Source organism: Homo sapiens, chromosome 3 (genome assembly GCF_000001405.40).
Source record: "Homo sapiens chromosome 3, GRCh38.p14 Primary Assembly".
NCBI classification, from domain to species: domain Eukaryota; kingdom Metazoa; phylum Chordata; class Mammalia; order Primates; family Hominidae; genus Homo; species Homo sapiens.
The window spans coordinates 152021734-152224335 of record NC_000003.12 but is presented as its reverse complement, the minus strand read 5'-3'; the positions used below and the strand labels follow the sequence as shown (position 1 = coordinate 152224335).

General features: G+C 36.3%; 2 long non-coding RNA genes across 2 annotated transcripts, besides 3 other annotated features; both read left to right on the top strand.

Moving 5' to 3' along the window:
* Nucleotides 1–18906: 18906 nt before the first annotated feature.
* LOC101928166 (uncharacterized) lies at nt 18907–64872 on the top strand. The gene is made up of 3 exons (NR_136178.1): nt 18907–18963; nt 49463–49537; nt 64716–64872. It is a non-coding gene; the product is annotated as an uncharacterized LOC101928166 (long non-coding RNA).
* LINC02917 (long intergenic non-protein coding RNA 2917) lies at nt 18909–108637 on the top strand. Its single transcript, NR_186000.1, has 3 exons — nt 18909–18963; nt 72382–72670; nt 105669–108637. It is a non-coding gene; the product is annotated as a long intergenic non-protein coding RNA 2917 (long non-coding RNA).
* Nucleotides 21062–21356: a silencer, noted in NCBI's record as "tiled region #12239; K562 Repressive DNase matched - State 5:Enh". NCBI's record gives its function as "represses a minimal TATA promoter and a strong SV40 promoter by Sharpr-MPRA in K562 cells {active_cell/tissue: K562}" and the evidence as "EXISTENCE:reporter gene assay evidence [ECO:0000049][PMID:27701403]".
* Nucleotides 123436–123485: an enhancer, noted in NCBI's record as "active region_20703". NCBI's record gives its function as "activates an Ori minimal core promoter by ATAC-STARR-seq in GM12878 lymphoblastoid cells {active_cell/tissue: GM12878}" and the evidence as "EXISTENCE:reporter gene assay evidence [ECO:0000049][PMID:35858748]".
* Nucleotides 202134–202243: an enhancer, noted in NCBI's record as "active region_20702". NCBI's record gives its function as "activates an Ori minimal core promoter by ATAC-STARR-seq in GM12878 lymphoblastoid cells {active_cell/tissue: GM12878}" and the evidence as "EXISTENCE:reporter gene assay evidence [ECO:0000049][PMID:35858748]".

The following is a 202602-nucleotide window of genomic DNA, read 5'->3' as shown; positions in this document are numbered from 1 at the left end:
GAAAATTTTCTCTCTTATCTTATAATTAACTAATTATAATAAAAATCTATATAATATCATACTTTCATTCTCACTGAGATTTGAGTTATTCTTATGGCAGCCTGAATCTGCAGATACCACCACTAATAATTGGAACTGTGAGTGAACAGTTCTAATTCTGTCTCCACCTGATTCTCCATCTCAAATACAAAAGCCTCTTGTCTCAAAAGTGGTTTGATATTCCAGTCAAAAATCTAGATCAAAAAATATTTTAGATTCTCTTGAGAATAGGAAAAGCAATAACCTAAGCAAAAACAATCACTTATTCAGGAATGTTTTAATTTTGTATACATATAAGTACAGTGGTAAGACAGGATCTTGTGTGTTAAAAGCAACTGAAGTGAAACCATAAGCACAATAGGAAGTCATGCTTGAAAACCAGGAGACTTCTGCTTCTGGCCCTGGGGGAGTGACAGAGTGTAGAATTAACTTTCACCCATAAACAACTAGAAAACTGAGTAAATATAGAAAATATTTATTTTTAGAAACTGGATTAGTTCAGCCACAGTGGAAAGCAGTTTGGAGAGTCCTCAAAGAACTTAAAACAGAACTACCTTTCCAACCCAGCAATCCCATTACTGGTTATATACCTAAAGGAATATAAATCGTTTTACCATAAAGACATATGCACATGTATGTTCACTGCAGCACATTTTACAATAGCAAAAACATGGAATCAGTCTAGATGGCCATCAATGGTATACTGGATAAAGAAAATGCAGTACAGGCCGGGCGCGGTGGCTCATGCCTGTAATCCCAGCACTTTGGGAGGCGGAGGCGGGCGGATCACGAGGGCAGGAGATCGAGACCATCCTGGCTAGCACTGCGAAACCCCGTCTCTACTAAAAATACCAAAAAAAATTAGCCAGGCGTGGTGGCGGGCGCCTGTGGTCCCAGCTACTCAGGAGGCTGAGGCAGGAGAATGGCGTGAACCCAGGAGGCGGAGCTTGCAGTGAGCCCAGATCGTGCCACTGCACTCCAGCCTGGGCAACAGAGCGAGACTCCATCTCAAAAAAAAAAAAAAAAAAAAAAAAAAGAAAAAGAAAAGAAAAGAAAATGCAGTACAATACACCATGGAATACTATGCAGCCATAAAACAGAATCAAATTATGTCCTTTGCAGCAACATGGATGCAGCTGGATGCCATCAACCTAAGTCAATTAATGCAGGGAAAGGGAACAAAATACCGCACGTTCTCACTTGTAAGTTGGAAACTTATAAGAGGGGACCAACAGACACCGGAGCTTACTTGAGGGTAGAAGGTGGGAGAAGGGTCAGGACTAAAAAACTACTTGTTGGAGACTATGCTTAGTATCTGGGTGATTAAATCATTTGTACACCAAACCCCAGCAACACATAATTCTCCCATGTAACAAACCTGCACATGTACCCCTTGAACCTAAAATAAAAGTTGGAAGGAAAAAACGAAAGACGGACCCTGGACCATAGGCAGTGCAGATAATGGTCTCTGAAAAAAGAAACAAATGAGGAGCATTTTGTTTGAAGGTACTTTTCAAGCTGCAGCAAAGGAATGAGGAAACCAGAATAAGCCTGGGAATCTCATTGAACTGGGGGGACAAATATCCCAATTTGGGAGGCTGCAGCAGTTAGAATTTGTGGGGCAAAGTACCTGAGATAAAGGAACTAAGTGGAGAAAGACTTCCAAAATCTGGCTAGAGATCCTTATAATTCTTTGGCTGAACACCAAATATGCATGAGTACTGTGAAGTCCCATGAGTCAAAACTAGAAATATCTTCCAGGAAGAGAAAAATTATGTAAGATGAACACTTCACAGAACTCGCACAGAACTGGTAGTTTTTTGAATTCCGATTAGCCAGAGTAGAGATGCCTTATTGAATACAAAAAACATCCAGTAAATTTCACAGAAGGGCCCATATCTTAGAAATGGAGCCAAAGTAGCCCAGAGTAAGTTTTATTCTAGACCTTTCCTAAAATAACTTAGAAAGAAGCTTCAAAAGACCAAAGTTCTAAAATGTGGCCAAAGCTTAACAATCTTTAAAGGGATTCAACAAAATCTGGCTCTCAGCAAATTAAAATTCACAATGTTTGGCACTGGGAAAAGTCACTCAATAGAGACAAACAATCCTAGGAATGAATGAGATGATAAAATTGGTGACAAGAACTTTAAAATATCTATTATGAATATGCTCCATATCCTCAAGGATATAAAAGAAAACATAAAAATTATGAGACACAAATAGAAAATGTAAAAGAGAAACAAATGGAACTTCTAGAGATGAAAATTAAATATCTGAAATGAGGAATTCACTGGATAAAATTAACAGTGGTAAGTAATTTATTTCAGAAGAAAAGATCAGTAGATTTAAAGCTATAGCAACAGAAGCTATCTAAAATGAAGCACAGAGAAAATAATAACTAAAAAACAGAAACAAAGCTTCAATACTCTGTGGGATAATATAGGTAACTGGAGACCCAGAATGAAAAAGAGGGAGAACAGAGGACAGAAAGAATAGACAAAATTTCCATATTTGTTGAAAACTGTAAACCTACAGATCCATAAATCTCATAGTTCCTAAGCAGAATAAACAGAAAGAAATCATCTCAGCACGTATCATAAACTAATGGCTGAAAATTACCAAGTTTTGAGAGTTGAGGGAAGGAGACAGAGTTAGGTTTGTGGGTGAGATAAAGCCCAAGATAAGTGAAACATTCCATGCCACTCTCTGAGGATTCATAACCAGCAGGTATAAATTCTCATCACTGACTTTAACTATTGCCATGTTTTTTTGGATCTGACATTAAAAGTGAACAAAAGTACAAAATGAAATGACCGCTATGCTGTCAGACACTGTCACAGTTAAAGGATTTAGAAGTTTTTCAGTAGTAACTCTTTACTGTGCAGACAAATATGTTTGATTGTGTTTATTATAGGAATCTCTGTAGCATTCACTTATTAAATATTTATGGAGCACGTATTTTGTTCCTAGACTGGAGGTAGGTAGATATTTTGTGGTAATATGCAAAATAAATAAGGTAAACATACTACTAGTTAGTTCCCCTAATTTAGAGATTCTAACTTGGTGTGCAAATAAACAGTGAATAGTACTTTACATAGGAAAAAAACACATATAACAACCTCTAAAGCCTCTATTCATAAATGGTTATAGCAGTTATAAAATTATCCTCATACATCAAAACTCCAAGATTTAGCATTTTGACTCAAGCAGGACTCCTTTTTCCTCCATCAAGGATATTGAATATGTAATCTTAGAATCAAAGGGTGCCAGGACTAAAGATGACTATAGAAATCATTTAGTACAGTGGTGTTGAAACATACATGAAAGAGGCCAGACGGCTACCTCAGGTGGACTTGGGCAGTGGTAGTGGTAGTGAGGGCAGATTGACTGAGCAGATGGTCCCCTGGTGTAACCAGAAGACTAGAATACATTGGAGTGGTGGGGGTGGGGGTTTGGGGGAGAGAGGGGCACACTTACCATGGATTCATAAATCCCATATTAACATTTTGCCTAGGCCCTGTAGATATTTGAGTTTGAAAAGCCTGAATTATATTCTCTCCTTCTTTTTATTGTTCCTCCTTTCCTCGCAATATGTAACCACTAAGGAAGGAGGTTCAAGTCACTGGCTGATGTTTTTTCCAGATAGCTCATTCTTCTATGGCACAAAGGGAATCATCATCTTAACTAATTTTTACTTTAACTCGTTAACATCCCATGCTATTTTATATAAATGATTTTTATTTGTATATTTGGATAGATACTATTAATACATATTTGTGAAATTACTTTTATTTCAATAACATTATTTGTGATAGCACACAGTATGGATCAAGGCTTGAAAGGCTGATCCATATCACTTACTTTAGACTTCTCACCTGAGTAAGCTAGCTTATACTACCAGCAATATAGCTTCAAATTCTTGATAATACTTAGAAAAAAATAAAATGTAACCAAAACTAATCTTATTAAATTTGGCAGGAAAGGTGGAGAAATGGCTTCAATGCCTATTTTGCCTGCTGCACTGTCCAATATGATGCTATTTAAATTTAAATTAATTAAAAATTTAAAAGCATTAGCTCCTTAATAGCACTTGCTACATTTCAAGTTCTTAATAGCCATATGTAGCTAGTGGGTATTTTATTAGACAGCTGAGCTATAAAAATGTTCCATTATTACAGATATTCTATTGGACTGCCCTGCACTAAAGAAGTACTGTAAATTGAAGAAAATTGCTTTGTCATCTATAAGCATGTCCCTCTGTCTCTTGTCATGGAAAGGAAAATGTTACTCTGTGAAAAGAAAATCTAGTGCATTTATTTTCTTTCTGACACTTCATTCAATTGTCGTGTCCTTCCGTCTGCCTTCTACTTCTAATAGTTCACCCTTCCTGTTCAATCTACATGTTAAACACAGAGACATCAACCATTACCAGCCATATCCCTCTTTTCTGCTAAATAAAGCAATTCTTGTACTACCACAAACATTGGATGTAAATTGTCATTCTGTCACTAGAAAAGATCAGATTATACACATTTCAAAGAGCAGCTTTTTCTGCCTTTGATGGGTTTCCAGTAAATATCCTTGCCCCCAAATACCTTCCAAGAATCTGGTCACAGTGCCTGACATTCCAGCACGTTCCTGAAAATTTTTAGTTTTTCTCAAGTTCATTACTAAAATGCTTCTGTGTATGAATCTGGCTGCTGTGTATTAATCTGGTTCCCTATGTAGCTATTTGTAATTTAACAAGTCAATGCTCTCAGGCTTACAAAACCTGGAGAAAAAAGGTTTTGGCAACTGGGGAGGACAGAGCACATCAGGGTAGCTTTCATGAAAATGCCAGGTTGCTTCTGAAAATGGAGACTCTTTTGCAATGAAAAGTGAGACCAGGAAACATGAGAATGCTATTTGCTCTAAGACGCAGCACCATGAGATTGAGCAAACCTGGCTTTCATCCCGTATTTTTAATGTTCTGTTTCGTGTCTCTGGACACACATTTACCCCTCTGTATTTGTGCATTTCATATCCATAGATTCAACTCAACTGTGAGTGAAAAATATATAGGAAAAAAATTCCACAAAGTATCAAACAGCAAAACTTAAATTTGTCATGCACTGAACTACGTTGAACCCACGAGAATGAAGTGATGTACAGGTAATGTATTAGGTATCATAAGTAATCAAAGGTTGTTTAAAATATATGGGAATATGTGCATAGGTGGAAACCTGTGCATAGGTTATATCCATACACTACACCATTTTATGTAAAGTAATTCAGCTAGTGTGGATTTTGATATCCGTGGGGGTCCTGGAACCAGTCCCCCCACGGAGACTGAGAGACAACTTTACTACTTAATGTCTCTAAACTTCTGTTTTTTGTCCTTAAAAATGGGCATAAAAATAACTTATCAGGATAATAAAGGATATATACAGAAGGCCTAGCTTTGTACTGATCACACATTGGGAAATGATGAAAGAAAGCATTATAGGGATTTCCTTCAGCCTCTTTGTCACTTTTAATAAACTTTTGGTTTCAAAATCAAAATGATGAACATATTCAGTGTTCTTTTCTCTCTGCTCCAGGCTTTGAGAGTTGGGGATTGATTCCAGATAATTTGAAAGAAAATACAGATGATAGTTTCATGGTGAAATGAGACCATCAAGAATTGGTTTAGCTGGAGCAGAAGACCATTACCCAAAAGTGGTGGAAAGAAGATTAGAAAGTTAGGATAGAGATGTAGAGATGCAGAGATAGTGTGTCCGGAATTGGTGGGTTCTTGGTCTCACTGACTTCAAGAAGGAAGCCGCGGACCCTCGCAGTGAGCGTTACAGCTCTTAAGGCAGTGCATCTGGAGTTGTTTGTTCCTCCCGGTGGGTTCGTGGTCTCACTGGCTCCAGGAGTGAAGCTACAGAACTTCGTGGTGAGTGTTACAGCTCATAAAGGCAGTGTGGACCCAATGAGTGAGCAGCAGCAAGATTTATTGCAAAGAGTGAAAGAACAAAGCTTCCACAGTGTGGAAGGTGACCCCAGCAGGTTGCCACTGCTGGCTCTGGCAGCCTGCTTTTATTCTGTTATCTGGCCCCACCCACATCCTGCTGATTGGTCCATTTTACAGCAAGCCGAGTGGTCTGTTTTGACAGGGTTGATTGGTGCGTTTACAATCCCTGAGCTAGACACAAAGGTTCTCCATCTCCCCACTAGATTAGCTAGATATAGAGTGTCCACGCAAAGGTTCTCCAAGTCACCACCAGAGTAGCTAGATACAGAGTGTCGACAGGTGCATTCACAAACCCTGAGCTAGACACAGGGTGCTGATTGGTATGTTAACAAACCTTGAGCTAGATACAGAGTGCCGACTGGTGTATTTACAATCCCTTAGCTAGACATAAAGGTCCTCCAGGTCCCCACCAGAGTAGCTAGTTACAGAGTGTCAATTGGTGCAGTCACAAACCCTGAGCTAGACACAGGGTGCTGATTGGTGCATTTACAATCCCTTAGCTAGACATAAAGGTTCTGCGAGTCCCCACCAGACTCAGGAGCCCCGCTGGCTTCACCCAGTGGATCACGCACCAGGGCCGCAGGTGGAGCTGCCTGCCAGTACTGCGCTGTGCGTCCGCACTCCTCAGCCCTTGGGTGGTCGATGGGACTGGGTGCTGTGGAGCAGGAGGCGGCGCTGGTCGGGGAGGCTCTGGCTGGCACAGGAGCCCACGGAGTGGGGGAGGCTCAAGCATGGTGGGCTGCAGGTCCCAAGCCCTGCCCCACAGGGAGGCAGCTAAGGCCCAGCGAGACATCGAGCGCAGCGCCGGTGGGTCGGCACTGCTGGGGGACCCAGTATACCCTCCGCAGCCGCTGGCCCAGATGCTAAGCCCCTCATTGCCCGGGGCGGCAGGGCCAGCCAGCTGCTCCGAGTGTGGGGCCCGCCAAGCCCACACCCACCTGGAACTCCAGTTGGCCTGCAAGTGCAGGCGCAGCCCCAGTTCCCGCTGGCGCCTCTCCCTCCACACCTCCCTGGAAGCTGAGGGAGCCAGCTCTGGCCTTGGCCAGCCCAGAAACGGGCTCCCACAGTGAAGCGGTGGGCTGAAGGGCTCCTCAAGTGCCGCCAAAGTGGGAGCCCAGGCAGAGGAGGTGCCGAGAGTGAGCGAGGGCTGCAAGGGCTGCCAGCACGCTGTCACCTCTCAATAGGGTTTCGCCATGCTGGCCAGGCAGGTCTCCAGCTCCTGACCTGAAGTAATCCACCAGCCTTGGCCTCCCAGAGTGCTGGGATTACAGGCATGAGAATTTTACTTTATATGCAATTGTAACAACCTTTCCTGTATGTTTATTGTTTCAGTGTTCTGTGAAGGCTAACTAATGGTTACCAATGAGAAATCTGAAGAAATTAGGTGCCTTGGAAACAGAAATGACTATATAGTACCCAGAAAGGAATCTGAAATTTGAAAAAGAGTATTAAGAAAATTTTGTAATGATACTGTTGTTCCAACAGCAAGGCAGTGTGGAATGCATTTTAGAAGATTTTCAAAGTGAATGAAATGGAAAAACAAGGCATCTAAAGTGATAAACATTCATTATTTTGGAATTTTTACTTACATGGAATATCGCTTTGCTTGGTGATGATTGATAAATAAAGTATGATAGAACCTTTAGACGTAGCTATTTATGTATTCAAAATACTTGCCTTTGATTTTTAGAGCCTTGCAACAAAGCTATTATAAACTTTTCTCTCTAAACTCTGGTTTCAGTATCAGATGAAAGCCTACTCTTTAGAAAAGATTTTAAGAAAAAATACAATCCTGTCTATATTAAGTCATGTAATAGAAAATAGAAATTTAAAATAAAGGGTCTGGACTTAAACCAAGTTATTAATACTTTTATACATTTAAATAGCGGCATGTGATTTACATCCAATGTGTCTCATGCTGGAAAGGTTGAACTAAGCCAAGAGCTAAAGAACTAAAACTCTAAAGAAAAACAAAAACAAAAACAAACAACAACAAAAAAACTCTTTCAGATTAACATTTTCAACCAAATACAGTTAATTTTCAGAGAACTAAAATTTGATTAAAACCAACAAAATTATATGTGTTAAATGTAGAAGTAATAATAGCTATAGTACCATTAAGATTGTAAAATTAAAATCAAGCTGTAATTTAAACTAGAATGCTAATGAATACCTCATTCTTACTCCACCATGGTTCAACCCCTTTTGCACTATTTCAACAGCCTCCTAATAATGAGGTCTCCTTGTCTCTGATCTTTATTTCGTCTAGTTCATCCTGTTCCTTTTATGAAATTAGCCCTTCCAGAGAAGTGTTATCCTATATCATTCCCACACTAAAAAACCTTCAAATTTTTAACTGAGTTAAGGGCAAATCTGTCAGTTTGTACTTCAGATCCTCTACCATAGTGGTTTTTCAAATGAATTATCTGGAAACCTAATAATCTGTAGTTCATTAGAAGTTTTACAAAGTTTTGTTACAAGTACAGTGGATGCTGAGACTGTAATTGCTGTTTATTAACCTGGGCTTCAAATGTCTAGATGTCATTAGGCCAGAACATTGTAGAATAATTGTGCTAGATTTGAACCTATAAAGTAACTGTATTCTAATTATAACTTTGAAATCTTTTACATTAGAGTTCTACATAACATTTTATTTGGAAAGGTGGTTGATCTATTAAGAGTTTGACAAGAGTTGTTCTGCAACGTGCCAACGGTTTTATCACCAAAATTGCCACAAATTATTGTATCCTGTATCTACTATCTTTTTGTTGTTGTTTTTGTTGTTTTAGGGACAGTCTTGCGATATGGCCGAGGCTGGAGTGCCGTGGTGCGATCATAGCTCACTAAAACCTGGAACTCCTGCACTCGAGGGACTCCTGGGAACTCTGAGCAATGCTCTCACCTCAGCCTCCTGAGCGGCTAAGACTACAGGTGACTGCCACCACACTTGTCTAATTTTAGAATATTTTTGTAGAGATAGGATCTTGCTATGTTGCCTAGTTTAGTCTTGAACACCTCGCCTCAAGAAATCCTCCTGCCTTGGCCTCCCAAAGTGTTGAGATATCAGGTATGAGACACCCTGCCTGGACTTGCATCTACTATCATGCTGGTCCCTCCACCCAAAATTTCCTTCTCCTCATTCTGTTCCCCATGTCTCTATGTTAAATCTTTTAAAGGCTATCATAGCCTTTCCTGATCCACCTACCCAACTTTCTCTTAACTTCGTTTCATATATATATATATGGCATCCATTGAGTTTTTCTTTCCTGTGTTTTCTCCATATTCCGTCCTAGGTTAATTTTGCCTGGGGGCAAACATTATGTCTTTTTTTTTTTTTTTTTTTTTGATGGAGTTTTGCTCTTGTGGCCCAGGCTAGAGTGCAGTGGCACGATCTTGGCTCACCACAAGCTCCATCTCCCGGGTTCAAGTGATTCTCCCGCTTCATCTTCCTGAGTAGCTGGGATTACAGGTATGTACCACCACGCCTGGCTAATTTTGTGATTTTAGTAGAGATGAGGTTTCTCCATGTTGGTCAGGCTGGCCTCAAGCTCCCGACCTCAGGTGATCCGCCTGCCTTGGCCTCCCAAAGTGCTGGGATTACAGGCGTGAGCCACTGTGCCTGGCCAAAATTATGTCTTACTTTGCACTTATTTAACTACCAGAATTTTAAAGAAAGGAATTGAGCACCAAGATTTCTGAAAGTGAAAATCAGCATCACCACCACATACATTCTGTAAATTCTATGCTTGAAGAGCCTTACCTTTTATCCAATAATAAAAGATGTTTGCTAATTAGCCAAGTATGGAAAGTACGATAATTTCATAGAACATATATAAAATTATCAATGTTTTACAATGACTTGACAATATGGGAAATATGATTAGTAATAACAAAGATAATGAAAATGACAATTTGTTGAGTGCTTATCATATGCTGTATCTCCCCCTATAATTTCTTACCTCATGCTAACGGTTCTCCAAAATGAACAACATCTCACTTTTACAGAAGAAAAAATTGATACTCCAGAGGTGAAATCATTTGCTCAAGTTTACAAGAGTAAAAATAGGAGAGTCAGGATTCAATCTTGGCTCTGTGTGGCAGAAGAGTTTTTGTTCTTTCCAGTTTATCATGCTGTCACTCAAAATGAAAACAACAGTAGCATGTGTATGAATTCCTCCTGGAGGAAAGTTTGAATGTTACTATTCAATAGATCTGCCTTGAGACTTCTTTGTGTCTGTTACAAAATTCTTGCTTGAGGGTATCTCAAAACAAAACACCCACTTGGGCAGAAAGCTGCCTTCCCCAGTTAGTGAGCAATTTCACTCTTCCTGGCTGAGAAGGTTTCTACCAGGATAGGTGAAAACAAAAAGGAAAGAATTGAAAAATAGAAATGTTATATACTTGGAGATATGAACTGAAAAATTGCGTTACTACTGATAGAAGAATATAGTCAAATAAGAATAAAGAGAAAAAATACACAAAATGTTAGTTAAATATAGATTTGTGAGCAATTCTGGTATTGCTATTTGGGTGGTGATGAAAGCTAAATAATCAAACCAATAGATACAGACTTCCTATAATAGCAGAATAGAGGAGAGATATTGATCAAAATGCTCTTCAAGTCTGTGAGAGTTTCAGATTTCCAGCTCAGATTCTGGCTTGCTTCTCAACTTGAACCAACACCAACAGTGCCAGTTTCCTTGAGAGAACTACTGCCTCTTCACTAATACAACCAGCTAGCCTCAGTTCTATCTGCCAGTCCTGTTTTTGCCTTCTTCTCCTGGTTGGCAGTCTCCCTGCTTTCAGGCCCACTTTAAGCCCTTTGACTCTGGCTAAAAAACAGTTGCCTCATCCTACAGTATTTAGCAATTCAAAACATCCTTAGGCCACTGAGCTAAATTTTCCCTTTGGTAGTTTCTAAGTTTAATGTCTTTCCTAATCTCACTGCCCCCATTTCTTCCTTAATTGTGATCCTATAGAGTTTGAGTTCTTACATTATAAGTAGTAAATAACAGAAGTTGCAACATACTTCAGGCACTTTGAAAGTAGCTCATGTGAAAATCACCTTGAGATAATGCTGAGAATGCTGAGAATACTAGTCTGAAGAGCCCTAATAATAAAAGCCCCAGTAATAGAGATGCCCAGTGGGGTAGTCTTTGGGGAGAGGAGAGCAGTGATACAATTGTTAATCAGCCCCAGTGTTGAGAGTTCAGTTCCAGTTACCCAGAAGCCATTGCCCTAAACTTTCAGCAGTTTGGTCTTTTCGCCTTTCCTCTGTCCCTCAGTGTCTCCCTCCCCACTTTTCATCCTTCATACTGATTTTCCTGACCCGTTGCCTCTCTGATCTTACACTTATTGATCTGAAGAAGGACTTTTCATTTCATGAGAACATTTCCCCTAAGACAAAGTAAGAAGAGCTGTTTAAGACTATAATACTGTTTAGATAATATTTTTCATGTAGGAATAAGACGTTTTGCACATAGGAGAGGATTGTAATCTCCTATGTTAAGCTAACCACTTAACAAAATTTCACTTATATTTAAAAATGAAAAACAATTTATACCTATTAAACCTAGCCATCAGAATGTAAAAATTATGACTAAAACATCTAATTTTCAAACATTAGGTGTTAGACACTTGGCTAAGCATTTTATACGCACTTTTTCATTTAATCTCCAAAATCAGTACACATCAGGGAATAGGTGCTATTATTATTATTTCTATTTACCACATGAGAGAAGTGTTGAAATTTATAGAAACCAAGTAACTTGTCCAAGGCTGCAGAATTGTACTCAGAATTCTCAGGAATTAGAGCCTGCTAACAACAATGTCAAGAACAACAGCTCTTGATTATTTATACTGCTACAGACTTTATGTTATAAAATTAAAGCTACATCTTGATAGTCATTTGGTCAGTAATAGCTCTCCTAAAGCTATTACAGAATAAACTGAATGATAGAAAAAAAAATCTATTGGTCAAATTTCACAGAGAACTAATTTCGGTCAATTATAGAGTTAGTTCCAACAGTAAACTCTATTTGTATTGTATTTCTTAATATTATGATAAAAATTATTTTTTCTCCTTGTAGAGATGTTCTCATGTAGCCTAATAAAAAAGAGAAAAATACGTGGTAAGATGGTCTAAAACACCATATATCGATTTTCTTGTTAATTTGACATCTTTCTCTAGAACTGTTCTTAGAGCTTGAAAAACAAGAATTTCCTTCCGAGAAGAAATAATCTCTGAAACTTTGACAAATCCCTATCTAATGAGAACATCTCCTTAAGAACACACATATACTTTTACATTAAACAGTGTGCTGACCTTTAGACTCAATGTTTAAGTTACAGTGTTACAGTGGATTTATTTATTTAACATGTTTTTATTGAATATCTCTTGTGGGCAAAAAGTTTTATGTAATAAAAAGGCCCTGTGTGATCTCAGTGTCAGATCTTATTTGTCCTCTCTAGACTCACTGTGTTAACAGACTTAGGTGTCAAGAGTAATCTCTGCTCCTGAGGGAGTCTGATTAAGAGTGAGTGATGTATCAGGACCACCTCCCCCACTTCCAGAATGAGGGCAGAGAATTACCTGTGCAGCCTCAGACCAAACTAAACAATGACTTCAACCGATGACACCACAACACACCGACTTCAACTTCCTTCACTGTCAGACAACTCCCACCGTTGTTCTTTACACACTAGACTGAATCCCCCATATATTTATACTAATTGAGTCTAGGTTAGCAACACCTCTTAGGACACTGTGATTTGGGGCATTGAATATTTTAGGGGATCTCATCTACTTTGGATCAGCTCCTACCCTTAAAATCCCAACTGACCCTACCAGTTGGAGATCCCAGAATATCTTGAGCTAAATCCATTTAATTAAAAAACTTATTTGTCAGAACTAAACTGAAACTTAAAGATCAGTTGCTGTGTTATTTTAATCAGATCAACTTCTTCAAATAAAATTTAATGGGGAAGCTCAAATTTTCAAATCCCAATAAACAGAAATGAAGGTGCAGTTGAAACAAGAGTACAGCAATGAAATGAGAAGACCGAAGATTCCTCCCACGTACTTCCCACCCACCATCCATATACCTATTCAAGGTTTTAGAACACAGCCTTTACATCCCTGGTATTCCTAGTTTATACCAACTGATTCTGAATCTTAGGTACCCGTCCAAATTTACCTAACTAGTTGGTCTGGAATCCCAAATTCAAACTCAGTATATTAAAGTTCTCTAGAGAAACAGAACCACGTGAATATGTATGTGGGTGTATGTTTTCTGCAAACATACAGAGAGAGAGAATGAGAGAGAGATTTTAAGGAATTGACTGTGGAGGCTGGGAAGTCTGAAATCTAAGGCAGATCATCAGGCTGAAAATCCAGGAAAGAGCTGATGCTGCAGTTTGAGTCTGAAGGTAGTTTAGAGGCAGAATTCTCTCTTCCTTTGGGAATTTCAGTCTTTTTCTATTGAGGCCTTCAACTGACTAGATGATAACTACCCACGTTATGAACAATTATCTGCTTTATTCAAAGCCTACTAATTTAAATGTTAATCACATCTAAACAGTACCCTCAAAATGACATCTAGGCTAATGTTTGACCAAATATTAGGTTACTGTGGCCTAGTCAAGTTGACACATAAAATTAACCATTACACCATGGGTCCTTAATCTAAAAACTTGTGCTTTTTCTCTTATGAATAAGGATTTATGATCCTATAGAAGAGAAAGACATTATAATATAGGCTGTTCACTGTTTACCTAATATTAATTCTCTCCTTTCCCTTCCTAACAAAATATAAAATTTTTGTATGAAGGTCAAGGAGCCTACCTAAAATACGAAACTTTCTAGTCCTCCCTACCATTATAGTTGGCCAGAGTAATGTAAGTGAAGTCATTGGATACAGTTCTGGGAAAGCTCTTTAAAGGGGCTAGCAGATTCAGCTGCCCTGACCAGGTGTAGGGCCTCTTGACCTTTTCCCTGTCCTTCTTTCTCTTGCCTTGAATTTGGACTGATGACTGAAGATGGTGCAGATATCATGTAATCACAAGTATCTAGGGGATCTGAGGGAGCCAAGTCCTAACATTTTTTGAGCTGATGAGCTGATGAACCAGCAGCAGTTACTATTTCCAGATTCCTTATTACATTAGAAAAGACAAATGTGTTTATTGTTTTTCTAAGCCTGCATTAATGTATGCAAACTAAATCCTACGTTGATACAGATAAGGACACAGATCACTACAATGAACATCTTGAAAACTGAACAGTGATGAAAACCTTGAGACTGTACCTAAGGAAATGAGTCAAAAGGAACAAGTTGATATAAACTAGACATAGTAAGTACATCAAACACTAGCAAAGACTATGAAACAGGTACACCGGAGGACTGAACAGCTGCCATTGAATTCAGCAGAAAGGTAAATGGATCTAAATGGCTATAGGAAAAAAGGAGATGCGCGCTTAAAAGAACTAAACTTCCTAGCCGCAATGTTAGGAGAATCACTGGAATGAATTATAGTGAAAGTTGTGTACCTTCTTTCTCTGAACCTTTCTGAAAAGTGAAAAGACAGGAGAAGGACAAGGACAAGTTAGCTGTCCTCATTTGCAGTGTTCACTCCATATGTCTCCTCCTGACAGATGCTTTGAAAAGCTTTATCTTGACTGGTTTGTCAGTGTAAGCACCTTCTCATCTCAAGGTTTTTTGCACAAAGACTTTAATTGGTTAAGCCAATTTGTAGTTGTAACTACAAATACCCACTTTGCAGCAAGAGCTGAATCACAAATCACTTTTAAACATTATTTTCTAATCATAGAAAATGGATTGGGGAGACAGAGAGGGAAAAAACAGATACGTAATCTGTTTGAAGTGACTTAAATTAACTCTTCCTTTGAGCCAGAGGGCTATCTCTGAGCTTTCCACAGCCACAAACCATTTCCTAAAGATATTCTTCTTATGAGTAGCCAGTTTTATGAATAGAATGGGGAGTTGCACAGTAGCGATAGAGGTATAAGTGGGAGGATTTGTGAATCTAATTCTCTAGACTCTGTTGAGGTGGGGAAGCTTGACTAAATGGTGGATGACCTTTGGCACAAGACAGTCATTTGCTAGGAATGAACACAGACTACCTTTATGGGAAAGAGAATAGAGTATGACAAATTTCAGCCAAGTTCAATGTCAGAGATGAGAGAACAAAGATGGATCTAGCATTAAGTGGTTAGGACAGCAGGAGAATTAAACTAGAGGGCCAGAAACAGGTGTTTAGCAAATACAAGGCTGGAATTGTGGCTGAAATTCCAGACCAAAGGCAATATAGCCTATCTTCCTCCTTCCTGCCCTTCTTTCTCTCCCTTCTTTTCTTTATTTTTTCTGAAGACAGGCACAAACAAGACCTTTCTGAAGTCTTATAACTGATGGTAGCTGAAAACAACCAAGGGTATCAGAAGTACAGTGTTCATTTTACCAGCCAAACTTCTTCCTGTCAGTTATCTCAAAATCCAGCTTACCGCTTGTATTAGTCCACATTCACACTGCTATAAAAAACTACTTGAGACTGGATAATTTATAAAGAAAAAAAGTTTAACTGGTTCACAGTTTCACATGTCTCTGGAGGCCTCAAGAAACTTACAATCATATCAGAAGGCAAAGGGGAAGCAAAGCAGGTCTTACATGGCAGCAGGAGAGAGAGAAAGAGAGAAGTTCCACATTTTTAAACCATCAGATCTTGTGAGAACTCATTCACTATCACGAGAATAGCATGGGGGAGACCATCCCCATGAGCCAATCACCTCCCACCAGGTCCTTCCCTCCACATGTGGGGGTTACTATTGGAGATGAGATTTGGGTGGGGTCACAGAGCCAGACCATATCACTGCTGTAGAAAATGATTTTCATTCACAGTTCACCTTTGAGATGTCTTTTGGGAAGAATAGAAATGTAATTTTTTTTTTTTGAGACTGTCTCCCTCTGTCACCAAGCTGGAGTGCAGTGGCATGATCTCAGCTTACTGCAACCTCCACCCCTCAAGTTCAAGCGATTCTCGTGCCTCAACCTCTGGAGTAGCTGGTATTACAGGCATGTGCCACCACACCCAGCTAATTTTTGTGTTCTCAGTAGAGATGGTGTTTCACCATGTTGGCCAGGATGGTTTCCATCTCCTGACCTCATGATCTGCCCGCCTCGACCTCCTAAAGTGTTGGGATTACAGGCGTGAGCCACTGTGGCCGGCTGAAATATAAGGTATTTTCTCAAGCATATTTATTGCCCTCCATCTGTCATCAGGAATGTTTACTTTATGCAAAAATATGGCATTAGTGTGATTTTGACAGGGAATGGTACTCATTTTAAAGATTTGTTGACACAATAGATAATGAGAATCAAGTATTTTTATAAGTTATCTACAAAGCTATCTAATTTTTTAATAGAAGTAGTATTTTACTAAGTAAATTTATACTTCTAGCACTTGATAAATTAACAAATATATGTTTTAAATTTTCTAGGAAGAGCCTATTTACTGTCTACCAGTAAACAGTATCTAAAGGGACTTTGTTGGAGGGATACAACTATCTATATTTCCTCTTTTTTTCTTCTACCCTTCACTCCCTTTTCCCATTTCCTGTATTTTTGTGGCCTCAATTTCCTTTTGGCCAAATTGCTGATCAGTTAATTGGAATCTAACATTTTTTGACTATCTAATGTACAAACATGGTCTTATTTAATGTTCACAATTAGCACCCCAAACTTAAAAAAAAAACAGTCAGTCACTTGTTCAAAGTGACTTAATTGGTAAGAATGGTAGAGAATTTTTATTTTCACTGAAATAATCAGTCTTAAGAAAGTAAAAACCTATTGGACGACCATAATTCTGTACACTATCTCAAGTTGTTTTCAAAGGATCTGGGTAGGGGAAAGATAGGCAAGAGCTAAAATGAGAGCTGTTTTAGGCACAAACTGATTTAAATAAACTTATTCTGCCAATTTAACAGAGAATACAACATACTTGTGACATTTGCCTGGCATGTTTTAGAAACAACAAAGAAAAAAATAGTGTGTTTGAGCAGATGTAGAATATTGAGCATTCAGGGTGCTATGTAAGGACTAGAGAGGCAGTTTGAGGTTGTATGTTAAAGGACTTTTTAGACCAAGTAGAAGAGGCTAAAATGTGTCCCATTTGTATCAGAGAGCCAATGGAAACTTTTAAGATGCGGAGAGTCATGATCTGATTTGTTGAAAATAGAACTGATTATAGATCATCTGAAACTAATTTGGCATTAGTCAATATTTTGTTGAAGGGAAAATTCATCCTCTTATCCATAGAGTCCTTAAACTGTAGACATCTGTGTCTACTCTGCCCTCCTCCAATCACTGTCTATATCTTTGGTACCAAATCCTATCCAGTTTACTCTACATCATCTCTTGCAATTTTATTTTCCATTCTTTCCCTTATCCATGTCCAGATTCACACATCTTCTATTTGCTCATGCCTGGACTTTTGAAGCACATCATGTATTAGGGGGCCAGACACCAGCTTCTCTCCTTTTACCAATATATTCCTCATAGTGTTGGAATTATGGAATCTCTGCAAAGAATAAAGAAACATGCCAAATACTTCCTCTAGTTTCACCTGATAAGAACCATGCAATGCCTACTATTTGGTGTAATTAATTTTTTATTGTTTTGCTTGTGCAAATAACCTTTAGAACTAGAGAACTCCTGAAGCACAAAGTACTCTGTAATAAATGATAATCACCAAATGTTAGGGTAGAGGCTATCTAAGTGAGCATCTCCCCTGAGCCCCTGGGCTCTGAAAAGTTATCAGACAGATAGCCAGGCCGACCCTTGCCTTCACGCAGGGCAGAAAGGCCGAAGCAGCCTGATGGCAAGTGCCCTTATGGCACTTACCATGTCCAAGATAGAAGTTGTAAAATGGTGGCCAATGGGCTGAATTGGCTTAAAGCTATATATTTTTAAATGGCATCATTTAAATAAATATTTATAATTTGAGAGAATTCACATAAAAATTCACATTTATGCCTTCTGTTGAAAATACAGAAGATCTGTCCAAGCAAGATCAGAAATCAGATGGGCCTATGTAGAGGAGGGGCACAATCTTGAAAAGGTGCCACCTTTTACTGTTTCCACATCATATTTGTGACTTCTATTCCTTAACACTCTGGGCCTGGGGGAAGAGGAGGGAGAGAAGATGGGGAGTACCGAGAGTGCCTGGGATTGAATTTCCTGTCATCCCAATGGGAAGATGTCTCAGAGTTAGAATTACACTTTTAAATCGTGATCGTAAAAGAAAATGAAATTTCTTGAACCCACGAGTGTATAGATTTGTATCAGCTAGGTGTAATGTCAATAATTTATTGGTTGAGTTTTAAAACAACCCCTCAGTTTCTTCCTATTTCTTATTTTCTCATCCTTTTAAGAATAGAGAGCATCAGATATATCCATAGACACAGTGAAGAATGAGCAGGTAATAGATAAGGAAATGGGTGGTCTTCAATATAGAAGTTCCAAGCAGCAAATTAAGTTGGGGAATGTTATGGGTAGAAAACCAAGGAAAGAAAAAAATAAGTTTATAGGCAAATTAGATTAACAGACTATTCCTGTTGTGACGAGAAGTTAATAAGAACTGAGAGCAAGAGCTTTTGCCTCTTCAGATATTTAAAGACAACCAGAAAACATCACAGCCTAGGGCTGGAGAGCATATAAAAGATAAGTTTAGAGAAGTCCTCAAACCGATAAAATAACAACTTACTTCCCCAAATATGCTAAGGGTGTTTGTCTGTGGTTAGTCAAACCATTAAAATGGGGAAGGAGGAGGGGTCAGAATTTTCTCTTCTAGGTTCAGAAGAGCCACATTTTGCCGTTCCGACTCTAAAGCAACTACATTTCTCTACAGAGCACAGAACTGTATGTAAATTCATCCATTGTAAATCTAATCTGCAAACATGTATTAGATCAGTATTTGGAGACAGAGAAGCCAACTGGTTCTTAACATTACATTGTATAGCTTCTATTAACATGTATCTCAGGGACTCATTTGGGTGATATTTGCATTGCCTAGGCTGTGGACAAACCACCAGGTAGCCTGAAAAGGACTTACTCTAGGGAAGAAACAGTGTGAAAAATAGTGTGGGGGTATACTTGTTGAAGTGTGAGTGAGGGAGGATAGTGGAGGAAAGGAGAAAGGAGGCATTGGTAGACTCATTTAAGACAAAAAATGGGCATTTCGGTTTCTTAAAAGCCACTTTTTTTTCAATTTAAAACTGTTTTGGGACTAAAGCCTCAGCCATATAAATTATTCTTACCAGGAAAAAAATTCTCTGAAGGAAAAAAAAAGCTAAACATGTATCTTGGCAAGGGGTTTCATATTTGAATTTAAATTTAAAGATAAATTTGTTTTTAAGAAAGCATAAAAAAGCAATTTCAGAAAAAAATCAGAAAAGCTTAGTTTTCTTTTTATTAAAAAAGAAACACAGAGAAATAAATTGATTTAGTTTCTTGTTATGTTCCCTTGGATATGACATAAATTGAAAATTGTAATTAGAAAAGAAATGAAAAATAATTCAATAAAGCTTTCACAATTATTCCTGAAAGAGCCATAAATGCAGTATATAATGACATAATACAGTAGTCAAGATAGTCATTGTTTAAGGTGAACTGAAATGTGCATTATTACATCAACAAAAAGATCCCACAGCTGACACTAATCTTTAGCGTTCTGCCAAAGTGGCATTTTATCCAAACTTTCTGTATTGACCTCACAATTCCACATACATACCTGTAATTCAAAACTTACTCATTTTTTCAAAACATGTGTAATCTGTATATGCAGATATGTGTACTTCAAAGGGTTAAGCTACCCAAGCCATAGTCAATGAATCACTTTTAAAAAGAGCAATAACTCACTGTAAGAATCACGTAATTTCTTACTGTAGGTGTGCTTTAACTAACTTTCACACACTCATGTTTGCTTTAAAGAATTCAGAATTTATGAAATAAATGACACAGTTTTTAAAAATCTTTTGAAGCCAGCAACTGGAAAAATAAGTGAATTATTTCAAAGATATTATTACTATACTTGAAAATATCATTTCAAAAATCCTAGTTCTTATTAGGGAGTAAAAAATGGACTACTGCATTTCAACCTAAAGCTACGTTTTAAAATGCTCCATATCTTTGTATGCAATATATTTTCTAAATGTAAGTAATTAGCTGTCTGTTCTTGAAATAATTTTTGGTTAAACAAAAGTTTCAACTCCTATAAGGCATAGTTAATAGCATGGTAATTACAACATTTTTATAATAACTTACAATCTTCTGAGATGTTTCACAATTCCTTCAGTTAGGGCTGGCAAATATGATTTCTGTTACTATTCTATTTTAGCTTTTCAGTAAGTGCCAGCAAGAGAAATTATATTCCTTTCCTTTTATGGCTTTCTGTGAGGCCCTGACTTGTAGAGAAGGCATTTGTGAGGTTGCTAACATTAAAGTTAATGTTAAACAGCTTATATTTTAACTAGAGATACTTCGCAGTTGGGATATATGCACATTTTGATTCTTTGCCACAGATGTAGTTGAAAATAGTAAATACTTTCTTCTCATTTATTTATTTTTACTCCTGAAATCAGGTGGCCTCTTAAAAATCTTCAGAAAAGTCAGCTCGTTTGAAAAGGAGACCAGGAAATATTGATTGATATAAAAATGAAAGTTCAAGCAGTCGACACTTTTTGTTTTAAATAATGTAGAAGCTAAAAAATAAAATAAATTCACTTTGCCAAAATGCAAGGCATTTTAGGCTCTTATGAAGAAAAAAGTGAATACTAACATGATACTCAGCAAACTGGTTAAAAAAAAGTGGGAAGGGAAGGTTTTTGTTAGAGGACATGTTAGTTTGCTATTAAAAAATATTACTATTCCAAGAAGTCTGGCTAATGCCAGAGACTCTTCATCAGCAAAATAAGAGAAGCATGCTGAGCCTCAAACATATTTCTACACATTTCTTGAAAAAGTCTGAGCAATCTTTAAAACAGGAGTGAAGAGGAGAAAGCCATACCAGTCCTAGTGGTGTCTGAAGTGTCCTCTGGTGATCTCTACCACACTTTGACCACACCTCCATCCCCAGCTGTGTACACATAACAAAGGTTATCAATAAATAATGTATTCATCTACTGGATTGCAGTGAAAGCCCCGATTACTTTTCTCCTATGTTTGGACTAAAGGTATTGGCTTTCTTCAGATATAACCAAGGAATATGAAATGCATTTAGGGAAAAGATCAAAAAGTACATGGAGGCCTGGCTAGTAAGAAGGAATATTATAATTTGCCTTCATATGATAACACTGTAACTGCTTAAGTACTCCTCAAAAATAACTTTTCATGGTATGTCTTTACTGATCCACTAAGAACTCTTACAGTATTAAATATTTTACACTATCAAAATTCTGGAGAATGCATCCTTTCCTATGTAACCCTCTATTTGATAAGATAAAAGAATTTTGCCATTCATTGTGCCTTACACAAATGGTTTATCTTATCAAAACAAATAGTGCTCTAAAAACAGGATTTTTTTTTAAGTAAGCAAGATCTTTTTTAGATGCATGTTTTGTGCCTACATGTGTTCTATATAATCAGCAGTTATAGTCATAATACTTTATGTAATTATTTAATTTCCAAAGTTTTAGCTGACATATAGCAGTATACCTGAAAAATATTAATAAAGCTTTTTGAGCATATTCTCTTTCATCCTCAAAAACAAGGTACCTAATATAATTTTATTATGCTTTGATTTAGAAACCATATTAATTAACCTGTTAGAACACAGAAATGTAGGATTTTAGGGCTGACATGGACATAAGAATTGTTTAGTTCAACTGTCTTTAAAGATTTTGCAAGAGAGGGTCTCTAGATGAAAAATTTGCTTGGATTCACATAGCAGCTGTGAATAAAGAATTGATAGAGGAATTTGAATATGAACAAAGTAATTAAAATTTAAAATCTGAAATATTCTTTCAATGACTATATAAACCTCTGTCCATCTATCATATGTATTTTGTGTAATGTTAGGAAATGGTATTTCCCTTCTTGGAAAATATTTTTAGTACCATAGGAATATAAAGATACAAAAGTCTTTTTTATTTCTGTTTACTCAACAAATATTTATAGAAAATTATTTCCTTCCTAACAATAACAAAATGGTATATCAATGAACATTTTCATAAGAACAATATACAATATAAACTTGTAAAACTATTCATGAGTCACTTAGTGAATGATAGTGAATTTTTGATATTTTAATTAATTCTTCTGTTGCCAAAGCCACAGCTGTACAAACTCTGTAATTATGAGACTGAATATGCATTGTAATTGTGTCTTTTCTCATTAGTTCTATTTTTCAAGCAATGGCAATTTAAATAGATATTTGTATTGCAGTGCTTTTCCCAGGAGAGATTATAAACAAATAAAGCAGGGATAGCTATATGATGAACTATTATGCAGCCATTAAAAACTATGTTATTAAATTATTTTCTAATGACAAAAGAAAAAGAATATGGTATTATTTCAAGTGAAATAACCCATTTAGAAGCCAATTATGATCACACACACACACACACACACACACACACACACACAGTGAAAGGAAGCCAGTGAAAGGAAGCCTGCAAAAAAAAAATTTTTTTTGAGAATACTAACAATGTGGAGGTTTTTCTGAGTTGCAGAATTTTGGAGGACTTTACAAAAATTCTGCATTTTTAGTATTTCCTACAATGAGCATATTTATTCTTATACACAGGAAAGACTAAAACTAATTTCAAAGAAATATAAACAAAAATATGAAAGTATGAAATATGATAATGCAGGTGCAATTTCAGGCTACTTAAACATTGCATTCAGTAGCATCTTTTCTTTAGAGAATGTTAGGATCTGGGCTAATATGTATTTTATAAGAGAGTATGAGACAAAGGCATTTTTGCTCAGTAAAAGATTAGAAGCATTAGAAGCATTGCAAAGCAGAAGAGACCAATGGAACAGGAAACAAAAGTAAAAGAGTTCAGATAAGGGACTGCTGAGAAAAACAAAAGTGAGTTGCTAACAAGTAGTAAGAGCATTTTCTGAGTGTTTTGGCTTATCATATTAACTTAGACAAAGGTAGAAGGAAATAATATTTCTATAACATCTGTAATATGGCAGCGATTATGCTTGAACATTTTATTTATATCAGTTAAATTTAAGTTGGGTCATATAGGTCTGTTTATTCTCATATTACTTAGATATAATTTACCTCACCCTGGTATGTTACTGAGAAAAGCAGACTGACAAGAAGTAATGAAACCATGATTTAAATTTAGCTTAGTTGGCTGCTAAAACTTATGCTCTTTGCATTTTACTTTCCTTTCTCCGGAGTATTTTGATAAAATAATTAAAAGTACTGTCTGTCTTCCAGGATGATAATGGTTCTGTTATTTGACTATCTGAAAAGAATTTGCTAATTTCTTTTTTCAGATAGAAAAGTAGACTTAGGGAGGGGTTTCATGTAGAAACAGTTCTCTCATGTTCTCAATTTTGCGGCTGAGCAGAAGCCAGTGATATAACAAAAACCAAATGGTCACTGGAGAAAGACAGGCCTCTGTTCAGCTCCCAGATCTCACATTTACTAGATATGTGACATCAGGCAAGCTTCTTAATGTTTCTGAGTTTTAGATTCCTATCTGTAAAATGTACTAACAATACCATCTTATAGAATAATTGTGAAGATAAATGAGAAAAACATTTAAAAGATGCCTAGAAGAAATTACAGCATATCATAGACCTCCAATAAATATTGGCTTTCTTTTCCTTAAGTGCCAGCCCTTGGATACTTTTACAACAAGCTATTAATACTTGTTGTCCAGGACTTTTATCAGTTTCTCCTGAGCTTCCTGCAGCAAGTGGCAGCCTACCTCTTAAATTCCTAGGTGTCTGTAATTATTTTTGAAAAGTCCCTCTTTTTGAGATTTTTCACTGTGGCTTTCTCACTAAATTTTCTAATTTTCTCCATGAGCCTCAGTTTTCCGCTATGAAAATATAGAGACCAAATTCAATAAAGTCATAATCAAGTTTGTACTTGGAGTATATAAAAATTTAGAGAAGGACCCTAAGAAATCTTGAAATTCAAGAAGCAGACAGGATGAATCAGGCTCATATCCTTTAATTTTGCTTAAAACTGCGTTTATTATAATTGTTGTTGGTATTACTATTTTATTTTCAACTTGAATACTTTAGGCAGGGGCATACTTCTCTCTTGTCAAAGTTTCACTACATTCTACTGTGACAGCTTCTCATATTTACATTCCTTACCTGCTCTTAATTTAGTTTAAACTCCTCTTTCAATGGTCTCATCAGGAACACTAGCATCACTTAGATAAACACCAGCATCACTTAGAGACGTATTAGAAATTCTAGGACCTAACCCATACCTAGTGAATCAGAAACTTTGTACATAGGGCCCAACAGTCTTATGTTTTATCATCCAGGAATACTAGCTAATTTTTGAGAAGCTCTATTATAAATAATTACAGTTACATCAATGCCAGCCAGCACTCTGCTTTCTTGACAATAACCCAACCCCCAAAACTCCACAACTCCAGCATTTGTTTACTGCACCATGTGACATGATTGCTTTCTTCAGAGCATTTTCAGCAACCCTGTAATGTCTCCGATTAGCCTGTGTACGGAGAGTTCATTTTTGCAATAATCTTATAAAATCACATGCAAAGCATGTGTTTATGCCTTTCTAGTCTTCTTAATCCATTTGCTGTTTACAATACCCATAAGACTTACAGGGAGGTAAGCAGAGTACTTACCTGAGTGTTCTTTTAAAATATTAACACATTAGTCTTTCCTTCTCTTCTGTCAGGAAGCTGTGACTCATTTTACAGATTAAAAAATAAAAACAAAAACTCAACCAAAACAATCAAAACCAACCAACCAAAACAGAAAACCCCCAAAACCAAGTTCTCAAGGTAACAGAGATTTAAACGGTACATAAATGTTTAAGGTGATATTAAGGGGGATGCCTATATTACACAGGCATATTTGATATCAGCAACTTTTTGGCTTATGGAACAGAGTTTTTGTCTTGTCTTTTTCTAACATCAACATAAACACAAAGTGATGAGCTTCTTCAATTTTTAACATGACTAGTCAATGTGAAATAAAGCAAATATGCTTGTAAAACAATAGGAAATAAAAGAGAGCAAAACTTTCTTTAGATTCACATTTATAAATGTTGCTTTGTTTCACTTGATATTCTCTTCCACAGTTTTTTTTTTTCTAAGTCAAAGAAGCTGTTAACATTACTGATTGAAAGTCCTATTTGCTTCTTCAAGACATGGGAAACTGTGGGCCAGGCAGTCAGAATCTAAATTGTGTTACCTTGTCCAAAGCTTGATGGTGCCCTCACTGATGCTAGCACTAGCTAAAATGTGTTTGTTGACTGCTTACTCATCCTACTCAATGTGAGGAGCCGTTTCAATGAATTTTCTCATTTATTAAGGGTAGATATTTTTCCTAAAGTCAGTCAGACCATATACCTTCTGTGTCTCAATTATTTATGTGGAAGCAAGGGAAAAGTTAGGAACATTTTGCCAAGAGATTTTTTAATATAAGGAACAAAAGTTTAATACAAAAAGAAGTGAATGTGATGCAATTACTATGATAGATAAACAGAATTTCTTTGCAAAATAATATTTATTCTTCATCTCCTAATCAGCTTGCAGCAAAGCCAATTTTTTTTCCACCATGAGATAACAAAAAATATCTAGGAATATTGTTTACATTACCTGTGGCACACATGTTTCTTTTTTCAAATCTCAGGAATAGTGTCTATAATATGCTTGGCATGAGAAAAAAATATTTTTGTATGCCTGCTGCTTTACATAGTTAGGTTCATGCATTGAATATTCTTCTGAATAATTATCAAAGTAGAGGATAGAGCACTAAAAGTTATTTTTGGGGCTTGTCAAATACAATTTACGGGAGGCCGTTGGTTTGAACTGAGCTCCTGTACTAGGCCCAAGAGACCAAACCAAAATGGAATTATTCACGTTAAAGCTCCATACTACCAAGCTGAAACCAAGTTGTTTATCTAACCTTCCAAGCAATCAGGAGAGAGAGAGATAATATTCAAATCCCCAAACAGGCCAGTTTCAGTGGGCATGACAAGGAAGTCCCCTTCACTTTAACCTTTAACTTTGAAGCAACCAATCCATTTTTTTTGTTGTTGTTCTGTTTCTTCTTTCTTCAGCCCTTTTCTGTCTATAAAGCCAAATTTCTCTGCTTGGCTCATCAAAACATCCATTCTATTTTATAAAACAACGTGTTGCCTGATGCTAGAATCACAAGTAAAAGCTAATTAAGATCTTAATTAAATTTGTGGTAATTTTGTCTTGTGACAGGTATATTTTCTTATTATTTTCATCATCACCACTCAGTACAGTTATAGGATGCATGTTGAAATCATAAATGATTGCTAATATACATTAGTTTGATTTATCATTTGTGTAGTTTGTTTGAAAGAAAGTCTCAAAATGGATGAAGGATCTGAAGTAGACTATTATTCATCTTCAGAGATTAAGTAGTAAGAGTTTAAAACTGAGCAGCAACACAAAATAACCCTATTAGGAATGACATCTGAGTCACAAACCCAGCAATAGAAACCCTTGAGTTTTAAAGCATGTGCTGTAATCGTTGAGTTTCAACAATCTTTTTACTATCGTCCAACTTCGCATGCCACATTCAACAGCAATATGCCAAGATGTGAAATGATCAGCCTATCATAGAGTGCACAGAAATAATTTCTTTTCTACATTATTCTAGCATTTTTTTCTCCCTTTAATGGAAGTAGTGGTTGCACTTTTGCCTTATATCAACATTAGAAAGGCAATTTAATAAACCTCTTAGATGCTGATTAAACACACAAAAAAATTTTGTTTCATTTGTTTCTGTTTCATACATCTAATTTATTTTTAAAAAGCCTTTTCCAAGGATGGACTTATTTTATTTTTTAATTTTTTTTTAAATCCCCAATTTTTTTCTTTTTGGTGGGGGTGAGGATTTTCTTTCTCTGCTGAAACACTTCATTTCAAAATGTGCTCAGATGCCTCTAAGTAATATGAATTCTAGTGAATGGTAACGTTTGTATAATCCATTTAAAAAATCACTCCAAAAAACACATTATCAAAGATTTAGTCTCTCTTTGCAGTTCTGTTAGCTAACATGACTGAAAATGAAACTTGCATGTCGTTAGTGTAGACTGAACTTAAGCATGTTTCTCAACTTTTAAGTTCCTGTTTTAGGCAAATGTACTGTAGTTAATAGTTTATTAATTCAACAGAAGATTAGAAAAAAAGGAGAAGGGTTGTTTTTTTTTTTAAATTTTCCCCAAAACTGACAAGTTAGATGACTAAATTAAATCACTCTATTAACAAAATTTCAAGTATTTTTCTTGTCTTCATCTTTGCTCCTATATCTCCTCCCCAAATCCTCTCTCTCAATTCAAATTCATGCCTTAACTTTCTTTAAATATACTGCCTAGACAATCATCTCTCCCATAAAGCGCTTCAATCAAGCCCGTAAGTTGCTTAGAAGCACTTCTGTTCAAAATACAATTTTGTATTTTCTTATATATATTTTTTAAACAGTTACCTGCTTAAAAAAGTCTAACAACAACCTTCCCCATTCATTACTTACTAAATGACATAGAAACTCCCCAATTAGGGTCTCAAGTATTTCTACAATATGGCTTTCTTCATCAAGCAGTTTAATTCCTTCTATTTAATTCCTTCTACAATATGGCTTCCCCACCAAGCACTTCAATTCCTTCTATTTCCTAGTATAAGTCAAAACCCACTTTCCAGACAAACTGGGCTCTTCGCTATTTTCCTTTTTCTTTTTTGAGACGGAGTCTCCCTCTTTTGCCCACTCCGGAGTGCAGTGGCGCGATCTCGGCTCACTGCAAGCTCTGCCTCCTGGGTTCACGTCATTTTCCTGCCTCGGCCTACCGAGTAGCTGGGACTACAGAAGCCCGCCACCATGCCCGGCTAATTTTTTGTATTTTTAGTAGAGGCAGAGTTTCACCATGTTTGCCAGGATGGTCTGGATCTCCTGACCTCGTGATCCGCCCGCCTCGGCCTTCCAAAGTGCTGGGATTACAGGCGTGAGCCACCAAGCCCGGCCAACTATTTTCTAATAACTTAACAGGTTTGTTCAGTCTTTTTATTTACACTTACTCCCTTTTAACTTCTTATTGCTTATGTCCACTTCCATTAGGATTTTCATTTAATGATATTTATTTAACAAATACCTATTAAGTGCCACCCTGGGCCTAGTCCTAAAATAGGAAGTGGGGAGATGCCAGTGAACAGCAATGAAGGATGCTTCCCTGCATTCATGGAGTTTTTAGTAAATGAAAACAAAACACCGGCCGGGCACAGTGGCGCACGCCTGTAATCCCAGCACTTTGGGAGGCCGAGGTGGGTGGATTACCAGATCAGGAGATCGAGACCATCCTGGCTAACACGGTGAAACCCTGTCTCTACTAAAAATACAAAAAATTAGCTGGGCGTGGTGGCGGGTGCCTGTAGTCTCAGCTACTCAGGAGGCTGAGACAGGAGAATCACTTGAACCCAGGAGGCGGAGGCTGCAGTGAGCTGAGATCGCCACTGCACTCCAGCCTGGGCAACAGAGTGAGGCTCCATCTCAAAACAAAACAAAACAAAAAACAAAAAACACCAACTTAAATATAAAACTAAAAACTTATGATAGACACTTGGAAGGCAAGATCTGGAGAGTTATGAGAGTGAAACTGGCGATCTAATTCAATCTCTCAGTTGGTAAAACTGTGAGACCTGAAGCATGGGCAGGATTAGCCAAGCAAAGATTCGATGGAAATCAGTTCAGTCATAAAGAACAGCATTTTCAAATGCACTGAAGTTTATAAAAAACACAAGTGTGTCCATTACATAGTGTGAGGGAATTGCCCATAGAGAGAATACACTTCCCAGGTAGCCAAAGTGGATATACTCCTTCATTTCTTCTTCTAACCTGAGTAATGAATATTTTTAATGTAATTAACAACACTTACAGATTTTAGGTATGATCCTAGATTGTAAACTGCTTGGAGGCAAGATCTATTTATTTTTAATTTTTTAAATGTTTATTTTTGTTAATAAAGATAACTTATTCATCTTTTGTTGAAATGGGGTCTCACCATGTTGCCCAGGCTGGTCTCAAACTCCTGGGCTCAGGTGATCCTTCTGCCTCAGCCTCCCAAAATGTTGGAATTACAGGTGTGAGCCACCATGCTTGGCCATTGACTATTTCTTATTCATGTTTTTGTTCCATGCATTGTTCAACACAATGCACAATAGGTAATGAATATAAGACTGGGTTTCTGAGTGGGACTTGTGTAATTAATTACACAGGATCCTGCACTTAGAAGGGCACACTCTTGCTTTAATGCTCAGATGCCATTGTTCTGAATTTCTTAATACTTTTTTAAAAGGACCCTGAATTTTCATTTTGAATTGAGCCCCCCAAAATTATGTAGCCAATCTTCAATGAATGTAAACTTGCTGAGTGAATTAATGATTCAAGGGCCAACAGGATCTAATTGGAATAGTTCTGCAGGTCATTTTTTTACTAGGGTCTATTATACTCCAGGCACACCATATGAGTCTCATATGAGTTATGTGATGGATGGCTTAGAAATGAGCAAAGTTCTCCTTTAGGAAACATCTTCAGTTCTCAAGTGTACTATTTCTTTCTTTCTTTCTTTTTGAGACAGAATCTCACTCTGTTGCCCAGGCTGGAGTGCAGTGGCGCGATCTCGGCTCACTGCAAGCTCCGCCTCCCGGATTCACGCCATTCTCCTGCCTCAGCCTCCGGAGTAGCTGGGACTACAGACGCACGCCGCCAAGCCCTGCTAATTTTTTTTTTTTTTTTTTTTTTTTGTATTTTTAGTAGAGACGGGGTTTCGCCGTGTTAGCCAGGATGGTCTCGATCTCCTGACCTTGAGATCCGCCCGCCTCTGCCTCCCAAAGTGCTGGGATTATAGGCGTGAGCCACCGCGCCCGGCCTCTCAGTTGTACTATTTCTTAAATAACACATTGAGCTCTATATTGATGTGGTCACTTGTGACTTACTCAGATATTACTGGAACCCTCTCAACTGAAGCAGAATTTTTTTGTGTGTAATTACTTCTCAAATCTACATCCCCAACACTAGGAAATGAGTAAGTTAAAGTCCCAGGCATTGTTTACTAGGCAACAGATCTCTTTGCATTTTGTAAATTATTTGCCACCTGTCGCATATCGCAAGTACGAGTGAGAGATATCAATGTGGAGAAATACATTTCATTCAGGACCATGCTGATGAGTCTACGGAAGTTTGCAGAAAAAGCAAAAGCAGTAAAAAACCTTCAATTAGGACGGATTAACCACATTATATGTGCGCCTGGTAATGAATGACTGAATTGGACCTTCTACAGCTGAAGCTTTGTGGCTTTGGGTGCCTGGAAGAACTAGTTTCGTTTTTAGTCTAGATAAGAACAGTGCTAAGAAATATTTATGAGAAGCTGGGGTAAATATTGAAAATTATTGACTGAATCAATCTTTTCAGAGTACGAGAAGCCCCTTTAAGAATTCAGAAGAATTTTTTTTTAGTTCATTAATCAGTTCACCAAGCTACAATCAAAATTTTCTTACTAAGCTTCAATATGACAGGCTGAGCTCTCACTATCTGTTTGGATCATGATCCATGGATTATGGCCTCCTTAGTGCAGTTGACAACTTAAACTGTTTTAGCTCAAGAGGAGTTTTTATGGGTACTTTTAGCAGTGAGTCAAAAAGGTGCCTGCAGAGTAAATAGGACTTTAAACGACATACCTTTCAATTCATTGCCTCTTGGCAAAATGTACAGATTCCAAGTCTATTTCATGAAAGCCTTCTATGGATCTCAGTGGACTACCTCATGCGTGTACTGAACCTGGGTTTGGGTCATCACTCCTTGTTCAACAGTGACAGAAAACTCTTTTCATTAATAACAATTGCAGAACATTATTATCTTTCAGATAAACTATTAACAGATTGTGAAATTAGTGACTAAAAACACTGCTTTGAAAGAAGGTGAATTTCAAACTTATGCAACCAAGCAGGACTGAGTAAATCCAGCATTATGTCTATTTGGTGATTATTTAGAGATGTGGAGTTATGATTTCGTTAATAGAGTGCATTCGTTTTGCAATGATGGGATATAGTAAACCTGTATCATTAATGAACAAAATATCATCCCTTGATCTTTTTTTCTGAAGTCCTCAGAGAGAATTCCTCCTTGGTGGCCTACTTATACATTGTACATCTTTCATGACACCTCATTATCTTCCTGTACTTAATTATTTTTATCATTTTCTCTCTTTCTCTCTAGCCAAATGCTCCTTGAGTATAAAGACCACTTTATTTATTTATTTATTTATTTATTTTGAGACGGAGTTGCCCAAGCTAGAGTGCAGTGGCACGATCTCCGCTCCCTGCCACTTCTGCCTCCAGGTTCAAGCAATTCTCCCACCTCAGCCTCCCGAGTAGCTGGGATTACAGGCACATGCCACCATGCCTGGCTAATTAAGAACACCTGTTCTTAATATCTTTATCCATAGTTCCTGGCAGATAATAAATGCTTATTAAATAATAATGAAAGGGTGCTTGGATTATTCTTCTTTTACATCATACCATGGTTATGTGTATCTTCTTAGTCCTGATGCCTAGGTAGCTATCAAGTCTATGGAAGGCAGCCTCAGTCCATAGAAAATGTATATCAGGCTGAAAAGTTTTAAGCACACATGAGAGTGTGCCCATATGTGATGGTGGAGAGACTGCTGGAAAGCAGAGTGTTTTCTAATTCTGGGGGGCATGAGTATCTAGATTGAGGAGCAGAGAGAGACGGGGTTTGGGAAGAAAGCAAACAGCACAGAAATTGCCTTGATGCACTGTACACACAGTGAACCACATCCTCACCCTTGTGGGGAGTTGCTCTCTGAGATATCTGGCTTTTGCTCTGACATCGGGAAGGAGGCACTCATTTTTTAAATTTCTGCTCCCAAAATATAGGCTTTAGGAGCGGGGATGGAGAAGCACAGTTAGACCCCTGACAATTTTGTTGTTGTTGTTATAGCATGGAAACGTTTTATCTAATGAAAAAAATTAGGAAGACATTTTAGTTGTAAAATATATAAAACTCTGTGGGGCAGAGTGCCAACACATTCATCTACAGAGCAACAAATATTTCACAGGTGTGTATAAAAGACATCTTGTAAAAAATTCTTTTTATAAACAAAATCAATCTATATTGGACTCTGCTTCTCCCCTTCTATAGAACCAGGATCAGTTCTTCATAAAAGTGTATAAGTACACATACATATATATGCATATACATGCACGGATATACACACATATGTATATGTGTGTGTGTGTATATATATATACACATATATACACATATATATATACACATATATACACATATATATACACATATATATATACACATATATACACATATATATACACATATATATACACACATATACATATATATACACACACATATACATATATATACACACATATATACATATATACACATATATATACATATATATACACATATATATACATATATATACACATATATATACATATATATATATAAAATCTACCTAGAAAGTAGTTAAATTAACTGCAGTAGAAAAGTTTAATCTGTGAATCTAATTAAGCATATTTTTTAAATGTCAATTGGAGGCCCATTTTAACAGGCAGGATAGAAGAATATTAACTAAATTGTGATAATTTATATAGCTCTCATTTCTCCTAATTTAGCTGTTGTAAGATATTTTTTCAAAAAAAAATTTCTTTTTAGCTGCACCAGTTTTCCCTTAACATAATTTCCAATGACAATATAAAATGCAATATATTTATTTATTGACATTTTAAGGTAATTTCTATTTTATTTTTCCTCTGAGATTATTTTAAACTTACATTTTCTTTTTTTGATTTTTTTTTCTTTTTGTAATTGTGCACCCAAAACATTTATTTTTTAGGTACTTGTGATAGACATTGCTCTCCCCTATTTCTGCTCCTTCCATGTATACACAGAATTGTGAGTTGTTGAAGTAATGGGAGACCATTTGCTTTAAGTCTGACTTCTCTCACGATAGGAGGGTAAATATTGGTTAGTTTAAACCAGTTATTTATCTTTCCAGTAATAGAAATGGAAATGGTCACATGATGTAACTCAGCTGATGAGACACAAAGGAAAGCCTGTTGGGAGGCACCTGGAAAAACTGTTATTACTTAATAAGAGGGACAAGGGAAAGATACGCAGTTTTGTAGTCTTTTTGAGGGATGAGAATGCAATAATTGGAGCTGCTACAGCCACTTGCAATTAGGTGGAAGAGATAAGCCTGAGGGCAAAGCTGAGGAATTAGAAAGAAAAGTTGAATAGTTCCTGGGTCAATGATAAAATCCTCTGGATATGCAAGGTTATACATTGTCTAATGTTTAGAGCTATTTTGAGTAGCATCCTCTGTTGCTTTCATTGAAAGCATGTTAACAGACATCACCAATTCTAGAAACTCATGGCTGCTACTGAGAATGGGGATGTGAGTTAATACCAGAAGATGCCATTCAGTTTAGTATTCCTTATTAAATGTGCAGACTCTACCAATTAAGCTTTATAATTTGATACATGGGATATTAGATGAAGACCAAGTTGGGCTTAGGATGAAACGCTATCATTCCAAATATCCATATTTTTGGAATTATTTTAATGTTTAAGATTATATACAGGCATATCTCAGAGATATTGTGGATTCAGTTCCAGACCACTGCAATAAAGTAAATATCACAATAAAACAAGTCACACAAGTTTTTTGGTTTTGCAGTGCAAATAAAAATTATGTGTACATTATACTGTAGTCTATTAAGCATTCAATAACATTATATCTAAAAAGCAATACATACACATTAATTTAAAATGCTTTATTGCTGGAAAATACTAGCATTCATCTGAAACTTTAGTGAGCCATAATCTTTTTTGCTAATGGAGGGTCTTGCCTCAATGTTGATGGCTGCTGACTGATCAGACTGGTGGTTGCTGAAGTTTCGGGTAGCTGCAGCAATTTTTAAAAAGAAGACAACAATGAAGTTTGCTGCATTGGTTGACTCTTCCTTTCATGAAAGATTTCTCTGTCGCATATGATATTGTTTGATAGCATTTTACCCATAGCACTTTTTTCAAAATTGGAATCAATCCTCTCAAACCTTGCTGCTGCTTTATCAACTAAGATTTTGGAATATTCTAAATCATTTGTTGTCATTTCAATAATGTTCACAGAATCATCGCAAGTAGATTGCATCTCAAGAAAATACTTCCTTTGCCCATTCATAAGAAGCAACTACTTTATCTGTTTAAGTTTTATAATGAGATTACAGCAATTCAGTGACATCTTTAGGCTCCACATCTAATTCTAGTTCTCTTGCTATTTTTATCATGCCTGCAGTTACTTTCTCCATAGAAATATTGGACCCTTCAAAGTCATCCGTGAAAATTGGAATCAACTTTGTCCAAACTCCTGTTAATGTTATTATTTTGACCTCCTCCCATGAATCACACATTTTATTAATGACATCTAAAATGGTGGATCCTTTCCAGAAGGTTTTTGATTTACTTTGCCCAGATCCACCAAGGGAATAATTATCTATGGCAGCTAAAGGCCTTCAAAATGTATTTCTTAACAATAAGGCTTCAAATTACTCCTTGATCCATGGGTTACAGAATATATATTGCATTAGCAGGGATGGAAACATTAATCTCCTTGTTCATCTCCATCAGAGCTCTTGGATCACCAGGTGCATTGTCAATAAACAGTAATATTTTGTAAGGAATCTTTTTTTTCTGAGCAGTAGGTCTCCATAGTGGGCTTAAAATATCCAGTAAACTATACTATAAATAGAATTGCTCTCATCTAGGCTTTCTCTTTCAGGCAGAGTAGATTTAGCATAATTCTTATGGGTTGTAGGATTTTTGGAATGATACATGGGCATTGGCTTCAACTTAAAGTTAGCACCTAAAAGTAGGGTCAACCTGTCTTTTGAAGTTTTGAAACCAGGCATTGACTTGTCTCTAGCTATGAAAGTTTTAGATGGTGTCTTCTTTCAATTTAAAGCTGTTTCATCTACGTTGAAAATCTGTTATTTATTGTAGCCACCTTCATCAATTATTTTAGCTAGATCTTCTGGATAACTTGCTGAAGCTTCTACGTCAGCATTCACTGCTTCACCTTGCACTTTTATGTTGTGGAGATGGCTTCTTTCCTTAAGCTTCATGAATGAACTTCTGCTAGGCTTAAGCTTTTCTTCTGCAGCTTCCTTACCTCTTTCAGCCTTGATAGAATTAAAGCGATTAGGATCTTCTTCTGGATTAGATTTGGGTTTAAGGGAATGCTGTGGCTGCTTTGATCTTTTATCCAGACCACTAAAACTTTCTCTCTACCAGCATAAAAGCCTGTTTCACTTTCTTATAATTTGTGGGTTCACTGGAGTAGCACTTTTAATTTTCTTCAAGAACTTTTTTTGCATTCACAACTTGGCTAATTGCTTGGTATAAGAGGCCTCGCTTTTGGCCTATGTCAGCTTTTAACATGCCTTCCTCACTAAGTTTAATCTCATGGAGGTAGCAAGTAAAACAATAGTTACCAGAGGCTGGGAAGGATGTGTGTTGAGATGAGGTAGGGGGAGCGGGGGAGATGAAGAAAGGCTGGTAAATGGGTACAAATATTGAGTTAGAAGAAATAAGTTCTAATGTTTGATAGCAGAGTAGGGTGACTATAGTTAAAAACAATGTATTGTATATTTCAAATAGCTAGATGAGAGGACTTGATGATCCCAACATATAGAAATGATAAATGCTTGGGGTGATGAGTACCCTAAATACCTTGACTTGATTCTATACACATTCTATACATGTAACAACATATCACATGTACCCCATACGAATGTACAAATGTTATGTATCAATAAAAAATTTTTAAAAAGATTATCATAGAATACTTTGTTAATTTCCTTATTATTAATAATACTTTATTTCCACTTCATATGTCTGATTTTTCTTTTCTTCTTTTATAACATACTCCTAGAGACAGATGTCTGATTTTTCAAACCCACACTTTGTTGAAATCTGCTAATATTTTCTAGTGTTTCTCATAGTGAATCTCTACAAAGAGTATATTCAACATACCTCAAAGTCAAAGAAGCTTAAGCCAAAAAGCAAGTTAGATGAATTTATTTCTACAGCAATGACAGAGTATGACCATCAACAGGTCTGGGTTCACAGTCTTAGACTTCAATTCTTTTTCCTTTTTTTTTCTTTTGAGGCACAGTCTCACTTTGTTGCCTAGGCTGGAGTGCAGTGGTGCAATCTCAGCTCACTGCAACGTCTGCCTCCTGAACCTCTGCCTCCTCCTCAAGCGATCCTCCCACCTTAGCCTCCTGAGTCGCTGGGACTAAAGATGCTTGCCACCATGTTTGGTTAATTTTTTGTATTTTTTAGTAGAGATGGGTTTTCCCCACGTTGCCCAGGATGGTCTTGAATTCCGAGGCTCAAGTAATCTGCCCGTCTTGGCCTCCTAAAGTGCTGGGATTACAGGTGTGAGCTACTGCTCCTGGATATATCCCACAATTCTTGTAGCAAGGTAAAATGTTCCAGGACATAAGGTCATTTGCTCCACTGTAATTCCTGGGTGAGTAGCAGCTCCACCAGCAGCCTGTGGAGTCAGAGGAGGAGGAATATCCCAATAGCATGAATCCCATTACCAGAAAAGGATGGCAGAGGTTTTAAACAAGGTAACACATGTCTTCTATGTGGGGTGGGGTGGGTGGGTGGGTAGTAGGTGTAAATAGTTACAGCAAAATGCAGGGTTTCCCAAACAAATTTGACCTGGAACTCTTTTCACTCAAAACATCTGTTACGATTTCTGGGGAAGTAAGTTTTTGACTTAACACTTCAGGAAATTATTCTTCTGTGTATGCAAAACATTTTAATACAGATTAATACCCTGTATCTTCATAGCAATCCTACTATTATAGATATAGCCAGCTTACCTTAGGAAACCCAGATTCAGAGAGGTTTACAGATTTACCAAGTCATGGACACTACTGGGAAAAAATTCAGTCCCAGTTCCTTGTTAAAATTTGTCATGAAATGGTTTGCAGACTGTGAAGTGGTCAGTTCCGTAAGTTGAAAAATTTTTGAACGTACTTCATGTAAGGCTTTGCACACAGCAGGATTGGTGCCATATAATGGTTTTGTCACTATTGCATTTTATAACCCATTAGTGCAATTATACAATGTGAGCTTTGGTATCAAACCATTTAGGTGAGAATTCCAGCTGTTCCTTTTGCTAAGAGTTGTGCCCTTGGGCAAATTACTTTCCATCTCTGACTACCTTTCTTCATTTGGAAAATCATATCAATTGAGGTCAGGAGTTTGAGACCAGCCTGGCCAACATGGAGAAACCCTGTTTCTACAAAAAATACAAAAATTAGCCAGGCGTGTTGGGGTGCACCTGTAATTCCAGCTACTCAGGAGGCCAAGGCACGAGAATCTTGTGAACCAAGGAGGCAGAGATCGCAGTGAGCCGAGATCGCCACTGCATTCCAGCCTGGGTGATAGAGTGAGACTCTGTCTAAAATAAAAAAGAAAGAAGAAAAAAAAAGATAATGATTGTAAATTACTAAACACAGTGATGACGACATACTAATTACTCAATGTCTTAGTTATGATTTTAAGGAAAATTATCACAATTGAGTCATAGTGTAGTGAAAGATTCCAGGAAGTTTTATATTAATTGTATATTTCTCTCTTAATACATGCATTTAAATACAAAAGCTTGTTTGAAATGCATTTTTTTTCCTGATCTGTATTTTCTGATATATTTTGGGCAAAAAAAGAGAAAGACATGAATGGAAATCAATTAACCCTAACTTGAAACAGATGTCCCTAAAATGTGCTGTATGTTCTTTCACCCATGAGCAGCTAACACATCAATTATGGAAAGGGAGAAGCATCCAAATCCAGATGTTTTGAATGTCTTTGGAATTTATACACTTTCTTAACTATGGCTAGTTGAGTTACTGTATGCTGATAACTGAAATAACTTCTTAATTGCACGTCATTGTAATTTCAAAGACAGCTCTTGGCCTTTTAATAGTAACAGAGGTGATTCTGCTCAATGAGAAGCAGATGCCAACACAGAACTAAATCAGATGCAGAGCATATAGATAAAATTTTTCTGAATTATTTCGTCAGAGCAGGGATTCAAACATATTTCCTTTTGCCAGTCTTACTTTATATCTTGGTGCAGTTGATACATCTCAAAGGAGCTTACAACTGTTCCACATGGGAACTTATTCCAAGTCAGAAAGAGGCAAATACAGTGCATTATGATTTAGAGTCCGTTGCTGAAAATAGGATATTGTGGCTTAAAGAAATATTTAGACATTACTTAAGCTAATTATTATGGGATTGAAATGAAGGTCTAAATGTTATGACTGGAACTGCACTCATGTTTCCAAACCTTTTTAACCAAGCCAGTAGCTTGCAGAACAAACTTCACTTTAGTGTAGAACACACACGCACACACATACATGCACACACACGCACATGCACACATGTGTACACGCACACACCCAGGCATGCATACATGCACACAAGCACATGTGCATGCACTCACACACATGTATGCACTCACACCACGCACACACACAAAATCAGGGCCAAATAATAGCATAATTTATATGAATATAATCTCCCAATTTTACTTCTTTCAAAACCCAATTGGTATTTCTTAGCTTATTTAATATTGATAATTCATATCTAAATAGTCAAAAACTCTGATTGCCTTTGAGAATTTGTGTCAAGAACCTGTATGCCAGATTATCTTAAATATACAGTCATACACTGCCCCAAATTCGGACTTTCCTTACTTCCCTACTTTCCTTACTTCACTACTAAACTATAATAGTAGAAAGTTTCCTTAGGGCAATTTCACTCTTAAATATGATAACTCTTGAATTTTACATGGACTTATGCAAAAAAAAAAAATCCAAAGCTTCTTATCTGTATGAAATGAGGAAGTTTGGCAGTGGATGGAGACAGCATGTGTCTTGAGGGATGGGGAGGGTATGGGATGGTTTGGGACTATAGCTCAAAGTCTTGTGTTTCAAAGATGAACTTTCTTTAAAACTCTTGCTTAGGCATAAGTTCATAGGATTTTGAGAATGGTTTTTATCCAAGTCTTTAAGTATAATTGATTCTTTGGGAAAATGTTACTCGGCTATTTCTTAAAATTGCTGACCCACTCCCACATATGTGAGTACTCATATCCCATTTAAAAAGCATGGAAAAGAGGCAGGGGCAGTGAGAATTGACTTCATGGAAAGTCTTTCATGACTATAAAGTAAAATCATATGCAGGACTCAACTTTTATGCAATTTTCTTGCCAATGTTATTAGGTGGTCAACATATTACCAACCTGCCCTAACAAACAAAATCTGCAGGAAGGGCTCTTGGTTATGTGTTGAAAAAAAGGTGGAAGGAGGAGGGGAGTAGAGTGAGGCCACTCCTATCTGGTGTATACAATAATACCCTCACTCCATTAGAAGAACTCAGGGGTCTAAATAGATTCAGTATTTAGTAGGAAGAATGAAGAGGATATAACTAGACCTTTGTGAGGACATCATTTTACTTTCCTCTAACATAGAGGTTGGATTGTTCTACATGTGTATTTTAAAAGATTATATAACCCACCACTTAGAAGGTACGAATAGAGCAAAAGAACAAGAGGCTGTAAGGACATAGAAGCAAAAAGATTTCTCCTAGTGGGGCCCATGCTGAAAGTTCAGCTATAGCTGTGAATGTTTCCTCATTGTTTGGTTCAGCTCATCAATACAGCTAATGAGGATTTGGAAGCAGATCTGATTATTTCAAAAATTAGGAAGCAAAGTAGGTTTACTGTAAAAATGTCCTTTTAATTTATTTTTCCAGGACATTGCAATGCGGGAAGCAGGTGATAGGATGGGATTTTGAGTCTAATTGAGGAGAGGGAATCCTAATATAACAGGAGTCAAAAACTTTACTGTAACTCAGAGAGGCGAAGACAACCAATACTCACCAGGAGTTGGGAAGAGACTACTAAATACCAAGCCGAATTTAAAACTTAGCTCAATTGGATAATTCATATGATTTCTCTATGTCATTAATACCGTTTCTCTGGAAAAAGAGAAAGCTTAGTTTGATCAGCTTTTCTTCCTAAATGTATCTACAGAGCAGTGTCTTCTTTCTGCCTTGTCACTACTTGTTCATTCGGCACTTTGTATGGATTTGTGGCTGTGGTGGAGTGGTGCACACTCTAGTCTCTCTGACAGCTTGGTAAGAGTCTAGTGGATGGATAAAGAAATGGATAACCCAGTTCATTTCCTGATGCTGCTATAGGCCCCTCGATGTCAAGTTGTAAAGCTCACTTGGGCTCCATCTGGTGGTCTACTCTGCTGCGCTTTCCATAAAGCCACCTTGTCCCTGCCAAAACCATCCCATCTGCCAAAGTCCACACCCGATTCTCAACCACTTTAAGAGAAGTTTTCTATACAACCTGTTTAAGTTGTATGGAAACCAAAGGTGACTAGGAAAGGTAAATCTTAAGACTTTCTTCCACCTGACAAGATCACAGATTGGTATGGATAACCAAAGGCTCAAGATTTGGAAACGTTTCTGATAGTCTTGCTCTCCTGTTAATCAACATATTTTTTCTCTCCTCTTCTATCTTCCTATCTCCCCTTCTTTGTGCCATCTTCTGGGAATTTCTCCCTCTGTTCCAAACTCTTTTATAACTCTGATCTCCTCTCAAACCTTATGGAGACAAGGACATTTTCTCTGCACTGGAGAAAACTCTGATACTGATCTTCCAGGCTTGGTTATTGAAATACAAAACGGTAAGAAAAACAGATTTTTAAAAAAGTTTATTGGATCATTTTTCAAGATAATGTAGTGGCTTGCAAGACACTTTTCTTACTGCATTATCTTATTTGCATAACAGCAGTGAAATATCTCTTTTCATTCCCACCGCAATAAATGGTTTCTTTTTGTAATACATTTTAGTCTTCCTCCAGCAGATGGATAGTTTAGGTCTATTAGTGCAAAGCTGATGAGTTCATGTATTTAGGAAGACAAATTAATATTTGTCTTGTTAATATTTCCAAGAGATCGGGTGCTATATCTAGACTTCTCTTTTCCAGCTTTGATCCAGAGAAGGAACATGTTTGATAAATGATAACAATACCAAGTCAGTACACTCTTGTTCTGTTTCCTTTGTGGGTACCTAAGGAAGAAATTGCTGTGTAGGGTATCCTAGCCCAATGCAGGGGAGCCTTAGTGCAATTATGAGGGCACAGTGGCATGGTCATGCATACAGAATTTGTAGGGTCATCCCAGAGGCTCTTTCATTTCCTATGTGCTGTGGACATTGTGTTGAGAGCAAAGGAGATGGGTGGGTTGCCATTTAGGAGGCTGTTTTAGGAGGTAGAAATAGTAGATGGGTCTATATACAGGAAAAGCTGAATCAAGAGGAAACTGAATCAATAAGAAAACTGAATCAAGCAGGTAAAGAAATAGCATGCTTCACTGTAGCAAAAAATTACAAACTTTTGTCCTGGAGGCCAGCAAGACACTTAGGTAGTAGGAAGTCAAAGACTGGACACTGGAGACCCATGGATGTCATTGAAGGCCCACTGTGAAGCCAGGTGATTGCACTCTCTTGCTAAAGACACCAAGTCTCCCAAGCCACATACTTCTTCCTCCAGATATTATATATCACTTCAGAGGTAGAAGACAAGGGAGAGATAAATTACAGTAGAAACTAAGCAATTTTTCCCCAAGGCAAGGCTGAGCGTTAACTAAAGGGATTGTTTAGCAAATAGCCATATTAGACAAGGATTTAAGAGAGATTGGTCATATCACACTCTTTCTATCAGAGGAACACTAAACTCAAAAGAGGTCCCTACCTTTTTTTTTCTTCTTGGAATGCCACTGTGATGGTAACACTTTATGAGCCATTTTTTGACTTTGAAAATTTAAGCCATGTATTAAAGATGGTGGAGCAAAAATAATAGGAGCCTAGGCCCTCAGTGACTTTCTGGGGCCACCATACCAACCCTGGAGGGCCTACTTCTGGACTTCCATTAATGAAAGAATAAAATGCCCACATTTTTAGTCACTATAGTCAGTTCTCTGTTCCTAGCAGCCAGAGTCAATTCCTAAGTGATACAGTGTGTTTTTTTCTCTGAATTTCTTCAGTTAAGAATTTATAATTTCCCCTATACACATGTTATGTACTCAAGGCAAAGGTTATTCTTTTCAGAGATGCAAAAGAACACATTAGAAATTTTCAAAACATTACCTGAGCAATTGTGTATGGCTGAAAGTCAAAGTAAACTGCACAGTTTTTTGAAAACCTACACTTAAATGACATAGAGTATGTGTGTTCATGTGCTCACATGTGTATGTATGCTAATACAAACATGTTTCTGTTGTTTTGGTCCAATAAAGTGTAAAGAAAAGCAACACCTGGAAGATATTATGGCAATATGATGGATACAAAGATAGAATTACTGCATGTAGTTTATGAAAAACTGCAGAGGTATTGGCACTCTGATCAAGAGTAAATAAAGGAACTCCATGACTCTTTGAAATCTGACCATATTATAATAATATTAATTGATGTTTGGGGAAGGGTGGTACTGAAATCCCAATGCAAAAACTGTGTGGATATACTCCACCCATACTTGCCTTCTGAATCTTGGAGACAAGAGCCAAGGTAGGGCCTTCTCCCTGGTAATCTCCAGGGTGCACCCTTCACATAGTAGGGCTTGGAATAAGAAGTCCACATGAGGCGGGAAACTATTTTGACACTCCACTGAAAATCTCTACACAATAAATCTAGTGCTAAAAGCTTACTTTCTTTCTGGCAGAATATATGAAAGTTTCCCTGTTTCCAAATATCCTTTTTTATACTTCAAAAGTAAAAAAAAAAATTACTTACCACATTATTCTGTTTCTTCTAAATAGTACATTCCATAATTTAACAAAATTACCTTTTAAAATGTAAATGTTCCTGGAAGGTGGGTGAAGTGGTTATACTCTCAGGGAGCATAAATTTTGTTTGAGAAAAGTGAAAATAGATGGTTGTATTGGCAGCATGTTGGCTCATGGAAAAGTAATTTTAAGATATAAGATTTGACAAAAAGGGGCAGCCCACTTTGAAAGTATTAAAGTCCTTCTTAGCAGAGGTATTTGGGGGAAACTTGTGAAATCTTTTCACTTAAGGAGAGTTCTGCTTTGCTTTTTACCTTGGGTCTTACCTAGGGTAACTCTATATGTCCCAGGTTGCATGTGACAGTCTCAGTTCACACCAGTTGTCCTGGAGTAATTATTTTACATTGAAAATTGTCCCAGAATGCATAATACGTTTTATGGAAAATCAATTTTTTTAAGCTAAAATATTTTATTCCTTCTATAACCTTTTCATAAGTAAAGTAAAACAATTTATTTTTTTATTTTTATTTTTTATTATACTTTAAGTTTTAGGGTACATGTGCACATTGTGCAGGTTAGTTACATATGTATACATGTGCCATGCTGGTGCACTGCACCCACTAACTCTTCATCTAGCATTAAGTATATCTCCCAATGCTATCCCTCCCCCCTCCCCCCACCCCACAACAGTCCCCAGAGTGTGATATTCCCCTTCCTGTGTGAAAATCAATTCTTATACCATTTCTCTTCCTTTAGATAAGAAGGAAGGGCCCTCTCCCGTTCAGAAATTCAAGGTAACCCTGTGATCCTTTTATATAGGAGAGCTCACTCTATCTTGGTGCTTCTGAAAAGTTGGTGTGTTTGTGGGAAATGGGACAATGTGTTGTCTTGGGACAAGATTCTCCTATGCATTGAATGGTTGAAAACCTCAGAATTGAAAAAGGATACAATGCTGCCTTTCACTTGCGCCAGTGAGCTAGATCCTGGGTGAAGTGGTAGTTGAAGTGTTTTTGAAAGCTCAGGGGTAATGATAATTATCCCTTTTCCATACCAGGTATGTCCCTATGCTTGGAGAAATTGTAATTCCAGTTTTAAAGGTCTGCCATGTGCTAATCTGAGGATTAAAGACATTTCTTTCCAATGTGTAGAAACGAGCAGGCAAAATTGATGAAAATGTACACTGTAAATTCCCAGTGAAAAAGCACCTGATTGCATTAAGCTATTTTAATATTTAAATGTTGCCAACTATATGTATTTGCTGCCTGCATAGATAGAAATTCTTCCTTGTCCAAAAACTCCCTTGTCCAAGAGATTTTATGTACAATGACAGTGCTAATCATCACCACTACACCTATAAGTGTGTCAGAGGACACGTAACCAGTGCAAGGTGTCTTGATTGAGTTTCCCTACAAGCAAACTCTGAATGCAAATAGTTTACTTAGGAGGTGATCTCAAGAAGTCACTAAGGAAGTGGAAAGTGATGAGTTAGAGTAAGGGAAGAAAGCCAATTAAATGTATAATTGAGCAGGCTATCTCTGTGGAAATAGTGGCTCAGTTCTGTTAGGGACCTCTGGTAGGCTGTGTGTCATCTCAAATAAGGTGTGAGGGAACTAGGGTATTTATCTACCAATTTTTTTATGGTCATTTTTTGAAGTCTACTTCAAGGATGCATAAACTTCTCAGAAATTCTGGCCTAATCAATGCATAAGCAGAAAGGTCTTTCATGGCCAGAAGCCTTCAAGCAGAGTCTCAGGTGTTTGAATTTAAAATCCCGTGACTCTGCACAAAGGTGACTGCAAAGTGATGCAGATAGGACATTGACGATGACTGGGGTAGAGAAGCAGGAAAATCAACTACATATGAAATATAATTTCAGGAGTGTCAACAGGATCAGTCCACACCCCATGATGGGCCCTGTAAAAACTCTTTACCATCCATTAATATTCTATTGTGATATTTTATTTTCAAGTTGATTGATAAATGGATGTATTAATTCCATATAATTGAAGATTTTAGGTATTTAGCTTCAGATATGACTGGATCCAGAGTTTCTGATATGCCATCATGATTCTTTCACTTTCTTTTCAGGCTGTTTTCCTATATTTGCGCTTCATACCTAGGTAGGTCATCTCCATTGGTAGAAAAATTGGCTACCAGTTTTAGCAAGTCCAGAAGAAATAAGGCATCTGTTTTATAGTAGTTCCAGAATAAGTCTAAGGAAACTCTCATTGTACTAAACTGGGTCCCTTGTACATCCCTTAACTGGTTATTGTGGCTATGAAATTTGGCTGCAATGAGTTCAGATACCTACCTCTAGAACTATGGGAGCTGAGTAAATTTTGCCTGGATCACATAGCCTGAGGTATAAGTGGAGTACTTCATTAGAAGAAAATATGGTTGCTATTGTTAGAAGACAGAATGGATAGCGGATTAAACACACACACACACACACACACACATCCCAGAAATATACCCACATACATTGCCATTTTATCCTTTAGCTTTGATTCCTGAGAAAATCCATGTTTTCCTAGAGATTTGTTAACTTTGTTAGTAGCTATGTGACTACTTTCCTTCTGGCTTAGCAACTAGATAATTGTGTGATAGTGAGCAATTCATTAAATAGAATGTCAAAATGGTATGCTCCCTCCCTTGGCAAATTTCAGTGGGGCCTCAAAGATTAAAGCACCAGGTATGAAATACCCCTATGTTCTAGTGGGATGTTCTAGGCCATCTGAGTGGGGCCTTAAAATTGGATCTTCCATCTTTAGCTAAACAATACCATATGAGCTCATTAAAAGGATCCAGTGAGCTTGTCCAAAGACATTATGGTTTTGATTATTCTCCTTCTCATTATAGAGGAGAGCAGGTGGTGCTTTCCAGATAAATCGAATGAGGCAGACTTCCATGAAACCCTTGAAGGACTTAGTCTGTGCTCCTTCAGTTGGAAAAAAATGAGGAAGAGTCCCTGACTTACACCTAGAAACTGAGGCTGGAGCTGCCTATGATGACAGAGTGATGAGACAGATTTGGAGGAAAAGAAACACTCTTGGTCATTCTCTCAGTGTGGTGCAGTGGTTCAAAGTGTAGTTTCTGTGTCTCTACTGGTTAAGTCCATATTTCACATCCACCACTTATTAACTAAGTGTTCATGGTTGCGTAACTAATTTTTCTGTGGCTTTGTAGAAATAATTCAAATGAGGGTTGTGAGAATGAAATGAGTTGAAGTATGGTGAGTGCTTGACACTGGGTTTGGCACATAGTGAGTGCTAGCTTTGATTGTTATTTCTTCCTGACAAGTTAAAGTAGACATTTGCATGGCTCCCAGAAGGTAGCTGGATTTGAGTTATCTGGAAGGGGAGCCTGACTATGAAGGTCACTAGAGGAACATGGCAACACAACTAGGAAAGTCTCTGTAGGAAACTCAGAAGCAGGGACTGAGGAAGGTGTCATACACAGTCAACTAGAGGAGACACTCTGTAGCATTGTGGTCTTCAGCAGAAGAGGACCCTGGATAATGATGGGTTTGTTTGAAAAGCTCCCAAGGACACCCTAAAAGTACAAACTTTTTGAGATCTGCTCAAGTGCACGAATAGAGAAAGGAGAACTACATGATACCAATTCCCCTTCTTTCTTTCCCCATCTTTCTTCCACATCACATAAGAAAGAAGCAGCTTTGTGACCATTGAGGAATACAAAAGCTAGAATGAATAATAACATAAAACTGGAAAAAGGTGACCACTTTCCAAAACTGGCTTAGTTAGGCCTCAGCTATGAATTAGAGGAGAGACAGAAGCTTTGATATTGTTATTGTTGGAATTGTGTCCCCTTCCCCCAGATTTTGATGTTGAAGCCCTAACCACCAATGTGACTATATTTGGAGATAGGGCTTTTAGGAGGCAGTAAAGGCTGAATGAGGTCATGGAGGAGAGAGAGTGCTAATCTGATAAGTGGCCTTATAAGAAGGGGAAGAGAGAGAAAGATCTCTCCTCTTTCCCCACCATCAAGAAGGTGGCCGTCTGTAAGTCAGGAAGAGATACCCCATCAAGAACCAAATCAGCTGTCACTCTGATCTTGGAATTCCCAGCCTCCAGAATTGTGATAAATAAATTTTAAGCCATTTAGTTTGTGGTATTTTGTTATGGTGCCCAGAGCTAACTGATACGGATATTAAACTTTTCAATGCTTGGAAAATTAGATTATTCATTCACACTATTCATTAATACCTGAGAGTAGTTGGAAAAGCCCAAGATTTTATCCCAGGGCAGGAAAGAAGTATTTGATAAAACAGACTTAAAAGGGCAATGATGAAAAGGAATGAACACACTGTCTGCATGTCCAGCTTTTCAATAATTCAGTTGTACACTTAACTTCTGTAGAGCGTGCTTCATTTCTATAGAATTATAAAGGAGTTGGATTTGATGGGACCCAGGTCTCCATTACAGCTCAAATATTTTGTTTTACATTTAATGATTCATTTTCATTTATGTGAAAGAATTTCAGGTATTTTTGTGAAAAGTTTCTGAAAATCAAATATGCTAGGAAACTTCAAAAAATGAGGAGAACAGGAATACAGCAAAAAGGATCTTTTGGAGAACTAGAAGTTGCAGGCTTTCTAACCACAAACCACACTCTTCCTATGCCCAGCATTATTTCCAGTGTTAGCCATTTCATTTGAAAGGGCTTCCCTAGACTAAATAACATTTACTGAAATTCCGATGATTCCTATTGTGACAAGGAGCCTCTAGTGTTCTCAAAAATTCTTGGTAGCCTAAAACCTAATTTTAATAAGTATAAATAAAATTTTAGAGATCACACACACATGCACACACACACAATGTCTCGACCATTATGAAAACAGAACTCCAGAACTTCTCATTAATAAAAACAAACCTCATTATTTCAAGTAGAGAGTAGCTAACTATCATGTTTTTAAAAATTGCTGTTTCTCTGAAATATGTCCAGAGGATTTCATATCCACCCTCAGGCAAATCATCCTAGTAGCTTTTCTGTAAAGATAATTATCCTTTTTCCATACCAGGTATGTCCGTGTGCTTGGAGAAATTGTAATTCCAGTTTTAAAGGACTGCCATGTGCTAATCTGAGGATTAAAGTCATTCCTTTCCAATGTGTAAAAATGAGGAGGATAAATTGATGAAAATGCACACTGCAAATTCCCAGTGAAAAAGCACCTGCCTTCATGAAGCTATTTTAATATTTAAATGTTGCCAACTATGTATTTGCTGCCTGCATACATAGAAATTCTCCCTTGTAAGCCTGCCCAAACCAAGAGCCAGGGTTGTTAAAAATTCTTTATACATTTTTTCATATAAATCTATTTCTTCTTATACAAACATTCTTCTGATGTTGGAATGATTCATAAAGCCTCAAATCCCATGGATGTAACAGGACACCTCTCGATTATGCATCCCAGGCATGAGTAATTTCACAAGCTGAAGGAAGGAGATAAATGCATTAAAATGTTCTTGCAAAACAAATTTCAAGGAGAGAAAGAGATGAAAATGGGAGTGAATGTACAAATGGAAGATTTACCTCATTGTGCGGAAAAGAATGTTAGATCTGCCTTTGCAAAACTCTTTAATTCATAGTTCTACACAAATAACCCTGGTAACTGCACTGCCCAAAGCCTTCCTAATATGAATGTACCTACAAATGTTCAGTTTTGTCTCTGCTAACTACAAAGTATGAGAACTGTATGTTAATTACATTTTACAGTGAATCATGGGTCAGAGACCCTGTGAGAAATTATGATAGCCTTTCATTCAGCATCAGTTCTATTCAGATGCAGAGTGGTTAGCCACTTCTGAACTTTGCAACTGTATCATCAGCAGCTAGATATTGAGCCTCTACTGTTTGGAAAGTCATACTGTAGCTCGATAAACACTGGGTATGGCACTTGTGAGAGCCAGGGCTTAATAGCAGAAGGCAAATAACCATATAAAGCAATATCATTTGTCCTGGGTGAGAAGTCCTAAAGATGTGCAGAGGTGGACAATCAGACGTTGAAATGACTAAAGAAGTCTTCATGGATGAGTGGACAAACTGAACTTTAAACACAAAGTAGTATTTGAATAAGTGGAGGTGGAGAGTGTTCTGGACTGTTACATTACAGAAATGGAATCATATATACCTAGAGGCTGGAAAGTTTAAGGCATCTTTGGAGAAAATTTAGATTATTGGATTTAACCATATGAAATTGCTGTTCTTATAGGTAAGAAATGGTCAAATATCACCAAGTGCACAAGACTCAAGACTGGCATAGTAGAAGACAAAGGTGGATATATGGGTAGGTAACAGATAAAAAAATTGAGAATGCCATGGCAAGGTACTTGGAGTGAGGCATTTCATTTAAACATCATCAACAACATAGCAACTAAAACCTAAAGAATCATAAATCTTAGAGAATCTTCTAAGTGTCTTAGGAAAAACTTAGTTTAACTTCTGATTCCTGAATTACCTTCATCATCTGTTTTTATGGCCCCACTGATAATGAGTATACAGCTAACTAAGCTGATTATCTTTTGAGTCAACTCTACTTGTTTATTTATTTAATGTTGATCCAAAGATTAGCGCTACAGGCAAGTTTAAAACTTTGAGTCCTCCCTTCAAATTTGAAAACAACAGCTTAAATTGTCCCTTTCTTATTGCTTTTATTCTTGTAACCTAATGTCAAGTCCCTCATTATTCTAGGTGGTCTGCTTTAGACAAATTCCAATTTGTGAAAGTTTCTCTGTAAGTTGAACACTAAATACAACACAACATATTAACTGGATATTGTATGATTATTTTTCCTCCCTTCTGGACACATATTTCAATTAATACATAATAACGTAATTAACTTTTCTTAGCAATTACTATACAAAGGGAAATCATATTGAGTTTACTGTCAACTAAACTTAAATGTTTCCCACCAGGCTACTAAGGCATCAGACCCGTATTTTATAGTTGTGTAAATGGTTTTGTATACCACAATTAGAACTTTTCATTACATACCTGTTAAATAACATCTGGGTATAATTAGTCTCTTGTTTTAATCTGTTGATATTGCTATTCTTTCAGTTAACATATTATCTATTACTCCCAAATTGTTTATATACAGGTTTGATCAGCATGCAGCAAATGACCTTATAATAGGCATTAATAAAATTGTTGAATAAGGCCAGAATCTGAAGTACATTCCTAGATGACTATTCAGATTCATATTAACTATTTAGAAAAAATTAGTTGTGAAATTTGTCTGACCTTACTGCAATTTGGTCAACATTTCTCAATCTTGATCATAAGTAGAGCATAATGTATTTGTCAGGTATCTTGATAAAATACTGAATGCCTGTGCTTACAGGATTCTCTGTCTCATAAGCTTTATCTCAACATTATTACCACCACTTTTACTTAATGAGTTGTTTCTACAATACCTTTGTAAAGCAAAAGTGAAGTAGAATATAGCGGCCATCTCTTATTATGCAGCAGGACCCTTTCAAATCAATTACCTGCTGAATTACCTCTATATCTCAATGCAAATAATAAACAGTTGACCTTTGAACAGTGTGGGCATTCGGGGCACTGATCCCCCTTGCAGTTGAAAATTCACATATAACTTTTCAATCCCCCAAAATTTATCTACTAATAGCCTACTGTTGACCAGAAGCCTTACGATAACATGAACAGTCAGTTAACACACATTTTGTATGTTATATGTATCATATACTGTATTCTTACAATTAAGTAAACAAAAGAAAATATTATTAAGAAAATAATTATAAGAAAGAGAAAATATATTGATTATTCATTAAGTAGAAATGGATCATCATAAATATTTTTATCCTCATGTTCAGTATGCTGAAGAAGATCAGGAGGGGTTGGTCTTGCTGTCTCAGTGGTGGCAGAGGCAGAAGAGGTGGAGAAGGTGGAAGGGAGGCAGGAGTAGAAGGCACACTTGGTGTAACTTTATGGAAATACGTTTTAATTTCTGTCTGACTTTTTGCTTTTTCATTTCTCTAAAAATATTTCTATATATGTTACTAATCTTTTCCCCACCATTTGCTTTCGTTGCAGTGCCTATATGATAGAAGGGTCCATGTCACAACAGAAGTCAAGAGCAGTCTTGAATAACTGAAACCCTTCTGGCCAGATTGTCTAATATCAATTTTTTTTTCTGGCACTGCTTCTTCTATGTCTTCTTTCTCATTGTCCAGCACATTTGGAAGCAGTCATCTTTATCAAGTCATTTTCTGTTACCTCCTCCGGTACAGTGTCTAATAGCTCTTGAATTTCTCCAAGATCCAAATCTTGAAACCCTTCACCTCCTGTCCTCCTTTTTTAAAAGACTGTATCTACAATATCTTTCATTATTTTCTTGATTGGCTGTCATAAGTTCTGTGAAGTCATGCATAACATCTGGACACAATTTTCTCCAGTAGGAATTTCTCATTTTTGCCTTGACAGCTTGCACAGCCTTTTCTATAACAACAATGGCATTTTCAATGATGTAATCCTTCCAGACATTGGTTATGTTCTCTCCTTTGGGGTTCTCTTCCATAGCATTGACAATCCTTTTCATATACCATGTGCAATGAGCCTTAAGTGTCTTTATGACCCCCTTATCAGAAGCTGACTTAAAGATGTGTTTGGGGGCAAGTAGACCATTTTGATGCCTTTAGTGTTAAATTCATGAGGTTCTGTGACCAGGGGCATTGTCCAATATCAAAATAATTTTAATAAGGCAGCTCCTTACTGGTAATGTGCGTCTGATTTAATGTCCCTTCTGATTTCAGGGACAAAGCATTGATGGAACTGATCCCAAACAGGGGTTCTCATTAGCTAGGTCGGGTTGGTGTACAATCAAAAGACTGAAAGCTGGTGTTTATTTTTTTCCTTCAGGCTCAGAGTTTAGCAGCTTTTAGGTAAGGGCAGTCTTGATCATAAACTCAACTGTATTTGCAAAAATTCAGTAGAGTTAGCCTGTCTCTTCTTCTCTTAATTTCTGGTGCTCACTTCTTTTCCTTAATAATACATTTATTGTGGCTTTGTTTTTTCAGAATGGGAAACTTTTTTTTCATTTTTTGAGACAGAGTCTCACTCTGTCACACAGGCTGGAGTGCAGGGGTGCGATCTCACCTAACTGTAACCTCCGTCTACTGGGTTTAAGTGATTCTCCTGCCTCAGCCTCCTTAGTAGCTGGGAATACAGGCATGTGTTACCATGCCTAGCCAATTTTTGTATTTTCAGTAGAGATGGGGTTTCACCATGTTTTCCAGGCTGGTCCTGAACTCCTGACCTCAAGTGATCCACTCACCTCAGCCTCCCAAAGTGCTGGTATTACAGGCATGAGCAACTACACCCAGCCCAGAATAGGAAACTTGTGTGTGCATTAAAAACCTGTTTAGGTAGATATTATTTCTCCTCAATTATTTTCTTAGTAGTGTCTGGGAACTTGTCTGTTACCTCTAGTTCAGCAGAAGATGCTTTCCTGTTATCTTGACATTTTTAAAGCCAAATCTCATTCTAAAATTATCAAACCATCCTTTGCTGGCATTAAACCTCTAGCTCTAGAACCTATAATTTTCTTTTGCTTTAAGTTGTCATACAATGACTACTTTTTCTTGAATTATAGTAGTGTCTATAGGTATGCCTTTCCTATAGCAATCCTGAACCCACATAAAACCTGCATCTTCATTATGAGTAAAAAGATATTTCACAAAAACCGTAAGGTTGTGTCAGTCACTTGCTGGTATAGCTGCAGTGATGGCTTTATATATTTCCCTTTCTTTTTTTGCAGTGGTCCTGACAGTGGATTCATTTATCTTGAAATGGTAGGGAATTGCAGCTGCAGACCTTAACGTATGATACATATAAAATAATTTAACTTTTTCTTGTAATGTCATGACTAGTCTCAGCTTTTTGGAAGCACTTCCTTCCTCACCAGTGGCACTTTGTATTGGTCCCATAGTGTTATTCTAGGTTTATGGTATTGCATGAGACACTAACACTATAAGAACTGCAAGAGATCATCTTTTACTACAATATGCAATTTACTGGAGAGACAAACTGCTCATGCAGAGATGATTAGTGTGAAATGGTGTTTTAAGCAGATTGAGCTCACTGCAATAGCAATGGGAGCTGGCTATGAAATTATTACGGTAATATAGTATACACTAAAGTTAACTTTATGCAGTTGTGATTTAATGCTACACCTTTACATTTGTTTATATTTTTCTCAGTTGTAAATGGTTCCATGTCTAGTCTGTGTTTGTGCATAAGTTTTGATAAATTTTCACTTTTTATAATAGATTTGTATACATTTTATTATAGCAAATGATGAATAGTATGTACATACATTTTTGCATCTAGGACATACCTGACCTTTTTTTTAAACTTTTTAAAAATATTTCTAGACTACAGGTTTATATGTATATTTTTTTCAACGTGTCACAAATCTTCAAAAAATCTTCCAGTATATTTATTGAAAAAAATCCACATATAGGTAGACCTGTGCAGTTCAAATATGTGTTGCTAAAGTCAACTGTATTAAAATATGGGTCAGAAAACTTTTTATATAAAGAGCTAGATAATAAATATTTTAGACTTTGTGGGCTGTACGTTCTCCGTCCCAACTATTTAACATGGCCATTGTAGAGCAAAAGCAGTGATAGACAATACTTAAACAAATGGATGTGGCTGGACTCCAAGAAAACTTTATTCACAGAAAGGTACAGGCTGGATTTGGGCCATGCAATAGTTTGCTGACCCTTGTATTAATATACTATCATTAATACATTGTCAATTATCATATATCTATAACATCTGAAAGGATGAAGAAGTCTCTACAAGAATGGGAACTATGGATAGAAAAACTCAGGGAGGGAATTTGGAGATTAAAATCTTTCCTTGAGGAGAATTATGGTGACTATCTTCAAAAAGTCACCATGCACAGCTGAAGGCCTTTAAAGAAGAGAGACTGGATGGTAATATGCCATAAGGGAGTGCAATGGACTCAATGTTTGTGTCCCCCAAAATTCATATGTTAAAATCTTAAACCCCATTATAATGATATTAGAAAATGGGGCTATTGGGAGGTGATTAGGACATGAAGGGGAAGCCTCACAAATGGGATTAGTGACCTCATGAAAAATAAAGAGAAAGCTTGCTATCTCTCTCCGTTCTCTACCATGTGAGGATACAATGAGAAGATGGTCATCTGCAAATTAACACTAGGGTCCTCACCAGACATGGGGTCTGCCAGCACCTTGAACTTGGAATTCCCAGCCTCCAGATCTTTGAGAAATAAGTGTTTGTTGTTTTAGCCACCTAGTCTATGGTAATTTTTTCTAGCAGCCCAACTGACTAAGACAGAGAGTGTGCCAACCAACACAGGAAATTTTACCTATTTTGCACTGTTGCTGTGATTTGGGACAGATTTCAGTATTGAGATTATCCAAGTACAACACTCAATTCTCTAGAAGTTTAATATGAAACAAAAAAAATGGGATAGCATTCAAATACCCCATCCTGAAGTATTTTTTAACTTGGTTGGTGACAGTCAGAAGGCCTTGGTATATGTATATAAGATAGTATTTAAAGGTAATGTTTAAAACTGAACTCAGTAAACCTTGACCTATATATTCACAAAGTTGAATTATGAATATAAAAGTAAACAAATACAACTTTTTCCTTGTAGAGTTATTTTGTTGTATGAACTGAAAGAACTGAATGATTCTTTTGGGAAGAACAGTGTTGTTCTCTACACTTGTATGGAGTTCATAGACCATTTATTTTCAATCATAAAACACCATAGATTGTAAGATGCACAACCGATTTGATAACAGCTTTTCAGAGAAGAAACCAAAGTGAACTTAACAAAATCCAAAATCTGTAGGATATTCAATATTCCCGTAAATTGTGGACTATATCCTGACTTTAGAAATTTAAAAAGTGAAAAAGCTATATCATAGAATGGAAGAAATGTTTTATATCATCATCTCCTCTGCCCACCCCACTCACCCCCAACACACACACACACACACACACACACACACCCCTTGGCTTTAGGTGAAAAGTAAAATAAGCCAGAACCTCTTATGAATTCTTCAGGAATAATGCAGCATAAATGAACTTCACTGCTTTGTTCCAGCTTGTCTATTCTGAGATAAAATTTGTATTGTTTCAAAATGGATAGGATTTTTAACTGCATTCAAAATGAACTTTTATCTTAGGAGAATTTTAGATTTTTTTTTTATTATCCTTTAAGTTTTAGGGTACATGTGCACAATGTGCAGGTTACATATGTATACATGTGCCATGTTGGTGTGCTGCACCCATTAACTCGTCATTTAACATTAGATATAGCTCCTAATGCTATCCCTCCCCCCTCCCCCCACCCCACAACAGGCCCCGGTGTGTGATGTTCCCCTTCCTGTGTCCATGTGTTCTCATTGTTCAATTCCCACCTATGAGTGAGAACATGCAGTGTTTGGTTTTTTGTCCCTGTGATAGTTTGCTGAGAATGATGGTTTCCAGCTTCATCCATGTCCCTACAAAGGATATGAACTCATCATGTTTTATGGATGCATAGTATTCCATGGTGTATATGTGCCACATTTTCTTAATCCAGTCTATCATTATTGGACATTTGGGTTGGTTCCAAGTCTTTGCTATTGTGAATAGTGCCACAATAAACATACGTGTGCATGTGTCTTTATAGCAGCATGATTTATAATCCTTTGGGTATATACCCAGTAATGGGATGGCTGGGTCAAATGGTATTTCCAGTTCTAGATCCCTGAGGAATCACCACACTGACTTCCACAATGGTTGAACTAGTTTACAGTCCCACCAACAGTGTAAAAGTGTTCCTATTTCTCCACATCCTCTCCAGCACCTGTTGTTTCCTGACTTTTTAATGATTGCCATTCTAACTGGTGTGAGATGGTATCTCATTGTGGTTTTGATTTGCATTTCTCTGATGGCTAGTGATGATGAGCATTTTTTCATGTGTCTGTTGGCTGCATAAATGTCTTCTTTTGAGAAGCGTCTGTTCATATCTTTTGCCCATTTTTTGATGGGGTTGTTTGTTTCTTGTAAATTTGTTTGAGTTCATTGTAGATTCTGGATATTAGCCCTTTGTCAGATGAGTAGATTGCAAAAATTTTCTCCCATTCTGTAGGTTGCCTGTTCACTCTGATGGTAGTTTCTTTTGCTGTGCAGAAACTTGTTAGTTTAATTAGATCCCATTTGTCATTTTTGGCTTTTGTTGCCATTGCTTTTGGTGTTTTAGACATGAAGTCCTTGCCCATGCCTATGTCCTGAGTGGTACTGCCTAGGTTTTCTTCTAGGGTTTTTATGGTTTTAGGTCTAACGTTTAAGTCTTTAATCCATCTTGAATTAATTTTTGTATAAGGTGTAAGGAAGGGATCCAGTTTCAGCTTTCTACATATGGCTAGCCAGTTTTCCCAGCACCATTTATTAAATAGGGAATCCTTTCCCCATTGCTTGTTTTTCTCAGGTTTGTCAAAGATCAGATAGTTGTAGATATGCGGCGTTACTTCTGAGGGCTCTGTTCTGTTCCATTGATCTATATGTCTGTTTTGGTACCAGTACCATGCTGTTTTGGTTACTGTAGCCTTGTAGTATAGTTTGAAGTCAGGTAGCATGATGCCTCCAGCTTTGTTCTTTTGGCTTAGGATTGACTAGGCAATGCGGGCTCTTTTTTGGTTCCATATGAACTTTAGAGTAGTTTTTTCCAATTCTGTGAAGAAATTCATTGGTAGCTTAATGGGGATGGCATTGAATCGATAAATTACTTTGGGCAGTATGGCCATTTTCACAATATTGATTCTTCCTACCCATGAGCATGGAATGTTCTTCCATTTGTTTGTATCCTCTTATTTCATTGAGCAGTGGTTTGTAGTTCTTCTTGAAGAGGTCCTTCATATCCCTTGTAAGTTGGATTCCTAGGTATTTTATTCTCTTTGAAGCAATTGTGAATGGGAGTTCACTCATGATTTGGCTCTCTGTTTGTCTGTTATTGGTGTATAAGAATGCTTGTGATTTTTCCTCATTGATTTTGTATCCTGAGACTTTGCTGAAGTTGTCTATCAGCTTAAGGAGATTTTGGGCTGAGACAATGGGGTTTTCTAGATATACAGTCAAGTCATCTACCTGAAAGTGACGGGGAGAATGGAACCAAGTTGGAAAACACTCTGCACGATAGTATCCAGGAGAACTTCCCAAATCTAGCAAGGCAGGCCAACATTCAAATTCAGGAAATACAGAGACCACCACAAAGATACTCCTCGAGAAGAGCAACTCCAAGACACATAATTGTCAGATTCATGAAAGTTGAAATGAAGGAAAAAATATTAAGGGCAGCCAGAGAGAAGGGTGGTGTTACCCACAAAGGGAAGCCCATCAGACTAACAGCTGATCTCTCGGCAGAAACTCTATAAGCCAAAAGAGAGTGGGGGCCAATATTCAACATTCTTAAAGAAAAGAATTTTCAACCCAGAATTTCATATCCAGCCAAACTAAGCCTCATAAGTGAAGGAGAAATAAAATCCTTTACAGACAAGCAAATGTTGAGAGATTTTGTCACCACCAGGCCTGCCCTAAAAGAGCTCCTGAAGGAATCACTAAACATGGAAAGGGACAACCGGTACCAGCCACTGCAAAAACATGCCAAATTGTAAAGACCATCGAGGCTAGGAAGAAACTACATCAACTAACGAGAATTTTAGATTTATAGAAGTATTGCAAAGATAGTAAAGAGAGTACCAGTGTATCCACATCCAGTTTTTGCTTTTATCACTGTCTTTTAAGAGTTATTTGTGTATTTTAGATACTAGTCCCTTACCAGACACGTTTTGCAGCTATTTTCTCTCAGTCTGTGGTTTGTCTTTTCTTTTCTTTTTAAACTGTGCCCTAATATGCCTTTTTTTTTTTTGTTCCAGCATACCATTCAGGATATCACATTAAATTTAATAGTCATTTCTCCTTAGGCTCCTTTGGCTTTCAGTTTCTCAGACTTTTTTTTGTTTTAGGTGGCTTTCACAGTGTTGCCAATTATTGGTCAGGTATTTCATAGACTGTCTCCCACTTGGGATTTGTCTGATGTTTTTCTCATAATTAAATTATGGTAATTATTTTTGAGAGGAATCCCACTAAGATATAATGTCATTCTCACAATATACTTTAAGCATGCATACTATCAGTATGACTTGCCACTCTTGATGTTAACCTTTATCACTGGGCTTGAGGTATGTCAGGTTTCTCCACTATATAGTTATTCCTTTTTCTCTTTTTATATAATCCTCTTTATAGCCACCATGTATATAGTTCACACTAAAGGAGTGGAAAGTTACACTCTGCGTTCTTAAGGTGGTGTATCTGTAAGGTATTAAAAATTCTTCACCATAGGAGACCTGTCACTTCTCCCCCATTTATTTATTTATTTAATCATTTATGTATATCAGTATGGACCTATCTTGTCTATGTCATGCACTGTTCCTAGATTCAGCCAATTCTCCAAGGAGCCTTGGTTTCTTTTACACTTTTCTAATGGTATTAAAAACCAAGATCTGAGCACTACGTGTGCTCTTTGCAATTAAAGTGCCATTGTTTCCAGGTTCTTTCAGCAGACAGATCAAGGAGAAATATGTATATATATGAATCCATCTACAGAGCCGAGATCGCACCACTGCACTCCAGCCTGGGCAACAGAGCGAGACTCCGTCTCAAAAAAAAAAAATTCTATCTATCAATCTATAAATATTTCTACAGGTAAACATCAGCAGATATAGCAAACTAAATATAAGTTCTTATTGATGTATCCAACTCTAATCCATTACCATATGGATCCTTCTAGTCTTCTTCCCTTGCTTATTTGAGCCTTTCATTTTAGCAGCAAGAAGTCTGATTCCAACCATTTGCCATCAATTTGCCTAATTGTTCAATTCTAGTATGTATGTTTAGTGACTTCAAAATTGCTAATCTGTACCATTAAGGGAAACAACTTTATCAGCTACAGTACAGTGTACATACAATTTATTTCCCTTTAACTTTACAGATTACACTCATTCCCAATGTTAAGTGGGTCAGCACCTTATTCCCTAACCACCTTCAGTGAAGTTGTTTTATAAACTTGTCATATACTTAGACTTGTCACTTTCTGCATTCCATCCTTGTATTCTCCAAACTAATTTTTTTTAAATTTGTACCTGTTAAGGTTTATATTTTGCCATAAAATCCTATGGATTTTGATAATGCTTAATATCTTGCATTCACCACTACTGTATTATACAAAATATTTTCACCACCCTAAAAATTCCCCTGTGTTTTATATATTTAGCTAGTCCTTCTCCACCACCTACTGAACATCTGGTAACCACTGATCTGATTACCACTGCTACAGTTTTGCTTTTTTAGACTTTCATATAATTGGAATAATAATATGCAATATGCATTTAAGTTTCATTTATATCTTTCCATGGCTTGATAGCTCATTGCTTTTCATTGCTGAATAAATTTCATTGCACAGTATGTCAAGTTTGTTTAATCATCTATTCAAGAAACACTTGGTTTTGCTCTGCTTTTGGTGAATAAAATTCCTATAAAAGTTTGCATACAGGTTTCTGTGAAGTTTTCAACTCATTTTTGTAAATACCTAGGAGTGCAACTGCTGGATTTTGTGTTAAGCCTATGTTTAGTTTTGTAAAAACCTCTCAAAATGTCTTCCAAAGTAGTTGTACCATTTTGCATTCCCATCAGCAATGAATAAGAGTTCCTGTTGCTCCACATCCTTGCAAACATTTGGTGTTGTCAGGGTTTTGGATTTTCATCATTCTAATAAGTGTCTAGTGATAGCTCATTGTTTTCTTTCTTTTTTTTTTTTTTTTTTTGAGACAGAGTCTTGCTCTATTGCCCAGGCTGGAGTGCAGTGGTACGATCTCAGCTCACTCCAAGCTCTGCCTTCTGGGTTCACGCCATTCTCCTGCCTCAGCCTCCCGAGTAGCTGGTACTACAGGCGTGAGCCACCACACCTGGCCAATAGTGTCCTTTGATGAACAAAAGTTTTAAATTTTCATCAAGTCCAATTTATTTTTCCTTTTGTTACTTGTCTTTGTGTTCTATTTAAAAATACATTGCCAAATACATAAAGGCAAATGTTTTTCTATGTTTTCTTTGAAGTGCATAGTTTCAGGTCTTAAATTTAAGTCCAATGTTCTAGGTAAGTTACATTATTTTTAAATTTTTATTTTTTATTTTTGGAGACAAGGTCTCTTGAACTCCTGGGCTCAAGAGGTCCTCCCACCTCAGCCTCCCAAGCAGCTGGGACTACAGGCAGATGCCACCATTTGTGGCTAATTTTTTTAAAAAAACCTTTTTTTATATAGAAATGAGGTCTCACTATGTTGCCCAGGTTGGTCTCAAATTCCTAGGCTCAAGCTATCCTCCCACCTTCGCCTCCCGAAGTGCTGGGATTGAAGGCCTGAGCCACCACACCTGGCCTAAATTGCCTTCTAAAAAGGTATTACCAAATGATACTCCCACCAACAGTTTATAAGAGTGTCCATTTTTCTCTCCAATGTTGGATATTATCAGCTTTATATGTTGCTAATCTAGTGGGAACAAAAAATATATGACATTATTTTAATTTTTATCCCCATCATTATCAAAGAGGTTAAACATCTTTTCACACATTTATTGGCAATTTGCATTTTTTTGTTCTTTTGAAATTTTTCTATTTTTTGTTATTTTATATAATATTGATTCATAGGAGCTCTCATATATTATGAGTATTTATCCTTTCTTATGTTTGCTTTACATATTGTTTCCCAATTTATAATTTGTCTTAATTTTGCTTAAGGAATCATTATTCAAAGCAAACTTTTTATAGTTTATGATGAATTTATGATAAATATTTATGATGAATTCTGGTATTTATGTTTTCAAGCCTTCCTCAGTCATAGTTATAGACATGTGTACCTATAGTTCATTTTAATACTTTTATAGTTGATAGCATGTATCTTTTATTTTGTTTTAACATTTAACCCTTTTATCCATTTGGATTTAAAAAATACATCTTGTGTGAGGCAGGAGTCTAACTTTTTTTTTTTACCAAGCCTTACACTGATTTTCTCAACATTGTTTTTGAAACTGTCAATTCAAAAATAATGAAAAAAATGATCATTATGTTTTTTTATCTGCATAGAAATTCTTTATAATCTTTTGCTATGAGATTTTTGGCACCAAACCATTATAATCATATTTTATCTACAAATAAACCTAAAGATAGAAAAAATGCTTTGATAGTTTTATAATTAGAATATTTAAATGATTTTCTCAGTTTATGGCAAAATTTTTAAGTTTTTTTTTTTTTTTTTGAGACAGAGTCTCACTTTGTCACCGAGGCTGGAGTGCAATGGGGTGATCTCGGCTCACTGCAATATCTGCCTCCCGAGTTCAAGCAATTCTCCTGCCTCAGCCTCCCCAATAGCTGGGATTACAGGTGCCTCCCACCACGCCTGTCTAATTTTGTATTTTTAGTAGAGACAGGGATTTGCCATTTTGGCCAGGCTGGTCTCGAACTCCTGACCTCAGGTGATACGCCCACTTCGGCCTCTCAAAGTGCGGGGATTATAGGCTGAGCCACAACACCCATCCCTTACCAGTAATTTTAATGGTCTGGTTGTGTCCTGCATGGAAGTGTATTGTCTTTTGGAGGGGATCTGTAGTAGTTAGTGAACAGATTCTATTTGGCTTTCCCCCCAAAACTTTTATGCCAGAGTTATTTTTAGTCCCATTTGTCAGTAGATTAAGATGTTTGATGGAAACTACTTTATCTCAAAGATTTTTCAACCCCTTTAGGTTTGTGAAGGTTAATCACAAAACACAAAGAGTCAGGATGTTGTTATTAATTGGCTTATGAGCGTGTCATTGCAAGGGTTAATATTTCTACACTGCAGGGAAAAGAAGGGTCATAATTCCAAGGCAATTAACTGAGAGGAACAGCCTGACCCAGGAAAATTCCTCTTGGCTCCTATAAAAGTTACATGCATTTTAAAGATTGGTACCCAAAGTAGCCCGTTCTTTGGTTTTATTGTTCTGTGGAAAAGAACATTTTCTCTGATACTTTAAGTTTGAAGAATCAGTGCATATTTTAATGCCACATATGCAAAAATATCTTCCAAATTTACTTAGAACTTTAGGTAGGAGTATGACTTTTTGGGGGAGAAGGATAGAAGAGAATTCATTTAAAACAACTAGAAAATGCAGTCAATAATCAAGAATATATGTTCTTCAAAAAAAAATTCACTAGAACCTGGGAATTTTCATTGTAAGTATCTCTGTTGTCTTGATAACTGAAATCTGTGTTATCTGTGTTACAAAGAGTAGCAATAGATCCTTCTATAGTGAACATAAGGCATGATTTGTCTGTTTCATAAATCAAACATTTATACATTTGATTTTCTTAAGGTAAGAATTACTTGTATATGCGTCTCTGTAAACTTGGGAATGTTGATTTATTTTGTGAACACGACTAGTTATAGACAAGTCCATCTCCTTGACTTTACACTCGTCTATATCAAAATTACTCTGAATTGTTTTGGAATTGAACATATCTGACTGAAAACCAAACAAACATAGGAGTTAAAGAGTGTTCTTAGATTAATGAGATAATTTGCTTTAAAAAAAGATGAATTATATATTTAGGGCATTAAAAATTAAATATAATTAAATAATAATTTAGGTGGCTTTAATTGTGTGAAATTTTGAAAAACTTTTTCAAAAGACAGATACTTATTGAAAATTTTTAACAAGCATTTTCTACTCTGCCTTCCCATTTCCCTGATTGTCCTTATCCAGGAGTTTATGTTTTGCATGCTCTTTTCTTACTTTAGGGGCTGCAAACACTGTCATGAATTAAATATGTCATCTATGGAGTATAGCTAATCTATAAGCCAATATCATGTAATGCAGCTTAACCTGGACTTTTTTTGACAGTTGTAATACAAATTGCTTTTGATTTCAATCCAATCCTCTTTGATAACCACAGTTTGCACAGCTTCTCAGAGCAAATCCTTTCTTATGGTCTGAGTGATGAATTTCTAAAGCTCATTGTATATGTCAGGTCTTCCAGTTACGTAAGTGAAAATAATAGCAGACGTAAACTTTTTGCTTTAAAAAAAAGCTGAATGTTTTTATGCTCTTGAACAAAGGTCAACAAAACAACAACTTAAGAAAAGGCTAAACCGTCTTCAGAAACCCCACTTGTGAGAACAAGCACTCTTGCATGCATGTTCTGAGAGAATGATGTAGTGAAATGATCCTAAGTTTTAAAGGTCACATGGACCTTGAGGTGAATCCTAGAATCCTCCCTGTATATCAAGGGAATTTTGACAGGTCATTTAACATTTCTATATCTAAGCTCATCCTAAAGTGGGGCTGAAAATACCTGTCATAGATTGTTATATGTAATAAAAGAATTACCAGATGGAAAGCACCTAGTGCAGTCCCTAGAATTTTTAGTTTCTAGATAATTCATTCCCTGACTAGATTTTCACTCCGGGTTTCAGATTGACACTGAGTTTTGCAGAGTTTTTCCCTACTCTGAGTTCCCAAAGTCTACTGAAACAGGATTCAGGGCTGAGCAGCACGAAGACAGGCAGCCTAAGCAGGAGTGGAGAGGTAAAGGAGAAGAGAGGGGTTAGCTCTAAAAACAGAGATTGAGTTTATGGAACTTTCAAAAGAGGAATCTCAACATATTGACAGTAATCATGGGCAATTCTAAGAATTCTGACTTTTCACTATTTTATATACTCAGGTTATATATATATATGCAGAATATGGAATTTGGAGTCAGAAGACCTCTTTGGGCCTCAGTTTTCTCATCTATAAATTGGCAACAAAAATATTTCATGCTTTGTGTTCTTCATGTGGTTAATAGGACATCACAAAATCTATTAGTGTATGAGATAAGCCTTTGAAAGTATAAAACTCAATAATAAAAAATAAATAAAATAAATAAGAAAAAAAGAAAGTATAAAACTCTATACAGTTGTTAGCTATCATGTCTTGATCTGGATGAACTAACAATATATTGTATGCCAGAGGAGATATAAGAATTAAGACAGATCAATTACATTGAAAAATGCTACACAATCTCCAAGGAAGTAATTCTCAAGGAAGTAAATATTTTCAATCTGTAAAATCAGTTTATGTCAATCATATAAAAATTATCATAATTCTATAGCACACACACTCACACACATATAATATTAATTATGAGAAACTCAGGACTTCTTAGAAAATAAAACTAGATTGTTTGAAAGAAAAACTAATGAACTGGAGTTTCATTCCTGGAGCTTATACCTATTATTAGCTTAAACATGATGTACTGAAAATTTAATAAAATTTCAAGCTGTTTCAGAAAGCTAAATAAAATGGAGAATTCTTTTTTTTTTTTTAAGGTTATTCAATCAACCTCCTAATATGGGCATAAACTCCAGTGGCTTGGACTCTGAAGCATGATTCCTCAAAATAAAGCAAACAGTTCCTCATGACTTTATAGAGTGATTAAGCCATTGGAAATGCGTTGCACAAAAAGCGCCATGCAGCACAACATAGAAAAGAGCTCCAGTTAATGTAACATGTGGAGAAAGACAGTGTGGGTATGCACTTAACTGTTTGGAGAAGCTCCTTAACTTTAAAATCACGTATTGAAACTAGGATATGTAAAAACTTCGAATGAACTTCAAATGAAGAATAATGACATAAATTAATTAGGGCTGGATAAAGAATAAAATACCACTTATTTAAAATGCATGTACTAAGAATTCAGAGGAGCAGATAGGTTACACATCTGAGGTGTGTTTCTTCAGGTTTCAAGAAAGCACTCTATTTAGAAATCAGTAGCATGTTTTGGTTACATTTGCAGAATGGCAATCCACTGTTTTCTTTTTTAATTTGATTGTGATTCTAATGTTTGCTATGTCAAAGAGACTCTCAAGTGTTTTAAAAATCCTTTTATACAAACGTTTCTTTATTTGGCTCTTAATGTAGACCCAATCAAACGAAAGAGCACTGAATTTTGGGAAAGAAAAAATTAAAATAGAATGTCAGTCTAAATTATTTTAAATCTGTTGTGCTTATCAAATATTTTTTATTGATTTATATGATTTTTAGGCATCAATATGGCATTTCACATGTATACTACTGTTGAAATTTTATATTATATTGCAACATACTTGCATATTATTTTAATAATATGAGGAAAGAATAAGACAGGTGATTTACTATGAGTTAGTTTTCTTATTTTGTGTAAAGAGGAACTTTACGAAGGCCAATTTTTTTCCACAGAAACTTCTTCCTTTAAGTAGATACAGCTTGTCTGAAGTATGAATCTATCATTTAAAAAAAATAGTTCAAGCCTGTTGAAGAGGCTTTATTATTTTTGCAACCTGCCCAAACAGAATTTTATATTATATGATAGCTTTGTTACTTGTCAATAACCATATAATTCATTTAAACTTCATTACTTGTCAATAACCATATAATTCATTTAAAAGAGAAGAAACTAGGCATTAAACAAATATCTTTACAGTATTTAAATTAAAATGTAGCATGCTGATTTCTGACTAGGAAAATGAAGAATAAGTGCCAACAAGAGACACTTAAGAAACTGCTATTACTTCTTTCATCTTCCCAGAGAATTATCTGTTCTCTGCATATCAGAATTTAGGCACATCATCTCCAATTGTTTGTGTACCTATCAATCTATCCTAAGAGAATCCTAGGTCCTCCAAGATAGAGACTATTTTATTATGTTTTATTTTTCCAGCATACTCAACATGTTGAATGCATGAATAACTGTACATATGAATGAGTGAGTACAGACATAATTTTCGTAAAGTTTAAAAAATATTTACGACCATGATTCATGGTAAAAAAAATACATTTGTACATCGGGATGCAAAACAGAAGAGTGTGCATACACATACAAGAAAAAAACAAAAACAAAAGAGTTACAAATCAATATTCATCTTTACTCCATGTACCACTCTCTGGTATTTTCTATTCATATCTATTTCATTGGAAAAAATAAACTTCTTGGTGAACTAAATTGATTTTATAAATGAGTCATAAACTGTAATTTAGAAAACTAATTTGTGGAATAGAAAAACATATAAGAATCAGCTTATCCCTAATTTAACTTAAATACAGAAAACTAGTAAATATGAGGTATATTGACACTATCCATGTCATAAAATGTCCTGGAAATAGTACAGAAAAGATTCTTGAGGGTAAATTTTTGAAGAAGGCTTCGGGGAAAAGTTTAACTCTACTTGAACCTTAGCATTTTAGAATTTTGATTACAGAGAGAAGCTGAACATTCAAAGGTGTAGAAGGTAAGAACAAAAGCAAGAAAAAACAGAAATGAGTGTAAGATGAGGAGGTATGACAGCTGTAAAGATCACAGAGTCAGGCTTGGAGAGATAAAATGTATGAATACTAGACTGAGGACTTTATTAGGACCTCAAACAACATTTTCTCTTTCTCTCTTTCCTCCTTCTCTCTCTCTTTCTTCCTTCCTTCCTTTCTTCCTTCTTTTTCTTTCTTCTTTCTTTCTTTCTTTCCTTTCTTTCTTTCCCTTCCTTCCTTCCTTTCTTTCTCTCTTTTTCTTTCTTTCCTTTCTTATCACTGTAACATCAGCAAGCAAAACTTTTCCCTTTGGTCAAAAGAGATAGACAGGGAACACAATTAGTCTATTACAATATTATGAAAAAGAAGTGATAAAGATTAGGCTAATTTGGAAACAACTAAAAAAGAAAAGTAACTGATTGCTTAGGAGACCAAGCAACGTAGGGAATTAACCCTTTGCATTATAAGCTCTGTCATCTGGGAGATACTGGTAGTGATGACAGGAATAGAAAAGTTAGAAATAATGGACTGTTTGAAAGGGCTGTTTGAGTATTTTTGAGGCACCCCTTCTCTACACTAATGACTGTTTCAATACCCAGGCTTACCTTTCAACGTGAGAATGTGTAATGGTTATTTTTAGCTAAAGGTTTGCAATTTTCAAGTATGCTAAACTTCAGTATTGAGGCAGACTGCTGCAAACAGGCAAACATTCTGGAAACTGGGTAAATCAGATTGCTCGTGGTACAGCTCTCTAAATCTCATGGCTTACCATCATTGAGATTCAGCATATAATCTTGATTCAAAGGAAACAAACAAACCAGCAATCAAAAAATAGAGTAAAATAACAACAACAATAAATACATAAATTCTCAAGAAGCTAACTACATCAAGAAAACATTTTGAATACTTTACAAAACTTTCACTGAAGTTACTTATTTCATTCATAATAAAAAAATTGGCCTTAGGCATAATTTTCAAAAACTGCTTTGTTTCCATTTATTAGATTTTAGAATTTTTAACCAAGGCTGACATTATCTCCCACTACTTCTACTACTTTCCTATTCCCAAGTCACTAAAACTAAGAAATCACAAGAGTTGCCTCTAATAGATACTTTTGGCAAAAAACCTAAATCCAACAGATACAGAAATGTAATATAGAGCACCCTAAATCACCCAAGTCAATTCTCTTTGGGCCTTAGAATATTAGTTGAGTGTTATTTTCATGACTTGTCTGATTTTTCTTTTTGGATCTCTCTATCTAGAACAATTCAGAGGTTTTATAAATAATATCTTTCTATGGTTGATTCATTTTAACACCATGATTTTATGTAAAATGGGAATGTCTGGTTTGTCATTTTTATTTTTTTCTCGGACTGAAAACACACCTTCAATGAAAATAATAGTCAATGGAATAGGGTAAATATTAATATCTACAGGATTATTATGAGTTATTAAGGTGAGTATGGCAGTCTCACACTCCAAAGAAATGAACATCTACAACTTCAGAATGTGTTCAGATGTTTATAGCATACAACATATCATAACACTTCATAATTACAAAGCACCTTTCTTGAAATAAACTCTAGTCTATTTCACATGTTCTCATAGTTTCTTTGGAGTTGTTCCAAAGATACATTACTGTTTATAAGGTAAAGTGTGACACATGGCAAGTTCCTACAAAATCCATCTGAATTGAAGAAAGGAGATCAAAAACTAAGCAAGCTGAGTAGATGTCTCTGTGTGAGAAAGGCCCCTTCTGTTGTGATCTACAGAACTAATGAAAAGAATTTTTCCAGACACCACAGCATAGGGCTGCAGTGGGTTCTGCCTGTTAGTCTGGAGGAATTATTGTTTCAAAATATCCTCGCTGAATGTCAGGAATGCCCTAAGAGTCGTTTTTCCTCCTAGGTCCTAATGGCTCTTAACTTACATTAAAATGTTTTCTGGATTTATATAAGTGCTAATAATGACAACCTTTAGAAAAAATCCTGAGTTACATGTCATGGATTATTAAAACTTTACAGGAACAATTTACTTCTGGCAGGTCAAACAAAACTGGAACTTAGTAAGCATATTACCGCAGTGCTGCCTATTAGAAATGTCTTATGAATTAGTAAAAACATCTAAAATATTATTCTTCCTATGTGACAGCATATCTTATAAAGAACTAATTATTCAGAATTGAGTCACTTTTTCTGTTCTTTGCAATGAGTTTAAGTGGTAGGAAGAGAGAGGTAGTGTTAAATATCACAGATTCCACGACCATCCAGTCACAGAAGTGATTTAATTCTAGAAGGGTCTGAAAATAGTAATAGGATTATTACCAAAATATGTTACGGGATAACAGCAAGGATTGACTGGAATTGCTTATGTAAAGTTTCTGGAACCCTTTTAGCTGGTCACAAAGTTAGGGCTGAGGTGCTCTGCATCTTCCGCATCCTGCCACAGATAATTCTGTACAATCTGCAGAGATGGTAGGTAGTAGCTCTATACCATGCTTAAAAAAAATCGCAGTCCATGAAGTACAACCACATTCTCATAAATCACAGATGTGTTCATTATCAAAAGGATCCTCAAGTTTGAAGTAATTTCAAAGTCTGGTAGGCCTGTCTCATGAGCAGATTGAAAAAGTCACACACATGATCTGATAACACCTGGGAGATATACTTCTGCCCTGAAATTTTTAATGGTGCTTCTTTTAGGGGAACACTTTTTATTTGAAACCTTTCTTGGTACAGATAAAAGTGGGGTCGCTTTGACTGCAGAGGAGGCCCTGGAGCTCCTTCTGCTCCAGTGTCTGGGGCAGTATTGAAGAACACAGGTAGTTTTAGAAAGCGTAAAATCATTTTTGAGGTTCAGTGCCCTGCAAATAATCATTCTTTTTTGAAATTACCTGTTTATTTTCCTCAGAAACAAGATAGAAACCTACATATGAAGAGGAGCTTTCAATAGTAGAGTTTTCAGTAATAAGGAGGAAATTCTCTAGCCTTTAAAAAATGGAAAAAATTAAATCTTGCTCTTTTGAAAGACTACATGTATTACTGTTTCTAAATTTTCCTAGAAAAAATAAAGCCTTTGCTTAAAAAAATACAGCATTATATAACTATGAAATCCATAGATCTTTTATACATTTGATATGTACATCAGTTCTGAGCCAAAAGCACATAAATTAAACCACCATAAAATAAAATATATATATAATTATAAAAAATAATGTTATTCAGAAATAAAGTACTATAAAAAGAGGCTGAGATATTAAAGATACACCTTATTTTCATTTTCTGTCTCCTCAGGCATGGGTTAATGTGAAGGTATACACTGTTCTATTATAATTCAAAAATACTTAATAATCTTTGGAGGAAAAAACCTACTTATTTCCACACTTGCAGATTTTTTTATTGGTAAAATTGAGAGCATATGCCACCTCTGGGATCTAAAGTGTTGCAGTTAATAATAATTCTGTTTACCATGATAATGGCAATCATATAACTTCACAATTTAATAGGTGGGATTTAAAAAATAGTTTTATGCGTCAGTTTACTTTTGATGAGTTTAATCTAACTGGTTGCATATTTTGTGACTTCTTTATCTATATTTAGTACTATCTTTTCCTTCCTTTTTCTTTTTGAGATGGAGTCTCACCCAGTCGCCCAGGCAGGAGTGTGGTGGTATGATCTCGGCTCACTGCAACCTCCCCCTCCCAAGTTCAAGCAATTCTCCTGCCTCAGCCTCCTGAGTAGCAGGGATTACAGGCACCCACCACCACGCCCAGCTAATTTTTGTATTTTTAGTAGAGACAGGGTTTCACTGTGTTGGCCAGGCTGGTCTCGAACTCCTTACCTCGTGATCCTCCTGCTTCAGCCTCCCAAAGTGCCGGTGTGTCCGGAATTGGTGGGTTCTTGGTCTCACTGACTTCAAAAATGAAGCCACGGACCCTCGCAGTGAGTGTTACAGCTCTTAAGTGGCGCGTCTGGAGTTTGTTCCTTCTGATGCTCGGATGTGTTGGGAGTTTCTTCCTTCTGGTGGGTTCATGGTCTCGCTGGCTCAGGAGTGAAGCTGCAGACCTTGGCGGGGAGTGTTACAGCTCTTAAAGCAGGGCCTCTGGAGTTGTTCGTTCCTCCCAGTGGGCTCGTGGTCCCGCTGGCTTCAGGAGTGAAGCTGCAGACCTTGGCGGCAAGTGTTACAGCTCATAAAAGCAGTGGGGACCTAAAAAGTGAGTAGTAGCAAGATTTATTGCAAAGAGTTAAAGAAAAAGCTCCCACAGGGTGCAAGGGGACCCTAGCGGGTTGCCACTGCTGGCTCGGGCAGCCTGCTTTTATTCTCTTATCTGGCCCCACCCACCTCCTGCTGATTGGTCCATTTTACAGCAAGCTGAGTGGTCTGTTTTGACAGGGCGCTGATTGGTGCGTTTACAATCCCTGAGCTAGACACAAAGGTTCTCCACATCCCCACTAGATTAACTAGATACAGAGTGTGGACACAAAGTGTTCTCCAAGGCCCCACCAGAGTAGCTAGATACAGAGTGTCAATTGGTGCATTCACAAACCCTGAGCTAGACACAGGCTGCTGATTGGTGTGTTTACAAACCTTGAGCTAGATACAGAGTGCCGATTGGTGTATTTACAATCCCTGAGCCAGACATAAAGGTTCTCCAAGGCCCCAAAGTAGCTAGATACAGAGTGTCAACTGGTGCATTCACAAACCTTGAGCTAGACACAGGGTGCTGACTGGTGTATTTACAATCCCTGAGCTAGACATAAAGGTTCTCCACGTCCCCACCAGACTCAGGAGCCCAGCTGGCTTCACCCAGTGGATCCCTTACCGGGGCTGCAGGTGGAGCTGCCTGCCAGTCCAGGTGCCTTGCGCCCGCACTCCTCAGCCCTTGGGTGGTCGATGGGACTGGGCGCCGTGGAGCAGGGGGTGGCGCTCCTCGGGGAGGCTCGGGCCGCCCAGGAGCCCCATGGAGGGGGTGGGAGGCTCAGGCATGGCGGGCTGCAAGTCCCGAGTCCTGCCCCGCGGGAAGGCAGCTAAGGCCCAGTGAGAAATTGAGCGCAGCGCCAGGTGGGCTGGCACTGCTGGGTGACCCAGTACACCCTCCGCAGCCGCTGGCCCGGGTGCTAAGCCCCTCATTGCCCGTGGCCTGCAGGGCAGGCCGGCTGCTCAGAGTGCGCGGCCCGCCAAGGCCACGCCCACCCGGAACTCCAGCTGGCCCGCAAGCGCCGCGCGCAGCCCCGGTTCCGGCTGGCGCCTCTCCCGCCACACCTCCCTGCAAGCTGAGGGAGCCGGCTCTGACCTTGGCCAGCCTAGAAAGGGGCTCCCACAGTGCAGCGGTGGGCTGAAGGGCTCCTCAAGTGCCGCCAAAGTGGGAGCCCAAGCAGAGGAGGCGCCGAGAGCGAGTGAGGGCTGTGAGAACTGCCAGCACGCTGTCACCTCTCACTGGGATTACAAGCGTGAGCCACCGCGGCCAGTCAGTGCTATCTTTTAAAGATTTTTTTATTTTTGTTTTTGTTTTTTTTTTCAGTCAATAAACTTGGACTTTGCACCTTTAACTAACTTGATACAGCTCCAGACAAAGCTAAGAGTCTAGATAAGCAGTCAGTCCAGTTGTGGATTGTGTCAGAAAAATGACTTTGGCAACTCATGTAGAGACTATGCTCAGGTTCCCGTGTCCATAAAAATTGGTATAATAACACTCATTCCCCTTTTATTTTGCAGACATCATAAAGATGAATAAGATAATTAAAGGAACCCAAATATATGGGCATAAACATATAAACCTGAGGTAGGACTATTATTATAATGATGTTAAACAATGAGCATATTCAAAAGCTAAGTAATTAATACAAACTGTCCAAGACCATTTTTAAATATTGCATGCATATGGAAATTTGGAAAGCAAGAAGGAATCACAAGCTGGGCCACTGGGAAAGTTCGAGAGCCCTAATCCTGCCAGAGGCACTGCAGGGTGTAGTCACTTTCAGCACTCCTGTCTGACAACTCCCAGGTGAGTAGAGAGATTTGCGTCTTTCCCACCAGCCTGTGCTGAAAAAGTTTTCCCTGCTATTTAAAAACAGGCATGGTTCCTCTCATTTCTGGTAGGCGCAAGGGCCAGAGGCCTAATAGGACAAATAACCTTTCCTTCTCCGACCCCAGAAAATGTCCACATTAATTGGAATTGAATATTGAAATGTACCACTTTTGCATACATCTAAAACTTGCAGCCTCTGGCTTCATTATGAGTCAGATGGCAAATTGGAAAGACTGCGGGTGGGTCCTGAAACAAGGCTTTGAATGTTTTCTGCGTCTTTGTGAGCAGCTAGGCTTTCTACTGCTTGTAACATTAAAGTTGAATATAAAACTGTCATTTAAAGAAAAAGTGCTAGAGCATCTCTTTCCTTCCCGGCTGTATTTGGGATCCATCGACCCTTCCACAGAGAAGTCTCCTTTGAAGTCCCCTTTCTGACCAGGTTTATCTCCCAATTATTTTTTTCTTCTTCAGCTTTGAATTTATTCTTGTTCATACTTATCTCAGTTGCAATTTTTCATTTATCTGGAGGATTATTTGATTAGTGCCTTCCTTGCCAACTGGAAAGTAAGTTAGAGTAAATCGGGGCTGTATTTACTAGGGCTGCCGTATTTATCACAAACAAGTAAACAAAAAATTACAGGACACTCAGCTAAATTTGAATTTCAGATAAACATAGAATAATTTTTAGTACAAGAATGCTGTTTATCTAAAATTCAAATTTAACTGGGAATCCTGTATTTTATCTGGCAACATTTTTAGTCACAGTTTACCTTCAAGGCTTATCATAGTATTAAGAATATTGTAAGAGTTCAATTAAAATGTCTTGAATGGATGAATGCCAGATTGCAAGGAGGAAGGAAGGTATCATAACATTTTAGACAGTTGCAAATACATAAGATTGCACACTGTATACTTATAATTCATTTCCAAAAACTCTTCCTTGAAATAAATTTTCAAAAGCCAGGAACGACCCATAGAGATCATAGATAAAACTTTTATGAGTAGTAGTCAGTAAAAATGTCATACCACAATTCCACCATCAACATACTTTCGATTCTCCTGATTTCTATACAGAAAAGGTAACGAAAATCATATACACATCACGTAATTAACTAAAAACCAAATTTGAAGCAAGAAGACTCTCCTCATTTTTTACAGTGTTGATTGAAATACAGCAGGTGAAGCTTACAGAATGTGTAGTTATAAGTAGAAACATTCACTAGAGATCAAGGGGTGTAGAAATAGCCAGGAAAACTGGCAAATAACCCTCATCAGGTTTTGCGTGTACCTCAGATATTGTTCTTTGTCATCATCATTATTATAATTGTTTGACCTAATTGCTGTCTATAAATTACAAAGCAGATTATTGTCTTCTCAGACCCTTTTCATGTTTCTCTATTCTTTCATTAATTTCAACAAATACTGAATGTCTATTGTGTGTAAAACAATCTCTAAAACAGAAAATAAAAACCTATGTAAATGTGTTAAAGACTTACATAAAAAGTATTCTTATGTGGAAATACACACATTTTTTTCCTAAAAAGAATTTGCTAACTTAGCAAAGGCAAAGATTGCAAAGCACAGAAAGAATCCATATGACGACAGTACAAGTTAAGACATGTAGAATGAGAGTGAATTCCCTCCAATATATGTGTAGTTTGGCCCCTTACCCTCCATAATCTATATATTAGTCATTTCATTGTTTGAATATTTCATTTTAGAACACCATTAATAAATTATACATAAGTTTAAATTTCTACTGCTGTATATAAGCATACTTCTACTTTGCTCTTTTTTTTTTTTTTTTCTTAGAGGTGAAAGGATCCAGTAAGACTCTCCTTCTTGTAACAATGCTTTAGAAAACCACTTTGTGGTAGATTAAAGATGAACTACGGATTTTTTACTGTTCTTTGCACAAGAGGTGGAGCTAAATTCCTGTCTCCTTGAACCCATGCTGTCCTTACTGAAATGTTTCCTTCTTTTCTATATACTTTGACACAGTGTGTCTAAGATTGTAGGTTTTCTTTTTTTCATTCTTTTTTTAAAGTGTTTGGTAGAACTTGCTGGAAAAGCCATATCTGAATTTGTTTTAGTTTTGTTTTTGTTTTGTCAGAAGATTTTTCACTAGGGATTCAAACACTTTAATGGTTATGGGACTATGGTATTTTCTTTCTTTTTTAATTCAGTTCCCAGGAATTTGACCAATTTATGTAAGTTTTCAAATTTACTGGCATAAAGCTCTTCATAACATCTTTATATTATCTTTAAAAATTTCTGCATCCGTTATGTCTCTTTTGTTGTTAAAGTTAATTATTTAAGCTTCCCTACCTCTTTTTCTCACTACCTCCTCGATCTCCCTTTCCTTCTCCTCCTTCTCTTTCTCTTTCTTCTTTGTTAAAGTTGCTAGTTTTCCCAAAAAAATAGTAATATGTTTTTGGCTTTGTTGATTCTTTCTATGCATTTTTCTTTTCTGTGTTAATTTCTCCATTTTCTCTTCTGTTCATAAGGATGAAAGGTTGAATGGATATTGCATGGTCAACTAGCAGTGTATCTCACACCCAATTGGAAACTGCATTCATGTACCCTAGAGGGCTAAAGAAAAGCAAAAATTTCATAAAAACACAATTTCATAGGTGAAATTCAATAGATTATCTATTTTAAAATTGTATATTTTTTAGTAAAGAATTTGTTCTGGCCCTGGCCCTTGGAAAATAATCTCTAAACTCTTAGGAATATCCCCAGTGATAGGAGTGTCTTTGTTATTCATGGGAGCCTTGTAAACTACATCTGCTAGTTTATGCTAACAAGGTGACTCCTGGTGGATACTTCTGACCACACCTGTTAGCTTAGGCTAATGAGGTGACCCATGGTGGGCCTCTTGGGCCATGTGATATCAGCCTGAGCTCTGAGAAGTAGGAGGATAGAGACTGAGAGCAACCGTGTGGGCAACCAATTAATCAGTCAATCATACCCAAGTCATGAAACTCCAATAAAGAGTCTGGGCATTGAAGTGCAGGTGGGCTTTCTTGGTTGTCAATTCTCTAAGCATATTGTCACACACTGATACCAGGAGGGTAATTTTTCCTTAGGGCAATGGAAGTCTTGTGTTTAGAACTCTCTAGACTGTGCTCTGTGTGTGTCTCTTCCCTTGTTTGATCTTAATACATCCCTTTCCAGTTTCAAGCCATAACTGTATGCATAATAGCTCTCAGTGAGTCCTATGTGTCCTTCTAGTAAATTATCAAAACTGGTGGTGGTTTTGGGAAACTCCTGAACTTGTACCTTGTGTCAGAAGTCTTACATACAATTGTCAGTCTAGCGAACTGTGTCCTCAAAACTTGAAGTTTGGCTCAATATAGATATTGGTGTCAGAAGAAGTGAGATTCACTAGAAAAATCCTGAGTCACTGAAATATGTAGTTTGGGAAGAGAAAGAATGAAAGGGCAAATGATAACAAACTTTTGATTCTTGGATGACTACAGGGTCAGCTACGGTATGAAACTACTTATGTACCTCAGTTCATTATTGGAGACAAAACTTATTAATGGAATTTTGAAATAATAGCTCCAACTCCCAGACAGTTGGTTCACTGCATACATAAGGAAATTCAAAGTAGAAAAAAACAACAACTATACCATCCCCTGGTCATGACTATCAGTAATAGTGAAAACAAAAGTAAGGGAGAATGTTTGAAGTGGGTCCTGACACTGGGCCAAACTTAGATTCTGGCTGGCCCAAATTACAGTCTCTGGCTGCAGAGCCCCTACTAACAGGAAAAAATAAAAATAAAAGTGAAGGAGAATGTTAGGGCAGATCCTTATGCTTAGATTCTGGCTGGTCTAACCTACAGCCAATAACCTCAGAGCTACTTTCAAAGGAAAATAATTATGCTGAAACAACAGATAACAAAGAAGATCGGAATGATTTTTAAGAGAATGAGCAAAACAAAGGGGTAAGAGACAAGGGACTCATTCCAGCTAGGTAGAAATTTTATTTTTTTTTTAAATTATACTTTAAGTTCTGGGATACATGTGCAGAACGTGCAGGTTTGTTACATAGGCATACACTTGCCATGGTGGTTTGCTTCACCCATCAACCCATCATCTACATTAGGTATTTCTCCTAATGCTATCCCTCCCCTAGCCCCCAACCTCCTGACAGGCCCCAGTGTGTGATGTTCCCCTCCCTGTGTCCATGTGTGCTCATTGTTCAACTCCCACTTATGAGTGAGAACATGTGGTGTTTGGTTTTCTGTTCCTGTGTTAGTTTGCTGAGAATGATGGTTGAATCTTTAAATAGGCCGGGCACTGTGGCTCAGGCCTGTAATCCCAGCCCTTTGGGAGGCCAAGATGGGTGGATCACTTGAGGTCAGGAGTTTGAGACCAGCCTGACCAATATGATGAAACCCCATCTCTACTAAAAATACAAAAATTAGCTGGGTGTGGTGGCACGTGCCTGTAGTCCCCATTAATCAGGAAGCTGAGGCAGGAGAATCGCTTCAACCCTAGAGGCAGAGGTTGCAGTGAGTGGAGATTGTGCCATTGTACTCCAGCCTGGGTGATAGAGCTAGACTCTGTCTCAAAAAAAGAAAAGAAAAGAAAAGAAATATTTAAATAGTTATTAAGAAATTAGATGAATAAATCAGACATTGATAGGATGAAGATAAAAGTCTTAATGCAACACTCTTGGAAGTAGAGTGGACCAGTGGGAACCCCTATGGGTCCCCAACATTGAAGGACCATAAATAAATTTGCTTTGTTCACCCTAGTTTAGAGTAGTATGAAAAGCCACAAGAAAATAATGACAATGAGAAAGCTAACCTTCAATTGCCTGTAATGATGGTTCTACAATCTAAGCAAGATAAAGACTATTGAGAAGGCCTGGATTCCTTAGCCCAATCCCCAGCTGGGGAACAAAGGCCATATGCACTTGAGTGAGTAAAATGGCCAGGGGGTAGAAAAGAAACATGTCTAGGATTCCTTGACATAGAAGCTCCATGTACTACAGGCCAAAAGCCTATTGTTGAAGTGCTTACCCGGCCTACAGTTAGATTGGGAAGATATAGCAATGCAATGATTAATAAACTAAAGATGGGGCCAGGTGCAGTGGCTCATGCCTGTAATCCCAGAACTTTGGGAGGCCGATGTGGGTAGATCACTTGAGATCAGGAGTTCAAGACCAGCCTGGCCAACATGACGAAACTCCCTCTCTACTAAAAATGCAAAATATTAGCCTGGTGTTGTAGAGCACCTATAAAGCCAGCTACTCAGGAAGCTGAAGCAGGAGAATTGCTTGAACCTGGGAGACAAAGCTTGCAGTGAGCCAAGATTGTGCCACTGTATTCCAGTCTGGGTGATAAAGCAAGTCTCTATCTATTAAAACGAAAAAGAAGAAGAAGAAAAAAAAAGGACACTATTAAGAGAGTGAAAAGACAACCCACCTACAGAATAGGAAAAAAAATTTGTAAATCACATCTAACCCAGGATTATTATGCAGAAGATATGAATTTCTATAACCCAACAACAACTCAAGAATTTTGGAGGCCAGGCACAGTGGCTCACGCCTATAATCCCAACACTTTGGGAGGCGAAGGTGGGCAGATCACTTGAGGTCAAGAGTACGAGACCAGCCTGGCCAATATGGCAAAACCCCGGCTGTACTAAATATATAAAAATTAGCCAGGCATGGTGGTGCACGCCTGTAATCCCAGCTACTCGGGAGGCTGACACAAGAGAATCTCTTGAACTTGGGAGGCAGAGGTTGCAGTGGGCAGAGATCGAGCTGCTGCACTCCAGCCTGGGTGACGGAGCAAGACTCTGTCTCAAAATAAATAAATAAATAAACTAAAGATGGAAAGTTATATAAGAATTGAAATGTTTGAATGGACTTTAAGTGGAGCGATTGCATCTCCTTTATCTGAATGTATTATTAAAGATGGATATTCTGTATGACTGGGGAATATTTCTCTTACTTTCTGTAAAACAGAAGGTATATCAATCTGCCCATTTTCCTATATTGATTGGACATACCAAATAGGAACAATAAGTTTGCGGGAACCCAGAAAAATGGTTAATTTGAAATATAGACCGGAAACTGGAGTGCTGGTATGGATACATTCTCAGTACAATAAGCCTGTGTGAAACACATATTGGGGCTTATGGCAAAAGACTGTAAGTGCTTCCTAGTAATGACCACTGAGATTTTGGACCTGAAAAATATCCACTGAGAGACAGCTATGTTGCTATTGTGTGCCATTTAATACAGCCCTATACTGATGGTCAAATTGGGAAATTGAATGAAAACCTCCTATGTCTGCAAAGCAAAAAATAATCTTGTAACCTGAAATACCCATATGTCTTTAGTGATGTCAAAGAAACATTCTGATGGAGAAGACAATGCCCAGAAAAATTCTGTAATAAAATGAAAATGGTTTATACGGGAACATGCTACTAGTGGGGGAATTCGAGGAGGTGCCATGAATATTTTTCCTCCTAGAGCTGACTTTGAAACCACCTGAAGACCTGCCAAATCCTATTGCCACTTAGATGGTGCCTATTAACAGCTCTTGATTGATCAACAAAGAGCCCCTTGGTTTATAGTTGGCAGTTCCAATGTGAGTGGATAACACTTTATTTGGAAGGCTGATATTCTAGTTGAAAGAGGTAAAAATAACTTAGGCCGTCAGGCAGAATTGCATGCTATTTGTCTCTATATTTGAGTTTTTACTGAGTCATATGTGATGGCCAATATCCTGGCCATAGGGTTAGGCATAGAGGCAATAGAAAACTAGCCTATTAAAGGGATACACATATGGAGCATAGCCCTAAGGAAATCACCATGGGAATTTGAGGGTTGTGTTATAGTGGGATATGCTGATGCCAATCTGAAGACCCCACCAGGATCAGAAGGTGATTGGAAGTGGCAAATAGATATCCTGGTATACTTGCTCGAGGAGGCCACCTGGATCCATGAAATGTGTGGACAGTGGAGCTGCAGCAATGCAGAGATCTGCCAAATCTTAGACATATTCCTTTTATATACTCTGAGGAAGAAATTGACAATAAGAACTGTCCAGTCTGCCAACAAGAAAGACAGAGACTGTTAACAGCTTTGGGTCAGAGTCCCCAGGGGGAAGCTCCTGCACATAGCTGGCAAGTAGGACTGATGCTGGTAGCCCCTGGAGACTACAAATGAGCCCTGACAGGAATAGACACTCTGGCTAGGCTTTGCATGCTCAGTGGTAGGTGCAAATGCTCAAAATACTATAAAAGGACTGGAACAGAAGATACTGCACCAATTTGGACTGCTAAGTTACATTTCTTCAGACCAAGGAACACATTTTACAGCTCATAATGTCCAACAATAGGCCGAGAGATATAATCTTCTGAGTAGCAGTTTAATAGGGAATTAGAATAGGCAGTTGGACAATTTGTTGCTAAAATGGAGTAGGTAAAAGCAAGAAAGGTTGGTTTACACATCTTCATGAATGTGTTTTCACACTTAACATGAAGAGGTCCAAGAGAGGGTTTCCACTAGATAAATTCTACTTTTCTGGGGAATTTGGGGAGAAATATATGAGAGAGGATGCTGGTGTGACTACGCTATTTCCGACCCCACCCCAACCTCCCCACCATTACTCCAACTTTCCTTTTTCCTACCTGATACAGACCTGGGACTATGAGTGCCAGAAGTGGGAAAGATCTCTAAACAAAAGACTAACTATACCTTTACGCCTTTATGTCACAATTCCTAAGGCCCTAATGGGGTGGGCCGTACCTTTACCCTATTGAGCAAAATTAGGGTCAGTAAAAAATGTAGCTGTATTGCCTAGTGTTTGAGATAACCTGCTAGTTACGTGACTTTGTAATCCCACCCTAAATAAATAAGAGAGGATGGTAGGGGGCTGGAATGGGGGAAACACTTGCTAGACTACTATTGCTGTTAGCAATATGGACCTGCACAGTGGCCAAATCTCATGTCTCTTCCAAAAGTGAAAAAGTTTGGACAAAACTAAACAGTTAATAGAGCTAGGGAGTAACAGTAGCTGAGTAAGGGAATGAGTGGATATATTATGCAATGAGATAAGTCAAATATTACATTACTGCCTTGAGGGAGGTTCAGTAAAAGAACTGATACTCTCTATTAGCTCAATTATACCAGATGATGGTAAAATTGCTTTTGGGACCTGGCAAGGTTGAATGGAAGGCTGCAAACCTGAGTGGCATCACTGTGGGTCACTTTGGTCCTACAATATGATGGTGGACTGGACTAATTGTTAATGACTGAGTGAAACTCTAGTAATGAGCCAGTATCTTTTGACTCTTATTTCGCAAGTTATATCTACTGCCCTACTATGAACATAACAATGGTATTTTTGGTAAGATTATAGAACTGATATGGATGGTCAAATTGAGAAATTGAATTTAACCCTCCTCAGGATGTAATATTGATGGAAAATGACTGATCTGAATTGATGAATTCAGTCAATCATCAGCTAATTTCTATGCTAGATAATTCTATAGAAGTTTATCACAAAGTACAAATAATGGTAAATCAAAGGATAAAAATATAAAAGTGTTGTAATGACTTTATAGGACAAACCAGTTCTTTTTTTAAACCTATCCTTACCCCATAGTGGCTCCTCCAAATGTGAGGTATATTCATAATAACATTATTACTGAGTCCAAAAATTTTAGATAATGATATCTCATGTTATATTTGTGTTTTATCTTTTATAATCAAGAATATACTTCAAAGTCTTAAAAGGCTGTAGAGATGTTAATGGGGACATCGTGTGTGTGTGTGTGTGTGTGTGTGTGTGTGTGTGTGTGTGTGTGTGTGTGTGTTTGAGACAGTGTCTTGCTCTGTTGCCCAGACTGGAGTGCAGTGGTGCGATCTTGGCTCACCACAACCTCTGCCTCCCAGGTTCAAGTGATTTCCTTTCCTCAGCCTCCCAAGTAGCTGGGATTATGGCGTGTGCCACCACTGCCTGACTAATTTTTGTATTTTTAGTAGAGATGGGGTTTCGCCATGTTGGCTGGACTGGTCTCGAACTCCTGACTACTTCAAATGATCCACCTGCCTCAGCCTCCCAAAGTGCTGGGATTACAGTTGTGAGCCACCACACCTGGCCATCATTTATTCTTATACCACTAAAAGTACCATGAGTATGTTAGGCTGAAGCATATGAAAATGTAATTTTTAAACAAAAGTAGCTCAATATCAGTGATTTTATATAGTTCAACTCAATAAACCTTTTGTTGTTGTTGTTGTTGTTAATAGAAACCCAGGTAATACTTTTTTTTTAAATAAATTCACTATATATATATATTAGGTGGGGCTAGGCCCTCTACAAAGTGAATTAAGATGATGAGAATTATGCCAACAGGAAATTTATTGCCAAATTAAAACATACACACAAACCATCCAGAGAAATTTCCCAGAGGTAGTGTATGAAAGGAAATTACTTCCCTTTTGTACTTTGTGCTTGTTGAGATAATCCATAGTGCTATTGGATACAGTTACACATAAAACACTGGAGCTTCACTCTACTCTAGCATCTTTGAAGATATTTTACCAGAGATGTTTAGACCTTGATTTCACTCATTTATATGTATGTTTTTCCCACTGATGGAAAATAGTAAAATTAAATTAAAAAAACTTCAGTAACAATAAAAAGTATAAACAAAGTAAACAGTCACCTCTGAACTTCTAAATAATCCAACACATCAAAGATGTGTATTTGTAAATTTATTTGTAAATGTCAGCAGCATACCTTTGACTGAAAAACAAAAGCAAAATAAAACAAAGCAAAAAGCCAAGATGTTTATCCATATTATGCAGTCTACTTAAATTTAAAAATTAAGGCTTCCTTTGTGGTTCAAACCCGATACTTTGTTGAAGTAAGTTAAATGTAAAACCAAACCAAGCCAAGGTGCAGCATATTATCCTCATCATTATTTTCTTTGAAATTAGTCATAGTTTCAAAGTTTTCACCACCTCACCTTTCTTTGGGAACCTGGGTTCTAATTTTGTCACTTGGCAGGACATCTCATAATGGGTTTCTGGAACATGAAATCTACTTGGTAATCTGGTAGGATAATATTATTTTCTCTGTCTTGTGGAATACTATAAAGTCTTATCTTAATCATGTTATTTATAGAGGGACTAAGGCAATTGATATTTCCTTCCTTGCTTCAAACAATTGAAATTTATAGAGCTGGCAGCCCTGCAGTTAGATCTTTCTTGTCCTGATGCTCTTTTGCAAATTCTTCAAGGGTTTCTCCTGATAGTCTGGATGTAGTACACAGCTCATGATTAGGGACTTTATGATACCTTCTCTCTCTTTACATTGTCTGATAAAAGAATGGATTTTGGAGTGAGATTGACTATCATGACTTAGTGGATAGTAATAGTTATTAAATACATTATTGTAAGGATTAAGTAAAAGTGCTTCTGTAAATCTAAATGCAAGGCTTTGAGACCTACGTTCAATAAACATTCAATTTATTCCCCTTCTCATTTCAGTGTATTCTTTTCTCTATGGTCCATTGATGGCTTTAATTGCTTGGTATGGAGTACTGACTTTTTCTTCTCTCATTTGCTATTTCTAGTACTCTACCTTTCCCATATGCATAGCAAAAGTTCCCTGGTCTTTCTTTACATTTACGTTCTCTGGGGAGTATTCTGAAGATCTTCAAATTCAGCCTCAATTCTTGATTTCAAGGGACACCATTTAAAAAAATTTTAATGTATTAGAGACAGAGTCTCATTCTGTCATGCAGGCTGGAGTGCCGTAGTGATCATAGCTCATTGTAACCTCGAACTCCTGGGCTCAAGTGGTCTTCCTGCCTCAGCCTCCCAAGTAAGTAGGACTACAGGTGCATACCAGCGTGCCTGGTTAATTTTTATAATTTTTTTTATACAGACAGAATCTCACTCTGTTGTTCAGGCTGGTCTCCAACTCCTGCCATCAAGCGATCCTCCCACCTTAGACTCCAAGAGCTGGGATTATAGACATGAGCCACCATGTCCTGCCTCAAATGACACCATTTGTAACTCCTAGCACAATCTCTTGGCACTTATGACTTCTTTAAAAACTAGCTGCTTAAGTCCTTGATTTTCTTCTATTTACCAATAAACTCTGTGAATTTTATTTATAGCTAAGCTTTCTATGAAATGTGAAAATTACCCAAGAAAGTTACTTACCCAAGAAAATAGGCTGGTGAAACTCTTTTAAATTATATCTTAGGCCATTCATGAATCAAATTCAATCACTGTCCCCGTAGTAAACTTCATCGTTGGACAATCTTAAACAATTCTTCTGGGTAGCTGTTTGAGGATACTGGTTGTGATAAGCACTGAGGATTCAACAGTAAACAGATTATGGTTTTAGGCTTAATAAATATATTGAGCTCTGACCTCAGATAATAATCTAATATTTAAATAATGCTTACTATGTGATAAGCACTATTCTAACTACTATACATAATAACTCTTTTAATATATAATAAAACAAGCCTATAAGGAGGTGGTTACTATAATTATCTTCACTTCACAGGTAGAGGAAACAGACATAGAGAGGTTAAACAATATGTCCTTGTTCACACAGGAATCTTAGCTGTCTGGCTTCAGATATTGTATCAGACATCATTGATGTCCTGCCACATTGTTCTTTGGCCTACCTCTGATTTTATCTGCAGTGGAGGTGGTAAATTCCAGAATGCTTATAACTTCTCACCTTAGGCACTTAGATATCTATACTAGTTGGCCTGAGAACTTTCTCTCGCTATTGTTTAGCGGCTTGCTCAGCTCTCATGCAGGGAAGCTCAGAATTGCCAAATCTTTAATGCCTCAGAGGAAACTCTGTATGGGGGATGGGTATGGTGGATAAGTACCCTGGTCCCTCATCTTCCAGGGGAACTATTGTGAGGTATGCTCTACAGAGTTTCTCAGAGGGCTCCGAATGGGATGGAGCTCCTGTTGCTCTCAGGGGTAACCCACTTATTGGCACACTTTTGTCTCTTTTATTCTCTTTCATTCCTCACTCTTTCATCTGTGCTTCCTGGGATCACCTTTCATAAAAGTACCTGTCCCTATGTCAGGACTTGTTTTTGAAGCAACATAAATTAGGACAGATGCTGTGTTCTTAATGTACCATGCTGCCTCTCCACAGTCTTTTTTCTCCTTAGTTCATTTGGTCTCTGCTCAGAAAGCCCTTCCACGCTCATGTTAATTAAAATATTTATTTGATAAGGTACAGGCTTGGCTATTATTAAAAAGCAACCCAATAGTGAGAGTTTCAAAAAAGAAATGCATTTTTCTCTCTCTCATATAACATTCGAGAAATAGACAGGTGATCAATGAGAGGGAGGCACCTTCTTCAAGCATCTCTCAGGGATACAGATCCATTCTATGTGGAGGCTCTGCCATTCCATGGAGGCCATGGGAGAAAAGAGGAAGAAGAGTAACTTTTATTAAGCATGTCTCTTCATGTTCTATTGGCTAAGATGCAGTGAAATGGCCAATCTTAGCTATAAAGAAGCTAAGAAATACAGTTGCTACCCATTCCCTGCTAACATTCAGGGAAATGGACATTGAGGGTAATTAAAAGTCTTGACTGAAAATGGTATCCCCTGTCTATACATTGCTCATCCTGCTTCATTTTCATAATTACATATATCTATTTCTTGTCTGACTCCTCTACCAGAATATAGGTGCCTTGTTGTAGAGACATTGTTAGTTTTGCTCACCATATAAATCCATGGCCTTTAATAGTGCCTTTTGTTAGTAATCACTGAATGAGAGTTGAACGAAGAATAAATGAATGAATAATCTGTTATGTCCTCCAAATGTCCCCAAGTCTCTAATAATACACTAGGATACACCATAGAAAATGAATTTTTGGCTATCTGTATAAGTGCAACCATGTTTGTATTTAAGAGATACTTTATGTGAGATGCTTTTATCTTGTGTATAATCTAATGAAGTTCAGGATAATTTATTTTCTAATAATTATTTTCACTCTCCTCAAAGAATATTATAATGATGTTTCCTCCAATATTTAGTTTTTATATCAGTCTTTTTATAAAAATTGATGTATACAACTTTCATATTTGAATCTTTATTTTTTAAAGCAAAAGCAAATATTGATAAGTTATACTCCTGTAGCTAGCTATATTGTAGCTCCTGGTAATTGACTGGGCACAGCTCCCATGGAGAATAGGCATTATGATTGTGCCGTTGCACTCCAGCCTTGGCAACAGAACCAGACCCTGTTTCTGAATAAATAAATAAAACCACACACATACACACACACACACACAGACACTATATTTGTATTCTAAGGCCGCTGTAACAAATTACCACAAACTTGGTGGCTTTCAACCACAGAAATTTACTATCTTGCAGTTCTGGAGGCTAGAAGTCTGAAATTTCCAGGGCTGTTCTTCCCCTGGGGTTCTAGGAGACAATCTTTTCCTTGCCTCTTCAGCTCCTGGTGGCTGTCCCAGCATTCCTGGGCTTGTGGCCACATCACTCCAATCTCTGAGTCTCTTTCACATCATGTTCTCTGCTTTGTATCTATATATTCTGCTCTTCTGTATGCCCCAAATGTCCCTCTGTCTTTCTCTGATAAGGACACTTGCCATGAGATCTAGAGTTCACCAAGATAATTCAGGTTTATCAATTCATTTCATGATCTTTAACTTAATCACATGTGAAAAGACTCTTTTTTATTTTTATGTATTTAGGGGGTACAAGTGTAGATTTCTCTCTCTCTCTCTCTTTTATTTTATTTTTTTTTTGAGACGGAGTTTTTGCTGTTGTTGTCCAGGTTGGAGTGCAATGGCATGATCTTGGCTCACTGTAACCTCTGTCTCCCAGGTTCAAGCGATTCTTTTGCCTCAGCCTCCTGAGTAGCTGGGATTACAGGCACCCGCCACCACACCCGGCTAATTTTTTGTATTTTTAGTAGAGATGGGTTTTCATCATGTTGGCCATGCTGGTCTTGAACTCCTGACCTTAGATGATCCACCTGCCTTGGCCTCCCAAAGTGCAGGGATTACAGGCATGAGCCACCACGCCTGGCCCAAGTGTAGATTTCTTAAATGGATATATGGCACTGTGGGGAAGTCTGGGCTTTCAGTGAACCCATCACCTGAATAATAAACATTGTACCCAATAGGTAAATTTTCACCCCTGATTCCCCTCTGGAGTCTCTAGTGTCTATTATTCCACTCTGTGTGTCCATGTCTACCCATTGTTTAGCTCCTCCTTGTAAGCGAGAACATGTGGTATTTGATTTTCTGTTTCTGAGTTATTTCATTTAGTAAAAGGGCCTTCAGTTCCATCCCTATTGCTGCAAAAGACATGATTTCATTTTTTTTATTGGCTTTCCAAGGATTTTAAATAAATATCTTTTGGGGGGGGGGACAGGTGCTTTTTTGGCCTACCATAGTCCACCATAGGCCCCAAAGACTAATATCCATCCCACATGGAAAATACATGCACCCCATCCTGACATCCCCAAAAGTGTCAACTTACTACAGCATCAGCTCAAGTCCAGACTCTCATCTAAATCTTGTTAGCTCAAAAGCCCCACATATTATCATCTAAATTATTTAAATCAGATATGAATGAGATTCAGTATGATCCATATTGTGACAAAATTTCTCTTCATCTCTGGACCCATAAAACTATAAAATAAACTATCTGCTTCCAAAATACATGAGACAGGAATTGAAAACAAGCAAATTCTGCAGACCAGCAAAGTATGTCTCTAGGCTAGATTATAGCTTTGAGTTTCTCTATTGTAGATCTCCAGCAGAGTTCATCCAGAGAGAGATTTGTACATCTTGTGGGGGTGAGGAGAAATTAATGAGCCATTTTGGGGATGTAAGAGAAGGCCAAAGAGCCTTCATGATTGGGAGATTTTGAGACAAAAAGAAAAAGGAAGGAATTGCTTTGAGTAATAAACAAGCATCCCATCTAAATTTTAAAAAAGGTTTTGAATTCTTGGATGCTGGGATTGACATTTAAAGGACTGGGCATTTCCCAACAGTTACTGAGCATTTCCCAAGGAGAGGAATGATGGCTAGACACAATATGCAGGAACAGGAAAGTGTAGAAACAGGTATGCTTTTATTCAACTTCAAGTTTTTCACTTTGAAAGTTCAGAAAGTCTATTACCTACAACAACCTTATGCAATGTTGTGCAGAATGTTGGAGAATTTTCAGGGCCCCTGGTTGAGGTGGATTGTAGAGAAATAACAGCTTTTAAAAGCCAAGAGAGTAAGAGGAGATGGATAATTAACCTGGTACCAAAAGTGTGTACTCAGTGGCATGAGATGAGTATCAAAAGCTTGTATCTACCCCTCAAATACCTCGAGGATCCTCAGAAATTTAAGAAAAGTTACTGGACTTGCAATATTTACGTGAAACAAGACTTTAGCATTTAATGTAAATGTATTATGTAACATTAGAAAAATATTGTATTCGGCCGGGCGCGGTGGCTCACTCCTGTAATCCCAGAACTTTGGGAGGCCGAAGCAGGTGGATCACGAGGTCAGGAGATCGAGACCATACTGGCTAACATGGTGAAACCCCGTTTCTACTAACAATACAAAAAATTAGCCCGGTGCGGTGGCGGGCACCTGTAGTCCCAGTTACTCGGGAGGCTGAGGCAGGAGAATGGCGTGAACCCAGGAGGCGGAGCTTGCAGTGAGCCGAGATCGTGCCACTGCACTCCAGCCGCCTGGGCGACTAAGGGAGACTCCGTCTCAAAAAAAAAAAAAAAATTAAAAAAAAATATATATATAGTATTCTTTTTCTTTTTTCTTTCCACGATGACCTTTTCCCAAGCCTGCCGCAAGAAAGAGTCATGTTGGAACTGTTACAGAAAGATTGTCATAAGAAACCAAGGGCTAACATTCAACATCTGGCATTTAAAATGGGATTTTGCAGCATTACAAAAGGCTTAAAAGATAGGTCTTTTTAGAGATAGGAAGTAATTTCCAAATTCCTTTCGTTCATATTTAACAATATCATGGGTCATGTCTAATAATCAGATTTTAGATCTTCTCCCTTAACTCTGAGAAGGTACCCACATATGATATTAAGTTTTAGCCACGAGGTTGAAGTCCAAAAAAAGAGAATATGTGTTAGATAATGTAACAAAGAGGTCCAGAGATGTTAGGAGAAAAAGAAAAGAGAGAGAGAGGCCCAGCATTTCGCTTTCTGGAGCCACGCCATGTTTGCTTATGGCACAGGCAGGACTCCTAGGTTGTAGGACTTCTGGCTGGGAAGCTTGACAGAGCTGCAGAGTTTCTAAAAGACATCTTGTGGGTCTGGTCCAAATGAGAGATTGCAGCCAAGCAGATCTCAGAGATTTCTTTAGTACCTGTTAAGACCAAAGTAGGGCAGGTGCCAAGTAGAGGTGAAACAACAAGAACCCGACAGGACTCAAGAGAGATCAGATCATGGATTGCCCAGGTTGTTACTGCCAACAGGGCAAGCAGCACAAGAGTGTCATTGACGTTGAGTACAAAAGATGCCGAGGATCTGGAATGAAACTGAGAATGTCTAATTCCCAACATTACAAGTCTAAATTGACCATCCCTCCTGGTTTTCCCAGGATGGCCCTGAGTTGTGTCTGTTGTCTACATATAATTATTAATTTGGTGGTTGCCCTACCTAAGCCTTCCTACTTCTACACATTTAGATACAATCTTAAAGAGGAGCAAGTAGGGGCAGTAGGGCAAAATTCTGAAATTTTTATTAAAGGAATCTAAAACATTATATAAAAGGACTCTGAATACTGTATAGGATTAAAATGATTGGGATGGGCTGACATAAACAATAATAATATCTATCAATTCAGATTTAGAAAAAATTAGCCATTATATTACAAAGAACAATTTCATTTTTCCTACGGCATTTGAGAGCAAGTTGCCAACCTGATGCCCTATCCTTCCCCTGATATTTTAGCATTTTCTTCAAACTGGGCTAGTCTTTAAATATATCTATGACATAAATAAAATCATGCAATATATTTTGATACCTTACTACCACTGAATCAGATGTCATTCAAGTATTATCAATAGTTCCAATAAAGACTGAACAATTATTTCAGTCTAATCTAATCCTCACATCCCATTCAACTTCCTAATTGTCCCAAGAATGCCTTTATAGCAAACATATCCAGTAGAATGTCTGTCTTTGCATTTAATTATCATGTTTCTTTATATTCTTTGAACAGTTCCTTGGCTTTTCATGGAACTTTTGAAGATTACAGGCCATTGTTTTATAGAATTTTTCTACATTTGGGTTTGGTAGTTTCTCATGATTGGATTCAGACTATGCATCTCTAGTAGAAACATCACTGAAGTGATTCTGTGTTCTCATTGCATCCTGTGATATTAGTTTGTATTTTCTAGAATTTCATATGAATGGGATTATACATATGTTTATTTTTTGTATCTAGTATCTTTCACTCACCATAATAATTTTGTATCCATTTTCTTGCATATATTAATAGTTCATTATTTTTACTGTTAAACAATACTCCATTATATGCCTATACTATTACTAATCAATCCACTTGCTGATGGATATTCAAGTTGTTGCCAGTTTTAGCCTATTGCAAATAAAGCCTCTATGAACATTTGTGTACAAGTCTTTTTATAGACATATCCTTCCATTTTTCTTGGGTGAATACCTAGGAGTGAAATGACTGAGTCCTATTAACTTTTAAAATCTGCCAAACTCATTTCCAAAGTAACTGTCCATTTTTCATTCCCATCAGAAGTATATAAGAGTTTTGAATGCTCCACATCCTCAATGATACTTGAATATGATCAGTCTTTGAAATTTTCACCTTTCTGGTGAGTGTGTAGTGAGCGGTATCTCATTGTGGTTTTAATATGTATTTTCTTATTGACAATCATGCTGAGCATCTTTGCATGTGCTCATTTACTATCCACATATGTTTTTTGGTGAAGGAGCTGTTCACTTTTTTTCTTATTGCTAATTTGGGTTTATCTTCTTTTTATTAAGTAGTAAGAGGTGCTTTCTATATTCTGGATAAAAATTCTCTTCACAATTTTGAAGAACATATTGTAGAGGATCGAACATTTTTCAAATGTAGTCAATAATTATTGTGCTTTGCATTTAAAAAAACTTCCCTGACTTGACCACTATGCAGATAACAAAATTGGACTTGTATCCTGTAAATTTCTATAAATAATAATACATCTTAAAAGCTGCCTTCTTCACCTTGATAGAACTCTCATCCCAGGCTGTTTTTCAATGTGGAACCATCTTTCACATTCTTGGGTTATGATACCTTATGCTTGGCTCTTCTCACAGAAGGATCTTCCCCTTATCCTTCCTCTACATAAGCACCAGAATACTTTTCTTCAGGGAACTCCTCCCTTGACCTCTGCAGGCACCTGTCTTTATCAGCGACATAGAATGGCTTTAGAATTGAACTGTTTTGGAAATAAAAGGAGGATAAGAAAAAGGAGGAAGAAGAAGAAAAGGAAGAGGACTAGTGGAATAGGATAACAAGTAATTACATTTTGTCTTTATCCTAAATGTTATGTAATAGTGCAACCCTATTATTAGCATTATAGAAAAGACTAGACTTAGGGCATGGGAGGAATAAGAAACATATAATTTATGGATAAATAGCACATTGATAATCTGTAATATTATTTATATTGTATCTTTAAATTACATTGCCCCTTTCCCTAACGAAGTCAGAGCTCTCACAGCTTTCATTTCATATATCCTTTTCTCTCTCATTGCGTTTACTCACTCATCATTGTGTTCATATTTTTTAAACTACAAACTAAGATTCATAGTTAAGAAAATTTAGAAGTGATGTCTGATATTCAGTTTTAAGGTCATTTTCCCCCTAAATCTTTTGCAAAAATTCATTTGAGATGATTTGCCTGATGAAGTAGAATAACTTGCATCAATGCTTGAGTCAAGGGACATAGAGAGGTTAGCAGAGGATGGCTGGGCATGGTGGCTCATGCCTGTAATCCTAGCGTTTTTGGAGGCCGAGGCGGGTGGATCACGAGGTCAGGAGTTCAAGACCAGCCTGGCCAACATGGTGAAACTCCATCTCTACTAAAAATACAAAAATTAGCCAGGTGCAGTGGCTGGGGTGCCTGTAATCCCAGCTACTCGGGAGGCTGAGGCAGGGAATTGCTTGAACGTGGGAGGTGAAGGTTGCAGTGAGCAAAGATCGCACCACTGTTCTCCAGCCTAGGCGACAGAGTGAGACTTCGTCTCAAAAAAAAAAAAGAGAGGTTAGCAGAGGATATACACTGGTGAGAGCAGATTGATAACTGAACAAACAGGAGGAATTTGTATTCAAAGGAATCCATGTATGAAGTCAGTAGAAGAAAATGAGGTCAAAAATGATCTAGGAAATGTTCATGTAAACATGAACCTCTACTGAACATATTTATCCTTATTTATGTATTATTCCTTGTTATGGTGTATATGTGTAAGTTCTTTAAAAGTTTAAAGTTCCAAGATTGAGCAAAGTAAAACAGAAAAACCTTTTGAAAAATCTAAAGTATGTAAAATTTTATTTTTACCATTTTCATGTTCATGATTTCATAAACACAAAGAAAAGCATCCTTAAATTTTTAGCAATTTCCAAAAGTCCTGGGGAGTAATTTCATTTATTTTGGCCTGTATAATATGACTTCCAGTTTGCAAACAAAGTCATTCTTAAAGCCAAAATCTCCAGAACTCCCAATAAAGACCAGACTCTACATGAATTGGGCCATCAAATGTAAGTAAATAGAGATATTAAATGTGAATTGTCACATTCCAATGGATACTTCACTCAAAAAAATTCATGTCCCATTTCCAACTAAAATTCCCAAGCATGAAGACCTCCTAAATTTTACCAAAGCAGACTATATGAATCATAAACTTTTTTCTTTAAAAAGAAGTTTGACTCTAGAAAATAAGCCATTTATTTTTAATAAAGGTGTTAACTCTCAAGACACAGCGACATCACAGACTGTTTATTTGTATATTCAGTAAAGCATTTATTCCTTAACTTATTTATTTTACAAATAATATTGTCAATCATATATATTAGTTTTCCTACTTATCTCCAATATTCACTTTTATTATATATAATTGTAAAATCTATATTTAAATTTTCCTATGAGAATTTAACTTTATTTTTAAAATGTAGTTTCATATTTCAGTAGCTTTTGGGGTACAAGTGGTCTGTGGTTACATGAATGAATTATATAACGGTGAATTCTGAGATTATAGTGCACCAGTTACCCGAATAGTGTATGTTGTACCCAATATATAGTTTTTTTAATCCCCATCTCCCTCCCAATTTCCCCCTTTTGAGTTTCCAAAGTCCATTGTATCACACTGTATGCCTTTGTGTATTCATGGCTTAGCTCCCACTTATAAGTGAGAACATACAGTATTTGGTTTTCTATTCCTGAGTTACTTCGCTTAGAATAATGGCCTTCAGCTCCATCCAAGTTGCTGCAAAAGAAATTGTATCATTCCTTTTTATGGCTGAGTAATATTCTATGTTGTACATATACCACATTTTAAAAATCCATTTATTTGTCAATGGACACTTAGGTAGCTTCTATATCTTTGCAATTGTGAATTGCACTACAATAAACATACGTGTGCATGTGTCTTTTTTATATAAAGACTTCTTGTCCTTTGGGTAGATACCCAGTAGTGGGATTGCTGAATCAAATGGTAGATCTACTTTTTGTTGGGAATAAGAATTTAACTTTTTATGTGGTCAGTTCATAGTTTTGTCACAATGTAATATTAGAAACCACTGAAAGAAGAGAATCTACAAAAACCAAAAAGCATCAGAAGAATATTATCTGATGAAAGACCTGTCATAAAATTCTTTAGGTTTGGCTGTTAAAATTAATTTACTCTAAAGCAGTTTTGAATACAAATTATAAACAGAGAACTGGGATAATATGACAAGAACAAGTCTTTAGTACGCATCTACTATGTACTATTTGCTCACTGTGTATACCCATGTTATCTCATTATTTAATCTCCCTGAACCCCAATTTTGTTAATTTTAAAAGAGGACAATATACATGTGAAGGTGGTTTATTTTTTCCTTTTTTTCTTTTTTTTTTTTTTTTTTGAGACAGAGTCTTGCTTTGTCACCCAGGCTGGAGTGCAGTGGTACAATCTCAGCTCACTGCAACCTCCACCTCACGGGTTCAAGCGATTCTCATGCCTTGGCTTTCTGAGTAGGTGGGATAACAGGCATGTGTCGCCTTGCCCAGATAATTTATTTATTTATTTTATTTTTAGTAGAGATGGGGTTTGCCGTGTTGGCCAGCCTGGTCTTGAACTCCTGGTTGCAAATGATCCACCCACCTTGGCCTCCCAAAGTGCTGGGATTATAGGCCTGAGTCACTGCACCCAGCCAAAATACCTGTGAAGGCTTAATTTTTTTTCAATGTTAAAATACTTAGCACATTGTAAGTACACAAAATATTTCTTCCCACTCTCTTGCATTTACTCCTCAAAGCAACATTTAAATTAAGGTATCCACTTGACAGTTGAAGAAACTGAGGCTCAGAGAGTTTGAGTTATGTAGTCATAGTTATGCAGGTAGGAGAATTTGAAACCAAGCTTAAAATCCTAGTGTACTGACACCCAATTAAATTCTTCTTCTTTTATATAACACTACTTACATATTTATTGTTAGAAAGGTACTCTTTAATCATTATTTTATTTTATTTATCTATTTTTTTTGAGACTGAGTCTTGCTCTGTCGCCCAGGCTGGAGTGCAGTGGCGTGATCTCGGCTCACTGCAAGCTCTGCCTCCCGGGTTCATGCCATTCTCCTGCCTCAGTTTCCTGAGTAGCTGGGACTACAGGCACCCACCACCACGCCCGGCTAATTTTTTTGTATTTTTAGTAGAGACGGGGTTTCACCGTGTTAGCCAGGATGGTCTTGATCTCCTGACCTCGTGATCCACCCACCTTGGCCTCCCAAAGTGTTGGGATTACAGGCGTGAGCCACCGCACCCGGCCTTAATTATTATAATATGTACGTGAATTCTATATTAATTACTTAAGGGTCCACAATGTATAAATTTAGGGCACTTGCAAATCCAATGAGAATACAATACAATTCTGCTATCTAAAACTATGTATGCTGACATATTGAATGAGCAAAATCTGGAAGCCTTGTTTTTGAGAATTGGAACAAGACAAGGATGCCCACTCTCACCACTCCTATTCAACACATTCTGGAAGTCCTAGCCAGAGCAATAAGGCAAGAGAAAGAAATAATAGGCATCTAAATAGGAAGAAAGAAAATCAAACTATCTCTCTTCACAGACAATATGATTTGATAAGTAGAAAAACCCATAATTTCTGTCTAAAGGCTCCTAGAACTGATAAACAATTTCAGTAAAGTTTCAAGATACAAAGTCAATATGCAAAAATCAGTAGCCTTTCTGTGCACCAATAATGTTCAAGCTGAGAGGCACATCAATAACCATAAAAAGACTAAAATACTTAGGAATACAACTAACTATGGAAGTGAAAGATGTCTACAACCAGAATTACAAAACACTGCTGAAAAAATCAGAGATGACACAGCAAATGGAAAAACATTTTATGCTCATGGATAGGATGAATCAATGTAACAAACCTGCACGTGTACCCCCATAACCAAAATAAAAGTTGAAAGAAAAAAATATAAAACCGTATATGTTGATGTGATATTATACATGCGTTTATATTAAATGAATGTAACAGTTTATTCTGGGGGTGGGAGAGAGAGAGGGGAGGAAGCCGGTGGGAGGGCGGGTGCGTGGAGAGAGAGAGAGAGAGAATTTAAGTATTCTGGGTATATCTGCTAGCCAGAGCACATTGTGGTGCATGTCCTTGGACTAAGCATGAGATTGGAGTTCTGAATTTTCTGTTCCCTAAATCATATCAGTTCTCTCATACCTCTCAAAGCATAGCTTCTCATTTTACAGAGGGTGATTTTAGTCAAAGATACATACTTTTTATATGATGAGATCTCTACATGCAAGCCAACACTTCATCTGACTCTAATAAAAGAAACCGCAAATCTTCATACTTTTAAAAGTACTTCTATTCTAAAAAATTTCAAACACATACTCTTGCAGAGAGGTTAGTGTAATGGACCCTCCTCATACCACTAACAAGCTTTAGAGTTAGCAACTCAGAAACAATCATGTTTCCTCTATACCTCCACATCTTTGATTATTCTCTTCACCGGATTGTTTTGAAGCAATTCCCAGACACCGTATCATTTTGTTCATAAATATATCAGATATACACTTTTAAATATAAAAGATTATATAATGTATATAGTAGATGATGTGTAGGGCTTTTCTGGGATAATTATATTCGTGTAAATGCTTCATATATGACATTTTATTTAGTATCATAAAAACCCTGTGAAGCAGTTAACTACAACCACTTTAGATAGTAGAAAACTGAGAGATTAAAATAAATGTTTTCCTGAGGTTACCAAACTGGTACTTGAGAGAGACAGGATTCAAACTTAGGTCTTTAGATCAGTAACTCTTAACCATCAATATAGACAGCTATGACAATTTTAGTCTGTATTATCTTTTCATTCAGATTTCCTAGTAGAAAGAAAAAGACTTTAAACTCTTAAAATGATCTTAGAGAAGCACTCATACCTACATCAAAGATTGCAACCTGCCTAATATATTTGGTGCAATATATAAAAATTTTTAATGATTAAAGACTGCTTTTTGAAGATGTATTAGGAGAAATGTATTAGGAGAAATGCTTGAGTTGGTGTTAACCAGATAAAGGAGAGAGAAAGGGCAGAGAAAGAAACATTTCTAATGGCACAGAATGAAGAGAGGACATCTTGAAAGCCTGCAAATTTACTATTAGTTGGTTTATAGAGAATAATAGGAATGATCAATGGTAAAAGTAGAAAGGTGGTTGTTGGCCAGGTCATCAATGTTGGCATATACCATGCTAATTATTTTAAAATTTATGTAATATCACTAAAGTATTTTTAATTGGGAAGTAACAAAATAAGATTAGCTTTCTAAAGATCAGTCTGTCAGTGGTGTGGCAAATATATCCTGGTGTGCTGGTAGGGGAGCAAGCATGAGATAGAAAAGTCAGAGAAGTGATGTTGAATTAATGTTTCTGAGAACTAATAAGGGACTCAACTAAAGGTGTAGCAATGAGCAGGATGTGTGGCTTATGGAAATATTTAGGTGATAGAATTAATAGGACTTGTTCAGTTTCAGATCCCTGTGTGTCACATCATCCAGATGTCGCTTTTCAGTACAGAGTTGAGTCACGTCATCTAGATGTCGCTTTTCAGTATAGAGTTGAGTGTTTGAGTCTCTGCTTAAAAGATATATCTAAGCTAGGGGATTAGATGTGGTAATAGTGTGAGACTAGTGGGTCATTGAAACCACGAGACCAAATGTTGTCACTTAGAGAAAAATGCATAGTGAACACAATAGAGGCTCAGGACAGAAACCTGGCAAGACCAAATTATAAGGAAGATAGTGAAGAAACACAGGCCACAAAGGAGACTGAGAAACTGAAGCCAGTAGGATGGGAGGGCAACCAGGAGATAGAAAGATTTTTGAAGAGAATATGGGAAATTATGAAATGTAAAATTCTGAGTAATTAAAGCTAAAGATGTATATAATCAAAGTGCATAAAATCATGTGTACACATTTAGTAATAGACCAAGATTCATAAAAAAGATGTTATTCACAGAATCTTGAATGATGTCATTTTATTCACATATATACACACATATTATATAGAGAGGTAACTCTAAATCTTGTGCCACAAACATAATACAGGATGAAAATCTCAAATAGATTTATATGGAGCTCAGGAAAATTACTGGATTCATAAATTCATTAACCAATTTGACAAATATTGATCGTATATAAGGCACTGGGTTAGAATATTTTGTAATCTTTCCTCTACGAACTCCTGAAAGAAATTTGGGTGGCACATACTTCTTCTGCTCCTATAATAGAGGTATCTATATGTCCTCTGGAGTAGATTGTTCCTAAGAGCAGATGCTATGATTCATTCTTATGGTGTACTAAAATTAGAACAGTGTCTTGCACATAGCAAAAGTACAGATAATATTTAGTGATTGGATGAAGCATGACCGTGGGAATAGAGGACTTTGTGATTGATTATATCCATCAACAAGATGTCCCTTGGCACTGCTGTCAGAGAGAACATTTATTGCTAAATGTTCTGACTCAGAACAGCTTTTTCAATGCTGCTTTAGAGAGACATGTAAAGTAATGGCTACTGACAATATTCATGGGTAATATGGTAAGCACGCACCCCAGCTTTAAAAAGTCTATCTTTGATAACAAAATTGTTTTTTTTCTATTTATTTGTGATTTGTTCTGAACACTTTTACAACTCCTGAGCTATTTTTAGTTCCCCCTTTAAATTTCTCATGATTCTGGTCTTACTTTCTGTATCTTTTATCCATGGATCTGTGGTTGGGAGGCATTGGGCTCATTCAGTCATCCTGGCTATCACTATGCCAATGTTAATGTCAATGTATTTCTGAATAACGATATGCTCTATTCAGATACATTAATTTTTTTTTACCTTCATTTTACCCATTGCACTAAAATTTGTTGCCATCACTTTCTACCAAGTAATACATCATACCATGTTTGGCTATTTAAATTATTCCTAATTATGTTCTTATAAAAATATTGTCTCCTCTTGCCTTCCTACTCTTCAAGTATGTTGAGATACCTTGAGTTGCACTTTTTAAAAAGATATGCTGGGTCCCATTATGTTGCCCAGGTTGGTCTCGAACTCCTGGTCTCAAGTGATCCTTCCACCTCAGCCTTTCAAGTAGCTAGGACTATAGGCACATGTTACCATGCTCAGCTTGAGCTGTGCTTTTAAGATATAAATTAGTCTGTGCTAATTTTTTTGCTTTTAATTTGAATTACTATCCTTGACTCTGATCACTGTAGTTGCTCTTCTGAAATTACAATATACATAATCTAAATTGATTCAATATTTAGGTATCAAGATATAAAAACCTAATTTCATGCAATTTTCCAAATAGTATAAAAATGCATTTTTTATTTTTAAAAAATGTAGCAATTTAAACACGAAGACCTCCTTAATCTCCTTTAGTTACTAGAACATAGACCTTCTTAATCTCTTCTGGTTACTAGAAAAGTACATTTTTAAAAATCTATCTTTTGTAAAGTTCTTTGTATTATATAGATTGTGTATGGGATTTATATATAAGGTATTGTTTGATCCCAAAAGGCCAGGCACAATTCTTCTGAATTTTATCAGAAATAACATTTTTTCTTTTTTTTGAGACAGAGTTTCCCTCTTGTTTCCCAGGCCAAAGTGCAATGGCGCGATCTCAGGTCACTGCAGCCTCCACCTCCTGGGTTCAGGGGATTCTCCTGCCTCAGCCTCCTGAGTAGCTGGGGTTAAAGGCATCTGCCACCATGCCCGGCTAATTTTTTGTATTTTTAGTAGAGACAGCGTTTCGCCATGTTGGCCAGGCTGGTCTCGAACTCCTGGCCTCAGGTGATCTGCCCGCCTCGGCCTCTCAAAGTGCTGGGATTATAGGCGTGAGCCACTGGGCCCACCTAGAAATAACATTTTGTTTTAATTGTCATTCGACCAACATCACAGATTTGATTACATACCACATGCCAAGCACTATGTAAAGCATTGAGCTGAATATTATCAGTGAGGCCAGGGTGAATTGTCACCAGCTGTAGTTCCCACCCTGCAACTACTCACTTTAGTGTGAAAGACAGAAGGATGAATACATTTCTTTTTTTTTTTTTTTGAGACGGTGTCTCGCTCTGTCGCCCAGGCTGGAGTGCAGTGGCGCGACCTCTGCTCACTGCAAGCTCTGCCTCCCAGGTTCACGCCATTCTCCTGCCTCAGCCTCCAGAGTAGCTGGGACTACAGGTGCCCGCCACCACGCCTGGCTAATTTTTTGTATTTTTAGTAGAGACAGGGTTTCACCATGTTAGCCAGGAGAGTCTCGATCTCCTGACCTCGTGATCCACCCACCTCGGCCTCCCAAAGTGCTAGGATTACAGACGTGAGCCACTGAGAAATTTCTAATACATATAGAAAAAGATAAATTGTTATACCAGGGCTAAAACATATAATAGAAATATGAAGTAGAACAAGATAGAGACTGAACAATATTGCTTGGCTTCACGGGAGAGATGGGATTTGAGTTAGGCCTAAGTGAACAGGCTTCCAAAGATGTCTATCAAGGGAGGACATTCTAGATAGTGGGGATAGTATGAGCAAAAGACATAGAAACAAAAGAGTAGACATCATTTAGGAAAACAAGGGTTGTTGTGTTTAGAACATATATTTTACAGGAAAATAGTGCAAGAAAAAATGGATAATTTTGTGGAAAATTCTGAATGCCTGGCTGGGAAGTTTTGACATTATAAGAAAGGGCACTGTGAAACAATATTAAACAAAAATGTGTATGTTTTGAATTCTTTTTTTCCCCCATTTATAGTTGAAGTCATGGCAATACATTTAAATATGTCTATTAATATGATTTTCTTTCTTTAATTTTTTGGGGTACAGTCCTTCAGGTAGCCTCACTTTATCTCAAGGAAGATCGGCATTGCTATATCAGAGACTAAAACAATAATGAGAGAGACAGAGAAGACAAAGAACATCAGTACTAATTTTGACTTGCAAAATTCTGTTTCTGTGTTCTTAGCAAAACAACAGCCTTAATATTTTAGTGTTGCTACAATATAAGAGGATTTTCTAATTTTCTGTAGCTTCACTGAGAGATCTGGTGCCAGTGATCTGACTCTATTGTAGCGTTTCTTCACCAGTGTGGAGTGGACACTCTTTTAAAGCTTAATCCTCTAGAGAAGAAGTGAGAGATGATATGCAGAAGAGGCAGTAGAGAGCTCAACCTATGTGCTCCATCTGGCTGTGAAAAAAAAAGACAAGTATAATCAAAATAGAAAAGAACAGCTAGTGTAGATAGACACTTTTCTAAAACTTGGTGGCTTTGAGCATCCTTCTCTGCTACCTCCAAATGACTAAGAAAGCCCATTGTTATCCAGACACCATCTCTCCAAAAAGCATGAAGGAGAAAGCATCTGAAAGACCTACTTGAGAAAGACAAAATCAATTAGAAGAGACAAGTTAACAAGGAAGAAAAAAAATACTGTAGCCCAGGTTATTTGAAGAGTGTTTTGTTTTCCCTTCTACTATTGAAAGAAGTAGGAATTTCAAAGGCAAATCAGATGAGTTATAGGAAAAAAAATGCCGTGTGTTTTGCATATCTGAACATTGTAATTTCTTTACCTCTTGAAGTGGTTCATCTGTTTGTAACTAATTATTTACTTCTTTTAATTATACCACAACAATCAGATAGTAAAGGACTAAGAAGACATCATTCGGGCTAGTCAAGCCCTGTAGCAATTTGCTGCTCTCAATTGTTGCCTGGGTCACAGGTCAGAACAAGTGACTCAAAGGTCCAAGAAGGAAGGTAGCTGGAGAGCCTCAGGTTACGTATGAAGAAGGAAGCAGGGAAGTTGAGAGACACGAGGAGAGTAAAGGAGGCAGGAAGTACGATGTCAGGCAGAAAGAAGACTGGTGATAACATGACTGAGATTCAGATTATTTGGACATATTGATCGCTCTCCAAGTTGGGTACTATCACTTTGGGGTATATAAGACCATATTAATTTTATTTCTATTTATTTTATTTAAAAATTATTTACTACTTGATTTTTCATTCAGTCAAGTTTTGTAAAATAAACTTATATAGTCTTTTATTCCCTTTCTTATTGCCATCAAGCCTTTAAACCCTAAACTAATTGCTATGTATCTGGTTAGGAGTTTTATTTGGCAATATTTACAAATATTAATATAAGGACCCTATCATTTCAAACTCTACTGTTAAATAGGAAGAAAAATGCATTTGGCATTTTATGTAAAATGACCTTGTTTCAAACAAAACATGCATGCAGTAAAATGAAAAATGTAGCTAGTGATGCAAATCAGTGGTTGCCAGAAAGGAAGAAGACATGAGGTACTGACACCAAATGGGTGAGAGAGAACTCTTGGGAGTGGTGGAAATGTTCTGTGTCTTTCTTGTAATGATGGTTACATGGCCACATCCATTTGCCAAAACTCATTGAACTGGACACTTAAAATGAATATAGTTTGTCCTATGTAAAGTCTACTTCAATAAAGTTGATTAAAAAAGAAAAAGAATGTTGTAAACATAGTAATTTTGCCAACCCATCAAGGAGGTATGTTTTCTTAGGTTTGAATTCCTGCTGGGGCCCTTACAAGTTGAGTGGGCAAGTGACAACCCTCTACACTTCAGTTTCTTTATCACCTGGAATTAACAGTAATATCTATTCCCTAGTAGCTGTATTAAGGAAACATGACAATGCATGTAAAGCATATATGGGGAGGGCCATGAGGACATAACTTCATCTTCTCTGTACACACAAATTAGAGGTAACAAGAAAACCTTTACTAATGGACCTTAATAATACAATCTCAATTATAAGAGATAGTTCAAATCTACATATGTAATTATTCTTTTCTCTAATATAAAAGTATTCTTTTTTTATTTCTTTATTTCAGGAGAAAATATCATACTCAGTTTTTCTTACATAAACTTTGAAGGGAAAAAGTTTTTAATGTGCTGTTAGTAAGGAGGATTGATACAGCATTCTAGTAATGGTCATATAGTTTTCTTCCAATTTCCAAGTCCCAAAGTACACTGTACCAAAAATGAAAATGAAGTATATTAGATCCTGTTAAAATAACTTCCTTTAAAAGTAAAACATCTCAGTCTCTTCTTTGGTTCTATAACCAGTTTCGGAATGTTCTTCTGCTGAGTTCTTTTAAATCAGCTTAATTTATGGTTCAAGTTATCATGGCTACTTGAGTATGAAGTTAATTCATTTAAACAAACAGTCTAGCTCCTGATTCTGAGATTTACATTGTGTCCAAAGATGGTATAAAATACATTCACTGCCTCAGAATAAAATGATAAGAGTTATTGCTCTTGGCCTCTCTATAACTGTTCTTGTTAAAGAATGAGTTGGCTTCTTAAAATGATGACTAAAAAGCTCGTCATCTTCAAGATAGGAAAGGAATGAGTTTACCACAAAATACTTAAATAAGATTTCAACAGAGGCTGATGAAAGTCAGAGAGAAATAAAATCTCTTACTTATTTTTATTTGTTTGCAACTTACATCTGACTTCCACTTGCTTATGAAATGAATTCAAGAGAAGGCCTAGAGCCTTGCACATTGTAGATACATACCTCAAAGGTTTGGGAGGAAAAAGATAAGTGGAATTAAGCTGAGTTTATTTATTTAAAAATGTGCTAAATATCTTTAATTTCCTGTTATTGAGCAATAGTGATGAGAGTTGGTGAGGAACCCACCTTTGCTGCATGGTGTTGAAATGTGACCTATAATTTTGAACACATTCAATTACTCATTCGTATTCCAGCATCCAGACTTAACTCAGCCCATTAATTTTAGTGAAATTTACCATATAGTAGACAAAAGTGCCTGTTCCAGAGTCAGGCAAATCTGGGCTTGAATAGTGGCTCTCCAATCCAGTAAACAAGTAGTGTGAGCTCCACACTTACCTCTCCAACTTGAAAATAATGATAGTAGCCAGATCACAAGCTTTTGAGAGAATTAAATTTAGTAGCACAAAGGAAAGGCCTATTTCTACTTCTTGCACATTGTAAGCTTGTCCAGTGACCCCCTCCTCCATTCACACACAGAAATTCCTGTGGTGCAAGTGGTTGTTGTATACTGGTATATATTACAATGAGCAAAATTTAAAATCTCAGTTTCTTTTTTTTTTTTTGTACGCAAAGTAAATGGGGAATAATACAGGAAAATCATACCTTTTTAAAAATTTCCAACTTTTATTTTAAGTTCAGGGAAATCATACCTTTACACAAGTGTATTTAATCCCTTTTCTAACTTGCCCTACAATTTTTTGACAATTTTTTGATATACATGACTATCTATGCCCCATATAATTCACGTTTTTTTTTCTCTAAGTATTGCATTTTTGAAGATGTAACCATATTTTTTCAGGCTTCCTTGATAGATGCCAACATGGCTCAGTCCGCACTCTCTTTAGTAACGGGTTACTCTAAGAGCTTCTAGTCTCTCTGTTTATAATTCAGTTGAATTTTGCCATCCCCAGTTGTCTACTGAGGAACTTTATATGAAAAATAACTGCATGTGGATATAGCATATTAAAAACTAAAGTCATTATCCTTTCTCTTGTCAGCCCTCCTTTCTTTGTGTTCTTCCGTCCATATTCCTCTTCCCGGGTGGTGATTCTCCCACATACTCAGGTGTTTTTTTTTTTTTTCAGAGTCTTGCTCTTGGCGCCCAGGCTGGAGTGCAGTGGCGCGATCTCGGCTCACTGCAACCTCCACCTCCTGGGTTCAAGCGATTCTCATGCCTCAGCCTCCTGAGTAGCTGGGATTACAGGCGCCCACCACCACACCTGGCTAATTTTTGTACTTTTAGTAGAGACAGGGTTTTGCCATGTTGGCCAGGCTGGTCTCAAACTCCTAACCTCAGGTGATCCTCCCGCCTTGGCCTCCCAAAGTGTGGGGATTATAGGCATGAGCCATCGTTCCCGGCCTGTTTTTTAAATTAGACTTCTTTGAAGCATTCTTCATGTCTCATTTTTCTTTCTTACCATATCTTACTGATCCAGTTCAATTCACTCTATGACTCAACATGAAACCTCTCATCTGGTGTTATCATTTACACAGCCTTTCTAGATACAGGACAAGATGATTCTTATCTCCACTCTTCATTCCTGCTGTTTACTCTATTCAGAATGTTCTCTGAACAAGCTACAATTTCAAGGTCCAGTTAAAGTTTTCATGTTTCCATGTTCAGTGTTTTCATGAGATCTTATTTTGGGCAGGGGTTTAGACCTTGTGGCATCTGCTCTCTTACTTTCTAGTATGATGGTCTTATGTATATGTTTACCTTCCTTGAGAAGGTCGACAGAAGGCAAATGGGCTCTGTGTCAGATACACTAGGTTCATTTCTTAGCTTCATAACTTACCAGTTTTGTCTTCAATAAAATGGGTTTTATGTAATACCAATAATTTGTTGATATAGTAATAAATAAAATAGTGTAACTTAAAGTTTTTTATTAGAAAGTACCACATATAGAACAGTTATTTTTATTATGCTTTTGCATTTGAATCTGATGTGGCCTCAGTCAAAAAAAGTTACCAAGATTGTTCAAAAATTGCTTGATTGTTGACTAATTGGTCTGAAAATTTAAGAATACATTGTTGCTTCATGTGTGAAGGAAATAGGCAATGTTTCTGATGAAACATGTGTCAAGACATTTAAGATCATGACTTTTCTTTTTTCAAACATGGTCTCACTTTATAACCCAGGCAAGAGTGCAGTGGCATGATCATAGCTCACTGCAGCCTCGAACTACAAGGCTCAGGTAACCCTCCAGCCTTAGACCCCCGAGTAGAACTACAGGCACATGCCACAATGCTTGGCTAATTTTTTTTTATTTTTTATTTTTTTTGTAGAGATAGAGTCTCACTATGTTGCCCAGGATTGTCTCAAACTTTTGGGCTCAAGCAGACCTCTTGCCTCAGCCTGCCAAAGTGCTGGGGTTACGGGTGTGAGCCACCACACCTGGCCAAGATAATAAATTTTTGAAAAAAGAAGTAGCTTAGAAAATGAATATCCTGAATACAATGCCTTGTATTTACCATTAAATGAAGTAAAAAGTAAAACAAAAACTAGAATGAAACTATATCTTGGTGCATAGTCTAGTCATACTAATTCATTTCTACAATTTTTCTTGTTTCCTTGCCTCCAGACTTTTCCTGCTTTAATCTCTTCAATGCCCAACTCAGAGATAAATCTTCCTAAAATAACATTCTCACCATGTTGCTTTCCTGGTCAAGAACCTACAGGCTCTCCTCATAGATTACTGCATCAAGATCCCAATACTCAGCTGGGCATGATGGCTCATGCCTGTAATCCTAGCACTGTGACAGGTCGAGGTGGGTGCATAGCTTGAGCCCAGGGAGTTCAAGAACAGTCTGGGCAACATGGCAAAACCCCATCTCTACCAAAAAAAAAAAAAAAAGGAAAATTGGCCAGGCATGGTGGTGCATGCCTGTAGTTCAGCTACTTGGAGGCTGAGGCAGGAGGATCACTTGAGCCCAGGAGGTTGAGGTTGCAGTGAGCTGAAATTGCACCACTACACTCCAGCCCAAGTGATAGAGTGAAAGACTCTGTCAAACAAACAAACAAACAAACAAAAAACAAAAACACTCAAATTCTGTACTTGAAATTCACGGTTCTGGCAGAGAAACAACAAAAAAAGAAAATTTCAGGCCAATATCCCTGATGAACATCGATGTGAGAATCCTCAATAAAATACTGGCAAACCGAATCCAGCAGCACATCAAAACGCTTATCCACCACGACCAAGTCGTCTTCATACCTGGGATGCAAGGCTGGTTCAACTTATGCAAATCAATAAATGTGATCCATCACATACACAGAACCAATGACATAAACACATTATTATCTCAATAGATGCAGAAAAGGCCTTTGACAAAATTCAACACCCCTTCATGCTAAAATCTCTCAATAAACTAGGTATCAGTTGTACCTATCTCAAAATAATAAGAGCTATTGATGACAAACCCACAGCCAATATTATACTGAATGGGCAAAAACTGGAAGCATTCCCTTTGAAAACTGGCACAAGACAAGGATGCCCTCTCTCACCACTACTATTCAGCATAGTATTGGAAGTTCTGGCCAGGGCAATCAGGTGAGAGAAAGAAATAAAGGGTATTCAAATAGGAAGAGAGGAAGTCAAATTGTCTCCGTTCGCAGATGACGTGATTGTATATTTAGAAAACCCCATCGTCTCAGCACAAAATCTCCTTAAGCTGATAAGCAACTTCAGTAAATTCTCAGGTACAAAATCAATGTGCAAAAATCACAAGCATTCCTATACACCAATAACAGACAAACAGCCAAATCATGAGTGAACTCCCATTCACAATTGCTGCTTAGAGAATAAAATACCTATGAATCCAGCTTACAAGGGATGTGAAGGACCTCTTCAAGGAGAACTACAAACCTGTTCAAGGACATAAGAGAGGACATAAACAAATGGAAAAACATTCCGTGCTCATGGATAGGAAGAATCAATATCATGAAAATGGCCATACTGCCCAAAGTAATTTACAGATTCAATGCTATCCCCATCAAGCTACCATTGACTTTCTTCACAGAATTGGAAAAAACTACTTTAAACTTCATATGGAACCAAAAAAGAGCCCGCATAGCCAAGACAATCCTAAGCCAAAAGAACAAAGCTGGAGGCATCATGCTACCTGACTTCAAACTATATTACAAGGCTACAGCAACCAAAACAGCATGGTACTGTTACCAAAACAGATATATAGACCAATAGAACAGAACAGAGACCTCAGAAATAATGTCACACATCTACAACCATCTGATCTTTGACAAACCTGACACAAACAAGCAATGAGGAAAAGACTCCCTGTTTAATAATTGGTGTTGGGAAAAGTGGCTAGCCATAGACAGAAAACTGAAACTGGACCCCTTCCTTACACCTTATACAAAAATCAACTCAAGATGGATTAAAGACTTAAACGTAAGACCTAAAACCTTAAAAATCCTACAAGAAAACCTAGGCATTACCATTCAGGACATAGGCATGGGCAAAGACTTCATGTCTAAAACACCAAAAGCAATGGCAACAAAAGCCAAAATTGACAAATGGGATCTAATTAAACTAAAAAGCTTCTGCACAGCAAAAGGAATTATCATCAGAGTGAACAGGCAACCTACAGAATGGGAGAAAAATTTTGCAATCTATCTATCTCACAAAGGGCTAATATCCAGAATCTACAAAGAATTTAAACAAATTTACAAGAGAAAAACAACCCCCTGGAAAAGTAGGCAAAGGATATGAACAGACACTTTTCAAAAGAAGACATTTATGCAGCCAACAAACATGAAAAAAATGCTCGTCATCACTGGTCATTAGAGAAATGCAAATCAAAACCACAGTGAGATACCATCTCACACCAGTTACAATGGCTATCATTAAAAGGTCAGGAAACAACAGATTCTGATGAGGATGTGGAGAAATAGGAATGCTTTTATACTGTTGGTGTGAGTGTAAATTAGTTCGACCATTGTGGAAGACAGTGTGGCGATTCCTCAAAGATCTAGAACTAGAAATACCATTTGATCCAGCAATCCCATTACTGGGTATATACCCAAAGAATTATAAATTATTCTACTATAAAGACACATGCACATGTGTGTTTATTGCAGCACTATTCACAATAGCAAAGACTTGGAACTAACCTAAATGTCCATCAGTAATAGACTGGATAAAGAAAATGTGGCAAATATACACCATAGAATACTATGTAGCCATCAAAATGGATGAGTTCATGTCCTTTGCAGGGACATGGATGAAGCTGGAAACCATAATTCTCAGCAAACTATCACAAGAACAGAAAACCTAACACCACATATTTTCACTCATAAGTGGGAATTGAACAATGAGAACACATGGACACAGGGAGGGGAACGTTACACACTGGGGCCTGTCGGGGGGATGGGGGACTAAGGGAGGAATAGCATAGGGGAAATACCTAATGTAGGTGATGGGTTGATGGGTGCAGCAAACCACCATGGCACATGTATACCTAGGTAAAAAAACTGCACATTCTGCACATGTACTCCAGAACTTAAAGTATAATAATAAAAAAAAGAAATTCATGGTTCTTTGTCATCTGGTCCCAATTTATCTATTATTTTAGGAGGTGTGACCAACGAAGTGTTTCTACCAAAGGTGTTCAACATTTTATCACTTATGACATGAATTGTCAATGCCTCTAGGGCCATCTAAAGTAGTTTTCGTTTCATGAAACTTCCTTAACTGTTAGAACTGATATTATTAGTATAGGAATCCAATATGAAATCAAAATACATTTATTGTTAATTAGAAAATGTCAAGCTTTGCCGCTGGGCATGGTGGCTCATGCCTGTAATCCCAGCACTTTGGGAGGCCGAGGCGGGTGGATCACGAGGTCAGAAGATCGAGACCATCCTGGCTAACATGGTGAAACCCCGTCTCTACCAAAAATACAAAAAATTAGCCGGGCATGGTGGCGGGTGCCTGTAGTCCCAGCTACTCTGGAGGCTGAGGCAGGAGAATGGCGTGAACCTGGGAGGCGGAGCTTGCAGTGAGCCGAGATTGCGCCCCTGCACTCCAGCCTGGGTGACACAGCGAGACTCCCTCTCAAAAAAAAAAAAAAAAAAAAGTCAAGCTTTATGGTGGAAGCTTTGAGGAGTAGAAAGATAAATTAGATACAGACTTTGCTTCTAGTCTATTATGAAGTTTATTGGGGCTCACAGAAAGTGCTATCAAAGTGGAGAAGATAAAAGAGTAATGCATGCTGTGTGTTCATTTCTACAGTTATTGGGATCAGAGAAGTGTTTGGGGGGATGAAGTGACATCGAAATTACCGTTGGAAAAAGAGTAAACTTATTCTATAAGCACAGTAGACATAGAGTCTAAGAACCCACAATACCTTTAGGAGCCCACAAAAATGTTTTAATTTTAATTTATTGCGAGCTCAGAAAAATAATAATGCATTTCTATATTTAATGTATTCATTTAACAAATATTTATTAAGCACCTACTATATCCTAGATATCGTACTAGTTGCTGAGGATGCAAATGTAAAGAGGGAGTCCTTGTCATTATGGAGATGACCTTCTAATTGGTTCAGAAGACAATGGACACACAAACTATCAAATAAATAATAATTTTCCAATGTAGTAAATGCTTTGAAGGCAGTAAAGGTAGGCAATACATAGAATAAATGTAGAGTGCTGTTATAACTGAGGAGATCAGCATTCCAAGTGGGAGGAACATAGTAGAGGAAAAGCAAGTTCCCAAGAGCTCCCATGTTGACAAATCAGATATGAGGCTGGTATGACTGGAGTGAGTGAATAAGGGAATGTCTGTATGGAATTAGGTTGGGGAGGAAGTTTACATTTTTGCATGTGATTGTGTAACATCTTGTGTCTCTACCTTTGTTAATTTGTCTTCTTTTAAATTTATTTTTAATTTATACTAACTTGTTTTTAAAATTTATCTTTGTAAAGTATTTTGAAAGTTTTCTGGAACAGGGTGGTGTGCTTAAAATTCTCTTATATCCTGCCCAACATCTAGCAGTACATTGAGATTATGAAAGACATTCAATAAACAGTTCTGAATGGGTAACAGAAAATATATTCAGATATCGCATAAAATTCCGCTGAAAGGAGCCAAGAATTCAGTTTGGTCTTAGATAAAATAATTTGTCATTCAGTTTACATAGTCCTATAAACATCTAAAGTAAAATAAGAGGTATCACATGGCTACTTTAAATAGTGTTGGCCTGGTTTTTTTTTAATTTTTATAAATTTGTTAGCACTATTCCAAGAGCACATTATAATCTATGACTCAATTTGGAATTTTATTCATTGTCATGGTAAACCAAGAAAAATTCTATCTAGGAGTAATACTTAGATATTATTTTTGGAAGCTCCAGGGAATATGTATATATTTTCCTCCAATGTCTCCAAATCAATTCTAAGAAATTAAAGTAGTATAAAGATTTAATTTAAAAGGAATGTTTTATTAATTAATATAAGCTTTGAATGCTTTCAGAAGTTATGTTCAGACCAAGCATCAATCTGCATTTACGAAAGTTAACAAAATGACACAGTCTAATGTAAGTGTAAAATAAGGAGTCAGCAAATCTGATACATTTTGATGTATTCTGTAATGCTTATATTATCTGCAGATAAAACAATTCACTAAGGAACATAGCTGCTATGATTGGAATGTTTGTTCCCTCTGAAAATTATGTTGAAACTTTTTTGTGGCAGTATTGAGATGTGGGGCCTTTAAGAGGTGATTGAGTCATGAGGGCTCTCATGAATGAGTTGATCCACTCATGAATTAATGGATCAATGGGTTATCATAGGTGTGAGACTGGTGGCTTCATAAAAAGAAGAAAGACCTGAGCTGGTATGTTTAGCCCCCTTATCTTGTGATGCCCTGAGCTGCCTCTGGGCTCTACAGAGAGTTCCCACCAGCAAGAAGGACCTCGCCAAATGCAGCCTCTCAACCTTGGACTTCTGAGCCTCCATAACTGTAAGAAATAAATTCCTTTTCTCTATAGATTACCTAGTTTCAGATGTTCTGCTCTAAGCAACAGAAAATAAAATAAGACAATAGCACTATTTATACTTGTCACAATTACTGGACTTAATTGCTGCTGTCCTTTGGGGGAGGTATTGGAATCTTACATTTTATTTTAATTTTTGTTAATAGAATTAATCTGATTCCATTTATAAGTGAAAGATTGATTATGGGGAATTTATATCTATGATAGGCTTTGCTCTTGATAGTGATGAATAAATCTTAATATTATTGCGTTTGAGTAACACTTAATCTTCAAAGGACTAGACAAACAGAAATTAATCCATCAATTAGTCTTTCCTCCCATTAAAACTGATACCTCCCATTTCCAAGGACAGCAGAGTCAGTTAAGAAGACATAATCTTTTGATTTTATGTAAATTTTGTCACTTTCCAAAGAAACATTAAGATTATAATCTTTATATAAGAATGAAGATTTTAAAGTGCAAATAGATTTATGACTCTTGAGGGTGGAGTGATTTATTATTAATTACTTTCCTTTTATTCTTAACTATACTTCAAAGAATTACTCTGGCACTAAAATCCAAAGAATGTTTATATTAGATCTTCACTTATAATTAAGTTTTGTAGACCTAATTTGGGAATTTCATTATGTAAATATTTATATCACATTCAATTTAGCTCAGCATTTTAAAATATAGTCTCACAGGTAGAACATCTAGGAGAACTATTATGTATATGAGGGAATTCTGTATGGAGAACTACTTACCTAATTTTTGCCTACTTGGGACTTCTGTATGTCCAGGAATTTATATTAGAATACACATTTACACATAATCTGTTAGTATGTATACCTAGGTATTTCATGGAGGGCTCAGGATTTTCAAAGACAAAATATGGTTGACTTAGAATCACTACACCACATATTTTAGGTAGAAAGTACAAAACATAAGATTTATTTTAAATATGTGTGTGTGTATTCCATATTCTAGATGTTAGGGTCTTATATTAATTTCTAATTTCTTGACACTGAGAATTAAAGGCCTGCCTGGGGACGACCTAAACTAGTGTTGATAATATAATAATACTAGCAGAGTAAGAGGCTCTACTTTAGGTCCTTCAATTTCTCATTGTAATACTTACTCTTATCTTGTTATCACTAAGTGTTGCTGAATTATTCTGTCCTTGTCACTTAAGTTTTAAAAAATGCTCTTATTTTGAAAAAAATCTCAACCTTATAAAAATTGCAAGAATAATTTAAATAACACTTTCCTGAGCCATGTGAGAGTGAAGGAACATCACAATGCCTCATCACCCCTAAATACTTTAGCATAGATCAAAGACTTTCTATTACATAACCACATTTAGGAAATTTATATTAATACATTACTACCATCTAAGCCCTAGATTCCATTCACGTTTTTCCAGCAGTTTCAATATGCTACTTTATTTCAATATGGTACTTTATAAGAAAAGAACCAGTACAGAATTATGTACAACATTTAGTTGTCGTCTTATTTTGAACTCCTTCATTCTGGAACAGTTGTTTAGTCTTTCCTTGACTTCAGAACCATGACATTCTTAAAGATATTATACGACTGTCATTTGGTAGAATGTTTCTCCACTGGGTTTATCACATGTTTCCTCATGATTAGAAGATTAAAGTTATGCAATTTGGGCATGAATATCACAAAGTGACTCTGAATGCTTTCATCCCATCAGGTGACACATAAGTTTGATTTATTCCATTACTGGTGAAGTTAACTTTATTACCTGATTTAGGTGGTATCTTCCAGGCTTCTCACCATACTTTCTTTCTTTTTATAATTAATAAATATTTTCTGTGGGGAGGTATTTTGAGGCTATGCAAATATTCAATTTCTCATCAAAATTTTAATTAATTTATATCTGCATGGATTAATGGATTCTCATTTTATTTAATGGGTCACAGTCCAATATTCTCATTATTTACTTTGATGTTAAAATTTCCCCAGATTTGGTCAGTGGGTTTCCTTTCAAGGTAACTTCTGTAGTGTCCCTTTGACATTTCTCTATCATTTTCTAAGAATTTATTTCTTTTTGACAAGATATTCCATGCTCATATTACAGCTTCTCTTTCCCAACCCTAAATGAATCACTTCTCCAAGGAGTTCTGCTTCCCTTGAGTGGACCATGCTATTTAGAAATCAGAATCTGAGTGTGAGGTGTGCTCATTACTATTGGAGATTAACGATCCCAAGCTGCGAGAGGTAGGGAATATACACACACACACACACACAAACACACACACCCCACACACTTACATTTATATGGAGCATCTATCATCTATCTATCTATCTATCTATGTATCTATCTATCTATCATCTATCTATCATCTGTCTAGCTAGCTATCATCTATCTAATAGTTCACAATAATGCCATTGTTTGCAAAATCCAACACCACAGAGTTCATTCTTGCTTTTTCTTTTTTCCTGTCTGTAACCCTTTTGTCTGACATTTGAGAAACTAGGCTCTTATTATGCTTAATGTATTTTTTTGATCATTGCTTCTTGTGTATTCAACTTCCTAGTGCTACACTGCCACACCAAACTTACATGTTTTCCTCACTCATGCTGGGCTCTGATACACTGTGCAGGGATGTTGCTGTCACTGACCTTTTCCTCGTGAAGATACTCTGCTCACCCCATTCAGGCTCCAACATGTCTCATTAGGCTGCCACCCCATATCCCTGGGCAGATGCTCCCCTTAATATTCTTATGTATTTTTTACATAATTTTATTAAACATCAACCTAGTTGTAATATCTTGGAGTGTTATCTAATCATATTATACCCCACATTTTATATTTTTTAAAAATAGTAATTTCAAAAAAGATAAAAGTGATGAACATTTTGTGTATTTCTGTATGCTGAATTTATCTATGTACTTATTTTTTCTATTTTAATTTTAAATAACTTGCTATTCCCTCTGCCTAAAACATTTTAGCCAGAAATTTCCATAGCTACCTTCTTCCCATAATTCAAGTTTATGTTACTAAAATATCACCACTTCAGAGAGGACTTTTTGGCCCCACAAAATATCACCTCTCTTTCTGTCATTTTCTTCCCTTGTTTTTCTAACACCTGTCAAAATAAATTATATTATTTAATACTTATTTGCTTATTGTTCTCATCCCCAATACATATACTCTGTAAGAACGTAGGCTTTATATATTTTATTCATTGAGAAGTTTCCAATATCTTGAGTTGTGTTTAGCACATGATATATAATCAGCAAACATTTTAAAAATATACTCAATAAATGTTTATTGAATGATAAACTGTGTTAAGACATTGAAAAATTTTAAAAAAGAAAACAGCCGTATTTAATATATATTAAATAGGAAATGTATGAATTATCATAATTTAGGAGTATTTTAATAGTTGATAATGGGTCAAGAAGTTGAGCATATAGTAACTACAAATAATATGAGATTGGAATTTTAGATACTAGCTACACAGTTTATTAGATCTGCTAATATTAATAAAAAGTAATAATTATATATAACAAATTTTAAATAATATCCATGTATTTTTATAAATATTAGCTATTATATTTAATAGTTAAGGAGTAGAAATAGTAACTACTACTTGAAGCTTATTTCAAATATTTTATTATTTCTATATCTCAAATTTTACAATTTTTAAGTTGAAATTCATAAGGACACATAATTTGAAATGTAAGCCAGATCAATTTTGGCACAAGCGACAGAAACCCCCTTTCAAATAGCTTATGTAAAAATAGATTTTATTTACTTATGTATCTACAAAGTCCAGGATGGACTTCATGTGTCACTAGATATAGAAGCTTAAATGAAATCTTAAGGTCCCTACAGCTTTAAAAGCTCTTTCTATTTATCTCTTTTTACTTTTCTATTGAATAATTTATTTATGGCAGACTCTTTCTGTATGGTTTCTAAGGACTTCATCTCTTGCCACAAGTAGCAAAGTCACAATGCAAAGGGCATGCATGCAAAGATAAGAAGGAGTTAATGCAGATTACCTACCACAGCCTAGGGGTCACCCAGTGTAATGCTGGGCTTACATCATCCACATCATTAGCTTTCTCAGAGCAAAGGGGAGTCTTTTACCTAAGAGTACTTGCAAAAATATTTGTGAGGACTCTAAATTTTGTTTTTGTTTTTTGTTTTTTCACATACCTACCCCTAAATTGATTGTTGTAGCCATGGAAATGGTCACTCTTTTGGAAGGCTCTAGGTTATGTTTCAACCCTAGAACTGTAGGGTGGGTCAGCTGCACATATAGGAACTAAGGACAAGGAGAGAACAAACTCCAAGAGATGCTGCCAGAAAATAATAAATATATGCAATAGCAATAGAACTGAGAAGTTCCTACAAGTTGAGAGAGAAGCTCATTTTTTGGCATTTCTTGTATTTGTCCCTTATACTTTCTAATAAAGAAATATCATGAATGGGATCACTTCATATTTTAACTTGAACCAAATTTAAATCCTAGGTATGATTCAAGTAAAAGGAAAATATTCCTACTCTGACTGAAGTAAGATATTTTGAAAAACCCTCCAAATTTAGACTCTACTTTGTGTGTGTACATGTATATATGTTTATTATTTTGACCAAATAATAAGCAGAATCAACCTTCTTTACTATTTTTCTCATTCAGCTGTTATGTATTATATTGTGTTTGTGATAAGGGGCAAGATGAATTAAAAGTTAAGGACAATTATATATATTTTGTATCTTATTTGAAAATCCCATAAAAAGATGAAAATTTGATGGCTTGTAAAACACTAGAAGAAAAGGAAGTTCAAGAAGGTTTTATATTCTTGGGACTGGAGACAGATTTTGTTAGCATGGGAGGCAATATTCTTAGTGGTTGGAGGAACAATTGGGTCTCATACACATCTGGGAAGAAATTCAAACCCTGTCCTTTACTAGTGATGAAATACTTGTCAAGGCTTCTACTTTCTCTAAGCCTTAATTTCCTTACCTGCTAAATGAACATGCAAATAATATCTAACTCACAGGATTGCAATGAATAGCAAATGAGTTACTATATACATATATCACTGAGTTTACTACATGGCCCATAAGAAGGTATTTATTATTCATCATACATTTTGAAAATATTCAAAAATTGTTCTTAATTATTTATGTTGAGTTAAGTCATTTACTGTGACAAAATTATGGCTTGATGACAAATATGTTACCAGTGTTAGGCAATAGCTCAGTAGTCATTAACACATTAATCTACATTATTTTTCAGTTTCCCAGAAGAAAGCATGGTTATAGGCCATAAACATAGAAAAAGTTCATTTTGAGTGAAGAGAAGATGAAAACAGGCTTTCATAATGGGGTACACTTGGGGGAAGCAGGATCTGGAACAAGTTCACACTCTAGGTAACCTTGGTTTCTGGAGGCAACTTGGAGGGCATGGAAGATAATATTTTCCAAAGATGACCACAATAGCATCCCCAGTTCCACATGCCTTCCTAATGTGACACTCTCGCATCAGAAGTTGTAGGCTAATTTCCTCCTCATCCTGTTGAATCTGAGCTGGCCTTGATGACTTGCTTGGCCAATAGAATGTAGCAAAAGAGACATTCTGTGTCTTCTGATGCTGTCACTATGATGAGTCTTACAGCTTCTGCCTGAGTCTCTTGGAGTGTTTACTTCTTGGATGCTCCTGCAGGGAAGCTGTTATTCTGAGAGGATTTTAAACCAAACAGAGGGGCCAAGGGTAGGTACTCTGCTTAACAGTCCCAATTGAGCTACCAGCTGGTAGCAGCATTAATTACCAACCGTATGAGTGAATCATTATGGATGACTCCAGATGACTGTAGCCCCAACTAACATCTGCCTGTTATCACATATAAGACTTCAAGTGAGAACCACGTAACTAGACTCATAAACTCACAGAATCATGAGAAATAATAATGCAATATTATTTTAGGCCACTAAGTTGTGGTGTAGTTCGTCATGTGATCATAGATAACCAGGAGAACAGTGTTGGAAATTCAGAAAAGAAAGAGTACAAGTACCAAAGCATCTAAGAAAATTTACCTAACACAAACATGGAGGAGGGTAAACATGAATATCTCTTCCTTTCACATCACAGCTTTGCCTGGAACCAGTCCTATTAGTACCCAGAGTAAAATCCAGACATATTTAATTGCTTGCACTATTAGTTTTACAAATGATTCCATAGGAATTTTGACTGCTTAATATGCATGACTTTATCAAGATTTGTAAAACAAGAACAAATTAAGAAGCATAGAGTAGTTTTTCCTTCTCTTTTTAATTCTCTAAGAGATCTTGGGAAGCCAATTGAGTTAAACCTCATTTTCTTATACACAGGGTCCTTGTTTATCTGTGTAGTTATTTTCTAGGGACCTGTATTACAAGGTTGCATAGAGAATCAGAAAGAAAATTCATGGATGAACTAACATGAAACTTCAGTTCTCTCTCAAATACCCTTTAAGTATCTTGCTTTAACAGTAGAATCTGTATAGACATCTCCTGCGTGCAACTTTCTATCTCTTTGTGGTTCACTTTACCTCTATTCCTGGATGTTTGCAAGGTAAATATATTGCAAATTTATTACCAAATGAGACTTAATGTTTTGCAAAAGATACAGAATTCCATGAAGTCCAGGAAAGAATTGTTAGAAAAATACTTAGATCTTATTCAATGCCATTGGCAAATGAGCAAACAATTGAGAAGGAAAAAAAAAAAAAAAAAAAAAAACTAAGGATGTGGACAGGACTGAAGTTGCAAAAGAGAATGATTTGAAAACTCAAGAATTTAAGATGATCTAAGAGAGGTCCTTGCAAAAATTGATTGAGCGTATATACATACATATATATATTTGCAAAAATAATCCACTTAATTGTATTGAAAATAATCAAATGTTTGGTGTAGAATGTGGTAACATGCAATACTATAGATTTGTCAGCAAAAAAACAAATATATTTGTCTTTTCCAAGAATTGAACTATGTTTGCAGTTATAAACAAAGTTTGATTAAATATCAGATTATATTTTATCACATTTTTATAATTTTGGTTTTATTTTTCAAGATAACGTTTTAATCAAAATCTTTTCCTCTATTGTGAAAATGAAATTTTGGTCCCAATTTAATAATGTGATTTATTTCAGTGCCTTTCTCCCTATATAAAATATTTTAATTATCCCCAGGTGAGGAAGGAAAATATTTTTAGCCTCCCAGATTAGAGAGAAATAATTTATTTGATAATGGTTTTCATTGTCAAGTTAATAGAGGATACTTTCTTAAATAACTCATGGCTTGCTTTCACATAATAAGCTTGGGGTATTTGTTTACATGGAAGAGATAATATCAAAGTAATAAGAAGTATAGATTTCTTTTGAGAAAGGATGGAGTCAAAAGAAATTTTGTATTTGATTTTAGAGAGTACTAAATGAAGTTCAGAATGAAAAACCCTGTTGTTTTTCTACTCTCCTTCCATCCATCCAGGCAACCAGCACTTATTCCACCATTTTCTGAGGAAAAACGTAGGACCATGACTCAGAGTCCCACCCTTGTCTCACGTGGAGGGGAGATAAGCCAGCACTATTCCATGCCTGAGCTGTGGAATGTGCAAGACATCAAAGGGCTTGATGGTGACTAGTTACAAAGTTGTTGCTTCAGGGAGAGAGGAAAAGAGACGATGGGCCATATTACTAAAAGAAAGGACTGTAGCAGTTCAAGGAGAAGTAAGAGCAATTTAATACATGTGCTATCTATGGTATACTCTCGATAGGTGTCTCCGAGAGTAACAAGAAAAGTCTGGGCAGTGAGGGCCTGTTGTGTGATATAAAGGGACAAAATAACTTGATCAGGGGTTCAAAACTCAATCACTCACTCTTCTCCTACTGCCACCACCCAGCTCTTTATAGTTTGGTCACAATTACTCAAACACCTTCAATGAATAATTGCCTAAATCTTCTGGGCTAAGTATAGAGGTGCTCTGAGTGAGTAGACCTTGTGTTCTTCCCTCCACCTTCGTAATGGAGAAGTGGCAGCAGCACCTTCCTGAGAGATGACTGGGTGGGAAGTCCTTTTGTTCATTGCTGGAGAAGCAGCCAGGTAGAACTTCTAATTTCCCTTCCTCCAACAGTATTTAGAGATGTACTCCGGCAGAAGGGGAAGTAGAATAGAATGAGAATGGAAAAGAGGAAGGAAAAGGGAGCAAGAGGAGCTGTTTTTCACATGAGTACATACAAAAGGAGAAAAGGAATCATCTGAGTGGAAGGCTCTGGGGCAGTCTTGAGAACTCTCAGTCATGCTGACCGAAAGGGCAATGTCAAACATCAATAACACTTTTATTTCTATGAGCAAAGTATGTCAAGACAAAATCCAACACCCTTAAAAGTTTTAAGCCCCAAAGCTTTTCTTTTCTTTCTTTCTTTTTTTTTTTTTTTTTTTTTTTTTTTTTTTTTTTTTTTTTTTTTAGACAGAGTCTCGCTCTGTCGCCCAGGCTGGAGTACAGTGGCACGATCTCGGCTCACTGCAAGCTCCACCTCCCGGGTTCACACCATTCTCCTGCCTCAGCCTCCTGAGTAGCTGGGACTACAGGCGCCCACCACCACACATGGCTAATTTTTTGTATTTTTAGTAGAGAAGGGGTTTCACCGTGTTAGCCAGGATGGTCTCGATCTCCTGACCTCTTGATCCGCACGCCTCGGCCTCCCAAAGTGCTGGGATTACAGGAGTGAGCCGCCGTGCCCGGCCACCCTCAAACTTTAATGATAACTAAACCATGTGTCAAAACACAAATAACATTTTTATTTGCTTATTTTTGTTGCTTTTGGCTCTAGTTCTCTATCATGTAAATATGAAGAGATTATATTATTCACGTAAGTAGGTAAAGACCAACAAACTCTTCTTTGTGGAGTTCACCAAATGTCACTGAAAGTTTATTGCCATTACATTGAAAGTAACACTGGGTAGGTCTGTGTATTGATGGTGTAAGAAGTTTAGCAAGCAGTTTGAGCTTGATGGAATAAAGACATGAAATGGTTTTATTTTATTTTTTTCCATTCACTACATTCAACCTTGCACTGTTAAGCTTCCTTGTTCTCTATTGTGACACTATCTCAGGCACACTTCATAATTTTGCAGTTACTTCTGTTTCTTCAAAATATTTCAAGTATAAACATTTATTTGTATATCTAATTTAAATCCAACTTACTGGTCTCCACTGTCATCCCTAATACCAGCCAGATTTGTGGCCCAGAAGACATAATAGCTTCTTGGACTATTTTTGGCTTTTAACATGTTTCTATAATCATAAAGTTATCTATATAATTCATGAAAATCTCAGTGTTGCTAATATTTTTAAAGTCCCATAATTCCTAAGATGGCTGACACAGCAAAAGTATTACTCTTTAGATATTTGGGTGGTTGCATATTATTATTCTTTGGGGCTTCATAGATAAGTATTGGTCTCTGGGAACAGCAACCAAGATGTTCCTTAAAGGAACCCTTTATAGAGAGAGATCTTAATGTGAGGTAAATGGGAATTTGAAAAGCTGTCAAAGGTAGTATTCTATAAAGAAATGAATGTGATACTGGGTATCCATATATCCACATTTTAGATTTACTTTCTTTTTTAAGAAAAAAGTTCTGTTTCTCCATCAGGATACAAAAAAGTTCTGTTTCTCCATTGGGATACAACAAAAAAGGTGTAGTACATAGTGATTTCAAGTGATTTTTTTAGCCACTGAATTCTCCCTTCCCCTTTCCCTCCCCTTGCTTTCTCTTTCTCATCCTTTTCTCTTTCCTTTCCTTTTTCATCAATTTCTTTTCCTTCCCATCCCTTCCCTTCTTTTCTCTTTCTTTTTTCCCCTCTAGCCTCCTCTCTTTTATTTTATTTACCTTTTCTCTCACACACACTCTCTGTTATGCTCTCCCTCTTTCTCTGGAAGCGTACAAGAAATTCCCATACATAAAACATATACAAATAGGCAGCTGTCATTGAAGTAAAAGTCCCAGACCCAGGTTCAATTTATCCAGTTTCCATTTACTCTCTCCCTGTCATGGCATCTGAGGTTCTTCACTGTTATCAATTAAGTGAGAAGAAACAACTAGTGTGAAAAAAAAAATCTGGCTTACTGTCTAGGAATATGTAATACGGATCCAGGATGCTACTTGGTCTAGACTGGTCAATTGATTGGAAATAGAAAATGAAAAGCTGTGATGTGAACATGTTTGATTACAGGACAATTCTGACAGTTGGAGGAAGGGAGGGAGGAAGGCAGGGATAGAGAGAGGAGAATAATGTGAAAATGCAGAGAGGTCAGATTTTAGGACTGGCTAATTTCATAATGGCATATGAATTCTTGATTCCATTTTTTAATGAGTTTTGGGTGCCTTGGATTCTGTGTTATTTCCTGCATGTTTTAAATACACACAAATACATATAGAGAGTTGTAGGTTGTGTTAGGCCATTATTGTGTTGCTATAAATACTTGAGGCTGGATAATTTATAAAGAAAAGAGTTTTAATTGGTTCACAGTTCTGCAGGCTTTAAAGGAAACATGGTGGTGGGGTGGTATCTGCTTCTAGTGAGGGCTCGGAAGCTGACAATCATGGTGGGAGCTGACTAGCAGCCAGCATGTCACGTGGCAAGAGCAAGAGAGAAGGGGGAGGTGCCACACTCTTTTAAACAAACAGATTCCCCATGAACTCGGAGTGAGAACTCACTCATTATCGCAAGGACAGCATCAAGCCATTAATGAGGGACGCACAACCCCCATGACCCAAACACTTCCCACTAGGTCTCACCTCCGACATCGGGGATTATATTTCAACATGAGATTTGGAAGGAACAAAACACCCAAACCATGTCATAGATGTACATTTTTCTTCTAGTTTGAAGTGAAACCAGGAGAACTGTGATGTACATAGAGGTTTAAGAATGAGAAAACTGACCATGGAAGTTATTTGAAGCATTTGTTATATATTTCAGTATCTATAGAGAATCTTTAAAATGTACATATCCTTCAACTTGTATATTCTACTTCCATGGACATCCTTGGATGAATGAATGGAGAATAGAAATATTTCTGCAGAGATAACTTCACATAGCATTATTTACAACAACAAAAATGAACAGAAATTAAACATCTAAGAGTAGGCTAATAGTTAATAAAGAATGGCATAGTCATGTAATGAGCAATCATATGGTCATTTCAAGTGTTTCCTAAGAATGTTTAAAATAGGCTGTCATACTACACAACTCCAGGAGGCATGTTATATTCTATTTGAAAGATATCCTTTACAATCATGCAGTGTCTAGCCTATATTTGTGTGTCCAATATACTGGCCTAATGACATATTAAACATTAAGCCAAGTTTGGCATTATATTACTGTTAAGTAAAAATACAGCATGCACACGAAACTATGTTTTTAGTATAATCTCAAATATGTGTTACATATTTCTATAAATATATAGATATAGTATTCATTTAGAAAGATTATAGAGATATATGCCAAATTACAATAAGTTATCCCTGGATATTGGAATTATAAATGATTTAAATAATTCTTTTTGAGTATTTTCCATTTTTTCTATGATGAGAACATATTGCTGAAATAAAAAAAAATGACAATTATAATTTTAATGCTCCTATCTCTGATCTGTTAAAATAGGATTAGGATTGCCTAATTTCATAACAGCATATGAATCCTTGTTTCCATTTTTTAATGAGTTTTGGGTGCCTTGGATTCTGTGTTATTTCCTACATGCTTTAAATACACACAAATACATATAGAGAGTTGTAGGTTGTGTTATAAAATAAACACCAAACACTGGGTTTATAAACAACAAAATCCTTTGTTATATCCTGCACCTGATGTACTCAGCTATCATCTTCATGGCAACTCTATAGCTATGCTTCATAGTAATAATTATTAATTTTTTATTTATTACTCAATACAGGTACCATTTGAGAGATTCTCTATAGTTATGGATTTTTAAAGTGGGCACCATGCTTTTAAGGAGGATCTGATCAGCCTTGAATATATTGAGAAATAACCTCATGTTTGCTACAGTCAATAATTCTATTGATTTAATGTATAATTCCGATTTCACAAACTCAAAACATATATAGGACTCTCCAGGGGTTTTCTAAATCAATAATAGGCTTTGATTTTTCCAGACTATAAATGGCCTTAACCTCTAGATGTACTGATTTTCCCATTTGACTGATGATTTGTAAGCCTGCCTAACTGGCCTCCAGGGATATAAAGATCACTGTAATTTAGACTGATAGAAAATATCACAGTCAACTATGGTATAAGCAGATAAACAAAGCTGACATTGCCTTAACACCTTTACCAAAAGGGGCATATTAAATGGTGCTGGGGACATTTGGTTAAATATTACCATCAGAAAAGTCCCGTTATGGGGAAAAACTAACTAAGTTCACACATTGCATAGATATTTTCTTTAACCTATACTTCCTCTCTCAGTTTCAAAGGAGGGCTACAAGGAACCTCATCTGTGAGAATCTGAATTGCGCAATAGCCTGTCACACCTTCCTATGCTTGCTGTCTGTGAGCCCTTATAAGGTCTGTGGTCTGGGCAAGCAAATTGATTAGAAAACAATGCTAACAAGCTAGAGGTCACAACTTGGGACCACATCCAGGCATGCATTCCTATTGCTAACCTGATCTTTCACCTTGAAGACAAATTCCGATAGTCAAAGAAATAATAGTCATCTATTACTGAGCTCTGTCCTGTATGTCCAGTCATGGATTCAGTGCCCTACATACATAATTTATAATCGCCAGAAAATTCTTTAAGTTTTCTTTTCTCCATTATATAGATGAGGAAAACCAAGGCACAGAAATTTTAAATGATTTTCCGGGACCATTTAGTTAGTAGTGGCTGACCCAGCATTCACACTTGAGTTTTTCAAGCACAAACTGTTCTTCTAGCTCTATACTTTGATGCTTTGTTCCTATTAGTAATTATAAGGTGAGATCCTCAGTGTTAATGAAAATCAGTGTCCTGTCTAGAAAGCAACTAATAAATGGTCAATGGCTCTATCTCTGTTTGTGAATAATATATTATAGCATATTATTTCTTTCCAGTAGCTTTGATAATTTGTTATTCAAAGTGATTTGTCTTAGTCATCTATTTCTGTGTAACAAATTAACCCCTAACACAGCAGCTTGAAACATTTGTAATCTTACAATTTCTGTGCAGGAGAAATCTAAGTGTGGCTTAGCTGGGTGCTTCTGGCTCATAAAATTGTAGCTAAGCATCAGGTTGGCTTATCTGTGTCTTATCTGAAGGCTCAACTATTTGGGGAGTGTGGGGAAAATCTACCTTCAGTCTCACTCATGTGGTCCTTTAATAGGTGAGCCTCATGTCATGGCAGCTGGTTTCACCCAGGTAAATGACCCAATAAATAACAAGAGACAGAACACTCAAGACAGAAGATGCAGTCTTTTATAACGTAACCTAAGTGAGATTCTCATTTCTTATGCTGATTCTGTTCATTAAAACATTAAAAGTGAATCAACAAGTTCAGATTATTCTTTTTTTTTTTTATAGAGTCTTGCTCGGTTGCAGAGGCTGGAGTGCAGTCTTACGGTCTCTGCTCACCACAACTTCTGCCTCTCAGGTTCAAGTAATTCTCCTCCCTCAGCCTCCAGAGTAGCTGGGATTACAGCTGCATGCCACCACGCCCAGCTAATTTTTGTATTTTTCGTAGAGTCGAGGTTTCACTATGTTGGCCAGGCTGGTCTTGAACTCCTGACCTAAGGTGATCCACCCGCCTCGGCCTCCCAAAGTGCTGGGATTACGGGCCTCAGCCACTGCACCCAGCCTGGATTATTCTTAAAAGGGTAGATTGTATAGAGAAATACATAACAGAAAGTGGGGATCACTGGAGATTATTTTAGAAACTGCCTATCACATGATTTAACATCATTGTTCTGAAAATAGAGGATTATTATATATTCACAAGTTTTCTAAAATTTCAGAATTGTTATAGTCAGGACACTAGTATGAATAAATAGAATGTCAGCTTATTATGGTTTAAACAAAAATGAAAATTTATTGACTCAGGTAACTCAAAAGTCTATATAATGGGACTACCTTCTGACTGACTACATTGAATGAATATTAGCAGGATGTCGTCTGTCACTCCTCTCATTGGTTTTACTTTCTTCTATGTGGCTTTATCTTCTGGCAGGCTCACTCCACATCATGTAAAGTCTAACTTTAGCAACCCCAGGGAATATGATTTGTAGTGGTCACTATGTCTTTGTAAAGAGTCCCAACCAACACTTTCATTAAACCTCATGCTCATTTCTGGATAGAAAGATAAAGTCCTTTGAGTAGCTAGGACTATGTAATATTCCATCCCTGGTGTGGGGGTTTGGTTACTCCTACAACAATCATATAAACCAAGTCTTGTAGGGAGATTTGACTCCAAAAAAAAAAAAAGTTACAGGAAGAAGGGATCATATTATGGGTAAACAAAAATAAAAATAAAGAAACAAGTAAATGAAAAATAACCACAGTGTTATGGGCTGAATTGTGTACCTCTCAAATTCATATGTTGAAGCCTCAGTCCTCAATGTGACTGTACCTAGAGATAGGGCCTTTGTGGAGGCAATTAAGTTTACATGAAGTAATAAAGGTGGGTCTCCAATCCAGCAGAGGTGAGGAAGAGACACTGGAGTGCTGTCTCTCTCTCGGCACACACACAAAGGAAAGGACATGTGAGGACACAACCGGGAGGCAGCCATTTGCATGCTAGGAAGAGAGCCCTCACCAGAAACTTTAATTGCCAACACCTCGATCATGAACTTCTAGCCTCCAGAACTGTGAGAAAGTAAATTTCTGTTGTCACTCAGCCTGTGGTATTTTGTTATGGCATCCCAAGCAGACTAGTACACATAAGAAAACAGCTGTCTATATGTTTTCAGCAACTTTTTAATACTATGCAGAAAAGTACACTTAAAATTGTGGTTTTAATAATTACAGCCCATTGGACTTGATGATTACAAGAATATTTTTCTGTTCTACATAAAATTCTGTTGTGTTCAGTAACAAATTACCCCAAACTGAATGAAATAAAACAACAGAAATGTATTCTCTCACAGTTCAGGAGGCCAGAAGTGCAAAGTCAAGAGTTTTGCAGGCTTGGTTTCTTCTGGAGGGTCTGGAGGAAATTGTTACAGATATCTCTCCCCGCTGCTGGTGGTTGCTGCATCCTCGGCATTCCTTGGCTTCAAGTTGCATCACTCCAATCTCTGCCTCCATCATCGCATTGCCCTCTTCCCTGCTTGTGTCTCTGTATATCTCTGCACTACTTTTAAGAACACCAATCAGTGGATTAGGGACCACCCCAATCCAGTATGAGCTCATGTTAATGTGATTATATCTGCAAAGACCCTTTTTTCAAATAAGATCACATTCACAGATACTGAAGTTATGACTTCAAAATGTCTTACTGGGAAATGTAATTCAACCCACAATACTTTAAGTTTCTTAAAAAAAAAATCGTGTTAACACTAGGTAGCATTTTCTTCCAGCTCCCAACATTTCACTTTGTTGATTCTTATGAATAAATAAGAATAATTTATAAAAGGAAGTTTAAAAATAATTATTTAATGATGACTTCCACTGTGCTAATACAGCATTTTATGAATAAATCTCACATTATCAGGAGTTTCTTATTAGAATGTGCTGTCAACATAAACTGTTAAAATTTATTTACTCACTTTCTAATTCATACTTACCAAATGATCTTTTTTTCCTACCATTGCACAGCCTGTAACTTGGTCTAGGTGTTACATGTTTAATATCACTCCACTGTGCCGAGGAAACTTGTTTAAACAAGTCACAAAGCTATGACACAGGGCAGAGCACTGAGGCAAAAACATTTTCAGTTTCTTCCATTTAAAGTCATGATGGTGTTTACAATTGCAGGCAAACTACAGGTTGTTTTACGTGTTAGGTCATTATTCTCCCACAGACCTTCCAAATCATATTCTGGATAAAAGCTGTAAAATTCCAGCCTCCACAATGACATTGTACCTACATATGAAATTCTTTGCCTGCCCTTGTTTGGCAGCTGGTCTGGAACTGAGGATTTGGGTTTTGTTGTTTTTCCTTCAGCAAGACCAATAGTTTCTTATAATATTTCTCCTAGAGCTGGAAATTTGAGATAAATTTTCAACATATTAACTTAAAATATTTTTGTTTGTTCCTTTACAATGCCAAACCAGACATTTTAAATTTGTATAAAAAAGGAAGAAGTCGTATTACCTAATGGAATGATTATTGTCTTTCTAATATTCTTTAATTTTTCCACTCTCTTAGCCTGAGTACCCTAGAATACAGAGTGTGAACCAAAACTTATGCAGAAATGTTATTTGGTGGGGGTAGCGTAGCTATGTGCAAGGGCAATAAAAATGAAGAAAAAAGGGAAATGAGGCAAGAAACGGGGTGGGCATGAATCCAGCGGTCAGTAATTTCACAAGAAAATGCAATACGTTGTTCAATCATATAGGATATCTCTGGAAAAGCCTGATGAAATCACTATATGTGGGAGCTCTTGGGTGAGGATGGGCATGAGGTAGAAGAAGCACAGGCAATTTATCTGATGGTTCAGCTGTCTCTCACTGGTCAGAGTCCACTCCAGGGGTATGAGCTTACCCAAGTTCCTGGGTTGCATTGCCCAGCTCTTCCACTCTTCCACACAGGCAATAGAGAAGCCACAGTCATCAAAGCTCTGACCTCAGAGGTTAGGAACAGTGGTTTCTACTTGCTGCATAGAGCCTTATGGATCTGTAGCGGTGATGGTAGTAGCTGGACTTTATCACCCAAGAAATTGTGTGAGCTAAAGCTAGGGCTCTTCAGGCCAAGAACAAGAACAGGGAGTTGAGAGTAGCCTATTGAGTAGCACATAATTTGGGACTGCTGAACTCACACAGCTATGGATATTCTGACCTGTGAAAGAATCACTGATTTATATGGCTGCAATGACCTTTAAAGACCATTTATTCCAAATGTGACTAAAACTGTGAAGAGACATTTCTACTTACAGTTAAAATGGACTAACAGGGACACGTTTTCCCCTCTCATCTGAAACAGTCCCCCCGGAAGGACAGGTATCTGAGAGTTTGTAGGCAAAAAAAAGGTGAGCCCAATGCATGCCAACACTTACTTCCTTAAGAGAGTTTCTAGGCCAATAGGGAGAAAACTAGTAGAATACCAGTAGATTTCCTGTGTAGGAAGATAGAGCTGAGAGTATGGGTAGACTGAGGCAGCTAGAGTTTGAAGGACTGAGTACCAGACAGAAGAGAGCAACAAACAGAAAACTCCAGAAATCTGTAAAAGATACCCTTTGAATTATGCAGCTGAATACTGACTAACAAATGTATGCAAAGAGGCTGTCCAAGGTTGAGGAATCACCTGCTAGTATTAAAAGTAACAGTGTACCACCAGTCAGATTAAAAAAACCCACAATTTAAAGGTAATTTGATAGAGTACACAAAACAGACTTGCCTGCCTAGTGAGCTTATTTAGTACTAGATTAAACACTGCTCTGACTCTGTCTAACAAATCATAAAAGTAAGATCCAAAGGGAATAAATCATTTCCAAGTAACTTAACTGCATCATGGAACAAAGCTAAGGAATATTTGCATGAAAACAGAAATATCCAACACTCATTGAAGTAAAATTCACAATGACTAGCAAAAAAATGTTTCAAATATTATAGGCTTGTAAAGAAGTAAGAAAATGCAAGCCACATTGAGGACAAAACGCAATAAATTGAAATGGGTCCAGAACTAATACAAATGTTAAAATTAGCAAACAAGGTCACTAATACTCTTATTATAGCTAGTTTACATATGTTCAAAAGTTAAATAGAGACATGAAAGATGTCTCTATTTGGTAGACAAATAGTGCTTCTATTTGGTTTTTAAAACTACCCAGTTTGAACTTTTAAATATAACAACTGATTTGTGAGAATAAAAATACGCTGGATGGAATGAAGCAGTTTAGAAATTGTAGAAGGGAATATTAGTGAACTTGAAGAGACAGCAGTAGAAACTATCAAAAATGGAACTCTGAAGAAAAAAGAATAATAATAAATAGAGATCAGTGATCTTTGGGACAATTTATGGAAGTCTACTAATATGCAATTAGAGTCTCTGAAGCATATTCCATTATTTGAAGAAAAAAGTGACTGGAAAATTTCCAGAATCCTCACATATGAAAAGTTCAGTGAGCCCCAAGTGCAATAAATATAAAGAAAACTATACCAAAGTGTATTATAATCAAATTATTCAAGACTGGTGTTAAAAGAAAAAAGTCTTAAAAGAAACCAGAGAAAAATATTACATACAGAAAAACAAAGGTAAGTATAACAGATTTCTCTAACATAACAACAATAAAAACAATGGAAGTGAGAAGACAGTGGAACAACATCTTTCAATACTGAAAGAACAAAATACTTTCAAACTATAATTCTATACCCAGGAAATATCTTTCAAAAAGCAAGGTGAAATGAAGACTTTGTTTAACATATCCAAGATGAAATAAATCATGTCAAGCAGATGTGCAATACAAGAAATATTAAAGGCAGTGCTTCAAACAGAAGGAAATTGATACCAGATGGAAACATGAATCAATGCAATGAAAGAAAAGCATGGGGAATAGTAACTTCATGGATAAATCTATATGCCTTTTATTTCTTATTTAAAGCTTTAAATAATATAATTGACTTTAAAAATAATAGCAATGTATTGTAGGCTTTATAATATGTAAAAGTAAAATGTGTGACAAAGTATTGCAAGGTTCTTATGTTACAGGTAAAAGGAATTGATATAATATCACTTAAAATTAGATGGTGATAATGTAAAAATGTTTACTCAATCCCCAAGAAACCAATGAAATGTCAAAATAGGCATAGCTAATAAGAAAGGTAGGAAATAAAAAGAAAACTACAAAATAACTTTTAATTAATATAAAAGATAGCAGAAAAAGTAGCAAAGGAAATAAATAGATGGAAAAAATTGAAAACTAATAGCAAGATGGTAAATTTAAACATAACCATATCAATAATCACATTAAATGTAAATGGCCTATATACTCAGACTAAATGATAAATTTAAGAATGGATAGAAAAGCAAGATGATCCTATATACTGATTATAGGAAGTACAGTTAAATAATAAAGACAAATATGTTTTAACATAATTCTTTTAGGGATTGAAATTGATATACCATGCTAACATAGATTGAAAGAAAGCTTAGAGTGTTTATGAATATCAGACAAAGTAGATTTCTGAGTAACATATTACCAGACATCAAAATGTTCATTTCATAATGACACAATAGTTGACTTAAACAAATATAAAAATATGTATCTGATAGAATCTTAAAAAAGCTAACTGAGTGTTAAATAAATTTAGCAAGATTGAAGGATACAAAATCAATATACAAAAATTATTTTTCTACATTAGCAATAAACATCCAGAAAATGAAATGAAAACAATGTATTTACAATAACATCAAAAATATATAATACTTAGGTATAAATGTAACAAAAGACATTCAAAACTTCTACACAGAAAACTGTATAACATTGTTTTTATAGTTTTATAACTGATAAAGTCATATGTATTTGAAAACAATATAGGTTATTAGAGCTAGTGTAATACATATATGTGATCTATAATACTTTAACCCTTTCTTGTTCTACTTTTTCCAAAAGCAAAATATTTAATGAGGGAAATTGAAGAATGCCTAAATAAATGAAGATAAACCATATCCATGGGTTAGAAGATGTTGTCTCTCTCTCTCTCTGTTTATATATATCAGACAAATATACATGCATATATAGTCAATGTAATCCCAATCAAAATCTCAAGGTTTTTTTTTTTAAACTGACAAGCTGTTTCTAAAATTTATAGTGAAATTCAAAGAAGCAAAAACAGCCAAAATGACTTAAAAAACAAGACAAAACAAACTTTGAGAACTAACACTACCTGATTTTAAAACTTATTATAAAGCCATAGTAATCAAAAATAGTTGGTATTGGTATAAATATAAATAAATAGGTCAATGGAATATATTAGATGGTGTAGAAATAGACCCATACATGCCACTTATTTTGGCAATGGTTAAGAGGTAATTCAGTGCAGAAAGAATGGTGTTTTAGACAACTATTGCTGAAATAATTGGATATTTATATGCAAAAAAACTGTACTTCAATCTCGACCTTGCCCATATAAAAATTGGCACACAATGGATCATGGTCCAAAGTGTAAAATTATACTAAAATTATAAAACTTCTGGAAGTAAATGTAAAAGGAAACATTATGATCTTAGGTCAAGCAATAATCTATGATTTTTAGATATGGCATCAAAAATATGTTCCGTAAGTAAATTGGACTTCATCAAAATTAAAATCCGTTCAATGACATAGTAAAGAGAGTGTAAAAATGAGTTATGAAATTGATATAATGTTTGCAAATTATATATATAATAAAGAATTTGTATCCTGGATTCATTAAGAACTCTCAAAATTCAATAGTAAGAGAAAAATAGCAATAAAAATAAAATTTAGGCAGAATATTTGAACAGACACTTCATCAAAGAAGGTATACTTATGACAAATAAATAAAGAAGTTATACTTATGACAAATACATAAAGGATGTATACTTATGACAAATATGTTTTCAACATGATGCTTAACATTATTAATCAATAGAGAAATGATGCTCAACATTATTAATCAATAGAGAAATGAAATGAAAACCGCAATGAGACACCTGTTAAAATAGTTAAAATTATAAAGATTTACTATACCAAATGTTGGCAATGAAGAACTGGAAATATCATAAACCTGGTGGGAATGTAAAATGATACAACTACTTTGAGAGTTTGCCAGTTTCTTAAACTGTTTAACATATACATACAGTATTATCCAGTTGTTACACTCTTTAGTATTTTCCCATACAAATAGCCATAGCAATTTTATTTGTAGTATCAAAAACTAGAAAAAACCCAAATATGCATCAACAGGTGAATGGATTAGCAAACTGTGGTATGTCCATACAATAAAATAGTTCTCAGCAATAAAAAACTATTGATATATGCTACAACAGGTATTCTGAGTGATTAATTCATACAGGAAATAATACATACTGTATAGTTCCAGTTATATAAAATTCTAGAACATGTAAACTAGTCTACAGTGACAGAAAACATATTCGTGGTTGCCTGGAGATGGGAGAGGGACAGGAAAAGTTGGGTGGGAGTGACTAAAGAACACTTTGTGGTTTATGAATATATTCATTATCTTGATTGTGGTGATGGTTCATGGTGTGTACAGATGTCAAAACTAATCAAATTGTATACTTTAAATACATACAGTATATTGCACATTGTTTTTTATAAAGGAAACTGGAGAACAAAAATCTCACAGGGAGTTATAGAAAGAACCAGTATAATCATATTTATTTGAAAACAGCAGAGGTTATTAGAGCTAATGTAATGCATATATGTGATCTATAATACTTGAAAGTCCTATACTACTTTTTCCAAAGTCAAAGAATCACAGCTGCAGTTATTACTCATGCGGGGGTATGAAAGAATTGCAGTTCAGATGCTGAAGGGGCCCCCATAGCCGTAATTACAATGTTTCCTATTTTGGACTCCTTAACAACAATGGATGTGGGAAGAGAATTCATAAAATACTCCACTTACAAAGTCCCAGTGCTCACAACTGTGACAAAACATTGGCTAGGAAGTTGAAGGCTAAGCTCCATTACTAGCTGAGACTCACCAGCTTACTGATAGTACATGAGACTCAAATTTGTGATGAAGCAAAACTTCAAGCAATTCCAAGTTATGAATGCCAGGGTTGCTTGCAAATTGTTCATTCTGAGTTTCAGCACTAATAAAAACTTTTTTTTCAACCAATCACAAGACTGTAGCTAGTGATTGTCCATCTCCACATGAACACCAGTCTGTACACTCCTTGTTCCCAGATTGTAGCAAGCCATATGAAATCATGGCCCTCAAGATCCTGTGACATTATTTGCTACTTGCTCATTACCTCTCTGATAGATAGCACACAATCCTAGATCCTTATCCCATTCATTTGTTTAAGCATTTAAAAATACTTCTCCAACATTAGCATTTTGCCTACCTCTTGGTAAGCAAGAGAGGCTCTATTTATTTAAGTAGCTTAAAGCTTAGTTGGGAAGAAAGAAACATAAGCAGAGTATTACAATAAAATGTGAAAAGTGTTTTTCAGGGAAGCCCAGAAGAGCAAAGGACAAAGAAGGACCTACGAAGGTTTCCTCTTGGTTAGGCTCCTACCGTGATGAATTTTAATCCAGTAATATTTCCCTATTGATTTTCTTCAAATTATGAACATGGGCTGTAAAATAACATCTATAACATGTTGAGTTAGCGAGTACCAGCCAGCATCTGGTGCTTGAGACCCCACTGTAAGCAATTCTGTCACGTATCTGTTCTACTTTAAGTTATTTTGGCTCCTATTGGGACATCCATGGGAAAATGAATTAGGTGTGATAGACCTAAAATAGAGTTTAATTGTGGGAAAAGTGTCTATTTTAGGTAAAAAATTTTAGAGCAAATAAATAGTTGCTAGGTGACAGTGTGATTCACATTCTGCAAATGATATAGCTGTAAAAAATTAGAAGCTAGTTCGTTTAAAGTGTTTCATCATTTTTCTCTAATGAGATTTAATGCACTGAGATTTGCGGTAGGTTTTCCCACCTCTTCCATTTTCTTACCTTGTATCAAGAAGAAGAAATCCAAAAATACATTAAATTAAAGCCCAAAGAGTTATGAGTTGTATGGTTTTAAAGAGGACAAGAGAAGCATATAGATAATGGGAATGTCTGTCCTTTTAAACTTACTTTATCTTTTCCAACAAAATGATGTGCCCCTGTAGGTAGAGACTATATCATATCTCCTTAGGCTGGTAACACTCACTTCACTGTTTTGTACTTGGTAGACATTCGGTAAATATTTGGCAATGATTATTAAAATAATGAAAATAAAGTCATTTCAATTTTAAATTAACTTAAATTCTGGGAAGATTTTGTAATTAAAAACAAATTGTAATATTTCCCCTTGTTCTACTCTTTGTTCTTTAGGATATTTTTAAGCATGGCTTGCCTATTCAGAATGACAATGTGCATTATTCTCAAAAGGCGTGAATTTTTAAAATCTCTTGAGTCATATCAGTTTGCAATAAACATGTTTTAAAAATAACAATTTAATGTTCTAAGAAAATCTTGCCATTATAAAAGTCATTTTCATGTGTTCCTGTGAGAGTCAGGAGAAAGATTTAAATTTCTACTTGATTTCTTGCTTCTATTCAATTTCCTACCAAGGATGTCAAATTCATCTCTCACTTGTGACTTTCATAGAAAGATATAATAGCTCCACTAGCAGAAGGGAAAGCAATGGATTAATAATTGTCAGTATTTTTATAGCAACAAGCTGCTGGATCAGCAAAATAATATATATTGAGCCATTTGTATATTTTCAGCAATAAATTCATTTTTCTTAAGAGCAGTATGCAACTTTTCTTTCATGTATGAATATCTATGACTTGGGAATCTTTTGTTGCCTTTGAGTTGTTAGCAATAACAATACTGTGTTTATTTTTATTCTGTGAAAGCAGAATTTTTTAAAGTATAATGATTATAAAAGGAAGTGACACTGTATGTTAAAATTAAGTGCTAAATGTCAAGCTTCTTAAAGCAGAAGAGAAAATGTACATTAGTTTCTAATTATGCTTTAGCAACAAATTAAAGAATACAAAGAGAGCCTAAAATTAGAACATCTACAAATGAATCAAAATTGCTTTTAGAGTGCCTCTTCTTTGCCAGATGATCAAAAAGTTAATTTTCTTCTGTACAAAATGTCACATTGTGGTAGCTTTTCTGACTGGCTAAAATGAACTGGAAAACTCTTCTCTGTTGTATTTTTTCATGTCCACCTTTGTTGTATCTTTTCATTTTCCATTTTATAGTTGTTTATGGTTTCTCTTTTAATAATCCTTACATAATCCTTATCAGTTTAGGTGTATATATCTTTCTGGCAATCTTTGAAGAATATATAGATATACATCTATAGCTGTATTAGATTGAACACTGCTGTAACAGTAGATAATCACTCATTTGCTCCAACAGCAAATAAAGCAAAAAGCGAATAAATATTCTTATTGATCAGAAATTATACTAATAACTCATTACTAGAAGATGAGTAAGAGAAAACCTTCAATTCTTATTAATCTTTTCATTCCAGAATAAGTCTGACTAAGCCAGTGGGCATATTAAAAATAAAATCTGTTTTGTTTGATTATTTTCTATTTCTGATAAATAAGCTCTGTGGAATTCAAAAGGAAGATGGTGAACTATAAATTTAAAAATTAAGCCATATTCCTGACTTTGTGTGTGACTGTCTGCATGTGAACTCCAAGTTATCTTCAGGTAGGTTAATAACACATCTCTCTTTCAGTCTAACTTTAACAGTTATCACATGAGAACAAGGAACTTCCATTCTGTATCTTCCATTTAGAATTGTTGAAAAGAAAGGTCAATAAACACAGCAAAATATAGTTCTTTGAGACAAGCACCTTAGTATTGTCAGCACAACATAAAATATTAAAGCATTTCTGCAGCAAGAACTAGAATGGGCATTATGTTCTCAAATTAAGCCACAAAATGCCAGATATGTCATTTCAGTGAATTGTGTAGGAGTAAAGCATTAAATATACCAAGAAACATTATGAAACTATATTCTTGTATCTAAGTTAAAGTCATGCAAGAAACATCCATAAAACTTTTACCCCTAAAACTGCACGAACAATTTTCTATCTTTTTAAACATTTCTTCTCCCATAGTTTTCTTATATCTTTAAATAGTTTTTCTTGTAATGCGTGTTTCATGGTTACTTATTTTGTAATGCATAGCAGTTTTGAGATGCCACTGTATGTATATGCATTCCACCCCCACCCCCCATCCTGCTGTTTTTCCTGGTACAGGAGGCACATTACATTAGCAGGGACAAATTTTCCTTCCCGTGGATCTTCTCTTCTCTTCCACACTTGACATAGACATCTTTTTAAATGTGAATTTATCTCCTATAGATGAGTATTCAATAAATGTAAGTGAAGCCATCAGCTAAAATATAGAAATATAAATAATCTATGTTATGTATTAACCTATTATAGATAGGCTAATTTTATCAGTCCAAATAAAAAGAAAACTCCTCCATATTTGGACTTGTCCATTGGCAAATAGATGTAAGAGACTGGCTAAAATGTAATTTAATTCTTTTGGGATTTCTATTTAAAGAAAACAAAACAAAAATTCTCAGGTTTCACCAGTTCTCTTCTATGTTCCTCTCTGGGCACATAAATAATAACAACAATTTAACCCACTAGGATAAATGCAACTAAGTTCATTTTTTTCGTGTAAATTTGCCAATATTTCTAAAGTTTACAGAAGAAAATGTTCACTAGTATTATTGAGAAAAATTCCAACTTGATATAATATAATTCAATAACAAAAAGTCAGGCCTGGAGGGAAAACGAAAGGTTAAAGAACTGATTTAAAAAATCCTCCACCTCTGATAGAATAGCTTGTATCACACAAAACCTTCAGTAAAAACCTACTACAAATCTCCATTTAAAAATTTTAGCTGATTTAGGCATAGAGACCAACAAAGACAGACAGGATTGGAGATACAGATCCCCAAAAGAAGGAAAATATGTCAAAGGGAGCTGTAGTTTCTTAGCAGCCTTTTCCCATTGAAGCATTGGCCATTATTTGCCATGTCATGCTGTGGGGCACAGTCCAACCAGAAAGTGGCTTGCCAGAACTTTTGTCTCACCCTTGGGATTAAGAGATAAAAATGTAATAACCACCAAGGCAGGCTAGACTTAAAGGACAAAGATTCTAGAGAAAATAGACTTGTAGAGAAATGAGGCCAAAGTTCTTGTCTTAAGGCATTTGACAAACATTAAACTGCCAGGGCATAAGATGCTGAGAAACTAAGAAGAAAGCAGGTTAAAAAGGCTGGAGAAACACAAGTTGGAAATCAGAGCCTGCCAAGGAAGAGAGGTTATGGTGACATTCCACAGTTACAGGAATAAGGGCAAGGTAAAAATATTACAGCCCTTAAAATGTCTGGATCCTATTCTCGTACCATATCCATCCCCAGTTAGACCAAGGGAATCTGTCTGTACTCTAACTACTGGCCCAAATAATTAAATCTTCTTTGAGGAAGATAATGACATCCAGGACTCTTACCTTGTGAGTTCTTAATATTTGGCATTCAGTAAAAATCTTTTTAAGTCTACAAGAGGACAGTAGCAAATGATCAAAAATCTAGAGAAGAAATAGGTGCTAGAAACTGACCCAAAGATAATCAAGATATTGGAATTATAAAATAGACTTTAAAGTAACTGTATTTAATACATTGAACAAAATAGATAACAAAAAGAGTTTTAGAAAAGTATTAGAACATATATAAAATAATTGAATGGAAGTTCTAGAATTGAGGGACAGAATAACTGAAATTTAGTACTCAATGGGCACTGCTAACAGCAAATTAGATACAAAAAATCAGAAGTTTGTAGACCTGGAAAATAGATCTGTAGAAAATAACTAGACTGAAATAGAAAGATCAAAAAAGAAGGAAAATATAGAAAAGGGACTAGAGACATAAAATTATTGAAAATGGTGTACATATGTTTAGAAGAGAAGGAGAGGAGGAGAATGGGGCTGAAGTAGTAGTTGAAGAGACACTGGCAAACATTTTCCAAAGCTGAAGAAAGACATCAAGATACAGATTTTCAAAGAACTACTATCCATAATTATAAATACTGAAATAGCACACGTAGGCATATTGCATGAAAACTGTTAAAAAGTAAAAATGAGGGAAATTTTTTAAAAGCAGTGAGAGTTAAAAAAAATAAAAAAGACATTCTTTGGCTTTTCAGACTAGCAGTAAAAGATTCTCATTCTTTCATTTTTTTTTACATCCTTATAGTGACATATGCTCTAATTTAACTCAGTTATTCAGCTTATTCTATCATGCCTCATCCTAGGAACTTGTAAAAAAATTCCAACAACAAAAAGTGCCTGGGTTTAGACAATTTGAATGACAAAGAATCATCTTTCTTTAAAAAATAGCTTGAACACACCTAATTTGTTTCCCCTTTTCGAGGATGAAATCTTTTCCCATTTGTAATTTTACTTTAGAAATTAGGGGATGACTTCTGTATCTTAATTGATTGAGAATTTTAATATTTTGCATCACCTCTGTACTCCAACTGGATTTGTAATGCTCTCATAAGCATTTCACACCCTCTTGCAAATCGATCCTCCAGACCCAACCAAAATACAAAGCTTGACAATTTCAAATCTACATGAATTGGAATCTTATAAAATTTAGATCTTTGTTTTTAGATTATAGTTCCATTAGAAAATATTTATAATGATGCAGTAAATAATTATTTTACAGTTGGGAAGACAGAACTGTAGTTTTTAAAAGGAATAACATCCTTAAACAATGATACAGGCCCATCATCTTGGTGTATTTTTTAAAGCCCAATTTAAAAGAGAATAACAAATAATGTTCATTTTCTTTGGATTTATATTTTGCTCATTTTTCATTGGGGTAGACATCCATTATATAAGAAGGGACACCAGAATGGTCAAGGTTACTAGAATGGCCTATTTGAAGAACAAGAATTAGTAGAAGATAAAAAGGCAATAGAGGAAGTAATTTGGAACATTATGATAAGAAAAGTGGAAAAGAGAAGAAGAGGTAGAGAACAAGAAGAAGAAAGCATTGTAGGTCAGAGGGAAAGGACCAGATTTATGCATTCAGATTCAGCAAATATTTTTGAGCCTCTGCTATGGGCCTTCCTGTGTACTGGGCTCTGCATAAAATGGCAAAGGCCTCTGACTTCAGGGAACATCTACTCTAGTTGTGGAATATTAGTTAAGATTAAGTTGGTTGCATTTAAAAATGTTAAAGATTTTTTTAAAAAAAGAAAAACATAATTTTTCTCCAACATCAAACTGAATATCCCAGTGCTGGTATGGTGATCCTATAAATCACCACATTCATTCTTAACCTACATTTTTTTTCTCTACCATCAAATTCTAAATGGTTTCCTTCCTCAAGGTAATTTATTGCTTGAAACAGCTGCTGGGGCAACAACCTTCACATCCATTACCAGACAGTTAGAAGGAGAAGAAAACAACAGAAGGAAACTATTATCCCCCAAGGAACCTTTCTAGTAGTGCCTCCGTAAAACTTCCACTTATAACTCATTGGCCAGAACGTAGTCATATGTAAACTAGTAACCAGAAGAAAGGTTGGGAAATAAAATATTTTTGTCAGGTATCTTACTGCTCCAAACAATATTGAGTTTTTCCTAAAGCAGGAAGGGGAGAATGGATATTATGTAGGGATCCAGTTGATTCTGTCATGGGTAGAAACATATGAACATGGTTATTTAAATAAGGTATTACTCAATATCATATGCCAGTGGAATTATAATGAGCTCAGTATGAACTGTGTTTTTCATTTTATAATTATTTGCTTCTTATGTTCTTCAGGCCATGGATATATTTATTATAATAAGAAAAAATAAAGACACTTAGGTTGGCTGAGATCTGTTTTTTCCTAGTTGGCTTGACTATATGTAATTATTCATCTAAATCTACTTTTTTTCTTGTCCATTCCCTAAGAGATTACTTTTTAAATGGACTGGGAAAATTATTTAAACCCTAAATTTGACTTATTTGCAGACCTTCTTTGAAGATGTTGACTTTAGCAATTTAAGACTAATAAGAGCTGCACAACAATATGACGTTATACCCAAATAAAAACAATAAATCTATATTTTTAATAGTATCAGATTCAGAGAGTTAGGATGAGACACTGTTAACCCAACTCTATTTCTAGTTATTTACATTAGAGACCTATCTACGCTCCAAAAGCGTCTTAAAGTTAAACACCATTATTATTTTTTCTTGTGGTTTATTATTGGTAACAGAAAGACTGAGTTTCTCTTTTACATACTCGTTTTGTAAAGTTCTGTTAGAATGCTAATAAAGAGTGCATTGATTGCTTCTCAGCTCCTCTTCCCTCCCCCACACTATTTGAAAATAAATTAATAGTTAATTCTTTATACTATCAATTTTCTGGTACAGAAGCTTTACAGTTTGCAACGTGCCTTACCATGTAGTATCTCACTTTTATTATCACAACCATCCTACAAAGTAGACAATTTGCAATTATATCTGTGTTATAGACAACTGAGGCTTTGAGTAGTGGAGTGAATTTCTCAAAGCACTTGTTTTGCCAATAAGAAAATTTGGATTATAACCGATTTTTAAAAATTTTACTCTAGTCATTGCTCCTCATAACTACCCATAAAGGATAAACTCTTTCAGTTAAAATTGTTTTTTAATCTTGCTGTTGGCAATATAAAGGACAAAGAAAATCCTTCTATATTGCTTCTCCTCTCCTTTTTATTTACATTCATACCCACTCTCACAGCCCTCCCTTTTTTTCCTCTCAAGGGCAATTTGTTTTGTAGCTATCCCTTAATTAATGCCCTTTCTTCCCCCATTGGTATAAAGAGCAGGAATGAAATATCAAAACTTGCATTGTAATTGTAGATTCACTCCTGCTGTGAGGTTCAATGACAGGAATAAAATTTCAATTAAGCAATTACCTAAGAGTGCCACTGAAAGCCTTGAGTGCAACTATTCCTCTCCATGATTTTTGTAGCCCTCATTGGCCATATGTTGAATTTCCATTTTTCATGGTTTTCTCTCAAGCAGAAATCTTCACATATTGACATGTGTGCAATGGAAGAGCACCACATGAGGCCTGGCTTTGCATTTATCCAACCTCACTTGCTTCAATGTCTGTGACAAGAGTAGAATAGCGAGCAGCAAGAGGCCTCAAATTTTCAATGCCTCGTCAAAGTCTGGCTGTTCCTGCCTGTGATAATATGGAAATGGCCCCCTTTTTACTGTGCAGGCCAAGCTCACATGTGGATTAGTCCTTTGACATCAAGCCCATTTCTTTGCTTTTATTGTAGATAGTTGTAAACCAGACCCTGGGTAGAGCATAGACACTCTTGTTTCCAACCAAGAAGACAGACTTAGAAGACCCTAAAAGGGGCGACATTAAAGCTCATGAGAGTCAGGTCCCCTTGAAGATGCCAATTAGGTCAAGCTTGATTGTGTTTTCCTGCCTTTTAACTAACAGACTTCAGTTTCCAGCAAGTTGCTGAGCCCAAATTATTACTATATGGACACTCAAAGCACCTAGAGTCAATCACCATATGTCTATCCACTGGAATTAATTTAGATTAACAATATGTTCTATGGATATTTCTTGTTTTTTTAAAGTCAGTTTTCCCATAAATCATGAAGTGTACATATTAAAACTCTAATAGTTTTAAACATGAATATAATGCTATAATACTAATTTAATATAATACTAATTACATATTACCTTTGCTGTGTAATTTTAATTTGTTGACATATTATAATTATAATTTTAAGACTTTAAGTGCAGATTTTCTATCTGACCAATGATATTTGAGAAAAGATACTGAGTTTTATCAAAAAGCTTTAATACTTTTATTTTTTTCTCTGTTAATGACCTTGATGTTTAAGAAACAGAAAGATGTGGAAACAACACTGCTCTTCTGTATTATTGCTTTATGATTTTTTTTTTTTTTTGAGACGGGGTCACACCCTGTTACCCAGGCTGGAGAGCAATGGCAATCATGGCTCACTGCAGCCATGATCTCCCAGGCTCAAATGATCGTCCCACCTCAGCCTCCCAATTAGCTGGGACTACAGGCATATGCCACCACACCCAGCTAATTTTGAAATTTTTTTGTACAAATGAGGTCTCCCTATGTTGCCGAAGCTCATCTTAAACTCCTTAGGTCAAATGATCCTCCTGCCTCTGCCTCCCAAAGTGCTGGGATTACAAGCATTAGTCACTGCACCTGACCTTGTGTTATTCTTTTATAAAAGGGTATCTAGTATTCTGCAACAGGAGTACTCAGGAGGAGTTTATTTTTAAACATTGATACCATTGGAAATAAATTGCAGAACTTAAAAAAGTTATAGAGGATTGTAGAAAGTCCTTAATTTTAAAAAGACATGAAACATTTTAAAAAATATTAATTGAATCTTCTACAATCCCTATCCCCAAAGTTTAAGGCTGCTGAAGTAAACATAGACCACATTTCCTTTTGCAGACAGGAAATTTTGATGGCTCCTGTGGGACCAAGCTCACACTTCTCACTGTTGCATTCTAAACCCTGATGGTTTGATCCAGGCCTTATTAACCTTTCCATTCCCACTTTACTACCCTAAGTTTCGGTTACAGCATTTTACTGCAATTTCCTGAATAGTTTCAAAATCTGCACGACTGTTTTCTGAAATCTCTCAGTGTATAGTGATCATCCTCTGTTACGGGTTGAATTGTGTGCCCCAACACAGTTATGTTGAAGTCACAAGCCCCAGGACCCCTTGTTTGAAAATAGGGTAGTTGCAGATATGATTGGTTAAGATGAGATCATAGTAGCATAGAGTGGGCCCTTAATCTAATTTGATCAGTATGTTTACAAGAACAGAGCCATATAAAGGCACAAACATAGGTGGAGAACACAATATGAAGATCGAGACAGAGGTTGAAGTGATGCACCTACAAGAATTGTCAACCATCATCAAAAGCTAGGAGAGAGGCATGAAACAGATTGTCCCTCATAGTTAGTATCTGAAGACACTAATGTTGCTCACAGGTTGATTTTGGACTTCTAGCCTACAATAATGTGAGGGAATAAGTTTCTGTTGTTTTAAACCACCCATTTTGTAGCACTGTGTTATGGCAGCCTGATAACGGTTTGGCTGTGTCCCCACCCAAATATCATCTTGAATTGTAATCCCTATGTGTTAAGGGAGGGTCCTAGTGGGGGGTGATTGGATCATGGGCATGATTTCCCCCATGCTGTTTTCATGATAGTGAGTGAGTTCTCACAAGATCTGATGGTTTAAAAGTGTTTGGCAGTTCACTCCTCATTCTCTGTCTCCCCTGCCAGCATGTAAGACATGCCTTGCTTTCCCTTTGCCTTCGACCATGATTGTAAGTTTCCTGAGGCCTCCCCAGCCATATGGAACTGTGAATCAATTAAATCTCTTTTCTTTATAAATTACTCAGTTTCAGGTAGTTCTTTATAGCAGTGTGAGAACAGACTAATACAGAAAATTGGTACTGGGAGAATGGGGTACTGCTCTAAAGATAACCTGAAAATGTGGAAGTGACTTTGGAACTGGGTAACAGGCAGAGTGTGGAACAGATTGGAGGGCTCAGAAGAATATAGGAAGATGTGAGAAAGTTCCGAGAGACTCGTTAAATGGTTTTGACCAAAATGCTGATAGTGATATGGACAATAAAGTCTAGGCTGAGGTGGTCTCAGATGGAGATGAAGAACTTATTGGGAACTGTAGCAAAGGTTACTCTTGCTATACTTTAGTAACGAGACTGAGAGCATTTGCCCCTGCCCTAGAGATCTGTGGAACTTTGAACTTGAGAAAGATGATTTAGGGTATCTGACAGAAGAAATTTCTAAGGAGCAAAGCATTCCAGATATGACGTGGCTTTTTCTGAAAGTAAGATATGAAATTGGAACTTATGTTTAAAAGGAAAACAGAGCATAAAATTGTGGAAAATTTGCAACCTGACTTTGTGGTAGAAAAGAAAAACCCATTTTCTAAGGAGGGCTGCATAAATTTGCATAAGTAATGAGGAGCCAAATGTTAATAGCCAAGACAATGGGGAAAATGTTTCCAGGGCATTTTAGAGATCTTCACAGCAGCTCCTCTTATCACAGGCCTAGAAGCCTAGGAGGGAAAAATGTTTTTTTGGGCAGGGCCCACTGCTCTGTTCAGCTTCAGGACATGATATCTTGTGTCCCAGCAGCTCCAGCTCCAGCCATGGCTTAAAGAGGCCAAGGTACAGCTTGGGCTGTGGCTTAAGAGTGTGCAAGCTCCAAGCCTTAGTGGCGTCCACACGGTTTTGGGCCTGAGGGTGTGCAGAAGCCAAGAGTTGAGCTCTGGGAATCTCCATCTAGATTTCAGATGATGTATGGAAATGCTTAGATGTCCAGGCAGAAGTCTGCTGCAAGGTCAGAGTCCTCCTGGAGAACCTCTACTTGGGCAGTGCAAAGGGGAAATGTGGGGTTGGAATCCACACACAGAGTTCCCACTGGGGCACTGCCTAATGGAGCTGTGAGAAGAGCGCCACTGTCCTCCAGGCCCCAGAATAGTAGGTCCACTGACAGCTTGTACCATGTGCCTGGAAAAGCCATAGGCACTCAATGCCAGCCCACAAAAGCATGGCTGTACCCTGAAGAGCTACAGGGTCAAAGCTGTCCGGTGCTGTGGGAGCCCACCCCTTGCATCAGCATGCCTTGGATATGAGACATGAAGTCAAAGGAGATCATTTTGGAGCTTTAAGATTTAATGACTGCCCTGTTGGGTTTCAGACTTACATGGGGCCAATAGCCCATTTGTTTTGGCCAAATTCTCCCATTTGGAACAGGAGCATTTACCCAATGCCTGTATCCTCATTGTGTCTTGGAAGCAACTAATCTTGTTTTTGGTTTTACAGGCTCATAGGTGGAAGGGGCTGGCCTTGTCTCAGATGAGACTTTGAACTCAGATTTTTGAGTTAATGCTAGAATGGAGTGAAGACTTTGAGGGACTATTGGGAAGGTATCATTGCATTTTGAAATGTGAGAAGGACATGAGATTTGGGAAGGGCCAATGGTGGAATAATATGGTTTGGTTGTATCCTGACCCAAATCTCATCTTGAATTATAATCCCCATGTGTCAAGGGAAGGACCTGGTGGGAGGTGATTGGATCATAGGGGCAGTTTCCTCCATGCTGTTCTCATGATACTGAGTGAGTTCTCACAATATCTGATGGTTTAAAAGTGTTTGGCACTTGCCCCTCACTCTCTCTCTCCTGCCACTATGTAAGACATGCCTTGCTTTCCCTTTGCCTTCTGCCATGATTGTAAATTTCCTGAGGCCTTCCCAGCCATGTAGAATTGTGAGTCAATTAAACCTCTTTTCTTTATAAATTACCCAGTCTCCAGTGGTTATTTATAGCAGTGTGAAAACACACTAATACACAGCCATACTAAATTGACATAGCCTCCATCTCCAACAGTTGGCATCTAGTCATTCTCTGGAGTCAGATTTAAACATATTCACAATTTTTGCTGATCCCTCCCTGAAGAAATTGTTGCCTCTTATATCAGGTACTGTTGTGCTTACCTCACATTCTCTCAGCCTATCTTTTCACTCTGGATATTGCCATGGCCACCAGCTGTTCACAGATGCAACTTGACAGCACTTCACATCAAATGCAGTACATACCTGTTGCTTTTTACTCTAGCCTTCTCTGCCTCTACCAAATAGGACTTCTGCAGACTATTGAGACTACTCAGTCATACTGACACATACACAAATCCGAAAGAGCAGAAGAGTTAACACCCAGGGGAATACTGGTAGGATGGGAGCTAGTGGATAAATACTCCTCTGAAATGTTCCTTAGATGGACAAATCTGAGGCGCATTTTACACAGTAGCCAGCAAGTCCCCAGTAGGATTGAGCCTGAATGACCCACAGGGAACCAGCTCACCAAGACAGCTTTAGCTTGACTTTTCTTTCTTTCCGTTTTTTTTTTCTTTTTTTAACTTCTCTACTTTTTGAGATCTTTTTCTGAATAATCCAGTTTCATAAAAGCTTTAGTCTCAGATTCTGCTTTGGGGGTGAGGCATAAGCAAGCTGAGACATTTTCCTACCTTATACTACTTTGGCATTGTGCTTAAATCTCCACCTCGCCAACTCTGCTTTGCACTTCAGTTATTAGGGTATGTATTTGAATCTTCTGAAAGCTCAAGATCTTGTGGTGACATTCAAGATCCCTGGTGATATTGGTGTTGTGGCCATCTTAGCTATGGGGGGTGTTTAGTGGCTTGGCCTCATATATTCATAGGGCCCAGAGCAAAAATACCCAAAAAACAAAAAACAAAAAATAACCCACTATTAGCATGTCCTTATACTATGTGTCTAAATATTTAAAGTAATAATTCATCCTAATAAAATGCTAAATAAAATATGTATTTTCTTTCTTCCTGGATGAACATATCTTCATAATGACCTGGAAGGCCAGGTTGAACTTAGAATTCTCTGGTTGGAGTTCCACACCAGAACATGGTGGCATGGAGAGAGCCAGAACTTGGCATGCCATCTACCTCCCTTTTATTTGTATTATACCAGAATGCTACCTTACTTTGTCTTGTACTGTGAATGCCTGTGTAATCTCCATCCAAGTTCTGTCTCCTTGGATCTAGGGATACACACATAATGATTCAGTCTGCCTTAGGGAGAATGGAGCATGAAAGAAAACTCAGGAGCACATAAACATGGAATTCTTAGGTCCTGGGATCTGCATCATGATCTAGAAGTGGGTGTGTGATCTCTAGGTGGGCATGTCACAGTGAATAATCAAGAAGTTGCACAAAGGGGAAGGTTTGTTCCACAAAGAATTCACTGCCAAGCTAAAAAGGGCTGTAAGAAAAACCATGAAATCTTAGTACATATTAACAAAAACTAGAGAAAAAAAAATCACCCTGTTTAGCATAAAACAATCTTTGGAAAGAGAGGACACAGCTTATTCTAGGTATATTGAAAGAAAGTCGTATAGTGCTTTGAGGTGCACTGAAATGTTAGTCACTGTCCACTGTGTAGTTCTACTTAGTCCTTCATTATCCTTGAGCAATCTGGATCCAAGAATAAAGAATAAGGGCGTCCAAGAACCCCTGTGGTATAGAAACAGACATGGAGAAGGGCCTGCAGGTTTGCTTTGTTTCCTGACATCTCCAAACACCATTTCAAATTTCAGTTATATCACCCACTACAGAAAGATTATTTGTAACCAATTTTCTTTTCTTTTTTTTTCTATTTATTTTTGAGGCTGAGTTTCACTCTGTCACCCAGGCTGGAGTGCAATGGCGTGATTTTGGCTCACTGCAAACTCCACCTCCCAGGTTCAAGTGATTCTCCTGCCTCAGCCTCCTGAGTAGCAGGGATTACAGGTGTCTGCACCAAGACTGGCTAATTTTTGTGCTTTTAGTAGAGATGAGATTTCACCATGTAGGCCAGGCTAGTCTCAAACTCCTGACCTTAGGTGATCCACCTGCCCCTGCCTCCCAAAGTGCTGGGGTTACAGGTGTGAGCCACTGTGCCTGGCCAATTTTCTAACTGAGTAATTTTAATAATTCTTTAGTTTTCTCCATTTAGGAAAGTTTACCATTATGATTTTTTTGACCTGCCTTTTGCTTTTTCCATTTATTTGTTTATCCTCTTAAATAGCTCTCAGTTATTGGAAAGTGGCAATGTGGACACACTATTTAGCAACCCAGGTGCTTGATCCTTTGGTAAATGATTTATAAAAACAAAATTAGAAATAGTCTTTTGTTTTGAGCTCAAAGGATACACATTATAAATTTATATAAATTCAGTTTCATTATTATTATCTAGCACTGCATAAACGTTTATCCCTCAGTCAATTATTTTGCTAATGTTCTTTTCCATCAAGTCAAAGCATACTATTTATAATTCATCGATATCAAATACTGTTTCTTAAGTTTCTCTGGAGAGCAGGTTGCAATTCTGTTCTGTATGCTCTTTGAAGTGTTAGCCTTATTTCTTGGCACATGATAGTGAGTGGAGGCATCAAGTGGTGTCTTAAGGTATAGTTAGCTCCATTTACTTCCATTCTCCCTATGCCTGCCTTGATGTCTTCATGGGAAGTTTCTAAATATTATTAAAGTATGAATAAAATCATTAAAATTTTCTATTTTATTGATATATAGTATATACTCTAAAGGAAAAAGCATGCAGTGTGCATGTCATGCAGTCTAAACAAGATTCGCCATTCAAGCCGGAATGCACTCATAAGTCTCTTCCATATAGATATTCTTGAATTATTGGTGTTCAACACTGAACAGATTTCTTATTTAGATAAAATGACAGACTTAGATAACTTAAGCATTTTCCCAATATATGATAGTAGATATGACAGTAAACTCTGACCACAACTTAAAAAAAATATATAGTTGAATACATAGAAAAGAAAGTGAGATCTCCAAATCAGTTGTTTTAGCCTGTATGAAGGGTCATAGCCCAATTAATGGCTCTCACATTTTCAGTTGAATCTGAGGTGAAGTGATAATCACATTTTTCACCCTGTAATTGTTGTAACAGCTACCCAATTAGAATGGAATTTCATAGGTTAAGCAGAGCTACTAACTTGCATTTCTTATTTCAACATAATTAGTTAACAAAATGTCAAAATCCAATGTGAAAAATTCACAGAAGCAGCAAAGAAAAAATTTCTAGTAATTCATCATAGTCCTTTACAATGCAATTATACACAAATACTGTCATTAAAAAGTGAAACTGAAAAATGTTAAACTCTTGGTAAATTTGTTGAGAAAGATGTCAAATACTCCATGAGTGTAAGTCTCATAGTGTGAGTTCTTGAATCATTTTTGTTTAGACAAATTCACGCTATCTATAGCTGCTCATGTTTTCCTTAAGGAAAGAGGATTAAAAACGATTTAAGAAACTACTTGAGATAGCAGTATTTAACAGCACTAGTCCAGCTCAACTTAGAAGTTCTAACTGATGAAAAAACAGGATTAGCAAAATTGATCCATAATTTTTCTAGTGTCAAATCCCAATAAAGACAATGTTAATAATGACATGAATTTTCATCTTGCCATTATTTTTTCTAATTATAAAAGTTAGAAAAAGTTAAATTAAGATATTACGGAAAGAAGTAATCTAGGAAGTAAAAATCCTTCATAATGCCACCTCTTTTGTTGCTGCCTATATAGTCCTTCAGCTATTTTTCTATACACAATGCTTATATTGTTACTGTCTTATTTTTATAGAAAGGTATCATGCAAAACATAATGTTTGAAATTTGATTTTTTACATTTAACAGTGTATCTTAACATATTTTCATGCTGCTACATTTAGTTCTATCTTTTAATGTTTAATGGCTGCATGCTACTCCATTAAATGGGTCTGTAATTGTTTTCCCTTAATGATGAAATTTTGAGTTTTTATCTGTCAAAACAAAGCAAAAGGGAATATTCTTGTACATATATGTTGCTGATATGGTTTGGCTGTATCCCCACACAAATTCACCTTGAATTGTAATAATCCTCACATGTCAGGGGTGGGGCCAGCTGGAGATAACTGACTTATGGAGGCAGTTTCCCCCATACTGTTCTCTCAGTAGTGAATAAGTCTCACGAGATCTGATGGTTTTATAAATGAGAGTTCCCCTGCACAAACTCTCTCTTGCCTGCTGCCATGTAAGACATGACTTTGCTCCTCATTCACCTTCCACCGTGATTGTGAGGTCTCCCCAGCCATGTGGAACTGTGGGTCGATTAAAACTCTTTCGTTTATAAATTACCCAGTCTCAGGTATGTCTTTATCAGCAGCATGAGAACAAACTAATACAGTTGCTATACTTTGAAATTTATTTATTGAAGACAATTATCTAGAAGGATGCCATATCAAAGGATGTATATCATTTTAGACTTAATGAATATTTCAAAAATATTCTTGAAATAACATTGTATTGAATATAACCAAATCAGTAGAAATTTTTTTTCCTATTTTTTAGAAAATTTGAGTTTATGTGTTTAAATTGTATAAATTGATGTGGGTATATATAATATTAAGCCTTCTCATTCAAGGAAATAATATCTCTGACCACTCATTCAGGCTGTCTTTCATGTGTTTTTGACAAGTCTTATTGCACATAAATTTACATAATATTATTCAATCTGTAATCCTAGAATATTTTCTTAATCGCTAAATTCTCATGTTTTGATTTATATTTTGAGTTTTAAACTTGTTTACATGATATTTTGCTTATCAGATGAGTTCTTTTTGAATATTAATACATTAGTATTAACGTAACTTCTCTGATTACAGTAATAAAGTCTTTCACATTTACCCTTGTGTTTTCAGCACAAAACATAATGTTTGGCACATGTCAAGGGCTCAATAAATTTTATTGAATAAATTAATGAAAATTATTGACCCTTATTTATGAAAAAAGAAAACAAGGAGACATTAAATGTTTTCAAAAGGCAATGAAGCCAGATTTCTCACTGGTCTGTCACAATTACTCTTTATCACACTGCACTTATTTATGTCAAATATGTATCAAAGGAATTATAAGGTAGACTTTTATTTTTTAGTAGTGAACAGAAAGGAATCTAACCCTTTATCTTCCCCTTCAATTCTTCTCTTCTTTCTTCCATACACAGGAATTAGTAAATAAGCTGAAAATGTGAAGTCATGCAAAGATTTGTTTGAAAAGCAAAACGTTTCAATAAAAGGTCTTCCTGGATTAAGAATCTAAGTATGATTTTCATGAACCACCACCACTAAAGATCAGATAATATTATTCATGCTGCAATTTGAAAGAGAAGCAAGAGGAAGATCAGACCGACTCTGCCACTGCATAAAATCATCCCCCTGGGAATGAACAAAGCATTCCGAGAATGAGAAATGGAATATTGGTGACTTCCTGGCTAACAGTTCCATCTAGAGTCAACTGCGGTCATGATTTTCCAATAACAGCCTGTTACTAAACCAAGGTAAATCTCAATTCAGAAATAATGCTTTGGCCTGGTAAGGTGGCTTGTGCCTATAATCCCAGCACTTTGGGAGGCCGAGGAGGGTGGATCACCTGAGGTTGGGAGTTCGAGACCAGCCTGGCCAAGATGGTGAAACCCCATCTCTACTAAAAATACAAAAATTAGCTGGGCGTGGTGGCGGGCGACTGCAATCGAAGCTACTCGGGAGGCTGAGGTAAGAGAATCGCTTGAACCCGTGAGGCACAGTTTGCAGTGAGCCGACATCACACCATTGCACTCCAGCCTGGGCGACGAAAGCGAGACTCTCTTTCAAAAAGTAAAAATATAAATAATAATAATGCTTTATTGTATTCAAAATGGTTTGTTTTGCATGAGACACTGTTTATCGAACTGATGAAATTTGTTACCGAAAACAGCATTTTATGCAAATAGTTAAGAGTTGGTTAGTTGGATCTGGTTATTGGGAGCTAACATGGAACTACATATATAATGCAGAGCCCATAACTGATTTTAAAGGAAGAGAGAAAGTATCAGGTTAAGTCCGCTGGCAAGAAAATGACACCTTCCAATTGAAGAAACAAACATAATTGTTATCTTTGGGTTCTTTTTCTGAATAATCCATTTTCATAAAAGCTTTAGTATCAGGTTCTGCTTTGGGGATGAGGGGTAAGAAAGCTGAGACATTCTCCTTCCTTATACTACTTTGGAATTGTGCACAAATACAGTTGACCCTTGAACACAGGTTTGAAATGCACGCGTCCGCTTATACATTGATTTCTTTTCAACCAAAGGCTGGACTGGAAACTCAGTATATGACAGGCTGACGTTTCTTATACACAGTTTCCACAAGACTGACTGGGATTTGAGTATATGCGGGATTTTGGTACATGCGGGGAGTCCAGGAACCTATCTCTTCTCCCGCATAAAGAGCGTCAACTGTACAAGGATGCTCCTAGAAGCATCTCAATCTCCTGTTTCTTTCTTGCTATGTGTGTTTGAGTATGGAATAGGTTATAAAAGTAAACTAAGGACCAGTTAGCTTAGTCTTACGTCTTAATCAATGATAACCAATGAGCTCCCTAGGATTAGGATGGCAGCTACTGCAAGATGTGTAAACTGGAAAGCCTTAACATTCTGCTAAAGCAGTGGTCTCAACTGGGAGTGGGATGTATATTCAACAATTATCTGGAGAAATTTTGGGTTGTCACAACTGGTGGTAGTTAAAGGGCAGTTACTCCTGACATCTAGTGGACTGCTAAACATCCTACAATCACAGGAGAGTCCCCACAGCAAGTAATTATCCAGCTCAGAGTGTCAGCCATGCTGCTATTGCAAAATTCTGTGCTAGATGAATGAACAAAATATCACTATATCTTTGTAATATCACTTATGATTCAGGGCGAAATGATTAAGAAAAAGATAAAAAGGATATGAAATTAATGTTAAATTGCACTTTAAAATTATGCCTCTAAATGACTTTAAGTAACATTTATAACAAACAGTAAATTAATGTTTACTAATGTGGTTTAAATAAATAATTAAATATATTTTTATGAATGTATGCTCACTATTCTGCATAGTTAATTACAGAGTTTGGGGCAGAATTCAGCCTCAGAGTGTCAAATTATGTATCTCTCCATTCAGATTGTGTGGCTGAAGTACAATTGTATACACCTTATGGCAAATTTCCAGAACAGCAGATTTTGCTTTCTAGAATAGATGCACAAATTCCTTCAAAAAGTGTACAATCCTTTCTGTAGAATGTTATCACAACTAGTTCTTTACTACTAAAATGTTATGGTTCTAGCTTTGACTACTGTAGATGAAAGCAACCTGGCTCTCCTGGCCACAGATGTCTGGATCTGAGACAGCGACATTAGCCATAGGCTTGGTGTGACCAAATTATGAGAGGTTACAGTTTACATGATAGACTTAGTAGCAGTAGCTTTCTGTTTCCATCTTGATGAGGTTTGTAATTTTTGTTTTATTTAAGAACACATGAAATTGTGATTTCGATTTTATGATTTAAGGAGTTCGTTTTATGTACTTTTGATAGGCTATTTTATTTTTTACTCTTTTTTCTTTTCCATCGTTTTATCCTCATGGTTATTTATGGGCTGTGCTGGGAAGAGAGGGAACCAACAATGCCTGAGAAGATTTGCAAGAACTTTGCCCAGCTGAGGCCCTTAATGGATGCAATGAGGACAACTAACTCAATCAAATTCTCTTTTTGAAAGAAGAATAAACTCTAAGTAAAGGGAAAGGTATGTTTCTTGGTTTTAGGATATTGTCTCTACTCATAAATTAAAAAAAAATCTTGGCCGGGTGCGGTGGCTCACGCCTGTAATCCCAGCACTTGGGGAGGCCGAGGCGGGCGGATCACGAGGTCAGGAGATCGAGACCATCCTGGCTAACACGGTGAAACCCCGTTTCTACTAAAAATACAAAAAATTAGCCAGGCATGGTGGCAGGCGCTTGTAGTCCCAGCTACTCGGGAGGCTGAGGCCGGAGAATGACGTGAACCAGGGAGGCGGAGCTTGCAGTGAGCCGGGATCGGGCCACTGCACTCCAGCCTGGGTGACAGAGCGAGACTCCGTCTCAAAAAAAAAAAAAAAATCTCTCTGACCATTCCTTTAAGTTGCAGATTTTTGAAACTTCCAGTCCTATGTAATGACCAAAGCTTTGAAGTTGACTTAAATCTTTTCCTTTGCCTTCCAGCTGGGGTTTCCTTTGAGCTGAAATTTCTTTTTCTCCTTCTCATTTATTTTTGTCCTATCTAGTATCTCTTAATTTAACACTCTCAGTGTCAAAGTTGGGGGGTGGGATTAGGGGAGGTGTTAAGGATGATAGAAGAGGGAAGGCAGGTAAGAAACCTCATATTTTACAGATATCTTCATGACTTCTGGGCATACAGATATTTAAAGCAAACAATGTTTTTCACTTTTAGGGTACTTGTGTATGTTCTTTGACGATTTCTCTGCAAGAGTACCTTTTTAAAACTCCTGGAGCATAGGCAGTGTTTTTCCTTTGTCAGGCCTAGCCCCATGACATAGAATTTCCTCTTGGATTTACAGTCCACATCCTTTTCCATTTGTTGTTTCTCAGCCTAAAAGGCAACCCTCCTGAAGTGGATCCCACTTGAAATAACCCCAGGCTGACATTTCTACTTAGAATCTATATGTGAGTGCCTTGATTAACCCATATTTGACCCACTTTCAGAGAGAAAGGAAGTAACTTCTCAGTTTTAGCCTTCTATTCTGTTGCCAGGTATCACTTGAGCTTTACAAGGCATGAGTCACAAACTTGGGGAGATACCAATAAAGCTTTACAGGGTAGCCTCTTCAAAACCTCTCTCACTGCCCTTGAGGTGAGAACCAGATACTACCCAAGTCTTCCCCATTGTGACATTAGGATTCCTAGAAACCTGATGATGCTCTCAAAATTTCTTTCTACAAAATTTTCTCTTTACTACCAACTGTCAACTGCTGAAAATGTTAAAGATGATCCAGGGCTTAAAGAGTTGTGTAGCAACTCTATGGATATTTTCATTATAAATTTTTGCATGAGATATAAACACCAACTTTGGAATAGAGGAATGTCTAGTACATTATATTTTATCTTGGTGTTTCATCAAAAACTTTAATTTTAACATTCTGTAAGAAAAAAATTTCAAAGTAATTCTACTTACATACAATAATACAAGTGTTAAAGGAATTAATCTCAGAGAGAATGCAGTAGCATATTAATTGAGTTATCTAGAACAATCAATTGTATTCAATCTCAGGAATGCAAGGATGGTTCATATTTGAAAATCTATTAATTTTCTTCATTATATTCCATCAAAAATTGCAAATGAAAATGCATTTAATAGAATTCAACTTTATTATTGGTAATTGACCAAGAAGAATATTTTCTTCACATGGAAAAACATGTATTTCTAACAAATATGGAATCATGTGTTTAACTGTAAAATACCAGAAGCATCCAATAAATATTACTAGTATATTTAATGTTGCTCTGGTAGAATGTTAAATTTAATTAGAAAAGAGAAGGATAATATAAAAGGTAAAAATGTGATGATATAATTAAAATTATTTGCAGATAATATGATTTTATACCCAGAAAATTTAAAAGAAATGTCTAAGAATCTATAAAAGACAAGATAATGGAGTAAAATAGCTGATTTCAAAATTAATTTTTAAAAAACAATAGATGGCTGGGCATGGTGGCTAATGCCTGTAATCCAAGCACTTTGGGAAGTCAAGGCAGGTGGATCACTTGAGGTCAGGAGTTCGTGTCCAGCCTGGCCAACATAGTGAAATCCCATCTCTATTAAAAATACAAAAATTAGCTGGGCGTGGTGGCATGCGGTTAAAATCCCAGCTACTCAGAAGGCCAAGGCAGGAGAATGGCTTGAAACTGGGAGGCGAGGTTGTAGTGAGCTGAGATCGTGCCATTGCACTCCAGCCTGGTCGAAAGAGTGAGACTCCATCTCAAAAAAAAAAAAAAAAAAAAGCAATAGTTATTATATATGCAAATAGTAAATAACATTATGTGATGGAGGAATATCCTGTTTATAATAATAACAAAAATATTAAAACCTTTGTAACATGAAAATTAACAGTCTATATAAAGAAAATATTAAAATTCTAGTAAAAGATAAATTATAAAACCAGAATAAAGGATAAAGCCTATTTTCTTCCTGGATTGAATGTCTCAATATTTTAAAGATGTCAACTGTCTGAATATTATAGTACATGTAGTAGTATTCCATACAAAAGCAAAATAAGATCTTTTAAAAATTTAAGAATCTTATCCTAAAGTGTATAGGGAAATATAAACATGAGAATAGCTAAGAAAGCTAGTGAAGAGTTGAGGTGGAAATTGTCCTGAAATGTTAATTTTTTTTATAGATATGGCAGATTTAGTGGCTTTTTTCAACATCCATTCTGTCTGAAGATCCTTAATTTAAGCCAATAATGGTATCTCCATTTTATTTGTCTATGATTGATTCAGGGAATGACAAATGTTAGCCAGTTAGGACAAATGACATGGGAGGAGAGCCTTGACTGTTTTTTAGCGGGGAAAAGAAGACAGCTTCATTCTTCTTCAGGGTATTAATTGGTGTCAGTTCGATTTTGGAAACTGTTGTAACCACCTCACTTTCTGCTTGAAGATGAAGGCAACCATGGGCATGTCCAAACTGAGAAATGGAAAGAACTGGGTCTCTGATGACATCATTGGGTAAAATACTGCAAAAACAAAAACAAAAACAAAAACAAAAAAAACAAAAAAACAAAGTCTAGGTTCATAAGACTCTGAAAGTGCCATTATATGATAGTATGAATTTTTTTTCTGCTTAAGCCAGCTTTATTCTAGCCTTTATTATTTTTGCAGCCAGAGCACCCCTGTAAAATAAATCTACCATTAAAATAATATAGAAATGGTACGTGAAGAGGAAGAAACAGAATAACAAATACAGAAATTGCCCCATTTCAAAGGAGTAGAGAAACTATAGTTATTCAGTTAATGGTATTGGGACAAATTGCCTAGATTGTTGGACTCGTGTAATGTCTTTACCTCTTCATTTTTATCAAGATAAATTATTGATATGTCAAAGATTTGAAAGGAAAATCAAACCATAAAAGTACTAGTAAAATTCTCATTACTGTTGGTGGAAATGGAGAATTGTACAATTGGTTTAGCAGTCTATTAAAAAGTTAACTTAAAAGTTTTTAAAAATATGTTTCAGTGACAGTTACCTACCTGAGATAAATGAAAGCATACATCCATGCAAAGACTTGCACATTCATACTCATAGCAGCTATATTAAAAATAGCTATGAAGTAGAAACATCCCAAATATTAATTAGTAGGTGGATGGATAAACAAATGTGGCATTCATATACCACACTGAATAGTATTCAACAATAAAAAGGAATAAACTATGGATATATACAACAATTTGGATAAATATCAAAATCATTTTGCTATTAGAAGAAGTCAGCACAAAAGAATGCATACTATATGATTTAATTTATATAAAATTCAGGAAAATGCAAACTAAATTTAGTGACAAAAAGCAGACCAGTAGTTGCTTGGTATGGAGGCATAAGAAAGGATTGACTTAAACAGGCACAAAGTATCTGTAGCGGATGATGGCAATGTTATGTACCTTTGCTGTGGGAGTGGTTTCCGTGGGTGTACAAAACAATCAAAACTCAAAATGCACAATTAAAATAAATGCAGTTTTCTGTATATAAAGTAAACTTCAGTGAATTTAATAAATATATTGTCTGAAGATATGAGGATTTTAAACCATACTAGGAGAGAATATGGGCAATTTTTTTTTTTTTTGAGACGGAGTCTCACTCTGTTGCCCAGGCTGGAGTGCAGTGGCCCAATCTCAGCTCACCGCAGCTTCCCCCTCCCAGGTTCAAGCAATTTCTCCTGCCTCAGCCTCCCAAGTAGCTGGGACTACAGGTGTACACTGCTACGCCTGGCTAATTTTTGTATTTTTAGTACAGATGGGGTTTCACTATGTTGGCCAGGATGGTCCTGATCTCCTGACCTCATGATCCACCTGCCTTGGCCTCCCAAAGTTCTGGGATTACAGGTGTGAGCCACTGCGCCTGGCCAGGAATATTTTTTATAATCTTCAAGTGGGGAAAGCCCAGAATTCATAATGGAAACAAGTTAACAATTAAACTACATACATAAAATTGTATGACAAAAACATCACAAATGAAGTCAAAATACAATTAAGAGTAGGAAAAAATTTGAAACACTATAAACATAAAGAGCTAATTTCTGTAACATATAAAATCACTTTGAGCAATGAGAAAAAAGTAAACAAAGGAAAGCAGTTAACAGAAACAAAATTACAAATAGTTAATGGACATGAAAATATGTTCAATGTCTTTCAGCAATAAATGAAATTAAAACAATAAGGGCTTGTTTTTATCTATCAGTAAACAATTTTAAACGAACTCAGTCTTATAAGTACGCCGGTTATAATAAAATTAGAAGTCCACTTAACCTTATTTTAACTTGTTTCTTTAGTAATTTCCTTGTTTTTTCCCTCCTTCGATTTTTTAGTCAAATTTTCTAATTTTCTAAAATTTTCCAATTTATACCAGTCTTTCTAAAAAGGCCCCCCCTTTTTGTCATATTTACATATCTCAATTTAGCAATTGGACACAAAGATTAAAGATTGGTGTATTAATTTTAATTCCTTTAGAAGAAGAGTTTGCATGTATCCAGGCACCATTAGAGCATTCACACACTCATTTGATCAAACATGTAATAATTAATTTTCAACAATGTGTCCTATATGTCAGGCATTATGCTCAATGCTGTGTGCACAATGGTCAATATGGTAGACAAGACTTGTGCACTCATGGAGTGTACGGTCTCCTGAGAGAGACTTCTATTAAATAACTAGAGAGACACATATATCGATTACAAATCAGAACGACCTAATTCAGATTGACAGTTCAGGGAATGTTGCTCTGACGGTGTCTTTCTGTTGAGGATTGAGAATGAGTAGGAGTTGTCCAGGCCAACAATGTGGAGGCGAACATTTGAGCATTTCAGACAAAAAATAAAAATAAAAATAAAGCTTAAAGATAGAAAGAGCTTGATGTCCATGAAAATCTAAAAGGCAAAACGCTGTGGTGCAGTGAGCAGGGAGGCAGAGGGCCTATAGTGGCGAGGCTGCAGGGAAGCAGGGGTCAGATCATAAAGAAGCTGGAAAACCCAGTTAAGGAGTTTACATTGTATTTAGTGTTCAACTGGTTGCAGGTGTGAGTAAAATGATTAGAATCATATTTTAGAAAAATCAGCTTGGCTTCAGTGTGAAAAATAAATTATGGTGAACAGGGGTGGAAGCAGGGGATCTAGTCAGGGGTGTGTTGCAAGAGGGCAGAGGAGAGTCCTAACTGACATTATCTTTAGAGGGGCAATCTCTGTGCCTCACCCATAGTAGTGAAGTTCAATAAAATTCATTGAAATAAATAAAAGACTGATGAATTAATAAAGGTATAAGTTTTGCTGGCCTGAAATTCTATTGAGCCATTTTCATGAATTCACTGTGAATAACAAAGTCTTCAAATCACATAACTTTAATATGGATTAGCACTTTGACCTATCAGCATACCAACCCGTGAAATTCATAGGGATTTCCATCAAAATTTATTTTTGTAAATTTTAAACAGTAACAGTTCATAAAAGTGTGCTTTGTTACAAGTCTTTACTATGTAAAAATGTTTTTTTACTTCTCTCCTTATTTTATACCCTCTAATTCATATCTAAATTATATCTTGAATTTAAAAAATAAACTTAATCATCTAATATCCTAGAGAAGTGATTCTTCAAATTTTCTGCTGTATTCATTATTAATTATTCTATTAAATATGATGAATCCTATAGATACGAAAAGCCACATTTTATGTATAAGCCATTTAATGCAAACATTTGACTTTTTTATTATTTATGATGAAATAAAAAGTATACAAATTAATATTTTTGGCAGGGAACAATTTTATTGTTCCATCTTTAAAATACAAATGAAAATAATACCATTAGTGGTTTAAAAATGGTGATAATAGTGTTGGAGAGTAACTCTATTATTATTAGAGCTCCATTAATGTTGAAAAATAACTCTTATTAGCTAAATTTCTAATAGCTCTAGTGATTGTAAAAGCATACGTTTTTCTTAAAATTACTTTGGTCTCATTGTACACAAAATTAAGTGATATGGGAAAGAGAAAAGGCCACATGTAGTCCTGGATAGGTGGAGTCATCAGGGAGTGCCACATAAGAAGTACTGATTAGTCAAAATAAGAAAAATACTTTATGTGCAGAGCTCTGTAGAAAAATGGCAGATGTTAAATTTCTGGCTGGTAGGATCAGCTACAAATAGTACTTATGACTTTCAGACAGACAGTTTAGGGATTAAGAGACAAGTTTTGTTTTGTTTTTTTTTAGAAATTTTGTGGAAACAATGAAGTTTCCCTAAACTATGAGTCTCTCTCCCACTGGTCATGTAAATCCCATTAGTTAAAAGTCACATTCCAGGGCCTGGCGCGGTGGCTCACGCCTGTAATCCCAGCACTTTGGGAGGCCGAGGCAGGCGGATCACGAGGTCAGGAGATCGAGACCATCCTGGCTAACACGGTGAAACCCCGTCTCTACTAAAAAACACAAAAAATCAGCCGGGCGTGGTGGCGGGCTCCTGTAGTCCCAGCTACTCGGGAGGCTGAGGCAGGAGAATGGCGTGAACCCGGGAGGCGGATCTTGCAGTGAGCAGAGATCGAGCCACTGCACTCCAGCCTGGGCGACAGAGCGAGACTCCGTCTCAAAAAAAAAAAAAAAAAGTCAGAGTCCAAACAATGTTATATGCTCATGGTTACCTCTCCTTTAGTGTTCTTTCTCTACAGCCCAGAGGCTAATGTTTTCAAGCAAGCACTGGATGCAATTTCCCTTGTAGTTAAGCCACATACGCCAATAAATTATTAGGTGCAGTTTTGAATTATTTGTTCCTTTGAGATGTCATTAGCTGTCCCTTCTATTATGTTTATATATGAGAACAAATGGAGTATGGTTAATTATAATGTTTTGAGCAATAATTAATGGTTGTTGAAACCAGTTCCTCTTCTGTTTGTTATTCTAACGTAAAGTACTATACTTTCTGGCAAAAAGATGGTAAGCCATTAATAAAACAGAGTATATATTATAAGGAAAGCAATTGGAACCAGCGTTCATTCTGAAATAGCCCTGAGTTAAAAAAATATTAGTTCTGCAGGAATAATTTTATAGAGGTCATTTTACTTTCTAGTGTTTAAAATATGAATTATTAAGATCAATATTTTTGGAAAATAAGATAAACAATTTTTAGTTAGCAAGTTTTCATTCCATCTTGTCTTCTCTGAGTGCCATCATAGAGGTCTACTTATTTTCTCACATCTAGTTAAGAAGTATTATGAAGTACATATAGGAAGTATATATCATTCCCTTGAAAATTAGAGCATGGTGGCCATGCAATCTTAGGAAAAGGATAAATGAAAACAAATTAGTGAAAATTTATGTTAAAAACAAAAAGGATATCAATATTAGTTTAATCGATTAATTAGTAATAGCTTAACTAATATGAACTAAATAGACAAAAAAAAATGATCCTTTGGATATTAATTCTGAGCTCATTCTAATGAAGTCTCTGATGAATCAGGATAAGAATATCAAGCCTGCTGCTAATAGATGTGTGACTCTGGGAAGGTTGTCAGGTCTCTGGATTGTGAGTGATTCATCTGTAAAGTAGAGAGGACATTGATGTTTTTGCTATGATAATTTATATTCTAGGTGCTTGTTATTAATGAATTGTATATGATATGGGCCTAAGTAAGAGTCAACATCAGAAAAAGTATTGCTCTGAGAAATGACACAACAGGCTGCTGTCAGACTTACCATCCCATGAAGAGGTATAAAAGAGATGGAAGAAAATGTGTTAATTTGAAAATCATGATGGCAGGATTACACTCAACATTTTCTGGTTTCCCAAAATGGGCCAATCAGAGATCCTATTAAAGTACATGAGTTGACTCAATAACCAGACATTCCACCATAACCCAACTGATAGCTCCAATCTGTTTCTTCCAACCAGCCATCACACTTCTCGTTGTGCCTGGCTCATAGTAGATGCTCAGCATATGTTGATTGAGTAAATAATAAAACATACCACCTTCCCTATGCTTACTGGCATTTGGATCTTCTTTGAAAGTGGCAAATGTATAGTTTAAAAAATGTTATGACATATGAAAAATATACTGGGATTTTTAACAGATTAAGTAAAAATATAAAAGACTGTGAAGTTTGCTTCCGCGAATTGATAGGGGGAGAACACAGAATGTCACAATGATAGGATGGGTGTTACCATGAGGGTGGAGGTAAAGGAATAGACACAAAAAGTGAAAGCTATTAGTGTCCATGGTAATATGAATCTTACTTTCAAATTGTTCTTGAAAATGAGTTTATTTTAAAAAATGAAAAGGCACAATATAATGTGAGCTAAATAACTGTCATGTGTGTATATGTATGTCCATTCTGATTATTATAACTATTTATCAGGGTACTGACCAATGAAAATTGATGCTGGCCACTGTGCCATACTGATATATACTGGCTGAATAACAATGATGTATTTGAAATAATCCTTGATACTTTCCTGATCAATAGAGAGATTACTCACATAAAATGCATTTTCATCTCTTATTGGTCATGTATGAAAAGGTCATCTTGCTCCCTAGAGCTCTTTACCCTGCCAGATGAATAAAAAATAAATGTCATAAATAATCAAGAATGAAAGCACTTAGGAATATATCTGTGTATTATTAGTCACTCATTCGTTATGCATGAACTATAAATGCATTTTCAAAATAATGCAAATGAAAATAATACAGTCCAACAATGGATAATTTGAATAAAAAAGCATCTTTTACTAAATGTTTGATAGCAAAATCAATCTAATGAAATTATGTTTTCGTAGCTAATTGTGACAGCCTGAAAAGATATATTTTTTTTTCTTTTAAAGTAAAATTAAAAATTTTTCAAGTCCAGCCAACAAACTTCACTTTGGTAGGACAAATGTGAAAATGTCTCTCTCTGTTCTCTGAAGCACTGTTTACTAGATGAATTAAATAAATAACATACCACTTTCCCTACAGCTTACTGGCACTTGGATTTTCTTTGAAGATGGCAAATTTAGAAACTTATTTTCTCATAGTTCTGGAGTTTGAGCACTTCAATATCAAGGTGCCAGCCAATTCAGAATCTGCTAAAGGGCTGCTATTTGGTTCATAGGTGATTCATTGCTGTGCCCTCACTTAGTGGATAGAGCAAACAAACTCCTTTGGGCCTCTATTATAAAGATACTAAGCTCATTCATACAGGTGGAGCCTAATCACCTCCCCAAAGGCCGTACCTTCTAATACCATTAACTTGGGGGCTAGATTTTTAACATATGAATTTTAGGGGGACATATAGCAAAGTCCCACTAGACTTTCCTTAGAATCACCAAGACTGCTCATTCAGACAGCTACTACCAAACCTAAGGAGGCTGCAAAACAAGTGCTTTTACAGCAAGTCTAAATTCTCTGTGTATTTCTGATCAAACCCCACAGAGCATTTAATGCCAGTTCTTAACGAGAGGGATAGGGAAGAAAAGTAATGAAATGAGAAAAAACAAAATGTCATCCCACGCTGGGCTTTGTTCTCTGGAATTCTCAGACAATTTATTGTAGTTTTGTTCTTGGGAATTAGTTTGTTTAATTGGGAAAGCCTTGCATGCCAACATTATGCTCTGTTTTCCAAAAGCTTGCCTTTGAGCTTGCTCTTAAATACATGATGCCTGGGATTGGAAGCCTAAGTGAAGAACAAACACTTTTGGCTTGGCCTGGTATTTGACTTACTGCTTTATTTAGGCAATCTGATACCCATAGTTAAGCCTTAGCAAACCCTCACTTTAACACATGTTAATCTTTGCCTTTAATTTAAAAGTAGGGCTGAATGCTCAGCCAATGAAATTACTGCCTTTGGCAGTCTTGCATGTGTGAGTGTTTGTGAATGCTTTATAAATCACGACTGCAGTGGTAAATTTAAAAAGTAATTTAGTAGTTAGAGGACAGAATTTGTTCACCATGTACCACATTTATGCAGAATTTTAAAAACCCACAGTGTTCATTTAGTTGACCATTTTGAATGCCATTTGAGATTGTGTCCCCGTCTGTTTTATGTGGTTTTATTTGTAATGCTGAGTACCAGCCAAAATTAACTGTTTCTTTCTCTTGTATCCCATAAGCATTTTCTTGTACCTCTAGAATTTGTAATCTGACTTGTATACTGTTAATTGTTTATATGTCATTCTCAGCACTACAGAGTAAACTGCTTGGTGATGGTGCTATTTCAGCAGTGTTATAGATCACAAAGGAAGAATTCAACAATATTTAAGTTGAACAATTTTGTATAAGACAACCTACTGAAAATAGATTCCTCACAATTCAGAAGTCCATTTACCAAAAAGGAGCCCACTTTATATTCATGGTTGATAATAAAAATCGTATTTTTTCATTCACAAATATTTATGTATTCATTCTCTGTTTCAGACCCTATATGAGGTTCTAAAGGATGGGGAAAATATAAAATGCATCAGATTTCCAAGATGCTAATATGCAAAGCAAATAACAAAATGTAGAAAATAAATGCTAAAGGTTTTGTACTAGGTTAAAGAAATGTAGGTAAAATTAATTCCCGTGATGATATAAAGTGTGAAGGCAGGCTTCTCAGAGAGGATGATATTTGAATTGGATCTTGAGGTAAGTCCGGAAGGTTGAGAAAGATTTTGTTAAATAAACAAGGGAATAAGGCCATTTCATGGTTTTAAATGGGCACACACAAAAGGCTAGGTGGCCAAATAAACAATACAGTTCATGAGATAGATAAGAAATGCCTAAAGAAAATACTAGAATTCTCTGGATAAAGACAATCTAGACATAAAGCTGAACTATTTGTATTTTATTCTATAAGCTGTGATTTTTAAAAAATAATTTCAACTTTTATTTTAGATTTAAGGCATACAAGTGCAGGTTTGTTACATGGATCTATTGCATGATGCTGAGGTTTGATGTATGATTGAACTTGTCATCCAGGTAATGAGCATAGTACCCAACAAGCACTTTTTCAGCCTTTGCTCCTTCCCTCTCTCCTACTTCCAGTAGTCCCCAGTGTCTATTGTTACCATCAAGGAATTAACATGTGATAGTTTTTAAATAAAGAACTGATGTGGTGGTGTAATGGAATAGAATAGATAACCCAGAAATAAAGCCACACAACTACAACCATCTGATCTTTGACAAGGTTGACAAAAATAAACAATGGGGAAATGATTTCTGCTTCCTATGGTGCTGGGATAACTGGGTATCCACATACTGAAGAGTGAAACTAGGCTCCTACCTATTACCATATACAAAAATTAATCAAAGTGGCTTAAAGACTTAAATGTAACACCTCGAACTATAAAAATCCTGAAGAAATCCTAGGAAATACCTTTTTTTTCTGTTTTACATTGACTGTGGCAAAGAATTCATGACTAAGTCCTCAAAAGCAATTGCAACAAAAACAAAAATTGACAAGTGGGACCTAACTAAAGGAAATAGCTTCTGCATAGCAAAAGAAACTTATCCACAGAGTAAACAGACAACCTACAGAATGTGAGAAAATATTAGCCAACTGTGCATCTGACAAATGACTAATATGCAGAATCTATAAGAAACTTAAATCAACAAGCAAAAAACCAAATAACCCCATTAAAAAGTGGGCAAAAGATGTGAACAGACACTTCTTAAAAGGCATACTAGTGGCCAAGAAACATATGGAAGAATGCTCATCATCTCTAATCATCAGAGAAATGCAAATCAAAACCACGACGACATATCATCTCACACCAGTCAGAAAGACTATTATTAAAAACTAAAAAAGTAACAGATGTTGGCAGGGCTGTGAAGAAAAGAGAATGCTCATACATTATTGGTGGGAATGTAAATTAGTTCGACCACTGTGGAAAGCAGTTGTGGAGTTTTCTCAAAGAACTAAAAATAGAACAACCTTTGACACAGCCATCCCATTATTCAATATATATCCAAAGGACAATAAATTATTCTACCAAAAAGACACATGTACCCCCCGCATATGTTCATCGCAGCACTATTCACAGTAGCAAAGATGTGGAATCAACCTAAGCACCCATCAACCATATATTGCATAAAGCAAATGTGGCACATATACACCGTGGAATACTACATAGCCATAAAAAGGAATAAAATCTTGTCCTTTGCAGCAAAATGAATGGAGCTGGAGGCCATTATCCTAGGCAAACTCATGCAGAAACAGATAATGAAATACTACATGTTCTCACTTATACGTGGGAGCTAACCACTGGGTACACATGGATATAAGGATGGGAACAATAGACACGGGTGACTACAACAGTGGGAACAGAAGGGCAAGGGTTGAAACACCACCTGTTGGGTAACATGCTCACTACCTGGGTAACAGGTTCAATTGTACCCCAAGGCTCAGCATTATGCAATATAGTTACGTAACAAACTTGCACTTGCACCCCCTCAATCTAAAATACAGGTTGAGGGCTGGATGTGGTACAGTCCTATCACTTTGGGAGGCCAAGGTGGGAGGATTGCTTGAGGCCAAGAGTTTGAGACCAGCCTGGGCAACACAGCAAGACCCTGTCTCCACAGAAAATTTTTAAAAATTAGCTGGGCATGGTGATGCATGCCTCTAGTCCCAACTGAGGTGGGAGGCTGAGGCGGGGGAGGATCACTTGAGCCCAAGAGGACAAGGCTGAAGTGAGCTATGATTATACCACTGCATTCCAGCTGAACAGCAGAGGGAGACCCTGTCTCTTTAAAAAAGAAAAAAATAAGAAAGTTGAAAAAAGAAAAAACCCACAAAAATAAAAAATAAAAAAAAGAAGCAATGTGGTGGTCTAATATGGGCCAAGGTTGGAAAAAGAAATGATGAGGTTGAAGAGACCAGTCAGAAGGTTATTGTGAATGGAAGATTACTGTGGGGGGGTTGGGCAACATGGAGCCATGAAGCAGTTCACTGCTAAAGCTGACAGACTGTAAAATGTTTGGATATAGGTAGTTAGGAAGGAGTCTCAGACAATTCAGCAATTCCCACCTTGAATTACTGGGTAGGATTATCTCCTTACTGAAGGGATCTGGATCTCTCTGTCTCTCTCTCCCTCTCTCTTTTAGCGGGTGGGGCTGAGTTGGTGGACTCTCATGAGTTTGGCACACGACTTTCATGTGCATATGGGACATGGTAATGGAAACCTATTATTTAGTCTAGCCATGAAAAATCTTATCTCTTTACCACCTCCTGTTCTTAAAACATGTCTCTTCTCACTTCACATGGTTTTGAAGAAGCTGTCATTTGTGCAAGGATCCCTTTATATATCCAGAATGGATGGGGTGGGTTAATATCTTCCTAGAAATTCGCCCATCCTAGGATGTGACATCCTAAGGAGTCAATGCCTTATATTATTAAAGCAGAACAGAGAAAACAAAGTAGGTCTTTCTCTGAGTTCTGAAACTGAGGCTCTGCAAACTTGGGGACCATTGTTGGTTACATGCCAACGTGTGGGCTAACGAGTACAAAAAGCTAACTGCCAGTGTACAAAAAAAGTGTAAACAGATGCTCTGAGAGAGAAAATGAGAGATGAAAGATTTCCTGAGTTTCTCTCAGGACTGTGGCCTCTTGTGGTGGCCATACATCCCATCCCTTAGGCTTTTTGGCATTCTCCAGTAACAGCCCCAGTAAATCTTTCTTTTTCTCTTTGATTTTGCCTAAGCTAGCTAAAGTCCATTTGTTTTTTTCTTTCTGTTTGTTTTTAAAACTAAAGTGGTTTCAAGCCCCTTCTGAATGCAGATGTTCATTTTGCAAAGAACAATATTCAGGATATAATATCAAAACTTGAGTATAGAGTTAGACAGCATCAATATAGTTTCAGGAGCTGAAGCTCTAGAAGTGGATGAAAATGTCAGGAAGGAGCAAGCAGAATGTAAAGAGAACAGGCCTGAGGGCAAAACCTTAGTAACTACCTAATGTAATGATAAACAAAGAGGAAGAGGTGTTTTTCCATAGGCAGAGAAGACAGGTGAAATAGGTTGACAGAAGCCATAAAAGACAAAGGAATTTCAAATATGATGTGTGGATAATAACTCTGCTAAATATTGCAAAGAGGTCAAACAGGATGAGGGCTAATAAGAAGCTATTGAATTAGGCAAACAAATGATTATTGTTCACTTTTGTTAGATGTAAACAGTTTCAATAGAATGAGAAGGATGTCGCCTAAAAATGGATAAATAATGAATGAGTGAAGATTGATCTTGCAAGGTGTGTGAAGGGGTGGAAAAGAAAGAGACAGTGGTTAGAGGAAGCAATTGTGTTACTTTCAACGAATGTTTTGTTTGACAAATATTTAGTTCTTACTATGCGCCAGGTACTAAACAAAGCTAAGTGCTAAAGTAGATACAGTTCCTGCCAGCAACAATTTATAGTCCAGTGATGAAAACTCATAAACTCATAAACAAAGGTGATGAGAAAGTCAGGACTAAAGAAAGCCATCTTTAACTCCTCCATAGGTATGTGATCATAAAAAACTTGATGTCTAAAAAACATGTCAATTTTGTATGCCTCTGCATTTGCCTGCATGCTCATGTGTATGAGCACACATGTAAATCACACTCATACAAAACACATACAGTCTAAGCTGAAATAACTAGTTTGTTTAAAGCAATCAATACTATAACCACTTGTTTGGATGTGCAAGCTAACTACCCAGACCAGTTCTAACGCATAGTATGAAAATCAAGCTGGGACACTGTTCGCTTACCTGCAGCTTAAGAGTGAATTATTTCTCTTACACGACAACTGAAACAATGCAAGGAATGGGTAGCCTTAAACATCTCCCACTCAGACAAACTGGGGTGATTGTGTTTGTAGAATAAGAATGAAACATTCAGTTGAATTACACTAGTATTTTTTTTTGTTTATTTTTTAAAACAGCAATGAGAACTATATATATATATATTTAATTTCTTTAGTTAAGAAAAATTATTTCCAAATAGTACTACTAAACTTTCCACAGATGGAAGATTTTAGTACTTTTAAGGGGACACCCCTAAGTGTCTACTTTTTAAATAAAAGAATGCCAATAATAAAATTCTTTAAAGGAGAGGCTCCTGTTTATGAGTTATTCATATTCTACTCATAGATATGGGAAAATAGCTCCTATCTATAATTTTATCATCTGGCCAGGGTCTGACCTTAGGAACTTCAAATGCTTCTTCTCAATAGTGTTTCAAATATGCCAAAAGCTTATGATAGTTAATCAGTTTTGACAGATTTTTACTTACATTTTTATCTAAGATTATTGTGCACTATAAACGTCTTATTTTTTTCATCCTATCACCGTGTTGTAGAGGAAAAGGAAATCCAGTTGATGAAAAAAAACTGATGTACCAAACAAATAAAAACAATAAAATAACTACAGTTTAAATGAATTCAGTCTACTCATCAAGCCAATACATTTTAGAGAGAGGAACTAGAACAAGATATACAGCCTATGTAGAAAATTGTAGTTGGTCCTAAAACGATTACTACATCAAAAGTATATTTTCTTCATTTTGTATGAACTGGACTCTGACCAGGTCAACCTAGTAGCTTGTATTATAATGTTTGTGAGTCTATTTGCCTATTTCTTTTCATTAGAATTTAAAAACAGAATTGCCAAATATACCTCAAATTTAACCCTTGATTATATCTACTTCAAATCTTTTCTTTTGCCTAGCTTTTCCTCAATTTTGTTACTTCCCTCATATTCAGTTATTGCAGCCATGAATCTAAGTATGATCCTTAATTTCCTTTCCTCAAACTTGCTCATGACATATGTCATATTCTTGTAATCGCTATAGTCCAAACATTGTACCAAATAGACCTACTTTGCTACAGCTCTGCTACTGCGATCCTTTCTCAAGCCCCCTTTTTTCTCACCTATAATCTGGCATTGGCTCTCTAATTGGTTATGCTGCTCCCCCTGAAGACTGTAGGCCATTCTCCATACTGTAATGGTCTTATAAAATGGGAATCAGTGCACATGGCAGTGCTGCATCAAATCATCTAGAATTTTTAGAATAAAATCCCAATACCTCACCATGGCCTGTAAGGCCAAACATGATGAGACGTCTCTCATACACCTTTACCATTCTCTCTTTCTCTCATTACACTGCAGCCACACTGGCCTTTTTCAGTTCCTTAAACTCTCCAGTCTTGCTTCGATTCTAGGGCTTTTGTACTTGCAGTTGTTTCTGCTTGGAATATTCGTACTAAAAAAGTATTATGCAATTTGATTATGACCATGAAAGATAATTTAGTTCAAATCAAAGAAAATTATCTTTTTTTTCCTAAAAAAAAAAAAGAAAGAAATTATGTCTTGCTCTCTTGCCCAGGCTGGAGTGCAATGGCACAATCAACTCACTGCAGCCCTGAACTCCTGGGTTCAAGCAATCCTCCCACCTTAGCCTCCCAACTAGCTAGGAATAGGTGCACATCCCCATGCCTGGCTAATTTTTTATTTGTTTGAGATAAGATCTTGCTATGTTGCTTAGGCGCCTCTGGGAACTCCTGGCTTTAGGTGTTCCTCCACCAAAGCCTCCCAAAGTGCTGGGATTACAGCTGTGAGTCACTGCACCAGGTCTAAAGAAAAATATATTTTAGTATATGTCATACAAGCCCCAAATACATACATTGTTTAGTCAAGAGTTATTAGGATGTTAGGGACAATATATTGGTCCAGTTACTATAATTGCACAATAAACAATCCTGAATTTAGTGGCATAAAACAACAACCATTTTATTATGCTCATGGTTTCTGTGGGTCAGGAATTTTAAAAGGGTTCAGTGGAGATGACTTTGCCTCATATCTGGGTTCTCAGCTAGGAAGTCTCAAGGACTAGGAATGACTTGAGAGTGGTAAGATTAAAATTACCTGAAGGATCATTTACTCTTATGATTGATGTGTTGATGCTGTCAGATGGAAACTCAACTGGACCTTTCAATATGGCTGGCTTCCTCACAATATGGTAACTGCATTCCAAGAGAGAACATCTTAATAGAAACAGGCGGAAGGTACCCAGCCTTTTAAAAATGTAGACACAGAAGTCACATAACATTGTTTCCACTGTATTTACAAGTCTGCCCAGATTCAAGGGAAATAAACATAGACCTCACCTGTTAATAGCAGGAGTGTCAAAGTTGCAATGTAAGAACAGCATGTGATATGGGAGATGTTGTTGCCACTAACTTCCACATGTATATTACCTTCAATTATGGTGTCATGAAAAGCACCACAGCAGTTGGCTGCAAAACAACTACAGGTGTCAATGTCAAAGATGAAACAAAGTATAATAGATCACTTGGTCTCACCCAGAAGATAAATATTTATGCTGTTGGATATTTTGTATCAGCTAGTTTTAAAGCCTTGCCACTTAAAAAAATAAAAATGCCTTATTTCAATGGAGCAGAGTCATTTAATATAGCAAGGGTAATTTTCAATAACATAATTTAAGGTATAATTTATCATATTACTTACCAGATAATGCTTGTGATAGCTTATGGTAAAAAAATGAAAGACTACAAACCACCACATAAAAGATCAAAGAAGAGATGGGAAATCAATAGGAAACTCTTTAGAGCTTGCCAGACTTCACAATGCCTCACTTCTCTAGGTCATATTGTACTTTTCAAATTATTATGAGACAAAAAGTTTTAGGACATCAAGCAATTAAGACCAGCCAAAGTATAATTCACACCATATTCCTCATCAAATGTGATGTAGAATCTGTTCAGAGACATTTCTGCTGTTGCTTTTGTATGTCTGCCTAAACATGAGGAACCTCAGCTATTCATACCTTCAAGCTCTCCTGTCTTGCTTTGCTTGATGATCAAACACCAATAATAGAGGTGACTAATTTATAGGTAAGAAACTATATCCTTGAATATGTATATATTTCATTTGATTTATAAAATTAATTGATTGGCTAAATATTGCTTGAAAAATAAAGTATGATGATATGTAATATAACATTTTTGGAAAAAAAAATGGAAGATTAAATTTATTGGCACATATGAACAGAATGAATTCTCATATGTATAAAGGCTATGAGGAGAGGCACTAACAAAATACATAACTTGAAGAATCCTTTTAAACTAAATTTGAGTTTGTAAGGCATCAAACCCTATCACTATACATAATTTATTGAGGTGAGAAGTCCAGGCTTGTGTATGTAAAATGTTTCTTTTGAATGTATTTGTTCTGTTATTTGGGTACTTACAATTTAATCTTGAAAACGTTGATAACTTGGCTCTTACAATTCAAAATTTAACTTGAAATATATAATCCAGAATGTAGACTTGTGCAATTGTTTTCTTTGTAAAAGATTCTTTTAATTTTATTACCCACTTAGCAAAAGCCTATTCATCCCTCAAGATCTAGCTCAAATATTTTCAGTTTCCATAACACTAAGTTCTGTTATGACACTCACTCTATTTCACTCTATTTGTAATGTAACTTGAGTTTCCTCATGCCTCACTAACCATGGAGATAAATGGGTCACATAAATGAAAATGACCAAAATTGCTTTAATGTTGACCCAACCTGCTCAAGTAGTAACTCAGTGCCCTGGGAATTGTCTTTCAAACATTTCTAGTAGTAGACAGGGTTGATCCACATGTACCTACAAGCTGGCTTCACAAGGGACATTTACTATCTCCCACCAGGCTGACACTGGATACTGCTGTGTCCACTGGGAATGTACCATCTCCTGCTGAGCACCAGGGTCTCTGCTGTTGCTCTGGTGCAGCTACTTCAGACTGTACCAAGATGTACCAGACTGAGTTTTCGTGGTATCTAGGAGAAGGAAGTGCTGTGCACAAGGAGAAAGAATTCTCATCTTCACTGCTCTGTTTTATGCTTTGTCACTGTATATGAGCAGTTCTGCTGTGTTCCCATACCTCAGTGGTTTTTCATGAAAATAACTATGGAAACCTATTTCACCACTGGGATCAGATTACATTCCATGGGGGTTATCTTCATTCTCTTGTCCTCCCAGTTATGTCAGATGACAATGTTCAATCTCTTCTTTTCAGCCCAAACAAGAGACAAACATGCCGTCATGTACTTACTCTGTGCAGTCACATTCCAACCCATTCAGCTCTCCAACCAGGTCATAGACATGGTCAGAGATTATTGACTCTCACTTCGGCTGAAGGAGCAGTTCCTGCAACATTTCTTTATACATTTTTCAGCCTCAGAAGTTTATAAGTCCTTGAGGACATGAACCAAGAGTCTTATTTCTCTGCGTTGAATCAGAACTAAAAAGTAAATTTAAACCAACACATAGGCCAGCACCTTAATTCTAAAGACAGCAAACTGTAGCATCTCTTAAGGACTGTGGTTTTACTCGACCTGCAAGTTGGCAAGTTAACCCACCATAGTTTTATGAAAACAGGCAGAAGTCACAAGACTCTTGGATCAGAAACAAAGCATTTCATTACTCACAACACAGCAAGAAACATGAGTTTTATGTTTGCATCAAATTCCCTTCTGCTACTGGAGTGACCTATTGCTTCACAGCTGAGAAGCCCAAAACTTAGGGAACCCTAATATTTTACAATGGGTTGCACAAGCAACCTTCCCAAGTTTTGCACAGAGTAAATCATTATCTTTATTATACTGGAGAGTAAACAAACCTTCCCTCTGTTCTGGAAGGAGACTTTAACCTCCAAGGTTGTTCACTATACAAATGTCCTTGAAAAGATAATCTTTTAAGGCTCAACAAAGACCATAGGTGCTTCTGCTGTAAGACATGCGGAAACTCAGGAAACCTATCAGAATTCTCTTCCAGAAGTATCAAGAATTAAGGTGACCTTCTGTTTCCAGGGTTAGTAAATAGAAGATGAGAATGCAGGTCATTTGGAACATGATCCAGTAATTTCTTTGAGTGAGACAGGAACAGAAAAGAAATGGGATAATATTAATAGTTCAGTTTCATTGATTAATACTACTAAGGTCATGTAAAGCCTTTCTAAAATATATTTTTTAAGTTTTAATATCACTGTGGTTATTCATATCCTGTAATAAGCATTATATATTATATATATTATAATTATATATAAATTATATATTAAAATTATATATGTATAAATATGTGTATGAATTATATATATAAATTATATATGTAAATACTATAAATATAGTTATATATAGAGAGAGAGAAAGAGAGAGAGAGCACAAGACAGGGTCTCACTCTGTAGCCCAGGCTGTAGTACAGCGACACAATCATAGAGCATTACAGCCTCAACCTCCCACTCAAGCAATCCTCCCACGTCAGTTTTCTGGGTAGCTGGGACTGTAGGCACATGCCACCATGCCAGGCTAAAATTTTTTGTGTGTATTTATTGTAGAGATGGAATTTTACCATGTTGCCCAGGCTGGTCTTGAACTCCTAGGCTCAAGTAATCTGCCTTCCTTGGCTTCCCAAAGTGCTGGGATTACAGGTGTGAACCACTGTACCCAGGCCAATATTATATTAATTGTATAAATTCCAAGCTTTTTTTCAATTTTTAAAAAAGATTTTGTCATATATGTGTATATATTAGAAAGAAATTGCCAGAACAACAACAAAAAAAAACCTCATTAATTAGGGAGGCCATATTTTGCAAAATAATGTCTGGAAAAAAATTCACCAAAGTTAAACAGCTAATATTACTATGAACACTTTTAAAAGAGATATTCTCTAGACCACTATGTGATGTGGCCTCGGTATTTTACTATAAGATGATGAAAAAATATTGACTTGGTCACCAAGAGCTCCTCACTGTTGATTCATTATATTTCCCAATATGAGGAACCATTTTATGATGGTTAGGCCTACAGTTCTGTATTCTCTCTTAAACTATATTCTTCCAGATACCTTCCAGAGCCACTCTCTGTGTGACACCCAGACAATGAATAAAATATATATATAAGCTAATGGGCACCAGCAGGTGTATTGGAAAGAAACCTGGATTGAAAATAAAGAATTTTGGGATCAATTCCCAGTACCTAATGCATGACAAGAAAAGATAAATAAAAAAAGGGACAAAAACAAGCACTTAGTCATTTTTTACATAAATTTTACTTAATTTTAACCAAAGGGTTAATGAAGGTTAAATATTAGGAGTTTATAAGCACATCAATTACATCACAGGATGCAATTGACAAAATCCAGACTGTAAGATGCTCTACAGAATGTGAACATTTTGCTTTTTATCCATAAATAATTAGCAAGATGGGTAGGGAGAGAGAGAGAGAAAAAAAAAAGAGGAGAGAGAGAGAGAGAGAGAAAAGAGAGTTTAAGAGAGACTTATTGGACATATATTGTAATTTTTGGTCCTTATTTGGGTCTGGGAAAAGCAAACTAAAAGTTAAAAGTTTTAATGAGCTAATTAGGAAGTTTGATAGAATTAACAAATTATTGCCATTTTGAAGGTATAATTATGGAACTGTGGTTACATTTAAAGGAGTCCTTATTTTTTTTGGAGATACAAACAAATGTTTACAGATAGAGTATTAGCTGCAATTTGCTTCAAAATAATACAACCTACCACTAACTGCCCAGTTAACTATAAATATCTCAGGTCCCCTTCTGCTTTTGGTATTCATTTACTCCGGAGGCAGTGAAGAAAGAAACACAAGTTCTTTTGTAATCATGGGAAACTACTCATGACTTCCCTCCTGGATTCATTTGGTACCTTCTCCTGAATTCAGTGATAATTATCTTAGAAATCTTTTCAGTATAGGTAGAACAAAACTCAGTATTAGAAGAAAGATGTCAAACTCTACACCAAGGATCTATGAAAAAGGCCTTTCTGTATTGCCCAGAAATTATCAGCAATGTATGGATATTAAAATAAACCAAATATGACAATATTGCTATTAAAATATTTGTAAAATTTACTAAGTGGCGGATAGTTCCCCCTTCTAGATTTTAGTTGAATTAAATTAATGTGATTTCAATGGTATAATCAAAACATCACTGCCTTTTCTGACTGTGATATCAGGCTCATGCTAAGATAACTAACCTATGTTCCCCAAATAGAGCAACTTCTCTGTAAAGGAATTCTATCTGTAAAGGATTTCTATCTCTGTAGAATCTCACACAGAATAACTCATGAGAGTTAGTGGAGCAAAACAGGATGGTGATGCAAAGTGTCATTTTCTTTTTTGAGTTGGGGTCTCACTCTATCACCCAGGCTGGAGTGCAATGGTGTGATCTCACTCACTGCAAACTTCACCTCCCAAGCTCAAGCCATCCCCCTTCTTCAGCCTCCCGAGTAGCTGTAACTACAGGTGTGCACCACTGTGGCCAGCTAATTTTTTGTATTTTTTGGTAGAGACGACGTTTCAGCATGTTGCAGGCTGGTCTCAAACTCCTTAGCTCAGGCAGTCCACCTGCCTCAGCCTTCCAAAATGCTGGGATTACAGGCACGAGCCACCATGCATGGCCCAAAGTTTGATTTTTGGTCATACTAGTTTGGCATTGATTTTTGACTTGTTATTACTAACTTTTGGTAGTCTTAACTTGATTTAATTGTTGATCATCAAAGAGCATAATGAGTTAGAGGACCATAAGATAATTAGCACCAGGGAAAAAATAGTCAACACTAAAGAAATATTAAAAATGTATTGAATTTTTAAACCAAAAAAGGAGGTGATCACTCTTTGAAAGCAAATTTAAACTTGCTCTTTTTAATAGTAGTTATAAAGAAGGTCATTTAGGAGATCCACATTAGGCTTGAATTGAGAGTCATGTAACTTTTTAATTTTATTTTTATTTTTCACTTTGAGTTAGAGAAGAGTTATTCTAGGGGAAGTAAGAACTCCTCCATGACAAAGGCAAAGAAATCCATAGACTGTGTTTGTGTTTCTCAGTGTTCTGTGTATCAGGTATTTTATTCAGACCAATGTTGAAATGTCACAGGATAATGTTTGTTATTACTGGCTTCTACTTACCCTTGTGAAATCAGGAGTGATTGTTCACCTCAGAGGATTTCCTCTTGTAAATGACCCAAGAGAAAACAATAACTCATGTTGATTGCTGTAGTTGGTGATGTGAACATGGAAAACCTTGTACCCTGAGGGAACAATACAAAGATTACAAATATATTGATATTTTGCATGAATTCTAATTGTCTCCAGTGTTAGATTTCAGTTAATTTGAGAGCTGATAATAATAACAGCAATAGATAAGAGCCTTGATGTTGAGTGTTCTCAAAAATCAGTTGTTGAAAATCATATAGCACATACATTGGGTGACATACAACTTACTGTCCAAACTGAGACACTTTTGAGAATGAAATGGAGTGCTGTTCATAATTATGCTGTGAATTAGGTAAACTCTGACCAAACTCTAACACATAATCATGTTTATATATGCAATTATCCTAAATACATCTACTAAATAGTGGAATAAATATATGGCACCAAATATTACTTATTTTAGTGTATTTTTCAGAAAATAAAATGAAAATGAAATGCATAAAAAGAGGCCACGTGCGGTGGCTCACTTCTGTAATCGCACCATTTGAGGAGGGTGAGGAAGGAGAATCACTTGAAGCCAGGAGTTCAAGACCAGTCTGGACAACAAAGAGAGACCTTGTCTCTACAAAAGATTTAAAAATTAACCAAGTACAGTGGCATTTGCTTGTAGTCCCAGCTACTCAGGAGGCTCAGGTGTGATAATCATTTGAGCCCAGGAGTTTGAAGCTGCAGTGAACTATGATTGCCCCACTGCACTCCAGCATGGGAAACAGCAAGAGAACCCATCTCTAAAAAAAATAAAAATCACTAAAAGTCAAGATCCTATTTTATTTGTCTAAAGACTGTTTTTCATACTTAGTGTTATATTTTAAGGAAAAGCAAAATTAAATTTTCTTGATATATCTTACCTAATAAAATCTCTTTCATAGAAGTGATCAACAGAGGTAGTAATAGATTGGTCAGATAGGCTAAAAAATGAGGTTACTTGCTAAAAATAATGTTACTTGTTTAATTGATTTCTCTCTTCTTTAATTGCTTTTGCATCTATTGCTAGTGCTGTACAATTTAACACTAAAGTTATCAAATCCCGCTTATTCATTTTACAGATGGGCAAGTCATTTAACTTTCTCAGAATAGTACACTATAGCCTGGAAGGCATGTCTCTGACAGTTTTTTTCCACTGTAGGAAGCTGCCTCTTTAATAGCATTCTATCATTGAATGTCAGTCTTTTGCTCACTGTTCTCCATCTCTGCCCTCTAGGGTGGAGCTTTCTGTACCTAGTGTATGCCCCACTGATACGCAGAGCTCAGCAATTCTTCAAGAACTTGTGAAGAATGAGAAGGGTATATATTTTATCAAAGATTACATGGGGTAGGCAAATGAGAAGTTTAATATTGAACACCTCCAGTAAACCAATAGAGGCTCTTCTATTTGACATGTCTTCTAGTAAACATTTTTGGAACCCATCATTGTCAGGTTTTCTTATCATTCTGGATATTTGGTAACCCTTACTTCTCAGCTCCTTTGGATTGGGTGGGATTATGGTACTAGTTTTGGTCAAAGGACTGTGACAGAAGTGAAATGCATTACTTCCAGGTGGAAGCATTTTATTGTATATATGAGACCCTTTATTCTCTCTTCTACAGCTATGGCAATCATGAGAAGACCTTGGGTTTTGACAGTAGAGACCTAGGACAGAAGTGGCCTGGACTGCTGAGTTGGAATGCTGCCCAAACTCAAAAGGTGATTTGTGGAGAAAGAAGCCCTCATTATGTTAAGACAGCTAAAGCACCGAGCTGTGAGGGTTGTACGCTGCCCAGCCTAACTTTGCTTATCCTGTCTAGGACATGTCTCCATTACAGATCATCCTCTCTGCCCCAGTGCTACTCTAAACAAGTTATCTCCAGACTTGCACACATAAAACCATCATTATGCTTATCTAAACAAAAGGGGCCTCCTTAGAATGGAATCTCTAGTTTGTGTGTACACATATGTATCTGTAAGCAATAGAACATTTGGTAATTATTCTACTGATAATTCTGTGAATGTATTTTATTGAATCAGAGAAGAAGTTTCTTGAAGATGACAGGTTCTGTAGATAAGTTTCAAGCAATATGAATCCCCTGAAATGATGACCTTTTTTAGTTGTTGTCTATGCATAGGTGCATCTCATCTCTAGTTTTTATCATATTTTCAAAGAAGTCCCTTAAAAAAAATCTAGGAACCTCTAGTGAAGGAATAACATAATTTAGGAAAGGGGAGAACTTACAGTGGGGTCCAGATTCCAGCTCTGATACTTGCTGGTTGTGCTATATATTCTTACCACTGTCCTAGATTTAGCAAGATTAGAAGAATTGATTACTCACTCTAGCTGATTTATAATAATCTGAGGTATATTAACCGGAATAAAATTAACTAATTTAAATAGCACTACATCAAGTCAGTAGATAGGATAATTTTAGGGCAGAACATTTTCCTATTTGCCTGTTCTCTCCATTTAAGCAAATTACAGAAGTCAGATTATCAACACATTTGTTGCTAAGAAACCAGTCTTCACAAGAGATACTGCTGTTACATGGACTCCATAGTTCAGTTGGTCTGGAAAATACCTTTTCCCTTGGATCATGTTTGAATAGGCAAGACCATAACTGCCTCCCATCTACCTTCCTCTTTCTCTTCCTCTTCTCCATCTCTTCCCCTTCTCTTTCTTCTCTATTTCTGAGGCTGACCAATACTTATTCTGGAAAATTCAGTGTATAGACTACAGCCAAGCCTTCAAAGGCCCGGATGCCATTCCATAATTTTTGTATCTCTGCTCAGATCTGATGAGCTGATGTATAATATATATACCACTCAGAGGGTTATAGTATTTCCAAGATATAGGGTATAGCCTCATTATTGTGCCCCCCACTAACTATCTTATTTCTAGGCACAGATAATACTTAAAGGATAATTTTTTCATTATAAGTATCTCAAACTTTGATACCATATAATCTTTTATCAGATATATATGTAATATATATCACAGAGATATGAGATATATATCTGATAAAAGATCAGATAAAAGATATCACATATCATATATCTGTGATATATATATCATATATCTCTGCCTTAGGATGAATGTAAAACTATGTTTTAAAAGTATTTCTCTCATTCTTTATAATATAAAATTTGACAATGTAAAAATATTTACTCAATTTTAATAAAAATTGGAAAAGCGAATTTCAGAAAATATTTGTATTTTGATTACATTTAATAGTCTTTTTAAAACTTGGTGCCTAGAGAAACAGCCATTTTTAGAGGATACAACTTCTGACTGTAGTATTAAGATTGTAGCAAGAAGGTAAGTGGTATACACAGTACAGTTATCTGGACCAGTGCTTCTCAAATGAATATGCCTTTGAATCACCTGGGGATATTGCTAACATGCAGATTCTCATTTAGTAGCTCTGGGTTGGGGCTGAGATTCTGCGTTTCAAATAAGCTCCAGGTAATGCTGGTGCTAATGGCTGATACTTTGAGTAGCAAGGGTCTGTACACAAGGGTAACACCACTAAATTAGAATATGTATAGTTTGGCCTCTGTATTCTTCTGTGATACTTTCATAACTAACATTTCTCCCTACCCACAGCAAATCAGTATTCTTGCTTTGGGACACATCCCATACAACTGCATTATAATATCTAGTTGGCCTATGTTTGCTCTAAGAATGTGAGATGAGTAACTATTTCTTTCATAATAAATAGTTAAAATATTTTCCAATAGAGAGTTGAACCAAAGTAACATAGCAGTGGCCAGTGGCATGCATCTTGCCAAGGTCTTAGGGTTTACTGAATTGTGCCAATTATACTTCCCAGAGCAATGTTGCACCTCGGCAAGGGGACATTTGCTCACGCATTTATAAAGTTACATGATGTGGAATAAATTGAGAGAAATAGGAAAGAGAAGCAGTTATGCCTGAGAAGACTGCCAAATATCTTGGCACCAAAGAATTCTGCTTGATTTCCTTCGTGGAGCTTATTCAACTTGGCTTTCTCTCAGTTTAATTTGGAATTAATTTTCTATGGCATTGACCTTTGACAGTTTCTGACCTTAGACACACACAAGTAGTTGAATCTATTGCTACTTTGAAGCAATTGCCACCTAATTTTGGTAAATGCGCTGAAAACTCATATCTTTTTATATGAAATTGAGATTATACATATACCATGGACATCTCTAATATGAGCTAATATCAAGATACCTTCAATTACTGTCATAATTTGAGAGATTCTGGCTTTCATAGAACCTTGAGCAAGAACATTATTTCCAAACATCATATTTCTTAGATATAAAATGGGGATAATAATAACAATAATCTCTAAAGTTAATGATGAAAGTGGCTGGTTGGCTTTATAACTTCTTTCTTTCCTTTTTTTTTTCTTTGAGATGGAGTCTTGCTCTGTTGCCCAGGCTGGAGTGCAGTGGCATGATCTCAGCTCACTGCAGCCTCTGCCTCTCGGGTTCAAGAGATTCTCCTGCCTCAGCCTCCCAAGTAGCTGGGATTACAGGCGCCCGCCACCACGCCCAGCTAATTTTTGTAATTTTAGTAGAGATAGGGTTTCACCATGTTGGCCAGGCTGGTCTCAAACTCCTGACCTCAGGTGATCTGCCCACTTTGGCCTCCCAAAGTGGTGGGATTACAGGCATGAGCCACTGCGCCCAGCCTAGAACTTCTTTCATAGTCTCTTTCCAAATCCTTCTGAAAAAGGAAATTAGAGCAATTGAAGTATTAGTTTCATTTATTGAATATTATTACGGGAATTCTAATCTGTTGAATAAAGTATTTTGTACTTGAAATAGTGTTAATCTTCATTTATCAGTATTTATATCTATTAATTCAGTATATATTATTGAAAAGTACACTTTTTTCCTTAATTTATATTTACATTTCTAGATTTTTAATTCTTCATCATTTGGGCCTTTACTATGATAATGGTAAAAGGTGTAGAGTTGTTATTAGTTTTTTTCTCCTGAACGCTTGGGTTCATGCTGACTCTATTATGGGCTTTCTCTGAAGATAGCGCAAGGCTGAGAACAAAAAGCTTTGAATACCAGAATAATTTAACAATCCACTCAAATATAGCAACTATACCAAACAGGAGAAATACCAGGAGAAGAAAAGGAAAAGTTTGGGCAGAGCTCAAGAGGGCATTACTAGCCCTTTCTTTCTCCTTTACTCATGGAGTATAGTAATGTGGACAGTTAATTTGTTTCTCTGGTTTCTACACAATTGTGGTGCAGGATCTCTTCCATCAAGAGATGTGGAATGAATGACTTTTTCTTGTCTGAAAAAATCTCAGCTCCAAACCACAAGTTAGTGCTGATGTTACCGGGATGAGAAGTAGGGAAAAGGTAGCAGAGCTCCTGTAGCCAGTGTACATAGCCATGCATTGAAATGGCATGAATTCGTGAGATCCTGTGGATGGAGGGTGCCCAAGGCAGCTGGGGCTTGAGGCATCTTGCTGATACCTCAATAGAGCTGTCCATAGGAACAGTAAGAATAACCTAGCAGCAAGCCTGTGGGGTGGAGGGGGAAGAAGATACTTGTAACATCAAATGTATCGGGGGAGCCCTAGTGGAGTCCCTCCAGAATCATTTATGAATAGAGCTTGTGAAAGGAAAATAAATCTTGGAAAACTTGGGGCCCCAAAAATCACTAAACTAAAGGGAAAAATCAAGCTGGGAACTGTTTAGGGCAAACCTGCCTCCCATTCTATTCGGTCATCTCTCTGCTCATTGAGATAAATGTATATCTGATTGCCTTTTTTGGAAAGGCTAACCAGAAACTCAAAAGAATGCAACCGTTTGTCTTTCACCTTCCTGTCACCTGGAAGCCCCCTCCCTGCTTGAGTTGTTCCGCCTTTCCAGATGGAACCAATGTACATCTTATATATATTAATTGATGTCTCATGTCTCCTTAAAATATAGAAAACCAAGCTGTGCCCTGACCACCTTGGACACATGTCACTGGGACCTCCTGAAGCTGTGTCACAGGTGTGTGTCCTCAACCTTGGGAAAATAAACTTTTTAAATGAACTGAGACCTGTCTCAGATTTTTGGGGTTCACATTTTGGTAACCACAAAGGGACTCTGAGTGGAGATGCTCCTCACCTTTGACAAATCTTTCGGTGCTTGGTACCAGCAAGAGCTAACTTTATGGCTCAAACAAGTATGACGATTGCTGAGGTCTGGAAGTACCTACCCCTCCAGAGAATCCTTGATCTCCCAAAATTCGGTCAAGATCTAAAGTTTATTTTGCTGTACAACTCCCCCACCCCCCGACTTTTTTGTTTTTGGAGTTTTACTTGGTTCCAACAAAAAAGGCAAGATTTCTTGTTTCCATGATGATGGAAGGCAGGTAACTCCTTTATGGAGTTTGAACTCACTCCCAGCAAGGAAGATGAGTTTGAGGGTTTTTTTTTCCCTCCTTCTAGGATGGTAGAAAGCAGTCTTCAGCCTGAGACCCATCCGTAGGTAAGTAGCTGAATTGGGGTTTTATCTTGGCTGAAGTTTAACAACCAGGTGGTCTTAATTTCTCCTTACCATTATGGCACTCAGTGATCATATTGTGGGTTTCTGTTGTTGTTGTTGTTTGTTCCAGCCTTTTTCTCATCAGATTTGACCAACTCTAACTGACTTGGTCAGATCTAAGTGAGAATTCCAAATTGTGGGTAAGAAAACCTCTCTAATTTGGCCAAAATTCCTTGCAGTTGCAAACAAGGAAAACAAAAACAAAAAACAAAAGAAACCCATGCACTTGGTTTCTGTGTTTGCTTCCTGTCTTAAAAAAAAAAAAAAAGTTCTTTTGTTTACTTTTCTTCCACCCTACCTCCTTCCGTTTTTGCCATCTGCAGTACAAAAACAAACAGACAAACAAAAACTAGAGAAGGCTTCTAATGACTTGAACACCTTTAAAGAATTCAGAACAAAGGTGCCACTCACCCCTTTTGGGGTGTTTTGTCTTCTTTGTGAAGTTTCAAGAGTCATGGGCAGATTCTTCTTAGGTCTAAAGCTCTGTTTTCCTGTATTGCATGACCTGATCTCCTTGGCTTTGGGGGTACCAGAAATCACCTTGTACTGTGAGAAGACTTGACTTTGGCATGTGTAGTGGTGGATGAGAGCTACAAAGTAGGGGTGGCTGAGAACAGTTTGCACGAAGTGGTGTATGCTGTTTTTTTTTCCCTTTTTTTCTCTCCTAGGAAGTTATTGTTTAAGGATCCTAATTCTAGTTTGGAGATGCATTCTAAAGGGTCTTCTCTATTGCTTTTTATCCTAAAATTAATCTTGATTCAGCTTGTCTGTGTGCATTTATGTGAGGAATTGAATTGTTGTGTTAATAGGTAAATGAGAAACTGAGTTTTCTCAGCTCTGAAGAGAAAGGGAGCCGAAAGTTGCCCCTTGGTGGTTGACCCTCTGCAGTGTGCAGTGACCCTGAAGGGAAATCCCCAAAAAAATTAATTTAAAAAAAGGGATCCTCCAAAAAACACATATAAGGGCTGATCACCTGGTGTTTTGAGCCCTCTCAGAGGTCACAGACCTCTGAGAGAGAGAAACTGAGACCTGTAAGAGGGTGGAAATGACTCAGTGGTGACATACTGTGGAGTCCTGCCCACAAGCAGCACACATTAATACACCACACAAAAACTCTAGGCCACAGCTCAGTTCCTCCTTTTAAGAAAAAAAAAATGGTAAACAAATAATCTAAGAATGAGGAGAAAATGAGGAGAATGACCCCCTTGCAAGCACACTGTAGGTTTTATGGCACCTCTACTTGCCAGAGATTATGTAAAATTGAAGTAATATGGTCTTTGTGCCCATTTACATTAAGGGAAAAGAGCCCTAAGATTGCTGCAAACTACAGAGTTCCTAAGTTCTCTTTTTCTGTATTTTATTTTTTGCCTGCTTTAAATCTGCTGTTATTTTTCCATTAAGATAAAAAAACCACTGTTTTGATCCAACAGGTTTTTTATTTGCAAGCCAGTGAATTTGTATTTATCTCATGACTAAAGTTCTGAAGTAAAAGCTAAAGGATCTTTGTGTGTTTGCATATGTGTGTGTGTATATATTTAAAAGGCCTTTATAATTTCTATAATTTTATGTTTAATGGGCAATTAAATTCATTTTAATTTCCTTCTATCACACTAGACTTTTTCTCTCCGTAACCTGTAATGTGAATTTCTCTAGTTGATTTTCACCTGAGTTGTTTCCTTTAATAAGCACATTTAAGACTATTTAGCTGACAACTGCCTATGGTTATCAATAATTGATACAGGTTACCTATTGAAATAGGTTATCAAGAATTTGAAAGTCTAAGATGGGAAACAAAATGTCTTTATGAATTTATAAAATGTACTTCTAAGGGCACACCTCATATGTCTATATATTTATGTGTTGTGTACTCAATGTTTCAGTACTGAAAATATATAACAGAGCTCTAATTAATTGGCTTAAGAAAAATAAAATGCTTGAATCAAATACTTTATCAGGAAAAAAGAAAGGACTCATCAAATGCTTCTTCAAGTTTATGTAACTTAAGTAAAATCTTTAATAAATAAATCAGAAATGTCTTAAGAATTGCCAGCATACATTTTTGTTTGCATTTATCAATCAAGCAATTTCATACTTATCCCTGCCAAATACTATAAGGTGTCAAAATTTGGTGTAGGGGTTACAAAACTATAAACCCAGCCCCAAACAGAATGATCCTTGCTTGTGTAATTTTTAATAAATAAGACATTGATATAAGTTTAATGAAAATAGCTACATCTTGAATTATTTCTTGTGGCTTTAGGCAGCCTAGCCCACAAAGAGTAAGGAGGTTTGTTTTGGGAAAGGACTGTTATCATCTTTGTTTCAAAGCTAAACTAAAAACTAAGTTCCTTCCAAAGTCCAGGCATGAATAAGGACTGCTTGGAGATTACAAGCAAGACAGAGTCAATTAGTTCTTATCTTTTTCACTGTCTCAGTTAGAATTTTGCAATGGTGAATTTCATAACTTTAAACAATGACTACTGCAGTTTTCATAAATAATCTAGGTAAATGATTAAAATAAAATAATTAGGTAAATGTAATGGGATACTTGTAGACAAACTTGTCGTAACTTAGAATTGAACATTATATTAAATTATATAATGGATATTTCATTATCTGGGTATTTTCCAATAAAAATATATTGTAGAATAACATTCTTTTTAAAAACCAAGTGCCCTGTTTAAAAAGGTGAGCAATTTTTGTCTAATTCAAAGCTTATTCAAAGGTTATGAATAAAACAATGTAAAAGGAGCCAGGAAATAAGAGACATAAAGAAAGTTATAGAAATAAAGAGATATTTTTTGGTAAGAAAGCTTAAAGAGAAATAATTTTATATGAGAAAGAATCTTGTATGGTAAATTTAGTCCTACAATAAAATGCCTGGCTGTTTAAGAAGAAGGGATGTTTAGGACAAACCAGAAAGTTCAAGCATGTCATGAATGGTCTGTCTAAGTCACAATAAGAGGTTTTATTAAAAAAAACTTTTATATGATCAAGTTGTCTGTAACTAAAGGGAAATTATAATGGTATTTCTAGATATTGGGTTTGATGTAAAAAAACACTTATACACTAAATAATTGATTAGAGCAATAAAATTTTCTTAAGTAATTGATTTGCTCTTAAGAAATTATAAGAGATTTTAATTTTCTTTTTTTACCCAATGTTCAACTTGTATTGCATCTCACCGTTTTCAGTTTTCTCTCTCTTTTTAAAGGGCATGAAATAGCAATGGTCTCCTTCAACTCATTTCAACTCATAGAAGTTTTTTTTCCCCTCAAGTTTTGTTTGTTGTGGCCTGATGCTAACAAGGTTTTCTTAAAAGTTTAAAGGACATGTTTTCTTCCAACATAATATTCTTTGCATTGCAGAAGGTCTTTCCTTTTGCCTTTTGGTAACTGGCCTTACAGATTTTACATTTTATTGAAATAATTCCTATGCCATTATTATTAAGTTTGGTTTTGCTTAGAAAAAAAAACTGAGATTAAAAAAATTAATTAACGTTATTACAGCTGTGTATCTTTCTGTATGTGCTTTTAAAGTCCTTGTGACATTGAGTTACAGGACTTTGACTTCTGGGTCTAAAAAGGACACCAAGTCTTGCGAAATCTTCAACACTGACAGTAATTAAAGCTTCATCTTTAGGCCATGTAGAAGATGCCAATCAAAATAAATTAGATTCCTGAGACACATGGTCAGAAATTAAATCTATTCAACTCCTCAAGGCCCAGGGACTATTGCAGAATATGTGGGAATGTCAAATTTTAAGGGCCAATTTTGAGAGATAAAATAAGTTTAGTTTATCTATAATTAAATAAATTAACCATTAATGTCAAAGGCACACTGATGCAAGACCAGCATATGCACCCCTGTTTCAGATTAACAAGGTTTTCTTGAAGCATTAATTGACTCCTTAATAAAGGTTATAAAGGTTATAAAAGGTATATTATAGATGTTATAAAGATTAAAATTTTACAGATTGTTTATAAAATTTTGGAATACAAATCTAATTGACTTTATGCTGTTTTCATTAGGGCTTATTAATTGGAAAATTAATTCTCCTCTCTAAAAAATGAAGGTTTTCACCTTTTTTTGAAATCTTTGAGTTATCACTTTGTTTAAATAAATGACTTGACAATGACCTGTGATCCTATTTTATGATGTCAAATGTTTTAAACCTTTGATATTTGACAAACTTTCCAAAATCATATTATAAATTATGTCTTTGTCTCACCTAATTAATTTTGAGATATCGGCTTTCCTAAAGTCCAAAAATGACCTATTTGGCTTATTTGGTATAAAAATTATACAGGAAGCATTGTCAAATATGAAATGGTGTTTTGTTTTCTTTGGGCTGTATTTGTATAAATATGTAACTGCCATGTGTTCCAAAATTATGGGTAACTCTTATAATTCTGATATGACTTAGTGTACATTATCAGTAATAACTATAATTTTTATGTTAAATTATTGTGTGCCACAGAGGTAACAAATTTCCTCATTAATTGTGTCTTTGACTATGGCTGCCTAAAAACTTTTTGTCATCCATGAACAATTGTTGTCTTGTTTTGGTCCTCTTTAGAAGGTGGTTTTTTAATCAGCTGTAAAACTCTAACAGGTGTTCATGAATGCAGGTTTCTGATAACTTTGGAGACTGTGACATCAGAATAGAGGAAAAATTTTCAGGATTCATGAAGAGCTGAAATGTTCGTAAATATCAAGCAACACAGGAATTAACCACACAGAACTAATAGAAGACAAGTAATCTTTTTAACTTTTTGCTTAAAATGTTGCTGATCCTTTGTTTTGTTTTTCAGAGTCAAGCAAAATTTTATTTTGAGCTATTGACAGCTTTTAACAATTAAGTATACTCCTATGAACAAAATTTGAAGCATATTTATTTCTCTCTACCTGATTCCTCCAAAATTTGGAAACTATTTATGAGTATTCTTAACTTATGGCAATATAGTTATTTGCATAAGTGCAATAAGAATCTGTTTTCATTTGTAACAGGACACAATGGGAGAAACTGGTTATTTTACCAAGGCTTTGACAGGAATGGCATGCTTTCCTTTGAGGAATCAAACTTGACTTATAGAGCCAATAAAAGCCTCTTGGGAAACTGGCTTCATATCTTGTCTACATAGTCACTGTACAGAGTTCCTGACCTGTGGTAAGCAAAGTGTGTCACTTTCTGACAGGCCCAGGGCCCCAAGTTATCTTGGGATCTTAAGAGGAGAAGAATTCACCCAAATCATAGGTATTTGATGGTATAAATCCATGGCTTTGATGGAATCAAAAGACTTTAAGACTTAAAAAAAAGTCTTATCTGATATTCCTACTATGGAACAAAGTTCCATAAAAGCCAATTTATAAAGCCTATGTAAAAAATAATTATTCTTGCTGCACTTTATGCAAATAATCTGGCCAAGTATAATAAACAGATCAGTCCTAAAATGATGTGTCTTTAGTAAAAATGGGAAACTGGAGAGATAAAAATTATGTTTCAAAAACTATAGTACATCTGTTTCTAGATTTTAATCTTGCCTAATGTTTCTCAACTTTTATTATTTTCTACAGTTTGGACTGAATTCTAATTTTCCTTGGCTACAAGTCTTCAAAATAATGTTTTTAATTTTTCCCCCATTTTTCCTAATTTGGAGTCACTGAAAACTAAGCTGTGCTTTTGTAAAGCCCTGCAAACTGAAGCTAGACAACTTAAACTTCAGAAGAAAATAACAGCAACCTTTTTACTTACATAAGCTACTTTCATACCTGCCTACTGATGTATGGACTTCAGAGTAATGTGGCCTATATCAGTTTTCCAGGATTGTTCTTCTGTTTGTTGCTGTTTTTCTCCCTCCCCCTATTTCCTTTTCATAGGACATGAGACTTCTCAACTTGCTGAAAATTAGCTTTCCTAATAACTTGGGACCTACCTGTCTAGGAAAAAACCATCCTAATCTTGAGAGATCAGACAAAACCTGAAACCAGATACTCATTTTCTTCTAAATTGTTTTCCCCAAAAAATTTTTAAAAAGGAAATGGGGAAATGTGAAAAAAAATAAATCTTGGAAATCTTGGGGCCCCCAAAATCACTAAGCTAAAGGAAAAAGTCAAGCTGGGAACTGCTTAGGACAAACCTACCTTTTATTCTATTCAAAGTTATCCCTCTGCTCACGGAGATAAATGCATATCTGATTGCCTCCTTTGGAAAGGCTAATCAGAAACTCAAAAGAAGCAATCGTTTTTCTCCCGCCTGTGACGTGGAAGCCCCCTCCTGCTTGAGTTGTCCTGCCTTTCCAGACAAACCAATGCACATCTTATATATATTGATTTATATCTCATGTCTCCCTAAAATGTATAAAACCAAGATGTGCCCTGACCACCTTGGGGCACATGTCTTCGGGTCCTCTTGAAGCAGTGTCACTGGTGTGTGTTCTCCACCTTGGCAAAATGAACTTTCTAAATTAACAGACACCTGTCTCAGATATTTGGGGTTTACAAGTTCATAAAAAGGACCACCACTTGGGCAATGGTTGCATCATAGCATTCAAGGTCATCTGTGGTGATCAAAAGAGGGCAGCTGTAATCTCCTGCTTTTGACAGAGATGAACTGAACATAAATAGACTTCTCTGCCCTTATCAACTTTATCACTCAAATAGATAGGTGCAGGAACAAAAAATAATGAGATTTAATATGATTGATTTATTACATAAAAGAAGATTTAGATGTTTTTCTTTTTTTCTGTCAACTTTTAAAAATTATGACAGTAACTGAATTTTAAAACAAAAGACAAATATAAAATTATCCTGCCTAATAAATCAAGTATTTTATTTTTTAAAATTGATATCTTAAATACCAGTCAATGTTTTCAAAATATTTGCCACATTTCAACAATATATATGTTTATCTAGCTTTTTTCTTTTTCAACTTTTATTTTAGATTTAGGGGGTACATGTGCAAATTTGTTACCTGGCTATATTGTGTGGTGCTGAAGTTTGGGGTATGAATTATCCTGTCACCCACTGAGCATAGTAGCCACAAGTTAGTTTTTCAACTCTTACTCCTCTGCCTTCTTCCCCACTGTAGTAGCCCCCAGTGTCTATTGTTGCTATCTTTATGTTTTCCCAATGTTTAGCTCCCAGTTATAAGTGAGAACATGCAGTATTTGGTTTCTGTTCCTGCTAATTTGCTTAGGATAATGGTTCCCAGATGCATTCATGTTGCTGGAAAAGACATGATTTTATTCTTTTTTATGACTGCATACTATTCCATGTGTATAGGTACCTCATTTTCTTTATCTAGTCCACCACCGATGGACACCTAGGTTGATTCCATGACTTAGCTATTGTGAATAGTGCTGCAATGAACATGCAAATGCATGTGTCTTTTTGGTAGAATAAATTGTTTTCTTTTGGTTAGGCACTCAGTAATGGGATTGCTGTGTTGAATGATACTTCTAAGTTCTTTGAGAAATCTCCAAACTGTTTTCCACCGTAGCTGAACTATTTACATTCCTCCCAACAGTGTTTAAGTGTTCCCTTTTCTCTGCAGCCTCTCCAACATCTCTTGTTCTTTGACTTTTTAGTAATAATGATTCTAACTAGTGATAGACAGTGTCTCACTGTGGTTTTGGTTTGCATTTCTCTGATGATTAGTGATGAGTATTTTTTACATATGTTTGTTGGCCACCTGTATGTCTTCTTCTGAGAAGTCTTCTTCATGTCTTTTGCCCACTTTTTAATGGGGTTATTTGGTTTTTTCTTGTTGATTTAAGCTTTGTACTGATTCTGGATATTAAACTTTTGTTGGATGCATAGTTTGCAAATATTTTCTCCCATTCTTTGGGTTGTCTATTTATTCTTTTGACAGTTCCTTTTGCTGTGAAGAAGTGAAGATTTAGATTTTATTAATTCATTTGGTCTTTAAGTCACTGAAATGGACCAAATGTGTCAAAATGGCCTGAAAATCCACTAGTTGACAAAATTAATTTTTCTTACCATCCTTCCCCACTACACCTAGCCCTTGCAGATAGAGGTTCAACAGAATATTATTATTAGTTATTTCAGATAGACTTAGGATTTTTCAGTTAAACTTTGAATGCTTTTCAAAGATTCACTTTCATATCCATTTTTGGCATAGTTTTAACTTTAATAGCCAATTTATCATATATTGCTTTATATAATAGATGTTTTCTAAAAGAGCTATGCATAAAAATATCTTTGGGTTAAAAGAAACTGAATAATGTATTTTATAAAGTCAAGAACTATTTGAAAATTTATTACTAAATTTTGGGCATTACATTATTGGGCAATTATGTCTTGTGTAGTTCACCAACCTCTCTGCCCTAACTGGTAAGTTAAGTAGGTATTATATATATTATAATTGTTAAGAATATGGTTTCTGCCGGTCGCGGTGGCTCACGCCTGTAATCCTAGCACTTTGGGAGGCAGAGGCGGGTGGATCAAGAGGTCAGGAGATCGAGACCATCCTGGCTAACATGGTGAAACCCCATCTTTACTAAAAATACAATAAATTAGCTTTGCGTAGTGGCGGGCGCCTGTAGTCCCAGCTACTCGGGAGGCTGAGGTAGGAGAATGGCGTGAACCCAGGAGGCGGAGCTTGCAGTGAGCAGAGATAGTGCCACTGCACTCCAGCCTGAGCGACAGAGCAAGACTCGGTCTCAAATAATAATAATAATAATAATAATAATAATAATAATAATAATAATAATATTAATAATGGTTTCAGGAGCCAGACTGCCTAAGTACAAGCTGGACTCAGTGACTTAACCATGGGAATTTGCTCAGAGAATTAATTATGCATCAATTTCTTCATTTATAAAATAGGAGTAATAATAGCACCTGTCTCATAGGGTTGTTGTTGTTATTTAGTTAACATATTTCAAGCCCTGAGGTTCAGTAGCTATCCTTTAACAAGGTTAACTACTATTTTTATTATGACTATTATTAGTATTATTATTCTCCATACACCCATGTAATACAAGGTTTTGATTGAGAAGATTTCAGTCATGACTGTTTCATTGTCATGCCATTTTAGTCATACCTATTTTAACTCTGCCATTTCATTCTCTCTGTAATATAGGAAAGCCATGATTTCTCCAGGTCTTAGTCTCTTCATTTATCAAATGGGGAAAAATCACCTGTTTTAACATCCTCACTGGGCTATTAACAGGCTGTAACTGATTGTAGAGGGTTGTGAGACACACAAAAAGATCCCAAAATGGGATACTTATTTCTACCTTTGTTGTCTTTTATTTCCTTCTCTCTACTGAGTTAGTCTTATTGGTAATGAATCTTTAAAATGGAAGTAGGTTAGTGTAGTTAGAATTCCTTGTGCTTTTACTTTGCCTCTATATCAAATTTCCTTTTTATATTTTGATATTTCTATAGCTTTCTATTTGCCTAATATCTCTATTTCCCACAGTTTTTCTTCTTACAAATTATAGCACAAATTGTTATTTCTAGATACCATATTGGTCATTTTAATGATGTCTCTCCTTAATCTCTAGGCTATTTCTACCCACATTTTACTGTGCATAAGAGTCATCTGGGAATCTTAGTAAAATAAAAATTCTCACGAAGTACCTCTGCATTTGTAGAAAGATCACAGGCAATGCTGGTGGTATTTTAAAACATATTTTGAGAATCACTGTTCTATAGAAGTAATACTACTACTAATAATAACTGCCATCAATTACAGAGCACTTTCCTCTCTCGAGATTGTTCTACGTGCTTTAAACATATTGATTTACATAATCCTCCAACAGAACTTGCCTTTCCCAGCATTACTGTATGTGCTTTAAGCATATTGATTTACTTAATCCTCCAACAACCCTAAGAAGTAGGTAATATTCTATTTCTATTATATTGTAGATGAGGAAACTGAAGCACAAGGAGGTTAAGCAATATGCCCAAGGTCGTGTAATTAATGAGTACACGCTTAACTATTAATACTACACCCTGGTGATCTAATATAAAAACTGGCCATCAGCTTATTTGTATTTATCATGTTAAGCTATTCTTAATGTTTATAATTATTTAATCATTTCTTTTTAGAGGTTGTGTAGGTAAGTGGAAGAGTAGCAATGTTGAACTGCACTGTCTAATACTCTCGCCACTACCCACAGGGGACACTGAGCACTTGGGATATGACTAGTCTGAATTGAGATGAGGTGTAAGTGTAAAATACACACTGGATTTAGAAAATAGTATGATAAAAAATAATGTGTATATTTCATTCAAAAAATGTTATAGTGATTGTAGGTTGAAATCAATGAAAATATATTTTGGATATATTGGGCAAATAAATTATATTTGAAAACATATTTTTACCTATTTATATTTACTTTTTTTCTTAATTAGGCTAGTAGGAAATTTAAAATTCTATTTGTGACTCACTTTATATTTCTATTGCATAACACTTGTGTGGAGCTTCCAGTACAGGTAGTTGAGCAGAGCCCTTCTCCAGAATGCACTAAATAATGCGAATCTCAGCTCCAATTTCATCATGAAAAAAGACATGTCTAAACCTCAGGGAATGTAGCTGCGCATGTGTGGGGACCGTGGGTAACCAGATGGCCAACAGAGTGGCTAACCATGTCTGCCTCTCCTCAGCCTGAATGTCCATCCTTGTGACAGTGCTCACAGAGAATTCTTGAAGTCTTTATTATTGAACAAATTATTATGAGTTAGTGTGTCTGATTTTAGTACGATAAATTTTTGATTCAGACCACAGAATGAAATTGTGCGTTCTTTTAGGACATTAGTTTCTATCTACAAGCTGAGGGAGGGGACAAGTTTACCATTAGGAGTGCTTCAGGATTTAAAACTGGATAATTGTTTGCTAACCAATAATTGCAGGAAGATTAAAAAACTAGAACAATTGACACCTTTTATAGTCCGTGGAGGCAGGGCAAGGAAAAGCCATCTAGCTCCCAAATATATGAATAAATATAACAAGCCAAATATTTTATATGAGCTAAATTCATAAGTTGTAAGTCTTTTGTAACCACATATTTAGCTTTCTTTGTTTTTCACTATTGAGAGTGTTCAGAGAGCCTGAATAGTACACCATGTCTCCCTTTTTATTGCTAAAGTTCTCAAACTACATGAAAAGATAATGAAAGGATTTGTTGTTATGCCTTTAAATAAGTCACCAAAAACCAATCAAATGGATCATAAAATCAAGGGTTTAAGTTAGCTGTACTTTTCTTGTGACTTTTGAACCATATCCAGACTTGGAAAATAGCTGAACTGAGGCTTATTTTCCTATTTGGAGTTCAAAGTTAATCCTGTTTATTTTTAAAATTTCCATTTCAGAATTAGAAATCTTTGTTTCTCCAGGGTGAGATTATGTGGACATGAGATTTTAAAAATTTGTCTAGTATAATATAAAACAATAGAGCTATAGATAATGATTCTAGATATAATGCATGAGACTCGTTTTTATTCAAACTTTGGAGAAAAATAGTTTCGTTCCATGTAATTACTGACAAAACTTTTTATTAACCTAATGAAATATGTAAACACATTTTAATCTTTTTGGAGTTTAGGAGATTATTATTTTGTTCCCATAAATTTTTCTTGGAATTTTGAAAATCATGTATCATAACAAAACCTGAAATCGTTAGAGCAATTTATTCAGTTACTAGTAAATGTTCTCTGGCAGAAGCGTAGGAAAGAAAATAAAACTTCAGAAAAATAAATGTCCTGGCAGCCAGTCTTCCTTGGATTTCCATTAATTTCAGGGTTTAATTTTATGCTAATTAGCACATATGTTTACAATTTTTAAACCCTTATCTTAATAATGGCAGGTCATTTTAATATCAGCTCATTAAACAAAGAATGGAAAAAGCAAAGGCAAATAAGTTTTTGGATAACTTTTAAAATCTTGAACTTATTTTGAATATGAACCTGGCATTTTGTACTTTGGGATTTGGCCTCAAACTTACTTTAAACCAGATGGCAAAAGGGCACAAAAGATTATAATGAATTCTTGGTAGACCATCTTGGTGGAATACCTCAAATACAATATAATATGGTTATTTAGCCAGTTTAACATATATTCCTGTTCTCTTCTTTAGTATGCTTAACAAAGTCATTTGATACTTAAAAAGATATTAACATGGTGAGAATTTATATTTTAAATGTCTAGAAGAAAGAAATTGTCTCTCAAATCTTAAAATTTATTTAATAATTTTAAATTATTATATAGTTTGGAAATGGAAATGGCCTTAACTTTTTTTTTAAAGTTCATGCAAGGGGGTCATTTTTCTAGGCTTGTTGATTCATTCATATAGCATTTGTGAAGACGTTTTCTGTGCTAGTTCCAGGAATACGGTAAGTCAAGATAAGGTCTTCAAGGTTCTTTTTCTTTAACTTTTATTTTAGTTACAGGGGTACATGTGCAGGTTTGTTCTATAGACAAAGTGTGTGTTGTGAATGGGTTTAACTTGTCACTCAAAGGAGTTTAATTTCACTGGATTATTCAACTTTATATCATCGGTCTCTCTCTTTTAAATAAATTAGTTTGGCATTCATTTCTTTGCTGACTTAAAAGTATTGGACCGACTTTTACATTTTTTATTTTTATGTCTATTTTTTAAGTTTTTTTTTTTTTAATTTCAAGAACTTCAGGGGTACAAGTGGTTTTGGTTACATAGATGAATTGTATAATGGTGAAGTCTGGGTTTTTAGTGTTCCTGTCACCTGAATAGTATACATTGTACCCAGCAGGTAATTTTTCATCCCTCCCTCCTTCCCTCTCTCCCTCTGAGTCTCCTATGTGCACTACCACTCTGTACGCCTTTGCGTATATATAGCTTAGCTCCCATTTATAAGTGAGAACATGTGGTATTTGGTTTTCTATTCCTGAGTTACTTCACCTAGGATAATGGCCTCCAGTTCTATCCAAGTTGCTGAAAAAGATATTATGTAATTTTTTATGGCTGAGTAGTATTCCATGGTAAATACACACACACACACACACACACACACACACACACACACACGCCACATTTTCTTTAGCCAATCCACTGGTGAAGGACACTTAAGTTGAATTTCAATAATATGAATTTTTCCAGTCCATGAATACAAGATGTGTTTCCATTGATTTTTGTCCTCTTCAGTTTTTTTTATCAATGTTTTATAGTTTTCATTGTAGAGGTCTTTACCCATTTCCTTGGTTACATTTATTCCTAGGTATTTTTTTGCAGTGCTTGTAAATGGGGTTATTTTCTTGATTTTTTAAAAGACAGTTTGCTGTTGACATATAGAAATGCTACTTACTTTTGTAGGTTGATTTTTGTATTCTGCAACTTTACTGAATTTATCAGTTTTAAGAGGTTTTTTGTATGTGGAGTACTTAAAATTTTCTCTATGTAAGATCATGTCATCTGCAAACAAATAATTGGCTTTCTCTTTTCCAATTTGGATGCCCTTTTGTTTTCTTTCTCTTGCCTAATTGCTCTGGCTCGGAATTTCAGTACAATGTTGACTAGAAGTGGTGAAAGTGGGCATCCTTGTCTAGTTGTAGATCTCAGAGAAAAAGCTTTTAACTTTTCTCAACTCAGTATGATATTAGCTGTGGGTTTCCATATATGGCCTTTATTATGCTGAGGTACATTCCCTCTATAACCAATTTGTTGAGGGCTTTTATTTTGAGTTTTTATTTATTATATATTTTATTACCTTAATTATTATTATTTTATCAAATGCTTTTTCTGCATCTATTGCAATGATTATGTGGTTTCTGTTTTTGATTCCATTAATGTTATACATCATGTTTATTGATTTATGTATGTCGAGCCATTCTTGCATCCCTGGAATGGATCCCACTTGCTCATGGTGAATGGTATTTTTAATGTGTTCTATAATTTGGTTTGCTAATATTTTGTTGAGGATATTTGTATCTATGTTCATCGGGGATATTGGCCTCTGCGTTTTTTTGTAGTTGTTGCTGATGTGTCTTTATCTGATTTTAAACAGAGAGTAAGATAGTGATTATCAGAGGCTGGGGAGAATGGAGGGAGGAAGAGTGATTAGTTAATGAGTATAAAGTTATAGTTAGGTGGAATAATTTCTGGTTTTCTATTGATGATTATAGTTAACATGGTTAAAAATAATGTATTTATTTTTCCAAATAGCTAGAAGAGAGGGTTTTGAATACTCTTGCTACAAAACAATGATAAATATTTAAGGTGATAGCTATGCTAATTTTCCTGATTTTATTATTACACAATGTATATATATATCAAAACATCATACTTTACCTCCAAATATGTACAATCATTATGTATCAATTAAAAACAAAATAAAACTTTAAAAAGTGTAAGACCCGTTCATTTCCATAGTATTTTTCTTTTTGTTTGTTTCCCTTATAAGTAGCAGCAAACTTTCATCTTAAAAGGCATTCACTACTCAGTGAAAAAGGTGTAATTTCAGAATAAATGTAAACTTTTTAAGGAAGAATAATCATGACACCAAAGCTACCACAGTAACAATTTACTTAGAAGGGAGTATTTGTGTTTGAAGATGATTACAAATGGAAATGGAAATGGAAATACTGAGAGAAAAAAACAACATATTTTGAGGATGAATTGCCCCTTCCTTTTTTAAGGACTTAGTCATGCCATAAACATTATTTCTTTAAAAGCTTAAGTTAAAATTCTTTATGTGTGATGGTCTGCCCTCTCCTGGGCCAGAGTCATATACAAAAAAAAATCTATTTGACTTGTAAAAAGAAATTCATCTCCAAAACAATAAAGTATCTTGCAAGTTAACTTGGTATTAAAATCTTAATAGGTATTCATGAGTGTGGTAATTTCTCACAGATTGCGGCCGTTTTTCAAATATTTGAGGAGTTCTTAGGTGTAGTTGTTCTATTCATTTCCTACTTATGTCCCTTTATTTTATTGCAAAATAAACACAGCTTGGCACTTGACATTTTCCCTGACCCATCTTTTAAACATACATTAGATGTGAGTCATAGGCAATGAACGGAACTCGCATTTTTGCCCACATATTTTTACGTTAAAAATGTTTTCATAATACATGTAATACAAATGTATTAAAGAAGAAAGTTAGAAAATAGAAACAAACAAACCATGAAAAATTACTTGTAATCACATCACAATGGTATAATCACCATTAATATTTGGGAGATTAATATTCCAGATATTTTATATATATTGTAATATATTAACTCCAAAAAGGTACTTATTTTATTTTATTTTTTATGTTTAATTTTTATGGGTACATAGTAGTTGGATATATTTATGGGGTACATGAGACATTATGATACATACATGCAATGGGTAATAATTACATCAAGGTAAATGGGGTATCCGTGCCCTCAAGCATTTATCCTTGCTTTACAAACAATCTGATCCCATTTTTTAGTTATTTAAAAATATACAATTAAATTACTTTTCACTACAGTCACTTTGTTGGGTAAGCAAATACTAGGACTTATTCGTTCTTTCTAACTATTTTTTAATACCCATTAACCCTCCCCAGTTCCTCTGCACCCACCCCTTACCCTTCCCAGCCTCTGGTAACCATTCTTCTACTCTCTATGAGTTCAATTGTTTTGATTTTTAGATCCCATAAACAAGTGAGAACATGCAAAGTTTGTCTTTCTGTGCCTTGCTTATTTCACTTAACTTAATGACCCCCAGTTCCATTTATGTTGTTGCAAATGACATGTTTTTGCAAAAGATCTCGTTCTTTTACATGGTTGAATAGAGCTCCATTGTGTGTATGTACCACATTTTCTTTATCCATTCATCTGTTGATGGACAGTTAGATTGATTCTATATTTTGGCAGGCATGTCACACGGCCAGAGCAGGAGCAAGAGAGAAAATCCAGGGTAGAGAGCATAGGTGTTACACACCTTTAAACAACCAGATCTCATGTGAACTTAGAGTGAGAACTCACTTATCACCAAGGGGAAGGCTCAAGCCATTCATGAGAGATCCACCTCCGTGAGCCAAACACCTTCCACCAGGCCCCATCTCCAACACTGGGGATTACAATTTAACATGAGATTTGCTGGGGACATATATTCAAACTATATAAGGTTGTTTATTTGAAGTTTTCTTCCTTTTTATATAGGCACTTATATCTATAAACTTCCCTCTTAGTATTGCTTTTGCTGTATTCCATGGGTTTTGGTATGTTGTGTTTCCATTATCATTTGTTTCAAGAAATTGTGAAATTTCCTCCTTAATTTCTTCATTTACCTACTGGTCATTCAGGAACATACTGTTTAATTTCCATGTGTCTGTACATTTTCCAAAATTCTTCTTGTTGGTGATTTCTAGTTTTATACTGCTGTGATTAGAGCAGATGCTTAATATTATTTCATTTTTTGAATGTTTCAACACTTGTTTTCTGTCCTAACATATGATCTATAGACAAAATGATCCATGTGCTGAGGAAAAGAATGTGTATTCTGCAGCTGTTGGATGAAATGTTTTGTAAGTATCTATTTGGTAGACTTGGTCTACAGTTCAGATTAAGTTCAATGTTACTTTGTTGATTTTCTGTCTGAAATATCTGTCCAATGCTGAAAATGGGGTGTTGAAGTCTCCAGCTATTATTGTATTGAGGTCTATCTCTTTCTTTAGTTCTAATAATATTTTCTTTATATACCTGGGTGATCCAGTGTTGGATGCATATATATTTACAATCATTACATCCTCCTGCTGAAATAATCCCTTCATCATTTATAGGGACCTTCTTTGTCTCTTATAATTTTTGTTTTGAAATCAATTTTGCCTGATGTAAGTATCATAACTCCTACTCTTTTTGGTTTCCACTGACATGTAATATCTTTTTTCATCCCCTTATTTTCAGTCTTTTTGTGTCTTTATAGGTGAAATGTGTAAATGTGTTTCTTTTTCTTTTCTTTTTTTTTTTTTTTTTTTGAGACAGAGTCTCACTCTGTCACCCAGGCTGTAGTGCAGTACTGCAATCTTGGCTCACTGCAACCTCCGCCTCCCAGGTTCAAGTGATTCTTCTGCCTCAGCCTCCCAAGTAGCTGGACTACAGGTGTGCACCACCACGCCCAGCTATTTTTTTTTGTATTTTTAGTAGAGACGGAGTTTCACCATATTGGCCAGGCTGGTCTCGAACTCCTGACCTCTTGATCTGCCTGCCTTGGCCTCCCAAAGTTCTGGGATTACAGGTGTGAGTCACTGCACCCGGCCTATTGGTGAAATGTGTTTCCTATAGGCAACAACTCACTGAATCTTGTTTTTTTTGTTTTGTTTTGTTTTAAAAATCTATTTGGCCACTCTATGTCTTTTGATTGAAGAGTTTAGTCCATTTACATTCAATATTAGTATTGATAAGTAAGGACTTACTCCTACCATTTTGTTATTTGTTTTCTGGTTGTTTTATGGTCTTCCTCTCCTTTCCTTCCTGTCTTCATTTTAGTAAAGATGATTTTCTCTGGTGGTATGATTTAGTTTCTTGCATTTTAGTTTTTTGTGTATCCATTGCATTTTTTTTTTTTTTTGATTTGTGGTTATGATGAGGCTTGCAATATCTTAAAACCCATTATTTTAAGCTGATAACATCTTAATACTGTTTGCATGAACAAACAGACAAAAAAAAAAACCTAATAACAACTCTACACTTTAACTTTGTCTCCTCTCTCTTTTTTTTTTTTTAATTATACTTTAAGTTCTGCAATACATGTGCAGAACATGCAGGTTTGTTACATAGGTATACACGTGCCATGGTGGTTTGCTGAACCCATCAGCCCATCATCCACATTAGGTATTTCTCATAATGCTATCCCTCCCCTAGCCCCCGACTCCCTGACAGGCCCCGGAGTGTGATGTTCCCCTCCCTGTGTCCATGTGTTCTCATTGTTCAACTCCCACTTATGAGTGAGAACATGTGGTGTTTGTTTTTCTGTTCCTGTGTTAGTTTGCTGAGAATGATGGTTTCCAGCTTCATCCATGTCCCTGCAAAGGACATGAACTCATCCTTTCTTATGGCTGCATAGTATTCTATGGTGTGTATGTGCCACATAGACTTGGAACCAACCCAAATGCCCAAGAACCAAATGTATGTCTTTTTTTAAATATTTCAATCTTTTCATTAAATGTATTTGAAAGACTTATGAATTCTCTCTCTGTGTTATCTTGAATTTCTTTGAGTTTCCTCAAAACAGCTATTTTGAATTGTCTGTCTAAAAAGTCACATATTTCTAGTCCTCCAAGATTGGCCCCTGGTGTCTTATTTACTTCATTTGGTGAGATCATGTTTTCCTGGATGGTCTTGATGCTTATGGATGTTTGTCTGTGTCTGGGAGTTAAAAATTTGGGTTATTTATTGTAGTCTTTGCAGTCTGGGCTTGCTTGTACCCATTCTTTTTGGGAAGGATTTCCAGGTATTCAAAAGCACTTGGGTTTTTTTATCTAAGCTGTATCTACCTTAGGTGGCACCCCAAGCCCCATCATGCTCTGGTTCTTGCAGACTTGTAGAGTTACTACTTTGGTGGTCTTGGATAAAATCTGGACAAATTCTCTGGATTACCAGGCAGAGACTCTTGTTCTTTTCTTACTTTCTCCCAAACAGAGTCTCTCTATTCCTCTGTTCTGAGCCACCTAGATCTGGGAGTGGTGTGACACAAGCATTCCTGTGGCCACCAGCTCTGGGACTGCACTTGGTCAGACCTGAAGGCAGCACATCACTGGGTCTCACCCAAGGCCTGATGTGACAACAACCTGGCCACTGCCTGTTTTCTCAAGTTCCTGGGGCTTTACAGTCAGCAGGTGGCAAAGCCAGCCAGGCTTGCGTCCTTCCCTTCAAGGCAGCAAGTTTCCCTAGGGTGGAGTCAGAGGTGCCGTCCAGGAGCCAGAAACTGAAGTCAAAATCCTTAGAAGTCTACCTGATTCTATTGTACTGCAGCAGAGCTGGCACTCAAACCATGAGTCACAGTCCTTCCCACGCTTTCCTCCCTTTTCCCCTGGCAGAGAGGCCTCACCCCATGGTTACCACCCCCACAGACCCAACAGAATACTGCCAGGCTACTGCAGATGTTCCATTAAGGCCTAGGGGCTTTTTAGTCAGCGTATGGTGAATGCTGCCTGGCCCAGAACTCAACATTCAGAGCAGTGGGATCCCCTCTGGCCTAGGATAGGTCCAGAAAAGCCAAGGGCTGGAATTGAGGATCCCAGGAGCCCACTTGGTGCTTTACACCCCTGTGGCTGAACTGGTACCTAAGGTGCAAGACAAAGTCCTCTTTACTTTTTCTTCTGCTTTTCTCACGCAAAAAAGTTTCATGTGAAGCCAGCAAGTCTCAGATTCTCTCTCAGGG